Here is a 288358-nt window from a genome sequence, read left to right as displayed (position 1 = left end):
ACCGGAAATCTTTTCCAGGTAATAAGCGAAAGCGTCGATTATATTTGTGACGACGAGTTGGAAGACGCATCTCTTGGAAACGTCATTACGAACTATGAGCAAGTCTTTCTCGTCCTTGGGGTCGTCACAACAGTAGCCATAGTGAATCCCGGTTCCTCGCTTAAAAAAGAGTGTTTGAAACTCTGGAGGATCATAAAAGAACCGCCAGTGCCGCAATTAGTCACCGGGGATTTTATACTCGACGTAGACAAATTTTCCATATTCTGTAAATAAAATAATTCTTATTTTGTAAGGAAATTGTATAAAAAAATATTACTTACCACGACCGAATTTATTTCATTCTGTTTACATTAATTTGAATTGCAACTAGTTTTTGAGAGGTTTTATATAAAACTTGTAGTTTACGAAAACTTGTGGTTTACCAAAAATGTATGGGATACTTTTCGATTTAAGTTTTCGGCCAAAACCGATAATTTCGCGAAAACAGTGTTTTCGATTTGGTGTAAAAAGCCTATAAGGGACTCCAAAAATGTTAAACCTTTTTTTCGTTTTGCTAACTAGTAAACTGCTATCTGCCTTTTATTAAACAAAAAACAAACATCAAAACATGTCTATAAAATTACAGTTCGTGAAAATAAAGAACGCAAATACGCTTAAACGGACTTATTAGTTGGAATTTCCAACTGTTGCGTATACCCTTTCATGCACTGCTCTTAAAAGATTTATTGATGTCTATCTTTTTGAAAATTTTGCGCCACTTTCTTTAAAGTTAAATGAAGTATTTTGTCCTATTTATGTTTGGTTCATTATCTACATTTTTAGAAGACTTGCACGAATGTTATGATTTTTCCAAAATTATGGCAATATTATGTTTCATTACCAAAAATATAAAATACGTGCTTTTACAGGCTTGTATGCAAAAATAGTCTACACAAATTGGACGAAGTTCACAAATTTAATGAAATTATCAAATGTATTTGTATAAACGTCAGTTTCTGTTAGAATTTGTTTGTGTTCAGAATTATGATACGCATAACATCTCAGAGAACTAAGACAGTGTTAAAGGTGTTCTAATTATACTCATTGTTATTTACTTGGGAAGAGCTTTGGTTGCCGAAATTAGATGTTAACAGCCAAAAAGAGACTGGGATGCGACCCACACTGATAACTTCCCATCCCGTCTGTCTATTTTTCTTGCTTAAAAGTTTGTAGGTTTTCGTGTTGGGTTAAAAAGGTGTTAGTTGAATTATTCTTAAAAATTTTAAAATTACCAACAATATTTTTAATATAATGAAATAGTTAAGTTTGAAAATCTAGTTAATTTAAATAGATTTTTAGTCGAAAACAATTTTTTTCCATTTAAGTAGCATTTCTTAAATTTTCAAATGAATGAAATTTATTTGAAAGATACCAAGAACTTTGCGTACTTTTTTTTGTAGGTCTTATTTTTTTATAAAAAAGCATTGGATTTTTATTACAAAAAATTAATGTCGAAAACAATGTTTTCTGTGAAATAAAAAGAGTTTGAAGATAATATTTTTAATTTTTAAAAGCTTTTTGAGTCGTTAGTAAATTTTTACCAAGTTTTAGTATTGTTTTTTGTTAGGTTTTTATTTTTTGTATACGTAAAAATTAATACTAATTAATTAAAATTATAATTAACAATTAGTTGGAAACCATAATCTCAAATTTTTGAAAATGTATTTGAGTCGAAAATCAATTTTTTGTAAAAAAAACTGTCAATTCCATTATTCTCAAAATTTTATTGAATGTTGAAAACAATATTTTTTAAAAGATTAAAGTTTTGAAGAGATATTTGAGTCGAAAATCAATTTGTCTAATATTTTCTTAATTTTTTTGTTTAGGTTTTTATTTTACGTAAGAAAACTGTAAATTTTACTGAATATTGACAAAAATATTTTTTAGTAAATAAAAGTAGTTTAAAGCCAATATCTCAAAGTTTTGAAAAGATATTTCAGTCAAAAACGAAGTTTTACCAACTTTTATTAATTTTGTCGTTTAGGTTTTTATTTTTATAAAAAAAAACTGTCCACTCGATTTTTTTAATTTTTTTTTTCAGAATGTTAAAAACAATATGTCTTATAAGAAAAAAACAAATTTGAAGTCATAATCTTTAATTTTTGAAAAGATATTTGAGTCGAAATTTAGTTTTTACCAACTTTATGTAATGTTTTTTTAAGTTTTTATTTCTTATGCACACAACTGTTAATTTGATTTATTCAAAATTTTATCAGATGTCAAAAATATTATTCTTCGTTGAAATTATATTTTAGTCTCCAATTTTTTTTTGTTTTTTTTTATTTATAAGAAAAAAAGTTTATTGAACTTTTTCCAATTTCAAAGTTTTCAATTTGACTAATCCCATTACAATAACTTCCTATGGGAAGCTAATAAAAAGGAGCGTGTTGAAAGATTAAATTCAGAATTGAGAAATTAATTCATTGATTCACGTTTTTCGTTCTTGACTCAAAAAATGTTTGTTTCACTTTCGAAAGCAAAAGTTTTTGAAAATGAACACTCGTTAAGTTCTTTATTTTATTTTTCGCAAAAATTGGTTAATTCTTCCGAGAGATTAAGGGAAGTTTACAATTTAAAAATTAATTTAAAATTTGAACACGTCTTTTTTTATGCTAAACTAACAGTGATAGGCCAAAATAGGGCTGATGAATGTTTTCATTTCAAAAATGTGAAGTTGTATCAAAACCATATGCTATGATTTATGTCTCTTATAAAATTTGAACCAAATATGATTTCATTTCAAAATTTTCAGTTTTTTTTGCAAAGTTAATAAATAACATTTTTGAATATCAAACAAATTAAATATGTGCCACTAACCGATTATTTTGGTCTAGACTTTTCGTCATAAATTATTGTGCTACTTAAAAAAAATTATGTATTTATGTTTAGCTTTGAATGATCACTTTTTAAACGATCTAATGACCTTTTAATTGGTTAAGTCCCACAATTATTTCAAAATCTTTAATTTATTTCCTTAAAAATGACATCAAAAGAAGTTCATAATGTTTTCTATTCCAAAAAAAAAATATTTGTTTTACTTTTGTTTTTTAAGAAAATTCTCGGTATTTAAATTTTTTTTTTTGGAAATGTTTAAATAGATTTTTCTTAGTTGAAATATTAATAAAATCATTTTATATTAATATGTAGGTGACACGTATTTAGAAAATTCCCTAACCCCCTTGATTTTTAAGATATGTAAAAATTAAAAAAAAAAACAACTCATTGAGAAATAAAGCTTTTCTGTCACCGATTTGCATTTATATATAAAATTGTCATAGTCCATTTCTCCAATCTTCTTAACTACACATATCCAAAATGATTTAGAATTAGAGACTGTTTCGAGTTGTAAGGAGTGTTTTGTTTTTCTTGATGAATACAATATCTTTAAAAATTTCTTCTTGATTAAAAAAGCAACATTTTTTAGAAAAAATATTTCTCCTTAAGAAGAACCCATCAAAATTATACAGTCAAATCTCTGGTTTCAATTTTATGTTGACTTAGGTTATTATTTTTTTAAATTTAATTGAATATATCAATATTATCTAATTATTATGTTGCCTTAATAAATCCTTTATTTTTTTGTCTTTACAGGTAAAACATAACAAAACTTAATCGGAAAATTTAAAAATTATGAAATTATGTCTATATTTTAAAGCAAGGTAAATAATATGATATGTGTTTGTTTATTTGCTTATATTCCTGTTTCTAATTAATCAAACCACGTGCGACAATTTCAAACATATTCTTGATTACAATTTTGGGCAAAAAAAAGTATACTATGCAGGCATGTTAATAAAACAAATAAAAAATAACGCAGAAATCTTGAGCAAGAAACAATATTTTAATGATAGCTTAAACTACACCAACTCAACCTTGTCTTGCTTCCAAATTAAATTTAATTTTAGTATACATGTGCACAAAATTATAGAGACCCAACATAATATTTATCAATTTATTTTTGTTTAACAAATTTTGTTGCTTTTTTTTGATTGCAATTGACGTTGTTAGATTTGATCTTTGATTTTTTGCTCGCAGTTTAATTTAAAAATTGTTTTATTTTTGTTATTAACTCGAGTTATTTATGTGTTTCTCTATTTCCTTTTTCATATTGAAATAAACACTATAAACACTACTGTTTAAGGTAATTCACACTAAGATTTTAATAAAGTTTAAAAACGTATTATAAACGCTTTGGTGAATACAAAACAAACTGCTAGTAGCTATTATGTTGGTGTTATATCATAAACTATGAAATTTAACTCAATTAAAGTCAAGGCGTAAAGGCATGAAACGCCTTGAAAAATGGTTAGGTTAAAATTCTTAAAATAAGGACCCATAAGTCACATCTTTTTGAATAGGTATATAAACATGTCAAAATTTAAGCGAGTTATATATTCTAACTGAATCCGCACTTATGACTCAAGAGAAACTTTTAACTTGATATTAGGTCAGACTTGCTTTTTTGGAACACCCTAATTTCTACCTTAAACCTATGCACATTGATATGCTTGTACCGTGAACATGTTTCAAATAAACTAATTATTGGTATGGTGTTAGAAACACCTATGACCTTCCTTATTCGAAATTAAAAAAAATGGCATTATATTCTTAAAGTTATCACAATATGATAAGAATATTCTGACAATTTGACAGTTAAGTATTTATTGTTCCTAAAAAAATTAAACAATCAAGTTCATTATCAATTTTTTGCACGAAAACACATTTTTTTAATAAAACACCACCATGTGATAAGTTCATAAATGAATTAAGCATGACAAAGCCTTTTTCTTTAGAATTATATGTGATGCATCGACTTTTAAGTATTTTGTATGTTTCAATATCTTTGATATCGATTTGTTCTTTAAAAAATAACTATTTTTATTAATTTTTACTAAGAAGTTTCTAAATTGAAATTTTAATCAAACATGATATTATGGGGTGGTTGAAAAGTCCAGAAAAGAGATTATTGCCCCTACAGTATAAACCATTGTGTCTATTAATTTCCGACTTGGAATTCAAGGTTTTGAGCAAATTCACATTAGGAGTTTCTCTGAAGACAGTACACCCATAAATACACCCATAGATACAGTGAACTAGGGCATCACCCAAACTTCTCCATCTAGCTCGGTCCCTAGCTAGATGTCTCCAGTTTCGCGCTCGAAGTTGGGTGCGCGCCACCTGATCCGCGGTCTTTCTCTACAGCGCTGTCCTGTAGGTGTGGATTTGAAGACATTCCGGGCCGGAGCATTGGTTTCCATGTGCTCTACGTGACCCAGCCATCTTAGTCGTTGGACTTTTACCCTTCTGGCTCGTCGTTCCATCTTCTTCTCCACTCAGCTTTTATGCGTACGAGGCCTTAGATCGCACTTTTCTCACGCAACGACCCAAGGTGCATTCATCCGCTTTGGCCATAGTCCATGCTTCTGCACCGAATAGCAGGACGGGGATGATAAGGGTTTTATATAACAACACTTTGGTCCCTCGAGAGAGGACCTTACCACTAAATTGCTTTCTTAGCTCAAAAAAAAAAAAAACAGCGGTTACCAAGAGTTATTCTGCGTTTGATCTTAAGGCTGGTGTTGTTTTCTGCGTTTACAGCGGAAACGCTTCTTATGCCCTCTCTTTTTCCTTCTGAGAAGTCGGTGTTCCTCTCGCCTCTTCTACTCATAGAACTCATGAGCAGCTTTCTCTCTTTTATGCAGTCCCGCTTTGCGTGCCTGTTGTTTGGCTGCATTTGCCTGTCGACATTCCTCATCAAACCAGGGGTTCCTTTCTGGTAGTTGCTTGGAACTCAGAACGTCAGATGCGGCTTCTCTGATTCTATCTTGTTAATGTTGCCACTAGTTCTCAATAATTTGTATTGGCGACAGAGAACCTTAAGAGACGTTACTTGCAACTAGGTCGGAGAAAAATTTGGCGATCTCTTGCAATTGAAGCCGTTCAACGTTGTACATTCTCCCAGTATCTCCCTGTTTTGCCACGGGTCTGGAAAACCGAAATGCTACCTTGGCTTAAACGAGTTAGTGATCGGAGTCGATCTTAACTCCTCGAAAAGTTCAGACATCCACGTCAATCTGGTCGACGGTAGATTGATCTGTAGAACTACTTTGTGGATGTCAAGGTGTGGAAAACGCGTAATGGCTAATATGACGTTTCGCGCCGCATCAAATTCAATGAGCCTGAATCCGTTGTCGGAAGTGTTGTCGTACAGGCTGTTTTTCCCGATTATTCCACCAAAGATATCTTTCCTTCCTAGCTTGGCATTAAATCGCAAGGGACAGTTTTAATATTGTAGCTAAGACACTGCTCATATGTTTTGTCTAAGAGCTCGGAGAACATATCCTTCTTCAAGTTCTCATGTTTAAGTTAAAAAAACGCAGGTTACTTGCTTCTTTGCTATCAGACGAATTGTTTAAATTTAACAAAGCTACTGTGTTAATGTTGCTTTTTTTGCCAATCGACTTGATAAATATTTCCCATGTAATTGGCTGCTTGTAACCGTGTTTATTTAACTTATTTGACGTCGTGCGTTTACATTTATTAGGTTTACATTTTGTGGCTTGGATTTCAAAGGTCAAATCAAACTAACCGCACTGTCTTGGCTGCTTTGAGATATATATTTAACCCATAATTGACCGTCCTGTGATATCTTAATAATTCTATATCATAACAAAATCCATTTGATTGATTCGATCGTCTGCACCGCAGATTTTTTGTTTCAATTTCAATGCAATTTATTGAATTCAATTAAAATGCATAGCTAAGGTATCCATCTTGTTGATCATTTTCAATTCGCAGTGCATATTAGTATGACATTTTTCTCAATTTTACATGTCTCCCCAAATGACAATGATAGGACAGTTGTTATTTCATCACCATGCATCGGATTCACTGTCATCAGTCTCATCATTCATTCAATCTCTTCACATGCAATTCCATCAGCCTATATTTGCCACTAGGCTATCATATCATTTATTTTTTTATAATTTTTATATAGACACCTAAATCGTCCGAATGCCATTGAAAAATTTAAAATTAAAAAAAAAACATTTTGTAATGATATCTACAATCAGCGACTTTGGTGATAGATACTTTTGAGTCTATGAACCAAGGGTACTAAACTGACTCGTGGTCGTGGTTTATCTGTTGCGACTGCAATCACCCATCAGTGCGATGAATATTATAAAAACCGTAGAATACATCTATTTGCGAGATACGCGGTAAATGGTGGTTCAAAAATAGCAACAAAAAAAATCTTACATTACCACATAGTTTCCTGTTTCACTAAGTGATTACGAACAAGCCCGATGATGTAGTGAAGCGGTAGCGGCAGCTGCTTTAGCAGCAGTGTGGTAAGCTTATAAAGCTGCGCGAAATATAGGATGGTGCTGGTGCTGTTGCACTGCAAAATCAACATCAGAGAGGGAAGTATCTAATCCACAACCATAAGTATCTTATAGGCTGAAGCCGAAGCTAATGCGGCACGGGTCCCTGTGTGTCGATTCGTATGGTCGCGATCGGTTGGGTATCGGGTTGGAGTCTATTCAATCCACCTGTGTGCGATGCCAGCTGATGCTTTGAGTTCCGCAATGATATATTGTGCCATATACTAAATTTAGTGAAGAAATTTTACACCTCTTAACCCAGCAATGACACAAACCACGACTTGTTTTGAGTTCTCGGTTTCAATAATAAAATTTCTGCAGCAGCAGCTTTGCTTTTTCTTAACTCTTTGCCTTTTCAAACTTGCGGAGTGGTTCAGTGGGGCAAGATTAATTGGAGGTTGTGTTTTTTTTTTTTGTAATTTTATGAGTATCATACGAGTAGGCATCTATTTGCGGCGGTAATTTTCATTTTTCATACCTATCTAGATACTTACACTCATCTCCTTACCTTGTCTTGTCTTTATTTTGTTGTTTTTGCAGAATGGCAGTAGTTGTGACAGTATAACCTTTAGCTTAATATTGTATTAGCTCAACGTTCCTTATATATAAAACCAGTGTCAGAAATTTTATTATACAATGATTTTTAGATTAATGTTAACTTTGAGACATTATCTCAAAGATAATTATTATTTGTGTCTTTTGACTACTTGCTTTCAAGTTGTGTGTATATGTGAAAAGAGGTTTGGTTAATGTGTCAAGATGTCAACTTGTTTTGTGCAGTTCTCAATTTTAGGTCTTACTGCTGGCCTACTTTCTTTATAGTTGTTTTATTTTTTAAAATGACATATAAATACATTAAAATTTTAAGGAAAAGGCGTTGGAAGATGTTGAACAATTAAATAAAACAAAAGAATCCTTAATGCAAACCACACTGATAATTTCATATTTGTAACCTTCAGTCGGTAATGCTAAAATATTTATTTAAAATAGTTTTGTGTAAAGCTTGAATTTTTTAGAAAATCTTAATAAATTTTGAAGAAAAAAGAGCCTAAAAAGTGCCTTAAAAAATTCTGTTCTCTGTGAAAAGTAATTGAGATAAGTTAAAAAATTTGTAAACCATCAAAAAATATGAACAAGTATAAACTAGCCCAAAAGCTGCACACACATCAAAATGTAAAAAACAAATAAAATCTTATATAAAATCAAAGTTTATACTAAAAATATTCAAAAGCTCAATATTTGTATGGTTCGATAACACTTGTATAAGAATAACCACCCTTATATTGATTTTATTGACGCCCTCCCTCTTTTAACACTTAGGTATAATATTTCCAAAACCCCAAAGCAACACCACGTCAGTTCATATTATTGGTTTCCTTTTCAAAATCAACTAGTTGCTATTTTCAATGCCATTGGAACGTAATGAACTTTGATTTTTATTTTTGTATAAACCCGAAACACCCCAAACAGCTTTATCACAGCTGCTGCTCCCGCTTATGGTTATGATGTTAGCGAGCTATATATGGGCTTTATGAAACTGCTCCCTCCATATGTTATATATCAACAGACCAAATAATCCCTCTTCAATGACTTTTTCATATGCTTTTGATTTAGCCTGATGGCTTGGTACCATATACCATGCCCTGGCATACCACTGCCAATGACCATAGTGTTCGATGACATAGATATTTCTTGTGGCTGATATCAAATCAGGTGCACTTAAATAAAAATATGCTTAAGTAGAACGGCTTTTTAGTTGTATTTTTAGAGGTTTTCAGTGCTAACCTACCTTTAAAAAAAAAAACATAGATACCGATTCTAAGCAAATCACTTACAGCCATTGCCTAACATTCAATACGCGAACAACACACGCCAGGCCGGTGGCCGTACCCAGTTTTACACTTCAAGTCGTCGATAAAAATTCTTTTTGAATCATTACACACACATAATCCAATTTTCTGTGGCTTAACAATATCACGTGTAATTTTAGCAGTTTTTGTATGTAGGTAAAGTTGAATTCTAGGGAAATAGGTAAATACAAGACACTGTAAGAAACGAAATCGAACTTACAAAAAATAACCACAAAATAATAAAATAATATCGATTAAAATAAAATAAGTTAAAATAAACTAAAAGTCAAACAAAACAAAATAAATTAAATTGACATTAACTTAAAGGGTAAGGCCACCTTAGTGGCCGAAAATCAGCTTTCGGAGGCTGTGGTGCGACCCACACTGATAACTTCCCATCCCGTCTGTCGATTTGTCTTGCTTAAAAGTTTGTAGGTTTTCGTGTTGGGTTAAAAATGTTGTTAGTTGAATTATTCTTAAAAAAAAAATACCAATAATATTTTTATATAAAGAAATAGTTACGAAAACTATATTTTCTTTGAAATGAAAAGAGTTTAAAAACAATGTTTTTAGTTTTTGAAAAGCTATTTGAGTCGAAGTACATTTTTACCAAGTTTAAGTATTGTTTTTTTTGTTAGGTTTTTATTTTTTGAAAAAAAAACTGTCATACGAAGACATTAAGATATTTCACAATTTACTAATTTTTAGCTTTAAGCATGATATTACGTTTTTGCTACCGCTAATATTGTTTAATGATAGTTGTCTAAATTCAGACTCGAATAAAACTTAGAAATAGTTTCATTTGATTCCTCACTTAAGTTTAAATTCAAAATGCACCAAATTTATCATCGTTCTTATTTTTAACAAATGATTTAAACAAGATTCCCATCACTCAATCAAGTAAGGTATTTCACAGTCAGCGATGAATAATCATCAACTATCAACACCTCTTCCCACATTCATTGTTATTATTATCTTTCAGTAAATTTTAATTGTCATTTTCTACATCACATTTTCTAAAAACAACAAAAAAAAAACAACTGATGAGACATTTTTCATTTACTCTATTTATAAAAAAATAAGAAAAAGTAGTAAAATGTCTTCACCTTTATTTGGATGAAAATGACATCATAATAATAAATGAGTCTACTTTTTCTGAATCATTTAAAAACCCGTAAAATATGTACTATCGTAATGAAATTTTATCATTTTGTTTGCTATCTTAATAGTAGAGACATATTTGAAGGAAGCTTTTTCAACCAAGTAGATTTCTACCTACTTGAAAAGATTAATCACAATTAAGCAATACGATTTGATGAATGATGGAAATAATAGATAATGCAATTGGGTAATACTGGTCAGTTAAGCCGTTAAGTTTGCAGGAACATTTAAGCGGACTACTTTACGAATTTACGAAACAAATCCATAAAAAAGGTTTATAAAAGACCTATGTTTAAAAATTCAACAATTTAAGACAAGTTATAAAAATATGCATGCCGTGAAGATTCTAAAGTAAATATAACGTTAATTCTTTCTTCTTGTAAAACAATACAATATTTTATGAATTCACAATTCTTTTGAAAGATTAAATCAACTTTAAAGCTTGGTATCGAAAAGATTGCAATAATTTTATTCTCCATTCTTTTGACTATCTATTGATAATAATTATTTGAAATTTCATTCGTTTATTTCCATTCATTTGAAGGATTTAAATGCGTTTGGAGTTTGATTTTTAGTTATTATTATTAATTATTTAATTGTTTGCATTCATTTGAAGATTTTGAAATCATTACACGAACGTGGTTGAAAAATCTAAAGGCCTCAAATGAACGCAAGGAATGTAAAAAAAAGATTGTTTAGTCCTTTTACGAATTCCATTGTAATCGGAAATTTTTACGAATTTAAATGAAAATATTACCAAATACTTTCGTAGTGGAAAATTTCATACGAATTTGCATTAGGCATGGATTTCGTGATACAGTTCTTCGGAATTCGCAAAGTTCCCAATTACGATGGAATTCACTCTAATATATTTTTAAACCTAAAACTTTAAGTTTTTTGAATATTTGGCAAATCTTATTTGTGTCTTTAAAAGGGGTACATACTTTTGTTTTAATCAAGCTTTTATTTTAAAGTGAGTTACCTACACAGGGTTTTCAATGTTCCAATAACGCCCATCAGAAATCATTAATTATTTATTTATTTATTTATTTTTGTCTTTCAAGTAACATGTAGCAAAATAGAACAATCTATGTCAGAATTCAAAACATCGAAAGCAAAGAATATCGAATATAGCTTTCTTCTCTGCACTTAAGTTTTTAAAATAATTAATTTACACCTGGTCTCATAAGATGGAATATCTGAGTTTCTAAAAACCTTTCGTAAGGCGAATTTGGTAAATATCTTCTGAACTTTTTCAATCCCAAGGATACTAAATTGAGTAAATGGATTCCCTATAATGCAACAATACTCCAGCAAAGGTCTGACAAGGGATAAATAAAGAGTTTTTAGAATATATGGATCTTGAAAAGACTTAGAACTTCTAGATATAAAACCCAAAAACGCGTTAGCTTTAAAAATTACGTGGTCAATTTTAACCGAAAAACTTGTTTTTTTTTATCAAAGATAACTTCAACATTTTTTGTCTTGTTAACCTTTGAATAGATGATTATCAATTTTGTAACTGAAACTTAATGAATTTAGTATCTTAAAAAATGTAACAACACGGCTAAAAATCTCGAGATAAACGGCATATAAGAGACACTTTGCATAAGAAATATAATTTGACAAATCATTAATAAAAAGAATAAAAAGAAGTGGCCCAAGGTGGCTGCCTTGAGGTACACCTGAAAAGTTTATTATTTTATCAGAGAAAAATCACCAATCTTATCACATTGACTACGTCCAACCAAATAACTTTTAATCCAGACAAGGAGAGCAGAGTTAAACCCTAGCAACTCAAATTTTTGAAAAGAATATTGTGTTGCACACGATCAAATGCCTTTGAAAAATCGGTGTGAATAAAGTCGACTTGCTAGCGATTTTCTAAACAACCAAGACATTAATTCGTAAATATTGATAAATTGTTTGTTGTCGATCTACCACTCATAAAGCCATGCTGATGCTGAGATATATGATTTCGAGCTAAATTATTATTATTATTTTTAACAATTGCTTCAAATACTTTTGGAATTAACTGAAATTTAGCAATCCAGATTTATGCAGAGGAGTAATCAGAGAATGTTTCCAAGTATAAATACCTTGTCGCAAAGAAATGTTCGCAGCGGGCCTGCGAAGTTGTATTTACAAAATTTTAAAAGAAGTTGAGGAATATTATTTTATGCAACGAAAAAACTGTTGTCCAAAAATGATAAAGCTGACAACCCATCATCTAAAGATAAACAAAAGCTACCCAAGATGGAATCCCTATTGATTTTCTTTTAGTATTCAAAAATGACGAAAACACTTTAGAATTACTCTTTATTTTCTCGTCCAGAGACCAAATATATTGTTTACAAGTAAATAAATTATAGATCGGTTGTGCTTTTAACAACTGTTGAAACGAATCACTTGTCATGAATCTCAGAAAAAGTATCCTTCAATTCAAAAAATATGACTAAAAGGGGTAAAAGTGCAGGAGAGCAGAAAGAACTGGGATTTGCATACTTGGCCACATACTTTATCTGATATTCATAAAAAACGTTGCGAGCATAAAACAAAATGAGTTTTTAAGATGTCACAGAGAAAGTACTTAATATTCCCATTTTAAGGAAAGAATGACGTTTAGGGTTTACTTAAGAACTACTTAACGTAAACAATGTCACTAACAATGGATATTTTTTTACAAGCATGATTTTTAATCTACTCGTAACACTACTTTTTTCGGAATTGGTCTTTTTTGATAGCTGTCACTTGATTTCTCAATTTGGTTTGCAATTTTTAAAATTACCATTACCATTATATTGGTTCGGTTTATGTGACAAATCGCGTCCTGCTTCCGATATTTTATCGTGCGTTGTGGGCCTGTGCCAAAATCGGGTGATTTAACACCCCTGAACTATTTTTTGTAGAGTAGTTGATTACGCAGATAAGCCCGACGCGAATGACGCCTGAAAAGAAAATATTCATCTCAATATTACTAACATACGGCCCCGATTGCTGCAAAAACTAAGGCCTCTCGGTTGAAATTACTTTAAAACATAATGAAAACCCGTTATCTCTATAATGAAACTAGATTCTTGGCAATAAATTACTTACTTTTTTAAGTTATCGCTACGGTACTGTGTGAACTAGGGCCTCACCCAAAAAAACTTCTCCATCTAGATCGGTCCCTATCTAGATGTCTCCAGTTTCGCGCTCCAAGTTGGGTGAGGTCACTTTTCACTTATGCTCCCTACCTGATTCGCGGTCTTCCTCTACTTCCCTGTCTTGTGGGCTTGGATCCGAAGACTTCCGGGCAGGAGCATTGGTTTCCATGCGCTCTACGTGACCCAGCCATCTTAGTCGTTGGACTTCCCCTTTGATGCCAACGGAACGAAGAACTTTTCTATCGAACCGACCAAAGGTGCTTTCATCCGCTTTTGTCATAGTCCATGCTTCTGCACCGTATAGGAGGACGGGGATGATGAGGGTATTATAAAGCGACACATTGGTCCTTCGAAAGAGGGCCTTGCTACTCAATCACTTTCTTAGCCCAAAGAAACAGCTGTTAGCAAGAGTTATTCTTCGTTTGATCTTAGCGCTGGTGTTGTTTTCTGTGTTTATAGCGGAGTATAGGTAGACGAAGTCCTTGACTACCTCAAAGTTACGTCTGTCGATTGTGACGTTTTCACCGAGACGTCTGGGTGTTGTAAGTCCTTTTTTGAAGACAGCATGTACTTTTTTTTGCCCTCATTAACCGTTAAACCCATTTTCGCCGCTTGTGCCTCAATAGTCACAAAAGCCCCATTGACATCAAGCATATGCTAGTAATTGGAGAGACTTTTGAAAGATAGTGGATCTAGTGTTGACGTGTGAGCTCTGCACTATTCTTTCAAGCACGATGTTAAAAAATTGCATTACAGTGCATCACCTTGTGTAAAACCTTTTTTGACATCGAAAGGTTCTGTAAAGCTGTTTCCAAACTTAATGGAGCAGCGTGAATTCCCCATGGTTATCGTGCACAAACAGACAAGTTTGGCAGGGATGACAAAACTAGACATGGCTCTATACCGCTCGTTCTTGTAGATGTGTCGATTTGGTGCTCTTGGGTTTTTTTGCAGGATCTGCCGTATTGTGAATATTTGATCGACTGTGGACTTTCCTGGTCTAAAACCGCACTTAGATGTTCACATATTACGGCAGTGAAGATTTTGTAAGCAATGTTAAGAAGGCTGATTCTTCTATAGTTGGTGCTGTTTAGAGGGTCTCCTTTTTTAAGAATCGGGCAATAAATTATATGCTTTTTATTTCTTCTTCAATTTGTTGACTTTTATTTATTTTGGACCATTTTTCTCCAAATCCAAATCATGTAATCCAAATCCAAAGACATGTAACGCTGCAAAATTACTTCACCAAATAAAAATCTACAGTCTTCTAGTAATTATCAACCAAAAAGTTTCAACTTCATTTAAAGCTTTAAAACGAAATTCAACTGTTTCGGATTTTTTTTTCGAATAGATTAACTAATTTTCCTAAACTAATTAGAAATGACTTTGGCTCCAACATATCTTACGAAACCAAGTTTAACGTATAAGTCTTTATTGTACTTTAAAGTGGCGGCTGTTCTGTTAACCAACTACATTAGTATCCACTTCTTCATCCAGTAGATTTATCTTACAATCCCACAACATGACAGTTTTGTAATTGCTTTCATTTTTTTGTTTTTGTTCAATAGAACAACAAACATAGATTTCCATAAAAAGCCACCAACTCAACAAATTGGACATTTACATTAAAAATAAATAAAACAAAAATGTTGGAGTGAATTTCCTTGTATTTATATTGATTTATCAATGTGTAACATCTTAAATCTAGGAATCTGGCATATGCTTTCCATGGTTCAGTTGCAGCACTAAAAGTTGCCAAACACTATACATCTTATCTCATCTTAGTAAAAGATTAGACTTTGTCAATTATACGGTTCCCCATAAAAACCAACTAATTGCCAAATGGGTGCATTTAAATCTATCTATATCTATATTGCCAATCAACAAAACGGATGCAAAAGATTTTATGCAAAAACCTAAATTATCTAGATATTTTTTTTTCTCTAAACAACTGGCTATAAAGATTCAGGAAAAGATGGAGGAGGATAAAATTGAAGCATTGCCAATTGCCATGAGATCACGTATCTATATATGCAAAACGCATAGATTAACAATGTATCTTGTTAGACCATAAAACATCAGCAGCATGAACTGAGTTACTACATATGCTTCGCTTGGTTGGCAGGCACCGCCCGGAATGGCCCAGCCGGCCGGCAACATATAATACGTCTATATCAGGTCTAGGTTGGGAATTAATTTGATCTAGTTTCTGCATAGAAAGGCTCTTTCTCCCTCCGCCACCCTCTGATTTATTATGGCTATATTTGAAGATAGATTTCACATTTCTATAACTTACCACATACATTCGACTGTTCAGCTCACAACACTCAACAGTAGCGTAGGCAAATCCACTCGAAATATGCTAAATATTGTTCAGTGAGAGTGCAAAAATGCCCAATGGGCAGTACAGCTGTATACGAGTACATCACTATTTCTATTTTTTGGCATAAATCATGATTCATGAACTTCATATGAACTGATTTAAATTCTCGGATTGAAATTGTCATCGGACAGGGGCATGGCTCTTGCTTAAGGTCATAAGCGGAAAGTTTTGTGTTTACCATGGCATCCAACTTGTATATATACCTTTTCTTAAAAACTGCTGTGCAACACTTTCTAAAAACAAAATCGGCTTTCCTTGTGTATATGATCATGATGATGGTGTGATTTTGGTTTTATTTTTTTTGTCGTATTATATTTACAACACCTATCCCTCCCCGCCCTATAAAAACAGATCATTCTGGCACTGATCTTGATCGTGCATAGAAAGAGCACGTTCTCAATGCTGTATTTCATTCGAGATCGTCTAGAACTTTATATAATTTACACTAAACGGACACGCCATCGGCATCAAGCATCACATTAGATACTCTATAAAACTAGACAAATGTATTTTTATTTGTTTTACAATATTTATTTTTACGTCTCGATAAAAAATCTATACATTTAGAACTCTCTAAATTGATGGTTTTTTGGGTACCTTTAGTTGTTTTAAATAAAATAACATAAATAACTTTATCGTTTGGTGATAGCTCGTGGAAAAACAGAGACAATCTATTTTTAGGTCGATAACAATTATGACAAATTAAAGAGAAGATAATACCAGGTTAATTTCTTTTTTCGTGTGAAGATGTTTGGTTTGACTAAATTACTCAGAAGAGTAAACCGTTTTTAAGTAGCTCTGGTGAGTGTGATACTCCTGAATAAAAAGCAACAACCCAACAAGCTTTTACTTAAATCTTCTGTTTCAAAGAAAAGAAAAGAATTATAAAGTTAAAACACAACGTTTTTAACTTTCCAAAGAAACTTATTGTCAAATTGAAAATTTTGACATTTCTCGACGTTTCAAGGTCCCTAGAGTCAAAATAAAAGAATTTTAGAAAGATGTCTGTGCGTGCGTGTGTTTTTTTCGTCGTCCATAGCTCAAGAACCAGAAGAGATATCGACTTCAAAACTTGGTAAAAATTTACTTTCGGCTTAGATAGCTTTTCAAAATTTAAAAATATTGTCTTCAACATTTTTTTTTCACAGAAAGTATTATTTTCGATATTCATAATTTTTTTTTTATAAAAATCCAACATTCCGTTTTTTCATAAAAAAATAAAATCAACAAAAAATAGTACGCAAATTTTGTAAAAATTAATGTTCGGCTCCTGATATCTCTCAAATTAATTGCATTTATCCAATTTATAAAAATTTAAGAAATCTTACTAAAATTGGTAAAAATTTGTTTTCGACTAAAAATCTATTTAACAAAACTAGATTTTAAAACTGACCTATTTCTTTTTATGAAAAATATTGTTGGCAATTCTAAATTTTTTTAAGATTAATTCAACTGACAACTTCTTTAACCCAACACGAAAACCTACAAACTTTTAAGCAAGACAAATCGACAGACGGGATGGGAAGTTATCAGTTGCATCCCAGCCTCTTTTTTTCTTAACAACACATTGTGTGATGATTTGGCAAAATATGAATCTCTATTTTTAAGTCTTTCTAGGGGTTAAGTCAATTAGGATTACTTATTCGTATTTTTTTAAATTAAAATAGAGTTTTGAAAAACTTTGTGTCTTTTGCCTTTATGACTTTGAAAAAAATGTTTTAGAGTTAATTGTTGTTGCTGATTTTGAATTCGAAATTCGCTTAATGCTATCGGCTCAGGTTTAAAAAATTCACATTTTTAAAAGTATGTATGTTTATATTTAAAAAAAATATATATTAATTTCAAAAACTTGATTGATAATTGATATGTAACTGTTGGTAGAACTCGAATTCTTAAAAAATACTTTTAAACCGTTTTGTCTTTTTGTGTTAAAAACCATTTTAGTATAAAATAGGTAAAAACTTTCAGGTTACTTGGATATTTTAAAAGCTTATGGAATCATGAAACCAATGTAACTATATATTGAAGATTTGGAAAGGAACTGTATGGATTTACATAGCCTCAAAAATTTTTTTAAAAAGAGTTTTCTTCAAAAAGTATAATTTAATTTATAACCTTGCGTTCTATTACTTTTTTTGTTAACTTCCAAAGTCTTAAACGAAATTTTTAACAAGCTAACATAAACATTCAAAAATTGAGTTTTTCTATTCAACTTTTTAAGTTTCTAACTTTTATTGTAAGAAAAATGTATTGATCTTATATTAACATTAGCTGTAAAACAAAAACCGTAGTTTACTTAAATGTCACAATAAAAATTTAGACAATTTTGAAGTCTTCAACATTTGGTTTAACAGTTTTCCGTTTTGAGAGACTAGAAAAGATCTATTTTTTCTCAATCTTATCGTTCATTTGATTTCTAAGATCAAAAAATGTTGAACAAAATCTAACGAGTACTTTTTTCAGGTATGTAATTTAATTTTCGAGTGGTGTAACTTTTTTCAACTGTAATTTACTTAAAATGTTTTAAAAGATTAATTGAATTTTCTTGAAGATTTTTTTTTACCCAATTAGTGTTGTCTTTAACGAGTTTTATAAACTAAATTGAGACATTTATATTTTTGTAAAAATTATTTTATGTTTAAAAACGGCAGACCCCCGACAACTAATTTATTAAAAACCAATTCAGTGATTTGTTAATATAAATTATTAGCAAGAAACAATTATCGGCTTGGCTATCTTTTTGGCTATCATAAGAAATGATTAAACTTGATAAAATTTTTATCAGCATTATTCAAAATAAATCCACTTTTTGACAATTTTTTTACAAAACGTGCACAATCTACTGTTTTATTTTTTTTTGCGATTTTTATTCTTAACTTCCCTAGAATAAATCAACATTGAAACCCATGGAGACATTCTTCTTTCTTGTTAATTACTAAAAAAGGTTTATTAAAAAATTCCCTCATTATTAAAAAAGAATGTTTTCAAACTTGTTATTTTTATAATTCAAGAAATGCACCTTTTGCACATTTCCCTGCACCAAATTGGTATTTCTTTTTATTTTAAAGACAAATTTAGTTCAAAGGTTGGTATTAAAGAAATTATTAAGTTATATTAGAAATAAGTAGATTCGTTCTTATTTTCAAACCTCAACAATGAAAGAACAAAATTGAAAATGAAAGTCATATTTAGAGGGATTTTCCTGTTTTTTACCTAAAGATTTGATTTGATCGTTTGAAATATTTTTGATTTAATTTTTCGTTTTGTTTTTGTTTATTCTTATTGTTTTTATTGGTGCTATTGCAAAAAATAAAATTAAATAAAAAAAATCCAAATTTTCAATTTGCATTTGTGCCAAAAAATGTGTCCACCACAAAGTCTCAATCTCAATGCCTCTCCGTGAGATGACACTGACGACGCGGCGTCGCCAATGTCGCATCGTCGTCGTTGATCGGAATCGTCGTCGTCAGCAGTGTGGGGTTGCGGTGATCTATTGAGGTTAACCGCCAAAGATATACAAGAAAAGTAAGATCGAACAAAATTAACAAAAAGACAATTTGGCGACATGGCCCCCATTTTACGGATTGGATTTCATTGAAATATTTTTGCAATTTTTGTTTCTTCTTTTGATTTTATTTTTTTTAAGATACAAAATGTATCTTTTGATTCGAAAAAGATTCTTTTTTTTTCTTTGTGTCTGAAAAATGTTTGCACAAAAACAAAAAAATAAAAACAATACAAAAACAAACAAAAAAACAACAATCTCGAACGATTGAGTTGAGTATATTCGGTGGCGTGATGTGATTTTGTATATAGATACAAATGTATATTGTTATGTGTGCATTATGTATCTTTTGATGGAATATATGTATCTTGCAATCATCATCACCAGAAAAACGAATATCGCTGATTTTTTGTCAGTTCTTCATAAAGAAACCGCATTATGGCCAATATGTGGGATTTTGTTTGCTCTTAAATACGCGGTGGTTGTTCTTCAGATATTTTATTTGACCTTAAAAATATACAAATTATTTCAAATTGAGAAAAAAAACGCTAAAAGCGAATAGAATATAATTTAATGATTCATTAAGTAATTAAAAAGAGATTTTAAGATTGAGGTGTTTTTTTTTTAAACAAAAAATTGAATTTTAAGAAAAATTTATTTTTGGAAGTGATTTATTTTGTTTAACTTTATAAGATTTACAAGAAGATTGTTATTAGTTGTTTTTTTTTTTCTTCCAAACAAAAACTTATGACCAATTTTGTATTCAAAAGTTTATGGACATTAAGGAGGATTAATCCAATTATACGGCAAAGGTGTTTTGTAAAACAAGTGAGACCAAAAATATAACTTACACTTCCCTTCCAACAGTCGTTGTGGTGTCACTGCATCGAATGTTAAATCATAAGTCTTAAAAATGCTGATTTTTATTAAACCCTGTTTTTCTTTATTTGTTTAGAATGACTTATCAACAAAAATTAAGGCATCTTGTCTTTTGTCTAGGATAGCATAAAGACAAAACTTAAAAGCTCTAAAGCCACCTGTTTCATAAAAATAATTAAAGGCTGGAATGCAATCCAAACTGATAAATTCTCATTGGTTTAATTAAAAACCAATTTAATGTTAAGCTAGCTCCTCTTTTAACGAACTTGGAAAAACTCCATACTTTTTCTTAGCCAGCTGTCATTCTTAAAGTTTTCATCTTACGACGCGACGTTTGGCAAGAACACATAGATACACGCTTCAACAACGCATAAAACTAGCTACAAATATAGTGAATATTTTGCAGTCATAGTTCTAAAAAAAGATCTTTGGTTCGCTCGTGAAGCACCTTCTGTTTCGACAATAGTGAGACTGTTAGAAAATTTGAGCTCTTTGGGCAAGTTAGTGATATAAATATTTAAGACTGCTTTTTTTTTATATAATAAGCGCACACTCAATTGGATATTACTTACCTTATTATGCAGAAACCCAGTGTGAGCACTAGGAAGAGGAGAGAGGGTTTGAAAGGTTATGTCGGTGCACATTGGCTTTGAATTCCTGAACATTCTCATAGTACGGCTGAAGAACGAATCTTTGTATTTAACAGTACGGCCGAAGTTGACCTGGAGGGTAAAAAGATGAGCATTCTTAGAAGCCCGACTAAGCTTTGGAAGCTTATAAGTCTTGTAGATAACAACCAGATCAGAAAGGGTGAAACATTTCTTGCCTCGCTGAAGGAAAGCTAAACACCTTGCAGAATTTTCGGCGACATATTTTATTCCCCATTGTACAATGCTGTTTAGGTCAGAATTTAATGAGTTTATCAGATTTTGTCTTTACAGTTATACATCCGAAAAAGAGGGATGTGATTTTGAAAACGAATATGAAAAGCTAAGAGTATTATCTACAGCGAAACAATGTATTGGATTCATAAAAATGAGAAAGAATATTGGAGATAGAACAGATCCCTGGGGCACACCAGCATAGGCATTGTCTATGAACAACTGAAACAACTTCAATGTCATCCCTAGTATTGACAAAAACACTGGTTTGTCGGTTCCTCTCCAATCTTTATAATTAGACATTCTCAAAACGACATTTAAATCTCATTTTGCTTATAGACTAAAAGCTTTTAAAGTATAGATAACACCAGAACTCAAACCAGTCGATTACAAGCAACTTCATATTTTCGTTGAATAAGAACTAGGAAATAGGAAAATTGTCTTGAGTCTTGAAAAAACTGGAATGGCTAATGAAAATCACTCTAAGCTAAACGCATCGGTGTTTGGTAAGGTTTGTGAGCTGGCTGGCAATGGGGTTGAACCTCACTTATTCAAGGATTTAGCTGGTGCAACTGCTACGGTTAATAGATTGCTGTGTCGGGCTATGATAATTGACGTTGTGTGGTCAAAATTTTCATTTTTTGATGCCGATGACATTTATTTACAAGAAAGATTTGTGTATGGTTCTTTTTTTAAATCACTCATTTCATGTTAATTTAATTAAACATGTTAAACACAACTTTTTTTTCCATAAGCTAAGCCTAGTTTTTGAAAAGATCATTATCTTTACCCAGTAAATCATAGTCAAGAATATACATACAATTCAAAGTCCTTATAATGCAATTAAAACTTATCTAAGAAGAAACAATAAATTTTGCACTAAAAATTACGTCATTAAAAACAAGACAAGTTACCTTCATTAATAGCATCACAATAAAAAAAACAACTACCTCATTTTATAATTGCTAACATTTAAAGTTGAATTATAGTTACGTATACGCCACCTCAACTAAGTTAAACTTCTCAAAAAAAAACAAAACTAATCTAAACTAAACAATTCATTTCATAAGAATCAACTTTAACAATACAACCAACTTGATAAAAACATTTTGTTCGTAATTTAGTTTGGCAAATTAAAATTCCAAAAGCAATCATCTTTTTAAATGCGACATGATGTGGTTGTAATTGTTAGACAATAAAATTGTGTTCTCTATCGAGGAGGGTTTTATTTTTCTGTTCACTGTACTTAAGGTGCTTAATAAGACGACGAATATGTTAACATGTTCTTAGGTAATATTCTCGGGGTGTAAATGTTCATACCTATAATCTTACTTAAAAATTTTAAGTTTGTTTTTTAATATTGTTACGAAATCAAAACAAAAAAACACAACAACTCATTCGTGAGTATAAATACATATTACATATTGTATATTTCCTTATCGTGGCTTTTAAAACTTTTTTTTTTTAAATTAAGTTTGCATCGAAAGAGGGTCATATTACGCGGTTCTTTCACTTATTGCATGGCACCTTTTGTCGGGTTGGTTTTATTTTATCGACTTAGTGTCGTCTGTTGTTTTATTCAATAATAATCACGTCTGATGCCTTCCTTAAGGAACAGGGTGTTATAATTTGGTTTGTTATTAGTCATGTAATTTTTAAGACAAATTTGTAACATATAAATATAATTATTTAAATTTTTGTGAGAAAAAAAAATTCTTAACAGTTTTATTTTTTAAGTGTTCCTTGCGAAAATCTTGAATACATTTGCATGACTCTATGTACGATTTTTTTAATCGTATCGACACGCAAAGAGTGTTCAAATAAGTTAAAAACATAGATTTGGCAAATAGACGAGAAAAGTCTCGGTAAGTCTCTCAATCGCTTTTATGTTTCCTTAAGTCTTTATCAATATCGTTTCAGTCTTGTCTCAATCTCATTTCAATCTTGTCTTACCTAGTCTTAGTTATATCTCAGTCACAACTCAATCTCGTCTTAATTTCCGTCTCAGTCAAGTCTCCGTCTCAGTCAAGTCTCAGTCAAGTCTCCATCTTAGTCTAGTCTCAATCAATTCTCAGTCTAGTCTCAGTCTAGCCTCAGTCTAGTCTCAGCCAAGCCTGAGTCTAGAATCAGTCTAGTCTCAGTTAAGTCTCACTCTAGTCTCACTCTAGTCTCACCCTAGTCTCACTCTAGTCTCACTCTAGTCTCACTCTAGTCTCACTCTAGTCTCACTGTAGTCTCACTCTAGTCTCACTCTAGTTTCACTCTATTCTCAGTCTAGTCTCAGTCTAGTCTTAGTCTAGTTTCAGTCTAGTCTCAGTCTAGTCTCAGTCAAGTCTTATTCTAGTCTCAGTCTAGTCTCAGTCTATTCTCAATCTAGTCTCAGTCTAGTCCCAGTCTATTCTCAGTCTAGTCATAGTCTAGTTTCAGTCTAGTCTCAGTCTAGTCTCAGTCTAGTCTCAGTCTAGTCTCACTCTAGTCTCACTCTAGTCTCACCCTAGTCTCACTCTAGTCTCACTCTAGTCTCACTCTAGTCTCACTCTAGTCTCACTCTAGTCTCACTCTAGTCTCACTCTAGTCTCACTCTAGTTTCACTCTATTCTCAGTCTAGTCTCAGTCTAGTCTTAGTCTAGTTTCAGTCTAGTCTCAGTCTAGTCTCAGTCAAGTCTTATTCTAGTCTCAGTCTAGTCTCAGTCTATTCTCAATCTAGTCTCAGTCTAGTCCCAGCATAGTCTTAGTTCTGTCTCGTCTTAGACTGGCTCGTTTACATTTATATGATCTTCCCGATGAAAGCGGTTAGTTATAGCTTAAGTCTGCCCAAAGTTTACACCATAGTTTATGTCTTTCAAAACTTGTACACCGATTTTCAATAATTTGAATTGTCAATTGATACTTTTTTCACCAAAAACAATAAACTTATTTTTCTGCAAATCAAGAGAAAAAAGAACACCTTGTATGACTGTTAACTCTCACATCTATTTGATATCGCTTTATGTATTGTAACAACATCATAAACATAATTTCTAATCACAATATTTTTGTTTATTCACCGAGCCGACATTATATTTTGCATTTATTTTTCATACATATGTACATCGACTGCGATGGCGGTAATAAATCTCCATAATTTTTAATTTACCATTCACATCACAGAAAAAGACAGAAGTTTGATTTGTGCAGAGCCTCCGTTCAAAACAAAATGCAGTGGGTAAATAAAACAGCCTGGAGGGTAATGTTGCATTTCTTCAAAGGACATTAGTAAGGGAAGTTATTGTAATCAGGCCGGTTTTTCGATATGAAATATTGACATTTCTCGGCGTTTCAAGGTCCCTTGAGTCGAAATAAAAGAGTTTTTTTTATATACGTTTGTACGTCCATAGCTCAAGAAACAGTCGAGATAATTATTTGTCGTTTTGAATATTTTACAAACAAAAAATGATTTTATCTCCAAAATAAGTGTATGCAACAAAAAATAAAGTTTTTGAAATATTGAAACATTTTGAGAAAAATCGAATTGACAGTTTTTTACAAAAAAAAGTAGGTAAAAATTGGTTTTTGACTAAAATTTTTTTTTTTTTAATTTGAGATTATGGCTTAAAACTATCTTATCTTATAAGAAATATTGTTTTGAAAGTTCGGTAAAATTTAGAGAAAAATAAAACAGACAGTTTTTCTTACCAAAAATAACAACTTAAGAAAAATTGTTTTTTTCTAAATCTTGGTAAAAATTTACTTTCGACTCAAATATCTTTTTTTTAATTTGAGGTATTATCAACAATCTTATTTCATCTTATAGAAATATTGTTTTCGACATTCAGTTAAATTGTTATAAAAATCCAAAATCTTCAAGAAAAGAACGCAAAATTGGTAAAAATTGATGTTCGGTTATCGATGTCTCATGAATAAATAATTTGACTTCAAAACGATATAAATCTGTAATAAATTTTCTAGAATAATTCAATCTTTATTTGTTTATAAAAGAAATAAAAGTTTTCAGAAAATGCTATACTAAAACTGGCTTTCAACTAAAAATCTCCTTAACAAAAAAAATTTAAATCAAACTGTTTCCTCTTTAGTTTTTAGTTAATTTTTAAGAATAATTTAACCGAAAACTTTTTTAACAAGACATGAAAACTTACAAACCTCTTAAGCGAGTAATCGACAGACGGGATGGGAAGTTATCAGCCTATTTTTTAAATTTGTTATTGAAATATTTCAGCTGAGAGAAATATTAATAATGTTAAAGAACGGTATCGTTAAATTTGAAGATATTAATAACATTTCTTTTATGATAAATAAAAGTCTTATTTAATTTAGAAAAACAAAGCTGCGGTATTTTGTACAAAAAGTCAGAAAAGACTGTTTTTTGTCCCATTTATCTTATTGTCTATCATAAGATATGATGACTTTAAAATGATTTCTTTCAACCTCAACATTTTAATACAGGAAATTAAATTAATTAAAAATGTACATACATATAATTTACAACACAATATCCCAGACTATTATGGGTGGTATTTTTGTTCGATTTTGAAGTGTTGCATGGTGCATCGAAAGGAAAATCAGTGCACATAATGTTTTGCGTGACATGAACCATCATAAGATATCTTTCACATCTAAAATGAATGGATAGATGGATGGATGGATGAGTGAGTGCCGATGAAGAGATGGAAGGAACGTTTTAATTACTATACCTCTGTTATAGTTTGCTATGGTATCATTAAGTCTCAAAAGTAGTATAGAGGCAGGTATACTATAAAATAACGACAACACAAAAGTTCCGCCACAGTAAAGTATAAAGTGGGCTAATCTGAAATGAGTCATTTATGAGATTATGATGCAAGGTATCTTATAATGAATATTTTTTAGTCATTTTTGTTTTTTCTGTTTTAATTCGAGTAAAGAAGCTTTTTTTTAAGTTGAAGTAGAAGTAAAGTATCTTTATAATTTTTTTTCTCTCATCAGGTAGCAAAAGGGGCGTAGACTGACATGATCTTTGCGCAACATTTATGATGATGTTGATATTTTTTTTAAATTTTATTATACGAGGTTGCCAATATAGGGATAAACGTGATGCAATTCAGATGAAGCATTTTTGAAGAACTTGATGTCGATTGATACTTTTTGTATCCTTAATTGTCCAATAACTTTGTCATCTGAATGGAAAAAGAGACCTTGTTTTACTTTAGACAGATTCGATTTTTGTGAAATTGTTTATGATTTTGACCTAATTTATAAATCTGATGGGTTTAAAACTTCGGTAGATACAAATATTGCACTTTTGCTAAGAGATTTTAAATGCGACATTTCTTAGGCTTGTTTTCAAAACGTGAAATCTCTATAAATAGTTGTATGAGTTTTAGAACTTAAATTCTTTTAAATTTATTTTTGTTTACATGTAATTGAAAATTCTTTTTTGGTTTTCGTAACATCGCATATTTGTATTTACAAGTAAGTTCAAAGTTTGGCAACTTAAAAAGAAGCACAATTACACTATTGACTCAACATACACAAGGTCGCACAGTTTACTTGATCTTAAAATTTGCAGTTTAATTTTTTAATTCTAAGGCGCCTTCTACAAAAACGCAATTTCTATTTTTATATTTCGGTCATTTAAATAGATTTCTTGGCAAGAACCGAATAAACCAAAATTAAACAAAATTTTAATGCGATTTTAATTAATTGATTCAAATTTTCACTTTCAAATACGTTTTTTATTTGAGATAAATTGAATACGAAAATATTTAATGGAAAATATAATTATCAGGAAATTTTAAAAATTTTCATGAAATTTTAAAACTTTGTTTTAGATTTAAAAAAAGAAAAAATTGCAAGGCGAACAAATATTTCAAAAATAATTTCTCGTAGAAGGATTAATGAGCAAGTGCCTTTTGAATCCAAAGTAATAGCAATTGGCAAACTTCTTCCCTGATTTTAAAGCCACAATTTTTTCAGATGATAGTTGCTTAAAGGTTTACAGAGTTTCTTACTTCCTTTAAAGTAAGAGGTCTTATAGGTATCGTTTGGTTTTTATGATTAAAACTTTTTTTACAGGTTAGCTAAAGCTTGCATTTAAAATGTTTGTCATTGGATAAAAATTTCCTGATTGTAATCAAGCATTTGCTCTCTGAAAGTAAAAACTGACAGGTAAAAATACAAAGAAAATGGAACGCTGTCAGTGGAACGATTATGTTCTGGAACGTGAAATCAGTTAATATGAACAAATTTAAAAATTAACTACGAGAAACCTTTTGATTTCATTAGCTTTATTTTTAAACCAAACATAACATATTTGACTTTCTAAATCACTTTTAGGCGCCAGTTATAGCTATTATTGGTTTATATTATTGAAAACAAACATTGAAATTTTTTTGACAGGTCGTTTACAGCTACCATTAAAAATTTCTGTCATTGAAACAAATTTCCTGATTGGAATTCACAGAAAATTGCTCACAGAAATCTGTGATTGGAACTTTGTGAAATTAGAACAAAAATCAGTGAACGATTCGTTTCGCTTTTAAACATAAAAGTGTCAGCTGTCCAGTAAAATTATTTTGCGTCCAGAAAATAAATGCTTGATTACACTATTTCTATAAAAAAAATGTATGTATATATGATGAGGTTGAAAATAGGATTTTTTTATATCAATGTTTTGCGAAATTGGAATGATTAAATACGTTAATTTGTAAACGAGGTACATAGAGTCTTCATTAATCTGTAATTTTTGTGATTCAATATCAAGCCAAAGACATTTTAAACAGCCTGTTTTTTTGTCAAATCTTAATAAGAACTGTTAAAAAAATTAAAAAAAAAAATCGCTCGTTATCGTCTGGTTTTTGAGATGTTCTCAATTAAAACCAAATATTATGCATACAGATATGGACATTAAAATAGAAACACACAACAGAGTTTTAAAAATTTAATTTTGTGTGACTTCATTTTCAAAATAACTTATTATTTGTAGTAAGATTATAACAAAAAATATTTAAAATTCATAATTATAAAAAATAGGAACAAATTTCGTGAACATTAAAATAGATCAAAGATTTAAAATAATTAAATTAAATGCAAAGCTATTCTGGATTTAAGAATTAGTTTAATATCTGGTAGCCTGACCCTTAGCTTTAATTACAGTGTGACATCTGTTGGACATTGAGTCAAATAATCGGCGGCAACAGCTGTCAATTGAAATATTGTACCTACCACTCCTGTTGAACTATCCTATACACAGTTCAGTTTATATGTTTGTTAAATGTTTCCAAACCGCGAAATTTTAAATCTCCCCCTAAATGTTCTATGGGATTAAAGTCAGGCAATTAGGATGGCTACTCCGATACGCTGATTTGTTGGTTCTTAAAATACTTTGGAGCAGATTTGGATATGTGCTAAGGGTCGTTGACCTGCTGTAGAACACATTTGAGAGGCAGGCATTTCTTCCGCATAAGGCATCATCGTATGCTTTATCATATTAACATTCATATTTTGATCAATTTTGGCCTCAATCAAATGGCCTCAAAAACGCCATACCAAGAAAATTAACCAGAAAGTATGATACTGCCAGTACTATTCTTGACTGTTTTCTGGATGTATTTGGGATTCAGTTCCTTCAAATTAAGCCTTCTTATGGTTGGCCTGCCATCACTTCCCAACAAATTTATCTTTGTTGTGTCCATCCACAAAACATCCTCCATTCTTTTGCCTCCTTCTGGCCCACACCAATCAAAATGATGATGAATGAAAGGGCACCATTCTTGCGATCCTTCTGAGCAAGTAAGCTTCAACAAGTCACTAAGAACAGTTCTGGAAGTTATTGGAAGCTGGAAATTGTTTTTATTTCCCTTCAAGTCTTGTAAGGATCTTTTTTTGAGGCTCTAATTATCTTTCAGTCTTCTCTTGGGGTTGTTTTCCTTGGTTTTTCTCTCTGTTTTTTGGCTCCCAGCGGTTAAAATGCTTTTGCAATCAACTCGAGAGATCTGCTCATTATTTTGACTATTTCCTTAAAAGATTTCCCCACACTTCGTAGAACTAAAATGACAACTCTTTCTTCTAGGGAACAATGCTAACCGCGACCCATACTTCCTTTAGAATTAATTTTAATATAATTAAAATAATTTGAATTTAATTCCTAAAGTGAACTTGTTGTTTAATAAAAATAAAAAAAAAGTATTAAAAACTAATGTTTCTGATACTGGTTAAATATTAAGGTCATAAACAGTCTTACCTAAGAAACGGTTCATCTCCAAACAATCAACAAGCAAAAAACACATGTTACTTTGTATAAGAAAATCTAACTTTTTTTTGATAACGGTTGAATCAACTTCTAATGCATTTTGTTCTTTTAATTTGGTTTTACTCTTAACAAATGCCTCTGTAACTATTTTAATGTCTATGTCTGTATATTATAAGATTCAGTTTTTTTCTTTAACTTTCAAAGTCCCTAAACACCCATAATATTTCGGTTTACATTTTTACATTCGAGGTGCCTTTTTTGTTTTACGTTTCTCAAGCCAGCAGACTTCAAATAAATTTAGTTTTACAAATAATACCATCAAAAGGTTGATTTAAGAAAAATTAATAAAGAACATATTTTATGGCTCGTTTTGCACTTTGAAAATTTTGTCTCTGGTACTTAATAAAATGTATGGAAAAACTCAACATACAATTTTTTACGAAATATTAAAGCAAAGACTATTTTTGAAGTATAATAGCATGTAAAAAATTTTACTAAAATAGTTTAAAAACTATTAAAAAATATTGTGTTAAAGCTAGAATTTTAAGTGAGCATACAATATTCTTGTTAACATCAGATACATTTTTGTATGAAACCCAATCAACAGTTTTCTTACAAATAGAGAAACAAAATGCTAACAATGGTTTCACGTCACGAAAACCTGGAAAACAGCGTGAAATTCAATGATTGATTGAATATTCCTTGCAGTTTTTTTTATTCAAAATTTTAATCAATAAAAATAAGATTCAAGTGTAAGTATTTAAAAGCATCAAAGAGAAGTAAATATAGAGTTGATACGACCTCATCCTTTTGTTTTTCTTAAACTAAGTTTAGTTTCTTTGAAAAATAATTCATGCACAGTCTCCACCAATGTTCATAAAAGACAAAATTATTTGGAATAAAAAAATGGATATACATATTTTATGACAAAACTTTTTGGTTTTATAATTTAAATTATCATTCAAATAACTCAGATTTCAAAAATTGTATGTGTTCTTTGTTGTATATTTGTTTTCTCTTTTAAAAATCACAAACAATTCAAGCTGACTTATAAGTTCTGATTTATTACTTAAGATTTCCATGTCATGTGCTAACGCATTGTTTAATCAAAACACGCAATAAAAATTTACATAAGTACGTAATTACTCACTAATCAAATAACCCAGCTATTTTTTCTTGTGAATTGTACACATTCGCTAAGTTTTTTTTTTTTAATTTGAAACAAACACACCACTTTCATCAGTATTTTACTATCAGCTGCCTTAGTTATCTTATCTTATAAGTTTTCTATACTAAATTAAACAAAAAGCAAATAAAGGTTGATAGGAAGACCTCAATCGCACATTTGCCTTGACGATGATGTGTTTTTAGTTCAGGTGCGGTTATTACTTGATAAATTTATTTAATTTTAATTAATTTTGTGTTCTCTCTTTATTTAAGGAAATTGTTTTAATTTAAAATGTATATATAATTTATTTTTAGTCAGCCCATTGAACTTGAAATAAAAAAGAAAGAAAAAACACAAAACATTTTCGAAGAAAATAGATTCATTTGTGAATCACAGCGTTTGCTGATTTGTCGTGCGTCCATCGAATCGGTCGTGCACACTGTCGAGGTCAACTTGTTTGTTGAATGTAATGCAAATTTTAGAAACTCTAAAATTAGTCTTTCTATGCTAAAAATAAAATTAAATTTTTCGAAGCAATTAAGGACACATTTTTGAAAGTTTCACATAGAAAATAAGAACCAAATTAAAAGAAAGAATAATAAAATAAAATGAACCCAATTTAATTTTTGCAAAAATATCATTGAAAATCAAAACTTTTGCTCACGTATTTTATTATTTCAAGTGTAATATGACCAAAAACTTTCCTGCTTCATACCAGAAAAACCTGAATAGTTAAAAAAGACTTAATTTAAGTTATCTTAACAATTTACATCTTGGTGATAATTTGTTTAAAGATATTTCTTGTAGAACAAGATAATTACAATTTTCCATTGAGCCTCCTTGCTTATTTATCATCAGCCTCAAGCCTGTTAATGTCCATCTTAAAGATACATCGACATATTCATATACGTAAGTGCATTTCTGTTGATCTTCTCCTTTAGTGCAAGAATACAAATTATCAATTAAATTTGTTAACCTTGTGGAATAAAACCGGCACACTTCAAGGAGGAATCACTTTTTACACTTAAAATAATTGTTTAATGCACTTTTCGTGTGTTGCGTGAGTCTATAAGTCTGGGTCAGGGAATATCCCACATATCTATGACTGACTGAATGTCCGCATGTGTAATGCTTTGGGTAAGGTAACTACATGTTTGGAATTTGTTTCCTATTTTATAAGATTTTTCTATCGAACTAATTTAAAATCAATTCAATGGTGAACAGATCTTATGTACGTAGATGGGTTGAATGGAAAATTAGTAATGATAGTTGTTTCGTAAAGGGGAATTATACAGAAAAATGTAATTAAGCTTAAATACAATTTTAAGAGATCTTTTTCCATTTTGAAACTAAATACATAAGTCAGAAAATAAGTACTCGCTTTTAAAGTAGTTTACTTGTTAAACAAAAAGGAACTCCGAAATTCTATTCTAACGTTTCGATATTATGGAACTCGAAATAATAAATCTTTCCGGCTGACAATGTTCTTATAACATAGAACATTTGAGAAGAATTATTAAAAGACTAGGTTTGCTTTATTTTAAGTTTAAGGTGTTTTCCAGGCGTTCAAACAATTTAGTAGTATTTTTGTAGTTGATATTTCTTCCAAAAAGTCAATCCATTGGTGTTTTCTTAAATGTTAACATTCATGTAAAAGATTTTACTGTAAGCCGTTTTGTTTTGAAATGCTCGTTTTTGTACAGCTGTCACTTTGAAGCCGTTATTAACTTCCCATAGAAAGTTATTGTAATAGGGCCGATTTATCAAATTGAAAATTTTGACATTTTTCGACCTTTCAAGGTCCCTAGAGTCAAAATAAAATATTTCTTTTAGATTTCCATAGCTCAAGACCCAGAAGATATATCGGCTTCAAATAAAATTTGTTATACAGATAATAATGCAAAAAACACTCTCAATAAAATCGCGTGGGTGGTTTTTTTACCATAGCAGTTTAAAAAAAAGGTTACAATTTTAGTTAACCTTTAATATCTCAGGAACCAAAAACGCTTCAGACTTGAATTCAATTTTATATTATATATTGTAACGTGATACCAAACAAACAAATTTTTAGAAAATAAATCCAATTAATGTTTTTTTTTAAATTAAAATAACTGAAAAAAATGTTCACTTCGAAAATTTTACGAATAAAAAATGATTTTATCCCCAAAACAATTTTGTGCAACAAAAAATTACGTTTTTAATACCTAGTAAAATTTTGAAAAAAATCGAATTGAAAGTTGTTTAAAAAAAATAAAAACCTGAAGAAAGTATTTCTAAAAGTTCGTAAGAATTGATTTCCGACTCAAACATTTTTTTAAAACTTTGAGATATTGGCTTTAAACTACTTAAATCTTCTAAAAAATATTGTTGTCAACATTCGGTAAAATTTTGAAAAAAATCGAATTGAAAGTTTTTATACAAAAAATAAAAACTTAAAACAAAATTTGCAAACGTTGTAAAAAATTCATTTTCGACACAAATATCTTTTCAAAAAATTGAGATTATGGCTTCCAATTAATTTTAACTTATAAGAAATATTGTTTTCAACGTTTTGTTAAATTTTGAGAAACATCGAATTGATAGTTTTTTTGTACAAAAAATAAAATCCTAAACAAAAAAAACAAATTAATAAAAGTTGGTAAAAATTGATTTTTGACTCAAATATCATTCTAAAACTTTGAGGTATTTTCTTGAAACTACTTTTATCTTTTAAAAAATATTGTTTGCCAACATTTAGTAAAATTTTGTTTATTACTATACTATTACTATACTAAATCTTGGTAAAAAATTTACTTTCGACTCAAATAGCTTTTCAAAAATTAAAAATATTGTCTTCAAACTTTTCCTATTAGTATTTTTTTATAAAAAAATAAAATCTACAAAAAATAGACCGAATTTGTTAAACATTGATGTTCGGTTCTTGATATCTCTCAAATTAATTTTATTCATCCAATTTGTAAAAATTTAAGAAATGTTACTAAAATTTGTAAAAATTTGTTTTCGACTAAAAATCTATTTAACAAAACTAACCAAACTATTTCTTTATATGAAAATATTGTTGTTGACTTTAAATTTTTTTAAGAATAATTCAACTAACAACTTTTTTAACCCAACACGAAAACCTACAAACTTTTAAACAATACAAATCGATAGACGGGATGGGAAGTTATCAGTGTGGGTCGCATCGCAGGCTCTTTTTTTACGCCTAGGAAAAAACTTTACCATTACAAAAGTGGTGAACAATTTGCGGACATCTTTTAGCTAAACTAAAGTGGAAAAACAGCCCAAAGTGTTGGCGAAAGTCCATTTCTTCGATTCCATTCTACAAACTACATTAAATCATATTTTGCTTTATAACCATAGAAGTCTTTTAAAGCTCAGTTCACAAAAGCTCAAGCCGATGGAACAATTGTTCATTGTGTCCTTAAATTGCTTCAAAATAACAAGCATTTTCATTGAAGAAAAATCAGTAATGACGCTCTTTTCACCCCTGAAGAAGTTACTATAAAGAATGGTAGCTTTTCGAGCTGGAAAAATTAAAGAATTATAGTTAGATGCTGTTTTAAGGCTTAAGATGGGTTTGTGATTAGACCTGATTTCTTTGGTGTAGTTTCACACAATTTTTTGAATATCAAAATAAAAATTCTTATTAGAAACGCTTGAAATCAACACAAACATAAAATATCAACAAAAATTTAAGAATTGTGTATGGGTGTTAAAAATTGCAATAATATTTAATATATGCAATAAATTTTACCCAACAATCGTGTTATGTTCCGTGTCTTATCAATTAATTCATTCATAACTGATTATTTTATTGCAAAAATAAAAAAAATTGCATTAATAAATTTGAACTAAAAATAAAGAATTTAACCTGAAGGTGTTTATATTTTATTTCCCACAAATAAAAATTAAAAAAAAAAAACATAAAACTAAATAAAATTAATTTTTTGAGAATTTTATTTTAAATAAAATTCTATCTAAAATTTGTCTCTACCGACAAAGTTCCCAAAAAATATTGGATTTTATCCAAAAGCACTCTATTTAGAAAAATATGTAGGTTCACTTTTATGCTTTCCTGCAACTTGTTGATTATGATATTCTGCATACATAGTATATACCATACCTATATATATTGCTTCGAAGAAAAATTGTCAGACATCCCACATTGTCTGTCTGTCTGTCTGTATCACGACAAGACTTCCGGTCGTAATTCAATTTATCTTTTTTCTTAAATTTTTCTCTCTCTCTATAGTAAGGAAATTCATAAGTAAAAAATAAGTATTTAATTTCCTTAATTATCACTCGATTACTTTGTGTAAGTTTATAACCTTTTTTGTTCTGTTTCGTATTTTCTACGTATTTACAATTCCATGAGTGTCAAGATCAAACTAAATCAAGTTCAAAGCAAATCAACTAGTTTCAGTATGTAATTATTTTGTGAACTGACAAGCCTGAGGTTGGCTATGGGTATTAAAGCATCTTAACAATTTAATTGCCGAGTAAATTATAGCAAACATGGGTAGTTATTTTTTTTACTTTTAATGACAAATAATGCAATCATTTTCTTTTTTTCTTATGTATTTTGTTAGCATATGAATTATATATTTTAAGAAGTTTTTTTAAGACGACATTGTTTTCATATATACTTCTTTTTTTCATTTTCAGGTAATTATATCACTTATAGTTATAGATACTTCTTGAGTGGTCCCCGTGAGTAGATATTTATATTTTATTTAATATTTAATAATTTGTATCTGCATGATAATAATTTCAAGAGTATGCGCTAACTTCACCTCAAGTACGAATATATGTCCTTCATCTACGTAAGTTTGTGTATAAAAATAAAACAATGAATGCTACTTTATTTGTCTTAATAAGTATCTAATTAAATGAGCTTGTGCAAAACGTGCACCTCCGTCTGACTTCTCACTGATATAAAAATATTCATTTATTCACAGGTAAATATATGAACAAATAAGAAAATATAAATGACAGACTGTTGTTAATATTTTTGTATAGATATTAAAAACGTATTCCCAAAATAAATTGAGTGTGATCATAATTTGAATTTAGCGTCCTTGACTGAGCCTTAATATACTATTTGCACTTTCACTCAAATTTATTTTTAAAAATTAAATGAATTTTGTTTGTCTGAACGGAAATGCAATTTCTTGAGAAAGAAATATATTTTTAAAAATGAATGATTTTATGTGTTTTTTCATGGTTTTAATGATGAATTTGTCAGATTTCCAAATAAAATGGCGTAGTCATACATTAGTTAGCAACCTAACTTCAAGATGTCAATTTTAATAGTTCACTATGTAAGTTATAAATAATCAATTATTTTATCAGAACAATTGTCGGTCAATTGTTAGTGTTAACTTTACACTCAATGACTCTTGTTTTAATAAGATTAAATTGGTTTGCTAATAATTAGAAACCATGTCACTTAGTATTTTTTTATAATTTATTTTATTTAATAAAAAAATGTAAGTTATTTAATATATCGAACATAAGTGTGGAAAGAAACATATAATAATGAAAATTAATATGAATTTGTGATTTTCCTGTTGTTTAATTTGAAGTTGTAGTTGAGAAGGTTAAAAGAGTCAGACGTGTTAATGACAATTAATGTCACATTTTCTGCGAACTAATTGTGATTTTATAATTAAGTTAATTATATGATTAAACGTGTGTTTCTGTTGCTCTGTGGGTAGTTTCTAAAATCAGTTCTATCCCAAACTGATTAATTTCAAATAAATAAATACAAAAAACAGGAATCAATACTATTTTTGCGTCTTGAACGGTTTGTATAAATAAATAAATAAATTAGGTGGCGCACCTGTCCGTAGAGAACCAGGGCCCAGTGTCTTACAACCCTCAACCATTCCCGTGTGCGAGTAATTGCATGGATGAAGGGGCCCTACAGTTATATGCCAAATCCGAACGGCTTATTTGAGAAAGGACTTTTTCATGACAAGAGTTACTCTTGGAGAATTTGTCACTCGCAAGAGGCAGTACCCGTGAAAAAAACTTAAGATGGCATAGGCAGGGATAGCGACCCAAGACCAGTCCAACGCACTTTGTTCTATAATATTATTTTTATTCATTATTTTTTAAACTATCTTAAAGCTTTTCAAAAATTCATAAAGCTAGCCTAATTAACCATAACTTACAATTAACTTACTGATCCTACACGGAAGGACCTCTGCTCCACCTTGTGCCATGACGTACCGATTGTACAGGAGTCGTCTACCCATGGTTCGTCATCCGACGTTCCGTCTATCTAAAAACGGGAATGCCTCTGGTGAAATGAAGCCGCTCAAGCGTGCATTTTCAAAATACTCGTCGTTCGGATAGAACGCCCCGAAAATTAAATTGTTGGTCGAAGACATAGCTCTTGCAATGTGACCTCGAACGAAATTGTCAACGGAGCAACGTTAAACCACACATTACAACCATAAACGATCATCGGCCGTATGAGGGCCATGTAGCAAATTACCTTCACTCTGGAGTCAAGCCGACTGCTATAAAACAGCCGTTTCGTCAGAGCGAAGGCTCCTCTAGCCCAAATCAGAGCAGCATTTATATGTCTGTCGAAATATAAATACTGATATAAGCAGATACCGACGTACTTCACTGCACTTTTGCTCGCTAATGGCTGCCCGTGAAGATCAACGATTACCATCTTTCGCCAATTCTTGCACGTATCCTTCGTGGCCCTAGCCAACGGAGTCCGGCACAGAATTGTCTCCAACTTCTGGACATTTATTTTCAGTTTCCAGTCGTCGCAATATCGCTCTTGTCGAAATCACGCTGCAAGAGAATTCTAATAACCTCAACCTTTCGGGCCGTTCTGTACGCAATTAGATCGTCGGCGTACGCAATTGCCTTTGTAAGACTACCTATCAGATCGCTGGTGTAAATGCTGAAGAGAATCGGCGAATTCACCGCTCCCTGTTGAAGACCATTTTTAATTGAGAATGTTGTGGTAGAAGTTACATTGCCACTTTTGACAACAAACTTTCTACCGTTAAGCATATCATAAAGTATATACAACAATGGCTTGCTTATGCCAAGCCTGCTCAGTTTTAGGTAAAGACCCTCTAACCATACGTTGTCAAAGGCCTTTTCCAAATCAACCAGAGTTGTTGGAGTTGTCCTTTCCCTTTTTCGAAAGAGGATGAACCACAGCGGTCTTCCAATGCACTGGATAATATGCATTATTCAGTGCATTATTGAAGAGTGTGGTGTAAATGTCAATTGCTTCCGTCGGTAAATGTCTTAGTACAACGTTGGATATACCATCGACACCTGCTGACTTTTTATTGAAGATGAGCTGAAGCTCAACCTTCGTCACTAACAAGGGACTTAGTCCCGTTTGCTAGGCGATTATGGCATTTGCCGAGGAATCGTCATTGAACCGCATGAAACCGCTGTTCTCAGATCGCCATTGTGTGATATCATTTCGAAGGTAAAAGTAGGGCTCTTCCAGGTCGTGTTTGGGGCGAATGCTAACATTCACCTTGTACACTTGCTGGAAAGCAGCTCCCACCGTCTCCACTTTTTCCTTCGGATCTTCAATTATGTAAAAGTCGTCGTCAAAGATGGCTTCCTCTGGATCTATTTGTGCTGTCATAAGTACGTCTCTGTTCTCTTCAGTTTTTTGGAGTTTAATACACGGAAAGTCATTATCGTTTTTTTCCTGAATATATTGTTGATTTAAGGGAACATACTAAGGTCCCTCGAATTAATAGACCGGATCTTGCGGTCCCAGTGCTTGTCAATTGATAACCTGTAGTTCTCCTTAATCAAAAGATTGACATTTTTTATTCACGACTTCAGTGTCCTAACCTCCAAGTCGTGTGGGTCTGTAAGTCGTCTCTACAAGTTTTTTGAGTCTTGTCAGTAAGCCAGTCTTGTGCCTACGTAGTGCGTCAATAGTCACGTTTCTGTTAGCGTCCATTTGGTCCCGTTGTTTGTACTTTCCATCGTTCGTTTTATTGTTTCGTCCATCTGTTGTAAATGCTAGTCAATTTCTGTATTAGTTAGGTTTCTGTTGTTTGGTGGGGCTATGTCACTCGAACTCTTACTGTTATTGTAAGAGTGCGTTCCAACGTATTCCTCCAACTTCACGCTTTCGTTCGGAATCTGCATTACAGCAGACATTCATTTTTTGGATAAATAACATACCCAAAAAACCAAAAAAAAATTTGAAATTTATATAAAGCTCCAACAAACTAGTTTTATCTTATACAAAATATTGTTTTCAACATTTTTTAAAATGTTTAATAAAAATCCAACAGTTAGTTTTTCTTACAAGAAATTAAATTTAAAAAAAAAATTACTATGCAAAATTGGTAAGAACTGATGTCAATTGGAATATCTCGAAAATAAATGGAGGTATTGACTTCAAACTTATTTTATTCTATACAAAGTTTTTTTTTTAACATAACATAATTTTCTTTGAAAAACCTTCAAAAAATGCCCCTAAAATTGGTTTAAAATTATAAAAATGCAAAACATTATGTCAAACTTTTATTTACTAAATTTTTTAGAATAACCCAATCGGAGAAATTTTTTAAAAACACAAAATTCTACAAAAACAAGAAAAAACTGATAACAAATATTTTTCGACTCAAGTATTATAGGAACAAAGAAGATATTGATTTTAAATTTTTGTTATCTTAAACAAAATGTTGTTACAAATAATTTGTTAAACTTTTAGCAAATTGAACAAATGAAATTCAGTGTTGGTTCCAGTCCTTTTCTATGTTTAATTCTTTGACTTTTCTATTCACGAAACAAATAATTAGAAGTCAAGATTTTAATTTAAAAAAGAAGCTTCAAGAATAAACTAACAATATTGATAATGCTTTTAATCAAGAATTACATTTATTGGACCTGGTATGTTCCAATATAAATTTTTGAACATAGTCATACTTTGAGATATTTGTAGATAAAACTTGAAACCATTTACAATAAGCCTCAGACTAGGCGGTAAATTTGATGTCGGAACAAATTTATAAAACTAAATGTCTGCGATTTTTCCTTTTTAAAAGTGATTTATGCCTAAAAGACATTTTTTTGAATGCAATTATATTTGATGATCTTAAGCCTGCTAAACAAAGCTTAATTTGAGCTTAAATTTGTGTTTATAATTCTTAAGGTTTTCAAACTTTAAAGTTATCTGCATTGAAATACAAATTCATAACAACAAAGTAAACCTTTAATTAGTTTCTCTTAAAAAAATCTCGCTTTTATTTTAATATCAAAATGAAACCTCCTATTGGAAAAATTATACATGAAGAAATGCAAGTCTGCATTTAAAATGTTATCTCTTATTTCATACCAATTTAACCTTGAACCTTTTAAAACCCATAAATTACCTGTTTTATTCGCCATTAAAATTAATTTTATTTGTCAAGTGCATTTTGAAACATGAGCGATTAAGAATTGAAATATATTTTTTAAGTCTCATGAGATAAGTAATCTTACAGCAGCCCATACTGTGGTCAAATTGAGATTTGTTCTAATGATTTTAAAAATCTTTATTATTTCAAAATTTTGGAAAAGATTGAAAAAAATACATAAAAATGCTAAAAAACTAATGTCATTAATGATAGTAAAAGGCCAATGAAAATATTAGTTAGAAATATAATTCAGTTTGCTTCCAAATTCCTGAAATTTTTTTAAAATTCTTCAAGTAAAAGTCAACAAAAATACTTTGCTTAGGTCTTGTTTATTTTAACACTAAAGTTGCTTTAATTCATTAAAAGAAGTCGAATATTTAGATACTTCTTTCTTGCTTAAAAATCAACTCTACCTACCAGAGTGTTGATTAGTCATAATCGAAAATAAATGCCAACTTCAGGAAAAAATCGATAATTGTTTTTTGTTTACAATGTCAATACCTTTCAAATTGATTACAACTTTTTTTGACAGGCTTGCAAATGTAATTTTTTTATCTAACACCTTGTGAATTTTGAATTCAGTTCTCGAATGTCAATGTTCAAAATCAATATGAGCAAATCAATATTCACCGGCATGCTTAGCTCATTAGTTCATCAGCATTTTTGGCACTCGAATTACCTAGCCATAGCCGATAGCCGTCACCACCACCGGCCACCCACTCAAAAGCATAAATAAACGATTAAATTTATATTCAATGCAAATTCATTTTGAGAATAAACTGCTTCCATCCTGCCCTTAATTTTGGTTACCCCTCTTTTAAAGTCTTGTGGAAAAAAAGTTGATTTTTTATGAAATTTAAAAAATGCTAATAAGCTTTTTTGACGGTTTAGGTATAAAAAAAAATAATTTATTATATTTTGTGTGCGAAAAAAATTGTGACTCAACAGAACAAAAAAGAAATCGAGTGCGTAAAAATGAATAATTTAAAAAAAAAAAAAACAAGAAACTGTATCACCTGAATATAATGATGAATCAACTGAACGTGTGGTCTGATTTTAATCATTTTTGGTGTTCTTGCCTCCAGCAATACCTCCATGATTGACAATTAAACAAAAATGAAATAATAAATCAAGAGCTAGACGACATCAACTGAAAAAGTTGAATAAACTCACCCAACTTCGAAGTGACACAAGGGAAACAAAAAAACGCTTGCCTATTCAGCTATTTCTTTTATTTTGGAACAAAAATCTGAAAACAATAAAAATTTTATTTTAAGCGTGCGTTACTGAAATAGATTCGCTTTTCACTTCGATTTTAGTTTCTTTTTTTGAGTTTAAATTACATTTTTCCTGCCACGATCGTGTAACAATTTATTTTCAGTATCGTAACTTTTTTTTATTTTAAAGCAAGGTCATTGCAGGTCAAATACTTTGTCAGCTCTTAAATAAATTGAAATTGAAAACTCACTCCACTCATTCACTCAACTCTGCTTGCCGCCGCGCCTGCCACTGCTGCTGATTGTTGAGGCTATAGCTTAGAGACATAGGAAAAGTTCATGCACATCGCCAGAAACTAAATTAAACTGATTTTATTTGTAAATGAATTGTTATTTTTTTTCTGTCGCTTGAGATTTGTTTAAACAAATTGATATTAAATGCGTATACTATATCTTGTTGGAAAAAAAAGAGAGTAGAGGTATGTTTTTTTTGCTTTGAAAGATCTAACAATATAAAGCAGAGGGTTGAACTCTAATATATCAAGGTTGTGAAATAAATGAGCATCTTAAGTGTGCAATTTTATTATTTTTAACTTGTTTTATATACTTAACTGGTTAGCAATAATTTAGTGTCTTCTATAGTTCAATACTAAAATGTATGTGAACTAGTTAAACAAATATTTTATTATACCACCAAACAAGAAATTGGAAGTTTAGAAGTAAGTTAAAATCTTACTTTTTTCCATGACCAGTTCGCATATTTGCGACTTAAAGGTCTTGAATAGAATGTGAAGTATTGGTGTAGTTTTAATTTTATACGTAGCCACAGAAAAAATAAAGAAACGAAGTATCACAAAATCTCATTTTCAAATTAGTAAGATTTGATCACACAGCCGGCCCAAAATCAGAGAAGGGCACACGATGAAGCTAGAAATAGAGAGGCTTTCTCACAATTTCAGATCATAATATGATAAGAACCCCAATCATTTTGATGTTTTTCAAGTGGACCCGTCTTGAGTTCTTGTGTTAAGTAAACTTTAAAAAGCTTGAGATCAAAGAAAAATATAATGTAATGTCGTTTTGGCCCTATTGCAAGGACTAACAACGATTTGACAAACAAACAACATACACGCTTTCTATTTTTAACATATGCATTATGCATAAACAACTCAAAAATGATAACATTTTTAAAACAGAGACATAAATTTTCAAAATTTCGATGCATAGTTGATACATGTTCTGTTCAATTTTTAGTAATGGCGTAGTTTTATTTTTTAAATGTCAAGAATGTTCCCTTTTTCGTAGTCATGCTTCCAAGTTGACTATTCAACGTTTTTCAATCGCCCCTGTTTGTGAAAATGTGCACTATAATTCAAGGCATTCAATTCAGTGTCGCTCACAAGAACTTGGGCTGCCGCTAACCACAACATGCCATTACCCAACACTTATCGTGTGTTCGCAAACTGGCTTTTGGAGTAGTAGGAAGTGGATCAAAATGTTGGTCGAACAACTCGAAATAATCTTAGCAATGAGGCCGACATCAATCCATGCGTAATTAACGAGGTGACAATGCATCCAAACAATGCTATTGTTTGAAGTGGGTTTCGAGCTGCAGGTTATCACCGTCAACGACGAAAACAGTGCAAAGATACGATTTTTTTGTTATTTTTGTAATAAACTTGGTCTTTCTTACTTAGGTACTTACTTAAGGTGGTGCTTCAGTCCTGTGTGAACTAGGGCCTCACCCAACTAACTTCTCCACCTAGCTCGGTCCCTAGCTAGATGTCTCCAGTTTCGCGCTCCAAGTTGGGTGAGGTCACTTTCCACTTGTGTGAGCCATCTGATCCGCGGTCTTTCTCCACTGCGCTGTCCGGTGGGTGTCGATTCGAAGACTTTCCGGGCCGGAGCATTGCATTCCATGCGCTCTACGTGACCTACCCATCTTAGTCGTTGGACTTTTACCCTTCTGGCTAAGTCTACGCATATGGTAGTAATTGGACAGACGTTTGAAAGATAGTGCCTCTAGTGTTGACGTGAAAGCTCTGCATTATTATTTCAAGTACAATGTTACAAAAATTGCACGACAGCGCATCACCTTGTCTAAAATCTTTTTTGGCATCGAAAGGTTCTGTTAAGTTGTTTCCAACCTTTATGGAGCAGCGTGAATTCTTCATGGTCATGCTGCACAAACGGACGAGTTTGGCAGGGATTTTAAAACTAAACAGCTCGTCCCTGACCGAGTTACAAGACTTATTTGTTATAGTAAATGATCGTACTTTTCTCAAAAGCTCAATCTCTCTTTAAGTTAAAAGGAGCTTTGGAGAAACCTAAAGGAAATTGGTGCAACTAGGGACAAAAACTCATCTAAATGCTCCCTAGACCCACAAGTGCTGAAGTCGGTATTTGTTCAACCTATGCCTAGCTCCACACGTAATTTGCATGTCAGTGAAAATGAAAATGCTTTCGAATTTAATTGTGTTGAGTCTCATGAATTAATTACTGCTATCAGGTCGCTTCGCTCTAATACTGCAGGTTCGGATAACATCCCTCCAAAGTTTGTTAAATTAATTGTATCTGTCATTACAGCACCATTACTACACATAATTAATTCATCAATTTATAATAGTGAGGTCTCAGAGCAATAGAAAAGTGAAATAGTTCTACCTATTCCTAAAAGGAATTATGCAATTGAACCATCTGACTTTAAACCAATAAGTTTACTTCCATTTTTCAGCAAAGTTGCAGAAAAAATTTCGGCTGACCAAAAAATAACTTTCTTAGAACTTCATAACCCTTTAACTTAATGGCAATCAGGCTTTCGTGCTAAAAATAGCTGTGAATTTGCTGTTTTAAAGGTCACAACAGATTTTCGTGAATTTCTGGATCGTGGACAAATTGGTTAATGGTTCTGCTTGTCTTTTCAGAGGTGTTTGATAACATAGACCACTATATCCTTTAATCCAAGTTAAGCAATAAAATCAACTTTTTAAGGACGGCCATTCAATTCTTTCAGAGCTATTTATTAAATAGAAGTAAATCAATAAAAACTGACATCGGAACATCCATTCCCTATAATATGAACAGCGGAGTTCCTCAGGGTTCAGTTCTTGAACCTCTATTGTTCAATGTTCACTATGCTCATCAATGACTAACCTGATGTTGTTCAACATTTTTTTGTACACATGTATGCAGATGATGTTATTATCTACAACTTTTCTGACCAGAGCAGCTTGGGTTGCTGAGTTAACCAAATAATTAATGACTTAGCTAATATTCAGAAATGGGCTGTTTCAAATTGCTTCTTAATCTCGAAGACAAATTAATAATGAAAACCTACCTATGACAATTTTAAATGAACATAGTAATGAGTATGTGACTAAAGTAAAGTACTTGGGATATCAAATAAATAATCGTTTAACATGTTGTGATGCAATCTCAGATGCCATACGAAAAATATATGGTACACTAAGGTCCTTAAGACCATCATCCTACTTCCTTCATTAAAATGATGAAATAAAAAAAAATACCTTGTTAAGAGTTTAATACTACCATTTTTCACTTATAACTCGCCTGATTATCCCCCCGATTTAGATTCAGAATGTAAGCAAAAATTAAATGTGGCTTTTAATGATTGCATTCGTTTCATTTTAGGCATACAGCAATTCGTCGGTGTTTCTCATCTTCAAAATTCTCTTGTAGGTTTAAGCCTGAAAAACTTTCTTAAATGTAAGAATGTGATACTACTTTACACCATACTTCATAAAAATCTCCGAGCTACTTGGAAGAACTACTTTGGTTTGACCACTCACAGAGAGGCTTGCGAATAATATTACCGTGCTTCTCAAATACTATTGCAAAAAGATCATTCTTCGTGTCTGTAGTTCGTTTGTGGAATACTCAACCAATCGAATTGCAGAGAATGAGCTCATCAATTTTGTTCAGGGAAAAGGTATCTTTGTTTTCTCACCTTTTTTAAATTAATTCATGCATGTGAAAGATTCATTATCTTGTTGCATTTAGTAAATTTAATAAATAAATACAAAATATTAAAATACAAACACTATTTAAAAACAGAAACTGTCAAATTTTGCAAGCTTTCTAACAATTAACTTCATAAAAGACTAAATAAAAGTTTTTTTTTTACTTTTTTTCAAACAAAAATTTCCCACACTAAAAATCTCCGCTATAAATTGTTCACTAATTCTCATAAAACAATCAATTTATTTAATCAAATCAAATGTGTAATGGCTTTTTCATATGAATTTAATGAAGTCTTTCAATTAAAAAGTTTATGACTTGAGGATATGATTTATATTTATGGGAATATGGCAAAAACTTATTTTTAACATGTTGACTAATTTATGAACAACTAAGATGTATATAACATTGAACTAATTTGCTATTATTTCTCCATAAAACATGGTCTCTTGAAATTGATATACAGACATCTAAATATATTCTTGTTTGATATCATAATTTTATTTTAATCCACATTTATCCATATTATTTATGTCTCATCGCCAAACTGAAAATATGTGTAGGCATGAATGACATAAATTTGCCAAAAAGAATCAAAAAAATGCCAAAAAAACTAGCAATTCAAATCATCGTCATCACCATCATCAGCAGCAGCAGCATCTAAAAAGGTCAAAAGATTCAAGATGCTTATTCGTTCGGTTGCTTTCAGATTTCTCATATTCAATTAATTTATTCTGATATGTATGCGACATGGCACTTGAATGAGTTAAGAACTTAAAGAATAAAAAATGAATTTTGATTTTTGTATGCATTGACACATACTCTATTCATTTTGTTTTGTTGCTTTTGTTTTTATGTCTTCAATATTAGTCTTATGCCCATAAAAATTGACACTTTAAAATTTAACAAGTTGTTTGTTACTGTGACACATAATTCAATAAAATATCTAGGCCAGCTCATTAAAATATCCATCTATGATACATTACCATATAAATAGCGTGTAGCATGGCAAATAATAATTATTATTAATTTTTTTTTTTAATATAAGAAGTATTCATTTATACACAAGACCTTGTCATAGCCAAGTTCAATAGCTTAAGCTTTAAATTAGAAACTTTATAGTTAAATTTGTATTTTGCATATTTAAAAATACAATTTGTTGTAATCCCAACTTGATATTCTTAACCCTTCCTAACTAGACATTTGTAAAATTAAAAAGTGAGTATACGCCACAGTGCAGAACTCGTACTTTCTTTCTAGGTTAATTCTTTTTATATTGGCAGAATAGGTATTAAAGGGTTAAAGTTCACTTCTGAAACATAAAAACTCTTACAAATTTTCCCTTGCTTTGTGTTTAACGATTTTCGCAAAAACATGTGGTATTCAAGTTATAACATAGAAAGTTGTTATTAATTAGTTAACTGAGTTCCGGAATATTAAAAACGTTATTAATTTTCTTGCGACCTTTTGATGATTTTCCCATTTGCAAGTTCAAATCAAACAAACAAAAAACCTTACACATATGCATTTCGCAGTCATAAATCAAAGTCTATATAATCCTTTCCTTCCCAAACAAATCTGTCTATAGGTAAAGTTGGCCGTAATTGCAGGAAATCTTTTAGGTCAAAACTAATAACTTCACATACTATGCGCTTTGTGATGCCCCCAAGTAAGATTATCTTGGATAATCATATATTTCTTATTTAGGACCTGATCTATGAGCGTTGTGTTTGGTGTGTTAAGGCAATAATGAAAAAGGAAATTTTGTTTCCAGTGTAGGTATTGACAGAGATCAATAATAGCCAATTCATTCTTTTTTTTCTTGTTGCAATAAAAAGTCTGCAGGTAATGATGATCTTCGTTAAATTGAAACCACCTCACAGCATGTGGGCAAAACGACACGGTATACGACATCATTCTCATCTTCGTTTTGTGTTGTGTCTTTTATTCGACACCTAACTTCATTGCTGTGTCACTCGTTTCTCTGAAGTTAATTTTGCTGTTGTTTTGTTTAATTCAACATCATATCCCGGAGCTGTCAATCTTTTAAGAAATATCAACTTTCTTCGTGTCAAGATATCATTTCCAAATGACAACCGGCTCCCTTTGGCCTTAAAGGTCTGCATTTAACTTATGCATACCTTTACACGAAAGAATTTTAATTCTTTTCTTCATGATATGAAGATTGCAAAAACGAATGAAAAGAATCCAATTGACAGATTGATTATTATGCATGTTAATTGTAAAGAGGTACAAATTTTATGACATTGACATTTTGCACTTCTAGTTAATTTGGTCAGAACACAACAAGAACGCAAACGCTGAATGAAACAGATCTTCTCGCAATTTGACAGATAACTTATAGGGTGACCATTGGCTATGATTTTAAAAAGAAACAAATTTGTGTGAAATAAGAAGAAAAGAACAAATTAATTTAAGAAGAATATTTTAAGAACAAATAATGATACCATTTCTAAAATAATTTTTTATTACCTTTATGACATCAGTTAAATTATTTTAGTTTTAGTTTAATTTCACCAATCAGATTACAATCTTATAGACTAGATACTAATACAAACTATAATATAATTGTTGGTGAAAATATACTAATATAAATAAATAAATAGTACTATAAATTACATTTTTTATTGTTATAATTACAATTGATTAATACAACTTAATAATAAAAAAAAGATTAAGTCTTAAAATTTTTTAGGAGGTTGCAGTTTATATATTATTTAAAACATATTTTTTCAAATGATTCTCTCGAAACAAAAAGATTAAAATCAATCCTATGACAAATCAAATTTACTTCTCCTTTGCAACGCGTAATGAGTTCATTCCTGCCATAATTTGTACGATGAAACTGTTCATAAAAATGAAACCTGTAGCGTGTAGTTCTAGAGGGTGCATTTACACAATTCACTAGTCTTCGTAGAGGAGGACAATTGATATGAAATATTACGATGTCTCTTATAAACGTTACTGAAAAATAAGTCCTACGATAGAAATGAGATTACATACCAAATAATAAACATCGAGTATAATAAGAAGGCCTTACAATGCTCCAGTTTAGCTAATAAAATGCATATATGGTAAAATGTTTCTGAACTTTTTCAATTCTGTCTATTAAATTATTGTAGTAAGAGTTTCCAATATGCTACAATATTCAAGAACTGATCTTGCCAGTGAATTGTACAGATATTTTAAGGTATATTTATCTGAAAATTCCTTGGTGTTTCTTTTTAAGAAACCAAGCATTTGATTTGCTCTGTTTATGATATAATCATAGTGCGGTAAGAAGGAAAGTTACTCCTATATCCTTCTTTCTACCTCACGCTCTAAATTTACATGGTTGATAGTATAATCAAACACTATGGGATTAGAATTTCGGAAACACGACAAAACTTGACATTTAGAAGCATTTAACAGTATGTGATTTAGCTTGCACCAATTATCGAGCCTTAACAGATCTTCCAAAAAAAGAACACAGTCGGCTTGACAAGAAATCTTACTGTACGGTTTGAGATCATCCGCGAAAAGAAGGCAATTTGAAGTATGAAAAATATCAGGTATATCATTTACAAACAGCAAGAATAATAATGGACACAAATGGCTTCCTTGTGGAACACCAGATGGTACCAAGATATATTTCGAGAGCGAGCTATCAACTTTTACTATTTGAATTCTACCAGCTAAATATGGTTCAAGCCACTTTAGTAGTGAAGAGTGAAAACCTAGAGAAGTTAGCTTGTTTATTAGTACTTTATGGTTAACTCTGTCAAATGCCTTTGCATAATCTGTAAAAATAACATCTGTTTGCAACCCTTTTCCATATTTGTAATAATGTTATCGCTTATTAATGTTTCTTGCGGTTGATTGGGAAAAATAATCCGTTTAAAATGAAAATCCCGTTTTCTGATACATTCATGTACGTAAATAAGGGTCATGTCCCAGCGTTTTGTTTTGTTTATTTTTGTTTTCCCAGGCGTTTAAATATAAATTTGGTATATTAAACATATCATATTAAAAAATTCCAGATATGGTCACCATAAATGAAAATTGGAATAAAATTTGCCCTCAAATGTACATCCATAAACTTATCCTATATTAAAAGTGTAAGCAGAGATGTTAGAAGGTTAGTTTAGTTTTGGCTAAGTTAATTTGGAATGCCTTGAGGGCTCAACACATACTCAAATTAAAATACCTGACCATGTGATCATTTGGGAAAGCTGTAATTTTTGCCTAAGATTTTTTTTTACTTTTAAGTATTCTCAATTGAGTTAGGCAATTTCTTTCTTGTTGGCAAATCAAATTTCAATTTGTTTCTTTCTATTTTGTTTGGTGTCTGAAGATTTGAATAGTAATAAAAATAGATCAACTAAAGTACTTATCTATTTAATTGCTTTCAAGGCATTTGCCTTGAGGGGCAAATTTTTAAAAAGTGTTATGTTCGATTTCTTGCAATAAAGGTATCGGTTTAAGATTTTTATCTTTGCTCAATCGATGGCGTGCAGTTTTTTTTTGTTTGATACAGACATTCAGAAGGTATTTCTATATCATAAATATTTTTCTTAAATGGTGTTTTCAAACTACGGGAAGTACATAAATAGTAAAAGATATTAAAAAGCCTATAAATTGCTTGTTTGAATTGTCTTTCAATCCAATTTACAATCTTGCAAGAAAAAACATTTAATTTAATTAGTTGTTTCTTCTTGTTAAATTGTAGGGTGTTCTTTTAAGAAAAAAAATTCCGATGGGGATAGCTGTTGAACTGGCTATTATACTTATGAACTGTTTAGCTCTCTCTTAGTTTACCTAGACATATTAGAATACAACTGCTTTCACCTGAAGAGTTTATAAACCGTTTAAATGTACTTACAAAAACTGATAATGTTTTCTAAGCTTATAGAAGCCTACCCGATAAGGTTCTTTTCTGGCGTAATGAGTAAATAAGCACAATTAACGTGCTTTAAGTGAAAAACAACTTCATCATACTCTTAAAAAAATCAATCGTCGTTATTAGAGCTTCTTTATGTGAAAGTCAAAGTGCTAGAATAAGAAAAAGGAAATAGGTGCCAATGCACATTGGTTTTCAAATGACACAGTGTAAAGCATTCCACATTCGCGTAGTACGGCTTAAGAACGAATCTCTTGACAGTGCGATTGAACTTGGGTAATGATAATCATTCCTAGATGCACAAGTATTATGGTTACATTTATTAAGAGGGGCTTATTTATTTATTTATAATTCCTTAAATACTAACGTTAACAATTCTCAATATATACTTAAAATCTAAAAACTTAAACAAGACTGTTGAAAAATATTAATTTGCAATTTATACTTTTTATATTATCATTTGGTGAATTAATGCAAGAGTGAAATTTATTTCAAATAATTGATTTAAGGGACTATGTACACCATAGTTTGATATGCTAAAATAAGTATTCAATGGTTTCTGAAGTCTTATACTTGAACGACTAAAACTAACGTTTAAACTACCAAGAACTGATTGTGATGAAATTTGTCCATTTATTATTACAACAATAAAACGAAACTGAAAGTACATTCTATGATATGTCAAACAAGGAAGATTTATGAGAGAAAGTCTCTGTGAATAAGGCGGTAATGTATAAATATCATGAATCCATGGAAGGGATCGTAGACAAAAACTCAAAATTTTTTTCTGAATGGCTTCGAGTCTTGTGACGGGTACGGTGTAGTAAGGTGACCCAACTGTACAAGCATATTCCAGGACTGGTCTCACAAATAAAGAAATCACGAAAAATCTCTTAATAAACCCCAGAACTCTATTTGCTTTTTTAACTATGTTAGTTTAGGATTTAAGACAACTCCCAAGTTAGAAAACACATATACTCTACTTAAAAGACAAGAATCAAACATGTAACTAAAAACGATTGAAACTTTTTTCCGTGTAACACTCATGGTTTTCAATCTGTAAACATTTACAACAAGGCGATTATTATTGCACAATTTCCTGAATAATATTAAGTCTTCTTGCAAGAGAATACAGTCAGATGTAGAGTTAATATTTCTTTTTTAATTTTAATGTTATCAGCATATATTAGGACAGACAAATTTTGTATTATCGAAACCAAGTCACTTATAAATAAAACAAATAGAATAGGACCAAGGTAACTACCCTGGGAGACACCAGAATTTACCACAAATGAACTTGAACACTCATTACACACTCTTGCAAATATGAGGAGATCCAGTTTATGAAACAGTCGCTAAAACCTTGATGTGATAGTTTTAAAAGTAATGTTTTATAACTAAATTTGTCAAAGGCCTTGCTGAAATCGGTAAAGATACAATCTACTTGTTCACATTTTTCAAAAACATCTAAGCAAAAGGACGCAAAGTGAAACAGATTAGTAATAGTTGAAAGCTTTTTAACAAAACCATGCTGGTTATCACAGATAATTAAACTACAGTGAAAAGAAAAGACGCTACATACGATTGACTCAAACAGTTTAGGTATCACAGATAATTTAGCAATGTCGGTAGTTCATTATTTCGTTTTTAGGACCTTTTTTGTGTAATGGTATTATGAAAGAGCTCTTTCAGGTAAAAGGAAACAGCGAGTTACTTAAAGACGTGTTGAAAAGAAGACATAACGGGTGTGCTAAATACGCAGCACATTTCTTTAAAATGGATGATGGTACACCGTCGGAACCAGGACTTATACATGCGTCAACTTGTAGGATACTATTAAGGACAGTATCTTTACTTTTAAAAAAATTGATAGAATTTAAGTGCGAGGAATTTATATCAGTGGAAGATGTGTAGGGAAAACTAATAGTATTATAATCTATAGAAGCATCTTTGGAGTAGTTTGCAAGCATGTTCGCAACTATTTTTGGCTCACTGCTATTTGGTGTCGAATCAGTCATTAAGTTAGGGTACCCAAATGATTTCTTCTTACGATTAAAGAATTTCCAAAAACTATCAGGATTACTTTTAAGGTTTAATTCAATTTTCCGAATGTAGTCATCATATAGAATGTTTGAGAAGTCAGTGAAAAGTTGTTTTATTATAATGAACGTCCTATAATCATCATCAGTTCTTGTTCCTTTTGTTTTTTTAATTTTTAACGTGAGAATCAAACAATGGTGGAACACTCAAGTTATTGCGAGTCTTTTCAAATGGAATCGTTTTGTATAAACAGTCAAAAAGAGTTAAATAAAAAATGTTACACATATCGTCAATATTTAAGTTAAAAAAGAAGTGATGCCAATTGATCGTACATAATAAATTAAAAAGGTTTTCAAAATTACACCTACTAAAGTTGAATTTTGGTTTGTTGTTACTAGACCCCATATGTGGTGAAGCCATTTTTAGATTAAGTGCTATGTCTAATGCATGATGGCGATCTTCGTCTACAATTTTGACAGCAGAAGAAATCACAGCTGCTTCAGAGCATATGTTTTCGGAGAAAAATACCAGATCGAGAGTTTTTCCAAAACAGTTCTTCACAACGTTGACTGAAGCCACATGAAGACATGCCATCTGTTAATAATAGCTCATTTGAAGATGACGCGTTTATTGGAACGTAGAAGTTATCGTAGTCAATTTGAATCCAATTTAGAATTTAAAAAAGGGCTTTAAAAATAATATGCGACAGAACTATAATCGAAACATTTACATCGCTAAAACACCGCCGCAATGTTTCATGCCTTTCGTTGTTTTATAGATATTTTTACAAACAATGTTATGTCGAATTAGCCAGTTGTATTCCACCCCTTAAACAACTCAACCGTAATACTCGCACTTCTAGAAATGCTAATCAGTTTATCCTTGAGCTCAATTTCGGGCGTTCTGTAGAGTATAAAGATTATTTCTTGAATCAAACACCGAAAAAGTGGAGTGCTTTGGCCACCGGTATCTTCTTTTAAATCATTCCCTATTTTCCTAACGGTCGCACTGTGTTTAAATATAAACATATAAACGGTACTAATAACCCCTTGAGAGCTTGTGAATTATAAAAATAAATTGAGATTGGGAAAATAAAATAACTAACAACCAGTACTTCGTCATCATGCTCCAAAAGGATATAAATACTTTCTATACAGTTGTTTAGTTTTTCAAAGACCTCGTTCTTTTAGCTTGGAGGTATATATTTTATACAATAAATAAATGTCCTGTTGCCATTTTAATTTTTAAGCATAGTATTTCGATGTCTCTTGATCGAAAGTCGTCAATCAGGTAACCAGTAAAAGTATTGTTGATAGCGACAAGAATTCCGCCACCAACGGCGTTTGAATCGTCTGAGTTATTACGATCACATCTAAAGACTTGATAAGAGGAGTCAAAAAGGTCCAAATCCGAGATAGAGTTGTTGAGCCATGTTTCTGTCAATATTATGATATCGTGAGAAAGATTGTTAATGTTTTTGTAAACCATGTTGGTCTTTCTCCGAAGTCCATTTATGTTTTGGTAGTAGACGAATGCAAATATCTATTTTAATAGAAAAGTAGTTAAGAGACATTGTGAACGGTGTTTAAGTGACGAAAATAATTCAAGGATGTTATGTCACTAAATAATTTTAAAGGTTAATTTTAGAACACTGTTCAACAGACTTCAGTAAGTTACTGGAGCACTAGCTCAGCAATGGTATTTATAATTAAGCTTTGATAGTATATTTGTTTGATAAATACAAGCGTGATGAAAGAGGAATAAGAACTCCTTGCATTGTCTCAGCAAGGCCAAACATGTCACAACATTGCGTATGTGATCGTCCCACAAGAGCAGATTGGTGATACACATACCAAGAATTTTTAGATGTTCAGTTTAATTAATGTGGCAGCTTGTACATAGAGGCAAAGTTGGTAATTTTCGGTTGAAACTTGGTAATAAGCAACATTGATTTTTCGACAAATAATATTTTGCAACATTTCTTATTCCACATTTCACAATGGTTTCATAGTTAAAATTAAATGAGATTTCCATCATCTATAATTGCTGATTAATAGTTTAATAGAAAATATTGGAGACACTTTTGACTAACTAAGTGGTACCAGAAAAACCATGATATTTTTGAGCTTTTAAGACAAATAAAAAACACTTAAAACCAAAGAATTGCGATCTTTCATTTCTAGCGTTTTAAAATTCGCAAGAACAAATCTGGCAAAATTATGTTTTTTTTTTAAATAATTGTCAAAGAAAAATAAAACAAAAGCATCCAATCTTCTTCAATGTTCAACCTCCATCCATCAGCCATTTAGTTTTTAACTTAAACAAAATAAAAATTCAACAAAATAAAAGAAAGAAAAAGAAACACTTAAATTAGATAAATGACTTCCATCAGATCAGACGTCAGTGCCAAAATGTGTCTTTTGTCACCTACGTTCTAAACCAGATGATGACACTTTCAGAACTGTCTGTTCCAGCTTCTGTGTGTGTCAATTGATAAATTTATTCGCTTTATTATAATAATTTATCCACATAAACACAAGCCCCCAAGATAAACTTAGGTCCTCATTTATATACATACAATAAAGTCTAGTGGACTTTTATATTCATAAATAATACAAAAAATAATAGATAATATATTTGTGTATAAAAAATAAAGAAATAAAAGAAACATTGTATGAATAGAGATTGCAATTCATAGACCCAACAAACCATCATACTTCAAGCCCCCATCAGACAGACTCTGAGGCATTTTTCTTATTCATCATCATCATCAAAAATCAGAAGTCAGAACATCAAAATGTCCAGCTCATCCCCTTAGCCAGTTCGAACCAGAGCTGCAGTGTTTTTCTAATAAATCTGCATTGGTAATAAAGAGTTTATTTAGCACGCGTCAATTTATGAAGTGCATTTCATTTTCATCTGTAGGAATACTGCGGGGTAGGTATATATCTCAGATCAGGAGAGATATAAATAGGTAATCAGAACTTCGGCCTTTGAAACTTCTGTAAATTTTCAAACAAAGGCTTTGCGATCTCGGCAGACTTTGGCGCATGTCGTTCATCGAGTTTTTCGTGTTTATATTTTCTCCTTTGAACTCGATGATCAAGCTTTAGATAGTCGAAGTGAAATGATGATGATGAATTTAAGAATGAAAAAAATTTTTTTTTGTTCAAAATGTCTCTCTTATATATGCATATAGATATAAAAAAAACAATAATAAATAAAAGACAGACTAAGACTAATTTTTTATTTTGATTTTTCGAAGCCTGGACGACAAACGACAACGCTGAATTATTCAATTTAGATTCAAGACGCAAGAGCCATATTTTAGAATGAAAGTATTTGGATTTAGACGGACGTTGTATGATAATTTTGTTTTTCTTTTTTTAATAATAAACGTTATACTTTTATTATACTGCATATATACCACGATTGGATTATGCAACTTGAGCTACATATATACTCGTATAAATTTGAGTAAGAGACGCAAAACAAATAAAATATAAACATTAATTTGAAACTTAATATAAAAATACAAGTGCAAGATCGACAAAAATAAACTTTAATGATGGTTAACGGATGTGTTTGATATAAACTTAATAGTCTTTTGACAACAAGAAAGGACACGAAACACAACGAGGTTGTGATGTAGGTGTTAATGAAGATTTGTCATCGCAGGTATTAAAAAAAATAAGTCAATTGATGCAATTGTTTGATAAGAGCTTTTGATGGCCCGAGAGCAGGAGTGTCGAATAATCTTTTACCCAATCAAACTTATTTTCGGTCGTGCTTGTGTCCCACTTTTGCGGGCTGTGCCGAGATAAACTCAAAATTCATAACTATAGGTCATACCATTTATGTCGTAAGTCTTGGGCAGATTTTAAGATAAGACCTTTGCTCTCTAGTTAAAAATCATCCAATTCAACAATAAGGAAACTGGTTACCTAATTTTTCAATAATTTGTATGTTTCAGTTATTAACCTTGACGCTCTCGAAGACATGGGTTTAGTCCTTAGTGAAGCTGCTTAAATGTTTTTTTGTCCAAATATTTGCCTGTTGCCCAGAAGTAGACCTCCAAGAGTAATTATGATCATAAAAAGTGACTTTCCACTCTTCGCCTAGATTCGTATCAAAATCGTAGGTCCCCCGTTCTTTCTAGTACTTTCACACGATATCGTTAAACAAATTGAATGATGAGTTCTTTCGTTCTTTGTTTATCTTGTAAAACTATTTAAAAACAATGTCCTCTAATACAACATTTCTTTTTTCTGTTCATTTCAGATAACACAACAAACAAATCTTAAAAACAATAAAGATGTCGCAAAACAAATTCAATCTATTCGCACTATTGGCACTGGTCCTTGTGACCCTAGCCAGCACATATGACTGCCCCGAAGACTGCCAATGTTCTGTTATAAATGGTGCTAAACCACCGCACAACTATGCAAAATGCTCCAGTCTAAATGGTCTGATGAAGAGCAGAAATCTGCCAATACATTCCATTGATCTATCCGGACTCGCACTTACCCGAATACCATCGCATCAGCTCGAGAAGCTACGTGATCTAACCGCAATCGATCTGTCAAACAACGAAATTGCAGAAGTCGGACGTTTGGGACCACGTGTTAAGAATTTGAATTTAAGGAATAACAGTATAACGTCTGGAAAGTTGTCGAAAATTCCAACTCATGTCCAGCACTTGGATTTGTCCCACAACGATCTGACTTACCTACCATTGGAACTGCGCAATCTATCGAACCTTCGAACGATCGAACTGAACAATAATAAGATAAATTGCTCCTGCGAAACCTTAGAGGTAAGGAACTGGCTGCAGGAGCAACATGTCTACACCAAAAGTGTGGTCAAGTGTGCCTACCCCAGTGAGGTGAAGGGTAAACCCTGGCTGCAAGTCAAACAATCGCAGATGTGTGATCGGGAGAAGGCCAGTTTGGGGTTTGACGAAAACGAAGACGACAACGAATTGATGATGGGTGACGCTCCTGCGGATGATGGATCTGGCGACGAAGAGGACGATGCCAATGAAGCTGAACTGGGTAAGGTGTTTATGCCAGTTGATGATAAAAAGCCACCAACGACCGAATCATCTAATCCCAAGGATGAAGTTGAGGGTTCTGGCGATGAACATGAACGTCACTTGGCTGAAGAGAAAGAAGATGGAATTTTCGATAATGATGATGGTTCTGGTAGTGGAATGGGTCCCATGTTAAACATCTTCAAACTGAACGATGACGAATCCCAGGAAGGAACCCCCGTAACTGAAGATGAAATCGTGCCTCTTGTAATGAAACCAGTTGAAGGTGCTGAATCCCCCGAGGAAAAAGACTCAACTGAGGCCGCTGAGAATGGCAATGACATCCAAAAGGCAAGTATAATGGTGCCAAGAGATGAGAATGAAGAGTCCAAAAATACCTACGTGCTACTTGGAGTGATTTTGTTAATAGTTCTGGGATTGATCCTCTATGTTGGTATCAAACGTTGCAAGACAAACTCCAGGAACCGTGCCAATGACGCCGAAAATCCACGCTCCACCGAACTCTTGAACATGGACAAAAAGAATCTTGGTAAGCCCATTCAGAAGAATGGCATGGAACATGCTCCTCTGATAACCGAAAAGAAGAAGGAAGAAATAGTCAAACCAGTCAATGGCAACAGTCGGACAGTCTACGAAGACGAAAAGGACAAGAAGACTCATGAACCACTTCTAAACGGTGACAGCAAACCTCAAAATGAATCGAACAACAACGTTTTACCACCAACTACAGAAGAACCAAGCCAGCCAACAATTCGTCAACCAGAATACACCGAACCACCTTATGACCCCAACCATCGAATAATCCCCAGGTACCCTCCTCCAAAATCACCCAGGGCTTCGAAACAAAACTACCAAAACGATGACGATCCCTATCTGCCATCTTCACCAAGAATGGGCCGTTACAGCCCCGTGTATTCTCCAGAAACAGGCAAAGTTAAAATCAAGTTAACCGAGACGCCCAGGCCAAAGACCCCCATGCTCGTGACAAGGAGTAAATCTAATGCTGGCGATATTATCACAACACCAGTAGTAAGATCCAGAACTTCGGCAGCGCCTGAGGGCGAGGTAGGTCTACACGCGCGGACTGAATCACCCCAAACACACACGCAAGAAAACCTACAAAACCATATGAAAGAACAACAGCAATAGAATAATTAAGTTTATGTAGGTTATTTGTAATTTTATATAAATATTTAATAATTTGTAAATTAAAGTGATTTATTTTTTTTACTCTATGTATGTAGGTATGATTCATATTTTGCTATCATTCAAGTGTCCTTTAAAAACCGATAGTTACTATTTTTATTTCCTCTTCTTAAATGGCGCCCAACACTTGTCTAGTGTAATGAATTTGACATTCGATCTTAATGAGAGTGGCGCCCAACTTAAATACAAATGAAGAGATAAATAAATTAAATCCAGTAATATTTTTTTCTGAAAAAGAAGTAAAATTCTCCTATCCTTATCCTTATTTTTAAAATTTGACTTCAGTCCTCCCAAAATTCAATAGCTTAATTTTTCCCTTCAGAGTTGAGAAACATTTCTCATCTCAACGCACATAAAATAAAATACAGAGATATGAAACAAAAAGCATATAAACATTTTTTATTATAGAAATAAAAAATAAACTATATATTGTGATAAGTTTTAAATAAAATAATAAAAATCTAATAAATATATATTTTCTAAGAAATTCGTATTTTGTTGTGTACCTTTGGTGCGTGTTCCTCATTCAAAATTGTTTGGTCGAGAAAAAAAAGAAATTCAGAATTAATATATTTTTTTAAAATATAAAATCAATCAAATATATTAAAATATAATTTATAACGAAATAAAATAAATTAAAAGAAAAACAAAACAAACAAAAACTGATCATCTGTATTATTTGTAATATTTATTAATTTTTTTCTTAGTAAGACTAAAAAATAAGAGGGGATTAAAAAATAAACAAGTAGTAAATACCAAAGTTAAAAAATAAAAACGTATCTTAAAATAAAAAAAAAAAACATAAACAAAAAATCAAAGTTGATTTTAATTTTTAATTTTATTTTCGATTGTATAAAAAATGGATTTTATTGAATTAGGTTTCCTTTTTTTTAAATATATTTTCTGTATGTTTACTGCCGTGTTTAATATTAAAAACAAAATAATAACGATTAATTATTATTTAATATAATAAATAATCATTTTTGTATGTTATTCTTTTTATTAATACAAAAGCACTGCGCATTTGTTTCGTTTCAATTATTCTTTATTAATACATTTAATTTTTGTTTGATTATTTTTAAGATTTAAAACTCCTACAATATTCAATTATTAATTTTTAAATATGGTAGTTTAATTAATTTTTAACGAAACATAAATTGTTAGAAATGTCTATATACTGTTAAATATTATTTTGTTTTTTAGTGAAGAATGTAGCGTATATATTTTATTTTAAGGAAACTTAACACATAAATAAAATCTAAATGCAGTGCTATAATTATTTTTCTTTCAATTTGTTTTTTTTTTTTATTTAAAAAAGTAAATAAATATATTTTAATTTTAATTGTTAATGTAAATGGATTTCTTTAAATTTTAAATAAAGTAAATATATTTTTATTTTTGATTAAATAAATGAAATTGTATGCGTATTATTTCAAAAATGAAGTAGGTTCAATATAATGTGCATTATGTATGACTTCGTGTTTTAGTAGCTAAATAAATATATTTAAGTATTTGCGGTGATACAGATTGGGTCTGAAGGAATTGTTGCATTCCAGGAAATGTATTTTTGTTGATGACAGTTCTATGGGCTTAACCATAGTTTTCTTTGTATTCGGTTTTAAAAGTTCATTTTGGTCTTAAAGAGTTTTGTTTAAGAAAAAACATAAAAACATTCACACCAAGGTTGCAAAATTGGTTTTATGACAAAAAAATTGCAAGCTAAAATAATGACTTTTAGCTTATACTGTTTTAAAATTTGTTTATTAAAAAACTTTGGCAAGGCAGCGCACAGAATTCTATTCTTTATTACAATATTTTTTAGTATTAAATATCTTATAGAAACCATTAATTCAAGAACGTTTTTCTAATTTGGATAAAATCAACAATGCACAGATTTTAAGCTTTGATTTATAACATCTACATATATTAAATAAGCAATAATGAAAACAATACATACAAAATCTTCTATGAGGAAAATACTTCAAATCATGTCCGGAAACGTTCCCAAAATGACCGTTCACGAAATGACGATTTCAAATAAGAGCGCCTTTTGATTATACGGCGATCATCTTAAATGCGATCTGTCTATGTCAATAGGAACATGTTTGAGGTTTCTTTGTTATTTCGAGTCGTAAAAAAGAATTTCATCAATAAATAAATGTAATAAATTGAATTTAATGATGTACGCTCCACGAATAATGAATAGAAAGGTACTTAACATTAAGATATAATTTATTTGACAAGAAATACTCTGACAGCCGGCTTTGTTATTGTTCTCTTCCTCGACTGACGTTTGACACCGAATGGCTGGATTTACTTACAATTATTTTTGATCGATTATCGATATGTGCACTGAAATGACTTTTGCGGTATTGGACAAAATATTTTGCATTTATATAGTTAAAAATAAATAATCTTTTAGCATCCTCTCTAAAACTACATTTTGTATAAAAACTACGGTGTATTGAGTAATGACCGGGGTTAAATACCTTGAATTTTTCAAGTATATTTTGGACTTGTTGAAGATTATAAATTAGACGCGTTTCCGAACTGACTTTCTATGCCTGTATATTGATTTCATTTAAAAATTCACCTTATTAATAAATTATATTGTTTGATTGACACACAAAACAGGTTAGTTTTGGTATTTTATTCATTTTTTTTTCAATCTAGTCGAGATTTAAGGCATTAAATTGTTAGCAAAGCCAATTCTGCACATTGGTGATTTTGAGCCAGCTACTTCAACTATAACTATATTGCTAACTATTCAAATAATAAATTCCTTTTATAATTTCATATAAATATTTTCTCAGTAGTCATAGTTGGTGAGATAAACACATACAAACCTCAATGTGCCATACAGGCTTACTAATTTGAAAAGCTTGAATTCAAGAGTCATGAGGAATTAATCAAATTACCGAAAGCTAAACGAAATTTCCTGATTTTAAAATGAAATCTAATACGAAGATGCTAGAATAATTTAAAATTATAAAAATCATCTATTTCATTTAGTAACTTCCTAAAATGGAATTATGGCGGAATCACAAACACGCTTCAGCTTCGTCTGCGTTACGGGCCTGTTTCGAGGTTGCCTTAAATGAAATTTCTGAAGCGTGGTTGTGTTTCAGCCATTAACATTTTACTAAACCGTTCAAAATGTTGAGCCAAGCTTTTCAACGCAAAGTATTTGGGTTTAAAAATGATGACAACTTATAAGTCAATAAATATGTTATCTACTATAAGATTTACCATTACACTTTTTTTTTTTGAGAACGATAAGGATATTCTGGAAACGTAAAGTTTGGATAAATTCAATAAATTAAATTCGATACAATTTTGTATTTGTTATGTTGAGGAAAATTATTGATAAGTATATTGGTATAAAATTATTTAAATGCTATGGTGACTTTAGGAATTCGGAGCGCTCAGAAATATATTATGATATCAAATTCGCAGTTTGCACTTTTCGAGCTGATTTTTTTACATTTCATTACGCCTCTACCAAAAATCTATCGATACATTGCATTGACAAAAAAGCTTTTAAGTGGCAAATAGAATCGATCACAATTTTTCAAAAAAAGTTTCCTGAATGTAGATTTCTCTATTGTTTGTCATGAGAGACGTGTTAGGTGTAATTCCTACCGGTCGGTATCAAAAGGGACATATCTCTAGGTCGTCTTCATCCATAACCTTATTCGCACACAAGAATGATTGTTAGTTTTAAGACAGTAGCTCTGGTTCTCTATGAGCTATTAGCCTGGTTAATTAAGATTTCTTTAAAAAATGGTCACAATTGGCAACCGCGATCTTAAGATCCGAAACCTTTTCATACTTTTTTCTTTAAAGCCAAGTAGAAGATAAGGCTTTAGTCATTGATCCGCAATCGATTCAGGACCTCAAAAATGGTAGGTACTTCTGAAGTTATCGAAAGCATACAACTAAAAATTTAGATTTCGTCAAAGCAAGCTTAAACATGCCAGTAATTGCCTTATATCGATCTGATTGGTTTTTCCTTACGGCGAAACAAATTTTCATTGATTTTTATAAAAATAAAATAATCTTCTATTAAATATCGTATCGGAAAACTCTGCTAAAACACTGTTTCAACATTTTATCAATGAAAGCTATAATCCGGTAGAAGAGAGTGGTTGAGACTATCAGTTTGTATACTAATTTGATCGATTCAAAAATTAAAAAAGAGGAACATTTTGTAAAAAAGGTAATTTTTATTTAGATAAATACCTTACTTAACTTCAAAAATTTCTTATCTACTACGATTCTCAAACAAAACAATAAAATCTAAAACTGGGTCATACGAACATCTCCTGTATCCAAAAACTCTGCTTACAAATAGTACTTATATTTTAAAATGTGCCTATAAAATAAGTTTGTCTCCAAACATTTGAAATGCAATTAATTACAAACCAACTTGATTTATTATATTATTTTTATTTACATCGATTTTTTAAATAATTTTTATATAAGTACAAAATTTTTGATTTAAGTTCAGAAATATTTTTAACATGCAGTTATTTAGAACTTTTTTATATATCAAGAAAAACTATCAAACATTCTGTGTCAATTCTGTTTGATTTGATAGTTTTTCTTGTTTATGTTTATTATTAATTTCATATTATTTTTGTTAATTTATTTTTAATTTTGTGTCAGTGCCGTCGTTGGAAAGATGCAGTAAATATTGAATTAAGACACCCCTGAAGAAGTAAGGAACACTTACGAAATGTTGGGAAAAGAATTTAATAAGTTTTTTATTTGCATTCCAAAAACAAAAAGACCAAAAGAGCCTAACAAAATATCTTATGTATATATAAATAAAATAATTTTTCAAATTCACATAACAATTATCGTAACGACTTTTTATAACACTTCACTGCTTTGCAATTGCCACATCTCTCTTTAAAATTCAAGCTTAGAAAGTTTAAGCTGATTTTTTTCATAGTCATTTCGTTTTTTGTGTTGAAATTTGTTTTGCCAAGTTACACTTGTTTTTCCTTCAAGTCATACGAATTCCACCATATTTTCAAATTGCTTTTGTTTGGTATGCACATTTTTCGCTGATGATTCCCTGTAATAGAATTTATTTGCTTAAATTTTGAATAAAATTATTATTTCCCTACTTATATTTTATCTATTTCACACAATTTAACACAATTTTGTGTCATTTAAAAACAAACTTAGAATTGCAATTCTTTACCTTTCTTGGTGTAGAAACAACATTTTCGTTTTCGAAAGATAATGACATTCGGAAACGCACTGCCAGGTACGAAAAATCCGAATGCGGATTTGTCATTCCGTAAGTACTAGATTTCTTATCCGCATTAGAAATAGAGAGTACAAAATATTCGTTTTCGAAAATATTTGCTTTCTAAACGCATTACAGAGTAGGGTCCCTGGTTGGAGATTTCTCTACTGTCTGTCATGCGAGAGGTGCTAGGGAAACGAAATCTTAAGATCCAACGCCTGTTCAGACTTATTTCTTTGAAGCTAAGTGAAAGATAAGGCCTTATGTCAATGATTCGCAATCGATTCAGGACCTCAAAAATTGTAGGTACTCCTGAAGTTATCGAAGGAATACGACTAACAACTTGATCGTTCTACATTGTAAGCGTAGCCATGCCAGTTATTTGCCTTATATCGATTTGAATGGTTTTTCTTTACGGCTAAACAAACTTTCATTGATTTTTCTTAAGAAATAATCTTATATTGAAATTCATATCGGAAAACTCTGCTTAAACACTGTTTCAACATTTCATCAACGAAAACTTACGTTACTATAATATTCTAGAAGAGAGTGGTTATAAAGAGGAACTTTTGTAAAGAAATTAATTTTTATTCAGATAATTAATTTTACTCCTAAAATTGTTTATCTTTTGTGAGTCTCAAACAAAAACATAAAATACAGTTATGGGTCACATGAACATGCTCTTGTATCCAAAGACTCTGTTTTTAAATAGTACTTTAAACAGAGTCTTTTTTAAATGTACCTATAAAAAAGATTGTCTCCAAAAATGTTAAATGCATTTAATTACAAAAAAAAATGTGATATATAATTTTTTTTAATTTAAATCGAAATGCAATGCAAATCGTTTTTGAGGAAATTTGAATTTTCGATTTTTCATCAAAAAATGTGTACATACCTATTGCTATTTTTTGAAAATAATGAAAAAAAAATCTCCCAACGCGAAGACTTAAAATCTTAATTTCCAAGTTAATCTCAACCGATCCAAAGATTTGGGCTGTAGAAGACCAACATTTTGTCGATTTCTCTACCATCGAAATATCATGTAGAACTAAAATTTAGAGTTTCAAATTTTGTACGAATGCAATACTCGCCATATTTGTAGTTCCTATGTATAATTCGCAAGTTAAAAGGTGAGATTCTGAAATAAAACTGCACAACTAAAAAAGATGTCTTAAACACATTTTTGAGTAATATTTTATTGGACAATTGACGAAAAATCACATTTCACTATACCCTTACACTTGTTCCTTTTTTTCATCGCTTATTTCAATTAAATATTTAATCCTATTTAATCGGATTTTTATGTATTCCATAAGATATACAGTTTCCAGTATGAATTAAAAGTTTAAAGTTCTTAAGCAAAAGAAAATAGAAACACAAGTTAAGAAATAATCAGATTTTGAAAATGCTTAGAAAATTGGCATTATTAGTTGACCATTGTTTTGTTAATAAGTGTACCAAAATACGTTTTTCAATTCAAAGTGTACGTGTGTAAATATATGTAAATTGAATACACAAACCAATACATTTTGCGACATCTGTTTTTCGAATGTAGAAACTATATATTGAAATGGTTGACAACTCAGCTCATTAACCAGCATAGACACAAACCGTTTTATAGTAAGTCGGAATTTCGCCATTTATTATAAAATACAAAATATATGTAACTGTAATGATTGTGAAAAGGATTAGGTAGATTTTTTTGTTTGCAATTTATGAATTTATTTAGAAATAAGGTGCGAAAACATTGATCTTTAGAGTTTGAACAATCGGACATTCGAAACGCTATATTTTGATTGATAATAAACCTAATTTTTTGTGTACGTTTTTTAATGGTTTTCATCATTTATCTACAAAAAATGTTAATCCTTATTTTTGCTTTTAGGAAGTTAAAATATATGTATACGCATGGTGTGCATGACAATGCGGTTAAAATTAACCCAATTTTTTTTTCTTTCTAACCTAAGGTTAGGATGGTCTTAGATCAAAAACAAAGGTCAGGTTCAGCCAACACAAAGGATTTTATTTGCAGTCAACAGCATTCTTTGAACGTACATTTTGACAAAGGAAACTAAAAAGTTTTTCGGATGTCATACATTTCAAATTCAGAACTTTACTTTATCTTAAAACATTATTATCTTCTAAAACACCATAACGATTTGTAGTTTGTATTGTAAAGGAATATAACTTATTTCTTTCTAATTTAACAAGGAACACTTTAACACAAACATTAAATGGAATTGTGCAAAAAATTGATAAATCAAGAGTAATAAAGTTCAGCTTTCATTTAAATAAAAAGGCATCAACTGCCATTTTGACAAAAGTATACTTGACTATAAAGTTCTTAATTAAGTTGCCTTGTTTGGAAGCCAATTTTTTGGCAGCTCGGCAATCAAATACCAGAAGCTTGCCTTACTTTCAAGTCCCTTATGTCGTCTGAACTGAACATATTCATAAGTTTAAACATACAGTCTAAAACTAAGTCCAGAAGATTGTAAGGCCTTTAAAGATCAATGCGAGCTATACCAATTGCTAAAATAGCCATACACTTTTCAATGTGAAAAAGTTGGCTTTTTGAATGGTTATCACTTTTAAGTTGTTCGCTGATCCGATTTTGACCTGAGTCAAAAATAAAGAAAGTTTTATTTTATTTGAATTTATGTTCACCAGCTCTAAAAAAACACCCATTCATAAATCAGTTGATAGTTTAATGAATTGGTTTCACGTCATGAACTATGGAATGCCACAAACTCATGTTCATGCATGCTTAAGATTTTACAAAACTATACAATATTTTCTTTACATGAACTGTTATACTTCTTCACACCTCCATACACGTAGATACATTTTTAATTCTTAAATAAATAGATTTTATTATTTTCAACCAAATTAAACATCATAATAATCTTATCTATAACAATTTTCATTTTATATTATTTAAACGATAAAAAATTATATGTACGTATGTATATCTATGCGTATAAATAAAAATATTTGTTCTAGAATTTACTTTCTCTAATTGGCGTATGAACTACAACTACAGGTTCATCCCTCGAAGATGAATTGGAATCCGATGGAATTGATGCTAAGTCAACATCTGACGAACGCATAACTTGAAAATCACTTGAACTCGAATTAATTGATCCAGACTTGTTGTCTACTTCATCACGAGCAAAATGTTCTTCGACAGTGAGAAAACTCTTATCAGCTGGCACTCTGCCTTTAAATAATCCTCGAGAACTAACGGATAGCGATGTTGAAGATGCCGAAACATCAGTTGCTCCTTCGATTTGAGGACGGCGTTGGGCAAACGGACTTCCTGGCTTGCTATTGTATTCGGAATCTGTGAGGAATTCTACACTATCTCTGATGCTGGCTCGTTTGAATACTGATATCTCTGGTGGTTTTGGACGCCTCTTGGAATACGGACTGTTTTCGTAGCTTTGGAAGTTGCCAATGCGCTCGGCACTCTGAAGATTCTGAGATTTCAAGTGTGCTGCCGGAAAACGCAAGTCTTCGATGCTAAAACGTCGACTTCCCGATGGATTGTGTTCAATTCTACCCGTCCGCCGGAAGGTCCCGATGTGTGCTGTGCGTTCTTTGTCTCGATTTGACAATAATTCCTCGCTGCGGTAGCGATGATGGTCTAAGACGGTTTCTTCTTCGTCTATTCTTCCTCTGCCGGACTCTATATCTCGCCGAATTCTTGATACAGGCTTCCTTGTTGACGATAGATCCATCATCGACTTACTTCCTCTATCTAACTTCGGCATTAAGAGTGCATCTTCGTAAGTAGGAAGCATTGATTCTAGTCCAGTTGGAGCATTTTGCTGAGCGTCTTGGGCAAGAAGTCGGCGATTGATCCGTTGGCTGTAAATTAAATCGTTTTATATATTGTACCATCAACAAAAAAGTCAACTTACATTTCGGCCAATTCTGCTTCGTTTTCTTCCTGCTCACGGCGATCTCTTCGTTTCATTTGGCTTCGAACGAGATTTCGGAAACACGATGAAGCCATCAAAATACAACCCACTATTATGAGCAGGATTACCATTACCACCCAAACTTTTTGGGCAGCCTTTTCATTTTGAGCCGGATACCAAACAGACATGCAGGCAGCCTCCCAGCTTTTCAAATAATAAGCTGTTGGACTGAAGCATTTAACGTTACTTTTGTCTTTCAGCTAAAAGTTTATTTAGATTGTTTATAAAAGTTATTAAGGAAGTGATATATTTTTTAGGCTTACCTTTTGTGGTTTTATAGTTAGAAAATCATAAAAAGCCATAAACGTTGGATCATGACAATCACAACGCCATGTATTGTCACTCAACCAAATTTGACTTAGGAAAGTGTTCGATCTAAAGTATTCGGGTCGAAAGGGATTCGTAAAACGATTGCCCGACAGCTTGAGACTAGCAAGCTCTGGGAAGCCGTGGAATGTTGTATTTCGGATTATTGTAAGTCTGAAATTGTCAAAGACCAAATTTTAGAATGCGATTAAACAAGAAAATTTTTTTACTACACGCTCTACCTGCACATGCTGAGATCCAGCTTCTTCAGAGTCTCGGACCGCATATTTTCTGGAAATTCCGAAATCAAATTATTCGACAAATCCAAATTGATGAGCGTTTTGAATCCCGTAAAAGCAGTCGGATCTATGTCAAGAATCTCACACCCACTCAAATTCACCGTTCGCAGAGAATTCGAAATAAATCTGGAAAATTGATTGAAAATGTTGCGACTCAAGTTGATATTTACAAGAGCATCATTGTTGCGGAATTGATTGCGATCGATGCGAAATATTTCATTGTACGATAAGTCCAGTTCAATGAGTCTCCGCAGAGATGTGAAGGCTATTGGATCTATCTGGCGGATGGCATTCCTTGATAAGTCCAAAAGTTCAAGTTCAGTATTGTTGGAAAACATTGTTGCGCTAATGCTTCGTAATGTGTTGCCTTTCAGTAGTGCCACTACTAGGTTTGGCATTCCGCCCAAGTCCACATAGTCAAGATTGCAAAACGAAACATCAAGTTGCCGTAAGGTTTCACATACAAAAATGTCTCCCAACTTGTTGTTGCCCAAACTGAGACCGGGATTCCATGACAAATTTAAGACTTCCAAGCTGGGAAGGTTCTCGCTGAGAGATGACGTAAGAACTGACAGGCTGCAGTTACTAACGTCAAGAGCTCGTAATGACTTCGACAGGAGCAATGTTAGTGTTTTAATGTTGTTCCCCGATAAATTAAGCTTCTGCAGGCTTGGCATTCCACTCAAGACATTTCCAACTTGAGTTATACCACAATTACTGAGATCCAGTTCGGCAAGCATGTCATTCATGAGCAAGGGCGTTCCATCACTTCCCGATGAGAACCTTTCAAGTTGATTTCCCGCTAGAGATAATTTCTGAAGATTTTCAGCACTTTGAAAAGCAACATTGGGGTTGATATCATCCCAATTCTGAATACTGTTATTGGACAGATCCAGGACTCGAAGTGATTCATAACCAATTAATGCATCACCAGCGACTTCCTGAATATCATTGTTGGATAGATCGAGGTGTATGAGGGTATTGATACCGGCATAATTGTTGGGAAATTCTTGAAATAAATTTGAAGAAAGATCCAAGCGTTCCACCGGTAGACCTTCTTCAAGGGGAGGATATTTTAGGAGGCCTCTATGGGAACAGTCAACTATTAAACCGTCTACTTCCCAGCGACAGGTGCATTTCGATGGACAATTAATTCCCAGAGCGAAGTAGTTACTGGATGAAATTAGGGTGAACGTAATTGTTGTCACATAAATGTAGAGCAACATTGTTGAGGAGGCATTTATCACAGTTGAATCTGTGAAAAAAAAAGATTAGGAACAACAAGTTAATTTTATCTCAATGACTTTAAGAGAAAAGTTTAAGACTTAGTTTTAAGTTGGAAGATCATTTCATTTGATTCTTCATTTTCTTCTTAAGATGCAACAATATTTCATTGTCAACAACGTTGCTGTTTTCGAAAATTATTATTCTTCCTTGTTTAAACGTATAATTTATAGGTATTGATGTTAGGTACATTTTGTAGACACGTTTGTACATACACGGGTACTTTAAATCCCCCTATTTACAATATACTCATATAGTCTTTGTTGTTTTGTTATTAATAATTGTGAAACAGTATTTTATATTTCTGTAGATATACTTGTATATTACCAATAGATAGATATGCACTTCTCATTGAAGAATAAAGATTGTAAACACATACTGCACAAAGTTAATAATCTTATCAGTTTCAAGAGCAAGGCTGTGTTGATCTGAATTGCGCCTTTTTGCAAAAATTAGAACTTGTATTTTTGGCTCAAAATTTGTGTTCATGCAAAATACAATATCTTTTAAGATTCCTGTTTAAAAATACTATTCCTCCTTTAAGTGCAAATGGACAATTTTTCAGCAGATTCGAGATAAATTCCAGAGGGAGGTAGAGTTCTCATTTATGTCTTCTATCAATTTTTAAAATGAGTTTATTAAAGAACGAAAACAAAAAATTGCAAATTGATTTAAATAATGCATTTGGGCTTTTACATCTTGATTTTTAAAATACAGACAATAATTGTTTACCAGTAGTCGCTTTTGAGATGTAACAATTCATCTAAGCGATAACTTGCTTTTCATTCAACAATTTTAGTTTTTTCTTGCGACTAATATGAACTTTATGGCAAGTATTGTAATTGTAAGAAATTTCGAGCTCGAGATTTTAATCAAACATGACTTTTCGATGGCAAGGAAGTCAAAAAAGTTGGAACCCTGATTCCATCCGTCTATCTGTTTGTTCTCGCCCCTTCAAATCATTGGGTGGATTGACTTCACATTTGGTAATTATTTAATTGGCGTTTTAAAAATTTTTCAGACTTAAAAATAACAGTAGTCCCCATAAAAATGTTCGTCAAAAATCGAGAATTAAACTTGTCTTAAAACCGAACCAACAGATTTTTTTAAAAAACTTTCTCTATTTTTTACTTGCGGCATATAGGAACTACATATATGGCAAGTTTTGCATTCGTGCAAAATTTCGAACTAGAGATTTTAATGAAACATGAAATTACGATGGTTGAGAAGTCGAAAAAAGTTGGTCCCGCTATTCCGTCATGTCGGTTTTTTCTGTCTGTCCACGATCCTACAGCCTAACCCATTGGGTCGATTGAGTTCAAACTTGGAAGTTAAGGTTTTGGGCAGATTCGCGTTAGGCGTTTTGTTCTTTTTTTAAGATCAAAACTAATAGTGGTCCCCATACATTTTTTTGTCAAAAAAGGTACTTGCTCAGGAAAGGTACCACTCATAGAAACGTTATTTTGATTTTTAATTTTCTCAGCAACTTATGAACTGATTTCAATAATTTTTTTGTCGAAATAAGCTCTTATATTGCCTAAACAATATTTGACTATCAAAAAGTTGGGATTCTTAAAAAATATTGAATTTTTATTTTTCAAAATTCTATATCTCAAAAACGGGTTACCATTTTTTTTAACGAAATTCAAATGTAAAGCGAATATTTACAATTACTAAAAAACTGCATACCAAACATATTTTTAGAACAAAATTAAATTTATATATACAAAATTAATTTAAAAAAAACCGCTCTACAGAAAAATATTTGAAAAATCAAATGGCATTTAAATTTTTGAAGACAAACTTATTTTTCGGGTATAATTTTGAATCTTAAAACAGTTTTTTTTATTATTTTAACTGTGAACAACACATGAATAGCAGTTTCTCGTTCGTATTCTTCCTTCTTTTAAAATTTAACGAAAAAAATAAACTGAACGTAATAACTACATGTTTGCGCTAAAAACTTGTAGGGAAGAAGGAATGTGATAAGATTGTAGTATGTACCTTCTACCAACTAATAACATTCCTTCATTATCATCATAAGCATGGCTGAGCACACCAATGAACTACTTGTTATTCTTTTTAGACACCTGGCTAACTACACAACCAATAGGCGATCACTTTACAATTTAAACATACATGTTCTTCCTCTTTCTTATCTTCAGATAATTTACTTTCCATCCTGGTCCTTCTTATATGAAATTAAAATAAAGCTGTCCAAAGGAAAAAGCTTTGAACGAACTAGTTGAATACAAAAACAATTGTTTTCGTTAAGTATGCTTTCAGGTATTTTTCATTTCCGGGATGAGTTATCCTAGGATGAGTTGTGTCTTGGAATGAATCATAGGGTTTTTGACCAATCAAATGGCGTTTATATCTTTGAAGACAAACTTATTTTACAGGTATATTTTTAAATCTTATATAGGTACTTTTTTAAACAGACTCTTTGCATACAGGAGTAAGGTCGTGCATTTTATTTTTCTTAATTTGGCTCATTAGAAACGTAAACACTGTGTTTTCTCAAGCATTATTTAACCGATTTCCATAATCTTTGTTATGCACAAGCTCTTATATTGTCTCAATGATATTTGAGGAACAAAAATGCCAAATGATTCTTTTTCGATTTCTAAAAAAATGTTTCGAAATCTCGATAATGGGTCTTTATTATTTCACAAAATTGAAATGTAAAAGGTAAGCTCTAAATAAATGCATACTAAAAATATTTTACAACTGAATTTGAAACATTTTAAATATAAATATAAAATTGTTTAAAAACAAAAACCGTTCTAACGATATTCAAATACAAATTTTTAATTTTTCAAAATTATGGATTTTTTTAAGACATTTTGTTGCTGTTACATTTATATTAAAGTACGGGAAATATTAAAAAAAAAAACTCTTCGGACATATGAGTGGAACGGGTCGAAATGTTGTATTTTAAAATACTGTATGGTCAAAATTCTGTATGATACTGTACGATATTGTGTGGTCATAATACTTTACATTTAATATTCTGTATTTCAAAATACTGTAAATTTAAAACACTGTGTTTTAAAATACTGTATAATACTGGAAGTTTTTACAGATGAGTTAGTTTGGTGCAATTCTAAATACTATGATTAAGAAGCAACTGTTCATAAGGGAAAAAAATTGTTTTGACAATGTAAAAAAGTGCGTACTTTTGTAGCCTTATTTACAGCATTACAGAATTTTGAAATACAGATTTTTGAGATACAGCATTTTTTATTTTGTACATACATTTAAAAGAAAGAAATCCAGAAGAAATCAACAAATACAAACTTTAGCCATCCTTGGTACACGAAAGAATTGCGTTTACTGCGTAATAAAAGAAATAACGCATTTAAAACGTATCTCAAAACTCTTTCTCCAATCAACTTCTCTTTTTATGTTGAACTCTTTAACCAATTTAAGTCTCTTTCTAATTTTTTTTATGCTTGTTATATTACTGATATTTGCACTATATATTTTATATAGTATATATATATTTGGAATTTTGTAAACTCAAAGAAAAAATCAGATGGCGTTCCAGCTAACTTCACTTACAAGAACCTTTCGTTAGATAAAACTGTTGATATTTGTAAAGCTTTCACAACAAATTTCCGGGAGTCTTTTGTTAATATCCCCCAAGAAGTTGATTAAGTATATTTTTATAATCTTCACTCCTTTTCGCAAACTTGAAACTAGCTGTAGTCACATACCTGATCTACAGAGTACGGTCCTTGATCTTTTATCCGCGTTGAATGATAACTGCTCTGCCTTTCCCGATGGTATTCCCCGATGGTACAAAAAAAGTGTAGTAATGCTTTAGTTGAATCCCTTACGTTCTTATTCAAACTTTCTCTAAAAACAGGAAAATTTCCCACCATAAGGAAGAAGAAATTTCTTACACCAATTTTCAGGAAAGGTAACAAGTCGGATATACCCAACTATAGGCCCATTGAAAAGCTTTCTTGCATTCCTAAAATGTTTGAACTAGTTGTCTCATTTGCGAACAGCAACTTAGTTTTGTGAAAAAAAAGATCAACCGTTACTAATCTCCTCACAACATATGTTCAAACGCTTTAGAAAAATGTTATGAAGTTGACTGCGTATACACTGACTTTTCTAAAGCTTTTTACCAACTTAGCCACGGAATTATTTTATTTAAACTTAAGGCTCTTGGTTTTTCACCATTTTTCTTAGCTTGGATTAAGTAATACCTTGAAAACAGGTCCTACGAGGTAAAATTTAGAAATTGTCATTCTGAACTTTTTGTTACTCAATCTGGTGTTCCCCAGGGAAGCCATCTTGGCCCTTTTCTGTTCATCCTGTCTTTTAATGATGTATCGTCATGTCTACGCTTAAGCGAACTTCTCATTTTTGCTGACGATATGAAAATTTTCAAAATAATAAAGTCCACCCACGATCGTATTCTTTTACAAGCCGACATTGATTGTTTCAAATTTTGGTGTGGGAAGAATGAAGCCTTAAGTCGAATGAGCATTTTATATAACTTAAACTGTTCATCGATAGATTTAAATTTAAATAATGTGGGATTAAAATCATTGTTTAGAACCAGTGCTCTACTGTCTTAAACGTTCTGATTTTATTTTTTGTTCTGTTATAGTTAAATGTTAATTTTTTTTTTTTATTTAAGACACATTTTCAAAAGCTTACATTAACTCAAATTTAGTATTGTTACTTAAGAGAAGTTGCAAGAAATTCAAAATTCAATTCAATTCTTGTTTTTTCATTCTAGAGACAAACAAAAATAATCAAAAATAAATGTTGGCATTTTAAACTTGAAAACTAAAAATCTAATGAAAGCCTGAAGAGGTGAAATTATATGTATGTGAAAAAAAAAGATTAAGAACAAAAGAAATAAAAGTTTTTTTTTGAATAGAAGCTAAATCACTTTATCGGTCATCGTAAAATTGTGGTCAAATTTAAAAAGTTGAGGCAAGTTTCTGCTATGCGTTGCTCAAAGGTAACTAATTATATTGTTAAATCCGTAGGCATTCACGACATTGCACCTTTTATTCACAAAGATTTTTGTCTTAGGGCATGGCTTTAAAAGTTCAACTAATACAAAATTGCAAATTAATCAATCAGCAATAACGGCTTTCATAGCTGATTTAGTCGTTGAAATCTATCGAGATTGTCCATATTTTTAAAATTCGTATCATTAAAATCATCGTCAGTGATAATGCCTATTTTCAACTCGGAGGGTACGTTAATATGCATCTTTAACGTGTCACTAATTGATGTGATTTTTGGGCTAATGCAACTTTCTAGTTCAATAATTTTTTTAAGGTTAGATTGGAAAATATTGGTGTAAGAATCAAGTGGCGCAACAGTCCAATGAGAACTAGGGCCTGAAGTGACTTACAAATCTCAACCATTAATGTGTGAGAGTACTGTTGTCAGGGATGGAAGGGACCTACAGTTTAAAGCCGAATCCGAACGGCAAATTTGAGAAAGCACTTTTCATGACAAGGATTAATCTTGAAGAATTCTTCAATTCCTCGCAAGACGCAGTACCTGTAAGAAAGTTTAGGTGACACCGACAGAGATTTAACCGAAAACCTCTAACATGGCAGTCCTAGTCACCATGAAGCCACGGATACTGGAAGATATTGATCAATTAGTGCAGCACTTGCAACGAAAACAATTTACCCAGAACAATTTCCGTGAAAAAGCTGCCATTTTTGAACTAAAAGTTTCAAAACTACGAGCTTCGGCGTTAGTAGTCTAGAAATTAACTGAAGGCCCAGGTTTCTATACTAAATGAGTCATAATATTTGAAAAATAACTCAATAGCACGTGTTAGTTTTATCATAATTAATTGGTTAAACAATTTAAAAGGAAATACTTAAATAGTAAAACCAATAATAAAGCTATAGACCCCTAGACTAGGAATTAAAATGAAAAAAGCATTTAATCTACCTCAAACTCATTTAACATTCAAATTCTAAACCTTATCGTAAGGGCCCAGCCACTTTGGCGCCTATTCTCGCATGCACCAAATGCTTTTTGCACACTTCACAAGCCTGCTTATAGCTCATAACTTCAAGACAAAGAGAGTGAGATAGAGCAACAAAAAAAACTATCTCATAAAATGTTATTAAACAAAACGTAGCTGAATACGACAAGTCGAAGTAGGTACTTACATATAGTAATTTGATTATATTTTACATTGCTATGACCAGGCCAGCTACTAAATATGTACATCAACATGGTAATTGCGCTTCCGATTAAAAATTATCAATTTTATTTATTCAAAATTAAAAATGTCTTGGTTATGACTAATCAACGAAATTATTGAACTTAACTTAAATCATAGATAAAATATTGATTTCGATAAATGTAAATCTTTCGATAAGTAAATACGCATTCTATCAAAAGTCAAACAAACGAAAAAATATCTCGGATATTCAACTACTTTCACCTGTTTTTTTGTTTCTATTTAACAAAAGTTTTTTTTTTTAGTTAAGCTTACTTTTATTTGTTGACTTTGTAGACGGGTTCACAATAATTTCAATGACTTTATTCTGTGTTATCTTTAGGAACTAGGCCGATCGCAACGCAGTATTTGTGGTGTATTTCGTTGTAATCTATTTCCAATGCGCGAATGAAGGGAAAATTATAATTTATCATTTCATTCAGAATTGTTATTAATAAAATTGCTTAGTTATTCATAAAATAAACACACTCCTTGATCTCTCTGATCAATTTTCTTGAACTTTAAACAAAAAACAAAAACTATACTACTATACAACCACTTACAGTTATAATATTATTTATACACAAATATTTCAATTTTCTTTGTTTATATGTATGTATGTATGGAGATAGTATAAATAATAATATTAAACCGGCCGGCAGAGCACCGCACGTGAAGACATTGAAAATCAGTGAAAAACTGAGTCTTACTCACCTGTAATAACCGCACCAGCCACAGTGGAGAATTTCTTATCAGTTTGAGAATTAATAACAATCAACTGATAAGATATAGAGCGCTGCAGGGTGTACATACGATTAAATACACTACTTGAAACGCTTTGAGATTTTGTGTATTTTTTTTTTAATATTTGAAAAGTTAATGCTCAAAAATAGGCTTATTTCAATTTGTATTATTTTTCAAAAATAATTTCAATCAAAAAGGCTTTATAGAGAATGGTACACAAAGTACAAATATAAACCTTCATAAGGGAACCGCGATTAGAAAATAAGGCCCTTGGGATGCAGAAGTCCAACCATATTCTTATTTTAATTTAAAAATAAGGTTCTAAGAAATAATTTTAGTGTTGAAATGCAGTATACTTTTTTATATGAGATAAAATTACAATTGGCAATGACTTATCATTCAATAATAATAATAAAAATACCTTCTTAAACGTTTCGATATTAAACCGAAATTCCATCAAAACGTTATCTTATAACTCGACTTTTGAAATTAAACTGTTGCGATTTTCTGCTTAACAAATTAATGAATTGAATTAATCAGTAAAGGCTTTTCCTTCTCATTAATAGGTAAAGTTGTTTTATTAAAAGGGTGTTTATTTTTGAGAAGTAGTTTTCAAACTGGTAATACTTTTTTAGGTGTTGGGCTCTTTTACAGTTGTCAATTGGTGAATGCCCAGTTTGGTTTACCATTTTTTAACAAACGGAAATATTACTAAACAACTTTGCAAATTGTGCAAATGTATTACCGGTTTTATATAACCTTACTTACTTACCTAAGGTGGCGCTACAGTCTGTGTGAACTAGAGTCTCACCCAACAAACCTCTCCATCTAAATTTGTCTCTAGCTAAATGTCGCTCTTGCGCTGTCCAGTTTTTACGTACAAAGCCATGTACATGATGTACAGCCCGTAGAGCTCGTTGTTCCATCTTTTCCTTGACTCACCTTTTATACAGCCAACAAACCAATTAATTTATTGAAAGAAACTTTTACTGAACGCATCATATCTTGGCGTTCATTCATTAGCTTTGTTAACTTTAACTATTTATAATAGTTGTTATATTAGTGATGGGTCACTTTTATTATGGTTTAACATTTATTCCCATCATCCCCTCTTAAATGCAAACCCATTATACTGGTACAATACTGGTGCTTTGGTGTAAATGTAGCTTTTGTCAAAATATCCGCCGTCACAAATTTGACATCTGTCTTCTTCGCCACTATTTTGTCACGGAGAAAATGAAATCTTACATCTATAAGCTTGCTTTGAGTGTGAAAAGCATATTTTGAATCGAGCTTGATTGCGTTCTGGTTGTCACAATAAAGGGTAATCGGAACTTTCCTTAAGTGTTGCCATAATTCGTCTTCCAACTGCTTCAGCCAGACTGCTTCCTGAATCGCACTAGCCAGTGACAGGTATTCCGCCTCCATTGTCTGCTGTCTTCTGGAACTCCACAATATGGCAGCACTTTGTAACATAAATACATAGCCTGTTCATGATCACCTATCTTCGGTGTTTGACGCCCAATCGGCATCGCAGAATCCTGTTCCGTTTTCGTTTTGATGTTTTGCAAAAACAAGTTTAAAATTTTGAGTACCCTACAGATACCTCATAACTCGTTTTACGGGAGCCCAATGTTGAATACCAGGTCTGGAATGAAATCTTCTTAGCATATTTACCGAATAACTTATATCACGTCTATTTCCTTGTGATATATGAAGCAAACTTCCAATAGCTTCCTGGTAGGGTACATCCACCAGCACATGTTCATCATTTGGTAACGTAACAAGTTTGTTGTTTGGATCACTCGGTAAATTAGATGTGTTGCAGTCAATCATTCTGGATTTCTGTAAAATACGCTCTATGTAAGCAGATCGATCCAAACATAACTCACTGATTTTCCTGTCACGGGTTATTTTAAAACCTATACACTGCTTGGCCTCTCCAATCTCTTTCAATTTGAATTTTGAGCACAAACTCTGCTTCACGACTCGGACAGTTTCTTCATTGTTGTAGAATAGAAGCAGATCATCCACGTTAATGGCAATGAAAATCATATCCTCATTATTAATTAAATAATAAACACTTGCATCGACATCAAGGTTTTTTAATCCAAAAAAGCACTCACTGCATTATCACAAGCCTAGCTCTGTGTCGCACTAGATCACCTGCATCGTCTTCTTTAGTCTTGAAAAAACCAGCGACACCCAATTGCTTTTGCATTCTGATTCTGTAGATCTGTGGTATTGTTTTCAATGAGCGACTTACACTCATCATCCATTGCTCCTCTCCAAGTATCAGCATCTTCACTGGTTAGAGCTTCTTCAACATCATCCTTTTTTAAGATGTTCTGCCACAAATATGAAACAGCATTTGTATTTTTGTTTCTTAGTTTAACAGGGCTTTGTCTTATATTTTTGATGATTCCATCTGGTCACTAGAAACGTTACTATCATCTGCGTCGTAATATGTCTCCTCAAATCCTTGATTTGGCTTTTATGAATCATATATATTATCAGAGTTCTCTGGGGTTATTTCAGACAAGGGCATGGTCACAAAATCTCTTCTTATTTTATGCTCTAAAAAACACTACGTCACGGCTCTTAATTACCTGGTTTTGTTCTTGTCAAACAAACGATATCCTTTGCTTTCCGAAGAATACCCAACATAGATCAGTTTCTTTGATTTAGGATCCCACTTTTTTCTCTTCTCTTTAAGGTACGTGCACCATCACTTTGCATCCAAATATACTTACATGGCTACACAGTCAAGCCTGAGTCGACATACAGACCTAATTGCTACAAGAAGTGATCGGAAATTGGGCTCTCAGCTGGAATTTATTCAACTCAGCCACGGCAGCCACTTGTCCGAAATTATACATAATAATAAACATTTTTCTTTTTAATAAATCTAAATTCTTGGTAGTACCCGTGGCATTATGGTTAGTTTGTTGGATTGTCATGATAGAGGTATTGGGTTCAATTCCTGGTTGTGCCACCTAATGTTTGTTTTCACGGGTACTGCCTCTCGCGAGGAATTGACGAATCCTCCAAGAGTAATTCTTGCTATGAAAAGTGCTTTCGGATTTGGCTTAAAACGGTAGGTTCCCTCCATCCCAGACAATATTTCTCCCCAGACATGAATGGTTGATAGTTATAAGTCACTAAGTTTTAGTTCTTAACGGACTGTGGCGCCACCTTGGAACAGTACACTAAACTATAAGTATTTTATTTCTTCTTCTTGGTACGACTGCATTACTTAATTTCTTTAGAAAGTACAACATTGATTCCATTCGAATTGCTACATCGCCACCTCAAAACAGTTTAAAAAGTTGTGCAGAGAAATAAAAAAAACGTACGAAGAAGACCTGGCAAGAAAGTTAAGCCATTGCAAAGACACCACGGAGTTTTGGAAACTAACATAAAAAATAAACGGAAATGAAGGAGAAACTAAGAATACTAGCATTTCTCTGGAGGACTTAAGATTACATTTACAGGATTGCTAAATATCTCTTCAGAACAACTAGTATAGAGCTATGCGATACCACATCCTGAAGATGATATATTTGATGCGCAGATAACGGTTTTGGAAGTAGAAAGGGTACTAGAGTCGCTTAAAAAAGGCAAAGCAGCTGGCACAGACGGGATTTCCACAGAGTTCTTCAAATATACTTCCACCGAATTTAAGCAAAAACTGGCGCAAGCATTCAATTTCATCTTTAGTTTTGCTGTACATCCCGATTGCTTCTATGAGTCTATTATATGGCCAATACTTAAAAAATTTGACGCAAACGACCCAGCAATCTATAGGGGAATATTATTTCTTAATGCAAGTTTGAAGATTTACCCTTCAATACTAAATAGAAGGCTTATTAACTGGGTAAATTTAAACAAAATACTGAGTTAGTATCAGTCAGGGTTTTGGAAAGGGTATTCTACAGCCGATAACATTTTTATTCTTGGATTTATAATACGAAGAAAACTCAACCGTAATGCTAAACTTTATACCTTTTTCGTTGACTTTAAAGCTGCATTTGATACAGTTGACAGAAAAACATTAGTTAACTTTACAACTTAGGTGTATCATCCAAGTTTGTTAAAGAACTGGAAAAACTTTACAATCAAACGACAGCTAGCGTTCATAATAGATGTGGCAAATCAAAAGTGATTCAAATAAATCGAGGACTACGTCAAGGATGCAATCTCAGCCCATTATTATTTGCGTTATTTCTTGATGACTTGGTTGATTAGCTTCCTTGTGGAGTGAAGTTTGAAAGCTTAAAAATAAAAGTAAATATGTATGCTGAAATTGTTGTTTTCTCCAGCTTCACTGCTGTAAATTATGCAACACCTAAGATACTAGTATTCCAAAACGGTGAAGTACGGACCGCAAAAGGAGAAAACTGGAAATATGATAAAGTAGTCTTGGAAGTAGTCAAGGATTATGATTATCTGGTAATGACTCTCACGTTTAATTTGAGCATGGACGATCACTTGCTGCTAGAACGGCTATTTGCTCGAACTGGAAGAACATTTTCAGTAATAACAAAATATCAACAAACGTCAAATATGAAGTTTTTAACGGAACTGCAAAAGCAGTTCTGTTTTATTGAGCACAGATCTGGGGTGTTCGGAAATACGAAATTGTTGAAAATTAGCTTCGATTCTTCCTTAGAACATTATTTCTCCACCCTCTTAGTACACGTATCATTTAGAAACAAAGCTTTCGACACTCTTTGTATCAACATTAAAGCTGAGCGCAGACTATTTGATACAGGTGATTAATATGGACCGAAACCGATTGCCAAATATTATGTTGAGAAGTGTCATGGGTCGAAAAACTGGATTCTACAAGGATTGGATTGATCTTGCTGCAAATTGTGGTATTATTCAAGAACTGAATGGATGTACTGGTCTCCAGATGAAAAAAGCACTGTACGAGGTTATCCAATCGATCGATGAAAATGAAAGGAACACATTCATAGAAAAGGCGAGAACATTTACGGAAAGGGACATTTATTTGAATTAACATCTACGGAAAGGGATATTTATTCGAAACTTAATTATAATCCAAATGAACATAATTACTTTAGGCTCGATTTTTCAAGAAAAACTATTGGAACAATTTTTAAAGTAAGACGTGAACTTCTTAACCTAAATTGTATGTCACCCAGAAACGATTTGGTTAATATTTGCTCCTTATGCAATATGATAGTGAAAGAAAACACTATCCACTTCATCGGTATGTCCAATATTAAAGGAGATAAGGGGACCGAGACAATGATCTATAGAAGAAGAATCATAGATACAAAATTTGAAACTACAATTTTTTTGTATTTTTGTGTCTACTAAAAGTCATGTTTCTCTTTGAATTTTGTAAATAAAATCAAAGTAAGCACATTTTCGTTTTTCAGTGAAAGTAATTAAAGTAATTTTGTTTCGATTAAACTAAAAGTTACAACTTCTCTCCTTTGTATTGTTTGATTGAAATTATGCTAAAAATCAATAAGTGCCAATTGCTTGGAAAAAAACTAAAAATTGTATGATTTTAAATTGAATATAAAATTAAACAACATTGTCACTCGGGCAGACGACATTTTTGTCATGTCTTATTAATTATTCCTTTAACCAAAGAATGTTTGTAACAAGAACCTTAAAATTGTTGAATAGAAATATCTATCTCTATCTTTATCTATTTGTTCTTGAAAACCACACATCTAAAAAAGACCTTTTAATATGTTTTAAACATAATTTTCAACTTAAAAACTTAAATTTGTTTTCAGATTTCATTTAAGTTAAGTTTTAAAGGATAGAATGACATCTGTTTGTAAGAATATGTAAAAAAATATCAATCATCAGCTGTTTGTAAGACTATTTAAAAATATCAATCATTATTAAAAAATTGCACGTGCACGCTGTTGTAATGTCATAAGCTTATTTAAAATTAGGCCCATAAGTTACAACAACAGAAAAGTCTAATGACTGATAAAAATAATCTTGGAAATATTTTTAAATTTTGAATTGTTGAAATATTTCACATTAAAAAAGTTTTTAATTGAATTGATATTGTCCAGAACAGCCAAAGGCTTAGAGAAATTTAGGAAGCAATTATCTTTTTTTCAGGTTTCTGAAATTCCATAAATATATCGTACACATCACATGGTCAAAAATACAGTAAGATTTTTTAAGAAATTTACAAGTTTAAACCTAAGTAAAAGTAATTCATTACATTTAAAATACAAAATCTCAAAAACATAAATCCCCATAATTCCATTTCAACCGAGTTTTAAAACACTTCCTCACAAAAACTTAAAATTCAGACAGCTAAACTTTGCGTTTATAAAACAGCAGCAAAGTGCGTATATAAACCAATAAATTTATTCGTAGAATATTCTCAACAACTTTATCCATTAATTAAAAATTCAAATTTAACTTGCATATCTTAAGGATTTCTTTCAACATCTTCTGATCTCTTATAGGTAGGTACACGTCATATAGTCCTGGAATATATTTTCCTTATGTAAGGCACAGGATACTTAGATACTTTTTTTCATTTTCTTTTTGTTAAATACTCTCTCTTAAAATGAAAACAAAAGTTCATAAATATGATTTCTTGCTCTCATGCTGAGTATGAAAGGAGGAGAAAGGACTATACATTTTAATAAGCCATACAACCACGGCTCGCCTGTCGCACTAATGTCTCGCTGATTAATGAAGCTTGAAGAAGTTTTTTGTTAGATTCTTATCTTAACTAGGCTTACATTCGTTTTATATTTCTTCATAATATTCCTTCCTGATGGCATGAGAATTTTCAAAATCACACTTTCTTTTATTTCTCAAGACAATTTCTGCCCGATAACCATTGTGACATCCACAAACCATCCTCTCATGAGGACATTTAACTGACATTGACATCCAGATAAAAATCCTTTAAACGCGCTTCCATTGTCACAAAATAGATGTCCAGGTAAACATAATCAGAAGGAATTGCATTTTTTCTCTTCTCCTTTTTCAAAATAAAATAAAACTGTCCTTGCAGTTGAATTCGCCTTGGTTAAAATCTTTTGGAAAAATACCACCTTCTTGAGGTTTTGAACAGGCAAAACCGGAAATTAACTTCTTCTTCGTTACCATTACAAATAAAAACCGAAAAAATTACATAGAAATCAAACAGGCAGCAGTAAAAAAAAAAAACAAACAAATAAACGAAATGAATTGAATAAGAGAGAAAAAGTGTCCTGCTCGATTACACTCCCACAATGGGGTGTCACAAGAACAAGGTGACATTAAGTACAAAAAAAGAAAATTACAAAATACAAGAAAGGAAAAAGATTGGTCCTTGTCAGTGTTTATCTTTGTCCTTACAAGGATCTTCATTTCAACCAAGCAACAACAAAAATGAGAACTGAACTAAAAAAGTATATCTATTATATTGACAAGGACTTGAAAAAAAAACCGCGATGACAACTTCAGCCAAAACTCCTACCGGAAGTCGATTCTTTCAACACACACACACTATACTTTACTCCGATGTGACACAAAACGTATTTTTCTTTCCACGCTTAAGGGTGTTATCGTGCAATATTGTGTTAAATTAATGGAAGGGGGAGGAATGGGAGTTGACAATAAAATATGCACAATAATTCAATTTGAATATCAATGCAAAACGATGTCATCATCCCGTCGTTGTCATCGTCGCCGCAACCGAAAAATGTCATAAAGATATCAATTGCTGCGGAGTAGGTTTGAATCGAAACTGTATTCAAATGGGGTTGACGCAGTTGGCTTTTCCAAAAAGGATAATGATTTTAAGGTGGCTCTTTGCTGAGGATGTGGACGACCGAATGAGAAGTGTTGATTGATAAAATAAACTTGAGTTGAGTATATGAGACCGGGAGGGCAGATAAACAGTCATTAAACGAATCCAATACCTTTCAAAAATGCTCGCGTGTAGATTTGAAAAAATAGAAACTGATTCTTATCAAAAAAACATTTATGTGTGGGAGCATATTTTTTTCCATAAAATTGAACTAATGTGTGGGAGATTTTTTGTCGCAATGTACAGGAAGCACTAAAAAGCATTCAAGTTTGATGAATGTTTGACTGGGATATTTTTTTAAGGACTGAATGAAATTTAAGTAGTTATGTATTTAATATATATATATTAGGGTGATTCATTTCCGCAAAAAACTTTTTTTTTCTCGGCGCTCAAGCAAAATATTAATCTACCTGTAGAAAAAAAAATGTTCACCAAGGTAGAGCTCTTAATATCAATTTTAAGTACTTGCAGTTTAAATTTAAAGTTTTCCCATTTAAAATACATGTAAAAAAAATATTTTTTTTTTCAAATTTCTAATGCTCGCCCGTTTTTTTGTGTAACTTGTAGTGGTTCGCCAGTAGGAGTCATCAAAGTTCAATTTTTTGAATGAACATTTTTTTTTGCAATTTTTTTCAACAATTCGCAAAAAATAGTGAAAAAAAAGAGCGGAATCGTAAAAAAAAGTCTTTTAAAAAATATTTGATGAATTTACGGCCATTTTTATATTTTAAAACGTAAGTAATTGATAAATATTAACCAATTATGCTATTTAAATTAATTTTTCTTATTTACTATTGACATAATTCTCTACAACAATAACTTTTCCAGAGTTATTATGATTTCTGACTAAAAATAAATATAAACATATCACATCAATTCATAAAAAAACAACAAATATACAATTGCAACTTAGATTCTGCAATTTTTCAACATTCCCGTTATATATCAACAAATATAAATGAAGGTTATTCAATTTTTTGAGCGAAATTCTTAAATTAACGAAGAAGTAAATTGTTTTTATTGTCAACTTTATTTGCTTCAATGTTGTATAAATTCATCAAATATTTGTTAAAAGACTTTTTTTTACGATTACGCTTTTTTTTTCACTATTTTTTGCAAATTGTTGAAAAAAATTGCAAAAAAAAATGTTCATTCAAAAAATTGAACTTTGATGACTCCTACTGGCGAACCACTACGAGTTACACAAAAAAACCTAAAGACAATTTTAAAGAGCGTGAAATTCCCTATAAGGTCCATAAAACCGATTCACAATATTGTAAAAAGCGGGCAAGCATTAGAAATTTGAAAAAAAAATATTTTTTTTACATGTATTTTAAATGGGAAAACTTTAAATTTAAACTGCAAGTACTTAAAATTGATATTAAGAGCTCTACCTTGGTGAACATTTTTTTTTCTACAGGTAGATTAATATTTTGCTTGAGCACCGAGAAAAAAAATTTTTTTGCGGAAATGAATCACCCTAATATATATATATATAATATATATATTTGAGTTTAAATTTGCGCTTGTAAAATAATTTGTTGAAACAAGGAATGTAAAAAGTATGAACAAATCAAAATTTTCACCTCTCTGACTTTGCTTGACTTTTTTATTTTTTATAATAAGCACACACTCAATGATCTTATGTTAGTAATATCAAAATTCAATCCAAATACTCTACGTTCAATACTGTCCAAGAGGCTTAAATAAGTTGCAAGAGCAAGAGCCCAGATATTGGAGTTATAATCAAGCTTTGGATGTATAAGTATAAGTTTTGAAGGTAACAGCCACATCAGAGGGGGAAAAAAACTTCTTGCATCGCGTTAGTAAACCCAAACATCTTGCGGCATTTTTGGTGACATCGCTTATGTGATCGTACCACAAAAGGTGGTTGGTGATACACATACCGAGAATATCAAGATGTTCAATCTCCTCGATGCAAGTGCCATCTATGGTTAATGGCAAAGGCGTTATATCTCACTTTCACGATACAAGACAGCATCGGGTTTTCGAAGCATTAAATTCTACTCGATTTTTTATTCCCCATTGTACAATGCTGATTACGTTTTAATTTAATGAGCTTATCATTTTGGAGGAATTTGAATTTGAAAACAAAACAAATACAAATAGCTAAGAGTACTGTCGTGAGCGAAACAATGAATTGGGCTAGAAGTTGCACACAGAAGATCATTAAAAAAATGATAAAGAGTGTTGGAGATAGAACAGAGCCCTGGGGCACACTAACGTTTATTTTATGGTTTTCAGACTTGAATCCATCCAATACTACTTGTATCGAACGATCCAAATGGTAATTACTAATCCAATGAAGGAGGGATTCATGAAAACCAAAATCACGCATTTTTGTTAAAAGAGTCCGATGCTAAACCCTATCAAAGGCCTTTGAAACGTCAAGTGCAATAATCTAACTTTCTCAAAAGCGATGTATAGATTTTTTCCACTGTTCGGTGAAACATGAGATCACCAGTGGACCTATTGCTACGAAAGCCGTACTGTCAGTCATTAAGGAGCTTTTGATCTTTGAGATACTTTTTGAGCTGATAATTAATCAGCGTTCCATGACCTTCACATGAAGTGACGTAAGTGAAATCGGTCGGTAATCAGAGGGTGGGAAAGATTCGCCGTTTTTGTGGAAAGGGCTGGACAAATGCGGTTTTCCATCCACTCGGAACGAGACTTGAGGAGTAGGACAGGCGAAAAAGCTTACGCAGGGCTCTCACCACAGTACGAGTGCGAAAAAAGATTGGTCCTATAGAATGACTAATGCGCTCGATGACAGGCGGAGCCATAACACTCACTCGCAGCCTTGAATAAGTGGAAACTGCCTAACAAAGAGATAAGCTTTCTCTAAAGAGGTCACAAATGGTGTGTCATTGATAACGAGCGTTTTAACCGAAGAAGAGGAAGAATTCCTCATATTTTTTATAAATGACCAAATATTTTCACTGCCATTGGAACATTGCAGTATTATTTGCCGTAATTTTTGGACATGTAAAAATTTGGTCCGTCCTATCGAGGAAGCATAGTGACCAGTTAAAGATCCTAAAATAATTATTAAGACTGTCCCAGTTGCCTTTCTCGTATTGCCAAACGGTTCTCTTAGGAGCTCTTTCTTTAACTATACAGTTTTGATACGAGAAATTTGATGATATGACACAATGGTCTGATGCACCTAGACGCGATAGAACACTAATAGTGTACTTAACAGGGTCAGAGATAAGAAACAAGTCAAGAGTGTTTTCTGCTCGACCTACCATGTCCGATATTCGAACGGGCTCGTAGACTAGACGAGTTAGTTGGTTCAACTCAGCTAAGATCTCAGCAAACACTCCTTCGGATGTTTGAATTGTGTACATTGAAATCGCCTGTAATAACGATTCCAGTGTAACTTATCAGACAGACGACAGCAAAACCTTAATTGATATTTCCCCGGAATTTCAATTTATAAACGTCTGGTTTAATCAGTACCTTTATATATTTCACGTAAAAATGTGTCTTTCTCCCCTTCCTGCTATAATGGATACCTACAAAACCTTTGAAATGTCAGAAATACTTTGTTAAGAACATATCTGGAAACCAGAGGCCTGTTTCACCACACACTTTTTACTTGGGAACTTTGCAAAAAATAATAATATTCTGCAAAGAAAAGTATTTTAAAAAATTAGCTGTGTTTCAATTTTTTAGACTTTATTTGAAAAGCGAAGGAAAAGTAAAAGTGTTTCACCAATTTAAAATAAAACTTTGCAGTTAACACGTGTATTGAAAAGTTTCAAAAAAATATTAGATTATGTTTATTTTATTATTATCAAAGATGCATTAAAAAAACTTAGTGTATCAACATAAAGGAATACTCCTTACGAAAAAATTTGTCAATCTCTGTCTGAAAAATATTGTAACCATAAAATAAAATAGGGAGAAATTCCTTAATGCTAGCATATGAGACTCGATGACCTACTTTTCAGCCGGTTGTGATATTTGGTTCCATTCTTAACCCAATGTAGTGTTTGCAAAAGTTGATGCAAGGGACTTAAACACATATTTCTTTAGCTATTGAATTGTAGTTTATTTATAACTCGAAAACCCTTTTTTCTCAAAAAATCATTTCCGATATAGAAGTCATTTTTTAGTTCCGCTATTCTTTGGCCACAATTTTCAATTTCTTCGTTTTATCTACAACAGTTTCTTAAACCAACTTTTTTTTAAATAAACGGTCAAATTCCATTAGAGGATGGCTACGATGTCGATGGATTAAAAATCCTCTACAAAATTAAAATTTTTCAAAATTGAGATAAATCAAGGTGTTATCCCCAAAAATTTAAAAATGTATGCTCTTTGGTAAATTCCTTAAAATTGAAAAAAAAAAAAAATATCGTTTGTCCATTACCTTGTTAACTATTATTTATTTCTTCATTTTCAAAGCGGTTTATTTATTTTTTATTAACTTTCAAAATCTTTACAAAATAAACTCTTATTTTCTAATACAAATTTCTCATTGCAAATTACTGAAAAGCTTTTGAAAATACGAAATATAATTTGCAAAGTATTTTGTTGGTGAAACAAAAAGAACAAATATTTTAAAATTTAACAAAAATTTTCACTTTTTAGAAAATAATTGTTACTTTGCAAATTAGAGTTTGATGAATTGTGTTTGGCAAATAGAAAACAAATTAAATTAATTCAATAATTTTTCTTTTGTGAAGAGAATTCGGTAAGATAGAGCCCAGGTCTGATGTTGACTGCTCAAACTATCAACAAGCTCAATGCAGATTTTGTCGCTTGTAAATGCTTATATCTTGAATAAATTGAAAAAAAATGGAAGACACCCTGATTACAGATACCAAACTTTTCTGTTTAAAGATAATTTCACACCTAATCGGGAAAGGTTTCCTCTAATATTATTTAAAAAATGTGCTATCTCTATATCCCAAGCTTTGTAAAGATTCTTTTATTTTAAAAAAAGGTTCCTAAAATAATTAAATTAACTACAAGCCCATAGCCAAGCTTTCAATATTTCCCAAGCTTTTTGAAAGAATTGTCTAAAAATCTTTATTTTTCATTTCAGACTTATTTTGTCTTGACAGCAACAGGGCTTTCTAAAAGGCTGATCTACTATAATATAACCAATCATACTCTAAACGAATTAGAAAAAGGAATTGATGTGGACAGTATCACCAGAGATTTTTGTTAAGCCTTTAATAAGATCAGATCATACCTAAACAACCATCAATATAGAGTTCTTTCCAGTTTCTCAATCTCCGATCATATTTTGACAAAATTAAAAGTTCCTCAAGGGTGCTACCTTGGGCCTTTGTTATTTCCCTTAACTAACAACGATGCAAAGTTGTTAATGTTATTGATAATTCAATTATCATTATCTATGCCGATGACATCATTTCTACTTCAGATATGATTCTATCTTACTCTAAAATTATTTATTAGAACTAAATGTTGCTAAATGTGAAATAATTCAGCCGTAAGCGATCACAACTTTCCTACTTAACTTAAGTCTGCTCGATGCTGCCATTAAATCTTTCTGTTCCATTCGCGGCTCATTCTGTTCACAACAATGAAAAAACTCTCGAACCCCTATGATTCTTATAAATCAAATAAATTACACAATTTCTTTGAACTTTGAAAAATTTCGAACTTTTGTTAAAAATATTTTAATATTTGCTTATGCAAAAGAAAGTTCTGGTGGCTTAAAATACTTAACCATTCCTGTTTACAAATAATTTCAGGAAAAGAAGGGACGGATCATTTAAGAAACACTTCTTCATGAAAAGTTTTATTCTTGGAGGATATGTCGATTCCTCACGAGAGTTTTTTTTTTCGTTGGCTTTGCAAGAGATTGAAATAAGTCCTCTTTCATTAAAGTAAAACGCAATAACCATCACGCACGTATACCATCTATACATGTTACCTGACTAAAGTGTTGCATTTTGCAACAATACCACATTTGACTTAAAAAATATAATACAACTAAATTATTATATTTAAGAATGTCATTTTTACTTGTGTAGTAACAACTACTGTTATGTTATAAAAACATAACTCAAATGATAAAAACTAGCAGTAACTAATGTACTAGCACCTTTACCGTCGGCCGCTATCCTCGTTGTCTGCGTCCCGTCGTCGTCGTCGGAAGGAAGGAAGCCATTTTTCCCCAGGCAAACGGAAGTGTTCTTCTTACTTCTGCATTGCAGACTAAACACTGAATTTTTCATTTAAGGAGTCATGAACTGGTAAAGAAGTATTTACAAATATTTCATATTCCAACAAAGAGTTATCCAACATCCTTGGTGTGTAAATTATGAATCTCCGGAAGAAATTGTTCGTCCTTCTTATGCGACTATGTATGCAAGTATCATAAACTCAAAATTAATTTTCAAAATGATCCCTTCTTTTATATAAATGAAGAATTAGCGAGTTCCAATCAAATGAACTGTCAGAACACTATAGCACATCCCTGCGAAATCTCCAATGCCGATAATTTTATTTTCAGTCAGTAATCTACATCGGTCCTTACGACATTCCTAGAAACTTAGCACATCAACAAAATCATAGCCTTCTAGATTAGAAATTATGTTTTATTATTATTGCTACTATCCCCCATCATTATCATCAGCTTCAGCTAACAGCCCCAATCAAAATTTTTGTGGTCAATAGAAAGGTTTATGATATGGTTTCGGTTGAAAAGGAACTTAGCACCTTCCTGATGGGATGTTCAGCACAAACCGGATTTAGAAAACGTCAACATTTTGGACAGCCCAAGTCATACTACTCATCTCGTTCGTCTTGTCTGGTCTCCACCTTGCTTTGATGGCTTGATGTGGAAAAACTGCCGCCCAACATTAAGATAAGAAATTCCACTTCCGACAGTTTTTCAATTAAACTGCTTGTATCTCTGTATATATCTTTCTGTACTCTGTGCGGAATTGAGTAGCATAGTATTTATTTCGAATAGAGTATAAAGAGAGGAGATCCTTTTTATCTAACTTATTTTTTTTTATTTAACGTCCTCGCCACCACCTCCTCGTTTTCGAGGACAATAAAAAAAAATATCTCGAGGGGTGAGAGATTTTGTGATTTTTTTTGTGTATGATGGCTTATGGTAATGGGGGAGTGAGTTGTTTTCTCCTTCTCCAAACTCTCAATACTCATTCCCACCATCACAGAAGTATGGAAGCAGTAAAGCATATCCCAGCTAGCGTTTTTCTACAATAATGATATGCAAAACGAAGAAAACGATTTGTTGCTTATCTGGATGCGATTCGTCAAAATTCCATGCCATTTGTTGGTTTTTTATGTGTTCCTCTCGAGGACATGAGTATGCAATATTTTAGAATACGTAAAATATATACAAGGCTCTGGAGCATTATGGATTCGTTGTTTCTTATCGGTGGTTTTATAATAAACATTTATTCTTTTTATTGTCCTTGTGATATCAGAGTCGTCTTGTCTTGGCTGTGAGTATAGAGTTGTAGGTCGTATAATTGAATAAGAGTGTATCTATAATGTACATAAACCTACTTAAGGAACTAAGGACGAGCATCGCACACCCCTCGAGGACACGACCTCACATTCCTTTTCCATCTTTCTCTTCTATTACCAGAATTATACCCTACTGGAATCTATCCATTGAACAAAAGTCAAATAGAAAACATCCATTTCAGTTGAATTCATTTGCTAATACAAACATTCTGTTACGGATGTCCTTTTTAGCGTACACAAACACACAAATCAAAGTGAAAATAATTTTTGCTCATTTAATTGGATACGTTCACAACAAATAATACAGAATGATATTTTATGGCAAAAATGAATGGAACGAAGCTATAAGTCGTGTATAACTTATACCTAGTGCAAAGTACTTGTTGTTTTTGAGGGGAATGCATGCAGTTCCTTTGGACATAACTTATATGTGTAGGTTCATTATATAGAAATATGTATTTACACGAGTTTGTTTTGTTTTGATTTTTTGTTCTTCTAGTAAAAGTCCTTCCATATAATATGAATGAATAGCAGAGCTGTCATTTTACTAACAGGAGTCGACATACGAACATTTTGGGTTGATATTTTGTAAAAAAGGTGTTGATAGTTGGATGAATCCTAATTTTTTTTAAGGTCGTATAATTTGATGTTCTTAAACGTGCTTTTCTTAAAGCCTCAGATAAAAGAAAGCGATTAGTTCAAGTACTGAAATGTAGTAAAATTGTCTTAAGAAAAACACCAATATGTAACAATGCTTTTGTTTCACCTAATAGTTTTCATTTAAGTTAGAATAGCTGAAAGGAAACAAAAATTCAGCCGATTTAAAAATTCCACTAAGAGGAAATTTGAAGCTAGTGTTGTTAAGTGTTAATAAATAAGCTTAAAGAGTGTTTCATAGGTTATTGGTCTATGAATAACGAAAGATAAAAATAGAAACAAAAGGAAATTCAAGGATTCCGAAAGTACTTTTTAAGCTTCAAGTATATTATAACTTGTAAGAAAAAACCTATATTTTTCCAGAGCTGTTTGAGAGTAATTCGAATCGAGAATTCTAGAATCAAGATTTTGTAGAACTATATTTGTGAAAAACTATTATTTTCTCAAAGGCCAAAACTGAGATAAGAAATCCTTGGATCTGAACATATCATATAATTTTTGTAAGAAAGCAGGAGCTTTTTTCCTAGTTTGCAGAAAATGGTTTTTCGAATTAACGTATTTTGGGTCTTCATTTCTGACCGTGTTTGATCTGACTTCTCTGCTTTTTTATTCTTCATAAATTCTAAAACTAATGATTTTCTCTAAATGAAAATAGAATTTTTTGTAATATTTTCTTTTCTTTAATTTAAATAATTTCTTGAATTCTGAAGTTTTTTTCAGGTGCAAAAGTATTTATATATATGAATTTAAACGTTGACGACAAAACTTGTGTACAAAGTTGATGCAATATACCATCCAAAAGGTCTTCTATTTGATCGCTTATGTTATAAGTTAATTATTTAGAAAAACTTCATTGTAAAATGGTTTTTAAATTAACAATCATCGTACTTTATTTACAAGTTAAACATAGTTTGACCAGAGGCCGTCTACCAGATTGATGATGTATTTAAGTTTAATTGTATAATTAACCTAGTTGTTTAAATAAAAGTCTCCCTCGCGGATACGTTGTCTATAGTGCAATGCGGTTGTAATATATTTATATACAATTTTCCAGCCTACTTTTCCATTCAGAACTTCCAATTTCTGAGCTTTAAATATAACATTTATCATACTTGTGGGGAAACGGTTGTGGAGGTATGTTCGTTCTTGAAGATCTAAATTTAGTTAACTTTAAATCATTCTATGTTGCGAAGATTGAGCTTCCTCTTAAGAACTTCTATACGCGACATGGCTAAACTTCTCTATTAATGTTTTAAAATTGTCTTTTAGATCCGAAAATCTTATAGCAGGTAAAAAATCGATACTTTCACCTTAGCTAAGAGCCAACTTGTCCCCCTTTTTGACTAGATTAGCCCTGGATGACAAAATATTTGTAATTACTTGTCTCGGCAATCTTTCTTCGTTCACTTTCATCACCTTAACAGTGTAGTCAAAATGTGGCTTTAATGTCCTTAAGAACAATGGAGGTTCAGTTGTTTCCAAATTTAGCATATAACTTGCAGTGCCGAAGTGCCGAAAAATGCCCCTCGTATTGGCAATATACCTAAACTTGCGTATCAGACCTAATATCCGAGTACTTCCGAACTTGGATTCTTCTTCGGCCTCCTCCAAGATATCATTTATAAACAAAAAAATAATAGTGTGCTCAACACACAGCCTTGTTTAACTCCCATTTCTGTTGAAAACTCTCCATCCAATACTTAGGCCCAATTATTTTCATACATGGCTCTGATAAAGGTAACGACTTTACTTGTTACGCCAAAGCTTATAAAAAAGAGTTTCACGGGCGATTGAATCAAACGCAGCTCGAAAATCCACAAAAAGGCGTAAAGTTTTTTCTTTCGAACTTTATACTTGGTCTATAGGCGACTAGCTCTTTCTAAATCCTGCTTGAAATGCATTAAGAATTTTCTTTTCTTCAATTTGTGTAAGGGGTATATTATTGACCTCTTGAAGCTTTCAGGGACGTCTGCGCTCTCAAAAATCCTATTGAACTTCTCTGTCAATACGGATAAGAATTCTATGGAACAGTTCTTAAAAACCTCTACTGAAATTCGGTCTTCACCTTGAGCCTTACCCGTTTTGGCATTTTCAAATACATTTTTTAGCTCAGTAGTGCATCAAGAAATTCATCTTTGAAATACAGAGCTGCGTACTGTGGAAGCGGTGCAAATTGCGGCGCGTTTTGACGCTCCAGACTTTTTCTTTTTTCAAAACAGAGTTGTTCAAATTTTGTATTAGCATCTGCATACATTATTTTTAAAAAGATGTGTTGAATTTCCTCAGCAGCTTTAAGAAAGCGAACGATTTTTTTCTTGCTTTTAGACACTCATCTTTGAACCATCCCTGCCTAAAAATATTATAAACCTTAACTTCCAAGCCTGCTTTGACAGCTTTGACTATCATTTGAGACAGGTCCTTTAGTTGTAATTGTTTTAACATATGTGATGCAATTTCCGAATTTAAATTATTACAATAAATGTTAAGAAAACTATCTTTCCATCTCAGCTCGTGAAGCAGCCTCAGTTGTTTTGTGTTGGTTGTATCTTTGGTACCAGAGACTATGTAAGACACTTTTAAAGGCATGTGATCCGAAAAAGTCTGTTCAGCTATCCTTAAATTACTGACAATTGTATTCCATTTGCCGGACACAAAGCAATAGTCTATTACTGAGCACGATGTTCCTCGAATAAATGTATACTCGGCATTTTGATTGCCATTCCGTTGAGCATCCTTGCAACCAGAGAATCGGCTATTTCCAATATTTTATCGGCTGTCGCAACACTTATTTTATCCTTAGATCTGAAATAGTGGTTGAAGATTGTTGACGCAGTTAATGTTATTTTTAGGTCATTATTGGTGATTTTTTTTTTAAATCTTGTCAGTGACAAGATTTTCTTCTATATTTTCGAAAAAAAAGTATATTAGGCTTATTGAAGTTTTGATTAAGTTTTTGTTTTTTGATAAAATTTGTGATAGTTTTCCAAATTTATAATCCCTATCTTTAATACTCCGTTTAATAATGTTGAGTTCGCTTTTCGAGAAACCCTTATTAGTTTTTAGGCTTTACCCATCACATCACAGAAAAAACAGAAACCGGTATTAAAACAATTTTTGTTCTTTTTACGAATTCGAAGTCTTAAGATGTAACATCAACATTTTTGAATACATTGACAGAAAATAATATTAAAAACAGAGATCGTATTCGGTATCAACTCTTAAAATTAACTCTAGAACGAGTTATTTAAAACTATAGAGGAACTACATTTAAAGTTCTTTTCAAATTTCAGATAGCGTCAAATAAAAACACTTTATTTTTTTTTACTTATTTTGTATTTATTTATTTTCATCATCAATAAGAGATTATAGTGATTCTTACAGATTAGAGAAATACAAAATTTGTCTTAACATACATTTTAGTTTATTAACTAGAAAGAATGTATTACCCGTCTGATGATGGTTAGTGCGTTGGACTGTCATGTCAGAGGTCTTGGGTTCGATCCCTGCCTGTGCCACCAAAGGTAGCCGTTTGGATTCGGCATATAAACTGTAGGTACCCTCCATCCCTGACTACAGTTCTCGCGTACAGGAATGGTTGAAAGTTGTTAGTCACTAGGCCCTGGTTCCTTACGGACTGTTGCGACACCTAATTTATTTATTTTTTAACCAGAAGGAACAGGCATATTTTTAAATCAAAATTAAAATCAATATAATCAGATATTTGGTTAATTTCTCTGACACAGCCTCTGATATTGGCTCGTTAGTTGCATAATTTACTCTATGAAGTACCTCATGGGATTAATAACAATTTCTAAAAACCCGAGTTGGAGCATGAAAATCTATAAGAGACAATAAAAACAGACAGTCAATATGATAGGATAAAATATCTTTAATAAATAATATGGAAAATATTTTGCGGCGGTTTTCTAAGGTCTGAATGCCAAGAAGGTGACGTCGAGTATAATAAGGGGGCATCCCATCAACGTTCCATCTAAGTTTATAAATAACTATTCTTCTAAATTTTCTTTGAATTTTTTCAATTCTAACAGAATGAGTTTTGTAAAACGGATTCCATACCACACAGCAGTACTCCAGAACTGATCTGACATAAGCAATGTACCTATAAAGCCTTTAGAGTTGCGGAAAACAAATCCAAGCATGGAGTTGGCCTTATTAACTATGAATTCTAAATGATTAGCGAAGTTGAATTTAGAGTCAAAAATGATTCCGAGACCTTTTTTGGTTGAGACTCTATCGACAACTTTGTTTGCAATTTGATAATTATATACAAAACCAGATGACCGGCGGGAAAATGAAAAACATTGACATTTAGAGATGTTGATGTGTAATTTGTTGATTTTACACCATGTTGATAAGACTTGAAGATTTTCTTGAAGAAGCGCACAGTCAACCGGATCCTTAATGCGTCTCAGAAATTTGAGATCATCGGCAAACATCAAGGATAAAGGAATTTAAGAGAAAACCGGCAGATTATTTACGAATATAAGAAACAAAAGTGGTCTAAGATGCCTACCTTCAGGAACACCCGAGGAAACATCAATTGGATTGGAAATGATCGAACCAATACGGACATATGGCATGCATCCTGTAAGATATGAATGCAACCAATTTAGCAAGTTAAAATGTATACCTAGTTTTTCCAGTTTATGAATTAAAATGTTATGGTGAACTCTGTCAACAAATGATTTGATATGACATCGACTTGATATCTTTTTTTTTAGATTACTTAAACCAAAGTCAGAGAAAATTGTAAAATTTGTAGAAGTTGATCTCCCGGATACAAATCCGTGTTGAAATGGGGATATAGTCTCTTTTAATAAAAACGAAAGCTTATCGCAAACAATTTTTTTTAAAAAGTTATGGTATTAAGGATAACATGCAAATCGGGCGATAGTTGGATGTGTCCTGTTTCGGACCACTTTTATGACTAGTAGTTATAAAAGATGTTTTTCAGTCACATTTCTCAAGTGACCTGTTAAAAATAACATTATATTCGAGACAGGAAAGGTGCACAATTCTTTAAAATAATAAGAGGTATTTCGTCATTTATGCTCGATAAAACTTTTTCAACCTCAGTTATTTTAAAACTTTACCGACCAATGTTAGCCGTATTTTTAGATGGTGGCAAAAAAAAGCATTATTGTTATTTGAAACTAAATAATTAGATTTGAAAAATTTGGCAAACTGATTGCAAATGTTAGGTAGTTCAGGGTACGTACATCCCAAATACTTCATACACTTTCGAATTCCGTTATTAATTTTTTATTTTTAATAAGAGTCCAAAAATGCTTGCTATAGTCATTTCAACTGTTGAGAAATTATGAAAACTAAGAGAGATACAAAAATGATTTAAATTATATCTAGAAGATGCAAATTTGTTCTTTTTGAAAATATTGTACAATATTCTTCCGTTTACCGTAGCCTTAAAAACAGCGTATTATGTTTTTGTTTGCGTTTTTCAGAGAGGTACTTTTATATTTAAAAATATGCCTCTAAACTTATCTAAAAATTTTATTAAATCAGTTTTGAGATGAGATTCCATTTCACGACAGCAAATTCCTTTGGATGATGTAACCTACAATACAGAATAAATAAGTTTTTTTTAATTTTTAATTATAATAATTACAGACATTTTTACAGGATACTACTTTCTCATTATTTCAAAAATGTTTTCTCGTTATCTACTACTTAAAAAGCACTTTCGACAGCAGTGTTCCCTTGCATCAAAATGATGTCCTCTATATGGATGTCAAATATAGAAATCAAGAAAGAAACTTAATTTTGCTATAGAACAGTTGGTCCATTAAACTTTTGCTATTCGCTTTTGGTCTTGCTGCTATCCTATATACAATACTTACCTATAGGTATAACCTGCAACTATATATGCTACTACCAATGTCTAATTCCCGTTTATAAATATAAAGCAATTGCACAGTTGAAGAAGGGAGATTTTGTTCTTAAGTAGAAGTAATTTCCTTTAATAAATTGGAATATCCTTTTTATATGCGGTCAGAGATGAAATACCATCATACCATCATTAACATCATCATCAGGAAGACAGGAGTACTATATGTATATCGCTATGTGGTGTATAGTAACGTGTTGGCGCAACGTATAAAGGAAGTCGTGTCCTTTTATAAGACAAACATTCACTGTTGTTTTGATATGAATTGGAGTATCTTTGAAATAGACGATTTTGGTTGTAGGAAGGGGAAAGAGCAGAAGTTTTTGGGGAAATGTCAGGATCTTTTCTATTTATATATATTTGTCTTCAGCTCAATTTCTAATTTGATGTTGTAGATGAAGTTTATTAATTAGTGACGCGCATAATCAATTTAATGATTAGCAAATTAGTCACATGAAATTAATATTGTTTTTTTTTTTCTTTTTGATAACCAAGAAAGTCAAAGAGGGCAAAGAAGGAATAGAATAAAATAGAAATTTGACTCAATACCTTAATGATGCATTGTTTCTTATACAAAAGCTTTGGATTTTGGAAATAAGAAATAACTTCATAGAAATTATAGAGAAATTGGAAATCTTAATCTTAGATGTTATTTCGTTTAAGGGGTTGTAAGTGAATCATATTTGTATTATGTGGTAAAACCAATAACAAAAATAAGAACTTGAAGAATACTTTAATAAAGACCGTGATTCGACTTCCGTATATCATCTGTAATAGGTTGCAAAATATTGTTCATTTACGAAAAAGTCCTATTTGCGTTCTTAGTAATTTTATTCTTAGCCAAACACTGACGACAAAAGCGCATTATAAATATTTAACAACACCCCTATACCTACATATATCTATGTGGGCCACATGGAATCTTTTCCTTAATTATACGCCCGCGCCGCCACGCTATAAATAATAATTAAGAAACTCTGTTAAGACCACTCCAACCCCTCTCAGTATAAGGATAAGGTATATGAGGGTATGTTGGTATTGTACGTGAATAAAACTTTCCTTAGCTAACTTCTATACTGTTTCGCTATGATGCGATGGGCTTAAATAAGGACCATGTGTGCATGTCTCCAAGTATCTTCCTTATAGTTAAATCCCTCTCAAAGATGTATCACTTCCTCCGCCCTCTTCAAAAAACAGTGCAATATTATAAGAAGCTAGCATACGCAAAAATGATATACCTTCTATAACCAAGTCCTTCCATATATATACTTTCCACGTTTATGGTATTAACTCGGTCCGCCAATAATTCTTCAAGAAGGGATGAGTTGTGGAAATATCTTATGCGTTTTACTGACACTGGTTACCCTTCGTCGTCGTTGTTCTTGCCGTGCGCCGTATAACTACAATATCTAACATATTTACTCGGGAGGAATCATGGTTTATGTTTAAAATAAAAATAACTACTCGCTATTACTTCCGCGAGTTTCAAAAGTAGAAAGATGAAAAATCTACTCGGGAGTTAGTTGGATGCATTTGGGTCTCGCCTAAGCCTTTGGGTTCAGTGATATTATGCACCCACCTTCTTGTCTTTTTCCAAAATGAATATCTCCAAGAACAAAGTCCTTTGAAATCCTACATAAGATATTATTTTTCATTTTTATAAGGATATTTTTTGTATTGGGTGGCGCAACAGTCCGTTGAGAACTAGGACCTAGTGACTTACAACTCTTAACCATTCCTGTGTGAGAATACTGTTGTCAGGGATGCAGGGGACCTACAGTTTTTTGTAAGCCGTATCCGAAAGACTAATTTGTGAAAGCACTTTTCAAGACAAGAATTACTCTTGGAGAATTTGTCAATTCCTCCAGTAAGAAGTTTGTATGACATAAGCAGGGACCGTACCCAAGACATCTTGCATGACAGTCTATCATGCCACGGATACCTTTTTTAAAAGGATATATCCCAACTAAATGAACGAAAAATAGTGAAACATATTATTTAAATAGAATCTTATTCTGGGACCCTAAAAAATTTCCAAAATTCATGTATCGTGCATCAGCCATTTTGGCGATGTCGATTGGCTGCTTCGAAGCTAGCAATTTGACTGCTTTGGATCCTTTGATCCCGAAACCATCAACAAGTACTTATAAATGTGGAGTGACTACGTTCCACAATTAATGGAGATATTTCTTCTTATTATTGTACGTTACTATTATTTTATTTAAAGTGAATACTTTGAACAGGCTTTCGTGTGATTCTGAACAAGGATATTAATGGTAAAACAAAAGCTTATCGAAAATCGAAAACCAAATCCGTAAAAAACAAAGAACGAAAATTCATCAGATCCACTTAATTTCATCAAAGGCATTTGACGCTAATTTCAGGAGTACCTACTCTATTATAATTAGCATATCCTCCCTTCAATCGTAGATAACACATAGGAGGTGGGTATTCAAATCAATCGACTTCAATCGGCTTAGCCATAGGAAAGTGGCCAAACGAAAGAAAAATGATAAAATTCACCACAATCACCGGGATTTTCTTCAAAAAACAAATCAAAACAAAAAAAATCAAGGGAAAAAATTGAAGAAAGTTCAAAAAAACAACAAAAAAACTTAAGAAAATCCCAAGGGACTCAAGTCGCTGGGATTTAATTTTCTTTTTTTTTTCCTTAAGTGCGTGTAATTGCCGCGTGTTATTCTTCTTTTCTTTCGCAGCTCATCTGTGGGACTTCCCATCATCATTCCGCTAATTAAATCGCCATCGTTCTTTCCTTAAATCACCGACTTTATTAACGCAGATTTGCTTATATAGTTTCCTTCGTTTGCATTCATTTACTTTAAAGGACTCCAGCTTGTTCGCTGTCGCTTAGTACTTACTTACCCACACACACATACAAAGCTTGTCTGATCAGCAAAATAGGAAGAAAAAAAAACAACTATGATGAAGATAAAGTGAAGCCAAGTCGCATTGACAGCGCGCAGTCAATCCTGAAAAGGATGTCATCGAAAATGTAACCCCGCAAAAGCTTTAGAACAGCCATCCCAGCAGCAGGACGAGCCAATGAGTATATTGTCATCATCTCGTCTTGTTATCCATGCCAACTTTGCTCGTCATCTATAAGAAGTCGAAGTCTTCTCAGTTAACTTGGGTTTTTCACTTTACCCACCCAACCCCCAGACCCTCAATCTAACGTCGTCGTCGAAGTCGGTCGGTCTTATAAAAAAAAAAACAAAAAAAAAACAACTTTCAAGAATAAAATTCAAAAATTAAGACGAAATCAATAGGAATTGCGGGGATGTTTTCATTGGTTTTTGTTGATGATGCGTAAGTTTTCCTTCTTGCATCCATACTTCCGCCTCTACAGAATCGTCCTTAATGGTGTAAAGCCGAGGAGGTACTATTTTAACTCATATGAATGTTGACAACTAAACACAGCAAGGGTTGATGATTATGTCGAAGGGGTGAAGTTCAATTTTAAGAACGACACTAAGGTTAATGTTGAGGTTTTTGCTACTATATTTCAAGAGGGTGGTTATACCTGCCTTCTCTGGAATACGAAGGACGACATCCGCAACTATGGATGACGGTTCACCAGAATGAAGAACAAATTGAGGTGAGCAGGATGCGTGATAGAGAGTGAAAAATAAATCTCAAAGACAGCTGGAGGAAAAGCGGAAAATCAAATGTCGACGAAGCGTATAAAGGATTTAAACAACCCGACGACGCACGATGACGATGAAGACGAACGAGAGAACGTCGACACCTTAGATTACAATCTGTCTCGTCTGATAAAACCTTATATATAGAAATATACAAACTGTTGCACTCTCTCATACCTACCTATTTAACTAAGCTAGTGAAATGGTTTGGAATGGGATAATAATGGATATGTCGTTAATGATTTGGGCGAGAGTCTAGTTTCAAAACTATTGTTACTAAAAACCCAGATGGTTAGTTTAAGTGCGATGACAACTTTACCAATCCCAGAATCGTGCGTGTATATTAAAAAGAAAATCTAAAAAGTTGAAAGTTTGATATTTTATTTATTTTGATTTCAATTCTATGTACGCAATTCTAAAATTATAAAATTCAAGCTATTATTTAGTTTTCGTTTTTAACGACAAGGAGCGAACACTAAGACGCACTTTTTGTAAGTCAATCTCGTCTTTGCAGCGAGACGAGAAAAGTTTTTTTGAGTTTCGATACTACTTAACAGGAATCCAAGTCGGTATCAATTGTATAGTTTTGTACGATTTTTTCGAAAAACCTAAAAAAAATAAATGGAAAGGTGGGTCGATGCTCAGTATTATGGTGCAAACCGCATTTTGTTTGGAGGCTTGGTTGAGGCTTCAAACCAATGGAAACATAATTTGTGATGGGCTGGGTTGAAATTGTGTAATTTTACTTTTTGACGAATTTTTCCCAAACGGGAGCTCGCAGAAAGTTTTAGTTTGCAGTGGGGAGTAGAGCCTTTAAATACCTTTCTTTTGATGTGTATCTTGATTGGGTGGGAAATAGTTTTGAAAATACTACTTTTTTTGGGCAAGGGGTTAGCCCACGATTTTTTCGAAAAACTGAATAAAAATTAATTTTTGAGATTTATGGATCGATGGAAAGGTGGGTCGATACTCTGTTTTATGGTGCAAACCGCATCTTGTTTGGAGGGTTGGTTGAGGAATCAAACCAATGTAAACATAATTTGTGATGGGCTGGGTTGAAATTGTGTAATTTTACTTCTTGACGAATTTCTCCCAAACGGGAACTCGCAGAAATTTTTTTTTGCTGTGGGGAGTAGAGCTTTTAAATACCTTTCTTTTGATGTGTATCTTGATTGGGTGGGAAATAGTTTTGAAAATACTACTTTTTTTGAGCAAGGGGTTAGCCCACGATTTTTTCGAAAAACTGAATGAAAATCATTTTTGAGATTTATGGATCAATAGGAAGGTGGGTCGATGCTCTGCATTATGGTGCAAACCGCATCTTGTTTGGAGGCTTGGTTGAGGAATCAAACCAATGGAAACATAATTTGTGATGGGCTGGGTTGAAATTGTGTAATTTTACTTTTTGACGAATGTCTCCTAAACGGGAGCTCGCAGAAAGTTTTGGTTTGCAGTGCGGAGTAGAGCTTTTAAATACCTTTCTTTTGATGTGAATCTTGATTGGGTGGGAAATAGTTTTGAAAATACTACTTTTTTTGGGCAAGGGGTTAGCCCACGATTTTTTCGAAAAACTGAATAAAAATTATTTTTGAGATTTATGGATCACTAGAAAGGTGGGTCGATGCTCTGTATTATGGTGCAAACCGCATCTTGTTTGGAGGCTTGGTTGAGGAATCAAACCAATGGAAACATAATTTGTGATGGTCTGGATTGAAATTGTGTAATTTTACTTCTTGACGAATTTCTCCCAAACGGGAGCAGGCAGAAACTTTTGGTTTGCAGTGGGGAATAGAGCTTTTAAATACCTTTCTTTTGATGTGTATCTTGATTGGGTGGGAAATAGTTTTGAAAATACTATTTTTTTTGGGCAAGGGGTTAGCCCACGATTTTTTCGAAAAACTGAATAAAAATTTATTTTTGAGATTTATGGATCAATGGAAAGGTGGGTCGATGCTCTGTATTAGGTTGCGAACCGCATCATGTTTGGAGGCTTGATTGAGGAATTAAACCAATCGAAAGATAATTTGTGGGCTGGGTTGAAATTGTGTAATTTTACTTTTTGACGAATTTCTCCCAAACGGGAGCAGGCAGAAACTTTTGGTTTGCAGTGGGGAGTAGAGGTTTTAAATACCTTTCTTTTGATGTGTATCTTGATTTGGTGGGAAATAGTTTTGAAAATATTACTTTTTTTGGGCAAGGGGTTAGCCCACGATTTTTTCGAAAAACTGAATAAAAATAATTTTTGAGATTTATGGATGAATTGAAAGGTGGGTCGATGCTCTGTATTATGGTGCAAACCGCATCTTGTTTGGAAGCTTGGTTGAGGAATCAAACCAATGGAAACATAATTTGTGATGGTCTGGATTGAAATTGTGTAATTTTACTTCTTGACGAATTTCTCCCAAACGGGAGCAGGCAGAAAATTTTGGTTTGCAGTGGGGAGTAGAGCTTTTAAATACCTTTCTTTTGATGTGTATCTTGATTGGGTGGGAAATAGTTTTGAAAATACTATTTTTTTTGGGCAAGGGGTTAGCCCACGATTTTTTCGAAAAACTGAATAAAAATTTATTTTTGAGATTTATGGATCAATGGAAAGGTGGGTCGATGCTCTGTATTAGGTTGCGAACCGCATCATGTTTGGAGGCTTGATTGAGGAATTAAACCAATCGAAAGATAATTTGTGGGCTGGGTTGAAATTGTGTAATTTTACTTTTTGACGAATTTCTCCCAAACGGGAGCAGGCAGAAACTTTTGGTTTGCAGTGGGGAGTAGAGGTTTTAAATACCTTTCTTTTGATGTGTATCTTGATTTGGTGGGAAATAGTTTTGAAAATATTACTTTTTTTGGGCAAGGGGTTAGCCCACGATTTTTCGAAAAACTGAATAAAAATAATTTTTGAGATTTATGGATGAATTGAAAGGTGGGTCGATGCTCTGTATTATGGTGCAAACCGCATCTTGTTTGGAAGCTTGGTTGAGGAATCAAACCAATGGAAACATAATTTGTGATGGTCTGGATTGAAATTGTGTAATTTTACTTCTTGACGAATTTCTCCCAAACGGGAGCAGGCAGAAAATTTTGGTTTGCAGTGGGGAGTAGAGCTTTTAAATACCTTTCTTTCGATGTGTATCTTGATTGGGTGGGAAGTAGTTTTGAAAATACTACTTTTTTTGGGCAAGGGGTTAGCCCACGATTTTTTCGAAAAACTGAATAAAAATAATTTTTGAGATTTATGGATGAATTGAAAGGTGGGTCGATGCTCTGTATTATGGTGCAAACCGCATCTTGTTTGGAAGCTTGGTTGAGGAATCAAACCAATGGAAACATAATTTGTGATGGTCTGGATTGAAATTGTGTAATTTTACTTCTTGACGAATTTCTCCCAAACGGGAGCAGGCAGAAAATTTTGGTTTGCAGTGGGGAGTAGAGCTTTTAAATACCTTTCTTTCGATGTGTATCTTGATTGGGTGGGAAGTAGTTTTGAAAATACTACTTTTTTTGGGCAAGGGGTTAGCCCACGATTTTTTCATCAATAGAAAGGTGGGTCGATGTTCTGTATTATGGTGCAAACCGCATCTTGTTTGGAGGCTTGGTTGAGGAATCAAACCAATGGAAACATAATTTGTGATGGGCTGGGTTGAAATTGTGTAATTTTACTTCTTGACGAATTTCTCCCAAACGGGAGCTCGCAGAAAGTTTTGGTTTGCAGTGGGGAGTAGAGCTTTTAAATACCTTTCTTTTGATGTGTATCTTGATTGGGTGGGAAATAGTTTTGAAAATACTACTTTTTTGGGCAAGGGGTTAGCCCACGATTTTTTCGAAAAACTGAATAAAAATCATTTTTGAGATTTATGGATGAATAGAAAGGTGGGTCGATGCTCTGTATTATGGTGCAAACCGCATCTTGTTTGGAAGCTTGGTTGAGGAATCAAACCAATGGAAACATAATTTGTGATGGGCTAAGTTGAAATTGTGTAATTTTACTTCTTGACGAATTTTACTTCTTGACGAATTTCTCCCAAACGGGAGCAGGCAGAAAATTTTGGTTTGCAGTGGGGAGTAGAGCTTTTAAATACCTTTCTTTCGATGTGTATCTTGATTGGGTGGGAAGTAGTTTTGAAAATACTACTTTTTTTGGGCAAGGGGTTAGCCCACGATTTTTTCATCAATAGAAAGGTGGGTCGATGTTCTGTATTATGGTGCAAACCGCATCTTGTTTGGAGGCTTGGTTGAGGAATCAAACCAATGGAAACATAATTTGTGATGGGCTGGGTTGAAATTGTGTAATTTTACTTCTTGACGAATTTCTCCCAAACGGGAGCTCGCAGAAAGTTTTGGTTTGCAGTGGGGAGTAGAGCTTTTAAATACCTTTCTTTTGATGTGTATCTTGATTGGGTGGGAAATAGTTTTGAAAATACTACTTTTTTGGGCAAGGGGTTAGCCCACGATTTTTTCGAAAAACTGAATAAAAATCATTTTTGAGATTTATGGATGAATAGAAAGGTGGGTCGATGCTCTGTATTATGGTGCAAACCGCATCTTGTTTGGAAGCTTGGTTGAGGAATCAAACCAATGGAAACATAATTTGTGATGGGCTAAGTTGAAATTGTGTAATTTTACTTCTTGACGAATTTCTCCCAAACGGGATCTCGCAGAAAGTTTTGGTTTGCAGTGGGGAGTAGAGCTTTTAAATACCTTTCTTTTGATGTGTATCTTGATTGGGTGGGAAATAGTTTTGAAAATACTACTTTTTTTGGGCAAGGGGTTAGCCCACGATTTTTTCGAAAAACTGAATAAAAATCATTTTTGAGATTTATTCATCAATAGAAAGGTGGGTCGATGTTCTGTATTATGGTGCAAACCGCATCTTGTTTGGAGGCTTGGTTGAGGAATCAAACCAATGGAAACATAATTTGTGATGGGCTGGGTTGAAATTGTGTAATTTTACTTCTTGACGAATTTCTCCCAAACGGGAGCTCGCAGAAAGTTTTGGTTTGCAGTGGGGAGTAGAGCTTTTAAATACCTTTCTTTTGATGTGTATCTTGATTGGGTGGGAAATAGTTTTAAAAATACTACATTTTTTGGGCAAGGGGTTAGCCTACGATTTTTTCGAAAAACTGAATAAAAATCATTTTTGAGATTTATGGATGAATAGAAAGGTGGGTCGATGCTCTGTATTATGGTGCAAACCGCATCTTGTTTGGAGGCTTGGTTGAGGAATCAAACCAATGGAAACATAATTTGTGATGGGCTGGGTTGAAATTGTGTAATTCTACTTCTTGACGAATTTCTCCCAAACGGGAGCTCGCAGAAACTTTTTTTTGCAGTGGGGAGTAGAGCTTTTAAATACCTTTCTTTTGATGTGTATCTTGATTGGGTGGGAAATAGTTTTAAAAATACTACTTTTTTTGGGCAAGGGGTTAGCCCACGATTTTTTCGAAAAACTGAATAAAAATCATTTTTGAGATTTATGGATGAATAGAAAGGTGGGTCGATGCTCTGTATTATGGTGCAAGCCGCATCTTGTTTGGAGGCTTGGTTGAGGAATCAAACCAATGGAAACATAATTTGTGATGGGCTGGATTGAAATTGTGTAATTTTACTTCTTGACGAATTTCTCCCAAACGGGAGCTCGCAGAAAGTTTTGGTTTGCAGTGGGGAGTAGAGCTTTTAAATACCTTTCTTTTGATGTGTATCTTGATTGGGTGGGAAATAGTTTTGAAAATACTACTTTTTTGGGCAAGCCCACGATTTTTTCGAAAAACTGAATAAAAATTAATTTTTGAGATTTATGGATCGATGGAAAGGTGGGTCGATACTCTGTATTATGGTTTAACCCGCATCTTGTTTGAAGGCTTGGTTGACGAATGAAACCAATGGAAACATAATTTGTGATGGGCTGGGTTGAAATTGTGTAATTTTACTTTTTGACGAATGTCTCCCAAACGGGAGCTCGCAGAAAGTTTTGGTTTGCAGTGGGGAGTAGAGCTTTTAAATACCTTTCTTTTGATGTGTATCTTGATTGGGTGGGAAATAGTTTTGAAAATACTACTTTTTTGGGCAAGCCCACGATTTTTTCGAAAAACTGAATAAAAATTAATTTTTGAGATTTATGGATCGATGGAAAGGTGGGTCGATACTCTGTATTATGGTTTAACCCGCATCTTGTTTGAAGGCTTGGTTGACGAATGAAACCAATGGAAACATAATTTGTGATGGGCTGGGTTGAAATTGTGTAATTTTACTTTTTGACGAATGTCTCCCAAACGGGAGCTCGCAGAAAGTTTTGGTTTGCAGTGGGGAGTAGAGCTTTTAAATACCTTTCTTTTGATGTGTATCTTGATTGGGTGGGAAATAGTTTTGAAAATACTACTTTTTTTGGGCAAGGGGTAAGCCCACGATTTTTTCGAAAAACTGAATAAAAATTAATTTTTGAGATTTATGGATCGATGGAAAGGTGGGTCGATACTCTGTATTATGGTGCAAACCGCATCTTGTTTGGAGGCTTGGTTGAGGAATCAAACCAATGGAAACATAATTTGTGATGGTCTGGGTTGAAATTGTGTAATTTTACTTTTTGACGAATTTCTCCCAAACGGGAGCTCGCAGAAAGTTTTGGTTTGCAGTGGGGAGTAGAGATTTTAAATACCTTTCTTTTGATGTGTATCTTGATTGGGTGGGAAATAGTTTTGAAAATACTACTTCTTTTGGGCAAGGGGTTAGCCCACGATTTTTTCGAAAAACTAAATAAAAATTAATTTTTGAGATTTATGGATCGATGGAAAGGTGGGTCGATACTCTGTATTATGGTGCAAACCGCATCTTGTTTATAGGCTTGGTTGAGGAATCAAAGCAATGGAAACATAATTTGTGATGGTCTTTGTTGAAATTGTGTAATTTTACTTTTTGACGAATTTCTCCCAAACGGGAGCTCGCAGAAAGTTTTGGTTTGCAGTGGGGAGTAGAGCTTTTAAATACCTTTCTTTTGATGTGTATCTTGATTGGGTGGGAAATAGTTTTGAAAATACTACTTTTTTTGGGCAAGGGGTTAGCCCACGATTTTTTCGAAAAACTGAATAAAAATAATTTTTGAGATTTATGGATCAATAGAAAGGTGGGTCGATGCTCTGTATTATGGTGCAAACCGCATCTTGTTTGGAGGCTTGGTTGAGGAATCAAACCAATGGAAACATAATTTGTGATGGGCTGGGTTGAAATTGTGTAATTTTACTTCTTGACTTTTCGTTAAACTGAATAAAAATTAATTTTTGAGATTTATGGATCGATGGAAAGGTGGGCCGATACTCTGTATAATGGTGCAAACCGCATCTTGTTTGAAGGCTTGGTTGAGGAATCAAACCAATGGAAACATAATTTGCGATGGGCTGGGTTGAAATTGTGTAATTTTACTTTTTGACGAATTTCTCCCAAACGGGAGCTCGCAGAAAGTTTTGGTTTGCAGTGGGGAGTAGAGCTTTTAAATACCTTTCTTTTGATGTGTATCTTGATTGGGTGGGAAATAGTTTTGAAAATACTACTTTTTTTGGGCAAGGGGTTAGCCCACGATTTTTTCGAAAAACTAAATAAGAATTAATTTTTGAGATTTATGGATCGATGGAAAGGTGGGTCGATACTCTGTATTATGGTGTAAACCGCATCTTGTTTGGAGGCTTGGTTGAGGAATAAAACCAATGGAAACATAATTTGTGATGGGCTGGGTTGAAATTGTGTAATTTTACTTTTTGACGAATTCCTCCCAAACGGGAGCTCGCAGAAAGTTTTGGTTTGCAGTGGGGAGTAGAGCTTTTAAATACCTTTCTTTTGATGTGTATCTTGATTGGGTGGGAAATAGTTTTGAAAATACTACTTTTTTTGGGCAAGGGGTTAGCCCACGATTTTTTCGAAAAACTGAATAAAAATAATTTTTGAGATTTATGGATCAATAGAAAGGTGGGTCGATGCTCTGTATTATGGTGCAAACCGCATCTTGTTTGGAGGCTTGGTTGAGGAATCAAACCAATGGAAACATAATTTGTGATGGGCTGGGTTGAAATTGTGTAATTTTACTTCTTGACTTTTCGTTAAACTGAATAAAAATTAATTTTTGAGATTTATGGATCGATGGAAAGGTGGGCCGATACTCTGTATAATGGTGCAAACCGCATCTTGTTTGAAGGCTTGGTTGAGGAATCAAACCAATGGAAACATAATTTGCGATGGGCTGGGTTGAAATTGTGTAATTTTACTTTTTGACGAATTTCTCCCAAACGGGAGCTCGCAGAAAGTTTTGGTTTGCAGTGGGGAGTAGAGCTTTTAAATACCTTTCTTTTGATGTGTATCTTGATTGGGTGGGAAATAGTTTTGAAAATACTACTTTTTTTGGGCAAGGGGTTAGCCCACGATTTTTTCGAAAAACTGAATAAAAATAATTTTTGAGATTTATGGATCAATAGAAAGGTGGGTCGATGCTCTGTATTATGGTGCAAACCGCATCTTGTTTGGAGGCTTGGTTGAGGAATCAAACCAATGGAAACATAATTTGTGATGGGCTGGGTTGAAATTGTGTAATTTTACTTTTTGACTAATTCCTCCCAAACGGGAGCTCGCAGAAAGTTTTGGTTTGCAGTGGGGAGTAGAGCTTTTAAATACCTTTCTTTTGATGTGTATCTTGATTGGGTGGGAAATAGTTTTGAAAATACTACTTTTTTTGGGCAAGGGGTTAGCCCACGATTTTTTCGAAAAACTGAATAAAAATAATTTTTGAGATTTATGGATCAATAGAAAGGTGGGTCGATGCTCTGTATTATGGTGCAAACCGCATCTTGTTTGGAGGCTTGGTTGAGGAATCAAACCAATGGAAACATAATTTGTGATGGGCTGGGTTGAAATTGTGTAATTTTACTTCTTGACTTTTCGTTAAACTGAATAAAAATTAATTTTTGAGATTTATGGATCGATGGAAAGGTGGGCCGATACTCTGTATAATGGTGCAAACCGCATCTTGTTTGAAGGCTTGGTTGAGGAATCAAACCAATGGAAACATAATTTGCGATGGGCTGGGTTGAAATTGTGTAATTTTACTTTTTGACGAATTTCTCCCAAACGGGAGCTCGCAGAAAGTTTTGGTTTGCAGTGGGGAGTAGAACTTTTAAATACCTTTCTTTTGATGTGTATCTTGATTGGGTGGGAAATAGTTTTGAAAATACTACTTTTTTTGGGCAAGGGGTTAGCCCACGATTTTTTCGAAAAACTAAATAAGAATTAATTTTTGAGATTTATGGATCGATGGAAAGGTGGGTCGATACTCTGTATTATGGTGTAAACCGCATCTTGTTTGGAGGCTTGGTTGAGGAATAAAACCAATGGAAACATAATTTGTGATGGTCTGGGTTGAAATTGTGTAATTTTACTTTTTGACGAATTTCTCGCAAACGGGAGCTCGCAGAAAGTTTTGGTTTGCAGTGGGGAGTAGAGCTTTTAAATACCTTTCTTTTGATGTGTATCTTGATTGGGTGGGAAATAGTTTTGAAAATACTACTTTTTTTGGGCAAGGGGTTAGCCCACGATTTTTTCGAAAAACTGAATAAAAATAATTTTTGAGATTTATGGATCAATAGAAAGGTGGGTCGATGCTCTGTATTATGGTGCAAACCGCATCTTGTTTGGAGGCTTGGTTGAGGAATCAAACCAATGGAAACATAATTTGTGATGGGCTGGGTTGAAATTGTGTAATTTTACTTTTTGACTAATTCCTCCCAAACGGGAGCTCGCAGAAAGTTTTGGTTTGCAGTGGGGAGTAGAGCTTTTAAATACCTTTCTTTTGATGTGTATCTTGATTGGGTGGGAAATAGTTTTGAAAATACTACTTTTTTTGGGCAAGGGGTTAGCCCACGATTTTTTCGAAAAACTGAATAAAAATAATTTTTGAGATTTATGGATCAATAGAAAGGTGGGTCGATGCTCTGTATTATGGTGCACACCGCATCTTGTTTGAAGGCTGAGGAAGGTTGAGGAATCAAACCAATGGAAACATAATTTGTGATGGGCTAGGTTGAAATTGTGTAATTTTACTTCTTGACGAATTTCTCCCAAACGGGAGCTCGCAGAAAGTTTTGGTTTGCAGTGGGGAGTAGAGCTTTTAAATACCTTTCTTTTGATGTGTATCTTGATTGCGTGGGAAATAGTTTTAATAATACTACTTTTTTTGGGCAAGGGGTTAGCCCACGATTTTTTCGAAAAACTGAATAAAAATAATTTTTGAGATTTATGGATCAATAGAAAGGTGGGTCGATGCTCTGTATTATGGTGCAAACCGCATCTTGTTTGGAGGCTTGGTTGAGGAATCAAACCAATGGAAACATAATTTGTGATGGGCTGGGTTGAAATTGTGTAATTTTACTTTTTGACGAATTCCTCCCAAACGGGAGCTCGCAGAAAGTTTTGGTTTGCAGTGGGGAGTAGAGCTTTTAAATACCTTTCTTCTGATGTGTATCTTGATTGGGTGGGAAATAGTTTTGAAAATACTACTTTTTTTAGGCAAGGGGTTAGCCCACGATTTTTTCGAAAAACTGAATAAAAATAATTTTTGAGATTTATGGATGAATAGAAAGATGGGTTGATGCTCTGTATTATGGTGCAAACCGCATCTTGTTTGGAGGCTTGGTTGAGGAATCAAACCAATGGGAACATAATTTGTGATGGGCTAGGTTGAAATTGTGTAATTTTACTTCTTGACGAATTTCTCCCAAACGGGAGCTCGCAGAAAGTTTTGGTTTGCAGTGGGGAGTAGAGCTTTTAAATACCTTTCTTTTGATGTGTATCTTGATTGGGTGGGAAATAGTTTTGAAAATACTACTTTTTTTGGGCAAGGGGTTAGCCCACGATTTTTTCGAAAAACTGAATAAAAATAATTTTTGAGATTTATGGATCGATGGAAAGGTGGGTCGATACTCTGTATTATGGTGCAAACCGCATCTTGTTTGGAGGCTTGGTTGAGGAATCAAACCAATGGAAACATAATTTGTGATGGTCTGGGTTGAAATTGTATAATTTTACTTTTTGACGAATTTCTCCCAAACGGGAGCTCGCAGAAAGTTTTGGTTTGCAGTGGGGAGTAGAGCTTTTAAATACCTTTCTTTTGATGTGTATCTTGATTGGGTGGGAAATAGTTTTGAAAATACTACTTTTTTTGGGCAAGGGGTTAGCCCACGATTTTTTCGAAAAACTGAATAAAAATAATTTTTGAGATTTATGGATCGATGGAAAGGTGGGTCGATACTCTGTATTATGGTGCAAACCGCATCTTGTTTGGAGGCTTGGTTGAGGAATCAAACCAATGGAAACATAATTTGTGATGGTCTGGGTTGAAATTGTATAATTTTACTTCTTGACGAATTTCTCCCAAACAGGAGCTCGCAGAAAGTTTTGGTTTGCAGTGGGGAGTAGAGCTTTTAAATACCTTTCTTTTGATGTGTATCTTGATTGGGTGGGAAATAGTTTTGAAAATACTACTTTTTTTGGGCAAGGGGTTAGCCCACGATTTTTTCGAAAAACTGAATAAAACTAATTTTTGAGATTTATGGATCAATAGAAAGGCGGGTCGATGCTCTGTATTATGGTGCACACCGCATCTTGTTTGAAGGCTTGGTTGAGGAATCAAACCAATTTAAACATAATTTGTGATGGGCTAGGTTGAAATTGTGTAATTTTACTTCTTGACGAATTTCTCCCAAACGGGAGCTCGCAGAAAGTTTTGGTTTGCAGTGGGGAGTAGAGCTTTTAAATACCTTTCTTTTGATGTGTATCTTGATTGGGTGGGAAATAGTTTTGAAAATACTACTTTTTTTGGGCAAGGGGTTAGCCCACGATTTTTTCGAAAAACTAAATAAAAATCATTTTTGAGATTTATGGATCAATAGAAAGGTGGTTCGATGCTCTGTATTATGGTGCACACCGCATCTTGTTTGAAGGCATTTTTTTTGGGCAAGGGGTTAGCCCACGATTTTTTCGAAAAACTGAATAAAAATTAATTTTTGAGATTTATGGATCGATGGAAAGGTGGGTCGATACTCTGTATTATGGTGTAAACCGCATCTTGTTTGGAGGCTTGGTTGAGGAATAAAACCAATGGAAACATAATTTGTGATGGGCTGGGTTGAAATTGTGTAATTTTACTTTTTGACGAATTTCTCCCAAACGTAAGCTCGCAGAAAGGTTTGGTTTGCAGTGGGGAGTAGAGCTTTTAAATACCTTTCTTTTGATGTGTATCTTGATTGGGTGGGAAATAGTTTTGAAAATACTACTTTTTTTGGGCAAGGGGTTAGCCCACGATTTTTTCGAAAAACTGAATAAAAATAATTTTTGAGATTTATGGATCGATGGAAAGGTGGGTCGATACTCTGTATTATGGTGCAAACCGCATCTTGTTTGGAGGCTTGGTTGAGGAATCAAACCAATGGAAACATAATTTGTGATGGTCTGGGTTGAAATTGTATAATTTTACTTCTTGACGAATTTCTCCCAAACAGGAGCTCGCAGAAAGTTTTGGTTTGCAGTGGGGAGTAGAGCTTTTAAATACCTTTCTTTTGATGTGTATCTTGATTGGGTGGGAAATAGTTTTGAAAATACTACTTTTTTTGGGCAAGGGGTTAGCCCACGATTTTTTCGAAAAACTGAATAAAACTAATTTTTGAGATTTATGGATCAATAGAAAGGCGGGTCGATGCTCTGTATTATGGTGCACACCGCATCTTGTTTGAAGGCTTGGTTGAGGAATCAAACCAATTTAAACATAATTTGTGATGGGCTAGGTTGAAATTGTGTAATTTTACTTCTTGACGAATTTCTCCCAAACGGGAGCTCGCAGAAAGTTTTGGTTTGCAGTGGGGAGTAGAGCTTTTAAATACCTTTCTTTTGATGTGTATCTTGATTGGGTGGGAAATAGTTTTGAAAATACTACTTTTTTTGGGCAAGGGGTTAGCCCACGATTTTTTCGAAAAACTAAATAAAAATCATTTTTGAGATTTATGGATCAATAGAAAGGTGGTTCGATGCTCTGTATTATGGTGCACACCGCATCTTGTTTGAAGGCATTTTTTTTGGGCAAGGGGTTAGCCCACGATTTTTTCGAAAAACTGAATAAAAATTAATTTTTGAGATTTATGGATCGATGGAAAGGTGGGTCGATACTCTGTATTATGGTGTAAACCGCATCTTGTTTGGAGGCTTGGTTGAGGAATAAAACCAATGGAAACATAATTTGTGATGGGCTGGGTTGAAATTGTGTAATTTTACTTTTTGACGAATTTCTCCCAAACGTAAGCTCGCAGAAAGGTTTGGTTTGCAGTGGGGAGTAGAGCTTTTAAATACCTTTCTTTTGATGTGTATCTTGATTGGGTGGGAAATAGTTTTGAAAATACTACTTTTTTTGGGCAAGGGGTTAGCCCACGATTTTTTCGAAAAACTGAATAAAAATAATTTTTGAGATTTATGGATCGATGGAAAGGTGGGTCGATACTCTGTATTATGGTGCAAACCGCATCTTGTTTGGAGGCTTGGTTGAGGAATCAAACCAATGGAAACATAATTTGTGATGGTCTGGGTTGAAATTGTATAATTTTACTTTTTGACGAATTTCTCCCAAACGGGAGCTCGCAGAAAGTTTTGGTTTGCAGTGGGGAGTAGAGCTTTTAAATACCTTTCTTTTGATGTGTATCTTGATTGGGTGGGAAATAGTTTTGAAAATACTACTTTTTTTGGGCAAGGGGTTAGCCCACGATTTTTTCGAAAAACTGAATAAAAATAATTTTTGAGATTTATGGATCGATGGAAACGTGGGTCGATACTCTGTATTATGGTGTAAACCGCATCTTGTTTGGAGGCTTGGTTGAGGAATAAAACCAATGGAAACATAATTTGTGATGGGCTGGGTTGAAATTGTGTAATTTTACTTTTTGACGAATTTCTCCCAAACGTAAGCTCGCAGAAAGGTTTGGTTTGCAGTGGGGAGTAGAGCTTTTAAATACCTTTCTTTTGGTGTGTATCTTGATTGGGTGGGAAATAGTTTTGAAAATACTACTTTTTTTGGGCAAGGGGTTAGCCCACGATTTTTTCGAAAAACTGAATAAAAATAATTTTTGAGATTTATGGATCGATGGAAAGGTGGGTCGATACTCTGTATTATGGTGCAAACCGCATCTTGTTTGGAGGCTTGGTTGAGGAATCAAACCAATGGAAACATAATTTGTGATGGTCTGGGTTGAAATTGTATAATTTTACTTTTTGACGAATTTCTCCCAAACGGGAGCTCGCAGAAAGTTTTGGTTTGCAGTGGGGAGTAGAGCTTTTAAATACCTTTCTTTTGATGTGTATCTTGATTGGGTGGGAAATAGTTTTGAAAATACTACTTTTTTTGGGCAAGGGGTTAGCCCACGATTTTTTCGAAAAACTGAATAAAAATAATTTTTGAGATTTATGGATCGATGGAAAGGTGGGTCGATACTCTGTATTATGGTGCAAACCGCATCTTGTTTGGAGGCTTGGTTGAGGAATCAAACCAATGGAAACATAATTTGTGATGGTCTGGGTTGAAATTGTATAATTTTACTTCTTGACGAATTTCTCCCAAACAGGAGCTCGCAGAAAGTTTTGGTTTGCAGTGGGGAGTAGAGCTTTTAAATACCTTTCTTTTGATGTGTATCTTGATTGGGTGGGAAATAGTTTTGAAAATACTACTTTTTTTGGGCAAGGGGTTAGCCCACGATTTTTTCGAAAAACTGAATAAAACTAATTTTTGAGATTTATGGATCAATAGAAAGGCGGGTCGATGCTCTGTATTATGGTGCACACCGCATCTTGTTTGAAGGCTTGGTTGAGGAATCAAACCAATGGAAACATAATTTGTGATGGGCTAGGTTGAAATTGTGTAATTTTACTTCTTGACGAATTTCTCCCAAACGGGAGCTCGCAGAAAGTTTTGGTTTGCAGTGGGGAGTAGAGCTTTTAAATACCTTTCTTTTGATGTGTATCTTGATTGGGTGGGAAATAGTTTTGAAAATACTACTTTTTTTTTGGCAAGGGGTTAGCCCACGATTTTTTCGAAAAACTAAATAAAAATCATTTTTGAGATTTATGGATCAATAGAAAGGTGGTTCGATGCTCTGTATTATGGTGCACACCGCATCTTGTTTGAAGGCATTTTTTTTGGGCAAGGGGTTAGCCCACGATTTTTTCGAAAAACTGAATAAAAATTAATTTTTGAGATTTATGGATCGATGGAAAGGTGGGTCGATACTCTGTATTATGGTGTAAACCGCATCTTGTTTGGAGGCTTGGTTGAGGAATCAAACCAATGGAAACATAATTTGTGATGGGCTGGGTTGAAATTGTGTAATTTTACTTTTTGACGAATTCCTCCCAAACGGGAGCTCGCAGAAAGTTTTGGTTTGCAGTGGGGAGTAGACCTTTTAAATACCTTTCTTTTGATGTGTATCTTGATTGGGTGGGAAATAGTTTTGAAAATACTACTTTTTTTGGGCAAGGGGTTAGCCCACGATTTTTTCGAAAAACTGAATAAAAATAATTTTTGAGATTTATGGATCAATAGAAAGGTGGGTCGATGCTCTGTATTATGGTGCACACCGCATCTTGTTTGAAGGCTGAGGAAGGTTGAGGAATCAAACCAATGGAAACATAATTTGTGATGGGCTAGGTTGAAATTGTGTAATTTTACTTCTTGACGAATTTCTCCAAAACGGGAGCTCGCAGAAAGTTTTGGTTTGCAGTGGGGAGTAGAGCTTTTAAATACCTTTCTTTTGATGTGTATCTTAATTGGGTGGGAAATAGTTTTGAAAATACTACTTTTTTTGGGCAAGGGGTTAGCCCACGATTTTTTCGAAAAACTGAATAAAAATAATTTTTGAGATTTATGGATCAATAGAAAGGTGGGTCGATGCTCTGTATTATGGTGCACACCGCATCTTGTTTGAAGGCTTGTTTGAGGAATCAAACCAATGGAAACATAATTTGTGATGGGCTAGGTTGAAATTGTGTAATTTTACTTCTTGACGAATTTCTCCCAAACGTTAGCTCGCAGAAACTTTTGGTTTGCAGTGGGGAGTAGAGCTTTTAAATACCTTTCTTTTGATGTGTATCTTGATTGGATGGGAAATAGTTTTGAAAATACTACTTTTTTTGTTCAAGGGGTTAGCCCACGATTTTTTCGAAAAACTAAATAAGAATTAATTTTTGAGATTTATGGATCGATGGAAAGGTGGGTCGATACTCTGTATTATGGTGTAAACCGCATCTTGTTTGGAGGCTTGGTTGAGGAATAAAACCAATGGAAACATAATTTGTGATGGGCTGGGTTGAAATTGTGTAATTTTACTTTTTGACGAATTTCTCCCAAACGTAAGCTCGCAGAAAGGTTTGGTTTGCAGTGGGGAGTAGACCTTTTAAATACCTTTCTTTTGATGTGTATCTTGATTGGGTGGGAAATAGTTTTGAAAATACTACTTTTTTTGGGCAAGGGGTTAGCCCACGATTTTTTCGAAAAACTGAATAAAAATAATTTTTGAGATTTATGGATCAATAGAAAGGTGGGTCGATGCTCTGTATTATGGTGCACACCGCATCTTGTTTGAAGGCTGAGGAAGGTTGAGGAATCAAACCAATGGAAACATAATTTGTGATGGGCTAGGTTGAAATTGTGTAATTTTACTTCTTGACGAATTTCTCCAAAACGGGAGCTCGCAGAAAGTTTTGGTTTGCAGTGGGGAGTAGAGCTTTTAAATACCTTTCTTTTGATGTGTATCTTAATTGGGTGGGAAATAGTTTTGAAAATACTACTTTTTTTGGGCAAGGGGTTAGCCCACGATTTTTTCGAAAAACTGAATAAAAATAATTTTTGAGATTTATGGATCAATAGAAAGGTGGGTCGATGCTCTGTATTATGGTGCACACCGCATCTTGTTTGAAGGCTTGTTTGAGGAATCAAACCAATGGAAACATAATTTGTGATGGGCTAGGTTGAAATTGTGTAATTTTACTTCTTGACGAATTTCTCCAAAACGGGAGCTCGCAGAAACTTTTGGTTTGCAGTGGGGAGTAGAGCTTTTAAATACCTTTCTTTTGATGTGTATCTTGATTGCGTGGGAAATAGTTTTAATAATACTACTTTTTTTGGGCAAGGGGTTAGCCCACGATTTTTTCGAAAAACTGAATAAAAATAATTTTTGAGATTTATGGATCAATAGAAAGGTGGGTCGATGCTCTGTATTATGGTGCAAACCGCATCTTGTTTGGAGGCTTGGTTGAGGAATCAAACCAATGGAAACATAATTTGTGATGGGCTGGGTTGAAATTGTGTAATTTTACTTTTTGACGAATTCCTCCCAAACGGGAGCTCGCAGAAAGTTTTGGTTTGCAGTGGGGAGTAGAGCTTTTAAATACCTTTCTTCTGATGTGTATCTTGATTGGGTGGGAAATAGTTTTGAAAATACTACTTTTTTTAGGCAAGGGGTTAGCCAACGATTTTTTCGAAAAACTGAATAAAAATAATTTTTGAGATTTATGGATGAATAGAAAGATGGGTTGATGCTCTGTATTATGGTGCAAACCGCATCTTGTTTGGAGGCTTGGTTGAGGAATCAAACCAATGGGAACATAATTTGTGATGGGCTAGGTTGAAATTGTGTAATTTTACTTCTTGACGAATTTCTCCCAAACGGGAGCTCGCAGAAAGTTATGGTTTGCAGTGGGGAGTAGAGCTTTTAAATACCTTTCTTTTGATGTGTATCTTGATTGGGTGGGAAATAGTTTTGAAAATACTACTTTTTTTGGGCAAGGGGTTAGCCCACGATTTTTTCGAAAAACTGAATAAAAATAATTTTTGAGATTTATGGATCGATGGAAAGGTGGGTCGATACTCTGTATTATGGTGCAAACCGCATCTTGTTTGGAGGCTTGGTTGAGGAATCAAACCAATGGAAACATAATTTGTGATGGTCTGGGTTGAAATTGTATAATTTTACTTTTTGACGAATTTCTCCCAAACGGGAGCTCGCAGAAAGTTTTGGTTTGCAGTGGGGAGTAGAGCTTTTAAATACCTTTCTTTTGATGTGTATCTTGATTGGGTGGGAAATAGTTTTGAAAATACTACTTTTTTTGGGCAAGGGGTTAGCCCACGATTTTTTCGAAAAACTGAATAAAAATAATTTTTGAGATTTATGGATCGATGGAAAGGTGGGTCGATACTCTGTATTATGGTGCAAACCGCATCTTGTTTGGAGGCTTGGTTGAGGAATCAAACCAATGGAAACATAATTTGTGATGGTCTGGGTTGAAATTGTATAATTTTACTTCTTGACGAATTTCTCCCAAACAGGAGCTCGCAGAAAGTTTTGGTTTGCAGTGGGGAGTAGAGCTTTTAAATACCTTTCTTTTGATGTGTATCTTGATTGGGTGGGAAATAGTTTTGAAAATACTACTTTTTTTGGGCAAGGGGTTAGCCCACGATTTTTTCGAAAAACTGAATAAAACTAATTTTTGAGATTTATGGATCAATAGAAAGGCGGGTCGATGCACTGTATTATGGTGCACACCGCATCTTGTTTGAAGGCATTTTTTTTGGGCAAGGGGTTAGCCCACGATTTTTTCGAAAAACTGAATAAAAATTAATTTTTGAGATTTATGGATCGATGGAAAGGTGGGTCGATACTCTGTATTATGGTGTAAACCTCATCTTGTTTGGAGGCTTGGTTGAGGAATCAAACCAATGGAAACATAATTTGTGATGGGCTAAGTTGAAATTGTGTAATTTTACTTCTTGACGAATTTCTCCCAAACGGGAGATCGCAGAAAGTTTTGGTTTGCAGTGGGGAGTAGAGCTTTTAAATACCTTTCTTTTGATGTGTATCTTGATTGGGTGGGAAATAGTTTTGAAAATACTACTTTTTTTGGGCAAGGGGTTAGCCCACGATTTTTTCGAAAAACTAAATAAAAATTAATTTTTGAGATTTATGGATCGATGGAAAGGTGGGTCGATACTCTGTATTATGGTGCAAACCGCATCTTGTTTGGAGGCTTGGTTGAGGAATCAAACCAATGGAAACATAATTTGTGATGGTCTGGGTTGAAATTGTATAATTTTACTTCTTGACGAATTTCTCCCAAACAGGAGCTCGCAGAAAGTTTTGGTTTGCAGTGGGGAGTAGAGCTTTTAAATACCTTTCTTTTGATGTGTATCTTGATTGGGTGGGAAATAGTTTTGAAAATACTACTTTTTTTGGGCAAGGGGTTAGCCCACGATTTTTTCGAAAAACTAAATAAAAATTAATTTTTGAGATTTATGGTTCGATGGAAAGGTGGGTCGGTACTCTGTATTATGGTGTAAACCGCATCTTGTTTGGAGGCTTGGTTGAGGAATCAAACCAATGGAAACATAATTTGTGATGGGCTGGGTTGAAATTGTGTAATTTTACTTTTTGACGAATTTCTCCCAAACGGGAGCTCGCAGAAAGTTTTGGTTTGCAGTGGGGAGTAGAGCTTTTAAATACCTTTCTTTTGATGTGTATCTTGATTGGGTGGGAAATAGTTTTGAAAATACTACTTTTTTTGGGCAAGGGGTTAGCCCACGATTTTTTCGAAAAACTGAATAAAAATCATTTTTGAGATTTATGGATCAATAGAAAGGTGGGTCGATGCTCTGTATTATGGTGCGCACCGCATCTTGTTTGAAGGCTTGGTTGAGGAATCAAACCAATGGAAACATAATTTGTGATGGGCTAAGTTGAAATTGTGTAATTTTACTTCTTGACGAATTTCTCCCAAACGGGAGATCGCAGAAAGTTTTGGTTTGCAGTGGGGAGTAGAGCTTTTAAATACCTTTCTTTTGATGTGTATCTTGATTGGGTGGGAAATAGTTTTGAAAATACTATTTTTTTTGGGCAAGGGGTTAGCCCACGATTTTTTCGAAAAACTGAATAAAAATTAATTTTTGAGATTTATGGATCGATGGAAAGGTGGGTCGATACTCTGTATTATGGTGCAAATCGCATCTTGTTTGGAGGCTTGGTTGAGGAATCAAACCAATGGAAACATAATTTGTGATGGGCTGGGTTGAAATTGTGTAATTTTACTTTTTGACGAATTCCTCCCAAACGGGAGCTCGCGGAAAGTTTTGGTTTGCAGTGGGGAGTAGAGCTTTTAAATACCTTTCTTTTGATGTGTATCTTGATTGGGTGGGAAATAGTTTTGAAAATACTACTTTTTTTGGGCAAGGGGTTAGCCCACGATTTTTTCGAAAAACTAAATAAAAATTAATTTTTGAGATTTATGGATCGATGGCAAGGTGGGTCGGTACTCTGTATTATAATGTAAACCGCATCTTGTTTGGAGGCTTGGTTGAGGAATCAAACCAATGGAAACATAATTTGTGATGGGCTGGGTTGAAATTGTGTAATTTTACTTTTTGACGAATTCCTCCCAAACGGGAGCTTGAAGAAAGTTTTGGTTTGCAGTGGGGAGTAGAGCTTTTAAATACCTTTCTTTTGATGTGTATCTTGATTGGGTTTGAAATAGTTTTGAAAATACTACTTTTTTTGGGCAAGGGGTTAGCCCACGATTTTTCGAAAAACTGAATAAAAATAATTTTTGAGATTGATGGATGAATAGAAAGGTGGGTCCATGCTCTGTTTTATGGTGCAAACCGCATCTTGTTTGGAGGCTTGGTTGAGGAATCAAACCAATGGAAACATAATTTGTGATGGGCTGGGTTGAAATTGTGTAATTTTACTTCTAGACGAATTTCTCCCAAACGGGAGCTCGCAGAAACTTTTTTTTTGCAGTGTGGAGTAGAGCTTTTAAATACATTTCTTTTGATGTGTATCTTGATTGGGTGGGAAATAGTTTTGAAAATACTACATTTTTTGGGCAAGGGGTTAGCCCACGATTTTTTCGAAAAACTGAATAAAAATTAATTTTTGAGATTTATGGATCGATGGAAAGGTGGGTCGATACTCTGTATTATGGTGCAAACCGCATCTTGTTTGGAGGCTTGGTTGAGGAATCAAACCAATGGAAACATAATTTGTGATGGGCTGGGTTGAAATTGTGTAATTTTACTTCTAGACGAATTTCTCCCAAACGGGAGCTCGCAGAAACTTTTTTTTGCAGTGGGGAGTAGAGCTTTCTAATACCTTTCTTTTGATGTGTATCTTGATTGGGTGGGAAATAGTTTTAAAAATACTACATTTTTTGGGCAAGGGGTTAGCCCACGTTTTTTTCGTAAAACTGAATAAAAATTAATTTTTGAGATTTATGGATCGATGGAAAGGTGGGTCGATGCTCTGTATTATGGTGCAAACCGCATCTTGTTTATAGACTTGGTTGAGGAATCAAACCAATGGAAACATAATTTGTGATGGGCTGGGTTGAAATTGTGTAATTTTACTTCTTGACGAATTTCTCCCAAACGGGAAATCGCAGAAACTTTTTTTTTGCAGTGGGGAGTAGAGCTTTTAAATATCTTTCTTTTGATGTGTATCTTGATTGGGTGGGAAATAGTTTTGAAAATACTACTTTTTTTGGGCAAGGGGTTAGCCCACGATTTTTCGAAAAACTGAATAAAAATAATTTTTGAGATTGATGGATGAATAGAAAGGTGGGTCCATGCTCTGTATTATGGTGCAAACCGCATCTTGTTTGGAGGCTTGGTTGAGGAATCAAACCAATGGAAACATAATTTGTGATGGGCTGGGTTGAAATTGTGTAATTTTACTTCTTGACGAATTTCTCCCAAACGGGAGATCGCAGAAACTTCTTTTTGCAGTGGGGAGTAGAGCTTTTAAATACCTTTCTTTTGATGTGTATCTTGATTGGGTGGGAAATAGTTTTAAAAATACTACATTTTTTGGGCAAGGGGTTAGCCCACGATTTTTTCGAAAAACTGAATAAAAATCATTTTTGCGATTTATGGATCAATAGAAAAGTGGGTCGATGCTCTGTATTATGGTGCACACCGCATCTTGTTTGGAGGCTTGGTTGAGGAATCAAACCAATGGAAACATAATTTGTGATGGGCTGGGTTGAAATTGTGTAATTTTACTTCTTGACGAATTTCTCCCAAACGGGAGCTCGCAGAAACTTTTTTTTTGCAGTGGGGAGTAGAGCTTTTAAATACATTTCTTTTGATGTGTATCTTGATTGGGTGGGAAATAGTTTTGAAAATACTACATTTTTTGGGCAAGGGGTTAGCCCACGATTTTTTCGAAAAACTGAATAAAAATTAATTTTTGAGATTTATGGATCGATGGAAAGGTGGGTCGATACTCTGTATTATGGTGCAAACCGCATCTTGTTTGGAGGCTTGGTTGAGGAATCAAACCAATGGAAACATAATTTGTGATGGGCTGGGTTGAAATTGTGTAATTTTACTTCTTGACGAATTTCTCCCAAACGGGAGATCGCAGAAACTTCTTTTTGCAGTGGGGAGTAGAGCTTTTAAATACCTTTCTTTTGATGTGTATCTTGATTGGGTGGGAAATAGTTTTAAAAATACTACATTTTTTGGGCAAGGGGTTAGCCCACGATTTTTTCGAAAAACTGAATAAAAATCATTTTTGCGATTTATGGATCAATAGAAAGGTGGGTCGATGCTCTGTATTATGGTGCACACCGCATCTTGTTTGGAGGCTTGGTTGAGGAATCAAACCAATGGAAACATAATTTGTGATGGGCTGGGTTGAAATTGTGTAATTTTACTTCTTGACGAATTTCTCCCAAACGGGAGCTCGCAGAAACTTTTTTTTTGCAGTGGGGAGTAGAGCTTTTAAATACATTTCTTTTGATGTGTATCTTGATTGGGTGGGAAATAGTTTTGAAAATACTACATTTTTTGGGCAAGGGGTTAGCCCACGATTTTTTCGAAAAACTGAATAAAAATTAATTTTTGAGATTTATGGATCGATGGAAAGGTGGGTCGATACTCTGTATTATGGTGCAAATCGCATCTTGTTTGGAGGCTTGGTTGAGGAATCAAACCAATGGAAACATAATTTGTGATGGGCTGGGTTGAAATTGTGTAATTTTACTTTTTGACGAATTTCCCCCAAACGGGAGCTCGCAGAAAGTTTTGGTTTGCAGTGGGGAGTAGAGCTTTTAAATACCTTTCTTTTGATGTGTATCTTGATTGGGTGGGAAATAGTTTTGAAAATACTACTTTTTGTGGGCAAGGGGTTGTTAGCCCACGATTTTTTCGAAAAACTGAATAAAAATAATTTTTGAGATTTATGGATCAATAGAAAGGTGGGTCGATGCTCTGTATTATGGTGCTCACCGCATCTTGTTTGAAGGCTTGGTTGAGGAATCAAACCAATGGAAACATAATTTGTGATGGGCTAAGTTGAAATTGTGTAATTTTACTTCTTGACGAATTTCTCCCAAACGGGAGATCGCAGAAAGTTTTGGTTTGCAGTGGGGAGTAGAGCTTTTAAATACCTTTCTTTTGATGTGTATCTTGATTGGGTGGGAAAAAGTTTTGAAAATACTATTTTTTTTGGGCAAGGGGTTAGCCCACGATTTTTTCGAAAAACTGAATAAAAATTAATTTTTGAGATTTATGGATCGATGGAAAGGTGGGTCGGTACTCTGTATTATGGTGCAAACCGCATCTTGTTTGGAGGCTTGGTTGAGGAATCAAACCAATGGAAACATAATTTGTGATGGGCTGGGTTGAAATGGTGTAATTTTACTTTTTGACGAATTCCTCCCAAACGGGAGCTCGAAGAAAGTTTTGGTTTGCAGTGGGGAGTAGAGCTTTTAAATACCTTTCTTTTGATGTGTATCTTGATTGGGTGGGAAATAGTTTTGAAAATACTACTTTTTTTGGGCAAGGGGTTGTTAGCCCACGATTTTTTCGAAAAACTGAATAAAAATCATTTTTGAGATTTATATATCAATAGAAAAGTGGGTCGATGCTCTGTATTATGGTGCACACCGCATCTTGTTTAAAGGCTTGGTTGAGGAATCAAACCAATGGAAACATAATTTGTGATGGGCTGGGTTGAAATTGTGTAATTTTACTTCTTGACGAATTTCTCCCAAACGGGAGCTTGCAGAAAGGTTTTCAGTGGGGAGTAGAGCTTTTAAATACCTTTCTTCTGATGTGTATCTTGATTGGGTGGGAAATAGTTTTGAAAATACTACTTTTTTTGGGCAAGGGGTTGTTAGCCCACGATTTTTTCGAAAAACTGAATAAAAATAATTTTTGGGATTTATGGATGAATAGAAAGGTGGGTCGATGCTCTGTATTATGGTGCACACCGCATCTTGTTTGAAGGCTTGGTTGAGGAATTAAACCAATGGAAACATAATTTGAGATGGGCTAGGTTGAAATTGTGTAATTTTACTTCTTGACGAATTTCTCCCAAACGGGAACTCGCAGAAACTTTTTTTTTGCAGTGGGGAGTAGAGCTTTTAAATATCTTTCTTTTGATGTGTTTCTTGATTGGGTGGGAAATAGTTTTGAAAATACTACTTTTTTTGGGCAAGGGGTTAGCCAACGATTTTTCGAAAAACTGAATAAAAATAATTTTTGAGATTTATGGATGAATAGAAAGGTGGGTCCATGCTCTGTATTATGGTGCAAACCGCATCTTGTTTGGAGGCTTAGTTGAGGAATCAAACCAATGGAAACATAATTTGTGATGGGCTGGGTTGAAATTGTGTAATTTTACTTCTTGACGAATTTCTCCCAAACGGGAGCTCGCAGAAACTTTTTTTTTGCAGTGGGGAGTAGAGCTTTTAAATACATTTCTTTTGATGTGTATCTTGATTGGGTGGGAAATAGTTTTGAAAATACTACATTTTTTGGGCAAGGGGTTAGCCCACGATTTTTTCGAAAAACTGAATAGAAATTAATTTTTGAGATTTATGGATCGATGGAAAGGTGGGTCGATACTCTGTATTATGGTGCAAACCGCATCTTGTTTGGAGGCTTGGTTGAGGAATCAAACCAATGGAAACATAATTTGTGATGGGCTGGGTTGAAATTGTGTAATTTTACTTCTTGACGAATTTCTCCCAAACGGGAGCTCGCAGAAACTTTTTTTTTTGCAGTGGGGAGTAGAGCTTTTAAATACCTTTCTTTTGATGTGTATCTTGATTGGGTGGGAAATAGTTTTGAAAATACTACTTTTTTTGGGCAAGGGGTTAGCCCACGATTTTTTCGAAAAACTGAATAAAAATTAATTTTTGAGATTTATGGATTAATGGAAAGGTGGGTCGATGCTCTGTATTATGTTGCAAACCACATCATGTTTGGAGGCTTGATTGAGGAATCAAACCAATGGAAACATAATTTGTGATGGGCTGGGTTGAAATTGTGTAATTTTACTTTTTGACGAATTCCTCCCAAACGGGAGCTCGCAGAAAGTTTTGGTTTGCAGTGGGGAGTAGAGCTTTTAAATACCTTTCTTTTGATGTGTATCTTGATTGGGTGGGAAATAGTTTTGAAAATACTACTTTTTTTGGGCAAGGGGTTGTTAGCCCACGATTTTTTCGAAAAACTGAATAAAAATAATTTTTGAGATTTATGGATGAATAGAAAGGTTTGTCGATGCTCTGTATTATGGTGCACACCGCATCTTGTTTGAAGGCTTGGTTAAGGAATCAAACCAATGGAAACATAATTTGTGATGGGCTAGGTTGAAATTGTGTAATTTTACTTCTTGACGAATTTCTCCCAAACGGGAGCTCGCTGAAAGTTTTGGTTTGCAGTGGGGAGTAGAGCTTTTAAATACCTTTCTTTTGATGTGTATCTTGATTGGGTGGGAAATAGTTTTGAAAATACTACTTTTTTTGGGCCAGGGGTTGTTAGCCCACGATTTTTTCGAAAAACTGAATAAAAATACTACTTTTTTTGGGCAAGGGGTTAGCCAACGATTTTTCGAAAAACTGAATAAAAATAATTTTTGAGATTTATGGATGAATAGAAAGGTGGGTCCATGCTCTGTATTATGGTGCAAACCGCATCTTGTTTGGAGGCTTGGTTGAGGAATCAAACCAATGGAAACATAATTTGTGATGGGCTGGGTTGAAATGGTGTAATTTTACTTTTTGACGAATTTCTCCCAAACGGGAGCTCGCAGAAACTTTTGGTTTGCAGTGGGGAGTAGAGCTTTTAAATACCTTTCTTTTGATGTGTATCTTGATTGGGTGGGAAATAGTTTTGAAAATACTACATTTTTTGGGCAAGGGGTTAGCCCACGATTTTTTCGAAAAACTGAATAGAAATTAATTTTTGAGATTTATGGATCGATGGAAAGGTGGGTCGATACTCTGTATTATGGTGCAAACCGCATCTTGTTTGGAGGCTTGGTTGAGGAATCAAACCAATGGAAACATAATTTGTGATGGGCTGGGTTGAAATTGTGTAATTTTACTTCTTGACGAATTTCTCCCAAACGGGAGCTCGCAGAAACTTTTTTTTTTGCAGTGGGGAGTAGAGCTTTTAAATACCTTTCTTTTGATGTGTATCTTGATTGGGTGGGAAATAGTTTTGAAAATACTACTTTTTTTGGGCAAGGGGTTAGCCCACGATTTTTTCGAAAAACTGAATAAAAATTAATTTTTGAGATTTATGGATTAATGGAAAGGTGGGTCGATGCTCTGTATTATGTTGCAAACCACATCATGTTTGGAGGCTTGATTGAGGAATCAAACCAATGGAAACATAATTTGTGATGGGCTGGGTTGAAATTGTGTAATTTTACTTTTTGACGAATTCCTCCCAAACGGGAGCTCGCAGAAACTTTTGGTTTGCAGTGGGGAGTAGAGCTTTTAAATACCTTTCTTTTGATGTGTATCTTGATTGGGTGGGAAATAGTTTTGAAAATACTACTTTTTTTGGGCAAGGGGTTAGCCCACGATTTTTTCGAAAAACTGAATAAAAATTAATTTTTGAGATTTATGGATTAATGGAAAGGTGGGTCGATGCTCTGTATTATGTTGCAAACCACATCATGTTTGGAGGCTTGATTGAGGAATCAAACCAATGGAAACATAATTTGTGATGGGCTGGGTTGAAATTGTGTAATTTTACTTTTTGACGAATTCCTCCCAAACGGGAGCTCGCAGAAAGTTTTGGTTTGCAGTGGGGAGTAGAGCTTTTAAATACCTTTCTTTTGATGTGTATCTTGATTGGGTGGGAAATAGTTTTGAAAATACTACTTTTTTTGGGCAAGGGGTTGTTAGCCCACGATTTTTTCGAAAAACTGAATAAAAATAATTTTTGAGATTTATGGATGAATAGAAAGGTTTGTCGATGCTCTGTATTATGGTGCACACCGCATCTTGTTTGAAGGCTTGGTTAAGGAATCAAACCAATGGAAACATAATTTGTGATGGGCTAGGTTGAAATTGTGTAATTTTACTTCTTGACGAATTTCTCCCAAACGGGAGCTCGCTGAAAGTTTTGGTTTGCAGTGGGGAGTAGAGCTTTTAAATACCTTTCTTTTGATGTGTATCTTGATTGGGTGGGAAATAGTTTTGAAAATACTACTTTTTTTGGGCAAGGGGTTAGCCCACGATTTTTCGAAAAACTGAATAAAAATAATTTTTGAGATTTATGGATGAATAGAAAGGTGGGTCCATGCTCTGTATTATGGTTCAAACCGCATCTTGTTTGGAGGCTTGGTTGAGGAATCAAACCAATGGAAACATAATTTGTGATGGGCTGGGTTGAAATTGTGTAATTTTACTTTTTGACGAATTTCTCCCAAACGGGAGCTCGCAAAAACTTTTGGTTTGCAGTGGGGAGTAGAGCTTTTAAATACCTTTCTTTTGATGAGTATGTTGATTGGGTGGGAAATAGTTTTGAAAATACTACATTTTTTGGGCAAGGGGTTAGCCCACGATTTTTTCGAAAAACTGAATAAAAATTAATTTTTAAGATTTATGGATCGATGGAAAGGTGGGTCGATACTCTGTATTATGGTCAAAACCGCATCTTGTTTGGAGGCTTGGTTGAGGAATCAAACCAATGGAAACATAATTTGTGATGGGCTGGGTTGAAATTGTATAATTTTACTTTTTGACGAATTTCTCCCAAACGGGAGCTCGCAGAAACTTTTGGTTTGCAGTGGGGAGTAGAGCTTTTAAATACCTTTCTTTTGATGTGTATCTTGATTGGGTGGGAAATAGTTTTGAAAATACTACTCTTTTTGGGCAAGGGGTTAGCCCACGATTTTTTCGAAAAACTGAATAAAAATAATTTTTGAGATTTATGGATCGATGGAAAGGTGGGTCGATACTCTGTATTATGGTGCAAACCGCATCTTGTTTGGAGGCTTGGTTGAGGAATCAAACCAATGGAAACATAATTTGTGATGGGCTGGGTTGAAATGGTGTAATTTTACTTTTTGACGAATTTCTCCCAAACGGGAGCTCGCAGAAACTTTTGGTTTGCAGTGGGGAGTAGAGCTTTTAAATACCTTTCTTTTGATGTGTATCTTGATTGGGTGGGAAATAGTTTTGAAAATACTACTTTTTTTGGACAAGGGGTTAGCCCACGATTTTTTCGAAAAACTGAATAAAAATAATTTTTGAGATTTATGGATGAATAGAAAGGTGGGTTGATGCTCTGTATTATGGTCCAAACCGCATCTTGTTTGGAGGCTTAGTTGAGGAATCAAACCAATGGAAACATAATTTGTGATGGGCTGGGTTGAAATGGTGTAATTTTACTTTTTGACGAATTTCTCCCAAACGGGAGCTCGCTGAAAGTTTTGGTTTGCAGTGGGGAGTAGAGCTTTTTAATACCTTTCTTTTGATGTGTATCTTGATTGGGTGGGAAATAGTTTTGAAAATACTACTTTTTTTGGGCAAGGGGTTAGCCCACGATTTTTCGAAAAACTGAATAAAAATAATTTTTGAGATTTATGGATGAATAGAAAGGTGGGTCGATGCTCTGTATTATGGTGCACACCGCATCTTGTTTGAAGGCTTGGTTGAGGAATCAAACCAATGGAAACATAATTTGTGATGGGCTAGGTTGAAATTGTGTAATTTTACTTCTTGACGAATTTCTCCCAAACGGGAGCTCGCAGAAAGTTTTGGTTTGCAGTGGGGAGTAGAGCTTTTAAATATCTTTCTTTTGATGTGTATCTTGATTGGTTGGGAAATAGTTTTGAAAATACTACTTTTTTTGGGCAAGGGGTTAGCCCACGATTTTTTCGAAAAACTGAATAAAAATTAATTTTTGAGATTTATGGATCGATGGAAAGGTGGGTCGATACTCTGTATTATGGTGCAAACCGCATCTTGTTTGGAGGCTTGGTTGAGGAATCAAACCAATGGAAACATAATTTGTGATGGGCTGGGTTGAAATTGTGTAATTTTACTTTTTGACGAATTCCTCCCAAACGGGAGATCGCAGAAAGTTTTGGTTTGCAGTGGGGAGTAGAGCTTTTAAATACCTTTCTTTTGATGTGTATCTTGATTGGGTGGGAAATAGTTTTGAAAATACTACTTTTTTTGGGCAAGGGGTTGTTAGCCCACGATTTTTTCGAAAAACTGAATAAAAATAATTTTGGAGATTTATGGATGAATAGAAAGGTAGGTCGATGCTCTGTATTATGGTGCAAACCGCATCTTGTTTGGAGGCTTGGTTGAGGAATCAAACCAATGGAAACATAATTTGTGATGGGCTGGGTTAAAATTGTGTAATTTTACTTTTTGACGAATTTCTCCCAAACGGGAGCAGGCAGAAACTTTTGGTTTGCAGTGGGGAGTAGAGGTTTTCAATACCGTTCTTTTGATGTCTTTCTTGATTGGGTGGGAAATAGTTTTGAAAATACTACTTTTTTTTTGGGAAAGGGGTTAGCCCACGATTTTTTCGAAAAACTGAATAAAAATTCATTTTTTAGACTTATGGATCCATGGAAAGGTGGGTCGATACTCTGTATTATGGTGCAAACCGCATCTTGTTTGGAGGCTTGGTTGAGGAATCAAACCAATGGAAACATAATTTGTGATGGGCTGGGTTGAAATGGTGTAATTTTACTTTTTGACGAATTTCTCCCAAACGGGAGCTCGCAGAAACTTTTGGTTTGCAGTGGGGAGTAGAGCTTTTAAATACCTTTCTTTTGATGTGTACCTTGATTGTGTTTGAAATAGTTTTGAAAATACTACTTTTTTGGGAAAGGGGACCACGATTTTTTCGAAAAACTGAATAAAAATAATTTTTGAGATTTAGGGATGAATAAAAAGGTGGGTTGATGCTCTGTATTATGGTGCAAACCGCATCTTGTTTTGAGGCTTGGTTGAGGAATCAAACCAATGGAAACATAATTTGTGATGGGCTGGGTTGAAATTGTGTAATTTTACTTTTTGACGAATTTCGATTTATGAATCAATAGAAAGGTGGGTCGATGCTCTGTATTATGGTGCAAACCGCACCTTGTTTGGAGGCTTGGTTGAGGAATCAAACCAATGGAAACATAATTTGTGATGGGCTGGGTTGAAATTGTGTAATTTTACTTTTTGACGAATTTCTCCCAAACGGGAGCTCGCAGAACCTTTTGGTTTGCAGTGGGGAGTAGAACTTTTAAATACCTTTCTTTTGATGTGTATCTTGATTGGGTGGGAAATAGTTTTGAAAATACTACTTTTTTTGTTCAAGGGGTTAGCCCACGATTATTTCGAAAAACTGCATAAAAATAATTTTTGAGATTTATGGATGAATAGAAAGGTGGGTTGATGCTCTGTATTATGGTGCAAACCGCATCTTGTTTGGAGGCTTGGTTGAGGAATCAAACCAATGGAAACATAATATGTGATGGGATGGTTTGAAATTGTGTAATTTTACTTTTTGACGAATTTCTCCCAAGCGGGAGCAGGCAGAAACTTTTGGTTTGCAGTGGGGAATATAGCTTTTAAATACCTTTCTTTTGATGTGTATCTTGATTGGGTGGGAAATAGTTTTGAAATACTACTTTTTTTGGACAAGGGGTTAGCCCACGATTTTTTCGAAAAACTGAATAAAAATAATTTTTGAGATTTATGGATGAATAGAAAGGCGGGTCGATGCTCTGTATTATGGTGCAAACCGCATCTTGTTTGGAGGCTTGGTTGAGGATTAAACCAATCGAAAGATAATTTGTGATGGGATGGGTCGAAATTCTGTATTTCTTAGCCCATGATTTTTTGTCATTTTTTCGAGTTTTGTACATTGATTAAAAGGTATGTTTTTGTATGTACTGAGCATCACACCTTTTTTGAAGGTTTGGTTGCTTAAATATCTTTATGGAAATATATTCCGAAGATGTTTCCTTGGATTTTGCTTCCCACATATGTAAGACTTTAATCAGAAATTATATTTGGAATATAGGTGTAAAGACTGGGCTTTATATAAATAGGCCTTGTGTCAATGCACTGGTAAGAACCTGTTGTGTGCATGTCAGGAATTATTGAATCCCTAAATATTAAGTTTAAACTTCTTCAGAGCTCTTATCGCCCATACGTGAGCCATAGTAAATAAGATTTTATTTGAAACTTGTCACGTCTCCCAAAATTGTATGTTGATGAAAATATCCTGAGGAAATTAATTTATAAATGGAATTTTAAGTTTCTACATGACCTTGACTTGAGCATCCAAAAAATAAGTAAAACAGTATTTGGCGACTCCACATTTAGTCAATAGAAACAAAATTCAGAGGAAGCTTTTTCTCTCACGAACCTATTTAACTGAACCTATAATTGCAGTTAAAAGTGATTTCTAACTTTATAAATTGTTCTTCAAAACTTCATAAGAGCTCTTCGTCATGATATTTTTCATATACACTCTTAATCAATGTACCTAGGTACCTTCCATAATTTAATGCATTTTGATTTAATAACTTAAACCAATTTAAAAGCCATTAAAACCACAAAGATTTATACAAATTTTCCCTTGAAAATAGGGAAAACAAAAATATCTATTTATTAATAATTCATTTCAATACCCATGAGTTAACTTTATTACTAAATCACCCCCAAGGGTGCGCCTCGCGCTGGTGCTACCGAGCTAGAGTTTGGTGTAAAAATGATAATCCCTTTGTCGTGATAATTCATCGTCGTTCGTTGTGTTGTCCTCCATGGAGGTGGTCTTCGTCGTCCTCGTCTTCGGTGTCCAAAGAAAAAATAAAGAAACCAAAGTAAAACCAGGCTTGCTGTAAACAAATAAAGAGAGTCCTTCCAAGAAAAGCGACCAACCATCAGCTTAACTGAAAAACCAACCAAAGTCCACATGAAATCCTTTGCATCTTATACCTTTTGCTATACAAAACCAAATGCCATTTAATGTCTTCCTTTCTCCATCTCCCACACTCACCTCCATTCAAGCTTTGGCTAAGGGTTGGAACTATCAGCTAAGAACGAACATCGCACCCACTACCACCCTATACCTTAACCTGGCGAAAAATTCTGTCTTAACAGGTTTTATAGAGTTATCATTATTACAATGAATTATTGCAAATGAAGGCATAACCTCGATTAAAATTTACTGACAAACTCAGGGGTGAGTATATGTAGGCTTTATAGTATAGGAATAGGTATCAGCTATAGGGTTTGACGCTGATGTTCTCTGCCGCAGGAACACTGTCAGAGATTTTTCCCTTTTTCGAAGATATAGAGATTTAAGACTTTTTGCATATCACACCACAAAAAGAATAAGAAGAAAATTCGGAAGGTATAGAGCCTCTAGTCTGTGTCTCAAGACTAAAACTGGTACTGATGGCAAGGCGGCAAAAAAGACTAATGCTCAACAAGGACTACGACAAAACGATGAAGAAAAATATACGATGACTCTCATTAGAAAGGATACACACACAAGAAGTCTCAATGCCACCAGGAAGATCAAAACTAATACGAATTGATTTATGGCAAAAGCCGAAAAATCTTTAACCAAACCCAGGCTCATGATGCTCGAGAGTTTTCTACAAGAAGCCAAAAGAAATGTCAAATTGTTGGATGTGGGGGAAGGTGATGGAGGATAGCTGCTTTAAGGAACAAGAAAGTAGAGACATTTTTGGGAGTGCAACACGCGGATAGAGGAATTAAACTCTTTGCTTTCTTTTTGTTTACCCACCACTCCCCCAATAACCCCAACCCCTTTTTAAATGTTGGAATTTGGACCACTTTTGGATTGTCTTTATTTTGTGTCTACCTTTTATGGCATAGGCAAGGCATGTATATTGACTTACCCCCTTCATTTAACTTACCAAAGGTGGTATTTCGATGTTACTTATGAACGCCCTACATAGCTACAATAATTTTGAATGCCATTGCGAATTAAGATAGGAAATAATTCATAAAGTATTTAAGATGGCAAAATCGAAATTTATTGTTATATTTTTGTAAGAGGCAGAGGAGACTTATGCATCAGACGAAAACGAAAGGCTGAATCTAGGTTAGCTTTTTGCCTTAAGAAAAATTTATTAAGCATCTTATGTCTCTGATGGTACTTGTTTTTTTTTGGCTCTGATATTGTTATCTTAATAAGAAATAGGGCGTCAGTTATAATTTTCTGCCAGCCTAAGATTGGCAATTATTGTAATCCCTTTTTCTAAGAGGGGGTGAAGTTGTTTTGGAATTATTTGGTAATAGTTTCACGTGTGATGTGATTTTGAAGCAACATTAAATAGGTGAGTTTATGTGGTTAGCTAAAATTATTATTATTGGATTAATCTTCTTTTCTGCAATAATCATGATGTATGAGTTTTTTTGTGGGTGAGAGGAGGGGGGTGTGAGGTTAACAATTAATGAGAACAAGGACGACTGCCCTTAAAAAAGGTCTCAAACACTCTCCTCACATGAAAATCAATTTTCTGTAAATAAAATTGAAGTTAAAGTCGTAAAAGTGGACGAATCCACCTGATTTTTGAATGGTTACAGTGCAACACGAATATAATAAAACCCGAAAATCCAAGAAATTTGTTTCTTCTGTCAGTGTCTCCCTTATAAAAACTTCAGATATACAAAATCTGGGTTTTGAGTGAGCTTCTAAAAAAAAGCTTTTCTTATATTGTTGTTACTTGTGTTCGTAAAATATTATTGTTGGATATGCTGGAAATTTAATAAAAATAATTTTCAGAATTTACTAAAACTTACATTTTGAGTTGAATTTAGGTGTTTTCTGTTTCGATGACTGTTTGATAAGTTGGCATTCCTATTCTTCTTTTTGATGGACAGTTCATAAGATCAAACTATAAAATGTATTTTATATCAAAATTGCTTTATTAGTCTTATAACAATTTAAAAAATTTATATAAAATATTTCTATAAGTGTTTAACTTTTATTTTTAATGTATACTCGTATATATTTATTCAAATACATGCATAAATGTCTTCTTGGTTTTTAAAATTTAAAGTTTGTAATTGCAAAAGACTCCCTTCGTCGAAATGTTTAAAATATTTTTAAACAGATTTAATCACAAACCATGTCAAAATTTGAAAACTTATAAAAATGAAAAAGTTTTATAATTCAAGCGTTCGGATGAAGAAGGGGGTAAGTGCAATTTTTTCGATTTTTGTTTTTTTTTTCGAAATATGAGGATGCCTTGCGAAACTTAAATTTCTGTCCAATCTACGTTGCGCTACGATTCTTATTTTCTTATTAAGCGCTTTTATTTTTGGTATAAAAAGGTTTCTTACAACTAAAAATCGTATCATATGAGTGGAAGAATGGGCTAACAGCTCTTAACTCCTTTTAGGGTAAAATAAAAAAACTTTAAAAAAATGTATTTAGCATGAAGGGGTTAAGTTCTTACTTAACTCCTTCTTGCAGACAAATTAAAACCCATAATTAAAGTGGTTATAGTAACGAATAACGATGCTAACGATATTCGAAGTAGGCTGTGACAAAAATACACTCGGAGTATCCGCAACCGCCTTTTGTCGAATTTTTTTACTCAGTGTCAGTATTTTGTGTGATGCGTTGATTATTTTCTGCTTATCACTTGAAATTAATTTGGAGTTTACAAAGTGTAAGTTATTATTCACAATATGGAGCGAGGAAAAATGATTTACAGATGTTTCAAACACAATGAAGACAAAAAAAAGAACGCCACGAGTAAGTATTAAATATTGCTTCCAATGTTATATTTTAATATGTTTGTACAATATTTTTAATAATGCTTAGAAGCAGAAAGCGATTCGAAACAAATCTCAACGTTTGATTTTTCTTCGAGCGATGATCATGATTACCTTCCAGACAATTCAACGCTCGGCGAAGACGCAGCAATAGCCACACCAGAGCAGTCATCAACAACAGAGATTCCAGAAATAGCTTCGGAAATTGTTTTAAATCAAGAACCTTCTAAGACGCAAGTTCCCTCACATGATAGAAGTGGTAAGTCACCGAAAAAAAAAAAAAACAAAAATAAAAATTAAAAATCTATTTAAATAGAAACGACGAGCAACCGCTTTCTAAAGAGAACTTGAAAAAGTATATATCACAGCAAAAAGAGGTATTGTTAAAAAAAAAGGAACATATTTCTGGAAATTGGTGCGGAAGTGATAATTGACGTTATTTTTGTTTCCAAAAAATAATTTGTTTGCAAAGATTGGCACTTTTATCAAGCTTTTATTCACTCGACATTAATGCCAAGAACGTACTACTGATTAAAAGCATAACAAGAAAATCAACAAGTCAAGTTAAGAAAAATACCCTAAAGCAAAGAAACTTTGCATATGAATACCATGTTTCAGTCGGCACAAATTCAATACGAAATTGCAAAAGTGCAATGTGTTCCTTATTTCAAATTGGATGATCAAATTGGACTTCAAAGCAAAATGAACAGCTGAGTTCGCTCCACCTTCGTATGAAAGAGGTCAGCATTTCAACCGACCAAACAAAATATCCGATCATGTAGTCAACTATATTTTGGAGCATATTAACGAATTTCCAGCCGAAGAATCGCACTACTCAAGGAACAAAAACCCAAATAAACTTTATCTCTTATATAGCCTTTACATTGAAAAATGCAACGAACAAGAGACAAATGTCCAATATTTTGTTAGCCAACATTTTTACCGACACATTTTCAACACGAAATTCCAACTGTCTTTCCGCCTACAAGAAGTGACACTTGTAGCATTTGTAACTCTGGCAAAAACTCACCTAAACACCAAAACAGCTATAAGTCCGGATTCAAAAGTCAAAAAATTGACCGCGAAAAAGCTCAGTCCGATCCTAACGTCTTATATCTAATATTTGACCTCCACTAAACAATGCCTTTACCAAAAGTAACCACGTCTAGGAATCCATGTCATTACTTCCGATGTGGAGATGTCGTATATGTTAACCTGGACCGAAGATGTTGCAGATAAACCACCGAGGTAATGAGTGCACTCTATACATTCTTCCAAGAATGTGAAATTGCCAAAAAGAGGAAACATTTGATTGCATGCACCGATTCTTGCCCTGGATAAAACAAAAAACTTCTTTTTATTATACCAAGTCCTTTTTTTGACGGAATATTTTGATCTTGACCATACTTATAAAGCAGCTTTCTGTTAAGAAAATACAAAATTTAAGGGAAAAAATGATGTTCTTACCAATACTGGTTTTATGAAAAAGCTTTATCGGAACCATGCGAACAGAAAACAACTTTTCAAAATAAAAAGACAAAAAATGAATTTTGTTACTTAAGCCCTTTGTGTTCTTAAAAATTCAAAATACTAATAAGTTTTTTGTGCAAGAAAAATTTTGTTTTTTTAAATATACCAAGCTACTGTAATTAAATAAAAGTAAAATTATTAAAACGCTATTATTTTTCTTGTTTTATTAGTTTATTCAATTTTATTTAGATTGGAATACGGAAAAAGTTCTCAAGAAAAAATTTTAAATATTTAGAATGAAACAACAACAACTTGTGTGTGCTGCCACCAAGTTCATAGGCTGGAGTTATAGCTATTTCACGGGGACCAACCCGATCATCAGACTCCTTTAGTGGTGCTTAATCGCTTTATGTTCAATTTAATTTTTGAAGAACTTTTGCCCGAGCTGGGCTTGAACAAGCGATCTAGCATGTGAGGAGCTAGTGCACTACGCACTACGCCGCCACCGCACCCACATGAAAGTTGTAAGCCAATTACAGGTTTTTTCGTTCTATCGAACTATACTAACCCGATTACCATTTTTCTAAGCACACACAAGTAATTGTTGTTGTTTTATTCATGTTCCTTCTATTATCTCCTCTCTTTTTCATAAGCCAACGATTTCGATTGGATTCGTATGAGGAGGGAGAGTTTCTCCTTAATTAAAAATAACGTTTTTTTTTGTTTATTATTTTATTTATCATTTTCGTTCATCTGTGTTTCAATTTCATTTAAAAATTCTATTATAATCTTGTTAACATAAAAAGCAACTAAATTCAAATGAAATAAAAGAAAAGTTCACAAGCAAAAATTACCAACAAAGTAATTGTGAAGTTAAGCCATCCAATAATTGAAGTAGCCTTTAAAAGGTACATCTCAAAAAACTGTTAAGATTATGTATTGAATAAAATTTTTTAGAAAATCGCAAACAATTCTGTGGCAATCAACAAAGGCGCAAAATATTACTGAAAAATTTTATAAATAAGATTTAACAAATTATTTCTACTATTGCTAACTTTATAGTATAATATGCAGGAATGTTGGCAAAATAACGTAGTGATATTAGTAGTCTTTAAAAATACTTCAATTTAATATTTAAGAAAAGGTTGATTAATTTAGTTGCATTCAAATAAACTAATTTAGAATATTTCGACACCTTTTAGAAAAAAAAATAACAGCTTAGTTTTCAACTTTTTGTATCTAAAATACCTTTAATTATATTTCTTAATTTCTGTAATACTATGGTCAAAAGCTTTTGGTTAATAATTTTATCAAACATTTTCAAAACCATTACTTACTTTATTATTTTATATGAATAATAATATTTAATTATTTCTTCTGTTTTTTAATGTATTATTCTTTTATTAAAAATAATTTAAAAATACTATTAAGTTTTTCTGAATAATTAACTTCCTCATATGAAATTTTAAATATAGTTTTTTTTTTGTATTAAATTTAATTTAGTCCACATCTGAACTTTTCAAGTTATAGGAGTTCAATGAAAACTATAATTATAAAAAATATAAATGTACCTTCGAACTTTTCTTTAACCGTACGTTGGGTGGATGTGCTTATGGTGGACTGTATTAAGAATGTTATTTTTGTTTGTCCTTAATTCCTGGTTAACTTTATTCCAAGCCTTAGTTAAAACAATAGCACAATTTTTTAACTTCTTTTACGAAACATTTTTATCGGATATAGATAACAAAGATGACAATATTGATAAAAGTAAGGGTATTTTACAAAATTAAAAACTTTCGACAAAAATCGGAAAAAATCAAATTTTAAACAAATGATTTATTCTGTTTCTTATGACTTATAGAATGGAGAAGAAAATATTTTTTTTTTGTTTTCAGTTTAAAATTAAAGAAACTTATTTTGTGCAGATTTTGTTTCTTAATTGTGAATCCAATTTTTCAAATTTTGCAGATTTTTGCATCGAGCAAGGTAAGATATTTTTGTTTCATAAATTATAATATAAATTCAAAGCTACCGACCAAATTATTTGGAAAACAAATTACTAATATACTTACATGGTTATCAATTTTAAAAGTAAACGTAAATAAAACAGTTATAAGATATTTCTTGTCATGATATTTCTTCTTTATTATACACTTTGAACAGTGACATTTTGTGTGAAACGTTACATTATTTTAATGACCACCACGCGAGTTTTTGCCAGCTTCGATTCTTTTGAGGTCATTTTTTACCACTTTTTGACACGTTTTGGGCAGTATCCCAGCCATAGCTTGACGACTGTAACAATTTAAAAAAAAAATGAAAAATTTGGTCGAACCCAAATATACTCCAATTAAATCTAATTGATATTAATTCGAAAACAGTTCACCTTTTTCTTATAAATCAAAAAGTGGAACAATATTTTTTATCTTGAATATTTTTCGAACAAAAAATGGTGATACCTCCAAAATAACTGTTTTCATTAAGGAAAACCGTTTCTGACATGTGGTAAAATTTTTACAAAATTTGAAGTTCATTCTTTTCAAACTATAACAATTTAATAATAATACTACTTTAAATTGGTAAAAATTGAGTTCCTGTTCGAATATTCGAATATACAACAGAAGATAATGGCTTCAGACAGTTTATTATTTGAAAAACATTTATTAGAATGCTTACATCAAGAATGTTACTTGTATCAATTTGCATATCTTCACCAGATGAAGTGAAAATTCGTTGCCATTTATCATACCACCAATTTTTGTTTCTTATTTGGTATAGCAGCATCATTTTGCTCAACCGCTCATCTGGGTAGCCTAAGACTTTAATTATATAATCCGCTAGTGGTTTCAAAGTGCTAGTAAATAACTTTGGTAAGACAGGTTCTAAGTAGATTGCATAATTCGGCATGTTGATTTGTAGATTGAAGATTTTTTAATACATAACATAAAGTGGGCTTTTCCACTGAATTAAAAATTTGGTTTTACGTAGACAAATAAATAAGGTTGTTCGTAAAAATCTTTCTCCATGTTAAGTTTATTGGACTTTGTGATGTTTTTGCTTTAATGTCAAGGTGCCTACTAAAATTCAGCCGTGGGTTGAGGTTCACTCCAAGATATGTATATATATCCGTTTGTCACTTCCAAACTTCTTCCGTTGTTCTTCGAATTACTTTCAGCTTCAGTCCGATTGGATCGCGAAAAGATAATTATTTTTGATTATCTGTATTGCTTTGAAATCCCCATTCATCGCAGTATGCAGACTGCCGGTTTATCATCAATTTAAGATTTTCTTTCGATTCCGATAGTATGAGCATGTCGTCAGCATATAGTAACACATTTATCCGGATTCCGGGCATTCTTATTGCTCCTGGTAAGTGGTTAACAATGTCAATAATGAATATTGAAAATAAAAGTGCACTAAGCGGAAAAACATTTTTGACACCAGAATCAGTACTTAACCATTCAGAATAATGCGCTGCATCCCAGACTTTAGCTTTTGTGTTTGTATACATATTCTTGATGAGGTGTAAAAATCTGGTTGAAACACCCGTCTGTGAAAGTTTGTGTATTAAACATTGGGATACCAAATCAAACGCTGCCTAAAGTCGACAAACATAGAGGAAACCTTTTTATTTCTTGCATCAAATGCTTTGACTATAGATGACAGAGTAAAGATTTGGTCAACAGTTCCTTAATTCAGTCTGGAAGTCTGATAGTACATTTTTTTCTTCTACCCACTTTTCCAAACGGTCCACAAGATCTCCGCAAAATACCTTAGCTGTGATATTCATTAAATACAATCTTTTGTACGTCATTTAGGTAACCTTTTTTTATGTATTGGGAAGATAGCCGGTTTTTGTACGAGGAATGAACTTCCTAAAAAGCACAACAACTTGCAACTTAAAACTTTGAGATAAATTTTTAAAAAATTCGTAAGGACACCATCTTCACCTGGTGCCTTATTATTTTTAGCTTTTCGTAAAGCTGCTTCTATCTCAAACAAAGATATCTCAGTGTCCAATATATCATCGGTGATGAGAGGTTTAGCATAACTAAGCTAGAGTTTGCTTGAAAAAAGGTTCTAGAAATGAGAAAAGATCAGCGGCGGTTACAGCTGTGGTAATTAGATGTTGTGTACCATTTATATCCTTAGCAAGTTTCCAAAATTTCTTTGTATTTTTTTGTTTTGCCAAGTGATTGTGCTTGTTCATTTCAAAACCAAGTTTCTTTACATCGCATAGACGTTTAAATTGAGAATTCGATTCCATGTACCATATACGAAGTTCTTCATTGTTTCATATCTTAAATAATTTTAAAAGAGCAAATGAATTTTGTCTTGCTCTCATACACTCTTTATCAAACCATTTTTGTTTCAACACTTTCTTAACCCTGTTCGCTTGATTCATTCGCGGCATTTCTTTTGCATGTTTTTATTTCATTTGATAGAGTATTTGAAGACTCGATGTCAGTTGGGATTCTTGAGAGACAGATGTCTAGTTTGTTTTGTAAAGTTTCAGCTTCGTCTTATTATAGTTGTATATCTTTTATAGTTTTGAATTTACTGACGTTTATTTACTATTTCAATACACCTTAACAGTCCAAAAAACCAAAATGGCGAGTTAGATGACATTAAAAGAGGGCTTATGTATGCTTGGGAGGATATGTCCACCTACGATATATATCTTGGTTGGTTTCTATTAGAATTACAATACAGTTTTTATTATTTTATTACATTTAAAGTTTTTTTTTCTTCATTTTTGTAGGCATTTAACTTACATTGCTCTGGATTGTTTTTGATAGCTTTAAGAAAATTTTAACGGTTTAACGGGAGTTATTATGATATTTAAAACTTTTTTGGTATTGGATGATCAAAACATTTTTGGATGCATATTAACAATATCTGTTCAATCATTTTCAACTCAAATAAGTAAGATGAAAAATGCAGAAGAATGTGTAGAGTCTTCTAATATAACAATTAAAGTGACGAATGCTGAAGTAGATAAAGAAACAAAGAGATCCATGGTCTTGTGTGTTTTTTCAAACCATTTTTTAATTGTATTTAGTTAAAAAGACTTCCAACTGAATTTTTGTCTTTAATTTTTGAATTTATTAAAATGTATTGACTAAATAAATATTGAAATAAATAAATAATAAACTAAAAAACTAATTTTGCTTTTAATCTAATTGATAAATGTGAATGAGGTTGAGTGGAGATGAGTTGAGATGAGTTGGGTTGAGTTGGGATGAGTTGGGATGAGTTGAGATTAGTTGGGATGGGTGATTTTGCGTTATAATGAATGGAAATAAAAGAGAATATGTAAATCAATTTTTCTGTTGTGTAAAAGAATTAGCTTAAGGTCAGCGATGGAATGGATATGTAAAGCATTTGAGATCATCATTCAAATGCTTCTTTTTTGTACTTTATTGCTTCATACCTTTTGAACTTATTCAAATTACTTTTTTTCAATACCAGAACATTTTCATCAAAAGAACTATACTTTTAAAACAGTGAAACTTTTTCGTTCCTTTGCAAATGAAAATCGTATAAGAAAAAGTACCATCCAAGTCAAAATCTAACGTTCTCATATTAGTTTGCAGTTTTGGAATTTATTTCCCACTATAACCTTGCATTATATGCAGACTACGTTTTTCATGTACTAATTATATTTTAAAATAAGAAAACTTCTCACCATGTTTCTAAGAAATAACATCTCATTTGAAAGTTATATTAAACTGCTATTGGTACAATACATCTTTCTACATAAACTTCAATATTTTCCTCAACAATCAAAATGAAAACAAAAAATCTTCTAAAAGATATTTGGTGTATGTTTTGTATCTATATATTCCGGTTACCGTTAAACTTTTTTTAATATTACATTACAACGGTAGGTACGTAAAGATAATAATGCAAATATCACGGAAATTATGTCCCGCCACTAACTCATTTTGAGACATAAATATTAAACAGTGTTGTGTTAAAAAACCAACACCTATTCCATTTTATTCAAATTATTTTGCTTTAAGTTTTAAAAATAAACCACAAGCTAAATGTTTAAAAAAAGTAATCTTTATTCCGATTTTCATAAAAATGAAAATGATGAAGTGTAACAGGGAAATAAAGGATTGAAAAGTTATTGATTTTTAATCTTGTGAGTTCATTTGAAGTTTTGTGCACCTTTCAAACTTCTATAGTCTTTCCGAGAATGTTAAGTGTTTTAATAGGTATTTCTTCACAGCACTGTTGGTCTATGGTATATAAGTCATATATACACATACGGGTGGAAATAAACGTTTTGTGCAGTTAGTACGTTTTTTTTTCATTTCATTTTCTTTTTTTGAAATAAAGGACACAATAATACATGACGGTGATTCCTTATGGCTGGGCTTTGAACTCCTTCTAGGAAGAACATTATACCTTATAACTAACCATTTGGTGGAAAGAAGAACAACTGTGGCAAAGGAACACAGTGATTCATGGACCTCCATAAATGATCATAAAAAAACCAAATATTCATATTCTACTGATAAGACTTGCCAAATAAATATTCCCGCAAGAATCTCCACGACACAAAAATGTATAAGAAGAAATGAAATTATTTCGGCAGTTGTATCTTCTCATCGTGTAGTAAGGGCAAGGGGGTTGCTGTTGCTCCATACAAAGATTTGAGTTTTGAAAGAATTTTAACCTCTAAACCATTATTATTTTTCACACCAATTCCAGCTTCAGTATCAGCGAAAGAATTTTTCACAGATTTATTCAATTTGGTTTAACTTATATTAAACTATATGAAGAATTTCCTGCTTTGGAATGCAAATCCAGGGGAAGTTAATATATATAACGGTAAGTGATTCCTTATTTTATCAAATGAGTAATGGGATGTGTTTTTTTGGGGGGTCTTTGTGTGGGTTACAAAGTGTGGTGAATAATATACCGACATTATTATTTCCCTGAAGGGATATTAATAAAGGAGATTTCAAGGGCTTCATCATGGAAGACGAGTTGTTAAGGAATGTGAGTTGTAATTGAAAAATATTTTATTACTTTTTGAACTAATTTTATAACACCGAGTGTGAAGTCTGAGTAAATTGATTAGCCTAATTGTACTCTTATGGGAAGTGAGTCAACAAAAAGTTCTCGATATTAAATCATTTATAATGGTGCATATTTTTAGGAATTAATGTTTTATTGAAGTATAGAAAAATTACCTTTATCCGAGGCTTGGAGCATAATATTGATAAAATGCAGATATTCTTTGAATAAAAGTTGTGAATACAATTTTTGGAGCTCTTCATAATGGCTACATAATAAAAATATCATTAGTTCATCAATTTTATTAAACATTAAACTAACTAATCTAACGCAACAAACTGACAAGCTGATAAAAAGAAAGTTAAACAATGCAGGTGGTTTGTTTGGTTACTTTGCGATGCATTAAAACCCGGTTAAGAGAAACGTAAAAATGTCACTTAATTAAGATTTTCAATTAAATGTCCTTAAAGTGAAGAATAATTGGCACAAAAAATTGCATTTTTAATAAATAAATATTTAATGATTTTTTCAGCAAATTTGTTGTTCTGTTCAAATATGTCACAGAAATAAACCTAACAAGCCGAGAATTTGCCTATCTCAACACGATCTCAATCACAAAAAATCTTAGTCAAAAAATAGGTTGAAAATTGCCTACTTATCTACCGAGGCCTCTGCAGCAAGGCAAACCATTTGATAAGCTTTACATTTCATAAAATACTACATAAACTATTTCTAACCAAATTTTTAGCACTTTGGGATTGTAAAAAATGTTTTCATTTCAGTTCGGAACTTTGGTAGACTTGCATTTTCGTTTAATGACAACACAAAAAATGTCTTGGGAGCAAAAATCAGATTTCTTGCTGTTAACGCGATATTTGTTGCTAATGTAACAAAAAAATACCTTATTTTTAATAGATATTAGGCCCAAACCATTATTATATTTATGGTTTAGACTGCTGATCATAAAGGCGTAAAATTGCAGTCCCAGCCCCCTTGGTTGTTGGGTTCATTTTTATTTTGTCCTTAATTTTTGTAACAAAAATTTCATTGCTATTATTATCAAATATTAAACATAACAGTCTACGTAAATAAAAACGCTTCTAGCCCCAGTCAGGGAAGCAGAGAAGTTACTTGGGCTGAAATTGAAATAAGTATTGAAGAAATTCCGCATCGTTAATTTCGTGCATATAGTTTTAAAAGCATAGATTATTTTGACACTGACAGGTGTTTCCTATCGAAATCTTAAAAGTCAATATCATACCTCTGCAAAACGAAATAAGTCCTTTTACACTTGAATAACTTTTAGAAAATTTGAAAACTTATTTCCAAAGTAAGTGCTTTGTAGCCCAAATATTGCGCTAAAAAAAAGCTATTGGACAACACTTAGACTCGTTTTTCACTACACGGTTTTGACCGTACGGCAAAAAACCGGAAGGCATAAACCGGATCAATGGCTAATTACACATTATACGGTTATAACCATACGGTGAAACAATATACATGCAGGGTTCCTGTGTTTAGTATACTTTTTCGCAGGGTTAGTTCGAGCTCTGCCGCACGAATAAAATCGTATGCTGTAAAAACATGTATTTCGTTACGTACGCCACTGAGCTTATCGTGCCGTCCGGCTGCCGTATACTGTTGTGGCAGTAGACGATTGGTACACGGTAGTGTGAAACGAGCCTTATGGTCCCTGTCTTCATTCGGCCAAGAATGGGGCTACTGCGAATGTGAGACTTGTGAAAGAATATCAACTCGCAATCGTTCTAAACAGCTCAACATACCACGTTTTCAGTCTGAATACAATTCTCTACATAAATCTAGGATTATTTTTAGAGGTCTAATTGTTTGGCGCACTACTTCGCTTCGTTTTTGCTTCTCGGTTTAGGCCTAAGAACAGCTTAAAATCTAAAACGATTATGGGCGAATTTAGTTGACGAGGTGGCTACAGTTACAAACAAAACTGCTGCAACTCGGGCTCGAATAGCGCCACTTCAGGAAGTGAGAGTATGACAGTTTGTTACGGATTGTATAAAGTGGCTGGGATAATAACGTTTCAGTCAACTTTGTGAGTTACAGAGTTATGCCAACCTATTTTTGTATACTTAAATTGAAGGCAAAGATCTCTGTGTCATCTGGCTTATGCTGTTAGAGGATGGAGCGCTTTGAAACGGATCGAATCTCTTGAGCACCAAATTCCATATCGTAATGTTAGGCGTCTGGGAATTTTAATTAGCTTCTCTTACCATTTTGAACTATTTCGTGGGAGACCAGGAGGGAACGCTGTTATACCCTCAAATTTGACAACTAGGTCTTCTATAATCTTAGCGTGATATTTTGTGAGTAGGACTACTGTGAGGTCTTTTGTTCAATCCCTGCTCGAACTTATTAAATTTTGTTGACGGGCACTGTCTCTTGCGAGTAATTGACAAATCCTCCAAAAGTAATATTATAGTCATAAAAAGTGCTTTCTCAAAGCACTGACATTTCTCGCACACAATGGTTGAGAGCTGTAAATCACTACGCCCCTGTTCTCTAGAACCTAATTTATTTAATAGATCTTGTTCATTTTATTAGCTCACCCTTTACATGTTATCTGATATCTTAGCAGGGCCGGATTTAGATATCCAGAGGCCTCGGGGTGTAAAGGAGCGGGAGCCCCTTCGCCCCAAATAATATTCAAAATAAAGTAAAACATTTTGTTTACTTAAGTTTTTCAGTAAATAATTCATTGTGAAACCAAGTAGACTCTTTTAATATTGAACAAACACATATAAATATAAACGGAAAAAAGAATTATCTAAAATTAAATTTTAGGGTTAACGAACGCAACCTTTCGAGCTTTTTTCGTTGATGATTTCGGTAAAAACCCGTTCTCGGAGTAAATTGCTTTCAATGCTCAGGAGAAAGAGCTTCGATAGACAGTTAATTCCAATCGTGCCTATTTTTTATAATTTTCATTTTTGAAGATGAGCGCACTCCATTGCAATTTTTTCAAATTTAGATTTATTTTGGTACTAAAACAGTTCCGGTGATTGATCTATTCCATAGTCCTTTTCCTTTTTGTATGAGTCAATCAAAAACACAAATAGAACCAATTCATTACCAAGACTTGGGTCTAAATCATCCGGATACACTTTCACCAATGCCCTTGCTGCAGCGTGCAAATTTTCAGCATCCCTCTTCTCGATGTGCTTCAGGAATCAAAATCTGCTTCATAGGCATGCAATCTTTTAGCAAGCGAAACGGATAGCTGGTCAGTTATTAGGATGAAGGCGGATTTAACCATACATTTCTCGTTCTGGTGCGGGAGCGTGATTGTACATTTTCATCAGTATGAGATATTTTATCAAAATAATTTTGTTTGGATTTCACGAATGATTTCAATGATTCTAGTGCACGCATTGCCGATTTAAGAATCATTTTCGGGTCTTGCAACATCTTGTCAGTAGCGTTGAAACGCTGTTGCAAACAAAGCGGTTTCCAGAACTCATCTTCATAAAAAGGTGTGTTGCTTCATTCCTTACGATGTCTTTTTGCTTTTAATTGGCAGATATGCTGGTTAGCGCTTCTTCGATTTCCGAATAGCCGTTGACTAAGGCTTTCATAGCTTCAGCTCAACAAGACCAACGAGTGTCGCTGAGCTTCTTCAAACCTAAAAACTGTCCACTTTTCTTCTCCGACAATTTCTTAATCAGACCAACGAGTGTCGCTGAGCTTCTTCAAACCTAAAAACTGGCCACTTTTCTTCTCCGACAATTTCTCAATCAGAATTTGGTGCCGCTCTGTACTTTCTGTGATAAACGTGTACAATTTCTGCACGAAATCAAAGAATTGAACAGCCGATGAACAAATTATTGAATTGAAGAACACGGATTCTTCATATACAGCAATTAATTTATATCGAGACAAGGAATTGAATATCCAACCTCTGAGGTTGCGGGCAAGTACCACCCCACTTAGCCATTTAGCGATTGGTGAACTCTCTCAAGATGGGTAGTGAATTGGAAGTGCTTTATATCAGGGCCATTTGAGATTTCGATATTTCACTGATTGATGATTTTTGTTATTTAAGATCAATACAATTAAATAATCATGTGTGTACAAAGTACTCTAGGCTGTAGGTAAAGTAAAAGAGCAAAAAAATTAATATCAAAGGAGAAGATGTTTACCAGTGTTTATTAGTTGGAATTTGAAACAAAAATTTTCCGAAGTGTCTATTGTGAGGGCCCCCGTTTGTGGAGTCCCCGGGCTTTCGCCGGGTTGCCCTCCCCTAAATCAGGACCTGCCTGTTCTTCACAACCTAATTTATTTATTGGATCTTGTTCATTTTACTGGCCCACCCTTTACATGTTATCTTGGTATTTTAGAAATAGAATTAGGTTTTTGTTGTTTCTCAAACAACCATATGAAATAGTTTATATTATTCGATTCTTAATTGTTATTAGAAATATCGATTTAATTATCTACATTGAGGCACACATGTAATAAATTTGCTTGGCAAACTACTAAGTGTTAAGCAAGTTATACTAAGTCTAACTAAGAGTCCTTATAACCTATTATTAGAATCCAAATGAAAAAAAACCTTTCCTGTTTGCCTGCTCTACTTGCTTTCTTCAATGTGGCCGAAACATAAGTGAAACGTTATAAGGTGTTTCAATCCATATTGTTTTATTGCATTTAGAGCTCCATAATGATGTACAAAATTATTTCGAAAAATAGATCCGATCAGATAAACTCCTGGTTAAACAATTCGTCTGAAAATTAAAACACAATCTTTTTAATTGAAATTCATTTTTTTTATTTATTTTGTTTTAACTTTATGTTATTTTTAATTTACAATGGAATAATACTTTTCAAAAAACTTTCCTACATTGATGTTGTTGATTTAAATTTGATTTATTCTTTATTTAATTTGTTTTCAATAATTTAATTATAATTACTTATTTATTATTCATAGAAATGTTTTTAATTTAATTATTTACTTTAATTTAAATACAATAAATGGATTCGTCGTATTAAACGGTATTGTATACCAAAAGTATAAAACTGAATTTTTAACAATTTTTATATAAATTAAAAAATAATTATTTATTTTTATATAACATATTTTTAAATAAAAATCATACAAGACAGCAAAAAAAGTAAACAAACATAAATTGTCAAGGCTTTTAATAGTATTTACAAAAAATTGCAGCCAATAAGATATTTGTAATAATTTCATATTTTTTTAAAAATCGATATTGCTCAAAATGTAAATTACGTTTAAATTTAATTTTAACGAACTTAACAAACGAAAACAAGAAATATTTGTATAAATAAGGAAATAAAGAAAAACCTACAATTTTAGTTTTAAATTTTCATTTCACTTATATATTTGATTTTCATGCTTAAAATAAAGGTTTTGATTTTGATTTAGTACTAAAACTAATATTATTATTGTTTTACTTAAAACTAAAATTTATTGTTATACATTTTTGTTTTTCCTTTGATTTATATTTATTTTGTTTTTTCTTTTAATTAATTTTAACTTCTATTTTTATTTTATCTTTGGTTTTAATTAATTTATTTTTAAGGAAAATGGAAATTAGTATTATTAATATTAATTAAATACAATTTTCTTTAAATTTATTATTTTTAATAATATAGAAAAAATATGAATTATTACAGACTATTCAACTGGGATTTTGGAAGTTTGATATTATTTTATTTTTGTATCATTGTACAAAAGGAAAACTAATTTAATATTTTCTGTTAATGTTTATTTTCTTACAAATACTTTGACTAATTTTTGAATTTGTTGTAATTGCAAAAAATTTATAAGTGCGTTGTTTGTATTAAAATAATTATATTCTTTTTATTGTTAGTTCCATGTATGGTTTGGAAAAACGGAGTTTTGATTTTCAATTTTGGGATATCTCACGAGGCTTGATACCTTTTTCTTATGTGGTATAAGTTTGAGTTATTTCTATGTTTAGATCAATGGCAAGGATTTTCCTTATGTGATATGACGTCATCATTGTCCTCCTGAATTATTCAGAGTTATTCACTATTATTATCGACTTATGCTGGGATAGAATAAAGATGGCCCGTAGGGAGATGGTGCTTGGTAGGTAGCACCATTGGATGCCGTATTTCAATCCCGCTCCTCATATTTCAGCCCGAACGAGTTGATTCCGCCGAGTTGGGGACATTGTGTCTGCGGGTCGAAGATTGATTTTAGACGTTTGTTCTTGGCTCGACGGTTCTTGAACCAGAATTGGACATTTTTGCTTTCTAGGCGGGGAAACTTTTGTCTGCAAAAAATTAACAAGAAGAAAATATTCAATATTAAATTAGAGAAAATATAATTTGAAAAAATAACAATTAAAAGACTAATCAAATATTTAACTCACCTATAAGGCATCGTATTCAAATCATCGGTATACTTTATTATCATATTATGCGATGGATGCGATTGCATTGAAAACCATTGTTCGAGCTTTGGCACCTCCGTCACGGGATCAATGAACGTTCGATTCCGCTTGCGTCGCTCTTCGCTCGAGATATTCGATAGACTTAAGTTGCTCGTACCCATTGGCACCGAGGGATGCATCCCGGCTCCAGCATGATGCGGATGATGACCGGGTTGACCAAAGCCCGGCATATAGGTCATGTACATGAGCGACTGTGGAAACATTGCATTCGAAACCATTGGAAAGATGTCCTTTCGTAGATCGGGCGAAGGTGTTCCAAAGTCATGGTCATTATCATTGTCATTGTCATCGTCCATTTCGAGATCTTCAGACTTGTGTGAGTTTTTGGGTGATTCACAGCGTTCGTCTAAGCTTCGATGGCTTGAGTTATTGTTGTTGGTGTTGTTGTTATTGTTGCTACTATTATTATTGTTGTTGGATTCGCCATGTTGTGAATGTGTCTCAACATCAGAGTGACGATCTGTATTTCCATTTGGCAGCTCCTCGTTATTATTGCCTCCACCAGCCGAATGACTGTTCCTTTCGGCGGCCGTCGATCCATTGTGGTTGCTTGTCGCATCGTCTTTGCCCATTGACGAACGTCCATCTTCGGGTGATCTGTTGCGTTCATGCATGGTCAGCGATAGTGGCAGCTGAGGGGAAATCGGCCGACTTTGGTCATCATCCATGTCGTCGGAGTGCTGCGACATTGTATCAATATCATCGGACTTCAGACTCATCGGACTCTTCAAATAGTCGTGAGACATCATTTGCTGGGCATGATGATTCAGGTATCCATTGGCCGAATGGCCAGCACCCAAGGGTCCGCCAGCTCCTCCCATACCCGCACCCGGCATCTGTCCCACACCACCGCGCATTTCAGCCCGCTTTTGGGCAGCACGTGCATTCTTAAACCAGTATACCACGTTATTAACATCCAACGGCTTGCGGCCGCGTCGTGACTCCAGCGAATTCAATTGCATCACATAGGTTTGTATCTGCTGCCGTGAGGGGTGAGGATTCTCTTGAAACCATTTCTGTAGTTTGGGCAACTCCATTTCTGGATCGAAACTCGTTCGCATGCGGGTCTTTTGATTCGTCGGATATGAACCATGATGCGGATGCATCGGATGTGGATGCATAACTGGATGGACAATCATACTCGGGTGAAGATGATGTGGCGGTGGTGGTGGTGGTTGATGGCTATCGCCCAGAAGGTTGTCACGATTCGTGTGATGCATACTGCGTGCGGCAGCAGCTGCAGCCGCCATTTGACCAACGGTACTAAAGTCCATGCCACTTGGCTGGTGGGGTGCACCTGCTGCTGCCGCAGCAGCCATAAAGGGCAGCATTTTCGGTGCTATAGGGGATTGTGGTGAAAGCTGATTGCTCCACCACTGGTCAAATTTGCGGCGCAAATCATCGGAAATTTCTCCTGTATAATCAAATGAACTTTGGTATGAACTACGACAGATCTGCGAAAGGATAACCTGAAAGAAAAGGAAAGAAGAAATGATTGAAAATAACAATTGAATTCAAATTAAATGCTTTAAGTAGGATTGCGCAAAAGTTCAAAAGAAGGTTTTTTGTTTCAAGAGTAACAATTAATTTAAAAGAGTGGTAAAAACACTTATTGAACATCAGGCTGAATGCAATCATGTACCCAAGGAATACATTTGAGGACTGGCTTTTTTTGATATGTTTTTTGTTCTTGGCAGGTTCAGAGAATTTGCATCTAAATGACGTTTCTTTAGATATAAATGCCTTAATGAAAGGCTAATTGTGTCGAAATTCAAATAGGCAATATGGTGTTTATTATTTGAGACGTCCTTGTAAAATTTTACAATTTATTTTATTAATTTAAAAAAAAGAAACCATTTTCAATGTTAATTCCGTTATGAATATTTTATCAGGCTTAAGAATTTTTGTATTTAAAAAAAAAATTTTAAATTTGAAAATTTTGTCAAAAACTATCAAAATAATCCTTTTTATTACAATTTTTGTAACTTAAAACTGTTTACTGTGAACCAGGCTAATAAACTAAAGAAAATGGTAAAACTAGTTTTTGTGGAAAATTTAATTCAGAAGTTATGAATGAAAGGTTAGTTACGGAACAAATCCGGATTAGATATTAGATTAAAGTCTGAAACCCATAAAATAAATGCTGGTGTGCCCCAGGGCTGCGTTTTGTCTCCGACCTTTTTCTTAATTTTTATAAATGACCTCATGTCTGCTACTTCTAATCCAATAAATTGTTTCGCTCACGAAAGCACTCTCAGCTTTTCATATTCGTCTGATCTGGCTACAATCTACAAAACTTATATGCTTCCGAAACTTGAATATAACTCTCATCTCTCGGCTGGTTCTACAGTAACTTATTTTAGCTTTTTGAACAGCATTCAAAGAAGAGCTTTAAAATGATTGGTGACATTAACATCATCACGATTACGTCACTCGAGCATCGTCGTAAAATTTCTTGTCTTAAAAATTAAAAATTAGGTGGCGAAACAGTCCATGAAGAACCAGGGCCTAGTGACTTGCCAGAGATGGAAGGGACCTACAGTTTTTATGCCGAATCCGAACGGCTAATTTGAGAAAGCACTTTTCATGACAAGAATTACTTTTGAAGAATTTGTCAATTCCTCGTAAGGCTTTGCTCGAGTGAAATATCCAGTTGCATTCCTCTTCTTGAACAATTTAACATCTTCCAGGAATGCCATTTAGTTTACCCTTGACCACAACTTCGGTACTATGAAGGGCAGATATTCAATTTTTAGGCTTACTACGCGAATGTGGAATGCCTTGCCACCCTTTATCTTTTCCTATCCTTGCAATGTTGAGGAATTCAAAATCAGTCACACCAGCACCTCCTATCCAATCCTTCGCTCTTTTCCTAATACTCACACTGTGTCTTTTGGATGTTAAGGTATACAAAACCCTTATAATGTTCGCTAATTATAACAAACAAAATAGGTATTTCCAGAGTATCTTAAAAATTTCGGTTTAAAACACACATTTTTTTAAAACTTCAAACAATAACTTTATAGAACATTTTAACAGTAAATTAAAACAAATACAAGTCCGAAAATACTGAGTGACTTCTCGGAAAATGTTGGTCTGAAACATAAACTCTCGTCTCGGATGCCATTTAGACTTTTCTCGTCTCGTCACCAACCTCAAATGAATACCTATATTAAAAAGTGACCTATATTGAGTATTTGCTTTAAGGGAAGGCGGAAGTAAAGAGGAAAACCCCCTCAACTTGTAAAACGTGTTTGTATAATACACCTCCTAGAGAAAAGTGCTTGGAAAGCACTTACCTCTGCATTGTTGCATACAATGTCTATAGAAACGATTGAGAATTGGAATTGATGTTGATTCTTAAAAACTGCTTATGGACAAATCTTTCTTAGCTTATTGGATTAATTAAGATTCATATTAAAAGCATGAAGTCAAACAGTTTAACATTAAAAAAAACACACATTCCAAACATTTTTAAAACTCAAAGTCTGTTTGTTTAGTCTATTTTAAGACCTTTTAAACTTATATGAATATATACCTGAGTATGTATGTCCAAAGCAACACCTGATGCTTTGTGTAAAGTTCCTTTATTTTACTTTGTGTATCTTGTCTTCTTTGAATACAAAAATACACTAATCCCCAGTTCTAATAATCTTGATTTTAATTCTATGCTAAACACATACCTATTTTATACTGAACACACATTTTTACACATATGTACAATGTAGAATCATTTCTCAAATAGTAAAGCTTTGTGTCTAAGACGAGTGAGAAAGATTAAATTTTGAACACCTTTAGACATCATCCCAACCCCCTCATCCTACGTTTGGATGTAAAACCCGCCATTTGCCTTTCTTCCGGTTGAACGATTAAACCTTTCATCTTCTCAAAAACTTAACTCCAAGTTAAACGAATTCATTACGTTACTTTTAGGGGAAATTTGTATTTACGACAATAAGAAGGTTGAGAAAAACATATGATGAGTCAAATTATAAAATTAATCCGATCCTTTAAACGTCCTTGTTTTTTTTCGTTTGTTAATTGTGGATAATGTTTTCTTTTACTTTTGAAGGAATGAACTATAATATACGATATGATTTATAATTCTTTTGAATGCAAAAGACAAATCAAATCATTTGCACACTGTCAACCCCACTTCTCCCCGTACCACTTCTACCTTCTACCTCCACCACTTCTCAGCCTCTATACATAACACCTAGCTGTAATGGGGATGAAGACTATTCACAAAGCCGTCAAATACGGAAGCCGCTTTGGGAGTGAAAATGCCTACCCCTTTCATATTATATTAGTTTCATAAGTTTTAGAGTATTAGCATACACCAACACACACACATAAACAACTGTATATGGCTCATTATTTGTATCTTTTATCTAATATATGCGAACCTGAAACGCTTATCCTGATCCGATTAAGAATAAGAAAATGTTCTCTCTAGCTTTAGGTATGGAGCTATATATGCCATCCAGCCAGCCAAAGCTTTTATTACAACACAAAGGTGTACTTGTTTGTCTGTCTTTTAAGTTTTAAACCGTTTCGGCATGTGTGTTTGTGATTTTCAATCTTTCTAAGGCACAAAGGTGGAAAGGTGGAAAATTATTGTAGATGGTGTAGGGAAGGGAAGGAATATGTATCTTAAGGTGGATTGAATATTTTTGAATAAAATACATCTGCCTAATATCCCCTTTGATATCCCTACATACATCTTGCGTCATACAAGGCTTAGAGATACCTCTTTAAATACATTACCACCGACCGACCTCTGTGCGATAGTTTTGCACATATTCGTACAAATGAAAACGCAATATTTTGATCCTTGCTCTGAAGGATTAGGTTAAAGAAACGAATAATGAAAGTTGTCTTTCCAAATACATACGAGTACAAGTAACTTCGTTTTTGTTGGGGGTGACGACGACGGTTTTGAAGGATTCTACAAGAGGAACATTCTAAAAATCACTATATTATAGTTTGGTTGACTGATTAGATACATTATAATGTTTTGTGTGTATGTTCATGATAGACTCTTAGACGTTCATCAACAATTGATGGGTTTTTGGTAGCTAACATATTTGTATGTGTATTTTTGAAATCCCTTTATGGTCTTAAAATCAAAAATATAATTTCTTTGTGTAGAGGTATATGGGTATAGTATAATGCGTTTAAGTGTATGTCATGCCAATATAGAAGAAAATAAGTACTTAACTTAAGCCGAATTATTATTTTAATAAGATGCTTTAAAATAATGTATCAAGAACTTTTGAAGGCATAGATTCATATGACGAATTTATGTAATATGCGAGTGAATAAGAAACAACGGAGGATGAGTTATTGTCGGGTGCAAACATACAAACATACATGCGTTATAAATCAGACATTTGCTTTTTCATAAAAAGGATTAAAACATTTATTTTGAATGAGAACATTTGCTAAACAGAAATAAAATTATAGTTTTTGTCAAAAGGAATATCAAATTAACTTTACATCTTTTGTTGACTTTTTCAAGCATGATTTTCTATGGTTTTTCTTAAAATCAAAGAAATTTCCTTAAACATTTAAATTATATCCTTTTCTAAGATTAATTTTTAACTGAAATGTGTTTTTGTTAATTTAAATTTCTCCGGAGGCAAAAACGTTTTCTAATTAATGGATGCATTTTTAATAGTCCGCTATTCTGCGAGGTACAGGTTTTGAAAAAGTCGTTTTCTGCTATTTGGCAATTAAGATTTATGCCACTGCTAAAAATAGAACGGTAGACGCTTCAATCATGCATTGAAATAGTTTACATTTGCAAGAAAAATGGTGAACATTTGAACTTGCAGTCACAGTTAAAAAAAACTCCAGAACTATTGGGTCCCCGTAAAGTAAGTTCTTGACCCTTGACAATTAAGTGATATAAAAAACCAATAGCGTGAGCCTCGCTCAAGAACAACTGGAGAAAATTTCTGCTAAAGCAGTAAATAATTAGGTTATTAGATTTAAATCAAACAATTTAACATTGTATTTTGCTTAAAGCCTTAGGTCGTACTACTTTCAAAGTAGGAACCCAATAAGCCGGTCGTACACCATCAACCCCAGATTTTCGCTCATTGGGTCTTTGAAATCCATTAAAGTGGTCCGGATTGTTATCAATGGTTACGTTATTAGCAAAACTGTCGCATTTGATTTGATTATTAAAAAAGTGGGTGGTATGCGACCCACACTGATATTTTACCATCCTGTCCGTCAATTTGTCTTCTTTAAAAGGTTTGTAGAATTTCGTGTTTTGTTAAAAAAATAGGTAATTGAATTATTGTACAAAATTAATAACATAAAATAAAAGAGTTTGATTTCAAAATCTATTTTCGTTAAAGTGATTTTTTAGTCGCTACCTCATTTTTACCAATTTTAGTAGTTTTTATTTCTTAAATAAACAAATACAAATTGGATAAAATTAATTAATTTTAAGTCAATATCTTTTTTTGTTAACGTGATATCGAGAACCGAACATCATTTTACCAAATTTTCGTTCTGTTTTTTGTAGGTTTTTTTATGAAAAAGCTTACTGCTGGATTTTTATCAAAAATTTACTGAATGTCGAAAACAATATTTTATTGGAGATAAAATAAGTTCGAAACCAATATTTTAAATTTTTGAAGACATTTGAGTCGAAAGGCAATTTTTACGAACTTTTATTAATTTTTTAGGTTTTAATTTCTTATAAAAAAACTGTCAATTCGGTTTTTCTCAAAATTTTACCAGATTTTAAAAACGTTATTTTCCGTTGAACAAAATTGTTATGGAGAAAAACCAACTGAAATTTTTGTCACTTTTCTTGTTTTGTAAAAAAGAACTGTTTATTGGATTTTTTTTTTCAAAAAAAAATTACTTGTTTGGCATCACGTTACAATGTATTACATACAAATTAATTCAAGTCTTTAGGGTTTTTGGTTTGTGAGGGTTAACAAAAATGTTCACCTTTTTTTAAACTGCTATGGTATTCTGCGCAATTTTCTTGAGAGCCCTTTCTGTATTATTTTCTGTATAATAAAATGTATTTGGAGTCGAAATCACTACTGGTTCTTGAGCTATGGACGACGAAAAAAACGTCGCGAACGTGCGAACCTACATACGTACACACGCATGCCCTGATATCTTGCTATAAATCTTTTATTTCGACTCTAGAGACCTTGAAACATAGGGTAATGTTAAAATTTTCAATTTGCAAATCTGACCCATTCCTGTGGGAAGTTAAAAATATCCATTGTTTTCTCTTAGTGCATATATTTTTAATGCATCAAAATGAAAACTTTTATTGAAATAACTTTTAAATAAACTCATACATTTTTTTCTATGAATAGTTTTTTTTTTTGATTTCATTTAAATAATTTACTTTTGATTTTAAGGAAACATGTTAAATAATATATATAAAGTTTTTCAGTGCCAAAATGTTGTCTTATTTTTTAAAAGTATCAATCTTTTTTTCTTGCAGCTTAAATTATAAAATTTTTTTAGATCGGTTTTGATATGGAAAATAAAAAAAAGATCATGAATCAGAAAACGGTATTGTTCTTTTATCGTAATACCAAAAAGCAAACAAATTTCACGATTTCAGTTTGTTTTTCTATTGTTTTGGGATGTAACCAACTTTGTTTACATTTTTTTTTTGACTTTTTTTTGGGCTTTTAAAAGTCAACGTTGTGAGAATGTTATTTTCAAAATCCTTACTCTTCTGTAGCTGAATAGACACTGACAAGCACAAACAAAATTTAAAACTCGTCCTTAAAATAATTAACCGATTGATGATTAAGCATTTTTCGTATAGGTTAGCTTAATCCTTCATATCCTTAAACCTTACAGAAGTCTTACTTCTGTTGGGTGGTGTCTTTGTGAACGTTACCAGGCCAAATGAAAATTTATTTATGCCCCAGAATCATCAAAATAAATACCAAAAGTATTCGAAGTATTTTCAAAGAAATGTTGAAAATGTTGTTATTGAAATCAAATCGAAATTTTAACGCAAAAATATTTTTGCAGGCATTTATTGTGATAATTTTATTCTTTGATGATTTATAAATAATATTAAATTTTAACTCACCTCATCTAAAGGACATCCACTTGATCTGAGTAACGTATGCGATTGTAAAACCAACAATCTCAATAATTTATCTTTGATTTCACCGAAAGGAGATGATTTCGCTCTTAAAATAATTATCCTTAGTGTAATAACAGACGCCAATTCACCCAATATATCACCAACTTGTACCACAGGATTGTCGGAAATATTTTCCAAAGGAATTGGTTTCCAATTTTTAATTATAACTGAACCTGAAAATTTCAAATTATATAAATTAATTATAGTAAAATATTTCTCTTCTACTGGAATTTTAAAATCTAAAAAAAAAAACTATAAAATATTCAAAATATTTAATTTACCTCTTGCTGTACTTGCAACTTCCATCGAATAGCCAAGATTATGAAGGGCTGTATTTACAATATCTTTCCAAAGGGTTGATGTCCCCACATCTACACAACAATCTGATTCTATATTAGGACGTCTTTTGTAGATGTTTCTTGTATCGTTTGCCATTAAGGAAGCTTGTGATGAATGAACGGATTCCACAATACAACGTAGTTTTACAATGTCTGCAATTAAAAAAGAAAATTCATTGATTAAATAAAGTTTAAGGAATTTATTTAAAAGTGTCAAAAGGATATTCAATCAAAAAGGAATAAAAATTGGATATATACTCTTGGACATAAGTATGTGTGAAAGAATGTTATTTTTTAATCTTTTTCTATCCCTCAATAACTCACCATCTCTCTTTCCTTACATTCCAGAAGAGGTTCATGAAAGCAGATTTACTTTATCGAAATCCAAAGGATAAATCCTTTAAAGCTTACTGACCGTTTGCATTTTCATTCATGTAAGGATACAGTACACGTGCATAGTTCATTTGAACAAGAACTGTACGTACTATATCCTTTTTCCATACTTATAAGGGGTGGACAAGTATAGGATATGGCAATTGATCAAGAGGCGAGAAACGACAGGATGTATGTTTGAAGAGGAAGAGACATGAGTTGAGTATGTTACGGATTTGTAAAAGTGAACTATGCACACATGGAAATGAATTTAGTTTAAGTATTTTCTTAAAGTTTGGTTTCTCAATTAAATTATTCCGATAGTCCAGCAATTTAAATAAAAAAGTATGAGTTTATTCGTGGTGCACTTTATTAAGGTGAGATATGTCTAAAATTTTGAGCACGATGAGAATCTAGGCCGTTGCTTCAGTAACGCACTTAGACTGAACTTAAAGAAAAGCCTTTAAAATTATTTGTGACAGTAACATTATTAACGTTACTCGAACATCGTCGTATAAACTTTTCAATTTTATAATGTTTTTTTGTGAATCTAACAGTGCTTCTAGAAGTGAAGTATCTACAGAGTTTTGTTCTTAAACCGTGCTTCGCGAATGTTAAATGCCTAAATTTTAGTAGAAACAAAATTATGAAACCAAAATTTGTAAAGTTCGTTAATCAAACGATGATTTAATTTGTAGTGAATTTTGCAGAGCTCAATGCCCGTATCATTCTATTTTTAGAAATGGTATAATTTTTACATTCCAAATATCAGAAAATTACATATTTAAGGATGACAGCTTACTGAATTAAGGGTATTAAAAGTGAAATCTCTTATTGGAAACTTTTTTTCTAGAGTTATTGTGAAATTTTTTCCTAAATATTCTTGATTAGGAAATATTAAAAAATATTATTTTACACTAAAAATTTTCAATCATAAGATTTTTTTCGGAAAGTGTGGTATAACTCCTTCATACAACTTAAGACGAAGAATTGTCAAAATATGGTTTGTTGTCTATATTAATAGTCATAAGCTGTAAGTGAAAAATAGCGCACGATAAATCTATTTCTATTTCCTCGCGGTTTTTGAACACAATCATTAGACTCCAGTTGAATTTAAAACCTTTACCATAATTTACGAGACGACCTCTAGAATCGACGAGATGAGACTAAAAATTAAACTAATCGCGAGAAAAACCACAAAAACCATACCGATACAAGTCTTTGTTACACGAGTTTGAGTTGATTCCGAAACGAGACTGATTTCTTTTGAAGCTTTTGAAACCATATTTGGCTTTAGTCTTAAGGTTAAGAATTTAATTCTGCTTAACCTTTCCCATCGATTTACGAGAAGCGATGACTTAAGATTTAACTGACTTTTGCCATTCATATTCTCGCTCTCGAAATCATTGATTTCAAGTTAAAAATCAAAAAGTTAATCCTCTCTAAATACAATCTCTATACCCATTCCATCCATACAAGTAAAGGTGTATGTGAGCAAGCAAGCTTAAAAGTCCTTGAAAATATATAAAATATACTTTTTTTTTCTTCTTTATAAGTAAGAAACAGACTAAGTGTGGATTAGCGAAGGCAACAAACCCATTATCATCATCTTCAGCGTTTTTATACAATACAATATATACACATCTTACATACCACCTCTAATTCCTATAAAAAGGATTCGATTAAAAATCATTGCATAAAGCAGGATGAAAATATTGGAAGGGTACGGGTTGCACGCTCAAGTACCAGAGTAAGCTCAAGATCAATTCATATTTAACCGATTGGGGAGGATGAATACGGAATAACAAAAAAAAAGTCTTCTCAAAATCCTTTAAGGGGTTATATACGCCAAGGTATTCAACAATCTTACACCCCATCGCCATCAGGATAATAGTATACCGACTATAGCTATAGCTTCCTTCACCAGAACCACCAACAAAAATGCCCATGCAACATAAAACGAAGAATGAAAAATGCAAATACTCATCGCAATCCTTGTCAATCGAAAGCCGAGAATCGGAATTAGTATAGGAAACATAGCGCGCAAAAAAGGACTTACACTTTAGCTGTTTTATAGAATAGAGAATGCGTATATAGTTGTATTTGGCGACTATACATACATACATATATATTAGGCATCATTATATCCGTTGCGAGAATAAAGTCGAAAGAGGGTAATTTTTTTTTTTTGGCAAACAAAGGTTGCTGTTGATGATGATGATGGTCTCTATATATCGGGTATGGCACGAATGGAGGGTTAAAAATTATGCCTTAATGGGAAAAGGTAAAGGATTAACGATTTTAAGGGATTACCTATACTCTCGGTCCTTGCGTATGCATCACTTTCAATGGAATCTCTTGTTTCGTCGAAAAGCCTTTTGAAACACTTCTCGATTTTGTGTGTGTGTTTTTTTTGTTCCTTTCTATAAACAGGACGATAAAATGCATGAGTTTAAGGGTATTTGTGTTTAGAATTTGTTTATGCCTCTCAACATTGGACAAATCTAATTCGGTTCAAGGATGGGATTTTAAAACAGTTTTGTTTTTGCGTATTTCTGTTTTTCTCAAGGAGTTGAGAATGCCATAGGTCTGCTATACACTATATGTACTTCTTCATTCATCCTTATGACGGGGTTCATCGAAAGGGTTAAATTAAACAACAAGCGGATTAAGTGTTATTGCGTATGTGTGTGTGTTTATGTTGGTATTAAAGTTTTGAAAATCGTTCTTGTGTTTTTTTTGTTATTGTTGGTTTTCTTCTTTAGTTTCGAAAGAAACTATTTAAGAAAATAAAATACCAGCTTTGTGTCATAAATGCTCTGCTTTAATTAAACTCTGTGAGGCAAAACTTATTATGAAAATCGCTTTTTAAGACGCACAAACTCCTTGATGATGCAAAAGGATGTCTTGTATAGTTTTATTTTTTAATCTTTGTTTTTTTTTTTTTTTTTTGTTAAGGGGTTGTGAAAAGTATAGTAACAACTACTTATCACAAAGTTGTGTTCCTTGCAACACTTTTGGGTGCGATAAAGTTTATAAGACCTACTTAAGACTTCATCTTCTTCATCTTAACTTGCACTTTGTATACTGGTATAGCATAGCCATCTATCAATGGAAGAGGATACAATCATGCGTTACTTTATGAACCTAAAATAAAAAAGACTGACACACGACTATATCAAGTGTAGGTGTGTGTCTGTATTTTATAGGGTAGATAAAAGCACACACAAACGTGTATTTAAGACCTTGTTTTGTTTCTTGGTTGAGAAACTTGAGCATTTTAAAATTAATCTGAAGTCATAATAATCCTTTATGCATTTTATTTGCACTTAAATGAATACAAGCTTTATGCATACGAAAAAGTAGTTTTTGAAATTAATAAAACACGACATAATCATCAGAGTTGCGGGGTACGATTAAAGAGATTCATTTTTGGTATTAAGTATTTTATTTTATATTAGTTTTAACTAGTCGCATGGGGAAAGAGAGAGCCAATATGCTTTTGTTTGGATCCAGACTGGATTGCTTAGTTTTTTTTTTTTAATTTTGTAACTTCCAGTTATCAGTAATCAATGCCTAGAATCTAAGATCACCGTTTTTAGAAAAAATGTCTTACGTAGGTGATACCTTGAAAATTGCTTATTAAAGATGATGGCATACAAATCAGCAGACAATTTTATGAACAATAAATGATATTGTCTTCAGAATAACGTTATTCTAATAGAAATGAAGATTTTTGTGTTTAGTAAAATTTAAAAAAAAAATACTTAATTTGGGTAACAGTTTAATTTCTGAACAGAAATAAAGGTTAATTATTTATTTTTGAATGCAAGAATTTCCAGCATCAGGTGTCATTTTGAATGGTTTGCTATTTGGGCAGCTGTCACTTTTAATTCTGTAATTTTTTGAAGTCTTACAAGTAAAGTTATGCCATTTTTGAAAAAAGAAAAGAAATATGCCATCAAAATGGCGTGGTTTCCAAGATAGTTCAAAATTATCATCGTCGGACTAATTGTTGTGGGGTTATGTGAAGTCTCTTGTCTACACAGATATGCCCGAGACGATGTGGAAGAGTATATTTGTCACTTTATTTCTGACATATGGCAGCATTTTCTGTAAAAATTGGAAGAAAATTCGAGTTCTTGATTGGAATTTATTCAAGTTATCCCCGGTTTTTAAAACATAATGACAATGCTAAGTTCTTGGACATAACATTAAATTATAGGCGCTTTATTTCTTCTTGAAAACCACCACATTCCTTATTGAGTCCTTGAAATGTATCAACAACAGGAAAACCTGGGAGAGTATAAATAGTTTATTATATAATAAACCCAAAAAGAATACGGATTGTCCATTGCTGAACAATTGCTTAGGGAAATAAAAACTTAATAAAATCAGTGAACTAAACAAATTCTTCTCTAGCATAGGCAAAACAATCGTCTCAAAATGTATATATGAAAATATCGTCTTTCCAATTTAAAGGCAACTAGAAAGTTTTGTAATCGAACCGACAACACCTAGTGAAATGTCATTTCTGGATTGAAGATATCAAAAGCTAAGGACATTGATAATCTCTCTATCGAATTAATGAAGGAATGCAAAAAAGTTGTGTGTTCCGATTATAACACTCATCCTTTAAAGCTGGCTACGTTCTAAGTATGATGAAAACAACCCGAGTTATCCCTGTCTTTAAGAATAGCAATGTTGAAGACTACAACAATTATCGGCCCATCTCAATTTTCCAATTTTATCGAAGATTATCAAAGAAGTAAAATAAACTGTCAAGCACAACACAATATGGTTTCCGGAAAAAATCAGACACAAAAATAACACTGGTAGACATGATAACACACCTTTAAAGGAATAAAGACAATCGCAATCTTGCCAGTGCGGTTTTCATAGACTTGTCAAAAACATTCGAAACCATCAATCATAAAATCTTGCTACGAAAGCTTTTTGCTCTAGGAGTAAGAGGTTTTCATTTAATTGGTTCAAAACTTACCTCGAAAATCAATATCAGAACACAAGTTTGGATGGATGTACAAGCCATAAGCAACCAGTTGAGATGGGGATACCACAAGGTAGTGTACTTGGACCGACAATCTTTTGTCCATATATCCAAGATCTTACAAACTTGATTCCAAATGGACATCCAGTATTGTTTGCAGATGACATCAGTCTTATGTATTCTGCACAAACTGCTACTGAACTCGAAGAACAGATGAATAATGATCTTGATAAGATTCAATATTGGATGAATGCCCAAAAATTATGTGTTAACGGCAAAGAAACCAAATATATCGTCTTCAGCAAATCGAATACACCTCTTAACATTATCTACTAAGGCTCGACTGTGGAACACGTTAGTCAGTTTAAATGCCTTGAAAAAAAATGTGTGAAGGTCATTTTCATAATATGTCTATAATGAGAATTACAGCATTTTGGGCTCGAAAAATCCAATGATGATTTTTTAAAAAGCTCTCTATCTTTTATAAGAGGAATTCCAATATATTGATTCGGGTGAGGTTTATTTTAACAAGAATTCAATCAGCAAAATAAAAACAAAATTGAGCTGATCACAATTGGTGACCGAAATCTTGTGATTAAACATCTTACGTCTTAATTTGTTAGGGCCACTTTGAAGACTTCGAAGATAAGGACTGTTCTGAAATAATTATAAGGCCTTCAAAATAGAAAACGCTATGTTATGAAGAACATACAGTTTCTAAAGTTCGATCATAAAAACATCATAAAAAGTATTTGGTGCTAAAACCTAAGCCATATCATCTATTTGGCATATCCTACTTTTAACGATAGAATTAAACCCCATTCTCTTAAAAAATACTCAGAATAGTATCATTTGCAAAGTTGAAAGGAAACCAATTAGATTTTATTAGCGTGTATCATATACCATATCCCCTTGTTGTTTTTGTATTTTAGACGAACAAATAGTTTTGCGCCTGAAACAAAACACTTTTTTCCCTACTTTAAAACAACATCATCCATGAATAATTGTGGTATTATGGATTGGCCTGTGGTGAGATTTTGATTCGTTTTTTTGTTCAATAGAAGAGCATTTAAATAAACATAAATCGCATGTGGTCTATTTCATTACTTTAAAAATAATACCCAAACTAATACTCCTTTTATCATTCAATAAAAACCGAAAATATTTTAACAATGGTATAAAATAATTAATTAGCAAATAATTTTACCACAATTGAACTAATTATTATCTTTAAACCTTAGTTTTGATGTTGAAAAATTAGAAAAATCCTAAAATTCAAAAACATACTCGCATCTGACATATACCCAATTAGAATTTTGTTTTTTTGTATGTTTCTATACCCGTACGATAAATATAGAAAATAATATTTCATTATGACCGCACAAAAACCTTATGAGTGCTTTCAAATATTATTTTAAATATTATTTTATAAATGAATTGCATGTAGGTGAAAATATAATCTATATGAATCTATAGGCGAATATAATTCATTAAACAATAACTTAAGGTTATAGAATGGCTTAAACAAGAGAACAAAAATTTACATATCTATAAGTTCATAGATATTATATTATAGGCCTATGATGTACCTATAAGTAGGTTTGGTATACCTATCAAATTTTGACCACTACATCAATTTTTCAATATGCTTGGTATAGAGGTATTAATATTTAACAGATTGCGGACAAACGTAAACTTATCGTTTATTTATGTATGTACATTTTGCATATGTATAAACAAATAAAAATATAATATAATTAATTGAGAAAGGATTACAAGTGAAAATAAGCTTAACTCATATATATACATAATTTAATTAATTATCCCAATTATATCATCATCGCATCATATATGAAATTATGAGAACTTTCCAACTGCCCCAATTGACCTATTCTCTCCTATATATTTGTTTTTTTTTTTTTACGTGTAGGTAGTTAAACTTTATTCCCAAGTAATGATGCACTTGAAACGACGAGGCCCACCGACAGATCACGGAAGGTGCTGTGACTACGGCGGTGAAGCGGCTACGGATGCAATCATAGATGGGTAGCTGCTACCTAGGTATGTCCTTTTTGGACAATGGGTGCGAAATTAAATCAAAAAACAAAAATTGAATTAAGTGAACCAAAAGGATTATGGTTGTTAAAAATTATACATGAAGCAAAAATAACACACACACACATAAACGTAGTCATATGTCTCATCAGCAGGTCATCAAAAGCTCAAACATGGAAAAGGAGTTAAAATATTTTACTCGACTGTAGGATAAAAATATAGATGTACTGATGGATGGTAAATTATTTTGGTAAACTTTAAGTTTGTCCATCATTTTCAGTTTGGCGTGAAAACAATACGAGAATGTTTTATGAAGGTACCTGTATAATACTTTTTTTTTTATTTAAGATCACCATTTTAACTACCATAATTATACTGGTTAAAGTCGGATTTTACGTGCAGCACATATAAACAAACAAATGGAGTTGTCAGTGATTGTTATCGGTTAGTTCTCAAATCCACAGGGCCGAAACTGAGAGAAAAATAAGGGAGCGTATCGGAATCCCGCTTTTTAAGATCCCGTGTTGAAAAAAATCCCGAAAAAAGTTTCATAATCCCGTTTTCTAAAATACCGATTTTTTGCAATTAAAACTAGTTGTTTAATTTTAAAAAATAGCGCAATTTTTAAAAATCATGCAACTAATTTTTATTGCAAAATGGGGATAATAAAAAAACGGGATTTTTAAAAAGCAGTATTATACAAAGCGGGATTTTAAAATCGGAATTTAAAGAAACTGGATATCGAACCCAACCCGAAAAATAACTTTGCCAAAAGTTAAGAGAACAAACGTTTTTTATTTTCATTACCATTTAAATTTGTATATAGTTTAATAGTCTCGTGAAGTCGAGACGGTACTTTTTTGAAGCTTTCGAGACAAGACCGAGGCGGGACTGCATATTTTGTACCAAAATTTGCCGCCAGTCTCGTCGGTTCAAATTTACAAATATTAAAAATATGTGCAGAAGCAAGATAAAATAATGTGATTTTAAAAAATTGGTGAAATAGCGAGATGAGCGTAAAAAGGAAGACGAGATAAGATAGGCAATGAAGTAACTGACGCAAAAAGCGAGAGACCGAGTTAGTTATACGATACCAAGACCGAAACGAGACTGACATTTTTCGATTTTCACTGAGACGAAACTAGCAAAATTCTCGTCTCGTCTTATCTTGAAGCCAGCCCCAGTGATTCCCTTTGTTTCTATGGTTTCAGCAGTGCAAATATTGTCAATATTATTTTCAGACGGGCGAACACGTGACATATAATTGTCCATGCGCGAAACAGGGAAATTCCAAGTTGATTCCGAAAATTTCTAAAGACTGTCCTTGCGATTTATTTATTGTCATCGCAAAAGCCAGACATACTGGAAATTATAAGCGTTTAAAATCGAATGGTAAATCCGTTGGAATCATCGGTATTCGCGGGACCAAGACATCCTCTCTTTTGTATTTTCCTTTTATGATTGTTGCCTCAATGATGTTATTCATCAGATGTTTCTTAGCCAGTCTTGTTCCATTGCATAGTCGAGGTTGATTAATGTTACGCAGCATGATGACAACTGATGCTACTTTTATTGCTCGTTCACCCAGCCAATTATGGTTATTGAACTTCCTCTTTTGAATCTGTGATGTGACAGAAATCTGTGGGTAATGTGATGAATCCGGTCAAGGTGTCCATTGCGACTTTATTATTTCCAATATCTAACAGTTTCATTATGTTGCAAAAATACTCCCATGTTAGTAGTTAATTAGAATGTCTTTACGTACTGCCACAAATTCGATGATTTTAGGCATGCATTTAGTTCATAAGCAAAAGTTGATCGGGGAATAACTGGAAGAGTCCGACGAAAATTACCAACTAATTAATAAAAGTGAGAAAACTTCCCGCTCACTTACCATTAAAGTTTCGCTACAACAAAATATAAACAAAAAAAGAGCACATTTGTTGGAATGTCACTATTACAAATGATCACAAAAGTAAAGAAAGTTCTTGCGCACTCACAGAGATAGAAGGTTCCACTCAAAGAATATCGTAACCATGATCGTAACACAATATCGTCAATTGTAATACTTTTTTCCGTGTTCTGATTTTTTTTATTTATTTTTTTGGAGTTTACCTTTAAGCCATAAATATCCGGGTTCTAAAGTGCGACGGAATGATTTACATATTAGTTGGTTGTCAAATCTAATGTCAAGTATTATCTGAAACTTAATTTGTGACAAAACCTAAGGAACCTAATGGGAAATAGAAAAAAGCTGTTTTTAGGGATTTCCCGAAAATGATTCGATTTTTTCTCGCCTATCAAACCTTCCCTAGACCTCAACGAAAATTTCAAGACTATGATAACATAAATCCGTTCAGCCGTTCTCGAGTTTTAGTGAGACTTACGAACAGCAATTCGTTTTTATATAAAGTGATTTACCCAATTTTTGACAACGTGACTAGTGCAGTAGCGGCAATCTGCGTATTATCTCTTTCAATCAATGTCGAGCTGTAAAAGGCTTGAACTCATTAAGATTTTTAATTCGCTAAAATGATATGAATTCAGCGAATCAGCTTTAAATTGTTTAAAAAAAAAGAAATATATATAAATATGGAAAAGTTTTGTTTTCACTTTCCGATCAATTATGATCTATTTCGCTAAGATTTTAAGATTACATAAATAAAGCAATGCATTGATATTTGTTGGGTCTTTATTAAAAAAAATTAATTTGTACGCATCTTAAGCTTTAAAAAAATTCCAAATTCGAACTCTTGTTTTCGCTAACTTTGTTTTAATTAAGCAAGACAAAAACCATCAATGCATTTCATTTATACCTTAACTGTATATTTTGAGTTGAATATCCAGGAATTAACTTAGCGAAAGAAATTTCGAAAAATCTAAGACTGTAATTTGTTTGCATAATTTGTTACATGTGATAACACAGAATTTCCATTCGATCTATTCGTTCTCTAATTTATTCGAATCCTTCATCTACAATAATTATAATATTATTTTCGCTCAAATTATTTTAACTCAGCGAAACTCATAATTAAGAAAAGCATGCATCAACTAATTACGATATATTTTATTTAGTCAGTCTGAGCTGACCTAAGTATTCCTAAATGCATTAATGGATCATATGCTTTTATCAAAATTTAACCCATAGGGCCCCTAAAATACCCTAAGCCAACCATCATCAGGCCATACCGACGACTTTGTCTTATAGATAATCTAGTACTGCCAGTGATGGCAACCAAAACCGCACAACGCCCACCATCATCGCACCGCATTATCAATTTTATTTTCATGATTAATTACTCAAATTGTAAAGCTTAATAGAGTGAAAATATCAGGTGGGAATATGGTTTCCAGGAGATACAAGCAGAAATATATCAGCTGCCATTACCACGCCATGCCATGCCATTCCACTGAATGCAAGCCGCGTCAGCCAGCATCAGGTATAAAGCTGAACCCTTTCGGGGATTTGTGTGAATCCTTGAACAATAGAGTAGGTACGAGTTTATATGTTATGCTTCAACCGCAACTGACCGGTTGATAAAATCGTAGGTAAAAAGGTTTGGACTTGGTTATGGCGATAATATGCAATATTTGCGAATTGATGTGATGATGATGAGGATGATGAATTGTATATATGTATATCGTATGTAGGTACTTGTACATCATTCCGACCAATTTGAGGTTAAAATTCTAAAACAAAAGCCGATTTGTTCCTTTCATCATAAATTATATTACTTCCATCTTTTATTACCTGCTAATAGCACAGTTTACTCGTGATGTATTGTATATACCAAAGTAGTTATCTGATTATTTTCGCACACCTACACATATTTACAACATATACAAACACACAAAATTGGCTTAAGGGGTACACGCACAAAAAATAAGGATTTCAGGTTCCGTACTATTTGATGATTGTTAATCTCATATATGATTTGGCTAGATGAATGTAGGCGCTTGCCGGCGCTGGAGGGTGGATAGAGGAGGAATGATGAAGGAGGCGAGGGGTGGGGGTTAAAGCTTCAATTCGTTTGGGAGGTTCCCATATGATGGATTGCTGGAATTGGATTTTCAATAATGACTATACAAATACTTAGTTATGCGCGGTTGTAGGTGATGGCTGATGGCTGATGATGGGTGGTTTTATGCGGTGAATTGGGCTTTCATCATCATTATGAATGATGCTGGCCGAAGTGCGCAGATTTACCAAAGCTAATGAGTAGGTGGGTGGATTTTAGGTTAGAAATAAATGCTTTTAGATTGAACCTTAAGCTGTATTATAGGTTTGAAGTTTCCGCAGTATTCATGGAAATCTACTTTATAGATACACGTAAATAGAAATTCTTTAAAAAGCTTTTTTTGCATTGTAAATATTTATATTCGTCTTCGTCCATCGCAAACCCAAACAACAAATTTTAGAAAATATCAACCTCCATAGCAAATACTTAATCTGTTCAGCTAAAACTTCTAAGATTACCTAGAAAATTAGCTCAAGCGAAACACTTCCTTAAAAATTAACTTTTCAGCTTAAGTCTCTGCACAGCTATTAAAGCTAACACCATATTTCTTGGGCCTACACAATGTATTATTATACAGTGCACATTATGAACATGATGTCTTTCAAAATTAACATAACATACCAATCTTTTTGTGGCACAAATTCCAATCATACGTTTTTACATTACAAACAAAAAGAAGAAAAAAAAAACACCTTTTCTATAACTCAACCCCCCTTTCTGACTATCCACTTATTCCACTTGTCACATGGAGAAAGAGTAAGAGGTAACCTAAATCCCTTCTTAGTCTTTTCCTTGTAAAAGATTTCACATTATATTTATTTGTCTAAAGCTTTTTCTACACTTTAAGTCATTGGAATGCATATAAGAACACTTTCTGAATGATGGATTCTTGAAAAGGCGTCGAGGAATAAAAAAATTCACCATCAACGTTACTACTCCATATCGTTGATGTCTCCACAAAACCAACCCCAAGTTTTATACCCATCTAACTATCTTTTATATTCTTATTAGGGGGTGTTCTTAATATATTTAGCACATTCTTGAAGACGGACACATGTGTATTGTATGGACTATAGCAAAAAAAAAAATAATACAGACAAGGCACAGATATGGCTCGTCTTAAGTCGAAACTATAATAACGGATATTTCTTCATTTCTAATCCAATAATAATGTTTTTTTGTAGTTGTTGTTGTTTTAATTTTGTTTAAGACACTGAAAATATTATACATCAGAAGGTGGCGCGGAATAAAAAGAAAGTACCTTTCTTCAAGCCAGCTTGTCATCCATTGAAAATGGGGTTAGTCTTAAGAAGGTGTAACACAAACGTCAAAGAAAACTATAACAAATCTATAGAAGCTTTGATTTAGAAAGTGCATTCTTTAGTTGCTTACAATTGGAGGTGCAAATTTGTGATGATGGCGCGGTGTGGAGGGGTGCGGGGAGATTTACCTACATCGAATTTATCTTGAAAAGAAAGCCTATTTATTTTCTTTCGTTTGCTTACCTTTTTTGAGTCGAAATACAGTGAAATTTTACTTCTAGCACAATTATCCAAAAAGTTATACATGGCGTATGAGTGTTTTTTTTTCAGAAAATTAAAAAATTAAAAACATGATCGAAGAAATTCGTTTAGCAGACCAATAATCCAATATTTGTAAGTTGTTATAATTTTTAAAATATATCAAAAATTGTATGTTTATTGTACTAAATAGTATTGTTTAAAAAAATGCAATTTTAACTTTTGGCCCGTTTAAAAATCACATTGATTGGGATATTTCTTTACAGTGATACAATAATACTAATATATTAATGTTTATTTTATTTTTTGTTACTTTGTATGCTGGTTATTCAATCAAAGATACAAAAAGAGGCTTTTTTTAATTCATATGGCATGTACAAGTGTTAATGAGGGGTTTCTTTACAATGTACTTATATCCTAAACATGTAAGTCCATTTAACCATAAATGTTTCAGTGCTTAAAAAATCCAACCCTGTTTCAATTCTTTAGATTTGTGTAGATATTTGCAAGAAAAAGATAGAGGGAGGGATATTCTTTTTTTACATGTAAAAAATATGCATTGATTTATTTAAAAAACTAATTTTATGAACGTAACAAGAACATTTATAAACACATAAATATACTCTTATTTTATTAGATTATCGTTATTTGTATGACAATGTATAAATGTAGGGTAACATTTTTCGAAAAAATTATATATTTTTGGTTCTTAAAAAAGTTTTTTTAGGCTTTTTCAAAAACAAAAAAAAAATAGTAGTGACCGATAAAGTGATTACTGAAAATTTCAATAAATTTAACATTTTTTAAAGCTTTTGATTTTGATATGGGAAAATAAAAATATGGTTTTTTCAACAATTACTCTTTTATCTTAGATTTCTCAAATTGGACTCTTGTGCTCGTTAAAGGAGCCTCTAAAAATGGTTTTTGGATGAAAGTCCAAATCAAAATGATGCAGTTTAGGGATCCAATCAGTAAAGACACGACCGCAACGTTGCATGAGTTCTCGTGTTAATCGATCTTAAAAAGCCTAAACCTCATAGGGTACCCAAAATTGAATTGAATTGATTTATTCCAAAATGACGGCTGTGTAGTGTGTATGTTTTTTTCTGGACATAATCTTTTGGCATAACATTTTTAAGATCTTAGGAATAAAATTTAAGGTACAGAAAATGTTCTTTTCGAAAATTTTAAGGCGATTTTTAACTTTAAAGGCAAATAGCTAAAAAAATGCAAAATATGCATAAAATCGGCAAGCAATTGACAAAACTGAGCCAACACTGGGGGTTGCAGAAGTAACACCTTCAGTTTTTTTGAGTGACGCCAAAAGGTTTTCATTTCTTACATTACTGACTTATCATAATATTTCAAGACTCACTATTTCCGGTCGAGAAAGTGGTTAAAGATGACCCAAATGTCTATCGAACCATCACTGTTAATGTATTTTTTATGTACGTAGTGAATATTACTATTCCAAAATGATGATAAAATATATTGTTCCAATTTTAGTAATGGCGTAGTTGTTCTTGGCATAAAATATAAATTTTAGTAATGGCGTAGTTTTTGCTTGTCATACGATACAAAATGACACCCTCAAAAATCATAGCTGCTCAAATACCAAGCTATTCAAAATGAAACCTCTTATTGGCAATAAATTATTAAAATACCATCAGGTACTCCGTAAGGTACTTACTTTTAAAAAAATGTGTTTTTCTGAAACGAATGAATACTCTTCAAAAGTGAGTAATTTCAAAATATTTATTTTTAAATTTAATTCTTCAAAACGGATCTATCCCTTAAGATTCTAATTTATATCTTTTCCATACACACACACTCCCACCCACACCTTTTATTATGTATACACCTCACATTCCTTATGACAAGTAACACAAAAAAAACTCCTTTCCTTAATATTTCATATTTTCAGTAATTATTTTCTTGCATAATCCTTTATCAAAACCCCCCAGAAAGGCTTAAGACATGAGTGACGAAATATCCTAGAAAATCTGAAGTGGCCAATCCTGGAGAAAAATTAAATCAGATTCCCATTGATAAGGGTCATTTTCTTATACTTCCTTCTTTCTTTCCTTCCTTCCTTTCTCCCTGCTTATTTTACACATTTTTCTTCTTATTCATTGTGTGTATGTTTATATCAATGTTTGTATGTATTTTCTTTTGGAAGAATAACAACGAAAAGCCCTAAATATGTAGCTGGAAGCTGATGCCTTAACACATGTACACAAAGTAATTTTTGAAAAACCACACTATTTTAATCATCATGTTTCTTGTGGATTTTCATAAGGACAATCATACACATCACTACGTTATACTTTACATATACGTAGTTTTATGTTTGTTGGTATAAAGTTATTGTGATGTGTAGAGCGTGTTTAAAATGCTCCCAAGAAAACTATCCGTCTTCCGGTCAAAGAAGTTATTCTCTTAAGCTCCAGTGCCTCTTTTTCCCAGTTACCTAAACTCGTCCTTTTTCTTAAGGTAGCTACCTATACCAACCCTCATTTTGGCTGAAGATATAACCCTTTAAATATACCTAATAAAATCCTTGCTGTGTATGGTTGGTGTGTGTTTTTGTTGCACATACAACATAAATTGGGGGTAAAGCTATGTAGGTATAGTATGTTATTATTTATAAGGTCCACCAGGTGAACCAAAAACTCGGACTTAATTCCACACTTGAGATTTTCTTAACTTGTTTAAGCTCTTTCCTGTGTGCATTCCTTTTGCTTTAGTCGGAAGTCTTCTTAAGGAATCTCTGATGCGGATGGTGTTTTCATGTTTCTCACAGTGTATATCCTGATGTCTTGTCCGTACGTCCTTGTGGGATGTATGTGAGTCTGTATATTTAAGGATATTACCAGTGTTTGGGATTTCCTCTATACTGTGCGTAACTATACATATATGTATGTATGTACATGTTCTTCTTGAAAAACAAATTCTTAGCAAAGCTTATGAAACACTTGGCAACAAAGATGTATAGATAGATAGGGAGGAAGTATATCGCCCACTTCCCCCTTCCCCTTCTACAAACAGGAGTCCGAAAAATCTTCATCTTGTTCTTCCTCCTTTTTATGTACGAGAAATTAAACCGAAGAAGAAGGATTTCTTGTTCCTATACTTAGACATAAGAAGATATAGTCAAGGCTCAGATGAGGGTCATCTTTTCGGGTCTATGTCTATTTATATTTATATATCTAGTTAGCTGGTGTTCCCAGTTAAATCCTTCTTAATAGATAATTCTCATTGGAATATTATGGAAAATTAATGATTGCCCAGTTTTGTTGAATTGAGCTCGAGTGGTGTTTGTAGATTTTTAAGCATACCCACATAGTGATTAGCATTATTGTTTTCTCAATCAAAATCATCATTTATATAATATGTGAATGTAATGTATACAACCCCAAGATTGATGCAGTCTTAAACTAACATATAAATATACTATACACACTTGTATATCAATCTTCTTCCGAGAAATAATATAAGTGCGATGGGGAATTAAACCCTTTTTGGGTTAAGGTTCGCTGGCGATGTATTGAACTGGACTAAGAAAGATAAGTTAACTACTTAGTTATTCGTAAAATGATAATTATTTTTGGAGAAGGGTATTACGTTACGTATTGTGGGCTTAGAATATATATATTTGCTTCTTAACGAGAAGAGTTTTCTTCTAATCGCTCATCGGTCAACTGACCATTTTTAATAAAACACATATCTGTATATTATAAGATCCTATATAGAAGCTTAAGAAAATTAATATGTATTTGGTAAAATTTAATCCGGAAATGAGAAGCTATCGCATGTGCTAGATAGCTAGATAGCTAGATGTGCAAAGTTTCTGTATAGTTAGGGAATGTCCATAAGCGAAGTATTAATTATTGGTAAAGTAAGGGTTATACTTTTAAATACGAAGCATTTAAAACAATAACAAAACTAAGAAAACTGTATTAAAATTCAATGCCAAAAGCATATCCTTGATACACTTAGCATTTTGTCATTGGTTTGGTATTGGTGTATTTTATTTTAACATCGACCCAAATGAAAAAAGCATGATTAAGGAGACTGTTATCATATCTTTTTGTGACTGGCCATGACCAAGTGAAGAGACCCTGCTAAACTTTCGCTAATCTCGCCTCTCTTCCGTCTAGTTTCGTGACCTGGTTTATTGGTACTAAATTTGAACTATTTACATTCAATATTGTACCCAAGAATCGACTTAAAAACTTATGTTCTTATTTGCCTTGCCAAGTTTCATAATGGTCACACTGGACAACAACACTTAAGCTTTCAAATACTAACTAACAAATTTTCTCAAAATTTTGAGACTTAAGCGACTCATTGTTATCACGAATTCCTTCTTTAAAGTTTTGAATCTATTTTAAAGCATAAGGGTAGAAAAGTCTTAAATCAAAAGATTTGTGTGTCCAATTTTTATCATTTTATTGAGAAATATCACGACAAAGAGACTTGTTTGCCAAAATTGCATTTTTTTTTCCATTTTTGCTTGCCAAATGTCAAAAAATTTCATCTTCAAAAGTGACTGCTACTCAAATAGCTTGGAAACCTTTATTAAAGCGAAAATAAGAAAAACATAATTTACGCCGAGGAATACAATCATCACATGTATCCTCTCTTAATAAGCTTCAAAATGTTCGACTTTGACTTTATTAGAAAAAAAATGAAACAAAAAACAGCAATATCTAATATCTCCAGCCACCAGTATCAGGTTACATTTTCTCCTCTCTAATAACCGGATTTGTCGTCAATTTATTTTTTTTATGATTAAAATCCCTTAAGTCAAATTCCACCCACACCCAAACCATCACGCACCAACTTTACTAAGTTCTTTTCCCGATACGAAGACTTAAAAAAAAACATGTATCTATATAATCTATGCGATTCTTTCTACGAGTACCGTTAAATATATGCCATCATAATCATTAGCTTAATGTTACAAATAATCGCGATTCTATAAATCCGTTGCTGCTCTTACTCCAGCCATTCTCAACCTAGCTCAAATGATCCGCTGAGACTTTCTGTCATTGCCATCATAAAGTTAAAAAAAAATATAAAAACGATAAGAATTATACGAAGAAAGGTAATCTCTTTCGCATAAGAACCTTATTAATAACTTCTCGATATAAAAATATTCATTTTCATTTTCAATTTCTTTTTCCATTCGTTCTTTTTGCTTCTCAACGATTTGTACGCTTTTCTTTAATTCAATATCCATTCTGTTTGTGTGTAGCTTCTCATCATCTCTTCTTCTTTTTCTCATCCTTTTCGATTCGGATTCGAAAAACGGGATATGATAAATAATAATAATAAGAATAAGTAGGGTGGCGGAAGGATGTAAGGTTTGGAGAATCGCAGCTAGAAAAGGGAGGGATAGGGAAAAAAAATCCAGGAGATCGCGAACCTTAAGCCCAGATAAGATGGCGGAGCAGAAATCGTACTTTACTCGATGGCGCACATATCTCATTATTTCCGACTTAAATCCGGCGGCAGCAGAAGCAATGAGGTCGAAGGCCTGATCGATGACGAAGATTCGAATAAGAAGTAGCTGTACGGATATTCAAGTTTGATTTTTTTTTTCGAATGATGATATTATTTATAAGATTTCTATACGGAACGATGCGACGACGGAACGGTGGCGGTGATGGTGTGATTAGGTATAAGGATAGTCTATAAAATCGAAGAGTTTGAGTATGGGACTTATAAAAATGATTACGAGAAGCTAATCAAAATTGCAAAATCCACATCTTGGTTTAGTTGAATTTATTGGCAAGAGTGATTAGCGGATACGCGGCTTAGGTTATATTGGTATTGAATGCGAGGGTGTTTTAAATTTCATTTCCATCTAAATTTATAAATTTAAAACCATTAACATTTGTAGAGAGAAAAGTTCGTCGTCAGCACTCACCAAATAAAAAGTATGGATATAGATGTCCTCTTTGACAATTTTGTAACCAAAACGAATCTAAAAGAAAAGTAGGCTTCGTCTCGTGAAACCTAAAAGATACTTTCTTAAAGGCATCCTTAAAGAGTGGTACAACTGTTACGGTGAATTATTTGCACTAATCAGATATCTTTACAGATTGTTATGGCCCGAATTGGAATGTGAACAAAGGACAATTTTTATCAGAAGTGGTTGCAGAGAACTTGCGATTTAAATATCAACATGAAACTTCTTATAGGAAAACTGTGTAAATAGATTCCCTTAAATGGATATACCTTCTTATATATATGACTGTAAAGATACAAAATATGTTTAAAGATAACCTTCAAGGAATTGACATTTGTTTAAAGTATTAGATTTTTCAAATAACTGGCCGTACCACTTAAGACCGACCCAAAGCTATTACAGATTTTAAGTGGGGTAATATTTCATTTAAAAAAAGCTTAAACAACAACTTTTTACTTTTGAGTATTGAATAACCTCTTAAAAATTGCAAGCATTACATTTTTGATTCATAATAGTCTTGTCTTTAGTTTAGCAGAGTTTTAAATTTATCTATAAGATAATTATTTCATTCGGCATTCAGTACAATTAAGTTAAGGTTATTTAATTTTTTTTATTAATTTTAAGTATAAACAAATAAACTTAACAGTAATATTAAGACTTTCTTTAGTAAGATATCTTTAACATAGCCCATTCGCAATGTATTAGCTTACTTAACTATTTGTAAAGCTTATCGCATTATTTCTAATATCTATTTTCAATTTACAAAAACATTATTTACATTGCACAACTTTTGGTTTATTTGCGCTTATCCCCCACTGCTCGTTTGCCTCTTCAAAATTTATTATTATTATTTTAAACTTGATGTCAACACTATCTATACCAGAACAGCTAACCTATCTATAAAGCTGTTATACACCTAGGTATAATAATAAGCTCTAAAGAAGTTGCAGGGGTAATACTGTCTTCAACAATGCGCTTTGCTTATCCGCCGCTGTTATAGATTTTTTATTGCGCGCATCAAGAAATCCTTGAAACTATTCGCAATTTTTAATCAGAGATATTATTTATAAATATAGATTTTTTCGAGAGTATTAAGCCTCAAGTGGTTGCAAACATACATAGTATCTACAAATATTCACAAATCGCATAGATAAAACTTCAAGCTCAGATATAGTTTCTGTTTTTTTTGTATTAATAGGAATTTTGTATTTTTATTTATTGCAATTCAGGTGTTAAAAGTTTTATAGCTTCATATGGTTTTTATTCGTACCACCATCGGCATAGTGTAGTGGTAGATGAGTTTATTCAAGGGATATATTAATGGCTATGTTAATATATTTTGCAAATCAAAATTTAATAGAATTAATTTTTTTATTACCCTCTTTTGAAGTGCAATGAATCGAATGAGTGGCACTCGAATAAATAGGTGATGAAGTCATAATATTTATTTGTAGGTAAATCGTATATAAATTGAAAAGATTACGATTTTGATTTATGATGCATAGAATAGTCTGAGAGTTATGTTTTCATTTTGTTTGTTAATTAAATTAAATAATATTTGATTGTTATCCAAATTTACTATCAACTAAGTTGTTATAAGACTGAGTTATAAAACTCCATATTTTGCGATTTAAAGTAATATAAAATTTTATAGGAACTATAAAAGCAACCTAGACTGTTTTATTTAAATTTAAATTGTGCTTTTAATGATTAAGCCAAGGTATTTTGGAACCATGTTTTTGGAATGCTCAAAAGATTGACAGTGAGCTTGAAATCAGGTGACAAATTTTAGCCACTGCCAGAAGTCAACAAATTTTCCGAACTTCGTTCGAAAGTGAATTGAAATCATTTTTCAATTTGACGTGAAAATCGGACCCATTACAATTACTTCCTATGGGAAGTTAAAAACTCTCTAAAAAACAATTTCGAAGCAGTTCGAGAACCTATGTTAAATTTTGTTCAGCTTTTGGATCAAGCTAAATTATTCTTAGATATCCTGCATGTGTATTTTCCCCACATTTCTTTGCTATATAACTGCTCCTCTTTCAAAATCCAAGCCTTTGATAACTTTTTGTGTCTTTAAAATAAAGGTACATATGCCAAACTTTCGTTTCAAAATATAAAGGAATATGCTGTGCAACCAAAATGAATACGTACATTTTACGTAAACTAAGATTTGGAAAACCAAATCAAAGCAAAGTCTTTATGGTTTTGATCTTGTTACATAGAATTAGTAAATCGGAAATAGAGCCAACCAAATCACACATATAAAGCTAGTACCTAGACTCATATGTTCCATATGGTACCTATACAGATTCATACCAAAACATATACAGTATCTACATCTTCTGCTCTAGTAGACTAATTTCACATTTGAGATTATAACCAAATTGATAATCTTCAACTTCAACCTTCCCCCACATTTTGGTCACAATCTCTCTTTTACTCCATATGAACCACAAAATTATGGGTTTTGATATAGTACTAGCAAGGATATCTGCAATGTCTGTGCATTTGATATCCTAGACATTCTCCATAACATTTTCCTACTAACAGTTATTATAATTGTTCCTAATCTCTTTTGTATTCATACCTATGCACTTTCTTTAAATTTTACATATTTCCAGGTATTCTTTTTTTCGAACACAAAGGAATTAAAATCTTTTATACAATGTCAAAAGTTTAACCCAGTAAAGTAACCATTTATTTATGGATGATTTTTTAAAATAAAAGAAGGACATCGAAGGAAAATTTCAGTAATGTTACATACTTTGTTAATTTGAGCAACAATTGCCCACCACTAACGTTGATAACTGTGTACACATGTATGTTTGGAATGTTTATTAATTTAGGATATACAATATATGTAGGTACTTATAGAAACAAAGATTTGAAATAACATCATCTAATCCCTTTAGCAAGAAGACATCGACATGCGAAAAGACATGATGCCACTTGCCAGTGCCAGGGCCAGACAAATAGACTTATATAATGTCTGAAGCTAAACTCAACTCATTCTCCTTTATCAATATTATTTAGAATGTTTCTCTGATTATGTTTTGTTTTCTAGCTGAAAATTTGTAGAGAATTATTCCAATGTAGTATACATAATAATACACATACCTAAATGTACGTAGCTGCTCTTTATTCCTCTAATTAAAATAGGATAAGCTCGTTTGAAGGAATCTAATACTATGTATAGTTCATATAGGTATAACGATTTGCCACATCCTCAATATAGTGGTTTCAAATAATCTTTGGTTAAAGTTTCTTCTTTGACTAAATATACAACATCCCACATCTATATTTATATCTACTTTAATACTCTTTGTTTTTTGTTACAGAATTAATATTTTTGTATATTGTTAAAGCTTTAATAGAGTTGTAGGTTTACACATTTGGCTTAGCCATGTCTTTAAAAAAAGAAAAAAAAAATCAAACTAACGAACTTATAAGTTGACATTTTACATCAATTAAAAAATGGTATCATTTTGAAGCTAAGAAATGGTTTAGTGATATAAAAGTAGAAACATACAGGGTGTGCCATATAGTGTTTTCTATTTTGATCATCAGTGCTGATATTCATCTCGAAATCTGAACAGAAAGTTTTAATCATTTCTGAAGGTTACAGTAACGAAATGAATCGCTTTAAGCTTGAACAAAATTAAGAAATAATTAAAAATAAATTTCCAAAGTAAGTGCAGCCCATAAATTGCGTTTCTTGAAAACATATAAGAGTTTGAGATGTACAGAAGTTTGTAAAAATGATTGGGAGACTAGATAGTAATCGTCTTGAGCATTTAAATACGAGAATATGGCTGATCATGCAGTGAGTGTGAACCTCATTTTACATTTCGTAAGAACGTAAGCCCACCAGCGATTTAAACAGCTCAATTGCCTAAAGCGTATTCTGGTTGCCATTCAATAAAGTCCAAATTATGTCATAAAGTCCCAAACAAACTTTTGTTTTTAAAAGTTCAATAAATTCCAAATTTAGGACTTTACTTTACTGCCAAAAGTGCAATAAAGCCCAAAACTGAAATAAAATATAATCTAAATTAAATAAAGTGAAAGTGTAATAAAGTTAAAAACTTCGATTTGGACTTTACTATGTGTTAATTTTTTGGCACCATATTTTGCACAAATATCTTGAATTATTCGTTTAAAAGATAAATTTAAATAAACACTTTGAACCGATTTTGTTTTACTGAAATACAAGGGATGGATCTGGACAGATCTGGTTCATAGTATGTGATGTGCCACTCTGAACGTAGCCGGATTGAAGATAGTTCTTCAACCAATTATAAATTGTTTGTGATGGACTGCATCAGCCTGCTGTTATATCAGCAATACACAGCACAAATAATATGAAGAACATATGTTAGGTTAGGTTAGGTTAAAGTGGTTGTTGGTTGGGAAGTCCAACACACTTAGACCAAAGAATGGTCCGTTGTGATACCACATGGATCAGTTCATCAGCTTAACTCGTCGAACCAATTGGAGCTCCGAATGAAGCGTAGGAGACAAATAATGTCAGAATTTTTTAGATCGCTGGTATCATTGAAGTAGTAGTCTCCAAGGTGGATTCTACGTCTTTGTGATAAGGCAGAACATGTGCACAGAAGATGAGAGATTGTCTTTCTATCAAGCAGTGCCCAGTCAGGATACCAATAACGTAGCTAATGTGCAATCTACTCACAGAGGTTGATTGTTTTGAGCGCCTGGCGCTAAGATTTGGCCAAATTTGTTTAATCGCTAAACAGGTGGTGGTGTTATTAGACCTAAAGTTTGTTTTCTCTATGGTATCTTGCTTTATCATGAGTTTACATGTAGCCAAGGGGATACCTATGCTTTTTGCAAGTTCGTCAGCTTTGTAATTTCCTGGAATGTCTCTATGGCAAGGCACCCAGAAAAGGTGAATGTTGAACTATGTAGCCACCTCCGTAAGAGATGATCGACAATTTAGGGCTGTTAGAGAATTAGTGGAGACAGAGTCTAGAGACTTTAACGCAGCTTGGCTATCCGAGAAGATGCGTGTATCATTTGTTGATATAACGTTTTCTCTAAGGAAAGAACTCCTTTCATAGCCAGGATTTCAGCTTGGAACACGCTACAATGATCGGGTAGACGAAAGGAGAGACTTAAGTTTAGTCTATCTGAGTATAGGCCTCCACCAACCCCATCCTCCGTTTTTGATCCCTCTGTATAAAAGTTTATTGGATCATCGTTCAAAAATGATGTATTCTCCCTAGAAGACCTGGGAGGTTTAGTAACTTTGAAGCTATAGTTATTAAACTGGGGATGGGGTATGGTGTTGTCAATATTACCGTTTATAGTTCTGAACGATTTCAAAATAGTAGTGTGGCCAATTAAATTATTGATCCACAGAGAGGAGGCTTGAAGCCGTATGGCTGTATGAGCAGCCGTATGGCTGTATGAGCAGCCGTATGCTTGCTGCAAATGTCCAGCGGTATTAGATGAAACAGAACATCTAGTGAGGCGGAGGCGGTAGAGCGAAGTGCTCCTCCCATACATACGCAGGCTGTTCGTTGGACTTTGCTGAGTTTATCGCTATATTTAGCGCCTTCCACCATACCGCTACTCCATAGGTAAGGATCGGCCTTACGACCGAGATATATAGCCAGTGTGAAATGCGGGGCTGTAGGCCCCATTTATTACCAATGGCCTTTTTAAAGGAGAACAAGGCTACTGTTAGGTTTCCAATTTAATTTCTTATCCAAAATGAGACCCAAGTATTTTGCTTGAATTTTAGGGGTACACCTTTTATGAGGGGATGGTCAATGAGTGGGAATTTATATTTCCTTGAGAAGAGGACAAGTCCACACCGATTTGCCCATTTGATGAGTGTATTTAAAGCGTTTTGTAAGAGTTATTTTAGTGTATTGGGATGTTTACCCGTTACTGCAATAGTAACATCGTCCGCATAAGCAAACACTCTGTATCCCTCTCTTTCTTGAGTAAATGGTAATTCATTTATTACTAAGTTCCAAAGGAGAGGGGATAGGACACCACCTTGTGGAGTACCTCTACTGACACCCCTTTGTGCTGTAAAGTCGCCCAGTTTTGAATTTATAATATTGCTTATCAGCATCTGATTAATCAATTCGCTGATCGACTTATCTACCTTCAGAGATGTCAATACAAGTGCAATTGCAGATGTGTCGACATTGTTAAATGCATCTTCTATATCTAAGAAGGCAACTCTTTATGATGGAGGGAATATTCGATTGTACGTACTATACTGTGTAGAGCCGTTTCAACTGATTTCCCTTTGTTGTAGTCGTGTTGAGCATTTGAAAGGAGGGACTTCTCAATGCTGCCCCTTAAGTGGATATCGATCAAACGATCAAAAGTTTTGAGAAGAAATGATGAAAAGCTAATAGGTCTTAGGTCTTTAGGGTTAACGTGGCTGGATTTTCCAGCTTTTGGAATAAAAACGACTTTAATTTGTCCCCAAGACATCGGGATGTATGCCAATTTGCCAGGCATCCCTTGAAGATGTTTTCTATGATGGGTATTAGAAAACTTACATTTTCTTGCAGTTCAGCTGGAATTATACCATCCGATCCTGCAGATTTATATAGCTTAAACCTGTTAATAGCCCATTTGAGTGTTTCCCTAGTGAATAGACCTTGTGGGGGAGATATTGTATTGTCACAACTATTTGGTACAATGTTATTAATAATATTAGAGCTACCAGGAAAGTCAACGTCTAGTAGCAAGTTGAGCGATTCTTCGCTTGAATTGGTCCAGAGGCCAGAGGCGTTTTTCTAGCAGGTTAGCATGATTGGATTTGATTTTTGGAGAGGATTTTGCGCAGCTTGGATGCTTCAGAGCAATCTTCCACGTTGCTACAGAAGTTTTTTTCAGGATGATCGTTTGGTTTTCCTCAGTTCTTTTTTATATATCTTCATGAGATTCTTTATATTAATCAAAGTCAGACATGTCTTTAGAAGCTTTCGCTCTGTTAAGGGGGTATTCTGGTCTAGAGACATGAATTTTATGTAATTTTTGAAGTGCTGTAGAAAAAAGCAAGCTACAATTTTACCATCAATTTTTTTATACATTATTTATTCACATTAGAAGCATACAAAAAAAATAAAAAAGTAAAAAAAAAAAAAAAAATTCCGTTAGTTATCAGCTGATAGAGTAGTGCGTCTCAAAAATTTGGTGCGTGACCATACCCACGATTTTAACTCTCCTAGAAATCTGAAATCAAAAACTAAAAAAGATTATTAATCTACAATAATGTCGCAATGTCTGGAACTACGGAAAAGTTACAAACATTTTTTTTTACAAAATGGCGGCTGTCTAAAGAAAAATACAAAAAATTTACCATTTTTTTGAACATTCTTCGATTTGTTAAAAATAGTAAAAATAAAAATTTGGGGATGGCCGTAGTTCCGGACGTAGACAAGTCCCTAAAGAAGACTTTCTTAAAATTTCAAGTAAATCGGTTCGGCAGAACCTGAGAAATCGTGGGTATCAGATTCAAAAAGACAGTTCTGAGAAAAACGCGTTTAAAGTACCCCATTATGTCTTTTGTTTTATTAGTTGCAGCCCAACCGATTTGGATGGCTGCTCAGCAAAATACTTATTTCTCCGAAAATAATTCGAATTTGGGAAAATCCTCTAGTAGACATATTCTTAAATAGTTAAACTATGAAAATATGAAAAGAAAAAAAAATCGATTTTTTTTAATTTCTAGACCAGAATACCCCCTTAAAGAGTTTTCTGCATTCTTTTCGAAGTGGATCTAGCCCTGAGTGCCACCAGTGCGGTTTCTTTTTACCTCTTACTTGTTTGAAAAACATAGAGCTAATATCATCTAAGCAGTCCGTCAGCTACAGCCCTAAGCCAACAACCACGTGCTCCATGTAGTGTTGCGAAAAAATGATTACAAATAAACACAATAATTACAATTACTTGTAATTAAAGTCTCCATACAATTTCTTAATTACATTTTATTAAAAGAGGCGACAAACACTGATAACTTCCCATCCCGTCTGTCGATTTATCTTGCTTAAAAGTTTTTAGGTTTTCGGGTTGGGTTAAAAAAGTTTTCAGTTGAATTATTCTTAAAAATTTTTAAATTACCAACAAAATTTTTCATGTAAGGAAATAGTTTACTTTGAAAATCTATTTTTTTTTAATAGATTTTTAGTCGAAAACAAATTTTTACCAATTTAAGTAGCATTTCTAAATTTGAGAGATATCAAGAACTGAACATTATTTTTTACCAAATTTGCGTACTATTTTTTGTAGATGTAATTTTTGTATGAAAAAACGGACTGTTGGATTTTTATAAAAGAAACTACTGAATATCAAAAAAACTATTTTCTTGTGGATTAAAAAAGTTTGAAGACAATATATTTTATTTTTGAAAAGCTAACTGAGTCCGAAGTAAATTTTTAGCAAGTTTTAGTATTGTTTTTGTTTTAGGTTTTTATTTCTTGTACAAAAAACTGTCAATTCGATTTTTCTCAAAATTTAACTAAATGTTGACAACAATGTGTTTTAAAAAATAAAGGTTGTTTCAATCCAATATCTCAATGTTTTTAAAAGATATTTCAGTCGAAAAAATATACTGGTTTGGTATCACGTTACAATATATAATATTAAATTGAATTAAAGTCTCTAGCGTCATTGTTTCGTGATATATTTAGGGTAACCAAAGTTTTTACTTTTTTTAAACTACTATTGTCTGTATAACAAAATTTATTTGAAGTCAATATCTCAATTGGTTCTTGAGCTATGGACGACGAAAAAAACGCGAACGTATGAACGCACGTACACACGCACGCACAGACATCTTTCTAAAAATCTTTTATTTCGATTCTAGGGATTTTGAAACGTCAAAAAATGTAAAAATTTTCAATTCGACAAATCGGACCCATTACAATAACGTCCTATGGGAATTTAAAAATTAGGAATTTCAATTACTTTCTAAAAAGTTTTCAATAACAAATATGTGTCAATTACTAATTACTTGTAATTGAAATCAGAGTTGAAATGAATTACGAAAAGTAATCATTATATTCCAATTCTTATAATTACTTAACATTTTTCACAGAGAAAAATTTCATACTGACCTGTGACTTAAAAAATAATAAATTACAAAACTTAATTCAAAATTAATTAATCAAAAAAAATTACAGAAAACATGAGAACATTGGAAGGACAAGATTGTGTTAAAATCTTTAAACCTATTTTTTAAATTTAGAACCGAACTTTGTTTCAAACATAAAAGTCATACTGACCACACTTTTTGAAAATTAATAAATGCAAGCCTTGGTAAAAAATCTAAGTCACTTTATTTGATTTAAATTACCTCACAAAATCAGCTTTCATTAAGATTTACTCAGCTACTAAATCATATTGTCACTCAATTAAAAGCCTTTTTTTTGCGATTCCATTCGATTGCTTTTTGAGTTTTTCTAATTGTTCATGTCAAGTCGTATATCTATCTACATTTCACCATAACATAAAACATCGCAGTTGGGTTATATTCAATTTAAGGGGATTAACTGCTAATTTGTCACCCTCTTCTCTTCTCCAATAACCCTACTACCGCATATCTTTACATGGTTGGTTTTACAGTCGTGCAAACCTAACTACATATATAAAACATCCAAAAACCGATATATTCATGCAGAGCTATATAGCTGTAGATCTACTTGCAAGTTGTAAGGACTAATCCAGTGAAAACCCCAAAACATACACTCACGCCAGATAACCCTCGGCTTCACATGCTTAACCCAACCCCATTCCCACCCTCTTATTTCTCCGTCTCCATCGACTAGAGAAAGTGACAGTCACAGAGTACCAGAGAAATCGTGTGAGTCAAGTGAAATTCTTCCTTCCTTGTTGAATGTTTTCTTTTTTTTAAGGGAATTCTAAAGGGTGTTTCACATTTAACAACTTTTTTTTATGGAATTGGAATTAAAAAGTCTTTGCTAGTCGTAGAATGGGTTTAAAAATAAGTATTATACGAAGGAAGTCAGAAATATTATCAAATTTATAATAATTGTCAAATTCAATTTCCTTCATTATGTCATTTTAGTACATTGAACTGTCAAAATTATTCAATTATTTGAATTCTTGTAATTTTGTTTGAAGATTATGTCGATTCATATTCTTCTTTCAACACCTGTCAAACATGTTGTACACATCGGTTGCCCTTACCTTTAAACCAGTACTTTTATCAATAAAAATGGAACACCCTGTTGTCCTTGAATAACTTGTGGTCTATGAACACATAGCCTCTGTCAGAGCACACAGTTGTTGCCTAGGCACTTTCTGCGCCAGATTTATACTGTTCCAATGTCCAACTTGAGGACACAGAGTCGTACCAACTTGCAACGGACGAACGAATAAGAATGAATTTCAGGATTAGCCGACACGAAAGCAAGAGATTTAAGATCTTTCAACAGTGGTAAGCTTAAAAGAAGTGTACCAACCTACATAAAAACCAAATATATTTAGAGGACACACGATAGATATATTTTACAATATGTGCGGTGAATAAGGTGTGAGCCAACACTCATATAGCCCACGACACTGCATATACTCAAGCCTTATATATGAGATATAAAGACCAATCAAAATTTGGTGACGATGTCGTGATGAACTGACTAACCATCATACAAAATATACGAGGGACTAAAGTTGATATACTGCTGTGATGGTGATGGAGTGACTGTCCCCCAAGTTAAGTTGTTATGTCAAAGAAACGACGACGAAATTGGATATCTCTGGAGAAGGTATATGGGCAATGGGTATTGGGCATGGTCTGGTCATGAAAGGAAACCGCAAATTCAAATGCAAAAAGACTAGACAACTGACAACACCTACCCCCGATCTCACATCATTCTAAAATGGAACCGGGACGAGCGACGACTACGATGTGGGAGGTAAAAAAAGCAAAGTATCTACCAGCTAAGCTTAAGAAAGATAAAACAGGTCTGTCAAGTGGTGGAAGAGGGAGGCTATACCCAGTGGATTATTGTTATAGACTCAAGAGGATTTAAAAAAATCTCGTTGTGTATATTTGTAGATATGCGCCCTTTGATGGTATTAAAAAGCGTTATGGCGGGCTATTTGATTTAATATTCACTTATATATCATAGAGATACATTTGTATCTAAGTTTACTGTGTGTGTATGTGTGCATAGCTTTTAAAATTGAATTACTATTTAATTGACAAAAAAAAATTGAAAATAATTCTTTAACGATAATTACTCTAGGATCAATATTATATTGATTTTAAGTCATAGAGTCCTATTCGTTTTTTCCAAAGGCTGTTATCATATACATTTGGTAAGAGTTTGTACTTTAGACCTACGTTTGTGGCAACAACTGATTCGAAGCAACAAGTAGCAGCATAAGTACTATAAAACATAAAAACTAACTTTACCTACCATATTTTTGACACTTAAGAAAGTATCTCAACTTTTCACTCACAAGGACGAGTAACTACCAAAAAATGGAAACATAGGGACAAGTTCTTAAACCTCCATAACAGAAATATCATATCTTCCGTATTACCCTTAGTTCTCTATATGGGATTAGGATTTTTGGAATTTCGAGTATAACTATCTATTTTTAGGTCTTGAAGTTAAACAGTGGCAGGCGGCGCGGCGGTGGCTGGCATATCAGCGGCAGTTGTGGTTTAGCTCTTTTAGAACTAAAGTGTACTATCATGTTGTTTTTGTATATTTTTATTGTGTAAGTCTCTTTTTGTTGAGAAGATTCGTTTTATGCCATTAATGATACGCACGTGTATTATAAGAAGGATTAGTCTTATATTCGGGGGTTAGAAATAAGATTCAGAATTAAGGATTAATTTGGAAAATGGTTTGTCAGTTTATATTCTAAGGAAAAAGGCATTGGCAAAACAGCGACAGCGACATAGGCAGCGGATAATAATGTTTTGTATTTTGTGTTTCGATAAATCACGAACAAACAGTGTGGGCAAAAAATAAAATTCATTTAAAAAATATTAGCAAAACCCTTTCATGTTAAAGGAAAATTGTATGCTCTTGATCCTAAAAAATATCTTTAGCATGTAAAGTCATCATAGGATAGGCTTTATTGTTGTCTGTTTTCAGACCATATCTCAAGACATATCTAATATATCTTTAAAATTCAGCATTTTTGACATCCAACACAGTTTTCTATATAAAAATATAAAATACTGTTTAAAGCTTCCGAAAATTGATCTAAGCATACATAAATCCCCTGTTTGGATTATGTCAACGCTATTGCTGAAGAGGTGTTCTTTAACGCTGAAAAAACTACTGCGTAAGCTTTTTCATTTGTCCTACTCCTCAGGTCTCGTTCCGAGCGGATGGAAGATTGCATTTGTCCAGCCTAATCCCAAAAAAAGGGAAATCTTCCTCACCCTCTAATTATCGACCGATTGAACTTACGACCCTTCAATGTCATCGATACGCTTATTAATAAACAGCTCAAGAATATATCTCGAAGATCGAAAGCTTCTTAATGACCGATGGGCTCATGGTTCATCTCACCGAACAGTGGATCAAATCTTTAAATCACTTTGGAGAAATTAAGATTATTACACTTAATATTTCAAAAGCATTTGATAGGGTTTGGCATCAGGCTCTTATCGAAAATGCGTGCTTTCGGTTTTAATGAACCCCCTTTGATTGGATTAATAATTACCTCTCGAATCGTTCAATACAAGTTGTATTGGATGGATTCAAGTTTGAAAGCAACTAAATAAATTCTGGTGTGCCCCAGGGCTCTGTTTTATCTCCAACACTCTTTCTCATTTTTATTAATGATCTCCTGTCTGCAACTTCGAATCCAATACATTGTTTCGCTGACAAAACTACTTTTAGCTTTTCATATTCGTTTTTAAATTCACATCCCTGTTCTTCGGATGTGGAACGGCAACGAAAAAATATCATAAACTCTTAAAATTCCGGTCTAAACAGCAGTATACAATGAGGAATAAAAAACCGCGTTGAATTTAATGTTTTGAAAACCCAATGCTGTCTTGTATTGTTAAAGCGAGATATACCCCCTTGCCATTATCCATAAATGAAAGTTGCATCGAGGAGACTCAACATCTTGATGTTCTCGGTATGTGTATCACCAAACACATTTTGTTGAACGATCACATACGCGATGTCGCCAAAAATGCCGCAAGATGTTTGGGTTTTCTAGGACAATGCAGAAAGTTGTTCTTTTCCTCTGATCTGGCTGTTATCTACAACACTTATATGCAAACCTTAAGTATAACTTCCATATCTGGCATTATTATGATATTTAAGCCTCTTGGCCAGTATTGAACGTAGAGTATTTAGATTGATTGGTGATTTTACCATCATTAGATCATTTACGTCACTTGAACCTGTACCTTACCACATGTAATTATGTTTTTTAAAAATTTGCTTATGTTTTTAAGAACAACAATTTCACTAATTTGTTTGTAAACTTAAACGCACAGAAAATCTTTTACAGTAACTTTTGTTTATTGACTCGAAACTATTGATAGAAACCAGCTCAAAATATCAGCTACTTGTTTTTTAAAGCACCAATGAGAAGATATCATTTTTAATCACATCCTACCGAACTTTAATTTATTTTATTAAAAGTATCTTCAACAAAAAGTAAGAAATTTATTGACTTCCACTGTAATTGTTATACTATATTATAATACCGAAGTCGTCATTAGGGTATATAGCCAACAGCCGACTTGTTCGGGTTATTTCTGGGGTTCTCTCTGATCATAAGCTTACTATACCCACAAAACTCAAATGTTCTATATGTTTGTGTGTGTTTTTTGTGTGTGGGGTGGTTGGTTTAAGGATTAACGAACACAAACATTCGATAGGGATTAATGGATCTAAGTATTGGAAAATATTGTCGGGGGATTATAAATGTATCTACACTATAACATGAATATACACACATTTATAAAATATTATATACATATGTAGGTAAATGTGCACACGGATGGATATAGATTGAAGCTGAGAGATTTTAAAGTTGTAGAAGCAAAGGCGGCAGCGGCGGCGGTGGCGATTGCATAAAATATAAACGTACCTACGTGGAAGATAGGTTGAAATAAATGCAAACAGTTTGTAGGTGTACCGGCTCCGACTAAATGTACACACACACATACACAGATAGAAAAGTATCAACATGCGATTGTGAAAATCTCTTTTGGGGTTCTACACAGACTGATAATCTTCCAATAAAACCCCATCCTCTATATAAATGAGGTTCACTTTCAATTCAAATCCCCGCGGTACAAAGACCGACAACGACGACGAGCGACCGACTCGACGCGACGGTAGCGATGTATGGTATAAGCGACAAAACAGAGGGCACAGAGATTTCACGTATCTATATATAAAAATACCCCAAACATCACATGCGATATAAAATGGGAAAACCTCTACACCTATCTCTCTAACTCTTATACGCTACGCTGTCTCCTGCCTTCCTATATAGCCTTATACTTTTGGAATTCTAAAATAGAAGCACCCCAGAGATAATCCCTCGATCAATAATATGCGAAATAATGCTAATATCTTTACAAACATGCATGACGCCTGTCACAGTGGATCAACATTAATTGGAAATGGAGATACATTTTAAATAAATCTAAGGTATAACAAAATAAAATAAACAGAATAAAATAAAATGTGAAAAGTAAAATAATATATAATAAATTGCAATACAATTAAACTGAAAATAACATTTAAAATGTAAAAATAAACATTATTATAAAAATAAACATGTATTATTTTAGAACATATTAAGGTCAAAGTAGTTCAACTTTAAAAGAAAGACATATTCTGACGCTGACTCTTTTAGAATTATTAAAAGGGAACAATTCCGTCTTACATTATTTTATCAAATCAAATTTTAGCAAAGCTCTCAACAATGAAAAAATCCCTGATTTTGGAATATTATTTATTGATGCTCCACTCTTATTAGTCCTAGCGGGATGTTATTTGCCCTACATAGCTTTTCTCAATAAATGAGCTATCAAACACTAAAAGGATTTTTCAAATCGGACCAGTTGTTTTTGAATTTAGAGCTTTCAAACACACAAACAAACAAACAAGCAAACAAACACTTCAGCTTAATATTAGTATAGATGAAATAAAAAGAGAAGTTTTAGGGAAAACATTCAAAACAATAAAATTATATATTATATATATGATATTTGGATGAATAGTTAATAATCATACTAATATTACAAATGCGAAAACAACTCTGTCTGTATGTCTGTTAATCAATCACGCCTAAACTACTGAACCAATTTGCATGAAATTTGGTATAGAGATATTTTGATACCCGAAAAAGGACAGATAGGCTAGATTTTTACCCCGAGAAAATGACGTATTCCCATGGGAAAATTCAGGTGGGCCGATCGCTTTTACGCGTAAACTACTGACTTATATGAAATTAAGAAGGAAATAGTTTGAGACTTAAGAAAGGACATGAGTTACTTTTGACCTCGGGAAAACTACGCATTTCTATAGGAAAACTTACTTTCCAGGGAATCTGATCACTTTCACTCATAAATTACCAAATATTTGATATTAATAATATTTGGATAAAATTGGTATTACGGGAAAACAACGCATTCCCAACCCTTATGAGATAAGTTGTCGAACATGTTAAACTTATGATACACATATATTAACGCGGGCTTCGAGCGCCACGTGCCTCAAGCCCTTAACGTTTGACGCAAACTGTGGCTCCCACCAAGTTCCACAAATAATAATTTTAAACCTAAACTTTGGTATGATCAATCTTTCATCGCTAAACACGAGTCATGAAGGTACAATAAGTAATTCTCTGAGTCTGTCTTCTATTTCTAATAATTCTGTTTCGACTGAGGCGCGGGGCGAGAACAAAACAAAAAAACGCTGAAAGTTTCAGTCGTAAATTTGAAAAAAAAAACATAAATAAGATTGGAGAATGGTTTCGAATACTTTCCAAATTAATTTGGAAATTAATAAATAAGTTTTCAAGAACTTAGGAAATTTAATTTGTTTGTGACAATCCAATAATAATATTTTTCGGGATATTTTGACTGATAAAAGGCTAAATTTTTAAGTTTTAAATCTGTAGAAATAAAAAAAGTAAATTATTAAAACTATACATTTCTTATGATACTTAAGTGAAAGTGTATGAGCTGAAATGAGTCTTAACCCTAAATTTCCTAGTACTTTAATTTTATATACTACATTGTGCATATAAATACTTTCATAATAAGATGACTTTTTAATATCGCTACTTTTGAATACTTTTTGTAACTCCAGACTTTTATCAGTGGCAGTAAATTGTTGGTAAAATATTTGTCCACTTTTATATACTTCTCGTTCCACTGTTCTCTACACCCAGATCTAGGTCTTCTATGTGCTTTATCCCCTTACGGATGTATCTCAAAATCCCAAACAGTATTAAGATTTCTCAGCTCCCAGCCAAGCTCCAGCCGCTATCACCGCGCAGCGTCCGCACTACTGCTGCCATAAGCAGACAACTTGAACAAACTTATGTCGTGCAACAAAAAAGGTATAGTGTATTATAGTGCCAAAGAAGAAAAATAGTTTGAAAATAAAAATTAGAAGAAAAGTGCTTTGTTTAGCAGAGATTACCACAATCACGCAATCGTTGTCGTATATGTAGCCTACCTACAAATCGCGCCTTTGGATAAAAAATGAAACGCACACCGAGTTAGTGCAACAAGCGGAAAACCCACCCGTATAGTGATACTTATAGCTGTACACGCCTAACCACAGCTACTTGTACTATCAAGTCGATTTATCCGCCTGTATATATACCAATAGCCCCTGCTACTGCCACTGCCGATGAATCCCTCGGTTTCAATCCACGACCACCTTAAAGACCATCAAATCCGTGAAGAGTATGGGGTTCGCATCGCATAATTGTGAGCTATAGGTAAAGTTAGTCGCGTTATATAGATAGACAACCGTGAACCGACAAGCGATTCTTCGGTTGACCGCAACAACAGTTTACGGCTAATTAGAAATGTTTATCAGGTTCCGCTCAATTCGGAGTGACATCTGGCGGTATATATAGGCTGGTAAGCCAGAGTGTCACAAAGCTAGGATTAGATTTCTCGATTAAGATGTTTTCTTATGTGAGCGAAATGAGCGGTTTGGTCTTTGGTGTCTTCTAGTGTCCAACCTGATACCGCCTGATGAAGGTAAATACCAACCGCGTTCTGAACTTTGTGGTTAAATAGTTTTAACGCTTTATTTAAACTTTAAAATAACTGTATCGCGCCATTCGAATGATGACGATGTTGTGTAGGGAAATTCAAACGCACAAGCGGAAAAAGCAACCCTTATCCATTTTTGTCTAAATAGAAATCCACTCAGATAAAGAGGGTTAAGAACTTGAGTTTGTTGCTTTCTTCTCAACTTCTCTTCTCATATCCTTTTGATCCAACCATCCACCACCCCCACCCACTTTCTGCTAACTTCCACTGTAGAAGAATGATTTGTCTGTTTTCCATTCGAAGGACACATTCGCATGAATGAAAAGCGAACGAACGAACGCCAGAGAATTTTCCCTTTTTGGATAAATCCGTTTATCCCTGGCATGAGGGAACCCATGGCCTGATGAGATTAAAGTAAATCCAGATAAAGGGATAAAGCATTCTATTTCTGTATTTTTTTTTTCTGTTGTTGTTGCCGTTCTTTCATTTTGTGTTCGTGTGCGCACAAATAAACCTACTCAAATAGGAATTGCAACCCTCTATAACCAACCTACTCGAATAAGATTCCCCCTGGATGGTAAGTATAGGAAGTATTGGATTTGTCTTTCTTGTTCGTTTTTTTTTTCTTTTTTTTACTTTGCGAATAATCTGGAGGGTTAAAGTTGTTTTTTGTTGTTGTTTTCATGGAGTTTTTTTGTACACTTTATATAGAAAGAGAAATTGTCGCGCGCTCAACAACCTACCTTACATATATGACAAATTATTCGTCCTTGCAGAAGAAGCATTGGTTGTGTATTTGTGAGTTAGATTTTTTCACATTTGAGTTTGCCTTGGATCTCAATGGAGAGAAGAATTTTGTTTGGAAACGAAAAAGTGTTGCCGTGTCTGGTTTTCATACAAGAGAATGTTTCTAAAGGGTGGGACAACCATAAAGGATGATGTTAATTGTGAATCACGTTTAAAAGTTAAGTTTCTTCACTAACTTTATTGGGTATTTATTTGTATGACAGTTTTTCAAAGAATCTAAAGGTATATAATTCAGTTGTTCGGTAAAAATATACTAGTTTTAAAAAAATGTACATATAAGTCAAAAAGCAAACCGCGCACATGTGATATTTGATCAGCGTGATCGATAAACTTTCACTTCGTGCAAGGCAGAACTGACGTATTTTTTCAAATGAGAATCCGAAGAAAGTGACTGCTTCTTGCGGTTTATGTTCGTCTTGAATTTTGTATTTCGTATCTTATAATTAAGGCTATGGAAAAGGACGATATTTGGCTTAAACACGATCATACCACTAGCCCCACAGCCAACGATATGTGTTAAAATGTTCAATTATGTCGTCATGGTGATTTCGTTTGGCTGTCACGATCATGGTTTAAACAGATTTGGACTTTTTCCTTGGGTGATATTTAAAAAAAAGGATACTCCAATAAGTCAAGAACAATTTGGTTCATTTACAGCATTGGCACATAATTATCAGAGATCTTTTCTTCATAATCATGAAAAATGAAATATTGAAAATATTCTTTTTGAAATGTTTTATTTATAACAATGTGCGTTATAGTTAGACCACTCCTTACAATTTTTTAACTTACAATTTAATTCGTTTACTTAAATTGGCCCAATTTATTGAATCGAACATTTTTAACTTCCCATAGGAAGTTATTGTAATGGATCCGATTTTTCAAATTGAAGATTTTGACATTTTTCGACTTTTCAAGATCCCTACAGTCGAAATAAAAGATTTTTAGAGAGATGTGCGTGTGTGCGTGTGTGGGTACGTACGTTTGCGAAGTTTTTTTCGTCGTCCATAGCTCAAGAACCAGAATAGATATCGACTTCAAATAAATTTTGTTACACTGATAATAAGGCAGAAATCTAAAAAAAAAATTGACACTTCGAAAATATTACGAACACGAAAAGATTTTGTTTCAAAAAAAGTTTTGTGCAACGAAAAATAACGTTCTTAACATCTGGTAAAATTTTTAGAAAATTCGAATTGACCTTTTTTTTTATAAAAAATAAAAACTGAAAAAAACATTACTCAAAGTTGGTAAAAATTGAATTTCGACTTAAATATCTTTTCAAAAATATGAGATTATGGCATTCAATTAATTTAAATTTATAAAAAATATTGTTTTCAACATTCGGTAAAATTTTTCGAAAAATCGAGTTCCCATTTTTTTACAAAAAATAAAAACCTAAGAAAAAATTAATACAAATTGGTAAAAATTGATTTTCGACTCAAATATCTTTTCAAAACCTTGGGATATTAGCCTAAACCTACATTTATCGTTTAAAAAACATTGTTATCAACCTTCAGTAAAATTTTGAGAAAAATCAAATTGACAGCTTTTTTACTACAAATAAAAACTTAGAAGAAAAAATAACAAAAGTTGGTAAAAATTGATTTTCGAATCAAATATCTTTTCAAAAATTTGAGATTATTGCTTCCAAGTAATTTAATCTTATAAGATATATTGTTTTCAACATTCAGTTAAATTTTGAGAAAAATCAAATTGACAGTTTTTCTACAAAAAATAAAAACCAAAAAAAAAATGTATAAAAGTTGGTAAAAATTGATTTTTGACCCAAATATCTTTACAAAACCTTTTAATATTGGCCAAAACCTACTCTTATCTTTTAAAAAATATTGTTGTTAACATTCAGTAAAATTTTGAGAAAAATCTCATTGACAGTTTTTTTTTACAAAAAATAGAAACCTCAGAAAAAACAATACTAAAACTTGGTAAAAATTTACTTTTGACTCAAATAGCTTTTCAAAAATGAAAAATGTTGTCTTAAAACTTTTTTATTTTACAGAAAATATTTTTTTCCATATTCAGTAGTTTTTTATAAAAAATCAAACAGTTATTTTTTTATACAAAAATTAAATCTACCAAAAAAGTACGCAAATTTGGTAAAATTGGTGTTCGGTTCTTGATATCTCTCAAATTAATTTCATTCATCCAATTTGTAAACATTTAAGAAATGCTACTTTAATTAGTAAAAATTTGTTTTCGACTAAAAATATATTTTAAAAAATAGATTTTCAAACTAAACTTTTTCTTTGTATTAGAAATATTGTTGGTAATTTCAAAATTTTCAAGAATAATTTAACTGACAACTTTCTTAACCCAACACGAAAACCAAACTTTTAAGCAAGACAAATCGACAGACGCGATGGAAAGTTATCAGTGTGGGACGCATCCCAGCCTCTTTTCAAATGTCTCTCAGGACAGGAATAAAGGAAAAAAGCTGGGAAGTGATTTTTATAAAAGCAATTTTAAGAAATGGAATTGTTTGGAAAATCTCACGAAAATATCTACACTAATAATTTGAGTTTAAAAAATATTCAATTGACAGTTTTGTTTACACGTTTCAAAGGAAACCAATATTATTGAGCTTAATAAATAAGGACAATTATTTTAGAAAAGTTAAAATCCTCCCAGCTCGAATATCTCGTCAAGAAACAGCTGGAGCTTCAAGTTTTTTGATCATATATTTTGACAAGTACTTATTAAAAACAAGTATGAGGTGTACAATGTAGATTTCCTAAGTGGAAGGCACAAATCTCAGAAAAATAAATTGGACTACCTCAAGGCATCTATTTTTTAATATCTTTTTAACTTGAGATACTCGTAACTCATTTTAATTTCTTATTTATTTTTCTGGCTTTATAAAACTTATGCATCGAATTGTTTTTTAAAAAAAGTACTATAAGGTACCATTTAAGTACTAAAAGTATTTCACTCAAAGATACATTCAAAACAAAAATAATACTTTCTCATATAGAAATAACATCCAAAAAACATACAAACAAAGTAGAAATAGTGGTAATTCACCCACGTGCTTCAAGAATCTCTCTTATGAATGGTGAAACGTATTTCGTACGTCTCCATGTGGTATTTTTTCAGACTTTGGCTAGTGGGAGTTTGAGTTTACACGAGTAAAAATATACTCTAATTCAACGTACGTCTGAGTGTGTATGAGAATAAAAACATAAACACTCAAACAGGTATAAACAGACGTTGGTAAGCGAAAAAATAAATAAAACTCAAACAAGTGGCAAGGACCAAGTGTTGAGAATGAACTATGAAGGTTGAGGCCAATACATAAACGGTTTAAACTAACGATAGGTATATTCCACATAAAGTAGTGGGAATATCCTTTTGCAGAGGGATAGGGAAATTGAATATTATACCGACAGTACCCATATATGCACATCTTTTTTTGTAAAGCTCTATACCTACGATAAAGTGTAAGGATAAAACTTGGACAAAAAGGATTTACTTGACAAAAAAAAGGAACAACTTTGTTTGATGGATTTCTCTCTTTTGAATTTCAAACGGACTGTAACCTTTATATCCTTGTGTATCAAAAAAAAAAAACAAGGAACCAAAAGGGATAATCATTCGTAGGTAATGATATCAAGTTTCAAATTAAGTTTCCTTTTTAAAAAACATACAAGATGACAACCACCACGTTACCAGCTGCATCCAGTTTTAATTTTGTATATGAAAGAAATTGAATTCCACCCAAAAGGACATTTTTTTGAATACTTCAAACCCAAGCAAACAAATGTATACATGTAGGTTCACTTTCTCGATTGCTTGGGTTATAACATTCTATATCAAGGAAATATAGAGAACAACTTTCAGAATGGGTTTATCTCCGTAAATGGATTTGCCAAACAAGAGGTTATAAAGGGAGGACTAGGTACTCGAATTAAGGATAAGTAGGTTCTATATCTACCTATATGTCTTCAACTACTCGTTTATACAACATCACAACAAAGATGAGACATTATCCTGCGTTAGATAATAATTGGTTTGTCTATATAGCTATAGAGAGATATAGAATATCGTTTGGTAGGTATAGGTACCTACTCATATAGAAGGAAGGATTAAGGATAAAGGAATTTAAGAGGGCTCAAAATTCAGACAAAGTTATAAGCGGTTTGTTGAACTTTATCTCTTCTCCCTGTCGCTCTTTCTGAGTTATAAGGAATTATCGATAATGGCATAACAGTACTCGAACATTGTATATGTGCTCTATATAAATATATAATTCTCAAGGATTAGCGTGTGCGATGATAGGATGGAGTGATGATGAGCGGGCGCCACTTCCGTAATCATAAGCAGCGAATTCTGATTGAAATCCTTTGCAGGATTTGGGCGCGGATTTATTTCATACACACATGCATATAAACGATTAAGTGAGAGGGGGTATGTGGAGTTTGTTCATATAAATATTTGGGAAAATTATCAAAGTTATAAAAAGAATTACAAATTTCCATTTGTATAAGCTCTTTATTTGAAATATCCTTCCCGTTGTTATTCCCTTCATATCAAAATAATCTCACGGCGACGCTTTGGCCGCTCTATTAAAATATCATATGTTTACATGTACTTTCGTTTTTTTTCGCACCAAATTTGATGTGTGCGGTTAGGCTAATTTTTTTTTGTGCGGCAAATTTGTTGACCAAGGACTTAATCCTGCCCTGATGCAGTACACCCGCACTCCGATTAATGGTTCTTGATGTATGTATGTAGATATATTCATGCATGTCCACATTTATAAAACACACATCACAGATAAATACGACGAACAAGTAAACTTAATCCTGTGCATTATGATACACATATCCCTGTACCGCTCTCATATAAATATATATATAGTTATATAGGTAAAGTTTAATTCCAAATCCCAATCGCTCCCAATCCCAAATCCACACCACCTCCTACCCCTCAATCCCTTCCCATATAGTTATAATCTCTCTCTCCCTGATGCTCCCCGAATATATCCTGTAGTTCTTTATATCTCACGGATTGCTGTTTCATATCGATTTTTGGATTAAATTTGAACTTTATTTCATTTATTCATTATTATGGGCAGATTATTAATGTGATCATTATAATGCCTGCGTTCGTTCATCTTTATATCCTCTCATCCCTCTGTCTCTTGGTATGGCTCTGTTTCTGTTTCTGTTTGTGTGTATATGTTGATGTCGATTACGATGTCCTTCGCGTTATACGAACGGAGTTGGAGTATAATCGGTCCACAGCTTTACTCTGAGTTCGATTTGGGAAAATCCTTCTGACAGCATGACGCATTATATATACAAATACATATACCTACATGCATGGAGGATGTTATAGGTAGATATATGGATGGATAAAGGATATGTAGGATGTTGTATACTCCATAGTATTTGTATACTTATACCTATCCAGGCAGCAGGGAAGGATAAATGAATTATTATTATATGTTTATTAAATCTGCCTCTGATCCAAAATCCTTCAGTTGCTCTGGAATATATCCCATTTTCGTTTAACCTTGTCTGAAATTTTGTTCGACAAGGACACAATAATGCGTATTAATATATATCTATACATGCATATACCTAAGGATAAAATGCCTACCTTGTTTCTTCAATTTGTTGTTGTTGTTTTCTTTTTTGTTGGTTTGTTGTGTCTCGTGACGGTTCGTTTTTATTTTGTTGTTTGGATATTTTTATCCTGTGATTCCGGGATTCCTGTTTTATTTTATTTTGGGTGGTTGTTGGCACTTAGATTATAAATGAAGTATGTAGGTACGCTTCCGCAGCCGCCGCCGCCACGAGTCGCTTTGATTTCCTTCTTTTCTTATTCCAAAAGAGGATGAGTCGAAAGGATGAATATCTCATTATATTATGCATCGTCCTTGTAATGATTTTAATCCATTTAGTAAAATGTGTGTGTGTGTGTGTAATATGTTTGCCTTTAGAATGTTCAAAATGCACTACATACAAACAAATTCTGTTAAATTTGATTAAATACGCTTCAGATTGACTGAAAGAAATTTGTGGGCCCTCAGCGAATTTGGATTTAAACATTCTAAATAAGGATTAGGGGAAGATAAATGAGGAATGAAAATAATTCGAATGTGGTTAAACAAGAACTAGTAAAAGGAAAGGGCTGTATTTTATTTTAGCAAGAAAGAGCCAAATTTTATTTCAGAGTCGATTTTCTGTGTGTTTTGAAAGTTATATCGCAAAGTTTAAAATTTTAAATATTCAATTTAAATACATTTTAGAATAAAACGTTAATTTTTTTATAGAATTTCGAGAGATTTTTAAAAACTTTTCGACTCTTATTGATTTCGAAATAAAAAACACAAAATTATATGTTTTCAATTTAAAAACAAAACGTTTTTTAAACCCGTAAATCTCAATTCTGATTTAACATATAAATTCATAAGACAAAGAGTATGGTACAGTAAAACCCTCTTAGGAAAAACTAATAATGTGAGGAAGTTTTTTTTCTCAATGAAGCGGGTTTTCACTAAATTTAGGAAATTTAGGTTTCTGAGCAAAATGAAAAAGATTTTTTTGGAATATGCAAGTAAACATTTTAATGGCGATCAGAAATTCGATTTCTATATTAATGGTAAACATGTGATGTAGGTGAAAAATAAAGCCAATTGAAATCCTTTTAACAAAAACATGTTTCACTTATTCAGTTTTTTAACCCTTTAGCAAGTTGTTTTAAAGGTAATGGGCCAACGAGTATTTTGGAATAAAATTTTGTTCCATAGAAAAAGTTTCTCTTAGAGGAATTTCTCTTAAGCGGTTCTTACAGTTTAAACTATTTTATGATAAAGTTGTGAAACGTTTATTTTTTTTACGATTGCGTCAGTCCTATTTCAATATCGCAAAAAAAAAATATTTAATAATTAATAACAAATCCAAAATATTTAGGTGGCAGCAAAACACGGTCTTAGGCTCAAGCTAAATTTTTGGTAAGTAAGCAGGATTTTTTAGGTTAAGTCTTTCAGTTTGGATTGAAGTTATAGACTTGGTCTTATACTAAGAACTTAAGTCTGGCAAGATCATAGTCCGAAGCATCTGTATCAAAGCAATTATGGAAGGTTACTATCTTTAAAAAGCTATGTTAAAGTCTTCAACGATATGAGCAAATTGGTTTTCGAAAAATGCACTACAAGTCTGTTTGGTAGGCTTTAAACACATTCTTCTCTTGCATAAGACTATTAGTTGTATTACATCAACGTCTGCTACATCGTAAGCAAAGTATTATGTCGGTCTGTTAGGCGCTAATTATGAAATAACATACTTTTTAAATATCCATTAACTTTTAAAGACAATAATTTATAAAAAAAAAACTCTGAAAGCCTTAAATCAGTCTTTTTCAAGACTAAATTTCTTTTCCAGCAAAGGAAAACAAATCTAAAAAAAACAAAAAAAAACCATACTTATAAACACCTCACTGACTTTCTACTAAAGATTGTATACAGCCCATCATCAATAGAGAAAGGATGCAAAAGGATTTCCTCTAATAGAACAACAACAGCTACATAACAAAAACACCCACACCTTTGCTTAAAACTGCAACCAGTTGAATGCAAAAACCTATACGACACAAACAACAAATCCAAGTACTCAATTTGTTTCATTGTCCTTTTATTCTCTATGTGTGGGTGTGTAATATACGAAATCCTTCATATTCTCTTCTTTTCATATCCATATAGGTTTGAAAGCATAGATATGGTATAGACGTTATAGAGAAAACGACTTACTTAAACTTTAGCCTCATATGCAACGATCTATACCTAGGCTCCTACTAGTAAACGAACAGATTTTCGTTTGCATTCATCCAAAATCCAGAGAGTTCCTACTATACCACCTCTGTCTTCTTAAACCTACCACCTTCCGAAAAAAAACAGAGCTTTCGAACCATATTTGCAGAAACCAAGCCCAAACCCAACCTGAAGGAACCCCCTTTTTATTATCACATTGACATATCCAAAAAGTAAATCCCCCATTGAATCTGGGATTCCAGTGCGACGAATACGACGATGACGACGTGGATATGGATGTGGATGTGGATGTCGACGACGAAAAATCTCTCCAAATAAATATATGTAACTATACAAAAACCCCATTATCATCATCGCCATGTGTATAGTTCTGGTCTTGCATATGTTTGGGGACCATACAAAAGATAAACGCATATCATATCTCTATATAACTATACACTCAATTCAATGTTGGAAGGTACGAACCTCTATACGCATTTAACCCCTTTTTACTCCCAATATACATATGTGTATAGTGCCATGTATAGTAGATACAAGGACCATCAGGAGACACAAGAAAATCCTTCTGGCACTGGATTGAAGTAATAATAATCGAGCACAGTTGCCACGTGAGTGCCTTCGATGCTCCTAGAAATTTAATCCGTTTATAATACGCACGTTTATATGCAAAGCATTCAACAAATCCCTGAAACCTTTCCCAGTGTACTTCTATAGAAGAGAGTTTTCCCTATATGTACCTCACCTACAACTATGTTTCTATAGACAAGTGCAGGGTTTTCTAACCTAAAAACACTGAATCACCTATATTATGGAACAAATCCTAGGCCAACGATTTAACTCTCACTCACTTGTTATCTCTCTCCCTCTTCCCTTCTCCATGTCTCTTTTTCTCGCTCTCTATCACACTTATGATGTCTCTCCAAAAACACAGTGAAGTTTAGTTCAGAGGAGTCTTTGCTGCTGCTACAGGTTTTTCGAACTCATGCTCCTTGTGTCTCTTTATCATCTCGCAATATGGGTTTTGAATGGCGCTTAACGCTTAAGTCTCTTCCATCGCACACACCAAAAACAAAAAACAAAAAATCTTCATCCTGATATTGGTCTATACGACCATATCACCTACCACCTTCGACTAACTTCTACCACCTACCCTAACTCGCCCAACACAACCCATTATGTGTGTCTTTTGTGTTAATTTTCGAAAATCGTTTCTAACCTTCAAAAATATCAATGCGGATATTGCATTTGAATTTGTATATTTTGAACACAGACCATCAGTACTGTATTCACCTAACAGTACCAACTACTATACCTATGTTTAGTCAGCTTGAATAGTCCTATATTCATACAGTCTCAGGGATAGCTACGAGTATGTAGGTAAGGTCTAACATCTATCCTGGATTAGTTGAAACCTATTACATGCGAATGCAAACATATCTTTCAGCCATTCAATACATTTTCCATCAGGGATATTATAGAAAAGAAGGACTTTCTCTCTATCTCGCTCTATTTCTGTGACTGGAGAGGCTATAGGATTTGTTTAGATGATTCGCAAAAATGTTCCAATTGGAGTTGTATGTTGCTGCTTATATAAGAATTCTTTTAGGATATAAGTTTTCAATTCAAAGCTGTTTCTAAACTGAGCTTTTTTAAATGACAAATCTTTCAAAGCAAGAAGGCCTTTGGTTAAAAGATCTTAATCGAAATTAGAGGCCTTGGAGAAGAACAATTGAAATATTGATTTGTCAAACCTTTATTAAATAGTATAAAATGTTTCCAAAGCTTATTTTGTTATAACTTTAATAATCCAGAATCTCAGAGACACAGTGTGAGTATAGGGAAGATGAGAGGAGTTAGAAAGGAAGTTTCTGTTAACATTAGTTTTGAGTTCTAGATTATTGCAATGGCAGAAGTACAGTATTCTACATTCGCGCAGTACTGCTAAAGAACGAATCTCTGTACCTCTAAAAACTGCTAAAGTTCTAATGTCACTTAATTTTGTATCGTTTAAATTTTAATTATTATTAAATAAAAGGTTAAAAAAGACTCTGAAGATGATAATAAACTCTGTTTTAATCTGGTTCATCTATCAAGCCCTTAGAAAGATATTGAAATCATTTCTGTTTAAAAAAAATCTCGACCTTTGATTGGTCACAATGATGGAAAACTTATTCTGATGATAGCCTTAAATGTCTGTTTTCTTAAATAACGATACTTTTTGTTTAAAAGGTATAGAACTCTTGATAGGGTAACTGTACTCAAACTTAAAAGGCACCTTTTTTACAAATCATATTCAGTGTTAAGGCTCACTTCTCGCTGAGTGGATTTGTAGGTTAGGTTACGTTAAAGTGTCTGTCCATGAAGGAAACGGACACACTAAGGCCAGTTTAATGGCACATTGTTATACCACATGAATCATGAGGCTTCCTCCTAAGCTCAATGAAACCAGTTTGAGTACCTTACAAAACGTGAGAGGCTGATTATGCTGATATGATTTAGATCGTTTAGCTCGTTAAAGAAGAATTCTCCTAGGTAATTTTTGCGTTTTCGAGACAGAGCAGGGCATGTACAGAGAAGATGAAGAACTGTTTCCTCCTCTTTTTCGTACTAGTCGCGTGGCGTGCTTTCCTATTAGACAGTGTCCGGTTATGACACCTATTATCGAGCTTATATGCTTAGAGATAGCAAGCACCTTGAACGTTTTAAGTCCAGTATTGGCCAGATGTTTTTTGCGACCTGACCTGCCCTCCTCACAGCGTCTTGCATTAGCAACAGTTTACAATTAGCGATTGGTATGCCAGTGTGTGCCAAACGTGGTAGGATGGGCTGCACTGTACCGTTACTGACGAGTTGTAGACGCTCCGAACTTAAATCTTTGGACTGAGTACAATCCTTAAGACTCTTAAAATTGCATTTTATTCAAAAGAAATCACTGTTTGGTTCGGCTTACACGCTAAAGACGTCATCGATTATTTGTCTTTAATCACGAAACTAGCCTTTATATCCGTCAATGGGAAAAACCTCCCAAGCAGAAGAATTCGTGGTCTTGTAGGTCCTTGTCATTCGGAGGAGAAACAATTGATCTCTTTGATCCAATCATTTTGTCGCTCAATTTCATGCATAGAGATTCTTTTTTTCAACCACACATCAAGAATGTGAATTGATTTGCTCATTTTTATGAAATATTTTGAAAAATTTGGCCGAGAGGATGGCTTTCATATACTTGTCGAAGCAATATGCGAGAAATGTGGTTTAAGCATTTTCGCGATTGCAATACTTACCCCCGCAGGATCATAAAGTAAAAATGTAAAGTACCTACAACCTCTACCATCATAATATGCAGTTTGGGACCTATATGTAAATATGTATATGGGAGAATCTCCTGAATCTCGGTCGAAGGTATTCAAAATCATAACGAATCCTGACTGGAAGGCTTGAAAGCTATGGGTGGCGATTATACTGAAAACAGCCTCCCGCTATACTGTACTATATCGGGTTTTTGATGCTGATGCCTGATGATGGATACTATTTTCACTTGACATATGTATACATATATGTAGTAAGTAGAAGGTACTCGTCGTCGTTGGTCATATAGCTCGTAGGGTTTGTTTGGTCCGTATGTCACCCATAGATTGAGGTGGGCTCTCGATCTCGACTAAAGGGTACTTCTTTTATTTTTTGGCAAACAGGAGCCAAAGCATCAAGAGAGGAAACAAACTTTTCCATATAATTCTGCACACACACATTTTCCTATACTCTGGATTTCAGCTTCAGCTTCAGCTTTAGCTCCAGATTCACAGAGATTCAATAAAGTAGCATATAGCACAGTTAGAGAGAGAATCGGGATTTGGACTGGGAACTGGGAGTTTAAAGTTCTTTCGATTTGTGAGTGTTTTTGTATTTTTTTGTTTTTGCTAAAAAGATACAAAAATGTTTTTGGTTGGAGTACGAGGCATGGATTGGGTATATAGGAGCATAGAGGTCGAAGTGAGTGCAGCTATTCTTCTGGCGTAAGCTTAATCTACAAACAAATGCAAGCAAACCCATTGAATGTATGTCAACGTGTGTTTCAAAATCCGCATTCGTATCCATGCGAGTTTGGTATTTGGTGCTCGGTGTTCAGGTTCGAGTTGAGTTCGGTATAATTCTGGATTTGCAGCTGGGGTTGAAGCGATGATGATGTGTTTGTTATGAGTTTGAGGATGTGATAAAAGCATCTCGCACTATACTTTTGCTATGCTATATAATCCTATGGCATATCCCTCCGTATACTCTTACTCCAATGGCATACAATACGAATATGTACATCAGAGTCTGAGTGTATCCTGTTTTTTGAGTGCGAGGGATAGAGTGGGAGTAGGTCGAATGCGGCAAATCCTTAATCCGTTGGATTTCAATACAAAACTCTTCACCCGTGCGATTTTGCACCGAAGCAGGGCGATCTGATGTGTGCTTTTCTATAGATTTGCAATTTTGACAGACAGAAGGACGAGACAGACATAGACAGATATAGACAGACACACGGTATTCCCGAATCATGATGTTTTGGATGGTGATGATGATGAGACTTTAACATGTGTGTTCCATATATCCATAGATGCCTTGACTACCAATGTAAAATAATTGTATACACAAACCATATTTTTATGGAGGTACTCATATGACTGCGTTAGAGGATAACATTTTGAAAAAGCAGTTACTGATTCAAATGTGATTTCTGATATAGAAGGGACTGTCGATATAAATCAAAATCCAGCTTCAAGGTCAATTTTCGTTTATTGAAAAAGATTGTTTTGGGTAATCTTTAAGTAAACAAAAATGTTACCATCCAAAAGTCTTAATGAAAGTATAAGTTAGGTCCAGCACAAGGTTTACCTTCGATGTTCTTTTAGAGAATTATAATGAAGCTAAGACCTTAAATTGACAATCTTTGTTATTTTGGTTTTGGTTTTTCAGTAAATTCGCACTCATACGTTAATACAAGTGGTTCTAGCAATACAGCACTTCAGAAATTAAAAAAAACTAATTGGCAGATGAATTATTTCTTCTTAGTTACGGACAGTTTATCAAACTCAAAAAGCATTTTATGACTTAAAAGAATCTTCCAGCATCACTGTTTAAGATATTCGTTTAGAGGTGTAGTACCATCCCATTTTATCATAACACAAATCAACTAGACTTTTAAATGCTCTTCTGATTGTTGTGGTATCAGCTAAAAATACTCTTAAGCCGTTGATCAATAACTTGATAGGTACTTATCAGTGTGGCTTTAGACCAGCAAAGTCCACTATCGACCAAATATTCACACTACGGTAGATCTTGCAAAAAAAACAGAACCTTCAAATCAATACCCACCATCTCTTTATCGACTTTAAAGCCGCGTATGAGAGCATCCATAGGGAAGAGCTCTAAAGAGCAATGTCAAATTTTGGCATCCCTGTCAAACTTATCCGATTTTGCAGAATGACGATCTAGAATGCACGCTGCGCTTTCAAGGTTGGAGAAGATCTCACCGATGCATTTGGTATCGAAAAAGGTTTTAGACAAGGCGATGCACTGTCATGTGACTTCTTCAACATCGTTCTGGAAAGCAGTGTGCAAAACTCAACCGTCAAAACTAGAGGCACAATCTTCCAAAGGTCAATCCAATTACTCGGATACACAGATGATATTGACATAATTGGAAGATCAAAGCGTGATATCAGTGGAGCGTTTTGAGCATTGCGACGGAAGCGAAGAAGATGGGTTGGTGGTAATGAGGGCAAGACCAAGTATATGCTGCCATCAAAAAACGACACTGAACAACGACGTCTTGGACAAAACATCACCATGGACAGCTATAACTTGCTACCTAGGCACCGCTATAAACACAGAGAACGACACTGACCTAGTTAAAAGAATTAAAGTCCAACGGCTTAGAGGGCTAAGTCATGTAGAGCGAATGGACATCAAAGCTCCTGCCCGGAACATCTTCGAATCTAATCCCGATAAAAGTTATCCATTAACATGATCAATTTGCATATTTGCAGCTCCATATTCCAAATAACCTTATAAGTTACATTTTAAAGATCAGTAATCTATTAAAGAAAATTGGAATAGATTTGTTTTTGTCACGTAATTTCAAATAAAGTCAACTAGACTTTTAACACAAAATCTCAATGAAAAATTGTGATCACTGCTTCCTGAAATAACAAGACACAAAACTTTTCTTGCAAAATTAAGATTGTTGTGTTAGGTTGCGGTTGTTTCCTATCTGTGTGTTGAAATCAACATTTTCCAACTGTTAACCGCCATTCTCAGTCCAAAAACCTTACCAATAGTTGCACGTTGATGGTGAAATGGTTTTTCAACAATTATTTATGAGCCAAATGCGAAAAATCAAGCCCCAAATGTGACATTTCTGCAAATTAATTGGGATCAATTTGATGTGTTTTGAAAACCCAATCAACAAAGATACGATTTAATTTATTGTTACTAAGCTACACCACTTTAATGGTCTGAAAGTCATTTAAATCGAAAGCTTTAGTTTTGCGAAACTGTGACTGCAAAAATAATCATCTTTTTCTTAGTGAATTTTGATAATGTCATTGCGTTTTGAAAAGTGTTTATGATGCAAGTTTTAATAATATTAAACTTTGAAATGTTGAAATGTCAAAAGATGACAACTTCAAAACTAACAACTGTTGAAATAGGGACCTTTTCAAAATGAAACCTCTTATTGGAAAACCCCTTACATGTAAGCAATTGCCACATAAATCAACTTCATGAAATCATATACATCAAAAATCGAAGCTCAAAACCATAACTCATGAAAACCACTTTCTCTAAAAATAACAATTCTATGCGAGTACTCCATAAGTATTAAGTATAACGTGTGCTTTTGAAAATACATATCTCCAAAAAACCAAAAACAAACTCTCATAATCCACAACATGCATAGCACCATAGCGTATACTTGTATATTGGATGTCCTTGAACTCTAAAAATATCCGCATGTCTCTTTTCTCTTCCTTCTTCTTCTTAAAGATAGATATTATTTGAGTGTTAGTCTCTTCCTTTTTTGATATTTAATACCATTTCCCTTATACAAATATATCTATCTATATGGATACAGAAATTGAAGAAGAAGAAAAAGGGAGCAAAACAAAAACAACCAAGAAGAAGAAGAAGCAAAAGAAAAAGCAAAAAAAAACTTTTATACGGATTGAAATTTAACACGAATGCTTTATCCAAGATGAAGAAACACATCCTCCTATACTCGTATACCTACCTACCTACTACCAACTAGTCCTATCCTAACCCATGCTGTTGCTTGGATTAAACTCTCAGGACGGATGGATTAAGTTTGGCAAAAAACAGAGAAATTTCTCTTGTGTATTAAATTAGTATATGTTCGTATATAGTTGAGCTTGAGAGGCTGTATGATTGGGATAAGATGACAACGACGAGGATGGATATCTCCGCACCAAACATACCCCGTTCCACATGATCCATCCATCCTTAAGGGATTAGATACCGCAGTTCTCGCAGCAAGCAACAAATGTTGTTAAACCCAAATCCGTCACCCTTTTCTCCTTCTTCAAAAAAGGCAAAGCCAGAGCTAAGCGCAGAACATACATATAACATATACGGAAAAAAATCCAAATCCCATCTTTGTTTGTATAAGGATATGCCAAAGAAGTGTATATTGGGAAATCCTTTATAGTCCTGGAGAAGAGTGTTGCCATTTGAAAATTTGTTTATCAAACATTCAGACAAACTGTAAACTTTCTCTAATTCGGGCTAAAATATTTAGTTTCAATTGGGTCTTAAGTTTAGAGATTCATTTTTTAGGTGCACTTCACGAATGTGGAATGCTTTATATCCTTCTCAATGTTTTTCTAACAAGAACTAAAAACTTAAAATAGTTATTTAAACTTCGACTACTAAGACTTTAAACTCTACTTCCTAGACTCTTCGTTCTATAAACCCTACTTTCCTGCTAGAGCCTGCTGCTTCGTTCCTTAAACATCCTTCGGATATATTTTTATAGCTTTATGTGAATGTGTGTGTGTACAAACATTATGACCCCACATTCTTGAATTAAAATAAACGAACATTTTCCAGCTTTCGGATTATAGTATAACCCCTGATAAAATCGCACAGCAGTAGCAGCAGCAGTAGCAAGAGGAAAAAGGAATACGACCATCAGGGGAGGTGGACGCGGTGCGGCGGGGACCGGATCCAGAACAAACACAACGAGTTATCCAGTTTTATTCTGACGTCATAGAATTTAATCCTTTTTTCTTTTTTTTATGTTGAGTGTCACTATATTCTCGTTCGTGTGTATGGATTTTAAGGAATAAAATATAAAATGTGTTGTGTTCGAAAAGATATCCAAAAATTTAAGTCCTGAAACAGGAATCGCTGATGGCCGTGTGGCGGCTTGGCATTATAACTTTCCTTACGTAAAAAATTAAATTCAATACACTATACCTCTCGTATAGTACCTTTATAAGAAGGAAAAATGTGTATTGCGTTAAATTGAATTCGAAAGGACAACTCACTGGTGGAATTAATAATAATCATGTGTGTAAGTATGTATGTAGATGACGGTTCGTGTTACTATGAATTAAGAACTTGATTCTTTTGGTAAAATGTTGTGCATACAGAGAAAGAGAGGAGAGAAGAGATCTTGTTCCTTGTGTGTGTAATTATGTAATGAAGGATATCGAAAGGATTAAATATTTTCTTATATTTTTTTAAATACGAACAACAATAACTGAATCAAGGATAAGGATGTAAGAAGAGGTAATATTTAAATTAAAGGGAGAATATTTAATTCAAGGACTTGAATTCACACAGAAATCACATCACTTTCTCTTATATAATGCAATTCTTGATAATGGATGTTAAGAACCCCTTAAGGAGATCCAATAACACTGAATTTCCCACACTAAAGGTCTAATAACTGGGGATGATACCTTTTTATTAGGTTTAACATTTTAAATCAAGATCAAGATCATAAAATATTGACTTTAGTTCGTAATATTTTTAGGATCGAGGTATCTTGATTTTTTTTTATAAAAACATGATATTTGGCGTTTAAAAATGAAGCTATTCAAAGCTTCTATCTTTTGACATCTGACAAGTGAAAAGGCCCAAACACCAAGGATTAACCAATCACAGTTCATAAAACTAAAGTAGGTCATCGTGAAGTACCTTCTATTGAATCCACTTGACAAATTTCAGCTTTCAAGAAAAGTTGGTGGAGTGAAAAATATAAACCGTGTTAGTCATTCAAGAACAACTGAGAATATTGAGGAACAAACATGTTTTTCGGTCTTTTTTCAATTAGGAATTCCACAAACGACATAACACTATCGTATTCCACATAGTAACTGAAGTTTTAAGGATTTTTAAGTTCAAAAGCAACGTCTTATCTTCGGTGATAGGATCCTTAAAATGCAACAAAATGACCCGAATTTTCATCGAAAAATCATTTTCAGAAGAAAGATCATCTTATTAGGCAGACTTCTAACTTTAATGGCTTGGAAACCACAGAAATATTGTTACATAGCCATTTGATCATCAACCTGTTACTTTTTGATGTCGTATTTAGACTATCGATGAGAGTGTGATTGGACCTTATTTATATGAAAATGAGATTGGTTGAACTGTCTTGGTTATTGAATTTCTCAACCGGAATAGAAAAATATTGATGAAGAAAGCTTTTATTTTCTTCAAGACAAGACAGTTGCAATTTGGCGATTAAAGTTTTCTGACCGTGTTGTATCTCGAAGATTTAATTAAAATCGGAAATGATAACTTGTGATTTAACACTTTAAGAGCTCCACAATTTTTCCAAGACTTAAAAGGTGGAACACCAATTGCTATTGTTACACAAAGAAAAATGCATTCAGCCTTTAAGTGATAAAAAAATTCAGTACAAATTTAAATTTTTTGAGGTAATAGAGAATTGAGAAACCCGATTTTCCTAAATTTATTCTTGCTGATATTTTGAAAGAATGTTAACAAACACTTTTTGAAATCCATAGACGGTCGAAAGCAATAATAGAAATAATTGAAAATGAGTACTTACCCTTGGCTAAATCGAATTCACGTGGCTCAACGGACGGTGATCTCTTCATTTTTTCGTTCGAGGCAGTCATGATCATACCACCACTTTTTGTGACTCCACTCGGGCCATTTTCACTCAACGAAGACGAAGGCGTAGGAGTTTCAATTTTTGGTATTGACATAGCCAATGGTCGAAATCCGCCACCTCCACTATGACTTGATGCCATGGCTGCTGCTGCTGCCGCTGCCGCCGCCGCCGCTGCTGCAGCTGCTGTTGCATGATCATTTATTGATGATGGCACAGGTGAGGCTTCCGCTGATCTCCTTGCATAATTTGGGCTTGGTGACTCTTGATGCTGATGATGATGATGATCTAGCGTTGAATTCTGATTTTGGTGATTTTGCTGAGAAATTTGGTTTAAATGATGTTTCATTGAGTACAGAGATTGATTTTTCTCCATTGACTGTCCACTGCCTCCACCAGAACTACCACCACCATTGCTACCGCTACCGCCACCATTGCCACTTCCACTACCACCTCCTCCGCCTCCGCCACCACCATCAGCGCCTCCACCACCAACTGACGATAGTGACGTCGATGACGCTGATTGTGTGTCGCGAGCAATTTGAAGCTGTGGCTGTTGTAATTGCTGCGATGATGGCTGCTGCGGCTGATGCTGTTGGAATTGTTGATGGTGGGGTGGTGATAACGAAAGCTCCTTCTTCACACTAATTTCCGACGATGATGGGGACTTTGAGCGGGTTAAAGCAAGTGCTTGTGTCTATACAAAAAAAAACAAAAGAAACACAAATTTATTAGAATTAGAAATATGCAATTAATATATTTAGATAAAAAGAAAAAGCAAAAATAACAATTCAAAGAATAAAGAACGCGCATTTTGCATTTGCGTCAGAGCTAATAAAAAAGTCATCTAAGTTTGTGTCTATGTACCACAGAAGAACCACCCACAGATTCACAGATGCTATTATAAGTTCGCTCCAATTGAATTCCAACCCAGATTTCTTCCAAGATGTTTTATTTTAATATATTATTCGATACATTGATATAATGGTGCGTATTTTGTTGTTGTTTGTATTTTCAAAGATATAAGTGTGTGTATTTGTATGTGTATGTATGAACAAGGAGACTAATATAAAATGAAATTCAAATTAATTAAGCAAAATAGCTGTTCATTCGATTAAATGCATTTACATACGAAGAAATAGATGTAGAAATCCCCACTGATATTCAACTCAAACTGAGCTTGGTCGTTTTTGGTTTCTGTTGACCTCCAATGTTGTAAGTGAGGACATTTAAATCATTGCACGATTTTATTTACGGTTTATAGGCCAATGTGTGTTTCTATTATTTTTTTCTTCTTATTTGTCGTTGATCTCAAAGCGGAGAGGTTCAACTTCATTAATAAAAGAAAAAAAACATCTTAAGGAATGAGATATTTTTAGATGAATGTTTCACTTTTTTACAATTGATTACAACTCTGCACAATTGCCGCTCTATAGAAATTTTAAGACTTTCGGTTATAGCTTTCTATAGAGGATTTAGGATTAAGGTTAAGGAGTTGAACTAATAAATATTAATATTTTCAAAGGCTTAGTAGTTTCCGTAGATCCATCAAGTTTCTCTTGTTTTTTTTATTTCCGTCAATTAGGGAACTTCCCCACGAAATGTATGTTATGGTCCAAAACATTTGTATACAAATACAGGAAATTAGAAATAATTTCGTTAATGTTAAATCTAAGCTAATGCTGTATTTTGACTTAATATTTCAGAAATCGTAGAAACCTTGATACTGGGGAATGATACTATTTGTTAGGTCTTTAGAAAAATCTTGCTGAATTTTTGTATTAAAGCAAGCAATTCTCGAAATTCTAAATTGGAAACAAAAACTACAAGTTCAAAAATGTCTCTTCGAATGATATAATTGCTATCGGAAAACAAAATTTGAAAAGTTGGCTGTCATTGCATGAGATTCTCATTGGAAGAGAATTTATTGAAGGAAAATTCACGACAACGACAAAATACTAAAGCGAAAGAAATATTTGTAAAGATACAAAATACTACTTTATATTCCAAAATGTTCCCAATAACTAAAATTGTATGATTTATCCCAAATTTCTGTTGATTTCTATGCATTGACATATTCTTATGTGATGATTTCGATGTGAAAGTCGTTACTAGACTTGAACTTACAATTTTGTTTAAACAAAATATATCTTTTTTTCAAATCTCTAATTCTCAGTTTCAGCATAGTATGCCCGACACATAAGAACGGAGATCCTCTGAAGAAGATGGGTTTAGTGGTCAATGAGGGCAAGACCAAGACTGTCATTAAAAAAGGACATTGAACAACGATGTCTTGGACAAAACGTCACCATGGACAGCTATAACTTTGAGGTAGTTAAGCAATTTGTCTACCTAGGCACCGCTATTAACGCAGACAACGACACCAGCGCTAAAATCAAACGAAGAATAACTCTTGCAAATCGCTGCTTTTTTGGACTTAGAAGGGAATTAAATAGTAAAGTCCCCTCTCGAGCATTTAAAATCACCATCTATGAGACAATCATCATCCCGGTTCTCATATATGGCGCTGAGGCCTGGACCCTGTCAAAGAAAGACCAAAACTTCTTAGGATGCTTCGAGAGAAAAATTCTTCGGGTGATTTTCGGTCCCGTACGCATAGATGGAGAATGGAGGAGAAGACATAACTACGAACTGTACGGGTTGTACAGCGACACTGACCTAGTTAGCAGAATTAAAGTCTAACGGCTTAGATAGCTAGGTCATGTAGAGCAAATGGATATCAACGTTCTAGCCCAGAAGGTCTTCGAATCCAAGCCCAACGGACGGCGTAGAAGAGGAAGACCGCGACTCAGGTGTTCTGAATTTTTTTTAACTCAGATTTAGAAACCTTACTATTGAAGTGGCGTATTAAAGAGTTTTCTAACATGAGCTTTTGGTCAATTTGAAGCTGACATATTTTGACATTTGTATCAAATAAACTCTCATTGCAGGTGTCCTGGGGTCAATCCCTGCCTGTACCATGAATTGACAAATTCTGGAAAGAGCTTTCTCATATTATCCTTTCGGATTCGGATTGAAACTGTAGGTCCCCTCCATCCCTGGCAACAGTACTCGTACACAGGGATGGTTGAGAGTTGTTGTTGCGCCACCCAATTTGTTTATTTCTTTTACTAACAATGGAACAGTTTTTTCTTCAAGAACGCTTTGAAAAACTAGTGTACATTTTGTAGTCGCTTTAAGCAGTTTTACAAGCAAAAGTTTGCTGACCGTGGTATACATCGACGAAGTAATATGACAACCGTGATCTTGTAGCCTGTAGACTTTTTTTGTACAAAGTGAAAATAATGATCAACCCCAATGCTCCAAAATAGATCCAATACCGTAAAGACAGAATTATAGAATTTTCGCCAACAAACAGCTGAAAATGTGCGAATTAGTAATGGAAAACTTTGCGAAAAAGCTCATTTGAAATCCGAACAAACATTTATTCTTAAAAGAATTTCTGAGATTTTTTTCCAAACTAGAGTGTTAGAAATTCAGCTTTACAAATATTGAAGTGATTAAACAACAAAAGCTTTTCCAATCTGATGTCTGCCAATAATCCTATTTTTCTTCAGAATTTTAAGTGACAGCTAAAAATTGGCATACATGAAACGACATTTCGTAATCAACACTTAGTTTAAGTGTCATAAGGTTCCCGAAGCTTTATGTTTCTATCCTTTATACATAGATAGAAGGAGAAGGCAGCTTAATAAGCTGCCAATATCATTGACTCAAAAATGTTGTGAACGTCTGTCTAATAACACCTTTCTCAAATACCACCTAGCCAAAGATTCTTTACAATAATTGCTATACGCAGAACCTAGTTTAACACAAATTGTGACGTTTATACTTCATTCTTAGCATTCTTCTTCGGTTTTTCTTATTCTATACACCATCCAGAAGCACCACAAATAATATCGCATCCGAATCAGCGTCAACATCATGAATAATTTCATCTTTGATGCCTCTTGTCGCACAACAGTCTTTCGTTGACATAGAATTTATATCTTCTGTCTTATCCATCATCATCTTATAGTCGTCCTAGCCATCGCTCGTCGTCGTCGTCAGTTATTCCTCGTTTCTCTTCCTTTACTTTAATATCCATCTTCATCTTCTTTACTGTCATTGGGGTTCCTCGGCACGTCGATCATATTAAGTGCGTCGTCGCAATAATTGAAGCACTTCATGCTGCGTGAACGCCCAACAGACTAACCAATCCATCCTTTCGGGAAATATCCAAAACTCTCCAGAGCCACACAGTCATCCTTAAAATCCTCCACCTATGGCAGGTATCGTTTGGTCGACGCATATAAACATGCATAACAAAATCGCGAATAATATTGAAGACAGAAAAAAATACAAAAATTAGGAGAACGAAAAAAAATAAGAACAGAAAATAAGCGTAAAAAAACAAGCAAGAAATGAGCGAAAATTTAATTTCATCCGTCAATAGCCAGTAGCTGGCCTCCAGCGTTTCAGAGCTCCAGCGAGCTGGCTGCTAGACGTCAATAAATTTAAGCCTGCGACGAAGAAGTCGGGGATCTACAAGAGCCTCCCCGTATTCGGTGCATTGGAATTGCTTAGTTTTTTTTTGTGATGAGTGATGGGAAGAGTGGGGTATAAGGAGATTTCGGGTAATCGCGCAAAGCAAGTGGTTGCGACAAAAATTCATTAAGGCGCGCATTCGAAAGATGACGCGAAGACAACAACGACGTTGATGATGAAGATGATGATATCCCGCGAGCTTAGCTTTAGCCAACCTCCACCTCAAAACCTCAAAATTATACTTGAGGCTTCCTCAATCGCTCGATCGCTCGATGATCAACCATCACCATCATGCATACAACTTGCTCCCTGATGCGATGCTGTTATTCTGCTTCTGGTTCTTATATTCCGCCCGGGGGACACAGGAGTTGCGATTAAATTTTGGCAAACAGCATTCTGCGAATTCCAGTTGCGACATCTTCTTGGGCTTCTCATATATATGTATGTACCTATGTGTGCCCTGTGCTCTTTGTGCTGTGCTGCCTTAAGTGCTGATCTTTTGCTACTGTTTTCTCGATCGGTTTTCGGTTTGTCCGCACGCTTCTTGAAGGACTTGACTCTTAAAGAAAAAGATGGAAATGGAAGGGCTCTTTTGTTGGAGGAGATGAACCTTCTAAGGTATGCGCGCACGTTGATTGCATTTGTCTTCGTTGCCTTTGTCGTCTTCGTCTCACTTCAAGACGGGTAATGCAGTGGTGGTGAACAACGTAGATGCTGACTATGGCTGATGATGATCTTGTTTCAAGCTCCATACTGATCATACTGCTTGGGTCTGTGAAGGTTTTTGCTTTTGATTTCTTTTAATTCTTTTTGCTTTTTTTGTGTCCGTTTGCAGTTCACGCGCATGCCAGTTCATTTTTGCAAATGACATGATCCTTTTGCCATTTTGCAAACCACATTGATGGATATTTACGAATGCCTTTGCCACCAAAAACGGGCTGATCGAAGAAGATTTTACATGGCCTTAAATGTATCTTGTCACAAAGTGTCAGTGGCGATCTTTATCGGAAAATTGGGTTCTCGCTTGCTGCAGGCTGAGATGGCTTGAAATGGACATCAGACTTTAGGAGGACGGTATACGCATTGACAGTCGAACAGACAACAGGCAACACACATATGGGGACAGCGGACTTGAGTATTGTGTCCTATAAATGTTGTCATTGCATTGGATTGTCGTCAGGTATTTCACAGCCCATGAGACATCGATGATGTTGGGTTACCTGACTTTTTTTTACTTTTGTTTTTTTTTTAGTTTTATTTAATTTTTTTGAATTAATATAAGATTTTGAGATCATTTATTGGGCATGTCACTATGGGAGAAGAAGAATTGTGGCTGGTTTTGGAGTTTTGAGATTTGGGTTTTTTTGTATTCCTTTTTGTCACTGAGGTGGAGCTATGCTGTGCCTTATATGGTAAAAGCGTCTGCCGGACGGTAGGTTATAGGTAGAGCGAGTGAATATGTTTAAGGGAATTTGGTTTACTTGGTTTTTTACTTTTGGGGGAGTTCTTGAGTTATTTGGGATGGATTTTTTTGTAGGAGATGGTTTTTGAAAGATTGAATTTATTTAAACGAATAAGTAGAAGTGGGTTAAGAGATTTCTTTTTTGTGTGTGGGTATTTTTTGTGAGCATATTTTGATATTGGCAAGAAGAAAATTCTTGCTACTGGCGCCGAATTGTAAGTCATAAGGGACTTAAATTTTTCCAATTCTTCAATGGATGTTGTTTGTTAATTTCAAAATAACACTAACTTTTTACTTTTCCTTAAAAGATGTTTCTGTTAAATTGCTTTCTTCAAAACATATGTCACTCCAATTTTTCAAGATCTTGTTGATGGTTTCAATCTTTAGCTGTAAGATTTTTTGGATTATATTGGTATTAAGCGTTTGAACCGTTTCCGGATTGTTGTCATACATTTCCCACAAAGAAAAGTCCAAAAGAGTCAAATCGTAGTTCTGATCCTGAAAAAGCTGCCAACACAATTCGAGCATTTGGGTGGTTATGTGTCTTCAATTACTGAGTCAAATAAACCTTGTAAGTAAAGAATCCGAGATTTGCCTGGCGCGATGCTCAGTTCATAGGACGGTTACACTTGCGTTCAACCCCTATGTGCTGTCTTAAGATTTTCACGAGTACAGACTCTTTCGAGGAATTGACAAATCCTAGAAAAGTACTTCTTGTCATGATAAGTCCTTTCTTTCATTAGCCTTTTTGGATTTGGCATAAAAAGTGTAAGTCAGGAATGGTTTAGAAAGTCGGAAGCCATTAGGCCCTGGTCCTCTACAAACTGTTGTGTCTAATTGATACTATGTTGATCTATTAATATTATTGAAATGAGAGAATTGAAAAATGCCTATTTGCATACCAAGTCTAAGGAAATTTTGGCTCACAATACTTGAAAACTAACGTGGATTCATTTGCTCCATTTCCGCGAAGAAATCCAAGTTGATGTTCATTAGGAAACGCGTATTCAATTTGCAAAAACGTTTTCAACATTTCTCAACTAATTTGGTTCCACTTTATTGGGTGTTAGAAGTACAAAATTTCGTCACTGACACGGTATTGATATTTGAAGTTTGTAAATAGATGACTACTGTAAGCCAAAAGCACAAAGAGTGAATCTTATTTTTGAACAATATCAACGCCTATCAAGATCAAGCCGAGGTATTCTTATAATTGTCTCTCACTTAACTCCTTCGATCGTAATCTTCAATTCAATTTTGTATACCAACATTACATCATGCATGAAGGGTAAAATTATTACGCAACTTAAACAATTTGTGGCTACTGTCAAATTTATGATTACAATTATTATTTTTATTGTAACTTGCTGCACATCAAAGCTCAAAGGTAAAGAACTTCAATTTTGGTTGTTTTTTCTTTCAACTTGGATTCTTTTATCAAATATGTAATTATATTTAGGAACGAAGTACAAAAAAAAATTACGAAGGATCGAAAATATTTCAAAAACGTGTTTTATTTTTTTCGGTATTTTCGGTTTTCATCTTTGAGGGATTTTATAATTCTTGTTTTTTTGTTTTTTAATTCATTTTGTTACCAATATATTTATTGGTGACTTTTCGCACTATCCCTATAATTATGGACAGATTCACGTAGGTTGTGAAGAATTCAAAAGATTCTTCAATGATATACATACATAAAAGTGAGGTAGCAGAGCAGAAGAATAAAAATCAAAATTAAATAACACGATCATCTTTCCATCGTAACACTCAATCATGTGATGATATCCTGATGTGATGTGATGTGATGCGATGGAGCAATTCAACGATGTGAGGGTTTGGTACCATAAAGTAGAGATACTGAAATGGTTCTTCATTACACACGGAAAAAAAGTTTTGGTTGAAAAGGGAGCGAGGGGGTGAAGGAGATGCGAATGAAGAGAAAATTCCATCAAAAGACAAGGTTTTTGTTGTTGTTTCTTATTTTTTTTTATGACAAAACATTTTTGTTCTTATTAAAAAATTCTTTAAACAAGAACAATAATGGAAGAGATAAGACTTTTGGGAGGCTCTAGATTTTTAATTAGATTTTAAGAAATTCAAGAATTACTTGAATAAAATAAATTTCATATCTTGGAAAACTTATGTTCAAGTCTCTCAAACCTAAAGGTAGATGTTTTCAGCTCTAAGGATCTTTGTTTTTAGTGGTAAGTTTAAGCCAATGTTAACACTTATCAGGTAGGTACAGTTTAGCATCAAGGAAACAAGAGAGAACATCAATGATAAAGTGTCTTTTTAAATTTTATTTTATATTAAAAATATTGACGTGAAACAAACTAACTTAATCTTTTAACTGTAACCTTCTTAATCTTCACGAAATGCTTTGTTTGCATAAGGTTAGGTTTGTTTTAAATGGCTGTTCGTGATGTAGTAGGGCACACTTAAGCCAGTTTAATGGCCACCCATTGTGATAACACATCAATCTTGAGGCTTTCTTCTAAGCTCAATGCAACTAGTTTGAGCACCTTGTGAAACTTGAAATACTGATTTTCATATGATTGAAATTGTTTGTATCGTTATAAAAGAATTCTCTTGGTAATTCTTGCATTGGACTGTCATCCTAGAAGTCTTAGGTTTGATGCCTGCATAGCATATGCCATCTAAGGTGTTTTTCACGGGTACTGCCTCCTGCGAGTAATTCTTGTCATAAAAAGTAATTTCTCAAATTAGCCGTTCGGATTCGGCTTAAAAACTAAAGGTCTCCTCCATCCCTGACAACAGTACTCGCAAGCAGGAATGGATGACAGTTGTAAGTCACTAGGCCCTAGTTCTCAACGGACTGTTGCGCCACCCAATTTCTTAATTTTAATTCTTGCGTTTTTGAGCTAGAGCAGAGAATGTACAGAAGAGGTGAAAACTTTTTCCTTCTCTTCCTCAATCCATACAGCTTCTGCAAAAGTCATTTAAGAATACGCTTAACCGTGTGGTGTGGTTTCCTATTCGACAGTGCCCGGTTATGACACCAATTATCGAGCTTACATGAATTAAGCGCTTTAAATCTAGCGTAGGTTAGATGTTTTTTGTGACCTCACACGTGGAAAGGTTTGCATTAAGCTTCTAATTATTTAGAGAATTTCGGTTTTTTTTATTCAAAAATAGAGATTTTTTTTAAGGTTGCCAATATAACTTTGGGTAGGTTTTGCTTTGTCAGAGTTAAAGTTAAAACCATTATTAAAAAAATGTGTACTTTGTTAGCCAAACCCATTTAGCCGAATCATTTTCAGCGATGTGGCTCATTTCTGGCTCAACGGGTTCTTAAATAATCATTATTTCATTTTAAAAGTGACCAAAATTCTCATGATACTCCAGAGACTTCATAAGAAGATGTGGTTAACTTCTTAAGGCTATGTTTTTAACATACCAAAGGTATCATTGGTTCATTTTTCTATAAGTTCGAAAGCGATGACAACATTCCCAAAGGTACACCCAATCTTCGTGATTTGTCGATACTTATATCATTCATTTCGAATTTTTAGAAAAATGGTTCTAAAACGTCGCAAACGTTCTTAAAAGAAGCCAATACTTATAAATCACTTTATTTTATCAAATACTTTAAGATACTAATCGAATGTCCATATGCAAAGAGTTTTTATGAAATCTCGAGACCATAGGAGCAAGTTTCTTTATATTTAAAAAAAATCATCATTCTTCCGAAATACAAAACATGAAACTTAAGGATTTTTTGCAATGTCAAAGGTATAACTAAATGTGTGCCAAAATCTGTTCTCATCCTGTCTAATTCACCTGTTTCACTTCGTCTAACTCATAAAATATCTTTCCTTTTTTTCAAGTGAAAACATAGATAAACACAACAAAAAAAAAATCGTCTGATGAACTTTAAATATGCCATAAAATAAAAATGCTAATCCTGGAATATAACCATCCATTGTAAAGGACAGGTTAAGATTTAAGGAAGAACAACAGAAAAAATAATAAAAATCACATCAACAATGAAATTTCCTACAAAAGGTTTCGTGTTTAAAATTCAGGAACATAATAAAAATCCAGTAACCCAAAAAACAAAAAATTTAGAAACGAAAAAAAAAAACCCTTAAGAGATCCCACCATCGAGAAATCAGAAGCCAACGACATTCAATCCACATCACAGACAGTGATTAACGAAAATTAACTCCTTGTAGCTCCCTTTATTCTTTTCTCTTCCTCGGGATGTGGGGATGAGACAATGTGGATATCTTAAGGCGATCGAATTAATTTTTTTACCAAAATAAAAAAAACGTATATACAAAATAATCGAGAGGAACCAATAAAGCCAATTGACCGGGAAGCGAAATTCTATACCCTTTTAAAACTCTACATATCTACGTATATAGGTACGAAAGAGTCCCTGTCTGTGCTCTCCACTGTCCCTGATGTGCTACACACATGTATAGTATATATCTACATAAAATGGCACCGTACCTAACCTACAACATTAAGCTGAACACAAATGTGCTGGCTTGTCAAGAGGATAAAATTCGATCAAAATTTTAATTGGAAGCCCTCAGGAATGATTGAATCCCTCCATACATCCACATTCATCCATCGCATCGATCATATCCCCCAAAGATCGACTGACCGACCAACGATACAACGAGCAACGAGCGACGCGAAGGACGCACAATTGACGATTGAATCGACAGACGACGCGACGGATGACGAACAAGACGACCGACCAAGCGAATGTTGTGACCGACGCGATGATCGATTTGTCCACTCTTGATCTTGAGTGTGCGGATATTTTGGCGCGGCGCGATGTTGATTATGATGAAGCCTGGTTGACGACGATGACGATCGATGATGGCTGGTCCTGAGGAATGATGGATAAGACAGGATGTGATGTTGCCAATATAACATTTGCTTCTGGGTACTTAATCGCACAACTGGGCTATCATCATCAGGGAATCTGCATTTCTAATAATTTGATCACCATTGGCCAGCTTTGCATTGGTAGTCCTTGCGTCTTTACTCACCATCACTATGCCGCACCGCACCTCGCAAGAAACCCACCACCGCCGCCGCCACTGCCGTCATCATCGAAGGAGCTGACAAATATTTTTCTGACCTCCTCTGGAGTGGGCCCATCATCAGTGCCCAATGTCGTCCCTTAATAACATAGCATGTGTTATCATCAGGAACCACAAAAGGGGACACAGCAGCAGCAGCAGCGCATCACAGACCTCGGCTGTAGACACTCAAAAAATGCAATGACGAAATATGAAATTAGGAGATGAGACCCGAAAAAAGCCACAAAACGATCGAGAATGCTTTGAGCCATGTTTCTTCGGATACCAACGTACGCAATATTGGTAGCAAAGAACGGAGACGGCAGCGGCAGTGGTGATGGTGGCGCGCAACGCAACAATAACCTTAACCATCCCTGGCTATAGTATAGACACTCTTGATGTTTGATGGGCTACCGGATTTTTAATGTCTTTTAATCAAAAATTCAATGTTGTTAGCGCTACCTGTTTGTCAAGACCATCCATCTTTGACGATAAATGCTTTTTATTAATCCACACATATTTTTTTTCTTTAATTTTTTGTTGTTTTTTATTGCGATAACTCTGATGGATATTTTCATATGACGATGATGGCGCGGCGGCAATAGGAGCTGGACATGATTTTGGTCAACATCCTTCAAAAGGCTTATAGTGTATAGTGCGTAAGATGGAATTTATGTTGTTTATTTTTTTGGGAGGGCTATATCTACTTATGTTCAAAACAAGAAGTTTTGTATTTTGGCTGCATTCTTTAGACTTTCGAGAGGATGAATTTTCTATATAAGCTGGGCATCATGACGCAGAAGAAAAGAAGAAGAAGATTGAAAACGCCATTAAATATTTTGTACCACACATAAAAATACCTACTAATATGATGGAAATATTTCTGTTTCTTTCCAAAACCAGAATTTAGATATTTATTAGCCAAATGATCAAGACGAAAAGACTCTTGGTTGCAATTTTTTCGAATAGCCCAGCATTGTTATAAGTTGTTTATGAAATTTTCGTGTACATATACAAACTCATGCTAAAAGATTTGGATGACTAAAAGGATTTCAATTTTGGCAATTTAAGACACAACTTTTCATATTTCATAAACATTTCTGTTCATTTAAAATGTATTTTTGAAGATTTTTGAGCTAATATTAGCCAGTTGCATTCCAGCCCTTAAACGACTCAGCCTTAATACTAGCACTTCCAGGAATGCTCAGGGCGTACTGTCAAGTATAGAGATTCTTTCTTAAATCGCACATCACGAATGTGAAATTCTTTACCCAACTCTGTTTTTCCCTCACATTTTGATGTTCAAAACTTTAAGACTAATGTGAACTGTTTAAATGCTCAATATGTTTAAATATAAACATATAAAGGGTACTAATAACCCTTGAATTTACGTAAAAATATTCACCGAATTCGTCTCTCAATAAGTCCATTGTTGCGCGTGCTGTAGCTGTCATCACAATTCAAGCTCTTGGGCAATAAAAAAATTGATATCATCTCACGGTAGCGCTCACCATTCACATTTACGTTACGATTCGCATCATCTTTGAAGAAGTACGGTCCATGATGACACTAGCCCATAAACCGCACCAAACTGTGACTTTTTCTTGATGCATTGGTGGCTCTTGCAATGCTTCTGGCTGATATTCACTCCAAAATCGACTATTCTGCTTATTAATGTACCCATTTAGCCAAAAATGAGCTTCGCGCTGAATACAATTTTTCGGTAAAAAGTGAATGTTTGTCTAACTTTCCAAGAGCCTATTCACCAAAAATTGTACGTTGCAGTAAACCGTTCGGCTGACCATAAAATGGAAGCGCGCGATTCTTAATAGAGAACGCTTTTTGATAATTAAATTAAATAATTTGCAAGCGTTGTTCTTTTGTAAGAGGTTTCATGGTTTAATTATAGACCAACCCGAAGGTGTTTGACAGTGAAGTAAAACATGAAACGTGCTTCAGTTGCTAAAACCAGTGTTGCCAAAAGATAATAGCTAGGTAAGGTTAGGTTAGGTTAAAGTGGCTGTCTATTATGGAAACGGACAGTTTAATGGCACATTCTGATACCACATGAATCTTGAGGCTTCCTCCTAAACTCAATGGAAGTAGTTTGAGTACCTTACGAAACATGAGAGGCTGATTATGCTGATATGATTTACATCGTTAAGATCATTAAAAAAGAACTCTATCAGGTAATTCTTGCGTTTTAGAGCCAGAGAAGGTTTGTACAGAGAAGATAAAGAACTGTTCCCCCCTCTTCCTCGTCCATACAGCTTCTGCAAAAGTCATTTGAGAATACGCCTAGTCCCGTGGCGTGCTTTCCTATTAGACAGTGTCCGGTTATGACCCCTATTATCGAGCCTATTATATCCGATCTGCTTAGAGATACCAAGCATCTTGAACGTTTTAAATCTAGTGCTAACCAGATGTTTTTTGTGACCTGACACGTGGTGATGTTGTTCCACCTGGTGTTTGCCTTCTTCATAGAGTCTTGCATTAGCAATAGTTTACAAGTAGCGATTGCTATCATTTGCCAAACGTGGTAGAATGGGCTGTACTGTACCTTTCCTGGCCTGGCATCCAGCAAAGTTGAATATTCTCCATTAGAGATGATCGACAGTTATGGACTAGAGTATGTAGAGATAGAGTCCAGAGATTTTATAGCAGCTTGACTATCTGAGAAAATACAGACATCAGATGTTGATATCACGTTTTCTTTAAGCCATAACTGGACTTCTTTTATCGCCAAAAGTTCCGCCTGAAACACGCTACAATGAAGTCGTAATGAGGACTAAATTTCCGTCGTTCAGAGTACACACCTCACAAGCCCTTCTTTTGTTTTTGAACCATCTGTAAAAAAAGGGATTGTCTCGTCTTTCAGGAATGCACTATCCTCCTAAAAAGATCTGAGAGGTAGTTTCTGTCGAATTACATTTGGGGGATGGTGTAATTTGTGTACTTCAGAATTGATTCTAAATACCTAAGAATTACGGATTGGCAATATTGTTGTTAGCCCACTGCGCCGAAGCTTTGAGGTAGAGTTAGGTGGCCAGTGCCGCAGATGGGGTCGTGCGAAACGATCCGCTTATACATATAGGCAAGCTGAACGTTGGACTTTATTTAATTTGTTGCTGTTTATAGCATTCTCTTAAGCAGTCCACTATACTACCACACCGTACATTAAAATCGGTCTGATTACCAACGTGTATAGCCATTAGCCGTGATGCGTGATTCTGAGTTATAAGCCCCATTTAGTACCAGTACTTTTTTTGCAAGAAGAGAGAGTTAAAGTAGATTTTTTACTCTTTCCTGTACATTGAGTTTCCAATTTAGTTTTTTTTGAGCCTCATCTAAGAATTTTAATTGGGTTCCTTAAATAGCTTAATAGCTAAAAATTTACCTTTTTCAATGCCGTTCAAAAGTTCTAAGATACTTTCATTAAAATGAATTGTTTGATTTTACATATGTTTCATGTCTTGAGCTCAAATCAAATATTTTCTACCTTGACAGCTTTTTTCTGTAGATAACTGATTTTGCCTACAGTCCATTAAATTACAAGAAATAAGTTTTTTCAATGCAAAAAAAAAGACCTAAGGAAGATTCTTGAAATCGTTTTTAAAACGCTAGTAGTCAAAACTCTTTTTGTCTCCGCAATGCTGATCATTTAAAAGAAATTCAAAGCCAACCTTGAAACAGTTATCCATCATTATGATTTTTTTATTGTTTTTAATTCGAATATGACAAAAAATCTCTCATAAAAAAATACAACTTGCGTAAGCAAACTGCAAGACTTTGAATTTGAATCTGTTTTAATTTTTTGTATTTAACAACTACAACTTTCTTTTGACACTCTTTTGTCTATCTATTTGTCTTTTTATAGGCACCTTAAGATATGTACATTATATCAACTTTATTATGTTCAAATCAATTTCACTCCTTCAAACACACAAAAACTTCTATTCAATCAAAATCGATTAAGGAGCAGAATATAAGAATGATAAAACCCCGCGCTCACCATCATCGAGAAGTTCTATTGTGAACATGGGTATCTATATCTTTTGTCCGTTGGTCGTCGTCGATTAATTGTTCGACTTTATACGACCCACACCCCTGCCCCCTCTCAGCTGCTCTGTTTTTTAATAGACATTAGAAATCAATAAAAATCTTCAACTTGCGCAGTTTTATGATCACCTCCCATGATCACGAATTGGACTCACAATATAAGCTTGGACAGGGCTATACAAAAAAAAACTAAACTAAACGGACAGACAGACAGAAAAGTTCGAGACCGCGCAAAAGTTTAGAATCTAATCGACACTTGTGTCACACTCTTTCGCACTACCGACCGCGACCACAACACTGTCCTGTCCAATCCAATAGAAGGTATAAAGTGTAGATACATTCAATGCTCATCAGCTCCTCCGAACCGACGAAGAAGAAGAAGAAGAGGTTCTCTAATTAAATCGCACCAATTAAAGTGTATTGAGGAGAAGATCTTCCATCATCTTCATCATCTTTGTCCAGTGCCCATACAAACGAACACACTTCAAATATTCCAACAACAACAACAAAACATCGATAGTGACATTATTCAAGTGAGTGTAGGAACATTGGAACACTACATTGTTTCTGGTTACTGGGGCTGTCAATTGAGCCACCACCAAGAAGCGTTCGCGTTCGCGGCCGTCGCTCGTTGTCGTCTTCGACAGACATAGACGACACAACCGACACGGGAGCGTGACAGTTGTGTTTTCTCATTTCATTTTTTGTTTTTTAAAGCCCCTTTATTGACAATTTACGTCACTGGAAATTATGAATTTTTGAAGTGTGGCCAGTTTCAGAGTTTTTGTATTGGAAATGAAGTAAGTATACACAAAATAAAAATGTGGGGTGCCACAGAGTGGCCTGCCGTGTCCCGCACTCTCGTCGTTCAATAAAGCCCATGATCTAGGAATAATCTGTGGGGTCAATCGATGTTAAGTAGAATCACGAATACCAAACTAATTGGATGTGATATATGATCTGCGAAAAAATATGTGTCAATCTGAAGAATGTGTTCGTTTCGTTCGTCGCTAACGGTCGTGTACGGTACAGTACAATATTGAACGCGTATAAGAACTTATTTTTTTTGTATTGTTGTTGGTTGTGTCGGGGTCAGAAACGGGGGTCAATTTTTCGATTTCCAGTGACGTACGAATAATCTGTGGGTTGTGCCCGTTGAATGTTGGATAAATGCCATTATATGGCATGGCATGTTGGTGATGGTGTTCCCGTTCACCTCCTCCCCACCCCCTTGTCGACATCATTATCAATTGGTTTTCCAAAGATGCTTTATTTGTCTTAATGTCTTTGGTTTTTATTAATCTTTTTTTTTTTTATTTATTTTTTAGTTGTTTTTGTAATTTTTTTTTTTGAAAATGTATGTCATTGGGATTATTGCTTAGGACAATTGAATATTATGGTATTTTGGTTTGTTTTATAAATTTGTCAAAAGGGGGGAAAGGGTGTTTTTTTTTGTGTCGATTTAATAAAGTGAATGAATGAGGATTGACTTTGATTTGAAATCGATTGGTTATTGTCTGGCATAAGAAAAAGTTGTCGTCGTTGTTGTTGTTGATCATTGATGATGATGATGATGATGGTAAAACGGCACTTGGAGTGTTTAGTATAATATATTTCATCAATGATAGACAAAAGTCGGACAGATTTTTGAAGCGATGTGATGATGATGGTGATGTGGAGATGTCTGTACATTGTCGCAGTATATAACGTTTATGAGAACTTACGTAACATTTTAATGAAAAAATCAAGTTGGTTATTGATAGTCAATTGTGAAGAATAATAAAATGATCTTTATCATCATCGTCATCAGACATATAACAAAAGTTGAAAATATATAACATTTACTTAAATGGGAATGCATATATAGTAAAATAGTTTTTTTTTTCTGGAAAAGTTTATTGTCTACAATCTAAAACTTTGTGGATTAAATCAGTTATGTTCGTATTGTTATTGTTAGGGTATAAATATAAGAAGTTAATTGAGAGAGTGTTGCAGGAAGAAATAGTGGTATTCAATTAGGAGCAGATGCGCGTGCAATGAAATTGTTATTTCTTTATCAGCTTTAACATTGTAACAATTTTTTCGTCATAACGAATTTTATCCGTTCCTGACTTGATGAGTTTGTATGAAATGTTTTTTCCTGTTGAAGATTTTTAATTGTTATGTACAACTACGAATTTAGGTGCAAAGTCATCTTAAAAAGTGCCTGTCGCAATTAGGCTGACCAGGCGTCCTCTTTATGGAAGACATGTCCTCTTTTTGACCTTACTCAGGAACTTAAACTGGTCACTATGCTTCCTCGATAGCGACGTAGATTCCAGCGCAGATATGGTTACAAATTTAATTCTTTGTATAATGAGAGATTTTATCCCGAATAGGGTAAAATTATTTAAACCTTAAAAGAACTCTTTGTTTGATTTGAGCTGTAAAAGGGTTCAAATCTGATTTTCACAAAAGAGGGCTCCGTTCTGTCTCCGACGCTCTCCCTTATTTTTATAAATGATCTTTTGTCTGAAACTTCTAACCCACTAAATTGTTTCGCTGATGACAGCAGTACCCTCACCTTTCCATATTCGTTTTTTGATTCTCATCCTTGTCCTTCGGATGTTTAACTTCAACGGCAGCGTATGATAAGCTCATTAAATTCTGATCTCAACAGCATTGTACAATGGGGAATCATAAACCGTGTAGAATTTAATGCTTCGAAAACTCAATGTTGTCTCCTGTCGTTAAAGCGTAACCCACCCCCGATGCCGCTATCCATGAGCGGCACTTGCATCCAGCAAACTAATCAACTTTCAGTTCTCGGTATGAATATCACAGATCACCTCTTATGGAATGATCACAAATTCGATATTGCAAAAAATACTGCTAGGTGCATAGGATTTGTCCGACGGTGCAAGAAATTTTTCACCTCTTCTGATCTGGCTGTAATTTATAAAGCCTTCATTCGTCCAAAACTTGAATATAACCTGCATATTTGGACAAGTGCCCCTAAAACAAGTTTAAGTATCCTGGACAGGATCCAAAAAAGAGCTTTAAAAATGATTAGCGATAGAACTATAACCGAAACAATTACGTGACTTGAACACCGCCGCAATGTTTCATGCCTTTCGATATTTTTATAGAAAGTGTTCTATCGAATTAGCCAGTTGCATTCCCACCCTAAAAAAATTCAATCGTAATACTCGTATTTCTAGGAATGCACATCAGTTTAACCTTGAGCATAATTTCGGACGTACTGTCAAGTATAGAGATTCTTTTTTAACCGCACATCGAGAATGTAGAATGCTTTACCCAGCTCTGTTTTTACCTATCTTTTTGATATTAAAAACTTCAAGACCAATGTTCATCGGTATCTCCTCTTTAATCCTTCCCTTTTTTCCTAACGCACGCACTGTGTTTAAACTTTAAACATGTAAAGGGTATTAACAACCCCTTGAGTGCCCGTTTATTATAAAAAAAAAAAACTTTTGTCCGGCTATTTTTCCCCTTTTTCGGTTTTCACTCAGTTGTTCGATTATATAAAAAAGTAATTTACGTGAGAAGACGGCTTTAAACGAATTTTCATCACAAAATGTTGACTTAAACTCACCCATTTAGAGCGCCATCTGTTCTTTTCTACTTTTTCATAACCGAACGCACTCCGTCATCTGACAGCTCAGCAAGAAACGTAACCGATTTTTTTCGTTACTACAAATCTTTTTATGTTTTGGAAGGTAAAAGTTTTTGTGATAAGAAAAAAAAATACCAAAGCGCAAATGCAACTATGATCTCCAAAAGAAATATCCGATGTTTGAAGAGTTAGATACAAACGATCAACATATTGTGTTTTGCGCTATTTGTAATTCGTCGTTTTCGATAAACAAGGGAAAAAGAGATCTTGCTTAACATTTACTTACCGAAAAACATAAACAAAAATATTAAATTTGCGAGTTCTTGCAAAAAAGTTCTTATTTCAAGAAATTCCAAATTTGACGACCAAGTATCTGAAGCTGAGGGTGCCAATCTGTTGACTGCAGCCAGAAATTCTTAAAAAGTTTTTTGCCGATTTTAAAAATCGCTCAAAATACTTCCAGTGCGCGCACAAAGACAGAAGCAATTGTCATCAATGTCTTAGCACAATTTTGACTGAATTGTGTCCTTGACGACATTGAAGACAAAAATTATTTGTCGATTCCTACCGATGCCAGCAACCATGGAGTTCAAAAAGTATTTCCTATATTATTGCAATATTTTAAGATTTATTCAGGTAATATTTTAGATAAATGTTAGTATGAGTTGAACTTAATCAAGCCCACTTATCAAGCGTTAGCATATAAAAGTTGTTGACATCCAAGCAATGAAGGATGAAACATAAGATACCATATCCAACTATTGGTTATCAACTTTAAAGAAATTAAATATATCATGAAAGTGCATTGCAAGATAATTGTAACACAAACTTTGGTGGCAACCAACGCGCTGGCAAGAATAATGTGTTTTATAAGTTAAAAATGATTGGTTTATCGAAATGGATTGACATCTGTTGTCCGGCTTATATTTTGCATAACAACATTTAATGCGGATTCAATGGGTTATCTTTAGGTAAAGATACCGTAGTCATGAAAATACGTAATAATATTTTCATTTAAAGAGTTCGATCGGAAAAACTTAAAAGCTTTTGCGAGTCTATGCAAATTGAATATGGAAATCTTCTGAGCCAGTCTAAAATACGTCAATGAAGCATTTCTGTGGTTTTTTCACTCGCTTATGTATTTTTAAAACGAACAAATAGGAGCATTAGAAAGAGAGAAGAATTCAATACTAGAAACATTCACACTGTCCAAAAAGTATTAAAAATTGGGTGGCGCAACAGTCGGTTGGGAACCAGGGCCTAGTGACTTACAACTCTCAACCATTCCTGTGTGTGAGTACTGTTGTCAGGAATGGAAGGGACCTACAATTTTAGACCGAATCCGAACGGCTAATTTGCGAAAGCACTTTTTCATGACAAGAATTAGTCTTGAAGGATTTTTCAATTCCTCGCAAAGTCCAAAAAGTATTAAAGAAAAGAATATCTGAGATATTTATTCTATGGATGAATTTAATTGCTTTATTTGGATGAATTTTAACAAAGTTCCGGAATGGAACGATATCCAAAATTCTTTGCGACAGAAAAGCGTTAACATAAATGAAAATACATTGTTTGACCAATTTTGCAATTTAAAAACGTTTTTGGAACAGGAAATACAAAACACAAATTTTATAAACGCACCAATTCACGAAAAATGGGCAAATTATTTTAAAAAAAGAGGCTGGGATGCGACCCACACTGATAACTTCCCATCCCGTCTTTCGATTTGTCTTGCTTAAAAGTTTGTCTATATGTATTTTTACCAAATTTGAGCACTATTTTTTGTAGATTTTATTTTTTATGAAAAAAATTGACTGTTGGATTTTTATATAAACATTACTGAATATTGAAAACAATATTTTCTCTAAAATAAAATAAGTTTGAAGCCAATATTTTTAATTTTTGAAAAGCTATTTGTGCCGAAATTAAATTTTTACCAAGTTTTAGTATTGTTTTTTTTAGAGTTTTATTTTTTGTAAAAAAAACTGTCAATTAGATTTTTTCAAAATTTTATCGAATGTTGAAAACAATTTTTTTTTGTAAGATAAAGTTTTTTTAAAGCCAATATTTCAAATTTTTGAAAAGATATTTGAGTACAAAATCAATTTTTACCAACTTTTATAAATTTTTTTTAGGTTTTTATTTTTTGTTAAAAAACTGTCAATTCGATTTTTCTTAAAATTTGTTTGAATGTTGAAAACAATATTTCCTATAAGTAAAAATTAGTAACAATGTATTATCTCAAAGTTTTGAAAAGATATTTGAGTCGAAAATCTTTTTTTACCAACTTTTGTTAATTTTTTTCGGAATTAATTTTTTGTAAAAAAAACTGTCAATTCGATTTTTTTCAAAATTTTATAATATATCAAAAACATTATTCTTCGTTACACAAAATTGTTTTGGAGATGAAATCATATTTAAGTGGTAAAATTTTGGAGGTGACAAATTTTTTTTCTCAGTTTTTTTGATTTATGAAAAAAAACCGTTAAATGGATTTTTTTTTCAAAAAATATATTTCTTTGATATCAAATTACAATATATTATATAAAATTTGATTCAAGTCTCTAGAGTTTTTGGTTCGTAAGTTATTTAGATTTAACGAAAATGTTCACCTTTTTTTCAAACTGCTATGGTAAAAAAACCACCCACGCAATTTTCTCGAGAGCCCTTTCTGCCTTATTATCTGTGTAACAAAATTTATTTAAAGTCGATATCTCTTGTGGTTTTTGAGCTATGGACTACGAAAAAAACGTCCGAAAACACGCACGCACAGAAATCTTTCTAAAAATCTTTCTTAACAGTTCTAGGGACCTTGAAACGCCGAGAAATGTCAAAATTTTCAATTTGACAAATCGAGCCCATTACAATAACTTTCTATCTGAAGTGAAAAATATTGTCTTCAATTTTTTTTTATTTCACAGAAAATATTGTTTTTGATATTCAGCAGTTTTTTTTTATAAAAATCCAACAGTCCCTTTTTTCATATGAAAATAAAACCTACAAGAAATAGTACGCAAATTTGGTAAACATTAATCTTCGGTTTTTGATATCTCTCAAATTGATTTCATTCATCCAATTTATACAAATTTAGGAAATGCTACTAAAATTGATAAAAATTTGTTTTCTAAAAATCTATTTAACAAAACTAGATTTTCAATCTAAATTAGTTCCTTATATCAAAGATATTGTTTGTAATTTTAAAATTTGTAAAATCTACAAACTTTTAAGCAAGGCAAATCGACAGACGCGGTGGTTAATTATCGGAGTGGGTCGCATCCCATCCTCTTTTTAACAACGTAATAGGCTTTTAGACCTTAAAATCAATTTTGTTAAGTTTTTTCCTTTAACGACCAAAACTTTAGTTACTGATATTTAGATAGATGACCTAAGTATTTCTGAGAATATCCCACACCCATAAAAGGCTTAAAAATTCCGGAGTTTGGAATTGACTCCTTTTTTTGCAAAAATAAAACCTCATCCTTCGAGAAGCTAGTGTACTTAAACCATGTCCTATTGTCTTAGCTTCCTTGAAATTTATTTAAATATATACATACATAAATATTCTCCACCCCCTTCAAAACAATTAGTATTGATTTTCTTTTGACAAAAGTGTCTCACTTCCTCAGTTTTTTTTTCGCATAGTAAGTTTATCAAGATTAATTTGCCTAAAATTTGAAATTCAAGATCGACAAATAAATAACACTTTTAAAAACATCCTTTTTTTAAAGAGTTGTTGTTATTGAGTATGTCCTCTTTATGCGTGTGTCATGTCTCGTTGTGTGGCCTTTTGAGGAAAGGATAAATGTACATACCTAAGGACCTATGTCCCATATCAAATTCTTCACACTTTTATGTATTAGGAAACACTCTATAACACTTAAACGAAGATTATCGCATAATTTCATCCTGTCAATCTGCAAACACGCAAAAAAAATACTCACTCTTTCCTTTCCTTACCCATAACAGCCACGAAAAAAAAAGTATAAAATAAATAAAAGAAGCACCCCACAAATCCTTTAAGGGCACAAAACACAAAAGAAAAAGTGCAATAACAAAACAACAAAAAAAAGTACAACCATCAAATAAAGAGGCACAAAAAAGAAATAAAGAGAAATATGTAAACTCAAGTGGGAAATTGCCTTAAATTGAGAATAAATTGACTGTGAGTATGAGGGGGTGAAAATTCAGCCGTACAGCACAAAAGGGTTGCTTTGCTGCTCATAGCTTTAGCCATCAAGCAACTTAGTATACGTTACGTACGTTACGCTTATACGATACCAAACTCAACCGAATATTAAACACACACCCTCGTAGGTATGCGCTATAGACATCCAACCCTTTGACATTGAACCATATTTCGTTGGGATTGGAATTGGGATACGGTTGGGATGGTGGCGCGACAATGTCTATCTATTATTTCTATAGACGATATGATGATGCTTAAGTAGATAAAAGAGGCATAGGAAGGCGCACAGGTACTTACATAAGGTGAGGTATATGTGCCACCGTACTTCATTGAAGCATTTAAAATTGACTCACCTCGGCCTCTGAAAAGGGGTTGGTTAAACGAGGAACTACTTGTAATATGGAACGAACGGAAAGCACAGAAGGGTATGGTCCTTGTAATTTCCTGAATTAAAGACTATCGCTCGCAGTATCTATCTCAAATTCGCATCTTTCTCTCTCTCCCTTTTGGTCTTCAATCGGGGTCTTTTGAATTTTCGAATATTTCCTCGGAGTTTTCCTACCTATACCTAATGTGTATACGTTACGTATACCCACCACCTTGAAAACAAAAGGAAAAGTAAACGTTCATCCTATTGGACCTATAGCCATGGCCATAAAATGCTGCGGTAGTGGCGGCGTCGGCTGGTACGGCGGCGACACGATGACGATTATCTATACGAACGACCACAACTTCGTTTGCGTTGAAAATAGTGTGGACGTAAAGTGGACAAATTACAAAGGACGCATAGGAAAAACAATTTCTCTATAGGTGGGTACTCTACACAGGTACAGGGTACTCTCCTAACGTGCACTCAAGTGCAGCGAAAACGACTATACAACGACAATGACGGACGGACGAAAAAAGGGTCGAGTCGAGAATGAGATGCGCCAAGCGTGTGAACACCTGTTCCTGCTGCAAACGCAACATTGCCAAGAAGAGCCACGGCAGAGGCGGCACGGCGGCAACGACGGTGGTGGTGTAGTGCATTTTCATTCACAGACTAAGCAAAAGCCTAGAGCTGGAATGTCATATGGCCTGGCCAACTAAATTACATTGCATCTTTTCATTCCAAAGGTAAAGGAGAACCTCCCTCTCCCAACGGACCTAATATCTTTGGAGAGTGTGTCACCCCTCTTCCGCACTGCTTGCACGGCTGCTGCTGTTTTGTTATAAGACCGGCCAGCCATTCATGCAAGACTTCGAACCAAGCCGAACCGAAGCGAAGGTAGCTAGCTCCTATAAGAAGAGACTTGATGTTGTCTATGTACTTCTGGTAGTTTAGCGCCAAACTGGTGTACAAGTAGTTAACTGCGACACTGTTGTAAGTACTTGGGTTAATTACAATACAATTTCTGACCATGGGGGTGCCACTGCCACTGCCACTGCCACCGACTATAATATCCACACAGTCCCTCGATATACCATCAACATCCTACAACCATATGAATGCAATTGCTGCACTCGCATGGCAGGGGAGAGATCTGCTGCACTTGATAGCATCAAGTCGAAGGAGTATAGACGACGACGACGGCTACGACGGCGATTGGGACGTCAAAGTTGCAGGCGGACGATGTAAAAACCCTTGAGATAGGTTCAACCGTTTGTGCGTATATTTACAGGCGGTGTGTAGGGAATTATAAAAGACCAAAGAAAACAAAATGAATAAAACAAATTAAAAGGGAGATAGACCTAGTTAGATAGTTGGTAGGTAGTTGTTGTAAGTAAGTAGACGCGATGCGATGGGATGCGATGTGATGTGATATGATGATGTTGTTGAGGCATCAGTTTGCTGCCAAGTTGTAGTGTTTGTTATAAGTTGTTTTATGTTTTGTTGTGACTTTGACTTGTGAATTCCGCCAGGAGCCCGCATCACCAGCCACCGCTCTTCCTTGCTGTCTCCTTAAGTTGTAGTTAGTGTAGCAGTTGTTATGTTATTACGCGTTTGTAGGTAGTTAAGTGCTGGCACGATAGTAGGTAGATAGTGTGGGAGATCTTTTTTTGATGGTTTTGATATGACGTTTGAAAAATAGGTCAAGGATAAGGATGAATTATATTCAGGAATTTATTTGTATACAGTTTAAGGAAATTTGCAACCAGGAAGGTAGCTACTTTCTTTCATTTGCAAAAAAAATATCAAACAGAAGTGGAATAAATTTCTTCCAAAACAGGTGTTTCGATTTGAACAAATGGACAGCTTTTTGAATTCATTTAAGATATTTGACCAGGAGCTGCGTTTTTAATTTTATCAGTTTTTGTTCATTAGTGTTAATATCATGTCAAGTGGAGGTGGCTTATCTTTAAAAAAACTTGAGTAGCTAATTTAGTTTGATGCAATGGGTATTATTATAATTTTGATTGATACCGCTGCGAATTTTCAATGCAATGTTTCTTTCGGTTTTTTTTGCTGAATTCTTGAATTGATTTCAAAAAAGCAAAGGACGTAGCTTTGGCGAATTTTGTATTTATTAAAATGAAGTTTTTTCTAATAAGAACTTGCAGCGAAACCGTATGGTTTCAATGCCGTATCCTTTTCAGGAAATTCTCCATTTATTTAATTTACACATTAACGGCGCTCCAAATAAATATCTCGTTGCCCAATTGTGATAATCCTTTCGAAAAATAGAACGGCCAGAAAAATGTTCCTACAAAATTACTTCGTTGCATGTGTGGCAAGAGGGTCCCCACTGTCTTGTTGGAAATAATAGTCGTCCACATCAATATCTTCCAATTCCGTATATTCCTAATCATAGAGGTGCTTTTCAATAATCATTCCTGGAATTTCGGATCACCTAATGCAACAATTCTGCTTATTAACGAAGATTCCGAAATCAGAAGAAGCTTTTTTCGATGAACATCCGGATGTATTTCAAGGATCTACTTCGTGATGATCAACCAACTTGAGTTCTTCAATGTATTACATTTTAAGAGCCTTACGACCTACGTCCTTAAGTAAAATGTGGTACAAAAGGCTTTTGTGGAATGCTTAATTCCAAAAGTTAACGTGGAATTGATATACCTGGATTTTTGGTCTATTGTATTATTTCATGTTAGTACTTATCGTTTCCACCAGGGTGTTATTTCCAGCCGAGCAAGTATATCACGGCAACCCAAATGTGATTTATTTTGGCGAACTGTGACTGTAATACTTTCAGCGATTTTGTTATGAATTTTGACAATTTTATTGCGTAGATGAAGCGTATGTCTTAACAGTTTTAAAAATTTCATAAATTTGCTTATCAAACGTCAAAAGATTTCAGATTTCGAATTGACAGCTTAACTTTGCACTCCAAATGGCTTTGAATACCATACCATTAAAATATCAAATATCTTGAAGCCTCTTAACTCTTGAAATGCTCTGAAAACAGGCTCCATAAACTAGGTTTTTCAGCCAGGAAATACCATTTTCTATTACCTGATAAAATGGTAATAGTGTTATTTTTTGTGGCCAAAAGTTAAATACCTTAGCTAAAGATACTAATATTTTGCCCAAAGTTCATCAATAGAATATAACACAATTAAAACTTGCTACTCTCAACTTAATTGATCCTAAAAGCCTGTGAATTTAACCCCTTGATGGTATCGTCATAATCGAATTTTCTAACAAAAAAAAAACAACAACACAAATATTTACTGTCAAATATAACCTCACATTTTTACCTTAAACACCTTAAAAAAAAACAACTCAATATTGAAAGCAATCAGCTAACCAAAAGGATATACCTAACCTATACCTACAAAAAACAAAGCAAAAAAATTCAAATATCCTTTCAAAATGAGAAAAAAAATAAAAAGTCCTTCCGGAAGTTGAATCAAAAAACTTCAAAGCTACCTAATGGAATCATAAAAATATAGACAACATCAGCTAAAACCACAGACAACAAAAAAAAGGACGAAGTATAGAACCACATTCGGTCGCCGTTAGCTTAGGTGTATAGGTATGTGTGTTATAGGTACGAGAATGATAGATTAATCGAAAATTATGTTTTATTGTGTTTACCCTGCTTGATGAGAGGAATATGTTTATAGGAGATACCATCATTTATGTATAATGTTGTCCTCTGTCTATGTCCCTGTCCAATGTCCAGTCCAATGTCCAGTCCAGTCCATGTTCCATTTGAATGGCTTTTATACATTATTTGAAAATTAACTTTTGGTAACATCATATTTTTTTGTCTCTATTTAAAGGTAGGTTTGTGAGTCTCGCCTAATTTCTTTTATGATGGCCTAGAGAAGGGAAGTTTTTTTTTCGTTCTCTCTTTTTAAATTATTTTGAATTGACAAAAACAAAAAAAACTACCTTTCTACCTCGATATGAAGCTATGTGGAAGCCCTTGTTTAGAAAACGGAACCTATTAAAAAAATATTAACTTAATTTTCTTTGTGTGACATGCGAGCCCCCGCGTTTTTATATTTTATGTGTGAATTTTTATTTTTTGTATACCTTCGCCGAAGGTCCTGATGATAGTCCTCATGGTTCTTGCGGCATTGCACTGCATTGCCAACCCTTGTGTTTAGTTTTCTCACGAAGGACATGAAGCATATTAAAAGCAGGACACAATGGGACAATTTTTTTTCCATCATCAGTAAAATGTTATAATGCAACTCTGTTTATGAAGAATTCCTTCAAAGAATATAAAAAAAGTGAGAGAGAGACAGAAAAAAAAGGACAAATTCTAAAAAAAGGACTTCGTCGTAATAAGGTAGTAATTTGTGAATTTATCCATGTATGACAAAGAGACACAATTTTAACGCACCAACAATAGTAGGCTAGAGACGAGAAGGAGGAGTATTAGTAGTTGCAGTTAAATAGGATATAGGTAGTTCTTATAGAAAGACCTGTAGGGAGGATATAATATAATAAAGGAGCACCTAGGGCTATCTCTTTGATGTTGATGTTGGTGTTTTTTTTCAAAAGAGACACGGAAGGAAAATAAATTCAAAGAACAAAAATTCATTTCCGATTTGAATTAACGATCAAATATATGTTTCGTAGGGGAGAGGGTTAATGTGATCAAAACTCGCGACCTACTTTTATAAAATTAAAATAAATAATATATCTGGATATTAGCTGTTCAGCTGAGCAGCTTCATGTTTATGAGAGTTTTATTGAGGTATAAAAGACTCCCTCGTTGTGTCACACAAAGGTGGAAAGTATAAGTGGAAAATAAGTGATGCGTTCAATAAAAACATCAGTCCTAGGATAACCTTAAGGCTATGTAGTTTTTTTTTTGTTATAACTGGCGAAAAATTTACAAAATTTACAAAAAAAAAAAACAACTCAAGCGTAACGAATGCCAAGGAGGACTACTAACTAATTTGTTCCAATTTTAAGAGAAGGGTTTTATTTTTTTTTGTCTGTTGATTGAACGCATCTAATAGTTGCTTAGAGCGTTTAGATATAATTAAGAGGCTTGGGTAATTTTAAGGTCTTTTATTCTAGTTTTTTCTTTACAAAGTTTTAACCAATAAACTGAAAGGAAAATAAAATGTTAAAATACAAAAAAGAACTGGACAAAGAAATATTTAAAAGAAAACTTTTTGTAAGTTGATACTAGAATTGTGACATGTTAAAAGGGCAAGAATCTAGAAGCTCTTAATGGATATTACAACAGGAATTATTATGATATCACTTAAATTAAATTATTCAGAATTGAACTCAAAACTTTCTTAACCATAAAAAAAATCAATAAAATATTGAAGAAAATTAAACACTTGAAAAAATTGCCAGTATTTTTCACATAAGGATTGGATTTTTCAATTTAATTTAATTTTGTTTAAAATTAATTTAAACTTAATAATGTTTAATTTAAAATTTACTTGTGGTTGTTCTATATGACCAAACATTACATACAAATAAAGTAGGTATGTATTGGAAATAAATAACACTGAATTGAGTAAACATTAAACAAAAACTGACTGAATTAATAACTTCCTTGATGATTTATACCTTAAGCACATTTCAAAAAAATATAAATTGTTATGAAATCTTTGGCGAAGGTTGGTGTTATCAGTTGTTTTTTCTATATTTCCACCCCGAAATATTTCGATAAATTTAAAAACACAAATTAATGTCAAATATTCTGATTTAATGTTACTATCAAAATAATGGATAAAATATAAAATATCTATACACTTTTTTAGTTTGGCTGTAACATGTGTGTCACTTCATTAAAATTCAACAGTAAATGGGTTTTTACTTTAAAAACAGAAATGGAGTTCTTTTGCTTAATAAATACAAATGTTTTATCTATTCATGTGTGTTTTCAAAAATGAGACACATACTTATAAAATCTACTAAAAATTTTAAGGCTTCTTCCCCTAGAAAAACAGTTAATAAAAATAAAATTTTCAATGTATTTTTAAGAAATCAACGATTAATCAAATCTTTGCTCTTACGAGTGTTGCCAGGCGTTTTATCCACAAATAGAAGCCCCTATATACTTTTTTCGTTGATTTTAAAGCTGCTTTTGAAACCATCAACAGAAGATCACTTTTATATAAGCTAGCAGTTATTGGTCTTTCAACCAAATTTTGGATTTTTGAACAACTTTTTTGTTTGTAATGGTATATCTATGTCAAAATCCTGTAATACCGAAATAGGTGCTCCACAAAGCTGTATATTGAGCCCGCTGATGTTCGCTCTTTTTATCAATGATATTGAAAATAAATTACCGGGAGGCGTCAATTATGGCGATTTATCTTTGTAGATTTTGTTCTATGCTGAGGACCTGGCGGTGTTCTCTGATAACCCAGTTTCATTGCAGCTTCAGATAAATAAACTTAATCAATATTCCGATTCGTGGGATTTCAAAATCAACATTTCTAAATCTAAAATTATGATTTTTAAACCTCAAAACCGTACAGATAATAATGTACGAAATTGGACATTAGATGGTACCACTATTGCAGTTGTTAGCAAATAAAAATATCTTGGTTTTACTATCGTTCATAATTTAAAAATCAAAAATCATATTAAAGAGAAACTGTTACTAGCCAAATCAGCTATAAACTCGATGTAGTCACATTTTTTTTCAAGAAGCTTTGTGTAACCTACATCGAAATTTAAGGTTTTTGAGGCTTCCGTGAACAGTTGCTTTTGTTATGGGAATCAATTTCTAGGGGATATGGAAGTTATTCAAAGATATTTTTTCAAAAGAATCTTCCAGCAGCCGCGTCGCACTCCTAATTACGCCATATATGTTGAGTTCGGGCTTCCCAAAATATATGTTAGAAATTTAAAGGCCAACACAGATTTTCTTATTAAAGCTATGCATAGACCTGATAATAAACTGCAAAAGCAAATCCTGCTTATATCACTCCATTGTGGATATTCCCCTTTTAGAAATTAGCATGCTCTTCCACAGCTCATAATTTAATAATGAATCTAATTGCAAACAATTAAGAAGAATGGAGAAATACCTTTTACAACTGCATTTCGATGGTTGATGAGGAAATGTACAAAACTAATCTCGAAAGGCATGATGGTTAGTGCGTTGGACTGTCATGCAAGGGGTCTTGGATTCAATCCCTGCCTGTGCCAGCTTAATTTAAAAAAAATAATTTTCGCGGTTACTGCCTCTTGCGAGGAATTGACAAATCCTTCAAGAGTAATTCTTGTCATGAAAAGTGCTTTCTCAAACTAGCCGTTCAAATCCGGCCTTAAATTGTAGGTCCCTTCCATTCCTGACAGCAGTACTCGCACACAGGAATGGTTGAGAGTTGTAAGTCACTAGGCCCTGGTTCACAACGGACTGTTGCGCCACCCCATTTGATTTTTGAATCTCGAAAGGTCGAAGGAATCACTTTCTAGAGCAACCTTTAGCCGTCTCAGTTTAACTTTGGGTGATTGGGTGCCACAAAGAACTGAAATAGATGCAATTTGTTCACTCTGCAACTTAAACGAAAACGAAGATGTTTACCATTTTTTAGCAACTTGTCCTATTTTACAAGAAATCCGTAGACTTCATTTTAATAAAAGCTTCTTTTCGTCGGAAGAATGTTTACGTGTTTTGAATGGGGAGTATGGTTGGAAATTGCTTGTACGCTATGTTTCCCATGCAAATATTTACAGAAATTCTTATTTGAGTCTTAAATAAAAAAAAGAAAACAAATTTTGTTTTAGCTAAACTAAAAGACCCAATATTCCACAACTTGAACCTCTAAGAGTTCGCCTTTTTCTGTTTTAACTAAACAATTGATAATTGTTTTCATTTTTCATTGTAACACATAATAAAGAAAACTTGTCTTTCAAAGACTCAAAATCTGCGAAACGTTTTTCAAATTCATTTCTAAGGCTTAAAATTTCCTCTGCGTATTTGTAATAGGACACTGTTTCACTTAAACTAAGTTTATACATATCGCATATAGGAAAATGCGTCAAATTCTCTTCTCTCAAGTTTTTTTCCCAAAGATGTAGCTTGAATTTGAATGTTTTCACATGGTCACACATTTTCGTAATAATCTGACCTGTTCCTTGGAGTTTTAAGCTTAAGTCGGATAGATGTTTTGTTATATCTACCATGAAAGATACATCCTACAACCAGACAGAATCATGAAACATCCTTGTGTCTTCATTTTTACTTATCAAAAATTGACACATTTCTGCTTTCAAGTCCCAGAACCGTTGAAGAACAAAGAAAAATAATAAATGTTATTATTTTAAAAACTTTTGCAAACTTGAGTGAATGAAAAATTATTGTGATACCTAATTCTCAAAAATTGTGTTTTAAAAATTCTTTACCGCAAAATGCTGTAAATTGCTGAAAAAGAAGACTATTTACAGAATTTTTGAATATAGAATTTTGAACAATCAGTCTTTAAAATACAGAATTTGTTCGCATAGAGCTTTGATCATACATAATTCTGTAATTCAAAATTTTCACATACAGTATTTTGAATACAGTTTTTCAACCAAAGTCTATTATTATCAAATACAAACAAATTTTTACAAAAGTTTGTTCTGCTATCGGTCATAAAATTCACTGTTTCGATTATTTTATGTGTAAAACATTTTGAGCAAAACTTTTTGAAAAATTTGTCAAAAATAAACACCAAAGAGTCCTTATTTGTGATTCTATAAATTAACGTTTTAAAATCTTTTCGAAATATCTGCATCGCACCATCAATTGTTTAATTAATATATAAAAAATTGATTCTATTTTTTCTTTTAACATTGAAATAAATACATACAATGAAACAGTTCTTCTTTTCAAAATTCTCATAAAAGTGACACTAATATATGTGACTTTTTGCAATATCAAAACCATTACTGTCATATACCATTACCATCATTTTTCATCAACACTTTTTGTGTTCCATGCGGAAGTCACTATTTGAAGGATTATCCCACTTCCAGTACCAAAAAGTCATAAATTATAGTGGATTAAGTCTATACGAACAATGGTTAGCTAGGTAAGGTATAGATACGTACATAGTTTATGTATAACCTTTATTCCAGCTGCACAACTAATTGGATATAAACTACTGTGATGTGTTAGTGATACTCTTGCTGCTATTACAATATTAATCATCACCTTTTGCCTTTTCACTAGAAACCATCAACAAAACGAAAAAGGACATCACAGTCGTTTCAACATCAGAAAACAGACGTGTCCCAAACCCAAAAACACAGGTAGACTAGGTATTTTCTTAATAAGAAAACATATTCTTGTAGACAATGTGTTGAAATACAAGTCGTAAGGAATTGTTTTTAAAGATTGAAGAAATATTATAGAGGATCAAAATGTTTAAAATAACCAAAAGATATGTTATTAAATCAACATTCCATTTTATACTAAATAAAAAACCCTAGTTTATCTTTATAAAGGATCAATTTTTTATATTTTTGTTTAATATCAAAAAATTGGTAAATATTTCCAGAAATCTTAAAAAAAAACAAGGTTAATTTTGTTAATTTTGGCAGTTTTCACTTATGAAGATATCATCTTTTAACATTTGACAAAAAAAAAACTAATAATAAATAGTGCATTGAAGTTTTTAAAATTCACAACAAAATGGGGATATTTTTTCGAAAAACCCTAATTATGTGAATCAGGAATTCATTCAAATCATTAATTTCGTGTCCTTTGAATGATAAGCAATTTTTATTAAAAAAAAGAGCAGAAGTCATCATTATTTTTCTATTCCTGTGTATGAGCATTTTTTTAACAATCCAAAACTATCCCCAAGACCTTTTACTTTCTACCTGTTTAAATCGAATTCCAAAGGATAAGGAAGTTAACAAAATACCAACAGCAGCAGCAGCAACAGTAGACGGAATCATTAATATAAATTATGTCACACAATTTAAAAAATCGCCCCTGCCTAAATAATAATCCAGCCATCTAGCTACCGAATGCGCATTCATTTTCACTTTTGTTGTTCGTTTTCGTCATCATCGTCATCGGTTCCATCTCGTCCAGTTTTTCTTTCTTTTTTTTACGATATTACCGGAAAAGCCCATACACATATTTTTGTCATAATTATTACATTATACTCTACACATTGATCGCGATGATGATGACAACCCGCTGTTCTGATGATAATTATGATAAAAAAATTAAGTGAATCCAATGGGCAAGCACATAACATTTAACTTCTAGCATGCACCTTACATTTAAAAAACAGCAGCACCAACTACAATAACAATAACATTTCATAAGAAATAGTACGGCTTGGCTTTCCGTTTCCCACACACACTGACACCACATGTCACCTATGCACCTCAGGACCAAGAGTACTGTCAGTGGAGATAGGTGAGTCCAAATATACCTACTCGTATATAAATTTTGCAACTAAACTGCAATAATAATATAATAATTGCTCATAGAATAGATACAATATCTATCTATACGACGAATGAGCAAACGTTATAAAGTCTCCATCTGAGCCCACAAGCCACCAAGTCGATATCACACTTTGGTTATATAGACAGGAAATCTATTTCGCTAACATCCCGTGATTTCTTTGTACATCCTCTTTCTATCACCTTAACTTCGTTTTTATTTTTCTCTTCTGTACATCTTCATCTTCAACTTTTTTTCTTCTTTTTTATAGTTGTTGTTGTTGGTTTACATGTGTAGTGACTTCATCTATTCGAATTGACATTTTACGATCGTTTTGCTGTCGTCTGAGAATCTGATATTTGTCACTTTATAGAATGTTGATATCCACTATCTATATTACAGCAACAACAACCAGTCGATGATGATGATGATGGCAATGGCACGCGGCATTATGTCACTTAGTGACACACAAAATTGTTTTGACAGGAGTGGATTTGTGAAGTAGAAACTGTTTCTTTTCAATAGATGAAAACACCAAGGAAGAAAAAGCACGTTTTAGACCAGTTTATACCAATCAGTTAATCAATAAATAGATAATATTTAGTGTGACACTAGTTTCTGTGTTATTTGAAAAGTGAAGAACGAATTTTTAAAACGTTAATAAAAGATCATTTTATACCAGTCAGCAGACAAAATTTAGTTTTTGGGTTGCTGTGTAAAGTAACATTTAACGACAGTATTTAGTTCTCACTTTAATATAAACAACAACAACCGATTGGTTGAGAACTTGCATTAATAGCTGCATGAAATCTGTTATTTTCTTACGATTAATTGGTATAACAAACATGAAAATGATGTTGATAGTAAAAGATTTAAGAAAGAAAAAAAATGACAGTAAGCTTTTTTTAATGAAAATTAGTAGTTTTTATTTTCTTCTTTCTTTCTTCTTGCAGTTACATCAATTTTCAATCAATTGGCAAGTTTAGTTCTTTTATTTTTTTGCATACCAACGATTTAAGATGGCTGCAATATATAACAAGATAACACCTTTAAACTCCATCAAAGCTTTTTGTTGACTGCAATATTAGCATTTATTTTCTTTCTTTTTTCACTAATCCATCAAATCTAAATATGATAGGATCTTTGCTATTTATTTAATTTAAAATCATTTCAATATTATACCAGTTAGAGTATGTGTCAGTTAATGTAAAATTAATAACTCTATAAAATATCTATTGCCCACATAATGAAGTCCTGTAAGTACAAAATATCATCACTAGTAGTAAATGACATAATTTCGAAAGGTATGAATTTGTATTTTATTGGTATAAATCATACATTTACATGGGTCAATTTTTATAATGATCATATTTCCTTTAAGGTCATAAATTAATATTAGAATAGATTACCAACTGGAACTGACTTTAAAATTGTTTATAAATGAAAAGTTTTGAATGAATTTGATGTATTATACCAGTTAGGCTATGAACTAATTAACGTCGTTATTAAATTGTGTACGTCCTATTTATCTTAATTTATAAATTACTCACTTGAATCTTGAAAAACATTCAATATTTCTAAAAATTGATAACATTATACCAACTAGATGATTAAAATACTAATTGGTATAAACTGGTCTAATAACCATAATTATTTTCAAATAATAACACCCAATTATTTTCCCTTTACTCTTTTATGTTCAAAAGGCCCAAGTCAAGATTAATCCATCTCTGAAAATAGGTTTCCGCGTGCACAAGTGTAACACAACAAGTACAAGATTATTATACCTATAAACATTCATACATTCAAACAAACCTATGCTATCTATATGTTAACTGAGGAACTCCCGCAGTAAAACATAAAAAGTTGATGGCGCGGAGGAGCTATTAAACGCCATGTGGATGCCACACACGCATATCTATGCTATGCGTATCCAGTCACAGTATCTCTTTAAAACGCAAGCCTCAATGCGTTAAGTGCGGACAGTATTTTTATTTTATATTTCTATTACAAATTCCTATAAGAGAGTAGTTTAAGCAAAATAAATGTACATATATTTAATACATTCAAGATTGAATAGGTATATGAATAGAGCATGAACAAAACTGAGGTTGTGCAAGGCAGAAGGCACTAGGCAGGCAGCAGGCAGTCAGGCAGTCAAGCAGGCGTGTATATCTATCGCCTATATATGAGACCGCTTATACATTTTTGAATAAATTTTATTATCATGGTGTTATGAGATATGACAGTTTATTGCAGAATTTTAATTATTTGTTTGGCATTTTTGGAAAACGTGCACGTGTTTTATTTTTATTATGACATTTTGTTTTTGCTTTTTGGATTTCACAGGCTGAAAGTATTAAGCGAGTATTAACCCTTAGAAAGTGATCTAGTTAGTGAGTGTGATTTTGATGAGTTGTTGAGTTTGACTGGACCATGAGATGAGATTTATAAGATAAAATAAACTAATTTTATAAATGAGAGATCAAACAATATTTAATATGTTGCATACAAATTCAATAAACAAACTAAAAACTATGGAGTACCACAAGGCAGTCATTTCGGTCCAATACTTTTGTATCTACTTTTTTTGAATACAAAATAATTGTTGGTGTTGCACTTTTTCTCAATTTTTAAGACAAACCACACAAAGGCAAAAACAAAATTAATAATAAATAATCGAGCATTTAAAGCAAAATTATTTCTAATCAACATAAATTATCCACTTGCTTTTATGTATAAACATTTACCCTTAATCTATTGGAAAAATGTGCTGTAGTTGGTTTTAAAAAATATGAAGTTAAATGCCTATCTTTAAAGAAACATAATTTAATTATTTTGACACACTCACTGAGCATGACTTCGGATAGAAAAAAAGGGAGAGTTGTAAGTATCGGCTAGGTCTAGTAATATAGGTAGGTTGTAGAGATAGATTTCAAAGAACTACTTTTGTACTTACTTAAAAGTATTTTGTAACTTTAAGAAGCTAAAGTCTTTAAGAACAAAAAAAAAATGCGAGCAAACAAACAATAATTTATGCGTGCATTAAATCTTCATTTACTCACTCACTCACTCAAATATGCTTTCTTTTGAGGTTTAAGAACTTATACAAATAAGATTTAAGACTTTTGTATGGTTTCACTTTTATTGCTTGTAGTTCTAGTAAATATTGTTGTATGATGGACTTAAAGAGACAAAATTAAAGAGTTGACAATGTAGTTAAGCAGGTGTAATTGCTTATTATTTACCTAGTTTAAGTGAACTAGAATGAAATTGTGTGTAGGTTCTTCCTTTAAACTCAATGAATTGTAAATAATCTTGAATCCACATAATTTGGTTTTCCAAACATTTTTAAAATTTTAAAGTTTACAGTGTATAAATAAAGTTTCCCAATACGAGGTCTCATTTTGAAATCAATGGATGTATGTTTTACTGTGCACAGGAAGATATAGCACTTTTTAGACCAGTTTATACCAATTCATTTAATCAATAAATAGATAATATTTAGTGTGACACTAGCTTCTGTGTTATTTGAAGAGTGAAGAAAAAATCAGTAAAACGTCAATATTAGACCATTTTATACCAGTCAGCGGACAAATATCGTTTTTGGGTTAATGTGTAAGGTTACACTTAACGACAGTATTTAGTTCTTACTTTAAGATAAACAACAACAGATAAGAGGGGTACTTGCATTAATAGCCACATGAAATCTGTTATTTTCTTACGACTAATTGGTATAAAAAAAATATGGAAACGATGTTGATAGTAAAAGATTTATGAAAGATTAAGAAGCACATCTTTAAGGCTCTGAATTGATGAGGCAATCAAATAGACCCAATATTTCTCGTGACTTGCTTGCTTTAATCTATATAAAGAAGAAAGTCTAAAGGCACTAAATCACAAGGTTTTAGTGACAAATTGATCTTACTCGATTCTTTTAAGAATAATACGGTCAAGAGACTACTCTTAAAAACTGTGAACTAAGACTGCAAAATGTTCAATATTGACTATTTCAATAAGTTGTTGAAGCACACATCATTTTTTTAGAACATTTATATTTTAAGTAATTGAGTAGTTTTTACTCTTTAACTGTGAAACTATGAGAGCTTTAAAAGCGACAGCTGCCTTAATGAAGGACTATTTAAAATGATACGTCTTATGGGAAAACTATTTAATTTTATTTAAATAAATACTTGAAATGGTATTATTATGGGAAACCAAATTTCAAAACAAAATTTGATTTCAGTGTCATGTAGGCATTATTTCCAGAATTGGTTAACACTTTCATGGGAAACAAAGTAACTTATAATTAAGTCCAAGTCCAATGCAAACTACTACCCGTACTCTTGAAATCACATTAAATCACAATTGTGTCATTAAATGTTTATGTTGTATAAATGGTGATCGGATTAAAATAAAAAATCTAACAAAGTGTAATAACAATTATTGTGCGATCGTTTACCATTCATATTCATCTGATGCATCCAACAACAGCAGCATCATCATCATCATCGTCGTGATGCAGGTAGATAAGTTAGATACACATCATACAAGAGTATTTACTTACTTACCGACCGACCGACCGGAAGTGTTAAGACACAAATTGTTACTCTATATCCACCAAAGCGAAAGCCACCCATGAACTCTTTAATTTTTAATATTTATAAGAGACTCATCTGAATCATCAGATCCATTGACGTATGACGGACGACGACGAGAGGTGCGATGCAATGCGATCGACACGACGGACGACGAGCGACGCAATCGATCGTGCCAGTCTGTATTGGAGAAAGGATTAAAAAATATTGTGAAAAAGTTCGCACATTAACTTCGTTTGCTGTATATTTATTTGAGTACAGATGTGTGTGTATTTTTTTAATCCATGGGTTTAGTTTAAGTCCAACTGATGGTCTGATGTCGGTACGGCGGTGTTGCTGCCGTCGGCAATCGACACAGCATTACCACCGGATGGAAGTGATCTCTCCCCACAAGAAGGATCAGAGATGCTTAAAAAAATTATAAAACGGAAAAAACAGCAACAAAAGTATCTGTATCAGTGAGATAGATGGGGAGATAGAACCCCCCCCCCCCTTTCTGTTTCTCCCATGACACGGACAAAAAAAAAACCAGGCCCACCCTTTTTGTTAAAAGGTTAATCTGATCATGTGACTGTTTGTTTATATGTACATATATGCATAATGCTATAAGGGATATAGTATCTATGGCAAAGTATGATTGTATAGAGACTTGACCAACTGCCGTTGTTTGCTCTCCATAAGTACTCAAACCTCAAAACTGAGAGCAATGTTGCGCTACGCTGTGCAGCGCTAATGCTGATGCTGTTGCTGATGCTGCGGATGCTAAGACATAAGCCGGATTTAGTTAAGCAGATCAGCGTCGCGTTGGAAGGTTCTCAGTGATTTTACATTATTCGCTTGATTATTTCAAAGATTCTTTTTATTATTATTTTTTTGTTCAGAATTCAGATGATTCATATGTGTTTGTGGATATAAGTTTTTGGTCTTTATACATGCATAAAAAAGAAACTCTTATACCTATTGCCTTTTCTCATTAGTATACAAATGTTTATATAGTTTTAAATGCTGCATATACTTTATATCTATAGATAGATACTTTTGCCCATCAGTGGGCAGGTAAAATTCATGCGCGAATGTGTTTGTAAAAATTGGCTTATTATCATGAGTAATGGAGTTAATCCGTTTAAATCGAGGTTACACTTTTCAGATACACGACAAAAAAAAAACTATATATTCATATAATCGTTAAGTCGCACTCTGTGAGGTTATTTCCCCCAAATGATTGTGATATTTTGTTGTTATTATTTTAACACACACATTTTTTTTTGAATTGGAATTGGAAGCTGGAATTTAATTTTTAATCCATTGCAAGGAAATATTAAATCAATGTTTGTTTTTATGGGAGGTTATTTCAACGACACGAAGATGTTACCGTCGGCAATGGTGGTGGTCAGATTCATCAGCGGCGGCGGCGGTGGTGATGGTCAGATTATGAAACTAAAACTAATATTAAGATATTTTTTAATACATAGCATATACGCATTTTATTTAAAATGGAATAAATAAACAGGAAGTTGGTCCATATCACTTCTTAGTAAAAATTTCAAGCCAAAATAAATACTAACGAGGGTAATTAAAAACTGTATAAAGGTTTTTAAAAATTTAAGCCCTGATAAAGTAAAAATTTCGAACTTTCATGAAACCCCTTTTTGATAGTATTTTTTGTTTATCTGATATTTTAAAATTTCAAATTAAAACATTAATCACAGCGAAATATTCAAAATATGTACTTGAGTTTTTTGAGAGACAATTTTTGGAAATAATGTTTCGATATGACATTTGGACTTGCTTGCTTGCAATAGAATTCTTATGTTCTTCCATTATTTTCTAATGATTTCAAAAATTGAATTTAAATTTCCATAACTGTAATCAATTTTGTTTAATTGTTTGTTTCAAATGTTTTAATAAATGTTGGATTTATTTAAAAACTTAGAATATTTTTGATTTTGATTTTTTTTTTAAAGTGCAAGCAATTAAAATCCACAAATAGTGTTACTGGGAAACAACGTATAGAATTATTTCTGGAGCTTACAAGCGTTGAATTTCGGCCTATCGCTAAAGACAAGCAAAAAATGATGATCGAAATAGTCAATAATTAAGTTCTGCTCAGCATCGTTTTTAAAGAAGTACGGAATTATTCCAACCATAGAGTGCAGCAATTAATCAGTTTTTGTGAATATGATGGCGTCCAAAATCGCTTTAAATACCGCAATTTTGTGTTGTGACGTATCCAAAAGTAAGCTTCATCGCTAATAGGTATTTCGAACAGACCATGATTTTCAAAACCAATTTGCATATTTGGAAGTGTAGCTGAAGCGTTAGTCAATTTGGTAAAAAGCTGACAAAATGACCGCTAGTTAAAATAGTGTCCCGAACTGAATGTTCTACACTTCTAAGAAACACACCTTAGTCATATGAGGTGTATTCTTCGATAGGGATATCTTTCCAACAAGATGTCTTACCAACGAAGTTTTTTTTAACTTTATGTTCAGTATACTTTGGCAAATCGCTATGCAAGGACTAACACAACAAAACAGCTTTTCCAAATCGTGGAAATGTATGTCCAAAATACTCGCTTTGTTTTTTAAACTAATAAAGTATTCTGCCAAGTTGATCAATTAGCTATTGTTGAGCCAAACGTTGATAACGTTATTACCTATTACAACTATTTTAATAATTAAGAAAATGACATTTGACGCACTGTTGACCAAAATAGCATAAGAATTCTCAAAAAAGTGTTGCAAAATTAGTCCAGTATAATGGCTGTAAGCCAACATTTTGAGTATTATAAATTTTTTTTGAGTTTTAACTAAACCAAATTTCTATTCCTCCAAACACCAGATATTTTGTATACATTGTCTTAAATTATTGTGAAACTTTTGTGAGTTCCAATCATTAAAGTAAGGGCTGTGTTTTCACGTTTCCAAAATAAAACACATTTCACTTTCAGTATTTTTTTTATACCAAAGGACAAAACTCTATCTGATTCGAAAACAATGTTTTAAAATACATATTTTTAAAGTTGCTCTCAATACAACGGCATTAGTAGAAGTCTTATAGGCTTTTCACACCAAGTCCAAAACCCGGTTTTCGCGAAATTATCGGTTTTGGGCGAAAACTCACTCATCGAAAACTCAAGTTTTCCCATACATTTTTGGTAAGCCACAAGTTTTCGTAAACTATAAGTTTTATATAAAACCTCTCAAAAACTAGTAGCAATTCAAAGTTGAACTAAACAAATAAACCTTTACAAACATTCAGCGCTCAAATTAATGTAAGCAAAACAGCTGATGGCTGCTGTCAAAACAATATTTTTAACTTCCCATTTGAAGTTATTGTAACGGGTCCGATTTGTCAGATTGTAAATTTTGACATTTCTCGACGTTTCAAGGTCCCTAGAGTCGAAATAAAAGATTTTTAGAAAGATGCCTGTGCGCGCGAGTGTGCGTACGTTCGTACGTCCGTACGTTCGCGACTTTTTTTTGTCGCCCATAGCTCAAGAACCAGAAGGGATATCGATTTCAAATAAATTTTGTTATACAGATAAAAAAGCAGAAAGATACAGAAAGGGGTCTCATGAAAATTCCCTGGGTGTTTTTTTCCCATAGCAGTTTGAAAAAAAGGTGAAAGTTTTGGTTAACCTTATATACCCTTAAAATCGAATTGACAGTTTTTTTTTGTAAAAAATAAAAATCTAAAAAAAACATTACTCAAAGATGGTAAAAATTGAATATCGAATCAAATATCTTTTCAAAAAGTTGAAATTTAGGCTTCAAACTTATTTTATCTTATAAGAAATATTTTATCAACATTCTGAAAAATGTTGAGAAAAATCGAATTGACAGTTTTTTACAAAAAATAAAAACCTAAAAAAAAAGTTTATAAAATTTGATAAAAATATCTTTTCAAAACTTTGAGATATTGGCTTTAATTTACTTTTATCTTTCAAAAAATATTGTTGTTAACATTCAGTAAAATTTTGAAAAATCGAATTGACAGTTTATTACCGAAAAATTAAAAACCTAACAAAAATTTAACAATAGTTGGTAAAAATTTACTTACGACTTAAATAGCTTTCCAAAAATTAAAAAGAGGCTGGGATGCGACCCACACTGATAACTTCACATCCCGTCTGTCGATTTGTCTTGCTTAAAAGTTTGTCTATATGTACTAGTATCGATTTTACCAAATTTGCGTACTATTTTTTATAGATTTTATTTTTTATGAAAAAACGGACTGTTGGATTTTTATATAAAAATCACTGAATATTGAAAACCTATTCCCTCTAATTAATTGTACAAAATACATATATTATTAAATTAGAAATAAGATATCTAAAAATTGTTAGGAGAATATGATATTAATAAATAAAATAAAAAAAAATAACAATATTTTCTGTAAAATAAAATAAGTTTGAAGCCAATTATTTGAATTTTTGAAAAGCTATTTGAGCCGAAAGTAAATTTTTACCAAGTTTTAGTATTGTTTTTTTAGAGTTTTATTTTTTGTAAGAAAACCGTCAATTCGATTTTCTTCAAAATTCTATCGAATGTTGAAAACAATATTTTCTATAAGATAAAATTAGTTTGAAGCCAATATTTTATACATTTGAAAAGATTTTTGAGTCGAAAATCAATTTTTACCAACTTTTGTTAATTTTTTTTAGGTATTTAATTTTTTGTACAAAAACTATCAATTCGATTGCTTACAAAATTTTACTTAATGTTAACAACAATATTTTTTGAAATATAAAAGTAGTTAAAAGCCAATATATACAATTTTTGAAAAGATATTTGAGTCGAAAATCAATTTTTACCAACTTTTATTAATTTTTTTAAGGTTTTTATTTTTTGTAAAAAAAACTGTCAATTCGATTTTTCTCAAAATTTTATTGAATGTTGAAAACAATAGTTTTTATAAGATAAAATAAACTTGAAGCCTAAATTTCAAGTTTTTGAAAAGATATTTGAATCGATATTTAATTTTTACGAACTTTGAGTAATGTTTTTTTTAGATTTTTATTTTTTATAAAAAAAACTGTCAATTCGATTTTTCTCAAAATTTATCAGATTTTTAAAACATTATTCTCCGTTGCTCAAAAATGTTTTGGAGATGAAATCATATATTAGTCGTTAAATTTAGGGTTTGACACATTTTTTTTTCAGTTTTTTTGATTTAGAAAAAAAACCGTTAGATAGATTTTTTTTAAAAAAATACTTTTTTGAGATCACGTTACAGTCTATTATATAAAATTTAATTCAAGTCTCTAGCGTTTTTGGTTCGTAAGATATTAAGGGTTAACAGAAATTTTCACCTTTTTTTTAAACTGCTATGGTAAAAAAAACACCCACGCAATTTTCTTGAGAGCCCTTTCTGCATCTTTCTGTCTTATTATCTGTATAACAAAATTTATTTGAAGTCGATATCTCTTCTGGTTCTTGAGCTATGGACGACGAAAAAAACGTCGCGAACGTACGGACGTAGGAACGTACGAACGTACGTACACACGCACGCACAGACATCTTTCTAAAAATCTTTTATTTCGACTCTAAGGACCTTGAAACGTCGAGAAATGTCAAAATTTTCAATTTGACAAATCGGACCCATTACAATAACTTCCTATGGGAAGTTAAAAATATTGGCTTAAAACTCATTTTATTTCACAGAAAATTTTGCTTTCGATATTCAGTAATTTTTATATAAAAATCCCACAGTCCGTTTTTTCATAAAGAATAAAATCTACAAAAAAATAGTTCTCAAATTTGGTAAAAATTGATACGAGTACATATAGACAAACTTTTAAGCAAGACAAATCGACAGGCGGGATGGGAAGTTATCAGCGTGAGTCGCATCCCAGCCTCTTTTTTTGAAATAAATTTGGTCGTGGTAAGTAATATTATTTATATAATGTCCTTACAAAATAAGAATTATTGCTTTTTGTTTTTTATTTACAGAATATGGAAGAGAAAAAAAAGAGCTGCATGGCAACGGACAAAACTGTGGGAAAATTTGCTAAAGTCGAGAATAAAAGTCCCGTTGACTATTTGCTGCACTGGCGGTTCTTTAATGATCCTCCAAAGTTTCAAACGCTCTTTGTTAAGCGAGAAACCGGAATTTGCAATGGCTACTGACGTGACGACCTCAAGGACGAGGAAGACTTCCTCATAGTTCAGTGGGCTATCGCCCCTTGATGGACAGCGATACCAACATCAAGAAGATGCGCAGTGCTTTCGACAAGCCTCAAAGGAAGAAGTCTATGTGATAGTCATGGAAAAATTGCAGCCAATCATAACATCTTCAGTGATCGCTCTGGATGAGTGTAATTTTGGTACGAATCCGTAACTAGGAATTGACCTTTTCTGATAAGAACAAAACTTTTTACTCACAATTTTTGTCATCAATACAAAATTTGACAGCCGGTGTTAAACAAATTTAAATGTCAAATGAAAACTAATAAATGTTCGGTGTGAACAATTTTCGGGTTTGCCGAAAACAAGGTTTTGGGTTTGGTGTGAAAAGCCTATTAGAATTTGCATCTAATTTATTTTGTATGTTGGGTTCAGGCGTTTTCATTTTCTAGGAATAACGGACGGATGAGTGAATGTAAGCAAAACGTTATTCAAATATTAAAAAAAATTCAGTGAATAATAACATAATAATTCAAAAGTATCTGCCAACATTATATATCATTAGTTTTCTTATCTTTGAGTTGTTTCAAAAATTAATGTTCAATTTGTATTAATGCGTGAAATAATTTTGGATAAAACATAAATAAATATCTCACACAAACTAAAAACGCAACAAAAAGAAGAAACATAGTTTCCTTCAAAGCAGCATAATATAATTTTATCTTAACCTCAATTCAGGTTTTTTTTTGTGATTTCTTTATTCGTTTTATTATTATTTTGTTAATTCTTTCAACGTTCTTTTGGGGCGGATTATTACTTTATATACCTTAAAGTGGGTGCTCTTGTCGAAATTAAGTAATTTTTTTTCTTTAATAATATTTATGGTTTTTTTATCTTTTCTCTTACAAATGCTCGGAAAACGATATAAAAAATACTAATACATCTATAAAGTCGAAACACAGTCTGACGCACGCCTTAATTGACGATGACGACGGCGGGAGGCGGTGGTGGTGGCAACGACGACGAATTGACAAATAAACCGAAGCTATACGAGTTAAGGGCATAGAATATATAATATTGTCGTTGACTCTGATTCTGATTCTGACTCTGACTCTGGTGTGGTTATCTCTTAATCCAGTTCCGTATTTTGTTGGTATTTTGTTTTTGCTTAACCTAGAGTCTTTTCAAGATGATGAAATGAGTTTGTTTAAATTTTACCATCTTGAGTTCATTATTCCTTTGATATGAGATTAAGCTACGACTTATAAAAAAGAAATATCAACAGATATAAAATATAGCCATATATATCTACATATGTACTTATATAGATGTATATATTTTTATCACAATTTTTTTAATGCCTTGTTGGTCTATATAACCTTTTTTTTATTGTTCTTTATCAATATGGTGTTAGTTTTTGTATAGTTGGATAGATTAATGTTGAAACCAGATGAAGTCAATTTTTGTGGAAATTATTTATCTTTTTTTTAATTCCTAGAAATTATTTTTCACTAGTATGTTTTTTATGACATTTATAGCAAATGGTTAAGCTGGGACTTATTCTAAGTTCAGAGTAGAGATTAGAACTGCAACTCAGACAAGGTTTCATCTGAGAAACCAAGATAAGGTGATTCTATCCAAGCAGAAGACCAAAACGAGAACGTGATAGACTTTATATTTTGGATCAAAATTTCGTTGGTCTCATCAGTTTTTATTTTCAGATTTATAGTTTTAGTTACGAACTTTTTGACTTCGGTATTAAAATTGTTTATTTAATAATTTGAAATATTAAAAATCTTCAACAATTTTCACATTTAAGTTTTACTCCGGAAATAGCATTTTTTTATGGATGACTAAAATGACTAAAACGTATGTATATGAGTGTCAAAGTCCACACGGCAATACATAAAGTGTCAAATTGATTTCAGAAATAGGTCGCGAAATAAATCTATTGGTATTCCTCCATTTTTGTGTAAAGTTTTCTTATGGTTTAAAAAAAAAATTAAAGTCAGACTTAAGACAAAATCGAAACTAGAAATTTTTAAAATCTTCTTCAAAAAAAAGTTTGGTACCGTAAAATTTAAGAATTAGAATTTTCAAGCAAATACTCAAGTTTTGTGTTCTTACTCCTAAAATATATCGCATGGGCATAAGTTTTAGATAAAAGACCATATTACAAAAGAACTGTATTGAAAATAAATGGTGTCATGGACATTTTTCACTTAAGATGAACTCATTTTTATATTTTAGAAAATCATTTAATTTATTTATTTTTTGTTCAAATGCAGTTTTGTAAAGTTATACTGGAATATACTAGTATCATAGAATAATGTGGTACACTAATAAAAATACATATAATTCAAAGCATACATGGCTATATATTTATATAAACGCTGTTATAAAAATGATACACTGTGGCGTATACGTACTTTTTTTAAAATATTTGTATTTAAATTTTCTTGCATTTTTCAACTCTAGCATTGCGTTGCAATACTTGATACTTAATTTAAAAGGAATCTGTATTTGTTGCATTTAAGAATTGTTATGTGGGTATTATACAGGATATCAGAACTTTCCGAGGGGCCAACATTGACTCGGACCACTACCTCGATGTAGCCAATGGCTACGGATATATCGGTCCAAGCCAAAACAATAAAGGACTGCGAGAAGTTTCGACGTTAGACGGCTACAATCATTAGAGACCGCCATTTCCTTTTCCGATCCAATCTCTAGTAACCTCTTAAGGAGTCCTTGCTGCCTGCATTAAGCATTGAAAACCAGTGGCATATTGCCTTGCTGCCATTAGAGATGCCACCTCTGAAGTGCTAGGTTTCACACGGCCACAACAGCGAAACCCCTGGTTTGACGACGAATGCCGACAAGCGCACGCAGCGAAACAAGAAAAGAGCTTCTCACGAGCTCTAGAACCAGAAGAGGAGAGAAGAACACTGGCTTCTTAGATGAAAAAAAAGATAGCACGAGAAGCGCGCGATCGAGAAGATAAAGGGATGTCACAACAGGAATTAGGTTCGTAAATTGTACCAAAAGGTAAAAAACCTCTCAAAGGTACCAGCCACGAACCGAAGCCTGTAAAGACGATCAGGGGAACATCGTAGTAGAACCGCAGTCTAAGTTGAGAATATGGAAAGATCACTTCTCCACATTATATAACGGCAATGACGAACCGAATTCCGCTGTAAGTTAGATAGAACTACTCAACCTAGGCAACTCAGATCAACAATTCCGCCTAAACAACCTAGACGAAGTGAAGATGGCTATATCTAAACTGAAGTCGAAAAAAACTGACGAACTATTTAAAGCAGCAGAGGATGACTTGGTAGCAAGCATGCACCAACTCTTCTGCAAAATATGGTCGGAAGAAAGCATGACCGATGAGTGGAATCTCATCATAGTTTGACCGATACATAAGAAAGGAGACCGTCTGAATTGCGGCAACTACAAAGGCATCAGTCTTCTTAACTAAATATAAGATCCTCTCTGCCGTATTATACGAACGTCTGAAGACGTTCTTTAACAACCCGATAGGTCCTTACCAGTGTGGCTTCAGACCAGGAAAGCCCACTATAGACCAAATATTCACACTACGACAGATCTTGGAAAAAACCCAGGAGCTTCAAATCGATAACCTCCATCTCTTTATCGATTTTAAAGCCGCATATAACAGCATCCATTGGGAAGAACTCTACATAGCAATGTCTAGTTTTGGCATCCTTGTCAAACTTATCCGTTTTTGCAGAATACCGATGGAAAATGCACGCTGTTCAATCAGGGTGGAAAAGATCTAAAAAGGTTTTAGACAAGGCGATGCACTGTCATGCGACTTCTTCAACATCGTTCTGGAAAGAATTGTGCAAAACTCAACCGTCAACACTAGAGGCACAATCTTCCAAAGATCCATCCAATTACTCGGATACGCAGATGATATTTACATAATTGGAAGATCAAAGCGGGGTGTCCGTGGAGCGTTTTTGAGTATTGCGACGGAAGTTAAGGAGATGGGTTAAGTGGTCAATGAGGGTAAGACCAAGTTTTGTGCTGTCATTAAAACAGGACTTTGATCAATGACGTCTTGGACAAAACGTCACCATGGACAGCTTTAACTTCGAGGTGGTTAAGGAATTTGTCTACCTAGGCATCACCTTTAACACAGACAATGACACCAGCGCTGAAATCAAACGAAGAATAACTCTTGCAAATCGCTGCTTCTTTGGATTTGGAAGGCAATTGAGAAGTAAAGTCCTCTCTCGAGCATCTAAAATCACCATCTTTAAGACACTTATCATCCCGGTTCCCATTTATGGCGCTGAGGCCTGGACCCTGTCAAATAAAGATGAGAGCATCTTAGGATGCTTCGAGAGAAAAATTCTTGGACTGCATGTGTTTTAGTGACAATATAACGCCCAAAATGTTGAGAAAGGACTTAAAAAAAAGATTAGTACTTAATTTTCTTAAAGTAACAATTTTAAAGAGTATAGACATTAATTTCCCCAAAATATCTCAAGACACTTTTAAATGAAATAAAATGTATTCTCAACACTTTATTATCAGAAAGAATTCATAAGAATTAAAAATACTTAATTTTTGCTATTAAGAAAAATTTGTAGAAAAAAATCAACCGACTCCCCATTAAATGTATAACTCAGCCCCCCCCCCCTCTCTTCATTTGATAAAACTTTTGTCTACGTACCTGTCTGCTAGTGCTAGTGAAAAAATTATGTTAAATTTTAAAAACCAAATCTTCAAAAGCATTTATGAATTTTGTTAATAACTTATCGCATTTTTTTCGTTTGAAATAAACCTTTAATCTTATTTTACTTGGGAGGTCATGCCCATATAAAGCATATATTTTATTTCTGCATAATTTCCATACCTAAATACCTATCTACCTACACAATTTATAAAACCAAAGCAAAAATATTAAAAAAAATAAAACTAAACAAAAAATTTCAATCTTAAATAAGTGCTAAATCATAATATCCATCCGCCATTGAGCGGATTAGCCACGTTCACCGTGTATTTTTGTGGACATACATAAATATGTATGTGATTCTCATTTGAGTATCTTTTTCCATATAGCCGGCTTAAGTTTCTCCCCTTATACTTTATGGATTTATTCATAATATTCTTCTATACTGGAATTCATATATCCAAATACTCACTACCACCTTTGCAAATGAGTTGTTGTTCTGCTTTGTTAATTTTTTTTTTTTTTTTATTTTGTATGTTACCTTAAGTTAACAATTTTTCATTCTTTTATGCCACAATATACCCCATATATACATACATATGTTTATGTATATGACTTTTTAAAGAATTTTTTTTCGCGCTCATCATTTCCTTATACGATTAGTCGCCTTAAGCCATCGCATTTTATTTTTCTTGTGTTTTTTATTTTCTTTGAATTTGAAAAAAAAATCAAGGCGGAAGGACAAAGTTAATTCCTTTTGTTAATTTTCTTCTCATCCTCATTTTTCATTATTAGTAATTTCTCGTATACTCCTCTGTCGCTGTTTGTTTCTCAAAATGCAGACCTAATTCTCAATCGAAAACGTTTTCAGGAAGCACATTACTATGCTCCAGATTAGGGGAGGATTTGCCCCTTTTCCTCTCATTTCCTTTTCAAATGTGATAACAAACACTCATTCACTTCCTTAATCGATCAATGATCGTTACAGATTTTTAATCTATGATCGCATCATGGAGTCCAAAGAGAGAAGGAGAAAGAGAAAATTCGAAACAAATTAATCGGATCCCTTTTTTTTGTATCTTTTTCCATATAAAATCCACATCCACATGGCTTTTCACAGTTTGTATCTATGTGAATGAGTATCTGTGTGTTTTTATTTGTGGCTGTGTGTTTGATGTGGATTAAAAACAACCAAAGTCTGATTTATGATAAAACGTCGTCTTGCTTGTGTCGCAATGTCATCGTCTCTCAGAATTTAAACGATTAGTGTATCGTTTCTTTTATCTTTATGATTCTTTTTTAACAATTCGTTTTTATTTTTTTTATTAATATATTTATTCATTCATTCACACAACCATATCATCCGCTTTATTCATTTTTGATACTCACTTGGGCAGCGTATTATTAATAATATCTTTTGGTTTGTGTTTGTGGGCCGGGAAGCGGGTAAAGCGAATGTATCTATGACCAAGCACCACAAGCACAACCTATATAATCTTTATCTTAGCATATTGTTTCTTTTTATTTTACTTCGTTGTTCATTTGTCATCTACTTATTACTAATATTCATTATACGATTAAAAATTTCACACTACACACCACCAAATGTATCCACAAGATACATCTCGTCCACCACAAAACTTCACAGATACTAAATAAATCCCGTATTTGGTTTTCGTTCGTTGTTGTTGTTGTTGGAATGGATAGTCTCAATCTTCCAACTGACTCTGGGCACTGAATATTGGGCATCGTATTGGTATGATGATGAGGTCTTTTTGGTCTTTTCCCCAAAATCTGTTTCATTTTTACTTTGCTGACCACTTTCGTTGATTATAATATACACCCACTCGGAGGAGATACCAATGTATCTAAGATTCTTTGGGTCTTGAAAATTCCTCTTACTTTGAGATCAGAAGTAAGAAAAAAGAATACCGAAAATGGTGTTTGACTTAGGTATAAGCATTTTGTAAGCTAACACAGGTAGCTGATGTTTAAGATTTGTTTTGATTCAATAAAAATGGGTGAAGTCTTAAGCTCGCAATCATTGTTTTCGAAGTCACAGGTGATGGTGATGGGAAAGTGTGAACTGTGAGGTGGGGGCTATATCCAATCCAGTTCATTCGTTACCATGGTGACCATTCCTAATAATTTTATACAGATTCTTTCCGATTTTTTGAAAAAAGACAATGTTAAAATAATAAACTTCATAGATTGATATAAAGTATTTGCTTTAAACTATTGAGAGAATGACAATCTTTTAATTAAATGTTTAGAAATTTCTTTTAAAGTATACCTTCATGGTCTTGCTTTAAGAAAATATATTTGGTCACCCTTTTATAAATCTTTTAATTTTTTTTTAATGATTAAGAATAAAATCGGTTCGGGTTTAGATGAAAGAATAGTGAAAAAATTAGAAATGAAAGAGGTTTTGTACGTAATATAAAGACCGGTAGCAGATTCATAAAATTGGATTTATACACACAAAAGTAGGTATAAAAAATATGTATATTTCAGAACGATAATGGTTGGTTTTTGAATGATTTTGGGTTAAGATTAAAACAAAACTACATATTATTATCGAAGATTGTCAGAATTTACATAACAAGGTAAACTATAAGGGCAACGACTGATTGAACAATAATATTTAATATTATTGTTTGTGAACAAAAATTGTAAGTGAATGTGAATCATGAATGAGAAAAAATGCAGATAAACTTAGTTCTGAGAGCGGAAATAGCTTGCAATATGAGTAAGGGATTAGTAAAATTTGTATCAAAAAGTGTTCTGTTTGTAAAATTAGTCATTGGGGCATTTTGCCATTTGAATAATACAATCTTGAAAATCTTAATTTAAGAAATCAACCCTATTCGCTATAAGTTTTCATGAAGACCTATTCAGTTCTTAGATCCAAATTTATTGAAATAAATTTAGTTTAATTTACATTACAATGAAATTGAAATTTGAAAACGAATTTTGAAAAGAAAATTAGAAAATTAATTAAATTAAGAGTTTAAAATAAGGAATATTTTTTTTATTTTATTTTAAAACTCTATATTTTAAACAAAATAAATCGCATCAAATAAAATAACTGAAAAATGGAAATTCATTTCTCTAAAATTAAATGTTTATGTGAAAGCTATTTTTATTCTTTAAAATATTTTTAAATTATTTAAATTTTCACTTATTTGATAACAGATAATTTTCTGTTGAAAAAAAAAAAAAACAATAAATATGTAATTAGTAGGATTTAATTTGTTCTTAAAAAATATATAAAATCTATTTTTTTAACTTAACTGGAAACTAATGAAATATTTTGTTTAAGATAAAAGAAGTTCCAAGTCAATACCTTAATTAACCTTAATCCGAATAACAAATCAATCGAAACCGATTTTTGTAAATACTTTGTTAAAAAAAACTATCAATTAGATTTTTCTATAAATTGTAAAAAATGTTAAATCTCAACCTTTCTCAATGAATTCTTACACTTTTTTTGGCAATATTTTTATTTTGCGCAAGAAAATTGTAAATATTAACAGGATTTGGAGTCAGTTATTTTATTTTTAAGCCGATAACTCAATAACAGCATTAAGTGATATTTTTTGTATATTTAGTTTTAAAGAATTGCTCATTCGATTTTTTTTTAAATTACACCAGATATTTATAACCTTATTTTTGATCCAGTAATTTAAAAACAAAAATGCTATTCAATTTTATAAATCCTTTTTCAGGTTTTGATGCTTGTTTTGTAGTAAAAGATTTGAATCTATATCCATACATTTCATATCAATTTCAAATTTTAAAAACCCATGAATAGAAGTTGACAAAAATGAAATTCTGAAAATATATGTTGTTTCCTTTTATCTTAAAGTGCATTAGATTCTAAATATTTTTTTTATAACTTCCCATAGGACGTTATTGTAATGGGTCCGATTTATCAAATTGAAAATTTTAACATTTCTTGACGTTCCAAGGTCACTAGAGTCAAAATAGATTTTAAGAAAGATATCTGTGCGTGCGCCTGTTTATATGTTCGTAAGTTCACAACGTTTTTTCGTAATAATGCAGAAAGGGCTCTCAAGAAAATTGCGTGGGTAGTTTTTTTATCATAGCAGGTTAAAAAAAAGCTGAACATTTTGGTTAACCTTAAATATCCCACGAACCTATGACGCAAGAGACTTGAATCAAATTTAATATTATCTATTGTCACGTGATACCCAACCAATATATTTTTGCAAAAAAAAAAAACAATTTACGAGTTTTTATAAGTTAAAAAAACTGAAAAAAATGATTACCTTGAAAATTTTACGAATAAAAAATGATTTTATCTCCAAAACAATTTTGTGCAAAAAGAATAAAGTTTTAAGCATCTGGTAAAATTTTGAGAAAAATCGAATAGACAGTTTTTTGACACAAAATAAAAACCTTAAAAAAATTAATAAAAGTTGGTAAAAATTGATTTTCGAATCAAATATCTTTCGAAACTTTGAGGTATTGGCTTTAAACTATTTTATCCTTTTCAAAATATTGTTTTAAACACTCAGTTAAATTTTGATAAAACTCGAAATGACAGTTTTTTTTACAAAAAAATAAAAACCTAAAAAAAAACATTATTCAAATTTGGTAAAAATTGAATTTCGACTTAAATATCTTTTCAAAAATTTGAGACTATACCTTTTAACTAATTTTTACTTATAAAAAATATTGTTTTCATTCGGTAAAATTTTGAGAAAAATCGAATCTACAGTTTTTTTTTACAAAAAAATAAAAACTTAAACAGAAAAATTAATAAAAGTTCGTAAACATTAATTTTCGACACAAATATTATTTTACTTTGAGATATTGGCTTTGAACTACTTTTTTATTTAAAAAAAATATTGCTGTCAACATTTAGTAAAATTTGGGAAAAATCTAATTGATTTTTCTCCTAAAAAATAAACAATATTAAAACTTGGTAAAAATTTACGTTCGACTCAAATAGCGTTTCAAAAATTAAAAATTATGTCTTTAAACTTTCTTTTATTTCACAGAAAACATTGTTTTCGATATTTAGTCGTTTTTTATAAAAATCCAACAGTCCGTTTTTTGATAAAAAAAATAAAAATTTACAAAAAAAAGTACGCAAATTTGGTAAAAATTGATGTTCGAATCTTGATAGCTCTCAAAAGAATTGCTTTCATCCAATTTGTTAAAATTTAAGAAATTCTACTAAAATTTGTAAAAATTTGTTTTCGACTAAAATTTTATTTAACAAAACTAGATTTTCAAACTAAACTATTTCTTTATATGTTGGTTATTTTAAAATTTTTAAGAATAATTTAACTGACAACTTTTTTTACCCAACCTGAAAACCTACAAAATGTTAAGCAAGACAAATCGACAGACGGGATGTGAAGTTATCAATGTGGTTCGTATCCCAGCCTCTTTTTTAGTTTTTCTTTTAGATCAGCGTTTAACTTTTAAAACTATTAAATCAGGTTCAAAACTTTTGTCAGTTCATTGATTCTGATGAAAGAAATCCACAACAACTTTGAATATTAAAATGTAAAATTTTTAAATAATGATAAGCGAATGCTATAAAAATGTAGAAACTCAGTACAAATTGAACGCAAGTAGGCACTTCAAAGAATTATATTGAGTTGGAAAATTGTAAAATGTGTCTAAGTTGTAAACATTTAATCCATATTTGAGAGTTAGATTAAGAAATGTTTATAAAAGTTTTATGATTTAATATTTTATTTTATGAATGTTTAAGTCAATAAAATTGATAAAAAAAACTTTTTGAAATTTTGTTTTTTTTTTTTATATTTATTAGGTATGTGTTGCATATGTGCATGTGTATGTGTTTATTAAAAAAGTTTTATGTGTTTTGCTGAATCATACAATTTTTATTATTGGGTAGATTGTTGATGATTTCTGCACAATTGCATTCAAGAATGCTGTTAATAAACACTTCTTTTTAATCTTATTAGCTAAAAAGTTGTAACTTTGACTAAAGCATAATTAAGGTTTTTGTAATGATAAGAAAATACAGATCTAAGTTCTGAAATCTAAGCAAATTTTTGGGGTGGTTTAGTTTTAATACTTAAATATTTCTGAGTTCTTTCTCCGACGGATTGATAATTCTGAATTTCTTTTTATTCGTTTTGAATTGTGCGATAGAGATTTCTTGAGGAATCAAACCATAACAATTCTGTCCCAGATTTCTGACAGCAGAAGTGAGACATTTTGTATGAAAAATGTAGTTTATATTTTTGAAAATACGGACACCTCTCATATCTTCGAAACATAAACAGACTTAATGGTTCACTTATTGAAAATCACTTAATATAAAAATGTCATAACTTTCAAATAAAAAACCTCTTATAAGAAATAAATAAATTAAGTGGATCAACCGTCAGTAAAGAACAAGAGCCTAGTGACTTAAGACTTTTAACCATTCCTGTGAGTTTATTACCAAATCCCAAGACTTCTCGCATGACAGTCCAACCATCATGCCACGGGTACCACAGACCTCTTATTATGGATGGCCAATGCCTAAATTATTTAATTTTAAGTACATATATCTCTGTAGGTTTTAGAAGCTGACATAATTTTTTTTTTTTTTGATAAGTGAGAGCTATGCCATTACAAAAAATGGAACGACTTAAGTTTGAAATTGGTGAACAGTTTTCTGTTTCAATTAGCAAAACTAAAGCGTTTTCTGGTTGTTTTTAAGCAACTCAAGACTGATGAACAAATATGAGCTATTTTGAATATTGTAGCTGATGTGCTTAAAGAAAACATAAGTTTAGAGTTTTCATGCCTATTTTTGGAATCAGGCATTTAACAAATAATAAAGACTCAGGTTTTAAGGCTCTTCAAGTTCATTTATTAATTTATTATATCTAGAACTCAATGCTGGCGATCACCAACAAGATCGTATGTTTACTAATTTGGACCATGATCTGTCTGAGATCAGTTCGCTTCCAACGGCTACATAAATAATGAGAATTGTTCTATTTGGGGCTTATAAAAACCAAAACTAATTGTTAGAAAGCCTCTCCATCATCAACATGTTACTGTGTGGATCGGTTTTGGCCTGACGTAGTGGTATACCTTTTAAAATTGCAAATGCAATAGTTTTGTTTTTGAGTCCATATCTTCTCTTGAGATACATAAAGCTATTGGTAATTTAAAAAACTCGCATTCGTCTGGGGCTGATGGTATATCAAATTTGTTTGTTAAACAAATTTCATGTTTCGGAATTGATGTTCTTGCTTGTATATTTAACCGCTGTATTTTTACAGGGATTTTCCCTGATGCTGTCAAAAGTGCTGATGTCATACTATTATTTAAAAAAAAAACGTTCAGCCAGTAATATGTGCAACTATAGATCTATATCTCTTCTTCCCGTCTTTAGTAATATTTTTGAAAGAATTATAAGAACAACGATGGTTAGCTTTTTGAACAAAACAAATTTTTTTAATCCTGCCCAATTAGGGTTTCAGCAGCGAAAATCAACTGAAGAAGCGTTATTACAGTTTTATTATCAAATAATGTTCAATTTAGATCAAAACAAATTTTACAGCTGGTTTATTTATTGATATAACAAAGGCTTTTGATATGGTTAACTATAAAATCTTACTGCGAAAATTAGAAAAAGCTGGATTCCGTGGTTTTATGTTAAAGTGGTTTGGATCTTATCTAGAAAATAGGAGTCAGAGAGTGAAGTTGGATGAGATCAGAAGCAAATTTATGTTTCTCAACCTCGGTGTACTTCAATGATCTGTTTTGGGACCAATTTTATTCCTAGTGTACAAAAACTCTCTGTTTGCTGTATGTTGGTTTTTCTTATGGCACTAATAGTAGATTGGATTTGGTCTCAGATATAAATTGGGACGTTGAGTTATTGAGAATATGGTTTTCGGTACATAATTTGGTTATTAGGTCGAAAACGGAGCTAATGTTGTTCTGCTTATCATCCTTCGAAAACTTTGAAGTTGATTTTCGGTACCATGCCCAAGAATGTTCAAGCTTCCTAACTGCAACTTTTTAACCGGGACCAAGACTTATCTGACTTATACTTACCAAAACTGCATTTAAATAGAAAAAGTGAACGGTTTTAAATACTAAGGCCTTGTAATTGATTCCAACAAGAAATTATCAATTTACAAGTATAACTTGGGAAAGAACTTTAGTTGTACAAAGAGGCACTTTTTGAAAAAAAAATGGTTTCAACTGAGCTTTTAAAAACCATTTACTATCGAATTTTTCAGTCTAAGCTACAATAAAAAATTGTTTTGTTACTTTTGCAAAAATATGTTATTACAAAAATTTACCAAGTTCTCCTCTTTTTTGTGACCTAAAAATTCATCCAGTGAGTCATTAGTATTGTTTTAAAACGCTTAAATCCTTTTTTATGAAGTCTGGTAATCGTTATTTTCGTTTAATTTCAAATTATAGTTCTCTTCTCGAACATCTTTATCGTACCCACATTCCGTACTACGTTTTCAAATATTTATTCTATTTTATCATTTCGGTTATTAAAGAAGCTTCCCCTTTAAGAACAGTTACAAAACAAAAAAATTTCACAGCCGAGCTGTGATTATATAATTAATTTGGAAGATATTGATGTGGACGACGTATTTTCAATTTTATTTAAAGTTTACAAGACTAAATAATTTTTTAAGAGAAACACAATAAACAACAGGTTTCTAAGTATTGCAAAACCATGTAGTACTTTTTTCACATACTTTTAATGACTTTGATACTTTTAAGATTATAATTTTAGCCAAGACTAAAATAATGGACTCAATCCTTAATGCCGATTCAACAAAGAGAATCCAAAATTTCGCTAATTTTTTTATGAAGTACACACTTAAAACACCTGACCTGATAAACTTAATTTTATTTGCATTTTAAAAATAAAAAATAAAAAAACACTTTGCGTTTTTATTGTAGGCACAATCTTAAAACTACAGATTAAGACAATAAATCAAAGGCATACGTACTTATTCCTTAAAAAAAAACTTTAAAGTAAATAATAAGTCAGTTGAAAAAATCGTAAAAAAGAAATAATTTCCTAAACACTAATAATAGAATATGTTTGCTAAATTGTACCTCCTAATGATTTAAAACCAAACCCCATCGAACTAAGTTAAATAAATAAAAATACATTTCTTAACAAGAAGAAAAATTAACAAATAATTGTTATGTACGATTTGTTTTAAATTTATTTGTTTGCATTCATAAAACAAAAAAACACCACCAATAAAATAATTAATTCAATGAACTCTCCCAAAATTAAATAAAACCCAAAATCGCGTTTGACGTCAAAATAAACCAAATTTACACACATACCAACTCATCCCTTATAAACCTACCCTACCTACACACAAAAATTGAATATAATCTTTATAATCCCTTTAGTTTTATCCAAAAAATAAATAAACACCAACCTAATTGTGACACGTTCTCGTGTATCATGTGTATCGTGTATCTCACTTATCATTCAAAATAAACAAAAAATAAAAAAATACAACAAAATAAACTTAACCACAATAATGAAGCCGAAAGTTCGGTGTTTTTTTTTCTTCATATCCATAAAAAAAAAACCACAAAACCCCTAAACCAAACGACACACCACCCCACTTTATATATGGCACACTAAAACCACACTATCACCCTATCCTTTAAAGTAAGCTTAGAGCTATAGGCGCAAGCAACAAGGCACATTTTTACATGTTGACATAGCCGTACTCATTTTATTAAGATACACGCATAGATAAAAAGAAAAGAACGAAATAACGGAAAAAGCACTCGAATTGGGTGGGAATGGGGGTATTCTACTCTACATTCACATATGTGGGGTTATGAAGGCACCCCCCCTCATATACAAAGTTTATAATGCAACGAGTGCACACGGCAAGGGCAGAGATTAAGATAATCCTTATCTTGAGAGTTGGCAATTTCTTGTCTTGCCTTCGTCTGTAGGTCCCGTCGTCGTCGTCGCGTTCCGCACTCGCTTACCTACCGGTCGGGTTCGGTATCCGTAGTTCAAAGAAGTTTAATATCTCCATACGATAAGATAATCCCCCATTCTAGATACAACCCAAGCCGCAAGGTAAATTTTATCTAAATTTATAATCCCAATATGATAATGATAATAAAATTATGATGTATTAATTTTTTTAAAGATTAATACTTTTTTTATTGCTATTTCTGTGTGATATTCATTGAACCGAACAAACAGATATGAATTTTATTTTTCGTTATGTATATTTAATTCTTTTTTGTATTTTATTTGATCGGAGCCACGCAGGAATGCGGGATTTAAATTTAATCCCAATGGGGATTATAATGAGCTCTCGCAATAATGAGTGACACACATGCGTGTTGTTGGCACACACTCACATTTCATTATAGAGCGCTGTTGTCTGCTGCATGGATTTCTTTTTGTTTGTATTGAAATATTAATATAAAAAAATTAAGGGGATTTTTGCAAATCATGATATATGTAGATACAAAAATTGTTAGATAAATTAATTACACAAAAAAAATAGGACTTTTATCAATTGAATTAGTGTTGTTGTGTATTTGTGTGGCTTGTGGCTGGCAGGGTTTGGGTTATTTAGTTTGTTCCATGATTTGGTCATAAATAAATCTAATCGTTTGTAAATTTTTGTTCGTTTGATGATTTTATATTCCAACACGCACGCATACAGTTGGCATTTAAACATTTTGTCATGGGGTTGTTACCAATAGATAAAATATCTTTGGATAAACGACACGACTACGGACGAAGAACGATGAACGACGGCCTCGGCGACGAACCACATGATAGACGCGACCATTGAACAACGACAACTTGTGACTTTATTAAGTTTAAATTGGGTTCACTTTTAAGGTGTGAATTTTGTTGTGTGTAGATTTTGTATATGAACAAAATAGATCATTGGAATTTTTTGTATTCGAGCAGGTTGTTGAATGTTTATAACGAAGGATTTTAATATCACACATCTTCGATATATCTTTCACTAATAAATGAGTCCATTGGGAATTAGATTAATTTATTATCAAACATTTGGATTAATATAAATTTAAAGTAAGAGAATTCTTTAAATATTTTAAATGTGTAAGAAAAGATTTTTTTGAAATTTTGAGTTCTAAGGTCGGAACACTTTTTTGGAGCTATCATCAAAAATAATTTAGGAATCGGTAAAGGTTTTTTGTCGCATATTTTTTTGAATTGTTTATGATTTTATCCGCTGTTAATTAGTTTATAAAAATCCATTCTAAAAAAAAAAATTAACAGCCAACTTGTAAAACTTAAAGACCGATTGCCTGAATTGAATTACATTTCTAGCATTTTCCGTCGCTTTTCTGGTGAGTATAATAAATAACCAATTTGAATAGGCCACTTTTTGGGTAACTTTCAATTTTGAAACTGTCATAATTTGACATTTTACAAGTAAATACTACGGCCTGTACTAAAAATTGAACGTTGGTTAAGAGGCGCTTCGAAATTTTTAAAAACTTCAACAAAAGTGATGAAAATTGTGCAGATGCAGTTCCCAAAACTTACAACAGAAATTAGAACTTGACAAAATTGAAATTTTGAGATAATAGCGACTGTTTGCGTCGCTCAAAAGAAGCAGAAAATATTGCCTTTGAGTTCTGCGATTCCTTGTATTTCCTTAAAATTAGGTTTTAAACAAAATACATTACATTGTCTTTTAAATGTAAACAAAACAACAGGCATACAAAACAGCGTTGCACAGAAGGACCAGAGCTGCTCGCGAGCTCAACGAGTAGAAGAAGAGAGAGGAACACTGGCTTCTTAGATGGAAAAATAGAAAGCATGAGAAGCGCACGATCGAAGATATAGAGGGATGTCACAAAAGGAATGAGGTTCGTACATTTTACCAAAAAAAACCTCACAAGGGTACCAGCCAAGAACCGAAGCATGTAAGGACGATCAGGAGAATATCGTAGTAGAACCGTAGTCTATCTTGAGAATGTGGAAAGACCACTTCTCCAAATTATATGACGGCGATGACGAACCGAATTCTGCTGTAAGGGAGATAGAACCACTTAACATAGGCAACGCAGATCAACAATTCCGTCTACCCAAATTGGACGGAGTGAAAACAAAGCTGCTGGAGCTGACGAAATTGCTGACGAACTATTTAAAGCAGCAGGCGACGACTTGGTAGAGAACATGCACCAACTCATCTGCAAAATATGGTCGGAAGAAAGCATGACCGATGAGTGGAATCTTATCATAGTTTGACCGATACAAAAGAAAGGAGACCGTCTTAATTGAGCCAACTACAGAGGTATCAGTCTCCTTAACATTGCATATAAGATCCTCTCTGCCGTATTATGCGAACGTCTGAAGCCGTTCGTCAACAACCTGATAATTCCTTATCAGTGTGGCTTCAGACCAGGGAAGTCCACTATCGACCAAACTTTCGCACTACGGTAGATCTAGAAAAAAACCCAGCAACTTCAAATCGATACCAACCATCTCTTTATCAATTTTAAATCCGCGTATGACAGCATCTATAGGGAAGAGTTCTATAGAGCAATGTCTAGTTATGGCATCCCTTTCAAACTTATCAATTTATGCAGAATGATAATGAAGAATGCACGCTGCTCTATCAAGGTCGGAAAAGATCTTACCGATGCATTTGATGTCAAAAAAGGTTTTAGACAAGGCGATGCACTATCATGCGATTTCTTCAATATCGTTCTGGAAACACTAGAGGCACAATCTTTCAAAGGTCCATCCAATTACTTAGATACGCAGATGATATTGACATAGTTGTAAGATCAAAGCGTGATGTCAATGGAGCGTTTTTGAGCATTGCAACGGAAGTGAAGAAGATGGGTTTAGTGATCAATGAAGGCAAGACCAAGCATATGCTGTCATCAAAAAAGGACATTGACCAACGACGTCTTGGACAAAACGTTACCATGAACTTCTTCAACTTCGAGGACCCGCTATAAATACAGACAACGACACCAGCGCTGAAATCAAACGAAGAATAACTCTTGCAAATTGCTGCTTCTTTCGACTTAGAAGGCGTATAAGTAGTAAAATCCTCTTTCGTGCATCTAAAACCACCATTTACAAGACACTCATCATCCCGGTTCTCATTTATGGCGCTGAGGCCTGGACCCTGTCAAAGAAAGATGAGAGCGTCTTAGGATGCTTCGAGAGAAAAATTCGGGATATTTTTGGTCCCGTATGCATAGATGGAAAAGAAGATAATATAACGACGAACTGTACGGTATGTACAGCGACACTGACCTAGTTCACAGAATTAAAGTCCAACGGCTTAGATGGCTAGGTCGTATAGAGCGAATGGACATCAACGGTCCAGCCCGGAAGGCATTCGAATCCAATCCTAAGGGACGGCGGCGCAGTAGAGGAAGACCTGGACTCAGGTGGCGCACTCAGGTGTAGGAAGTAGTTTGAACGGTCTTATTTAGGGCTCAGAAAATTCAAGAATCATTGTTGAAGAGCCTGTCTAAGTGTCTATGCTCTTCTGAAAATAATATCTTTCACATTAAGCGGAAAGGACATAAGTCAGTAACTGGGCACACAGACTTTGTGAATTTCTTCTTGTCAAAAGACTAAATTAATACAATATTTAGCAGATTTTCCAGACTCAAGTAGTTGGTATTAAACAAAAAAAAAACAAAAAATAGGTTGTTACTAAATGAAATTTCTCGACTTAAGAGCTTTTCGCCAAACGCCAAAGATATTGTTTCCAGAAGAGATTATCAGAATTACTCACCAAGTTTGGAAATTCCACATATTTCAAAATTTTTCAAAAAAATATAATAGAATTAGATTCTATGCCAACGGTGCACAATCTTTTAAAGACTTTTAAAATGGAAGTTAAAAAGATATCGACGACATACGGTTGCAAATGTTTGAATTAGACATTACAAAACTTCAAGAAAAGGATATGGCACTACACCTAAGCCGTGGTAAACAATTAATTGATAGCATTCTCAAGTTGTAAATGTAATTCTTTTTCTTTGCAATGAAATAAAAAAAACATTAATTTCTGAAAAAAAATAATATGTTTTCTTCAGTATCAAAATGAAACGTCTTATCGGAAAACCCTAAATACCTATAGTTTTGACTACGATTTCGCTAACCAGCTATTTAAAATATTTGTGCATTCTTTGACGCGCCTTTCAAATGCATGTTAAGATATTTTGTACTCGAATTCAATTAAATTTATAAAGATTAATAAGTTCATTCTCGTTTTGTTTTATTTTCAATATGAAAATAAAATCAACTCCAATTTATTAAAATTGTTTCAAAATAGAATTTTAAAAAAAAATTTTTTGGTAATTTGGGATCTCAAAAACATGTACAAAATATTATCAAAGGTTTAAAAAAAGTTTACTAATTTAAAAAACAACTACAAGTAAATATCTAAATATTCAAAAGGCTTAAAAATTCTATTTGCCTTAAAAATAGAATAAAAAAAATATGTTTTTTATTTGAAGTGAATACCGAAAAAAAGGCGCATTCATTTGGAATGATAATTTTCTGGAACCAAATAAAAGATCATTGCTTATTGCTTCATTTGAGCCTTTAAAAAATGCACACAACTTCATTCTTTTTTTGAATACGTAAGCATAGATTTAAAAAAATATTTACTAAGAAAACAAAACGACACTAAAATTACTTCCAAACAACAATTAATGAAAATTATTTATTTTTTGTTAGTTATTTTGTACAATAGGCCATTATGGAAGTATTGTTTCCATAAGTGTTTTTCATTTTGAAAAATAAATCCATTGTTAAGCATTACTTTAAAATTTTAATCATTTTAACCTCTACCTACATATATACAACTTTGTATAAAGTTTGCAAATACATTATCTTAGTTATGGCTTAATCAAATCATATATAAATGAATTATGTCATTTTTATAATTCAATTGAAAAACCTCTCACTGCAAAGTCATTCAGAGGTGACATATTACCCATTTAATCTAAACCCAAGGTAAAGAGCTTAATATAGCTTATTGGCAAAATACTCATACCTACTGTAGGTATGCTATATCGGTTTTAGCGTTTTTAAAAATATAAGATATAAACGTATCTATCTGTTGTTATAATGCACATATATACAATAGCTAGGACATGCGTTTAAAAAAAAAAATTATTAATCAATGATTAATTAGATGGAGGCGAATAAACATCAAAAGAATTTTACCTACAACCATTTTGTCAGATAAACTCTTAAGACCGCGATATGTCAACAAAATTTCGATAAGCAAAAATCACAAATCCCTTAGGAATTAACTACTTTCTATACTTATTTCTATATAAATACATATACAAAATATAAGTAGGTATAAGTCTATAGTCTAGAGCTCTAGGTTAAAGTCGATTAGAAAAAAAAACTGAAAATAGATATCTTGCTAATACCCACTAAGATAAACTTACATTGAGCATTTAGTTATAGGTAAATACTTATTGGGTGGTGTATTATACATTGGTGGCATGTATTATAGATAAACTTTACGTTACTTTGTTAAATTTATTATTATCAAAGTTAAGTGTGCATATTATGATGGATTTGTGGTTAATTTTCGAGGTCGATATTCGATATACTCGCGTTGATATTTGTTGTTGTTTTAATTTCAAACAAACTTATGAGAAAATAAAGTATTTTTTAATAAACTTTATCTCAAATCATTTTTTCTTTTTAAAAGAATTTTCCGAAAAAGATTGTTTAGTTAAATTGATTGTTATTTGAATGTTGAGAAATATTAAAGATCAATCACAAACTTCAAGTGCCTTAGAAGCTTTAAAAGACAACGTTCAGCGTCTCAATGGGCTCTATGCCCGTTAAAAGTTAAACAAATTTGTGTGGCTTATACAATGGGAGATCCATTTCTGGAGCAATGGATACACCAAGATGCAACCTTCTCAGGAACAGACAACGTGAATTGATTCTTCAGTAAAGTGTGGTTAAAACTTGTTTGGCGTGTTCTTAAGACAAAATTGTCAAATTGAAAGTCCACATAATCAATGATATCGCTAAAATTTAGTGAGAACACCCGAAATTCGGGTGATGCAATATTTATCTTTTTATCTATTTATTTATTTATATCAATTAAAGATTACAATCTCAAATAGACTACCGAAATTTTTAAAATATAAAAAATAAAGCTATATACAAAAAAAATTACAATTATTATTACATTTTTTAATTTGTTAAAAAATATAAGTTTAACATATTTTTGAATAAGTTTCTACTTAAATAAAAATTAAAATCTATATTACTTGATACATTATTAATCTCCCTAACACTGCGAGTTATGGGTTCATTAAACGCATAATTTACTCTATGAACGTTTTCCCGGAATAAGGTTCGAATTCTTAGTTCTCTAGAAGGAGTGTAAAGATTAATTAGCGATAATAAATAAGGACAATTAATATGATATGATGAAATACCACTGAAAAAATGTATGGCAAATATCTTACGGCGGTTTTCTAATGTCTGCATACCAATAAGCTGACATCTAACTTTATATTAAGGCATTTCAATGTTCCAGTCAGTGTTTCCGTTTGTGTACTACAAATCTTGGACATTTTCTATTCTTGTAATATGAACATTGTAATGAGGATTCCACACTACGCAGCAATATTCCAGGATTGATCTAACATACGTCACATTAAGGGCTTTTAGTGTGTAAGGGTCCCTAAGACCAAACGAATCACGAAAAATAATTCACCATGATTTCTGTATGTTGAACAAAGTTTAGCTTGGAATCAAAAAGGACTCCAAGGACTTTGTTAATAGAAACTCTATCAAGAGCATGATTTTGCATATTGTAATCGTAAACGATAAGTAACAAACGATGGGTAAACGAAAAACATTGACATTTGGATATGTTTGGGGCTAATTGGTTAATATTACACCAGTTGAAAAGATTGTTTATATCATTTTGGATCAGCGTACACTCTGTTGAGAGTTGTACACGTCTAATACATTTTAAATCATCCGCAAACATAACACGCATTGAGTTTGTAAGGACTTTAGGAAGGTCATTCAAAAAAACTAGGAATAGCATTGGACCTAAATGACTACCTTGCGGAATGCCAGAAGTTACAGAAAAGTGATATGAGGTAATGGAATCAATTGAAACAAGCTGACTGCGGACTTTAAGATAAGCTGTCAGACATTTAAGTATGTTGGAATGAAAACCTATGTTCTTTAATTTTTTAATAACATTTTATAATGCACCCTATCAAACGCTTTTGCAAAATCGGTGTAAATAACGTCGACCTGGTAACCCTTTACAAATGAATTGAAAATACAATTCGTGAAAATGGTTAGGTAATTCGAAGTTGATCTACCGGATACAAAACCGTGTTGGTACGTTGATATGATTTCTTTTAATACAAAATTCAATTTATCGAAAACAATTTTTTCAAATACTTTAGGTATTGAGAACAATTTACTTATAGGTCGGTAGTTTGTTATTTCCTGTTTAGGACCACATTTGTGAATAGGAGTAACGAAATACGTTTTCTATTCTGGTAAAAATACACAATAATGTTAACAAACTATTAAACACAAAACTCTAGACACTGCGACGATTTTAACAATGTCTTTAGGAGAATTTGTGCTAGCAAAACGAGATAGATCAAGCCATTATATTTTTAACGTAAAGGTGCCAATAATTTTCACTTCTCTTTTCTTTTTTTGGGGGTTTCTTTTTTACTCTCACCAACAACAAACTCAGCTTTATTAGAATCATTTTTATTTGAAGGTCCGGGAATAATATCATTTAATAAAGGATCATTGATTGAAATGAATTCCATTTTTGAATTTCCAGTTAAATTCTTACAGCAGACATATCACTATTTAAGTGATTAAAGTTATTGTTACTGTCTATAAGACTTGGCGAAGAGTCAGCCTTCAGTTTTTCGCTAATTGGCAAGGTGGGGAATTTAATTAAGGCATTTTAAAGGAAGAAAACTTTTTTTTTAGATCATTTACACCCTCTCGGAAAGAATATTGAAATTGTTAATAAACTGGGAAAGTTTGGCAGTTATATCTAAATCTTTGTCACTTATATCGACATAATTTGTATGAAAAAAACGTCCGCAGAAATATTCGCATTCAACGTATTTAACTGCTTTAGATCGTTTTATACTTTGTTCGCACTTAGCACGAACTTTAGATATGGTGAAGGTTTATTCAAACCGACTGTGAGAGAAGTAAGTCAAAGACTGTTAATTCACATAGAACACATATAAATATGTTGATATAATTAAATTACAGTGAAAACTTTATTGAGTGAACAACGATTGTCCCTTTAGATATATTATTATTTTTCAAATAAGGAATCACTTGAAATTATCTATTCAAATCTTAAATAAACATCGCTTTTGACTAAGTATTTCAATTCAGAATGTTGGTATTGTCAAAGCGTCGGAATGTTATATTTTTCATGTTTGATCGGATAAATTTAATTCATGATTTGATCGCTTTTACTTCTTCTTTTGATCAATTTGACTGTGAAAAGAAAACTTATAAAAGAATTGTAGTACTGTTTTTTACTGAAATAATAATTTAAATTTTGTACCCATTAATTCTTGAGTTGCTATACTATGAAAGTATTTTGTGTAAACAGGATTAGCTATATAACTAAAAAGTAGAAGACTTTGAATTCTAGTAGAATAGCTTTACGGAAATCGATGATAAGAAGCGTATTTCGCGAAGTATTAATAGTTGTTCAGAATTTTGAAATGATATCAATTCAAAATTTATCCCCAAAAAAGAATTTAGGTAGATCTTTGCATTAGATTTAAAAAATTAAGAAACCCTTTCAACAATAATTTGGCGTTTGATAAATTCTCTTACTTTTCTACATTCAAGCTAGAAGAAAGCGTTCTTGTCAACTTGAAAATATTACCATAGGCATAGATTTAATTATTTTAGTGTTCCTATTAAAATTAAGATTTTAAACTAAAGCCGGGGAAACAAAGTATTAAAAGCAATTGTACAAGATTTTTCAAACATCCTAATACCAGTCAAGTTTGTAAGAATTTAAAAGAGTCTGACAAATTTTTAAAGAAAAAGTTTTAAAAACTTACACTTTGGAATGAAATAAATGTTGATTTCTTAGCTATTTATCTTTTTGGCTATATTTTTTTAACAGCTGAGACACGTTTCTTGTTTTGTTTCCTTATTAAACATCTTCAGTTTGGTCTATAATTTAACCATGAATCGTCTTACAAACGAACAACACTTGCAAAGTATTGAATTTTATTATCAAAATGCCCTCTTCTTCCATTGTATAGTCAGCTTAATTGATCCACTGAAGCGGCTTTTCGGGCTATTGTGACTAAATTTCGCACCAATTTTACATTATTGGACATTAAACCACCAACACGCTTACAGAAGGTTCGAACTGAAGGAAATATCGCGGCCTATCGGCCAGTGTTAATGATGACCATCAATTATCGATTCGTCGCCGTTCGCAGTAATTGGACGTCTGTTACTCAACAACGTGGAAAATTTTGCTGAAGGATTTAGATGTGATGCCTATTAAAATACAGCTGGCCTCTTGAAGAGTTGGCCGAAGATCCAATTTTTTACCGAACAATTGTTTTCAGCGCCGATGCTCATTTTTGGCTCAATGGCTTCCTAAATAATTGTCGATTTTGGAGTGGATATCAGCCAGAAGCATTGCAAGAGCTACCAATGCATCCACAAAAAGTCACAGTTTGGAGCGGTTTATGGCCTGGTGACATCATTGGACTGTACTTCTTCAAAGATGATGCGAATCGTAACGTAACTGTGAATGGTTAGCGCTACCGTGAGATGATATCCTATTTTTTTTGCCAAAATGCAAGAGCTTAACTTGCATGACATGTGGTTTCAAGAAGAAGGTGCCACATACCACACAGCACGCGCAATAATAGACTTATTGAAAGGCGAGTTTGGTGAACATTTTATTGCACGTCGTGCGATTTAACGCCTTAAGACTATTTTTTGTTAGGCTATGTTAAAGCTCAGCTCAACATTAAAGCATTTATTCGTGAGATACCAGCCGATATGTTGGTATGGCGAAAGTGAACTAAACGGATGGACCATTTGGAGCATAGTCAAGATCAACATTTGCATGAAATAGTCTTCAAATAATAAATTATATGGATCGAACTATCAATTCAAATAAATATTTCATGCATTTTTCGAAATTGTATGTGTTTTGTTTAAAAAAAATTCCTAAAGCTTTTAAAAAATCACCCTTTAGTATTAGATCAGTTGTTAAGACTTTGCATTTCGATAGGAAAAACACATTTTTCCTATTTAAAATTTCAAATGAAGCTCAATATTTAACTTTAATTATATAATTTTCTCCAACATCAAGATTAGCATCTTCTTTCAGAATTTAGCAATTTTACACAATACCAAATGATAAGCTAGAAAATGGTTATAATTTAACTTTTGATCTAGATGTGAGGAAGCCACAACTTATAGCAATTTTTCAAATAGCTTACTGATGTTATAAGAAACCAAAAAGCTTTTTTATAGCTTGAGTAAAGGTTACGTCATTTAGTAGTAGTAAACTTTCCATTGTTCAATGTATTTATTAAAACGGTCTAAATGACAAAACTCTCATTAAAAATAGAAAAGTAAGAACCTATTGTTGGAAAAAGCACCTTGCAGCAGCATCGACATGGTAAAATTGAGTAAACTTTTCCTGCGGTAAATTCACTGGCTTCAACTAAACCTACAAATGAAACCATCATTTACGTATTATTTTATTTCGAAAGTTAATCAAATAATAGCCAAATGTAAACTTTTATAGACACCTATAATTGGGTAACTCCATCCCTCGTGAACTTTATGTCGAATTCTTCATATTTCAATAACTGCTCTTTTGTTAGACTATCAGCGATTGAAAATGAAACATGCTTCTACATTTGAAAAAAACAATAAAGTGCTGTATTAATTCTGTACTTATAAAAACGTTATTTCAAGAGTTTAGAGAACCATTTCAAAACCATCAACCTAGCAACTTTTGCAGAAGTTTTTCATTGAAACATAAAAGTTTATCTAAAATGATCAGCTTACCTAAATTTTGATTTTTTTATTTTGCAATATAGTACCTAATTTTACGGGAATTATTAATATTTTTGGATGATTCGGAACAATTGTAATAAATTATTATTTACTTTATTTTTTATTTAATGATTTGTCTTAAAATAAATTGTATACATTTGATAAGCTGTGCTGTTCTTTGTTTCAAGGTCTTAGATAATTTTCAATAATAAAAGAATAAATTTGTAACACCAATTTGTTTTAACACTGCAAGATTCGATATATTTAGTGGTGTCTTTAGGATATAGTATCTTAGCCTACTTTATTTGAGTCAACTCAATGTCTAAAAAGCTTTTTTAGACCTTAAAATATGCAAACATTTCAAAGAAATAAATTCAATTCTTTGGAAAAAATTTAATAAATTTTTACTTAAGAAAAAAAAACTCACCTGTTGTCCAGCATTTGCAGCCACCCATGCCTCGGCAAATGTTTCCATTGCACTTTGAAAATCCATTACCAGGATCAAAAGTTAAACCGAAAACTTATAACTCCTATCACAAGTTACAAGTTTTCTTCAAGGTTTAAAAATATCGCCAAAGTATACAGATTTTATTGTTTTACCAGTGATTTTAAAAATTTAAAAAAAAAATGCATTTACCTACATTCTAAAACACAACATCACTGATATTGCAAAAATCTAAATCATCACAAATCGCATTTAAATTTCTCATTTGAGAACAAGAAAAAATACTAGATACAGCTTAAAAAGTTTGAAATAATTATATATTTGTATTAAATTGATAACAGGTTAATTAAAATCATTAATTTACCAACACTAATCGCACGGCACCGTAAAAATGTAAAAAAAAATAAAAAATCGTATCTTAAACTTAAGTGTGGCAAATTTTTTAAAACAATCCCGGTGGCACGAATTTGCAAAATCTTTTATTAAAAAGTCTCCGTTAACGTCTTTTTCCGATTAGCGTATCTAATGAGGACTTAAATCACGGATTGCAAAGGTAATTATAGTATACCCAACGTAGAACTCAATAACAAGCGGAACTAAAACCGAGTCCAAAACCAAATCTGAGTCTAACGCTATTTGTGCAGCTTTATTACTGCAACTGCCACTGGTGTGTCTTATGCCGACATAGTTATTGATAAATGTATAGATTCGTAGGTATCTACGTCTTATCTATGACGGCAGAACTTTTAGATAAAATTTAGTGCACAACATCGATGGTTTGATGCGATGACGATAAAAAAACACAAAACTATTCACCGATAAGATTTGTCGATATCTTTGAAGTTTAACAACTATTAATTATATGATAAACGAATTTAGTACAAAGCTCTTAAAGGACCTCAAGGAGTTAAGGTGCTGTGTGACGTGTCGATCGAATCAAAGAGACAGGTGCAGCAGCTATGGCCGCCTACTTACTGTCACTTAACTTTGAGAGCGATGGCAATGCCAAGAACAGTTTTAAAAGTGAGAATATTGAAAACCTTTTGTAGTTGCACACTGCACAGTTATATTATCCTCGCGCGCCAAAATATCTCGAAACACTAATATACACTTCACTTTCATTCAGCACTGTTGTTGTCGTCGTCGTCGTTGTTGAGGTCGCAATTGTCGTCGTCTTGGACGTATGGAAAGAGAGTGGTTAGGTAAATAACTTTATATCAAAACAACCCTGGTAGGTAGAGTTTTATTATTTCACTTGAGAGGGGGTGAGTTTAATCGTTTTTATTCGAGTGACAAAATATAAAACGTTTTTTTTTCCTCTGGATTTAATCGAAAAACCGGTGTACGTCTAGCCACACCGATAGTTGTCGCACAACTGAGAAATGAGAATCTATATTTTGCACCCTAGTGTTAACGGTATACAAACGACTCGGTCTCAGATACACACCAATACATCGAAGGGAGCATGCGAACCGATTTGCCGTTGTCTGGGGATTAAGTACCCTCCTCTTTATCCAACACTATGAAGGATTTATGGAAGAAAAAAAAAAGAGCGCAGTTTCAAAAATACATCCCCGTTTTTGTTGTTAATTTTTGCTTTATTTTTTTGAATTTAAATATCTTTTTTTTTTGGTAGGTATTTAAGAAATATACAAGATACTCGTACCTACAAGTAAACAATAAATGGTGAAGATAATTCGCGTGTATCTGGTGGATGTTTATGCGCGCTCTGTTTGATATCCGAATTTTATGCACTTCCACACTGTAGACTGAATAGCAGCGACAGCGACAGCAGCAGGTTTTCAAGTTTCAAGACTTTGGAGGAGGTGAATTTTGTTGGCGACGACCGACTACCGATGATGTTGATGTTGATGATGATGATGACGACCGACGACAACGAAGATACATATAAACGTGAATGGGAGAAAAACGAATTGTATCTTGTTTACCGACTTGTCAAGTTGGAATAATAA

At 32.9% G+C, this 288358-nt stretch overlaps 3 protein-coding genes across 9 annotated transcripts in view; 1 reads left to right on the top strand and 2 right to left on the bottom strand.

Annotated features, from left to right (window-relative positions):
* The window catches only part of LOC129949357 (protein windpipe), a 75914-nt gene extending 16845 nt beyond the window's left edge, over positions 1-59069 (top strand). For 2 of the 5 annotated variants that reach the window (XM_056060759.1, XM_056060756.1), the window contains one exon: positions 56457-59069. In XM_056060759.1, the coding sequence (XP_055916734.1) occupies positions 56491-58377 (1887 nt within the window). In that variant the 5' untranslated portion in view covers positions 56457-56490 and the 3' untranslated portion in view covers positions 58378-59069. Of the gene's footprint in view, positions 1-3677; positions 3699-30809; positions 30833-35125; positions 35147-56456 lie in introns of those variants that run through there. The other 3 variants (XM_056060760.1, XM_056060757.1, XM_056060758.1) reach the window with 3 other exon arrangements.
* A 7471-nt stretch (positions 59070-66540) lies between these two features.
* LOC129951516 (leucine-rich repeat-containing G-protein coupled receptor 5) lies at positions 66541-76480 on the bottom strand. 3 transcript variants are annotated; one of them, XM_056063712.1, is made up of 6 exons: positions 76353-76480; positions 76066-76180; positions 68226-69537; positions 67941-68157; positions 67618-67877; positions 66541-67564 (listed from the first exon to the last, which is right to left on the bottom strand). In XM_056063712.1, the coding sequence occupies exons 3-6, from the start codon at positions 69506-69508 to the stop codon at positions 66694-66696; spliced, it is 2631 nt and encodes an 876-aa protein (XP_055919687.1). In that variant the 5' UTR covers positions 69509-69537; positions 76066-76180; positions 76353-76480; the 3' UTR covers positions 66541-66693. The 3 variants fall into 3 exon arrangements, with proteins under 3 accessions (XP_055919687.1, XP_055919686.1, XP_055919688.1); XM_056063711.1 differs by having other exon boundaries at positions 76066-76474; XM_056063713.1 differs by lacking the exon at positions 76066-76180 and having other exon boundaries at positions 76353-76474.
* Positions 76481-151407: 74927 nt separating this feature from the next.
* Positions 151408-286659, bottom strand: LOC129952249 (uncharacterized). Its single transcript, XM_056064750.1, has 6 exons — positions 286368-286659; positions 215587-216346; positions 160639-160848; positions 160301-160530; positions 152128-153677; positions 151408-152028 (listed from the first exon to the last, which is right to left on the bottom strand). The coding sequence occupies exons 1-6, from the start codon at positions 286431-286433 to the stop codon at positions 151869-151871; spliced, it is 2976 nt and encodes a 991-aa protein (XP_055920725.1). The 5' UTR covers positions 286434-286659; the 3' UTR covers positions 151408-151868.
* Positions 286660-288358: the final 1699 nt, after the last annotated feature.

Source organism: Eupeodes corollae, chromosome 3, assembly GCF_945859685.1.
Source record: "Eupeodes corollae chromosome 3, idEupCoro1.1, whole genome shotgun sequence".
Classification (NCBI taxonomy): domain Eukaryota; kingdom Metazoa; phylum Arthropoda; class Insecta; order Diptera; family Syrphidae; genus Eupeodes; species Eupeodes corollae.
This window is presented reverse-complemented; position numbering and strand designations above follow the sequence as displayed.

What these genes read in the sequence shown, in the direction of transcription:
- LOC129951516 (XM_056063712.1), bottom strand. Translation starts at nt 69,508, where the DNA reads ATGTTGCTCTACATTTATGTGACAACAATTACGTTCACCCTAATTTCA. An exon ending in TAACTATAAAACCACAAAAG is followed by an intron (nt 67,878 to 67,940) that starts GTAAGCCTAAAA and finishes ATAAACTTTTAG; the next exon opens with CTGAAAGACAAAAGTAACGT. An exon ending in GAAGCAGAATTGGCCGAAAT is followed by an intron (nt 67,565 to 67,617) that starts GTAAGTTGACTT and finishes TTTAATTTACAG; the next exon opens with CCAACGGATCAATCGCCGAC.
- LOC129952249 (XM_056064750.1), bottom strand. Translation starts at nt 286,433, where the DNA reads ATGGATTTTCAAAGTGCAATGGAAACATTTGCCGAGGCATGGGTGGCT. An exon ending in CTGCAAATGCTGGACAACAG is followed by an intron (nt 216,347 to 286,367) that starts GTGAGTTTTTTT and finishes TTTTTTGTATAG; the next exon opens with ACACAAGCACTTGCTTTAAC. An exon ending in GTGGATGTCCTTTAGATGAG is followed by an intron (nt 153,678 to 160,300) that starts GTGAGTTAAAAT and finishes CTTTTCTTTCAG; the next exon opens with GTTATCCTTTCGCAGATCTG.